Consider the following 288,358-nt stretch of genomic DNA (forward strand, 5'->3'; position numbering starts at 1 on the left):
TTTTTCATTTCTAAAAATTTTATTTATTTTTTTATACAGCAGGTTCTTATTAGTTATCTATTTTATACATGTTAGTGTATATATGTCAATCCCAATCTCCCAACAAAGGCCACCTTTCACACAGTCCTCTAAGTTGAAAAACTGAAATTTCTTTTAATGAGGATAGCTGCCTAACATGTAATTCCTTTGTTTTTCCTGTAATAACAATTTATATTTGTACAAAATTTTATAGGCTTTACTAATTACTTTCAGGATAACCTATTTATTAAATTACCTCCTACCTGTAGGCCTATAGCTGGTTCCCTACTTAATTTAAAATTTACAAGCAACTTCTTTCTAAAAAGTAACCATCTAGCTAAAGATTAAGCTAAAGATAATTTCCAAATACCACCCTATGAAATGTTGACTGGGTTCTCAATAGGAAATTTTTTTGTCTTTTTAAAAAAATGTATTGGGACATTAAGATATCAACTAAGTAAGCAACTAATTTACTGTAGAATATTCTTAAGCCAAATTATTTTAGTAAGCATGTTGAGTTTTAGAAGCACTCCTAGATTTTTAAAATTCAACTTGATTTTATGAAATAGCCATCATTTCTCATAGATGATGGAATTTTCTGATCTTTTTTTTTTTTTTGCGGTACTCGGGCCTCTCACTGTTGTGACCTCTCACTGTTGTGGCCTCTCCCGTTGCGGAGCACAAGCTCCAGACGCGCAGGCTCAGCGGCCATGGCTCACGGGCCCGCCGCTCCGCGGCATGTGGGATCTTCCCGGACCGCGGCACGAACCCGTATCCCCTGCATCGGCAGGCAGGCTCTCAACCACTGCGCCACCAGGGAAGCCCAGATATATATATATATTTAGACATTTATTTATTTATTTGGCTGCGCCCGGTCTTAGTTGCGGCATGTGGGATTTATTTCCCTGACCAGCGATCGAACCCGGACTCCCTGCATTGGGAGTGCGGAGTCTTAACCACTGGACTACCAGGGAAGTCCCAGGATATTTTCTAAATGAACAAACCGAACATGAAGTATTTCATCTAAGCTCACAAAAACATATGTGTGAGAAATGGGATTCAAATTCAATCTGTCCTTCTCCAAATTTCTTTCCACTATTCCAGGGTACCTTTTCCTCCCAAACCTAAGGTCACAAACAAGCTGGTGAGGAGCCAGGGCAGGACTAGAAATTGACTTCTTAATCTCTTAACACATACTCTTACCAATACCACACTGTCTCTCAGTGTGTTTAAAAATGCAACTGACAGGGGCTTCCCTGGTGGCGCAGTGGTTGAGAGTCCGCCTGCCGATGCAGGGGATCACGGGTTCGTTCCCGGGTCCGGGAGGATCCCACATGCAGCGGAGCGGCTGGGCCCGTGAGCCATGGCCGCTGAGCCTGCGCATCCGGAGCCTGTGCTCTGCAACGGGAGAGGCCACGACAGTGAGAGGCCCGCATAACGCAAAAAAAAAAAAAAAAAAAAATGCAATTGACATATCAATCATCTCTCACCTCTGTGCTTCATAATTCCAGTTTAGTAAGAGCTATGCTATACTTTATTAAAGTCATTCCCTAGTTAATTGTTTTCCCTAGTTAATGACATGGCTTTATAGGCTGGAAGTTTCAATAGTTTCTAAAACTTAGAAGAAAGAAATGATGGGACAACATTATCTTAACAATTTGAGGTCTTCTCAGTTTTTCTCAATTGCGAAAAATTTTTTGCAAGTTTTCTCAATTAAACATGATTTTTAGCCTAAGACTCCCTGAGTAAAATAATACTAGGTCTTAATTTGGTCCAAGTTGTGAATCTCCTTGGGAGAACAGTGAGTCCAACTTATTTTTATAAGGATATTTTTCATACATATACTGATAATTCATATACACATATATATATATAAAAATGACTGTATTCAGAGACTAGTAATTTAGTACATGCATATGTGTCAGTTATCAATGTATTGCCTCTTAGCAATGAATACACTCTTCATTACATGTTTTGTGATAAAAGAATTCCTTTAAGCATTTCTCCTTTAAAGTGAGAAAAACGTGAAGCCTTCTCAGTAGAGGGTACTGAAGGGTCACTGCCAGAGGAAGAGGCTTTGCAATTTCTGGCATAGATGGAAGTGGTGGGGTTGGCCTTGTGGGTTTGAGGCCCTCTGATACAGTCTGCCTGAGCCACAGGCCCAGAACATGATCCCTCTGCAACCTTGCAGCTTCGACCTAACCATAACCTGTGTGCTGTCCTCTCCACAGGGAAACAAAGCCTGCACACCTTCTGCCCTTATCAAGTCCACTCACTGCCCACGCTACCCACTGCTCATCACCTTTCCCCCTCCTTTACTCCAGAGAGTTGCCCTGTAACCCCAGACCAGCCTTGGTCTGGCTAAACCAAGAACTTCTCTGCTATTCAGTGGCCAAACCACACCTTCTCCAATGTAGTCCGAACTTCCAAGTTTATCTTCCTTGGGTGCTCTTCCTCAGCCCTAGGATATACCATTCCTTACATTTTATACTTGTTCTTTTAGCATAAGTAACACTTAAGCTTTCCCTGTTTAACCTACTTTACAATAACTATCTCCTGATTGGACCCAGACTGTCACAGTAGATATTTATGTAGATTATAACTCCATGAAGGCCAGAATTATGCTCAGCACTCTTTCCCCTGTATGATGCGATGGCCTTCAAGGAGCACTCCATACATATTTTTGAATGAACAAATGACAGGATTGGCTTCATGTAGGCTAGATCTATGGGAACTCGCAGCTCATGATCTGAGTTGTTTGACAGACTCACCCAGAAGGAAATCCTTGCCATTTAGGTAGATTGTCCTCTTTAATGATAATAGTACCAGGAGTTTGAACAGGCCAGGTGCTTTTAGAAGCCTTGGCAGATACTTGAATGTCTACCAAACAGTAAACCTTCCACCCAACTTCTTTGTCAGTACAGCCTGCCTCTCTCTACGGAACTCGAAAAAAATGTCAGATATTCTCTTTTCTGGCTCTAATGCAGCTAAAGGATGGCCATATTCATTCATTCATACATTAATTCATTCATCAAATATACATCAAAGGCCCTACCATGCGCCAGAGTTAGTCTAGGCACCAAGGATACTCCATTAAATTCCCTGCCCCCCTGGAACATACATACTAGCAGGGGAGAAGGAGAATAAACAAGAAACATGGAAAATTAGTACCACACTGTTGTGGCCAATGGAATCTGAAATAAAGTGTTTAGATTTTCCTCCCTGATAGAGGCTAAGTCCTTCAAAATTCCGTCTTCATGTTGACTGAATTCCATAATAGAGTGCTATTTATAACATATTACAACCTTTCTTTAAAATCTGTAACCATTTACTAGTATAAATCTCATACAAACAGTTTAGAGAGAAGGACATAAAATGTTAATGGAAATGTTTTCCCTTGTTCTGGAGAAGATAATATCCATTGAAAAATAAGGTGATATGAATATATGATATAGGAGAAAAGCAACAATGGCTGATAAATTCATTTATTCTCTTAAGTGCTAAGCATATACAATTCCTCTTTGTACTTTTTTTAAAAAAGAAATCATAATTTATAATATCGTCTTTTTGTCCCATCTTTACGTTGAGATAGACAGAAGCAAAGCATTCATGATGCGGACGAGTTGGATGGGAAGCAATTGATATCTTTACACTAGGAATCAGGAGACTCAGATTTGAGTCTCAGCTCTACAACTTTCTGCGTCCTTAGCTCTGGACAATTTATTTATAAAATTAAAAGCTAAATCCCACCTATTCCAAAGTAAATCTCAGGCAATAGCTGGTAAGGAACACCTTTCTGAGCTTTTCTTTTCACTTTTTTTTCTTTTTTCCCCTCCTCACTTTTATTAAGATTATTTTTTTAGAGCAGTTTCAGGTTCACAGAAAAATTGAGAGGAAGGTACAGAGACTTCCCATATACCTCCTGCCCCCACTCATGCATAGCCTCCTTCATTATCAACATCCCCACCAGAGAGGTACCTTTGCTACAAATGATGAAATTAAACTGACAAAATATAACCACCCGAAGTCCACAGTTTACATTACAGTTCACTCTTGGATTTTGGTTTTGTACATTCTATGGGTCAGGAAAAATGTATAATGAATGGCATGTATTCATCATTATGGTATCATACAGATTATTTTCACTGCCCTAAAAATCCTTTATGCTCAACCTATTCTTCTTCCACCCAACCCCGTACAACCTTTGACATTTTTACTGTTTATAATTTTACCTTTTCAAGAATGTCACATAGTTGGAATCATACAGTATGTAGCCTTTTCAGATCGACTTTTTTCACTTACTAATATGCAATTAAGTTTCCTCCATGTCTTTTCATGGCTTGGTAGCTCATTTCTTTTTAGCCTTGAGCAATATTCCATTATCTGATGTACTACAGATTATTTAGCCATTCACCCACTAAATGACATCTTGGTTGCTTCCAAATTTTGGCAATTATGAATAATGCTGCTATAAACATCCATGTGCGGGTTGTTCTATGGACGTAAGCTTTCAACTCCTTTGAGTAAAGACCAAGGAGCAAAACTGCTGGATCTTATGGTAAGAGTACGTTTAGTTTTGTAAGAGAGTGCCAAACTGTCTTCCGAAGTGGCTGTGCCATTTTGCATTCCCACTAGCAATGAATGAGAGACCCTGTTGCTCCACATCTTTGCCAGCAACTGGTTTTGTCAGTGTTCTAGATTTTGGCCACTTTAATAGGTGTATAGTGGTATCTCATTTTAATTTGCTTTTTTCTTTATTGTAAGTATTGAAGTGGATGTGTTGGCCTTCCAACTTTGTTCTTCTCCTTCAACACTGTGTTGGCTGTTCTAACTCTTGTACCTCTCCATCTTCGTACTTGCTTAATGATCTGTAGAGTGCTTTGCTTATTGTAGGCATGCAATTGCTTGCACCCACTACGTACCCATGATGTGGTTTATGTAATGACCCACAGATATATGCAACACCATTTAAGTCTTAAGTTTACTCAGTGAGGGATTATAAATGCATATTACATATGTATACTGCAGCTATGTACAAATTAGATACCATAAATATGTACATATATACATACAGACATACATGAATATATAACATGCTAATAATTCTTGACTTGCAAATTTTAATTTATGTCAATGGAATGTACTTAGTAAATTTGGAGTAAACTTTAATGGTCATCCTTGAAATCTCCTTTTCCTTTAGCTACCACCTTAGTCTCTCAATCTCCACATACTACAGAGCACTGACATCTAGTAAACTATATATTTCACTTTGTATTTTTGATAATCAAATTAACCTTTTTTGATAAGAGCTGTAAAATTACTTTGTCAATATATTGGAGTCGTTGTATAATGTTAGGATTGACTCAGAATGCCTTTCTTCAACTGATCTTAGGCTTTCTGAAACACTAAGGTATGTTCAGAAATCTTTGTTACTCCTTATCAGTAGGAAAGTCCAATTCCTCCACTTTGCTTTCAAACCTACCTGAAACTAGGCTTCATTTTTAATTCAACCTTATTTTACATTACTTCAGTATGTGGAACCTCTGGTCCAGACAGACTCCTCAAAGTTTCACAAATATATTTCACCCTTTGCCTTTGTTTAGTGGATTTATTTCCACTTTTTTCCTTACTTAAATCCCAAATGTCATTCTAGGTACAGATCAATTGCCCCCAAGAAGCCTTCTTCACTCCAACAACATTAGCTGTTTTACTTCTGAAAAATATTTTTTTCCATATTCAGAAAATTCAGTACCATATTAAAAGGGCTTACATTTCATGAGAGTTTAGACATGCTCAAAGAAGAAGCTGATTTGGGGCTGAGTATGCACTCTTACAGAGGTATTGTGGATTCTCAGTCCCTGGCTGACTTTGAAAGTGGAGTATGTCCTGGAAAGTGCAGAGATGATAAGAAGGCAACTGGAAACCTAAACTAGGTATACAGTGAGTAATGATCAATCAATAAATGGCTCTTGAATGAATGAATAAGAGGAACTACATTAATTATGTTCTATTCTTACTAAGCTATATATTTTGGCCCAAGGAAGAACAGAAGACAATATAGCACTGAGTTTGGAATAAGAAAAGATGGGTTCAAGTTGCTGCTTTCCCTTGCTAAGTTTTTTTTGTGCCAAAGTCAAATTAAATAAACACTCTAAGTCTCATTTATATTAGCTATCAAAGAAAAATAATCATTATAAATAAGAAAAGATAATTAAAAGAAATTGGTTAAGCTATAAATTGCTAGAGCAATAAAGTTATTATTACTGTAATGCATCCTTTATTTTAAGTATTAAATGGGAACATTAATCGAGAAAACCAAAACCAAAACCATTTAAGGAAATCAAATATTTTAATCTAAATATTGTCTAAATGAGGAAATTTCTTGGCATAGTCATTTTATAAATGGCACATTTTTTAATAAGAATGTGACCTCTTTCATCTCTTTTCAAGTCATTAGATAGATTATAAAGATAGGTAGCAGAAGATCCCCTTGGCCTTCTGTAAGACAGCAATAAGACCTAAAAGGAAAAGGACAAAAAACCAGGAAATTCTCTAAGAAAAGACAGTATTGCTTGAGATGGATAGCATGCTGAAAGTACAGTGGTTCTGGAATTATTTGACACACAGAAAAGGAAGACAACTCTACTTTGAAGTTATTTAAAGTAACGCAGCAGTAACATAAAACACAACAATAACAAACAATACAAACAACAAGGACTATACTTTAAACCCTTACTTATTACTAGGCAATATATCACATACTTTACATATATTTTTACTTATTTATTCCTCACTACAACTCTATGAGATAGACATTATACTTCCATTTTATAGATCATAAACTCATTCTCAGAGGTTAAATAATTTATCCAAGGTCACACAACTTACATGTGATGGTGGAATGGGGTTTTTAAACCTGAATGTATCTAATTGTAAAGAATACATGTTACAAATATTACAGCAACATTTAAAGAGAAATACCTAGAAAAGCTCAAAGGCTGAAAGAATTTTAGAGCTGCAGCCCATAAACTACTCTCTAGATTTGGCTTGCAAAGCTAAAAGAAATATTTTAATAAGGTGACAAGATTTTGAGAGAGAGACAGCTGTTGGAAAAAGAGCTTTGAAAATACCAAGACTGTAAGTGGTTGGCCCAGGACCATGGGGGCCTAGGACCCAAAGACTTTGAGGGTTAAAAGATTTCTATGGGTAATAAGTTATGCCAAGGTTTTCAGTCAAGTAACTATTAAGAGTACATTTCTTTTAAGCTGAACTCGTTAGCCCGTGTGACTCGACACTAGAGACTTCAATATCTTACTCTTACCTCAATTGATTTTTTTTTTTTTACAGCTATGTGTGGGTAGCAATTACAAAGAACATTTACTAAGCACTTGTTCTGAGCCAGATTCTATTTTAAATGTGCTACATTTGATCCTAAAACAACTCTACAAGGTAGGTATCATTCCCATTTTAAGGATGAGGAAATTAAGTCACGATACAGATCTAGGCAAACTGGTGTCTGAGCTCACTCACATCCTTTACCATTATATTACATGACTATTATAGTAAACTAGTAATGACAATAATTCAGCAAGTAGTATTTATTCATATTCATTCTGTTATTTAATAAAAACTCTATTTTTCTAAAGTGGCTTGTCTTAAATTGTCACTAAGTGAACAGATTTAGTGATTAGTAGTGTTTGCAATAACGTCACTTATTGACTAATTGAAATTACAATGAGGATGGACAGATTTAGTGATTAGTAGTGTTTGCAATAATGTCACTTATTGACAAACTAATTGAAATTACAGTGAGAATTGCCTTACTACAGTTTCTTAGAGAAAGTGTTAAGAAATGAACTCTCTATAATGATCTTGTATACTCTAAAACCTATGATTCAGTGTCTATGTAAGTGAAAGATGAAGCTTGTGCATTTCAGGATAGTTGCTGACATTGAGTTATTTATGTTTTAACATTCAGATGGTACATTATGAACAGAAGCTTTGTTATTCTGTACAGTGACAAGGCAATTTTTGTTAAAATTTTATTTGGTTTGTTTCTTTTTACCTACACTGCTTCGAAGTGATATGAGTTTGTAATAGGCAATGCTTAAAATGGATATGGCAATATTCATTATTATGTGTGGCACATTTCCTTCTGAAATGTATATGTATATATATATAAATAATTGATGTAATTAACACATTATGTTGCTGTAGAAAATTTATATTAAATGAAAAATTTTAGTTAGGTGAATGAACCTAAAATATTTCTTAACCATATTGACTCGAGTAACCTTTCATGACCAGATTCTATAATTAAGTAAGGAAAATTCAAGCACTCTAAGAACTTTGAAGGCTGGGAAATATTTTTAAGTTAAACATATTAAAAGAATAATTTTAAAACAAAATTAAAATTTATCAAAATGAACTTGCATGTATTAATGGATTTAAATGACTGTAATCTAATAATACCAAGCATCTGGATGAAAAGTCAAAGAATCATTTTGAAGTTTTCATTTTTCTGAAGAGCACCATCCGGACTGTTGAATTGTTCATATTCAATCAAATATTGACTTTGTGTGTATATAACCATACCATCAATGAATAATAAATCTTTTTATAGAATAACTGTTCCTTAAAATGAAGTGTAAGTTAATGTATGGACTTCTGAGGTTTAGTATACTTTGGGAAAATTAGCAAAATACGGTATTAAATGAAACATCTTTTATACTCATATACCATAACACTGTAGAAGATATTTCAAAATCTCTACAGTGTAAGTTAATTGAAGAGTTTGAAAAAATTATGCTTTATTACCCCCAAATATCCTAAGATACAGATATTTTTTAATGTTTACAATCTTTTCAGAGTTAAGAACTGCTATGCAATTCTTGTTGAAACCATGATATAGATATAGTTATATTACCAAATTAAAGGTAACAGATGTGTGTGACAAGTTTACAATTGGAAAAAGTCATCATTAAGAAATATAAACAGTCATCTTTTCAATGGAAATAGTTTTTAACAGCATGGTTTTGACAGTATAAAATTATTATCTAAAATCTGTTACTTAAAAAAAAATTTCCTTCAAAAACAAACTTTACTTACAATATATATTAAATTAATGACAAAAGACCAAAACACACCACTTTGATATATAAATCCAACTTTTTACAATTAGCATAAACAAATTCTTTTAGAACTAAATGATCAAAGAATTCAATACAATCCATGGGGGTTGTGGGGGTGGGGGAGTAGACCACTGAGTCACAGAATACAATTAAAATAAAAACTGATGCTATTAATTTTGAAATAATTTAATTCTGTTTATATCAAAAGAAGACATTTAAAGAAGGAAAAAATTCAAATGCATAGTTTTGGGCAGTTCTGGTTGCTGGCATCCTACCCCTTATCTGTTAAAGAATGCTTGCTGGCATTAGTTTCCATCAATTCATTTGTGATTTCTAAATTAATTCTGAAGGAAACCACAACTTACTTGAAGATCCTGCTGAGTGTCTGTGTGCCTGATTTTTTTTTTCTCTCTTCACAGACAAAGCACTTCCACTGGTCATGGAAAAAAGGTCTAAATCCGTGTCTTCTCTGCTTACAAGCCTTGCCTGGGAGCAGTGGGAGAGAATGTATACAATCATGAAACAAAATATGACATTTTCTGAATGCAGCTCACATTACCCCAAATAAACAAACAGGCTCTGTCAAACAACCTTCTTCAAAATGATACCACAATCCTTTATTTCTGCCCAGGCAGAACAAATGCACTATGTCAAAGCATTTTTTGCAAATAAGAGCCAATTTTAAAATTGAGGTTTGCTATTTGAGTCTGTACAACAAAAGAAAATACTTTAGTACAGTAATTTTGATGAAAATCAATCTTAAAGGCAACTGACGAAACTTTAAATAACTTAACATCATTTATTTACCAAGGATATTATTTAATTCTTAATTGAATGTTAGAAATGTCACATTGGATTATTTTCTGCAATATTTATGTTTTACTACTTATAAAATTCCCTGAAATGCCTTTCATCACATATTTGTATACTACAAAGTCACAAAAGATCTCTGCCTTCTCATTATAGTCATTATTAATATAAAAATACTATACATTAAGTCTAATTTGGGAGTAAGGATAGATAGAAATTTCAAGATATTTTATTTTAAGGACATATGTGTTAGGTAATTTATTTCATCTAAAATTACTCTCAGAACTTTTATTACTATCTTGGGCTGAACTTAAGAGTTGAAAGGGTCACTTCTTGACTATAAAATATTGTTTTTACATAATGTCTAATATCATTAAGTAAGGATTTATCAGGATTCAGCCCTGAAGTGGGAGAAAATGCCATGATGGAATGCAAAGAAGCCTCAAAGTAGCTGGGATTTCACCCAAACCACTGAATGCTTGAAGTCCTGTGAGAAAGCATTGTCCTTAATGTTTGATGTGAGAAAAATTTAAATAGAGGGAAATAAAGCCATAAAACCATCACTGTGGTTAAAAAGCTATCCCCATATGATGAGCTACAAAAACTCATGAAACCTGAATCTAAAGATCATCTTCTTTCAGATCCAGATCTTTGCTCTTCTCCTTTACATCCCCTTCCCACCTTCCCACCCATATGCATGACCTTCTCATTGTTAAGTGAGCAAGTTTGCTATTACTGAACTCAGAATAGAAACCATTCTATAGCATCAGTCACTTTTTAAAATGTATCTGGCTAAGTGATACAATTGTTTTGTCAAAAAACCTCAGTAGAAAACCGTTGAAAATGAAATAAATAACAATTGGCTTCCAATTTACACTTGTGATTTTAGTCTAAAAAATGTAACACATTCTTTCCCGATTTTATTTCAATTAGTGCACAAGAGTACGTATTTAATGTTCCCATTAGAATAGCTCCATCAATGCTAAGACATCAAAAGAACCAGTCAGGAATAAGGGGTAACTATCAAAGCAATACCACAATTTTGGTGAGACCAGTTACAAAACAAGGAAAAACATGTTAACCACATAGGGGACTCTCCTGCTGGCTAAAGAGGCTTTATCTGTAAGCCTCAGGATTTTAAAATCAGGTTTTATTTGCTTCAATTTAATGACGTAATTTCACTACACCTACTTAAAATGCAGAAATCCCACCCTCCTCCAAACAAGACAATACCTACATGTCAAGAAAATATTTGTGAACACATGCCTTCCAAAAACCTTACCATCTAAGCCATTAATATCCAAAAGATTGTTTCTTCCAAAATAGAAAACAATGTCAGTTACTAAGTAACCTTTACCTTTTTCTTTTTTTGATTATGCTTTTTTTGTTTTATCTGAGAAATCTTTGCCTACTTCAGGTTTTTGAAAATACCATACTATGTTTTCTTTGAGAATTTTTATAATGTTAGCTTCTACATTTAGACCCATGATTCATCTCAAATTTATTTTTAAGTAAGATGTGAAGTAGGAGTTGAGATTCATTTCTTTTTTCCATGTAGATGTCCAGTTGCCCGGCACTATTTGTCGAAAAAATTATTCTTTCCCTCTTTTTAATTGCTTTAGTATCTTTAAGGAAATCAATTAACTTTATAAGTATGGTATTCATCTGGACTCTCTATTCTTTTCCACTGATTATTTTTTTTTCTTTATGAACATAACATACAGTCTTGATTACTGGGGTTTTATAGCAAGTCTTGAAATCAAATAGTGTGACTCTCCTTATTATTCCTTTTCAAGAGTGCATTGACTATTCTAGATCTTATGCATTTTCATATTTAAAATTACATTTTAAAAATCTGTCCATTTCTACTAAAAAGCTTTCTAAAGTTTATTGAATATATAGATCATTTGGAAAGAACTGACATCTTACAATTTGAGTCTTCCTATTAATGCATGTGGTATATCTCTTTGATTTTTTTATAAGCAATGTTTGATAGTTATCATTGTAGGGGCCTTGCACATATTAATGTTAAGATTTATCATTTAACTCTTTTGAAAATTCACCTTCTCCTTCTGCTCAATCCTGCTTTTTTCATCCCTCAAAGGAGTTGTTCCTGAAAGCCTTCCCCAATTAACATCCTGCTTTCAAATATCAGAATCTCAGAGTATGTTTTCTGGAGAACCTGAACTATGACTGTCTTCTGCAGGAAAATGCTAGCGTTTTGGGGGGATAAATTTAATAAACAATATAATTGTCTAGCTCTATGACATGCCTTCTGAAGTATATATGTGGAAGTAAGTAAAATAATACCTTGTTTCCATTTTTCTCATTCCTTTCTGTCATACAATATGCTTTAATCCCATTTGGAAGACAGAGAGGTTATTTATTAGCTTCCTCAAAACCCAGCATTTGAACGTTTGATTATGTCTAACTGTCCTCACTTTTGAAGGTTAGTGATGAATATTCTAGATGATATTTATATTCATCCCTATTATTAAGAAATAACTCCATTGTCTTTTGGTATGCCTTGTTCTGATATGATGTTAGCTGTCAATCTATTGTTCCTTTGTAAATAAACTTTCAATTCACTACTTCTCTATTCTATGATGTCTAGTTGAGGGTTCAGCTCAATGATATTTTTTATTTCCAGAATTTATAATAGGCTTATTTGCATATCCATCTCTCCTTTAATTAAAATTTGATCATTTTTGTTCCATAATTTTCTGTCCTTTTATTATGGGTGTTATTCTTATGTCTTTGAGGATCTTATAGTAGCAGCAGTTGCAGCTTTTTAAAATTTTAAGATTTTCCTCTTAGTTGTGGCCTGGTCTCAGTTGTGCAATTATCTGTACAAGTTCCCCCTCTAGAAGGGTGTTTTTATTCTCCAACACCCTGCATGATTTCCACTCTTGGCCTTCAATTACCCCAGTATCCTTTTAGCATAAATCCTTGATCCATTCCCCTGTCTTGACTCAAAAAAAAAAAAAAAAAAAGTCTGTTCTACTACTATTAATACTTACCTTGTTTTATGTACAGCGGTACCTCTTCAACATATTAAAAAAATCATTTATCATTGCTATGCATTTGCCATACATTTGTAGTAGTATAATATAGTGGGATAGGGAAGAAGGAGATTAATGTCAGAGCATTAATCTCATAGAACCATTTTGATTAGTAATCTACCCAATCTGTTTTCATTCATTTTTAGAGGTATAATAATTAAATGTAATATCCCTTCCTTTATCCTGGCATTCCTTGGCACTTTTATACTCCCCATTCTTGCTCCAAAGTGGCCACACAAAAATCTGTGCAAAAGTGCTAGTCAATAACACGTAGGGTTATTGAAGTACCAATTTTCCTAGGGTAATCTACATGTCACTCTGCCACAGGGATCTCTATTAAAATGCAAGAAAATACTTGCTGAGTGATTATTTCAAATATGTACATAGATTCTATATATTTTCATAAACACACTAATTTTAGCTATTGTCCTAATTTTTCTCCTCTTTCAGGAAAACTCCTTGAATGAGTTATTCATGAGAATGATGAATAACTGCTCTGGATATGATAATACTAGTTCCCATTAGGGAATACATTATCTTTTTATACTAAATTCTACATGGTAATTTAAATTATAATCAGTTTTCTTGGTGAATGTAGAATTTGAGCAAGGAATATTTACTAGTTGACATAAATGGAAGGTGTCATAAAGTTAGGGTCACCTGATGCATCCATTTTCACCTGCCAAGGAGGCCACACACTTCCATCATTGGTTAGGGTAACCTCTTCTCTGGAAATTTCTGGAAACACATTTAAAATTTCTTGTTTGGGGACTCTTTCTCTAGACTCCATATTGGCCATTCTCCTTCTGCTAATATAGTCTTCCTTCTAATAGCATATATATAGTTCAAGTGACTTTTGCAATGCCCATTAGTTATACTTTCTAGAGTCTACACTCTGGTGACCAAGTTAGAACTTGGTTGTTCCTAAAGCTCCAACAATTAAAAAATAATTTTTTTTGACGTGGCCCATTTTTTAAAAGTCTTTATTGAATGTGTTACAATATCGCTTCTGTTTTATGTTTTGTTTTTTTGGCTGCAAGGCATGTGGGCTCTTAGTTCCCCCACCAGGGATCGAAACCTGCACTCCCTGGATTGGAAGATGAAGTCTTAACCACTGCACCACCAGGGAAGTCCTGAGCTCCAATAATTTACACTTTATTACTTAGAATGGTGGAGTTCACAATTACTTTCTAATTTTTATCTGGTTTGATTTCTTGAGTTGTGAGGGTAATTTGCTGTTTCCCTCAAATATCCTACTCTTAAAATATTCTAGAAAATAGTGTTATCATACAACTTCTTGTCCAGAGTATTTTAAAAAATACGGTAGCATGCTAATATTTTAAAATCTACCATATAGAATTAATATTTTAAAGTAATATCATATTTTAAAGTTATATTACAAGCCAAGAAAACATGGTACTATTTTAATACATAGCATTTTGACATTATCCCCAAAAGATACAGTTGTGGTATTTTCATAATTTACACTACTTATGGTCATATCTTAAAGTGCCATTTATTGAGTACTGGTGTGCACAACATTTTTTCTGAACTTTAAACACATTTCTTACCACAAGCTGAACTCTTCCACCATTAAGTACATCTGGATCTAACTCAGGCAAGAAGTGATTGCTGCATAGTGACAAAAACAGAAATCATATCATTATATAAATGTAGAGGAAGACTATGAAAGACATGCCCAAAGAAAATTTTGGGAGAAATAAATAATTTACAAAATGGAAATAATAGTTCTCTTAAATTAGGTGACATGCAAAAATACATACAAATTTACATCTTTTCATAGTCATTTTAAAATTCAGTTTGACATGAAATTTAAATTCCTAAACAACACTTTAATGCTACCCTTCTTTGCCGAACATAAGCACATACACAGATCAAAAATCTGAAAGTACCAATAACCATAGCTAATAAATTATAGAAAATATAAATATTTTACTACATGTACTTATATATCTTACTTATAAGAAAGGCAAAACTTCCTATTTTTAAAATAGCTCTGGTGTATTTAAGGCATTATACTAATGCTCACAATGAACTTCTGTTGATATTCGGCTTTTCAAGAACTTCTGTTTTTGAAAACAATTTTTCTTAAAATATTACTACCTATATCTTCTTTTATATATTACATTATATTTTCAAAACAGAAAATCCATCAACAATTGCCTGTTGCATTATATGTTTAAACATAACTTATTTAGGAGTAAGGGATGTTGTGAAATGTTTAAGCATATCTAAAATACATCCTGAAACATTTTGCTTGTATTTTTCACATTATCTGTACAGATGCTTTTATATTTCTAAACCAGACCTCTTATACCTGGTTAATACAGACGTTAAGCTACGGGTTATACTATATTTGTTTACAGTCCTAAGAATGTCATGTTACGAATTATGCTAAATTGATTAATACCAACATAAAATAAATTGTGCTTGCATTAATTAGAATACTTAGCAAAATAAAAAAGTCTCAAATGTTGATTGCTTTATTCCTATTTTCTTTGCTCACAATGAAATAGGATATAACAATCCAGATTTTGAAATGTTTTAATTTCACTTTCATTCTTCACTTTCTTCTCCATGTTTTAAAGAAATTATATGGATAGAATTGACTACATACAAAGGTTTCCATTTGTATATATTATAAAAAAAGGTTTCATTTTTGCACATTATAATTTTCTGCTAAATTAAGTTTCAGCCCTCATAATTGTAGATTTATTTGTTTGTTATTCATTTAAATAGTTATCACCCACAATCCCTGGAAACGTTTCCAAAGTGTCATCTACATTTAGATTCAATACTGGTTTACATATTTAATAAATGCTTATAATAGTGCTTCTTTTTTTACTGTTTTGTGGATATATGTAGCTAAAATGAAAGTCTTAAAAATTTGTCAGCTGTATAGCACAGGGAACTATACTCAATATTTTGTAATAACCTATAAGAGAAAAGAACATGAAAAAGAATATGTATGTGCTGTACACCTGAAACTAACACACTGTAAATCAACTATACTTCAATTTTAAAAAATTTATGTCAAAATATTATATCCAGACTTCTTTTTCCTTAAAACTTTGGTTTAGTGGTTATGCACATAAGTGCTTTATGTTACATTTTTTGGGCTGAATTTTGTTCCTTCAAAGTTTATATGTTCAGATCTTAATCTTCAATACCTCAGAATATGACTATGTGAAGATAGGGCCTTTAAAGAGGTACTTAAGGTAAAAAGAGGTCATGGGGTGGGCCCTAATCCAATATAACTGGTGTCCTTGTAAGAAGAGGTTAAAACACAGATAACACAGGTGGAGGGATGGTCATGTGAGGACACAGTGAGAAGGTAGCCATCTGCAAGCCAAGGAGATGGACCTCTAAAGAAACCAAATTTGCTGACTCCTTGATCTTGGACTTATAACCTCCAGATCTGTGAGAAAATATAGATACATCTCTGCTCTTAAAGCCACACAATCTGTGGTATTTTGTTATGGCAGCCCTAGAAAACTAATACATACATTAATGTAATAAAAATTTATTGATTACCTATTAAGCTCAAGGCACCTTGTTTGCTGCTAAGGGACATCAACATTTGATACCCTCAACCTTGAGAGCTCACTTCTATTGTGAAGTAGAGAGATAAGTTATTATCATCTCACTATAAAGAAGAGGAAACTAAAGCATTGAGACATCATTGAAAATCAGTTACATGACTAGTAAAGTGGCATCAGGGTTGAATTATAATTTGAACTGCCAAACATATATGATAACAAAAATAACATAAAATAAAATACTATACCTCCAATACATATGATATTTATAAACAGTTAATCAATACCATGCATTTTACTTTATAAAGTAGAATCATTTGTGTGGTTCATCATCACCATCAATCATTTGTGTTGGTTTTAAGCAATACAGAAACTAAGTTCTTGAATATTTTATGGTGAAAAATATAAACAGTGATCAAATCTATTCTACATAAGAGGCCATTTATAACCTGGCAATGTAGAGTATTGGCCTTTGGCTATATAAAGTCATGTTTGTTTTAGAACAATTAACCTAGGTTTCAGTTTTCAAGATGTATTTGCAATACAAAAATCTAATTTAAAGGAAATGACCTCACCATTTCATGTTTCTGGAACTAGTTTCATGAACCCCAACCTGTGTATGAAGCCATTGGTATGTATATTCTTTATTCCTTTCCAATTTTTCATTTGCAGTGGTATCCTTACACATAAATTCTTCTTCCTTACCTAGGGAAAAAGTATGGAAATTTTATTTGTTATTTAAAGAGATCAAATTTTGGCCAAGCAGTTCAGTCTAGGCTAACAATTTTATCACAAGAAAAAAAGAAAAACAAGACAATTTAATTCATGGGAGCTAAATCATCTGTAAGAGAAATAATGTCAGTCACTTATAGATTAAGTGCTTTTCCAGCTTGGTTTCAAACCCACCTATTTTGAAAAATAAAGGAGTTGTTTTAGTGCAACCTACATTTTATAGGGCTTGTTTTTTAGTGTTTTAGAAAATGAAAATAATTATTTTTGGTAGACGGAATTTAAAGTCTAATTGTTCTCATGCTATCTTATCCATATGTAGAATTTATAAATTATATTGAGGATTTTCAAAACAGAATTTTAATTCTATGTAAAACTAAGCTTGGTTCGTGTAAGCTAGTACAATACTTAAGTTAGGATATCATTTATATTAGGTTTAGGAAACCTGTGCTAATGCCATAGCAGTGATTTCAAAGATGGAGGGGGGAAAGCGTAACAATGAAGATGGGTATGGAGAATATGCAAGAGGAGAAATTATACAAGGTAAGAACACAAGATAACAAATATAAAGAAAAATAAAATAGTAAGAAAATAAAAGAAAAAGAAAAATCCGACCGTTAAATTCACATTTAAATTTACTATATATATATTTGTAGTTTTCAAAAAAAAACCCTGCAGACATTGCTGCTACATCAAAGTCATGCATTTGAGTTACAATGAAGACCTGTTGTTTTAGAGCACTTCTTTTGAGTTGTTAGACTGCTTCTTTTTTGGTGCCATCACCATGCTTAGGGACTTGTTAGCATCGTAGGCTTGACTGACAGTACACCAGAGAAGGTACCTCTTGAAACTAACTCATGGTAATCAAACTCACAAGAATTCTATAATTTAAAACCTGATGTTTAAAATGTCAATTTATTAATTGGAATTATTCTTTCACTATAGATCTTGGTACATAGAAAGTCATTTTATATTTGCAAGTTGTTTGGAAAACAAATGGAGCATGGTGCAAAGCCTATTTTGAATGCTTGGTGCTGTACAGAGACACATACATGTATACACATGTATACATCACACATGTATACACACATTTAGCATCTGTCTTTCTGAATATGTTGAGGATGGTACATTCATCATGTCTTTTTATTCCTTAAAAGTTACTGTGAAATGACTCTAGTTTTCAGTCCAAAGAGATACTGGAGCCAGTTCTCAGGAAAGCTACAAATCAAGATTTTTTTCTCTAAATTACGTTACTTAGTAAAGTTAACTTCCTGTTAACTTCTTGTGCCACTTTATGTTTCTAAAATGGTCATACCCCTTCTTCCTGAGTTTAAGCCAATCCCTCCGCAGTTGTTGTATTGAAGGAACAATTACTTCACTTTCAAGGGCTGACCACTGAATCCATGAGCAGACAGCATTTTGATAAATGGCCTTCCTTATAAAGAAACTATAAAAGAGACTCAAACGAAGGGAAGATTTGGGGTTGCTACACCCATACTGCATTAAGCATTAAGTCTCTTCACCAGCAGAGTCCCAGGCTTTTATCTGCCTTTCTTGGTTGACTAGACCAACTGGTGAACCCATGGGTACAATGACAGATAGTGGTGAGGAATCAGTGACCCTGATAATCAACTGAACCCACGACTGGAAACTTACCTACTCTTGATATGTAGAGAATCGTTTTGTAGCAAGTGTACTTTTAGTTGAAAATAAAAATTATCTCTACGTCTTTCTGTTTTTTAAAATAGTGACATATACTTGCAATAGTCCCTTTTTAAAGTGTTCATTCTGAAAAGTTTTCCTCAACTGTACGATAACACTCCATAAACCCTAAGTGGTTTTACATCAGAACTCAGCCAAGGTTCTAAACAACAATCCCTGGGTAAAGATTAGAGATTTCACTGTAAGGGTCCAATTCATATTAACCCTTTTAACCTGAAGGCATAGATTGGTAGATTGGTACGAGTTCAGTGTAAAAAAGAGAACTAGCATAGTGGTGATATTGGTTGGATGTATTCAAAAATACTGCCATTCAAATGCTGGAGGAAATGATTCTGGTAAATGATTTTCGCTAAATCATTTTAGGATTACCCCTGTCACTGAGGAGAGAGTAGTATTTACTCCTTGAAGCTTGCGTTTAGTATCTTGTGTGGGAAGAATGATGGTGACCCGGATTACTTAACAGATGCTTATCACCTTCTACTCAGGCTCCCCAATAAATCCTCTTGGTTTTAGAGTCATCATTTGGTCTGCAAAACTCGAACCTACTGCCTATCTACTGCTCTTCCCTGCTTCTCTGGGTCTTCATAAATTTCTCATACCATCAACCTAAGAAAAAAGGTCTCCTTTTGATTCCTGCTCTCCCCTAGTTACTACAGTCTCTATATGCTGCTTTACTTCAAAACACACATTTTAATAATTTTATCTAAACAAATTGTTAAACTTTTTATTATAAAAATAATACATTTTCATAATAGATGATTTTAAAAATACTGAAAACTAAAAAGTCAAAGAGAAGAAAATACACAGAGAGCCCCACTATTCAAAGACAACTGGATAACACTTTTAAGGCATTTTCTTTTAGTTCTTTTGTTCATAGACTTGTTTTTTGTTTACATACAATTGTATGTATCCTATACATTCTACTTTTCAGTTAGTACTACAACAAATGCATTCTGTGTAATGGAAATCTCATCCTGAAAATACTTTTAGAGGTTATACACTGTGAGGTACTAACTTGTTACATGAAGGTTTTTAAGTATCCTATTTAATTAATCCACTTTTTCAGGTAGAATTAAAGATAACATGTCTGAAGTTATAAATATTTTGAGGGACACAATATAATCTATATTGTCAAATAGTTTTTAAAACTTTCACCAATTTACCACATGCTATATGAGGTTATTCATTTCACTAAGCCCCTAGTCAACATTGGGATATTAAATATTTTAAAGCTGTTGATAGTTTGAGAAAAATATTGTCTAATATGATTTTAATTTATATGTCTCTACTGCTAGTGAGATTGAAACTGATTTCATATGATTATTTACCAATTATAGGTCATAAAGTGTAAAATATCTTTCTTGTTCTCCCCAATTATCTGCTGGATTCTAGTATTTCCATTTTTGTCTTCAACTGACATTCATAATCCTTTATCTGTTATCACTGGTGCAAATATTTTCTTCTCTAGTTATCCAAATTTATCTACTTGCTAAATATTTTCTAAACTATAAACAATTTTCCTCTCATAATTTATAGGTTTGTATCTCCCAATTTGATAAACTTATATAAAATGACACATAAGATTTCAGGGACAAATTCTATACTCTTCTAATATTTTGTCTTTCACACTAAAAGATACCAGTTGTTAACAAAACTCTTTTAAGAGGAGTCTACTCTCTCCGTCTTTCCTTTCCATTTCCGCCTTAATTTATTGCAATCCAATTTTGCCAAATTGAAAGTGTCCTTACTATGAGGGCCTTAAACCATCTTATCTACCAAACACATTTATTCCTTATCTTCATTGGCCTCTCTGCTGAATTCAACTACACAGAAAATTTTCTTTGTCTTAAAACTCTTCTCTACAGGACTTTGGAACATCAGACTTTGAGTGCTTCCTTTCAGTCTCCTTTATATTTGTGTTCCTTCAGATGTTGATGCTTGTCATTCTGCAAGTATCTAGGAGCACCCGCACCCCTGCTGTCCACCACCACACCCCATGCCTGGTATTGTGCTGGCTTTTTTTTTTTTTTTTTCTGCGGTACTCGGGCCTCTCACTGTTGTGGCCTCTCCTGTTGCGGAACACAGGCTCCGGACGCACAGGCTCAGCGGCATGGCTCACGGGCCCAGCCGCTCCGCGGCATGTGGGATCTTCCCAGACCGGGGCACGAACCCATGTCCCCTGCATCGGCAGGTGGACTCTCAACCACTGCGCCACCAGGGAAGCCCTGTGCTGGCTTTTGATGCCAGTCAATTAGATATGCATTGTTTATTGCCTCATGAGGCTGGCAGCTTAGAGAACTAGATATCACCAACCTCTATCTTATTCCTGTTCTCAGATCCAGCTGAACTTCAGAATCACAACTTGTTTTTATCATCATCATCCTACTAAGTCTGGTTTTCTTCCTGAATTCCCAAGTCATTCAGACCTGGAGTAAACCTTGGCTGCTCATTCCTTATGTAATGACATCTAATCCAGAAACTGGGTCTAGTCTCCCTGCTGGGTATCTCAGTAATACCTGGCTCCTCCTTTCATCCCCACTGCCCTCATTTTGAACAGGAGTGAGCGAGAGTCTCTGTTGACTTACTGACATTCGTGCCTCAGCTCACTGCAATATGGCTTCCTCCCCTCACCATTTCACTGGAACTGTTCACCCTAAGATCGTTAGTACTGCTAAATCTTTGGGACTTTTTGAAATTCTTACTGACTCCTCTATGATATTATACATTGTTCACGTCTTCCTTCTTAAAAGGATTATTTCCTTTGAGTCTTGTTTAATTCCACTTATCTGGTTTTTCTCTGCCCTTTTGTCTAAACCCCAGTTTCCTTCAAGGGCTCATCCTCCTTTGCTATCTCTTCCACTCTCAGGATTCTTCTCTGGGGTACTATCCTGGCCCTATCTTATTCCTTGGTTATAATCTTCCTGTAAGAGGATATTCATTCAAGTTCTTCAATCACTTTCCTTATCTCCTTCTGAAATGTATCCATCCAAAATCTCTCCACTGCGGTATCCTACAGATAATTTAAACAGAATATGTAAAAAGCTGAACTCATGTATTATCCCACCTTTTCTAAGTTCCTATAATTCTACCATCATCGTCAATGTAAAATTCAGAAACCAGAGTGTTGTACTGAACCAGCATTCTTCCTCACCCTTCAGCTGCTGATTTTACCTTCTAAATTCTTTTCATTCTGTCAAATTTCTGGTATTTGCATTGTGACTATTTAAATTCAGCCTACTATCATCTCTTCTTAGTTACTGTAACAGCCTTCTCACTGGTCCTTTTCCTTTTGGCATTGTTCCCACTTATATATCTCCATACTGCAAATAGTCTTGCTAAAGTACACGTCTAGTTTGCTCTTTCAGAGGTTGAACTCTTGGTTCTCTACTATCTTTGGATAATGTTCAAAACATTTTGCATAGCATACAGGCCTTCCTTATACCTTCAGACACATCTATTAAGTTCCTGCCTCAATCATCCAGATGTATTATAATTACTCAAAATGATCTTTTTTGCCTATAGACATTGTGTTTGGGATTATCCACTTTACCAGTGGTGTTCTTACTTCAGGTCTTCAGGTCTCAGTTTAGAAATTACATTCTTTGGGGTAAGCTCCTGATCTTTGAACACTTCCGTTCCTTATCTAAATTAGGTTAGAGATGCCCTCCAAAGGATAATATAGAGACCCCATGATAGCATTTATTACATTATACTTTACTTACCTATTCATGTGTCTGTTTTGCCTACTACAGTATACACTTTTTAAGTGATACCTAGTAGGACGGTGCTCAACAAATATTGGTAAAATTACAGAGTGATTGTCATAGTTGATTAATGTTCTCTGAGAAATATAGAGTTGGAATTTAGATTTTTAGCAGGTAGATGAACCTGTGCATTGTGGAGAATAACACATGTCTAAATGTGATTAACTTAATTATTATAATAGAAACTTCAGCTCTGAAAGTCAGAATTAGATTGGGATAAAAATTGACAATCAAAGGTAGTAAATTTAAAACAATGTGTGTGTGTGTGTGTGTGTGTGTGCGTGTGTATAGTTACTTTATAAATAAAACGCTGACAATGTACACAATCCTAGAAGAAAGCAGTTCAGCTTTAAGAAGTTCTCCAAAAGAAATGAAGTCTTGGCGGCTTCCCTGGTGGCAGAGTAGTTAAGAATCCGCCTGCCAAGGCAGGGGACACAGGTTTGAGCCCTGATCCAGGAAGATCCCACATGCCGTGGAGCAACTAAGCTCGTGTGCCACAACTACTGAGCCTGCGCTCTAGAGCCCGCGAGCCAACTACTGAATCCTGCGCTCCTGGAGCCCACGCTCCGCAACAAGAGAAGCCACCGCAATGAGAAGCCTGCGCACTGCAATGAAGAGTAGCCCCCGTGAGGGTGGGTGGGGTGGGTGGTGGTGGGATGAATTGGGAGATTGGGACAGACATATGTACCCTAATATGTATAAAATGGATAACTAATAAGAACCTGCTGTTTAAAAAGATAAATTAAATAAAATTCAAAAGAAAAAGAAAAAAAAAAGAGTAGCCTCCACTCGCCACAACTAGAGAAAGCCTGTGCGCAGCAACGAAGACCCAATGCAGCCAAAAATAAATAAATAAATTTATTTAAAAAACAAGAAATGAAGTCTTTTTTAAATTAATGGAAATATTTTTTACTTCATAAAAAGCAAAATAAGTGTTCATTAAACTCATATGCCTCAAATTAATCAGTTTTCTAAATTTACAGAGGGAGGTTAGGATTCAATTATCATTGGGGGCACACAAAAAGAAGCTAATTATTTATATTTTTAATACATATGGTGACTTCCCCATGACTATTTTCTTTTCTCTTAATGGCCTTTCTCAGTAATATAATAACAAAACACTCTTGGTTTCATGGACGGAGATGAGTTCATTTCTTTACCAAAAGCTTTTGAAGGACGTGGTTGCATGCTGAGCAAAATGCTTCATGTGATGGAAATATTTTTGGTAACTTTGATAGATGGCTGATTCTATGTATCTTATGCTGGGAATAGTAAAAATGTGATTTACATTATAAAGTGTAAGTGGTCTGCATGTGTTTATTAAAAGAAGTTATTGCATCATACCTCACAATAAAGGACAAATAAAATTGGAGTTTGGCATAAATGTTATACTAATAGAATTTTAAATTCATTAACATCTGTATAAATACTTGTTGATAGGCTGTTTATGGCTTCTTTCTTAACCAATCCAATCTGTTGTTGGAAAGTTGACAGCACTGGCATGAAACCAATAACTCTCTAAGAGCCATTTGTGTATGACAAGCAACATTTCTATTCTTTTAAAATATACTTAAATATGTATGTAATTGATCACTAAAGAAAGATTACTCTATGAATAAAGAAGAGGACTGTTGGTACAAGAGTTGAAAAACAGAAATTTGGGGAACAGAGCCAAACTATATGTAAGGGTCAAAGGCTAACTGCAGCTCTAATCACTCCTTTACATATTTCACTAAATTTTATGGCAAAGAGGGTTAAAAAAAAAAGTACTAGAATAAAAAGTACTTGCTAGTTTCTGACATTTGAATTTTCAAAATTCATCTGTTTGGGGGGTGTTGGGTAATACATAAAGTGTATGAATGACCCTTATGAAAGCAAAGAAGAATCAAAGTGAGTTACTAAATTATACATTTTAAAATACATGGATTTTGTAAGACATAACTTTCAATGCCATGGAATTGCTAGCTTTAAGCAAATCCCTCTGGAATAACAGAATCATTCTTTTACAAATTGGGTATAGTTGTGCTTATTAAACAGTTATAAGCCTTCTGTATTTATGTATAATTCTACCTGAAAGGATATGCTTTCCCAATTGTATTGTTCAGTTGAGCTGTATCTCCTCATTAATGTCTTTATAGAGGAGTACCAACTACTACATAAAGAGTGATTCTTTGGTTTCTCTTGTGACAGCCACATAACTCAAGAAAATAGCAGGCTTGTTCATGTATGGTGTGTCCGTGTTTGCTGTTAACCAGGGCTGAGACTAGGGTAAGGCAAGTGGGGCAAATGAGGTACTTGCCTTAGCACAAAATTTAAGGGAGTGCCAAAAAAATATCAGTAATCGAGATAAATAATATTTTAATGTAATATTTTAAAAGCAAAATTAATGCAAAAATCCATGATGAACAAAATATCAAAGTTTTAAATGACAGAATCTGTAACAGGGTGGTGCTAAGCACTATTGGAGCCTGAGGTAAAAGGGAAAGTTGGTAATACTGATCCTTCTCTGCCATGGTATTGGCAGAATTATCCATTTCTAAGTAATACTAATAAAAGTATCAACAGGACACTGTTTTAAGAACTACCAGATAGCCACTGTCTAAGATTGCTTTCCACTGTTTCTCATGAATCAGGCGCACCACTGAGCTTTCCAGTAGACGAGGCCCTTGATTTGTGACATATAAGAAAATAATTATAGAATAAATTAATTCAGTCTATAAAGGAAAGCTATACATTATTCATCTTTCTATCTGCCTAGCAACTAATTAGCACATAGTAAGTTGACTTTTCACTTATTATGTCATGTTGGGCAAATTACTCCTTCTCTGCCTCAGTTTTCTCCTCTTAAAATGGATATATTAACAATATAAAATAATAGAACACATATAATGCTGCACATTTAGTCTGGATTTAATAACTGTAGCCATTTTTCTTTTCTTTTCTTTTCTTTTTTTTTAAGTGAAATGAGCTCCATTATGCATAGCTTTAATGCTGTCTCAGTTATCACAGGCTAAGACTTACCTACCCTGGAGGTGGGACTATCTATAGAAGTTTCTAAATCTAGGCTAAAATCAAGGTTTCAGGGGGTCACTGTCAGGAGGGGAAGATTCCAGGATTAACCACAAAATTAGACAGAAAAATTTTCTGGGTGAGTCCAGGAAGTCCTCCTTCCCAGAATTCTAAATCTGCTTCAGGTATTTTTAAAAATGTATTTATTTCATAATATATGAGGATCTAGTGTGCCTTTAATACAGAAGAATTAATTTCCAAAAGATAAGAAGGGTACAAAGTTCTAATTGATTTGAAGTTATTTCAAATAATTTTTAGCAGTTGCTCAGTAATAACCATGAAGGAGGCTCCATTGACATGATTCTCTTCTGTTTCACTCTCTCAAATTAATTATCCTTGGAGAATATTCCTCTATCCAACCTAGACTCCCTCAGGGAGTGTTAATGTAGTAGGTCATCCAAACTAGGGCCCACCCAATAGAATAATGGAGAAACTGATGATGTAAGTAGGTTGGCTTTCAAAATAACAGGTTATAATGGCTGCATAAATATTACTGCCACCTGTGTTTGGTTTTTTTTTTTGTTCGTTTTTTTGGTATAGTTTAGACTTCAGCTCCCTGTTGTATCTAAAAGTTTCTACTCTTTGGTAAAAAGACATCTCTAATTCATGTATATTTATTAATTGAGGCCAAGTAGGTGATTAATTTTCTTTACTAGTTTTATTTCAAAAGAAGCCAATAAACAGTATTACATTGGTACATTAATGATAGAGCCTTGATGAATCCAATTAGACACTTTTATCATTGTAATCATTGTTTTTGAATAGCTATAAAACAGAAATGCTCATAATGTATATGTCTATACATTCCTATATATTTCTCATTGATTACTTATTAATTTTCTGCATCTGATGATTTCTGTATTTGCCAAACTTAAGAATACAGATACACTTCTGTTACAGGTAGAGATAACATCATATGAAACACTGAATAATTAAAGTATTGCTTGATTATAAAAAAAATAAGCAAATGTAAGTAAAAATAATTTTCTTTCACAATTTGAGTAACAACGTATCAGAGACTAATAAACCTGGCCCCAGACTTATTGTTTTTCATTGGTAATAATTTAAGCAAGTATCCCATAGCCTGCTGAAGACTTAAGAGTTTTCTAAGTGGATACCCATTAATGAAAAATTTTTATCTTTTATTATATTACTCACGATAGAACTTTGTGTAGCAGAACTGCATTTGTAAATGAATCAGGGCCTCCATTCATGAAAAGCATTACTGCTCTACTCACAGTCTAGTGGAGAAAGAAGTCAAGGTAGTAATTATACAACTTCCCTACAAAATTAACTTTTAACTGTATTTAGATAAATATTGATTTGCGGAGCTCTTTTATTTTTTGTAGAAGAGGAGTTGTGGGTGGGGTTTAAAGTGGGAAGGGCCCTCAATTGGGTAAGTCACCTCCCTTATCAGAGCCTTAGTTTTGTCATTCATGAACATTAGAAAGAAAAGCAAAATATGGAATGCTTCATGAATTTGTGTATCTTCCTTGGTGTTGTCAGTGCTCTGGACCTAGGCCATTCTAATAGGTGTGTGGTGCTATCTCAGTGTTGCTTTAATTTTTTTTATCCATTTTAAAAACCAGGTTGGTTGTTTTCTTATTGTTGAGTTTTAAGAGTTTTTGCTATATTTTGGATAACTGTCCTTTATCAGGTATCTTTTGCAGATACTTTCTCCCAGTCTATGGCTTGCCCTCTCATGCTTTTGATAGTGTCTTTCACAGAGCAGAAGGTTTTAATTATTTATTTCCTGCATCATGCTTTTGATATTATATCTAAATGTTGATCACCAAATCCAAGGTCACCTAGATTTTCTAATATGTTATCTCCTAGGAATTTTTAGTTTTGAGTGATTGCATTTAGCTCTATGATCCATTTTGAGTTAATTTTTGTGAAAGTATAAGGTCTGTGTTTAGATCCTTACTTTTTTTTTTCTTTTAGTTTTTGCATGTGGAAGTCCAGTTGTTCTAGCACCAAGAGTTGGAACGGACTTATCTTTTCTCCATTGTATTGCCTTTGTTTTTTTAATCAAAGATCAGTTCACTATATTTGTGTGGGTCTATTTCTCACCTGTCTATTCTGTTTCATTGATCTATTTGTATATTCTTTTGCCAGTACCACACTGTTTTGGTTAATGTGGTTTATAATAAGTCTTGAAGTTAGGTAACATCAATGCTCCAGAAAGTATTTTAAAATGAAAGTTCGAGCTCATAAAAAAGGTAGAGAAATCCTCAGAAGTGAGAAATGACAAGAAAACACAAATATAAGGATGAATGAGTCTAGGGAGCTATTGTACAGCATGATAACTATAGTTAAAAATATTGCATTGAATACTGAGAACTTGCTAAAAGAGGAAATTTCTCATATGCTCTCATCACACACACACACAAAATGATAACTATGTGAGGGTATGATACTTTAGTTAGCTTGGCTTTGTAATCATTTTTCTCTACATATGTATACCAAGTCATCAGGCTGTACACTTTAAATATATATATACTTTTTATTAAAAATAAAATTTAAAATATTGCTGAAAAATTACAAAAAGAAAATATATAGGTGTAGCAAGTGACTGCTTACGAGTTATCTCTCCAGGGTAAGAGGGAATGTACCCTCTAGTAACTGACTGAAGTAGTCAAAAATCTTTCAGAGTTGGTTAGGTTAAACTCACACTTCTAAAAATTCCCATTAATACAGATCTAAAGAACACAAACTAATTAAAACAATAACAAAAGTCACTAAACACCTTGGGAAATAAGCCATTAGAGTGAGAATCAACAGAAGAAACAAACCATAAAATCAGTCCACCGAATCACGAAGGTAGTGGATTTATCAGATATAGAATAAAAAATCAGCATCTTTAATTTGATAAAATACACAAAATATTATGTATCTGCATACCTAAAAATAGATCTTAAAAGGTATTAAAGCAATAAGAGACTAGTAAAATCAGGAAGTTTTGAAAAACATGGGTAGCAATTCTAGAAATGAAATATAATTGATAGGGTTTCCCTGGTGGTGCAGTGGTTAAGAATCCGCCTGCCAATTTAGGGGACACGGGTTCGAGCCCTGGTCCGGGAAGATCCCATGTGCCGCGCAACTAAGCCCGTATGCCACAACTACTGAGCCTGCACTCTAGAGCCCAAGAGCCACAACTACTGAGCCCATGTGTCACAACTACTGAAGCCCGCGTGCCTATAGCCCATGCTCCACAACAACAGTAGCCACCGCAATGAGAAGCCGCACACCGCAAAGAAGAGTAGTCCCTGCTCGCTGCAACTAGAGAAAGTCCACGCGCAGCAATGAAGACCCAAAGCAGCCAATAAATAAATACATTTATTTAAAAAAAGAAATATGATTGATAAAATCATAAAACTGAACTATAACTGATATTACTAACTCAATAGATGTAGTAAACATAAAATTTGATTGAAGAAAACAATTAGTGAACCTGGTTTGCTGTCATTATGCATTATTTATGAAATTAGCTATTAATTTCCCCAAAACAACACACACTATTTTAGATTGTTACCTGATGTTATAAACCTGAGATTTACTCAGGATTCACATGACTGAAAGTACTGGCATTTTTCTGTAGAGACTTAAGAAATTCTTTCTGTCTTCTGGCTCTATAACTCAAAAGAATATGTTAGGGGGCATTCTTAACTCCTATGAACGTGGAAAGCACTCAGCTGTGGTCTCAAACAACTCTAAACTCACTGGTTGCTTAGTATTAGCAATATAGTGAATAGGGCACAAGAATAAGACTTAGCGGAAGGTTCTTGATTTGTCGCTAACTAGCTGTTGCATCCTTGGTAAATCACTTAACTTTTCTGAATTTCAGTTTTCTCACTTAAAAAAAGATTGTGTGTTTTTATTATGAAAGAAATATATTTTCATTTGTGAGTTTATCCCTGAGTTTAGCTATAGTAAATACATAAAGATTAATAACACTATCCTTAGGCTAGTAAAAAAACACAATATGATAAAGGGTTCTAGTAAATATCTATACCTAAGAAATTGATGTCTAAGATATATTCTTAATATTTTGAGGTGGCTGTCTCAGGAGAAAAGAGGATAGAATGCGATTTGTTGAGCAACCAGAATACTCTCGAGAGACTTTATATATCTCATTGTGTCTTTACGATATCCTTGGAAGAAAACAATAATTATCCCCATTTTTCTGGAGAATGAAATGAAAGTTTTGAGCTTATGTAAGTGTAGTATGAATTTGAACCTTCGTTTGGCTGAGTCCAAAGCCCACAGTGTTTCCATTTCATCAAGAAGCCATATTTTCCCATGAAATTCCCCTTAATGTCAGATTCTGAATATGGAAATAAATGACATTTAATGTGTTCCTAATATACCAGCTGTAATAAATAACACAGAATTTCTTTTTCTCTTGTGGATAACTTTTGGAAAATAAGGAATAATTTTGAGATAAAATTTTCCATATTTGGTCTCAGAGGAATTTGTAAATTTCTACTAAACCTATTCAGATGTTAAATTATGGGAATAAAAAAGAACAACAGACCTTCTAGCCATAGGAAATTATGTATAAATTGGTCAAAAAACAGTGTTCTATAATGCTGTACTCTTCCTATAGTAAATGCTTTATGAAGAGTAGCTTTTTCACACATTTGAAGAATAAATTTATGACTATTTAAAGCATATTTTTTGTCTCTGCTCTCTGAAAAACTAATTTTTAGCTACATGTGCTTCTGTGCTACAAAAGAATTATAAAACAGCATATTTTGACCTAAAGATAGTAGAACTCTGATTTTTTTCCCCCTTTTTTGTCTTCTCCTTGTAAACTTAAATGTAAATGGTTTGGCTTAGTTTTTGAATTTACTTTTCAAATTAAGAAAACAATTTTATAAAGAGAAAATTTTTACAAGTTGAACACTCAAAATCATAGACAGTAAGTAGGACATAATAGTTAGTTAGATTAACCATTACTATATGGTTGCTTTAGTCTGAATTCTAATAGAAGGAAAGGAGAAGTAAGTCATTGGTTTCACATTCAAAACTGACCTAGTGGTAGTGTTGTGACACAGTTCTCCATTTCTGAACATCCAGCAAGTGTGGCACTAACTAGCCTTTTGTTCCAGACTACTTTTTCAAAACCATTTGTATACCAAACAGCCTTATAAGATGAGATAGTGTCTCCTTTGAAGCAAAGGGCAGATTTGTTGGCTGTCCAGTAAAAGATAATGTTTTCTCATCAGTACAAAATGCAAGTTAATTTACAACCCGTTATAAAGTATTTGAGCTTCCTAAGCTTGGGGTTTCTCAACTGAGACATAAACCTACCTTGAGCTCAGTATCCACCTGGACTCCTACATGTTAGTCCTGTGGAAATTGAGGGGCTAAGGGAACCAACACAAATATTCTAGTGCTCAGGCTGCTTGCTATGCTGTAAATAATAAAGCTCTTTGTCCCTGACCTAGGAGTCTTGTATCTTCTGCCAGCATTCATAAAATAATGTCAGGCTACCTTTCTACCTGAAAGTAGGATCAAATCTCAAACTCTCAGAGTTTTTGACATAGAAAAACTTTAATTTTGCAACTTAAAAAAATGAATTACCAATAATGGGCACATATAACTATATAATGAATCATTCTTGCTTTATGAACTGTTGTTTAAGCGTGTGTGTACTTTATCCCATCTTTTTGATTGACTCATTTTGTGGGAATGCTGTTAGTAACCACAGGTGTGTAATTATTGTTTATTAGCTATACAGTAGTTTTAAGGAATACTAACTTACAATATTCTAGGACTAAAAATGTGTCAAATTTGCCTGGTTGTGGCTACGATTTTAGGACAAGTGTTAGGTGAATAAGCACAAATAAACCTTATGCCAAGAAACATGTCATTTTCTAAAGCAGAGAGAGAAAAAAGTCTTGAAATCATGCAGACCTTGGCTCAAATATCAAAATTGCCATTTCAAAGGTTTGTGTCCACCAGAAAAAAGAAAATGGTAGTAGTCTTTTTATCTACAGTACTCAAATGATTTCATAATGTTTTTTAAAGATTTATTTTTGATGTGGACCATTTTTTTAAAAATAAATTTATTTATTTATGGCTGCGTTGGGTCTTTGTTGCTGTGCACAGGCTTTCTCTAGTTGTGGTGAATGGGGGCTACTCTTCACTGCAGTGCATGGGCTTTTCATTGCGGTGGCTTCTCTTGCTGTGGAGCACAGGCTCTAGGCACACGGGCTTCAGTAGTTGTGGCACACAGGCTCAGTAGTTGTGGCACACAAGCTTAGTTGCTCTGCAGCATGTGGGATCTTCCCGGACCTGGGCTCGAACCCGTGTCCCCTGCATTGGCAGACGGATTCTTAACCACTGTGCAACCAGGGAAGTCCTGGATGTGGACCATTTTTTAAAGTCTTTATTGAATTTGTTACAATATTGCTTCTGTTTTATGTTTTGGTTTTTGGCCACAGGCATGTGGGATCTTAGCTCCCTTACCAGGATCGACTCGTGCCCCCTGCACTGGAAGGCAAAGTCTTAACCACTGGATCACGAGGGAAGTCCCTGATTTCATAATTTTGCTTCACAGATTGGCAAGACATGTATCATTCCCATTTTACAACTGATAAAACTGAGATTTAAAGTGGTAATGACCACATTTTCTGCTTCTTAATTCAATTCTCTCTCCACCACACCAAGTTATATTAAATTTGTATCATTCAAAAATGATAGGCTATGTTTTCATAACATATATTCCAGCATAGTAAAATAAATTGAAAGACAACTCTGGTTACTATTTCTTTTCCATATATTGAAAATCTTTCAGTAGTATAGGATCCCTTGGCTTTAGGAAAGATGCTTATAGTAAGTACATAGAAGGGAAATGAAAGGTAAAATTGGTGAAACGAAGTACAGAAATACTTCTGGGCAGAAAAGGGCTATATGAGTTTTATGATATTGGAATACAGAAGTAAATCTGGACAGAAATAATGAAAGAGTTGAAGGGCTAAAAATGACACAGAACTTCCATTTGGGGAAATAAAGAGGGATAAATCAGTTCTTCTGCTAAGACAAACCATAAATTCAGAATATAATTTAAAAAGTAATCTTAAGATGTGAATTTATTGTAACATGATCCCAATCTGATAGCACCTCTATATACCTGGCAGAACTGAAAACATCATCTCTGGAAAAATGCAGGGGAGGCAGATTTGAGAAAAGCAAATATAAATTTTAGAAATGAAAAACAAAATAATCGAAATTAAAATCTATAATGCAGGTTTACTTGCAGATCAGACAAAGCTGAAGAAATAATGAACTTGGAAATATGTGAGAAGGCATTATCTAGAATCTAGTGCGGAGGAGCAAAGAGATGAAAAATTTTAAAAATAAAAATATATAGAGAAAGCTAGAGAAAATTTAAGTTATGTTTAATTGGAGTTGCAGGAGGATTGACAAGACAGCATGAGGCAATGGCAATATCCAAGATAATGACTGAAATATTTCTTGAACTGGATGAAAGACATCAACCCATCAATTCAAGAAGGTGAGTAAATCATAAACAGGATAAATTTTAAAAGAAATCCACAGCTAGACTCATAAGAATAAAATTATTTACAGCAGAAAAACAAAAATCTTAAAGTAATGAGAAAAAAAGCAGCCAGGTTATCTTCAACAAAGTTGCAGTTAAACTGACAGCTAATGTCTTAAGAGCAACATGAGAAGGCAGAATACAGTAAAATATCTTCAATGATCTGAAATTTGTATGAATGAAAGAAATTTACTGCCAAACTGTAATTCACCAGAATAAGGACAAAATACAGACATTTTCATATTAACAAAAACTGAGTTTGCTACTAGCAAACTCTTATTAAAGAAATTTATTTAAATGGACAGTCCTTTTCACAAGAAAATTCCAGATGAAAGATCCATGTTGCAAGAAGACAGAAAAAAATCATAAATATGAAATATGTTGGTAAAATCAACATAAATTGACAGTATAAGTAGCAATAATATCTTGTGAAATTAAATATGTCACAAGTAAAATACAGAGAAATATTACTATATAATTCAGAATTGAGTTAAAATGTTCTAAGATTCATATACTCCCTAGGAAGATAAAAAGATTGGTTAATTCTAGATTATGTTAACTACATATGTTATGATTTCCAGAGTAAAAACTAAAATGAATATATACAAATAATATTATTTCCACATTAGTAAAAAGAAAACAGAAAGAAAAGAAGTACTCAATCCAAAATGAAGCAAAGAAAGTAAAGAAAAAGAACAGTGTATCCAGGCTAACAGAAAGCATAAGATAAGATATTCATTCAAATATGTCAGTTCTTACATTATGCATAAATGGTTAAATAATCCAGTTAGCATATAACAATTTTTTCTAGATTAAAACAAAAAAATCCAAGAGCCAAACTTAAATTATGAAGGTACAATAAGTGTGAAAATAAAAGGATAGAAAAAATATACCACAAACACATTAACGAAAAGAAAGCTGGTGTTGTCATGTTAACATAAAACAAAATAGACTTTAGGGCAAAAACAAACAAACAAACAAAAACCCCTAAATTTACTAAATATTTACTAAACATTTCTAAACATTAGTGCTGTTTCAAAATGATAAAAAGTTCATTTAACCAGGAAGATATAATACTTTTAATTTTAAGAATATAATATAGCCTCAAAAATAATATAAGGTGTCTGTTCTCAGACCACAATGGAATTAAATTAGAAATCAATACGGGAAAGATAACTGGAAAATCGCAAAGTACAGGGAGATTAAACAACACTTCTAAATCATACATAGGTCAAAGAAGTAATCTCAAGAGAAGCTCAAAAATATTTTGAACTAAATGAAACTTTGAACTAAATGAAAATGAAATGAAAATACAACCTATTATATTTGTGAAATGCAGAAAAGGCAGTGCTTACAGGGAAATTTATAGCATTGAATGCATATATTAGAAAAGAAGAAAGATCTAAAACAATAATCTAAGTTTCTACCTTAGGAAATGAGAAAATAGAGAACAAATTAAATTCAAAGTAAACAGAAGAAAAATAATAAGAATTAGAGAAGAAATCAATGAAGTTGAAAATAGGAAAGCAATAGAGAGTATCACTGAAACCAAAAAGCTAGTCCTTTGAAAAAGTCAATGAAATCAATAAATCTCTATCCGGGAAAACTACGGAAAAAAAAGACAAAGAACACAAATTACCAATATCAGAAATGAAAGAGGGGACATCACTACAAATCCCATGGACATTAAAAGAATAATAAAAATATGCTATGAACAACTCTATTCCCACAAATTTGATAAACTGTATGAAATGGACCCATTCTTTGAAAGACACAAATTTCCAAAGCTCACATAAGCATAAATAGATGGTCTGAATAGGCCTATATCTACTTTAAAAATTGAATCAATAAAAATTGAATCAATAAAAATTGAATCATGATCATCTATATAAAAAATCTAAAATAACCAACAAAAAAACTTCTGAAATTAAAGTGATTATAGCAAAGTTGCAGGATCTAAGGTAATATACAGAAGTCAATCACTTTCCTATATACCAGCAATGAACAAATGGAATTTGAAGTTAAAAAACAATACCATTTACATTGGCATCCCCCAAATTAAAGGCTTTAGGGATAAATCTAACAAAATACGTACAAGATCTATATGAGGAAAACTGCAAAACTCTCATGAAATAAAAAAGAATTAAATAAATGGATAAATATTCCATATTCATGGATTGGAAGATTCAACATTAGCAAGAGTTCCGTTTTTCCTAACTTAACCTATAGATTCAACAAAATCCCAGCAAAACATTTTGTGGATATTGACAAACTGACTCTAAAGTTTATACAGAGAGGCAAAAGATCTAGACTAGCCAACAAAATATTGAAGAAGAACAAAGCTGAAAGAATGACACTACACTACTTCAAGACTTGCTATAAATCTATAGCAAAAAAGGCAGTGTGGTATTGGCAAAGAATAGACAAATAGATCAGTGAAACAGAGCAAACAGCCCAGAGATAGACCCACAAAAATATGGTCAACTGATCTTTGACAAAGGAGCAAATGGAACAAAGATAGTTTTTTCAACAAATGGTGATAGGACAAGTGGACATCCACATACAAAAAAATAAATCTAGACACACATCTTACACCATTCACAAACATTAACTCAAAATATATTACAAACTTAAATGTAGAATGCAAAGCTCTAAAACTCAGAAGATAACACAGAAGAAAACCTATATGACCTAGGATATGGCTAAGACTTTTTAGATAAAACACCAAAGGCATGATGTATGAAAGAAATAACTGATAAGTTGGAATTCAATAAAATTAAAAGTTTCTGTTCTGCTAAAGATAATGTCAACAGAATGAGAAGACAAGAAACAGACTGGGAGAAAATATTTGCAAAATACTTATCTGATAAAGGACTGCTATCCAAAATATACAGAGGACTCTTAAATCTCAACAGAAGGAAAACAAACAACCTGATTAAAAAATGAGCCAAAGACATTAACACATACTTCACCAAAGAAGATATACAGATGGCAAATAAGCATATCAAAAGATGCTTCACATCCTATGTCATTAAGGAAATGCAAATTATAACAACAGTGAGATACCACTACACACCTATGAGAATGGCCAAGATCCAGAACACTGACAACACCAAATGCTGATGAGGATGCAGACCAACAAAACTCTCGTTCATTGCTTACGGGAATGCAAAATGGTACAGCCACTCTGGAAGACGGTTTGGCAGTTTCTTACAAAACTAAACATACTCTTACCAAATAATCCAGCAATCATATGCTTTGGTATTTATGCAAATGAGTTGCAAATTTATGCCCATGCAAAAACCTGTACACAGAGGTTTATAGCAGCATTACTCATAAATGTCAAAATTTGGGAGCAACCAAGATATTTTTTGGTAGGTGAATGGATAAACTGTGGCACATCCAGGCAACAGAATATTATTCAGTGAAAACAAACAAATGACACACAAAAAAAGATCAGCTGTCAAGCCATGAAAAGATATGAACTTTAAATGAATATTACTAAGTGAAAACAGCCAATCTGAAAAGGCTACATACTACATGATTCCAACTATGTGACCTTCTGGAAAAGGCAAAACTATTGAGACAGTAAAAAGATCAGTGGTTGCCAGGGCTTAAGGCAGTGGGAGGGATGAAGAGGTGGAGAACAGAGGATTTTTAGAGCAGTGAAACTATTTTGTATAATACCATAATGATGCATGCAGGCCATTATACATTTTCCCAAACCTATATAATGTACAGCACCAAGAGTGAACCCTAATACCAACTATGGCCTTTGGGTGATGAAGTGTCAGTGTAGGTCACTGACTGTTACAAACGTATCACTCTGGTGAAGGATGGTTATAGTGAGGGAGGCTGCGCATGTGTGAGGTATATGAGAATTCTCTGTACTACGTTCTGCTCAATTTTGCCATGAACCTAAACTACTTAAAAAATATTTTAAAATATTTAAAGTATTTAAAATATTTTTTAAAAATTCGGTATCTTAGGTGAGCTGTATATAAAGGTTTAGTTCACCACACTGCCTGAAACAGGTATCTCTAACAATTTCTGTGGAAGCAGCTCAACAGCCCAAGGCCAATAGGTGATAAACTGTAGTTACAGAGTACATTTCTGATATGGCTGGAGGGGATATTTGGAGGTAGAGATAAGATTCTAGCAGCAGTAACAGTTACAGTTTTCTACTGAGGACTTACATGCCCAGCAGAGGTTCACACACTTCCAGTACATTATCTCACAAGGACTCTGAGAAGTCTACAGTATTACTGTCATTTTAAAGATAAGAATGCTTCAGCCCAGAGAGGTTACATATAACAACACACAGTAAGTGGTAGAGCTGGGAAATTAAAATTAGTCTGGAGTTCCTACCAGAATATTTCTTAACTAATATAATCATAATTTTTTTACATTCCCACCAGGGAAGGAAAGTTCAGGTCTCAATTTTATCTACCTTCATATGTAGGATTTGGGAGTCAGGAGTTACTTTTAAATTTCTATCAAAAAACAATTTTTGATGTAGTCACTATATTCATATCTTTTTCCTACAATTCATGGTGTCTTTCTGAGGCTGGATAGTATTGGGAGGAATACTTTTATGTTTCTTCTTAATTTGATATCATAACCCATATAATTTTGTCATTTTGTTTTTTAATATTTCTCTTAATTCTTCAATTATTTCCTACTTTGTCTTCACTCATCTTCTATTTTTCCCTACCTTTACTTCAATTACTCTTTTCCCTTCTATGCTTTTCTCAGTGTTCATATTATGGCATGAATACAGATACTTCTGACAATAGTGAAAGAAGTTGAGGAACAGTCTATAAAGGCACCTCTTGTAGGGGTTATTCCATTCATAGAGTAACATCAGGGCGTAACGTCAGGGCTGGCGGGAGAGTGCTGATATTCAGTGTGTCTCCTCACTATTGAATTTAGCCATTTGCTTTTCCTTAGCTTCATCTGTAGGCTCCAAGCTAGGCATTTTGGACGTGAGCTACTTCACTAACAGGAAGAATACCCTGGCTTTCCCTGGCTGAGGGAATGTCTTTGAATGAGTTGTCTGTTTATATTTTACTGGGATTTCGCTAATCTTTACTTGATCTTTCAAACTGACAAATTTTGTACCTGTACTTGCTTGGATTTGAAATTCTCCACCTTGTTCTGTCTCTATTACTTAAGGCATCAGTTCAGAATGGGAGGTTTGCAGAAATGGAGAGGTAATGTTGCCTTGCTGAGCATTATTTCTTCATCTATAAAATTAAGGGATCACAACAATTTCATTTGCCTTTCTCTCAGAGTTGAATCATATTTTAAAGATTGATGTGTAATAGTGGTAATAGTAAAACCTTTTTAAGCTTTATGACAGGGGCACTCATCAGTCAGAAAGGACACTGGCTCTGAACTGGAACAGAGTTCTGAAGGGCCCCTACCCTACTGTTCAGGGGCCCTTTAGTTACTGAATATCATTGACTTGGGAGGGGATTTCCAGGCGAGTAGCTAAAGCAGCCATAGTGCCTGGCATGGCAGCAGTGGGGAGGGACTCAAGGAAGTAGCTATGTAAGATAAAAACGTATTTCAGCATTTTAACAGCTAACTGTTCCAGGCATACTTGAATATGCCAGTCTTATATTAGCTCTATTTAAATGCTCTCCAAAGTTTAGAGCACTATATTAGTTCATAGTGTCTATGATGCTTTGATCTTGATCTTGCTGAAAATGACAACTGAAGGTTTTCACATAATGTGTCAACTACCACCTGGCTGACAGCAACTTCTAAGCTTCTATCTATTATGAGATGCATTCTGAGTTCAGAGAGGATAAAATGTGAAAAAAATGCATATCTTGGCATCAATGAAATATGAATAAATTATTAATATTTTTATTAGCACACTGTATTCTATAATACGAAATGTAATTATCCCTAACAGTCAATCTTGGATCATTAAATTAGCTTACCCAGAACAAGAATTATGCTACCTGATTTTTGATTGTTACTCTAATATAAATTCGATACATTTTGCATGAATTGCTTTATTTTTTTATTGAGTGCCTAATATTGCCGGGCATTATGCTAATTGGTGAGGATCTAGCAGTGAACCAACAGAGTCCTGAACTTCAGCAGCATACAGAATAAAGACATTTTAGTTATAGCTATTAAACATATATTTCTGCATGTGATAGGTACTAAGGACACAAGTAAGTCTGTTCTAGGTTCAATAGGAATATATAAGAGGGGAATTATTCTTTGGTAAAGACTAATCAGGTACACTATTTTTATATTGTGCTTTGTGAAGCCCTAGGAGGCTTTGCAAATGCGTCTTAGTGGCTGCTATGGGAAGTAGCCAAGAGATCAGACCCACTTCCTAAACCAGAGCAGATGTACTCTTAGCTATTTTACACACTATATTGAATTTGGGGTAATATTTCATTTGAAGAGAGAGGTTTTCTGCTAAAATATAAAGTTTGAAAACCACTGATATGGTGGACAAAGCACTAATCTCAGCATGAAAATGTTTAAATTAAATTTCCAACTCTACTGCCTATTTATAATTTGACTTCAAATAACCAAACCACGTCTAAACACATCACTGGCAAACAAATGATTTCAAGTGATTCTGATCCTAGCTTTCAGTTAAACTGTGAAGAAAGCTATGCAAATTATTCTATTTGGGCTGCTGTGCATGGAACAGCCTTCATTTCATGCTGTGATTACAAGAATTCTAGAACTATCCTGTATCTATTATGTGTCAGAATATTCATGGTTTTCCCTCCTTTAAAAGGCATATAAAAAAAGAATATCATCATAATAATAAAGACGACAATATGTGCTGGAAGTTGTGACATGCCCTTCCCATTACGTTAATTTTCATTTAATTCTTATAAAAACTCTGAGTGATCCTCCCTATCTTTAAAGTGAGGAGGTTCAAAGAACTAAGTCGTTTGTTCATGGTGACAATGGTGCAGCTATGATTTAAAGCCAGTAGTCTGTCTTCTCTAGACCCTATCTTTAGCCATGCTACCTCTCTACATCAATTTTCTATAACCTAGATATGGTTAGATTAGAAAGATGGGGGATGGGAAGCAGTGTGTACTTCTCTGAGGTGCACAAAGAGATGTACGTAAGAAGTTGTTACATATATAACTTTAAAAATGCACTAAAACAATAAGCCTGCTTGAAAATAAATGAACATTTGTCCGAGAAATTAATAGATTACACAAACGTCTCCTTACTTGAAAAACATTTGCATATTTCACTAGTTGTGAAATGCTATTATTAAAGAACACAGAGAGATGTATATACACAAAATAACATAGTTTTATACCATGGCAGGATAGATAGCATATGTAACTCAGACTAAGGGGGCTGACAAATGTATGTAGGCAGACTAATCTTCCTGGCTAAGAACCAGGAGTTACGCTTGTTACATAGAACTCTCAAGGGTACCATGCAATCAGAGGTCACAATCGAGGTAACAAAAGCAATGTCACCATATCAGAGAATGGGCCAATTCAGATCTGGTCCCTGACAGTCACTGAGGTCAAGGCTTGAGGCAAATAATTGTATTAAACAGGAATATTCCCTGCACACTTTTAGAACTGTCATCTGAACAAACAAGTCCAGGTCATCTGTAGGTTAAATCTCAGTTCTTTTCCCTGGTACTTAGAATTTACGTGCTAGTCTTAATCCCTTACAGTTTTTAAACTTACAACTGTAATTTTCTTTTGATCAAGGAAATGCTTAATAATTTTTTTTGTTTGTTTTCTGATCTTAACAACAGCAAAGCTTCATTTAAATGCATGCATTTGTCATTTAATTCCATTTTACTATTGGCTGCCCTACGCAATTTTAAAATTCTGACTATATGATAACAATCACAATTTAAACTTCATATTTTAGTGTATTATAAATAAAATAACAAGGAGAATAGTCATATTCAAATGACAGACTCTCAAATTTTAATATCATTTATATATCATTGCATGTATCATTTATATAAAAGCAACTAAATTCAGAATAGTCATTTTATATAAAAGAGATGCAAAATTTACAAATAGTAATTAACATGTAACAAAAGGTGTATTTATAAATAAGTATCTGAAACATGAATTTAAATCAAATAGAGAAAATAAAATATATATAAATAGAGTTTCAGTTAGGTTTATATGAGATACATGATGTACAATATTAGTTCACATTTTCCTCACAGCAATTTGGAATTTATGAATTATTACCACCCTGTTTAAAAAAAACTCAGATCACACCTGAAAATTTAATTTTAGTCCATGTTTTCAATTTAAAGATAAATGTTTAAAACATCTTTAGTTATGCTACTCTTTTAGTTATTGCTTAATTTAAATAAAAATCCTTGAGAATTTATTATTTTTACTATAAATTTTACTACTTTGCGTATTTTTTAACAAATCATACTTGGATAACTGTACATTCTAGGGCTCTCTTTTGTTCATATAAATTCCAAGAAGTAAGAAAATCAAGAGTTTGATTCTTGGTTTTATTTTATATTATATTTCTCTTTGAAAATTCTTATATTTAATATTTAAATTATACACACATACACACAAACACACCACACAACACCACAACATAGTTCCAAGTGAAACACTCAATAAACTAAATTATAAGACTGTAGACTAAAATTGGCAATAGGTCAACATTCAACTGAATAAGACTGAAAGTCTATTTTTTCATGGCTGCATAATTAGTATACTATCAATAGAAAACTGTGGTCCTATGAGTAATATGACACATCACACTCTAAAACAGTATCTAAGATAATACTATTCTTACTGCTTAATCAACTATATAGCGTTTAGCTATTTATTTTATAATGATTCTTTAGAATGTGTAAAATCAAAACCGAGAATTTATAGTTTAAAAAATTGTATGATCCCTGTGAGAAGTGTAAATCTCAGCTTAGTTTAAACAGCTCAGACTAAGTGTCAATTTCAGAGATTTCTTTCCATATTTACTCTTTTAAAAATATATTTTTAAGTTTAGTTCTAATATATATTTAATACGTAAGTTTATTAACTGTACAAGCGGAAAAAGTATCAAACGTATGTTAAACGTTAAAACTGTTATTTTAAGGAAACACTTCTTGACCTCATTAATATAATTAACATTTCACATTATATTTCACATCCAAGTTATGAAAAAGCAAAAAAATTATCAAAACAAACTACAGTCAATTACATTTTCAGATCAGTAAAATGCACTTGTAAGAGTCTTCCTTCCCTTAATCCAATTGCCAAAGGCATTTTAGCAGCTCAAATAGGTGGTTAGAAACATTCCTGCCATACTTTCTGAAATATACAGGGTTTTTTTTGTTGTTGTTATCCTTTTATGATTTCCTCTTTCTATAGCTATAAATACTAATAAAGACGGAAGATTACACTCACACATACACACACACATATTCACACATACAGGTACATATGTAATTGGAGTTAATTTTAACATCACTATTCTCAAACTATTGAAACATTATTAGTTGTGATTTCTTTACTTATTTATTTTAAAATCTGAATTCCTTAAAAGACTAGAAATGAGGAATTGTACTACAAGTTAAATCTTTTAGAGACACCTGGGGAATTTCCATCCTAATGGGCAATAAAATCAGTAATTTTGATCATTTTAAACACAATGAACAAACAAGTTAATACATTTCATTTTGATTCTTTCGTATTTAAGATACACAATTCCACTTTAAAAGGAAAAACTTTGGTTAAACTGTCTTCTACTTTTTTAATTCTATGGCATTTGACGTGTTTCTAAAATTATCTGAGTTTCGCACTCTAAGACCTGGGTCACAACCTTATTTAGGGACAGGAAATAGTTATCAGGTCACTGAGTGGTCAAATGAAAAAGGATTTGAAATGCTTCAGCACTTAGGACTCCGCTCATTGAAATGATTGACTTCTATGTTGTTTAAAAGGTTGAAGTTTCTTTAGTGGAACTAGTCAGATTATGCCTATACGATTAGAGCAATTTTAAGAAAAATCTACAGGGTATAAAAAGACATATTATAAGAGTACAAGTGAACAGCCTTATACATTTACAAAAAGGAACGGTCTTTAGAATATGCACAGATATTTTACTTAACAACCTTCTGAGTCCAAGGCTAATATAAGTTCCTTGGCATTTGAGTGCAATAAAGCTAGGGGTAAAAGCAAAGGGAACTCAAAAGTTATTTCTCTACACTGTTTTTCTTCCAGAGTAGACTAAAAACTTGTTGTACTATTTAACAGCACACTTTACCATCATATAGGATATTCTTGTATGATAATGATTAATCCAAGCCTGTTTTTATATTCACCTGATGCTACTTCAAGCGAGTACAATCTACCTCTGATGATGGAAATAGGCAAAATAGGGGGAAGTTGGGGCAAAATGAGTATATATTTGATTTGTCATTTAGCACTGGATCAGTTTCCCTAGAATTCAAGTTCATTATTAGAAATCAAAATTATCATTTTGCACAGTTTCCAAGGCATGCAGTGTCAGGGATTTTATGCAAAGAGAAGCTTGTGTCTGGAAAAAAATTTTTTTAAATGTATGAAAAGTGATAGAAGAGAATTAAGCCAAAGTATTGCCTGAATAACTCAGTTTCTAATGTTTGAAAGCCTAAGGATAGGGCATTATGAAAACTGCATCAAATAAAGGTATTCCATATTTACGTAACTTTTCTATATGGTCAGTAAAACTTTAAGAAATAGGTGTTTTATTCCACAAATGTTAAAGGAAGCAATCCTATCATTGATGGACAGAAAGTTGGAAAACTGGGCACAGATTTTATTTTTAAGTTTTATTTTATAATAAGAAACTGGGCCATTAAAACTATGTAACCAAAGCTGGAGTGCGTGCATGGGAAGGCCCCTGCAGTCTTTTACAACTTTTCAGCGGCCTCGGTTGTGAACTGGGTTTGCACTCTGCCAGCAGAGCAGCTCTGACCCATGGAGAGCACTCCTTCAGATCAACACTGCCTCGGGCCTTTCTGCTTTCTCCAAGAAGTCTTACATTTCAGGCATCAAGTTGAATTTCTTCTGGAGATGATTAACCCAAACCCATGACAGATTTTTTCCAAGATATCCAACCCCTTATGTTTATTTTATCCTGGCTCTTTTTTGGATGTACTGGACACAAGTAACTTACTCATTTTACATGTTAAAGGGCTGGTGGAGAGCCATTAATTCCCTTAAAAAATGAGAAAATATTTCAATGCGCCGGGCTCTATTGTGTGAGCTCAAATTAACTACATGATTCAAAATTTTAAGAAAGATGTCTGTCTTCTAATATAGAATTTTTTAAAGCATTTCATCACATCTCAAGATAGGGATCTTCTACTTTTTGGGAAATGCATTCTTGTGGTGTATTAAAAAACACAATGTTAGAAGGATCAGTTACTGTTTCCATAAGCCCAGTTTGTAGGGGGTTTCAACTAACCTAAGTCTTGGCACACACAATTTTAGTTAATAGTCAAATAAAAATATATGGAAGGTCTATTCTCTTTCTTATATGCCAACCCCTGTCATTGCTTCTATTTCTGCAACATTTTCTTCTTATCATGGGTGAGATGAGTTGTAGGAAAATAATTCAGGTGTTTTTACATACTTCTCAAAGTAAAATATTTTAAACTTAGAGGTGATTGGATGACTTCTTTGGAGATGACTATTAATACATTTTTTAAAAAGGACGATTTTTTCTTCTTTGAAGAAACCATGGAAAAGGGTAAAATTTTCATAGATTTTAAATAGATGGATGTTTTTTCTCTTAGGATAACGTAAGGTTCCAAACGAAATAGCATTTTTATTATAAACATTCAAGTTAGTTTAAAAATATTTTAAATATTAAAACACTCAAATATATAAATTATGCATAGAAATAGAAAAGCTTACTAAAGAATGTATTTGAACATTTTACTCTTCTAAAATTAATAGAAATATATCAAAGGAAAAAGACATAAAATTAAACTTAAGGGCCATTTAAAATGTAAAGTCTTGGTTTAAATATAGATACTGATAAGACAAGCAGTTTAAGAAAAAAATGTATAAATTCCAATTTAACATTGCATGCCAAGAATACGAACTCATTTCATGAGACAGAAATTTGTATATATGTACACGTGCAAATACGTGAGAATGGAAACAAGCACAGCATGAAACTGGAAAGCAGCTTCAAGGTATTACACCACCACAAACACAAGTAATTCCATTTGAACATAAGCGTGTCATTCCTAAGTGGCAATTCTGAGAGCTAACAGCTTTGAGCTTTATATAAACTTTGAGTTTAGCATTTCGGTGATGACAAAATGTTGACTCTATGGTAAATAAGTTTTAATTTCTTAAGATTAAGTCTAAATATTACTTCTGATAGTAATACAGTAAATTAATTTATAAATAGTACTTGATATAATCTTTTCCCTTTAAATAGGAAAATCTCTTATACAATTTATGGTCACTGGTGCAAAATATCATAGGACATATTTTAGAAAACTTCAAGGGATAATTTTACTTCCATCTAATATTGATAAACATTGAAAAATTGTTAAAAATTATAAATCTTAGATTCACAAGAATTATAGAAAATCAATTCACTGCTCCATATTAGTTTTTTTATTCTTCTTGAATAAAATTGCAAAATAAATTTTATCTTTACAAAACATATATCAATATCTGAATCAAAATATTTTATCTCTAAGTGGAGGATAAAAGCTAAGTTAATTTTTATAATTAGATTTATTACTGGAATGTTTAAAGATATCAGTTTCTTCTTTAATTCATGCTTCAATGGGCTACCTAAGTTCAAGACCTTCCACAGAGTGAAGAAAGAAAATGACAAGAGATAGCATATACATTGGGGGTGGTAGGTTAATGCCAGAAGTGTGACTGATTGACTGACATCACTTTAAAAAGTCTGGAATAAAGCTGCCTATCAAATTTGTCCAGCTAAAATTTAGAGTTGAATGGATACTTGATCAGAATCTGTATCTTGTCTATTCAGGTACATGCATTTACTGTCACCTAGAAAATCCCTTTCTATGGAAAAATGATCAGCTAAGCAAGAATAATAAATTTCCCCACACATAAACACACATACACCATACTTTAAAATATAACGTTTCAAAGTGTATGGAGTTACTATAATCAAATTCTAATTTGTATAGATTTCATTGTAAATGGCTACTGTTCCTGAAAATAGCAATAGCTAAAGTGTATGGAGCTTACTATGCATTAGGTACTATTCCCAGCATTTTACATGTACTGATTTATTTACTCAACTCTGTAAACTCTGCATTATTGTACCTCATTATACTAATTTTATAAATGAGGAAACAGACACAGAAAGATTAAGTGTATGATAGAGTCATACCTGTAGCAAGGGGCACAGCTGGAATTTAAACCTAGATAGTCTGGCTCCATAGCTAACTCTCTTAACTGTTAGGTTGAGTATTGTTTTTTAATTAAAATAATGATTAAAAAATCTTACAGAAGTTAATGAAGCTGTGGGGAAAATATATGGGATGCCACAGTTCTATTAAACTACTATAAAATATAAACAGAAACTAGAAATCATTTAGTTTTCTGGAAACACGAAAACATATAGTGACTTTAATATATTATCCATCTCTACCCTTCTAGAAAATGTTTCAAAAACTATGAAACCTTAAAATGAAAGGATACTGTTTATAATGATGAGGTTTTCCAAGATCCAAAACCCCACAGCTGGTGGAGCTTAAGTAGGAAATGATTAAATGAATTCCAAAGTGTGCTTAGTAGATCTAAGGGGTGGCTGAGGCAGTGGGACCTAAAGCTCGGATGTGAACACTAAATGAGTTGTAAGTTTAAGTTGGGCATAGGCCAATAATCTGACTTTGAGTAATAGCAATTGGCAGGAAGAGTGTTTCTGAGACTCCAAAGATATTTTTTTTTTAGAGTCAGAACTGTTTATTAATTCAACAAATACTTATTGAATGCCTAGTATAGATGAATCTAATACTGTTGCTAGGTCCAGAAGATGGGAGGAAACAGAAATATGACTAAAACTTGATCCCTGACTTTAAAAAGGTTTACAGTCAGGGGAGGAAATAGATAGGACAGTATTAAGGAGATATGACAAAGGCCTATGGGAAGCTTGGTGTTATTAGGAATGACTTACAAATGAAATGACATTTATTTGAGTCATGAAGGATAAGTAAAAGTCTGAAACTAGAAAGGTGAGGAAAAGCAATAAAGATAAAGAAAATGGCGTGAAAATATGAAGAGCAGGACAATTTTTGGAAAGAACAAGCACTCCATTATAGGTGGGGATATAATGAAGTAGTTCAATATGGTTAGAGAATATTTGGGGGTTAGTGGGGAGAAATAATATAAGGTGGTACTGGAAAGGTAAGCTGGAGACAGTATGTAAAGGGCATTGTATGCTTAAGACTTTGGAATTTATACTAGACGAAACAGAAGGACATTACAAGATTTTAAACAGGGGTGTGTTGTATGCAGAATTACAGTTTAGAAAGTCATTGCTATACAGGTATAGAAGATAGCATTTATAGGATTAAGAGATGTGTGACTATTAGAAAGGAGACCATGACAACAGTTCAGGGCAAGAGACATTGCAGGCAATAGCTGATGTGGGGGTAGTGCTTACATTCAGCAAGTGAAAAAGAGAACAGAATTAAGAATGATTCTGATTTTTCTCGGTTAAGCGAGTGAATGGCTACCGATGCTATTAACAGAGACAGTGAAAAGAATCAAACAGGTAGGTGGAGTGGAATGTATATAATACACCTCATATTAAACATACTGGGTTAAATTTAAGTGTCTAGAAAAAATCAAAGGGGGAAAGATGGAGATGGATATTTGGTTGTCACTTCCTATAAACATAAGTTATATGAGAGAATTAGGTGTTATATCTTGATCTTTTCATCACGCCCCAGGAATAGGTCTGATCTGTACTTCCATGATGTTTTCTTTTGCTTATTTATGTGTCTCCTCAACTGGACTCAAGGGTAGTTTTTTAAAGACAGAGACTATGTCTTACTCATCTTTGTATCCCTTGACCTAGTATAATGTTTGGCAAAGTGAGCACCTGCTGTATTAGTAAATAAATACGTGGATTGAATATAGAATAAGGTCAGAGACAAAATTCTAAAGGATATTGCTCTTTTAGGAACAGGAATAGGCAGAGAAGACAACTAAAAAGGAGTGGTCAGATAACTAGGAGAACTAGGACAGAGTGGGAATGAGGATGTAAAGGGCGAAAAATTCTAGGGAGAGAAATTCCTGAAGAAATGGCAAGTAGAATGAGGGCAGAAAAGAGGTTCTGGAGTTTAGCACTTAAGAGGTTAACATGGATTACTGTAATGAATGTAGTTTCAGTAGAATGATGAGAATGTGACTAGAATGTACACTCTGCATAACTTTATGAAAGGACTGTACGTGAGATTGTAAATTTCAGTTTATTAGTTTGTCTCCCACTAGGCTGAGCTTCTAAAGCAGGAACTGATTTTTACTTGTGCTTCCAGTCTGAAGTACAATAAAAGAAAGCAGGAGCTTAAAAATGTTTTTTTGAAAGAATAAAAAATGTGGAATGGGGGCTTCCCTGGTGGCGCAGTGGTTGAGAGTCCGCCTGCCGATGCAGGGGACACGGGTTCGTGCCTCGGTCCGGGAAGATCCCACATGCCGCGGAGCGGCTGGGCCGGTGAGCCATGGCCACTGAGCCTGCGCGTCCGGAGCCTGTGCTCCGCAACGGGAGAGGCCACAACACTGAGAGGCCTGCGTACCGCAAAAAAAATAAAAAAATAAAAATAAAAATGTGGAATGAACAGAAGATGAGAAATAAAGATACTGATTAGACTGCCTAAGAAGGCTGATAAGGAAGAAAGAGAGATGGATGGGGTAGTCGAAAAGGAGGTAGCAACACATTTTCAATGGTAAAGATGCAGCTTATTCATATGTTGATTTTAAGAAGTAAGTGGATATAATAGAGACAGAAATTTAAGAAACAAGACAGGAGCTAACTAAACATGAGAACATCACGGGATCAGGCAGAATAACATCCATAGCAAGGATGAAAAGTTTAGCCTTCGATTTAAAGAGAGAAAGTAAAATTTGGAATATTAATGGGAATAAAAATAATGATTGCTGCTACATGCTGAACATTGGGCTAAGCAATGGTTTGGCTACTCACAACTACTCTATGGGATAGTATTATTCTTCTTATTCAATAGGTGAGAAGCAACTTAAATACATTCATACCTTGTGATAGCTATTTCTCTGCTTTTCCCCTTACATCTCCATGTCTACTGTGTTCACCCAGGTCCAAGCTACCATCTCTACGCTGGCCTACTGCAATGACCTTCTAACTGGTCTTATCATGTTCACTCTTGTTTCTTTTCTATCTTCTCTCCACACCACATGTTCCGTAATCATTACACAAAGAACACATCTGACCATTTCATCTTTTGCTTACAATGACTATTGTTCTTGGAATACAGAAAGCCAAATCCTCAATATGGACTAACATGGACAAACTAAAATTTCTCTGTCCCCTGCCAACTTCTCCAGCTTCATCTCACTCCTTGACCTCTGGCCAAACCAGCCTTCTTTCAGTTCCTTTAATGGCCCAGTCTACCACTGTCTTCAAAGTCTTTCATTAGGCCCACACTTTGGCCTGGAACACTCTTTATCCACAACTTCTCCCTTTGTCTAGTTACTCCTACCCAATCTTCAAATTCATCCCAAGTGTCACTTCTTCCCTCATCCCTCTGGCTTAAATTCATAATAATTCCCCTTATGTTTCCTCAGTAGAACTTTACTCAGTTGTATCATTATGCATTTATATGAGTATTAATAAATGTCAGTCACCCTCTTCCCTGCCCCTGTCAGATAGTGAACCCCATTACTCATGGTCTGTGTTTATTTCATTCACCACTGAATCCTCATCTTCTTGTATAATGCCAGTCTCATGGTAGATATTCAATAAAGATGTGTCAATAGATTAAACAGGAAAGACAAGGAATTAAGTCTGACTTTCCATGTTCTAAAGGCTAGCCCATTCTAGTATCTTCCAAACCTTTTTATTTAATTTATCCAGTGATTTTATGTGGTATGTATTATTTGCTCCAATTAATTAATGAGAAATATAGAAAGGTTAAATACCTTCACCAAAATTACATAGGTTTGGGCTGGGATCCAAACTCAGTCCTAATTCCAAGCTAGTTTTGTCTTTCTGCTGGGGTGGAGATAGCAAAAATAGAAGGAACAGGGGAATGGTAAGACTCAACAAAATTAAAAAAAAATAAATTCCTAGGTAAGTGATTTGATGCACAGCTTAAAAAAGAAAAAAAAATGTATAAATATTATTGTTACCATGTCTATAAACATAATAAACTCACCAGAATTTAAAATCATTGTTAGACCTCCTGGACTAAGTCAATGTTTATTTAGATTTACCCACATATTCGTCCTTCTTTGCTCTTCATTACTTTTTTTAAGATTTGTGAATTTATTATTAAATGCTTTTAGAAACATCCCTGATATCCCAATTTCCAAGATTTCTTTCCCTATTATAGGTGGGACATTTTCAATTAAAAAAAATTTTTATTGGAATATAGTTGATTTACAATGTTGTGTTAGTTTCAGGTGTACAGCAAAGTGAATCCATTATACATATACATACATCCACTCTTTTTTAGATTCTTTTCCCTTATAGGCCATTACAGAGTATTGAATAGAGTTCCCTGTGTTATACAGCAGGTTCTTATTAGTTATCTATTTTATATATAGTAGTGTGTATATGTCAATCCCAAACTCCCAACATATCCTTCCCCCACCTTATTGCCTGGTAACCATAGCCGTTACTCTGTTTTGTAAATTAAACAGAGTTTAATTTACAAACTACCGCTGTTTTGTAAATTTAAAAAAAGGGTAAAAATGACCTGCATTACTTTCTATGTCTCTAAGAGTTCATCTGAAATCCTTTTCCTTTTACATGAGGAATAACACCCTTTAGTATTTATTTTAGACTTGGTCTATTGGTGAAAAATTCTGCTTTGCTTGTTTAAAAATGTCACTGTTTTACCTTAATATGTTTTCATTTATTAACTTTTATTAAAAAACAGGACCTTCAATGGGTGATTTCAAAAACAATTTAGTCATTTAAAAAAATTAAATTTCATCAATGTTATATATGTACATGGCTTTAAGAACGGAAAATAATAATCCCCAGATCCACCCCTTTCCATTCTCAATTTATACTCTAAAGGCAACTACATTCAGCCATATTAGTCTTTTCTTCCACTGCTAGCCTGTGTATATCTTGATGTTTTCATTTTTGAAAATTTTTTATATTACTTATTGACCTCACAAAATAAAAGATAAAGATTTAGCCCTTTTACAACACCTCTACCATAAACACATATACCTCATCTTCCCATTTCTTAGACAAATCATAATATCTGGTTATATCACCACTTAGTGTTTACCTATTTATGACAATGTAAATATCATTTATAGCTGAGCCACATAGGGTACTATAAATACCCTATATGAGCCATAAGGGAAGGGTTATTAGCTTGTTCTATGGTTTTCCTCTAGTTGCAGGGAGGTGTGAGGATTTAATCCTCAGGTCAAGAAATTGTTAGAATTTAATCTCTACTGAATTCAAGATCAGTGAGAATTCAGCTGTACCAGATCAAGCCCTTTTACATCATTGTTGAGATTGTTTATTGAGCTATAAGTAACCAATATAGATAAAATGCAACTGAACCAGAGAATGGAAGCTAGTTATATATCCCCAATTGGACTCGGTTACTAGCTGGTCATATACCGGAGACGACTACATGACTAATTAATTATAAAAGCTGCTGGGATCACCAGAGCTGATGGCTTCCTTTAACTGAGATTATCTACACACTCATAGCCTCGACTTGACTCTGATGCCCACACATTTCCTAAGTGCAGAATGACTAGGACACCAGGTCCTATGCCTAGGTGTCACAATGTCCTCACTATACTAAGCATGCTTTGTAGTCTCCTCTCCTTTGTCCTTCCTTAAAGCTAAGTAAATTTAGTGTTGTGTGAAGCCTACCATGTTTCATGAATTTAAGTGTTGATTTGAATTCAAAACACACAGCCTCTAACAGAAAAAAAAAAGCAAAGCAGTTACAGATTACATTTCCTTTCTTGTATAACTTTTGTTCCTAACATTTAGTTATTTAATTTTTTACATTTAGTTTTCTATGTACTATCATTAGTGTCCAAATTCTTTGTTAGATGGGTATATCTACTATATATTCATGAATTAGCCTTGTACACACATATCAATAGGTCACCCCAACACTCTCTTCCTGAGGAGTATATCTCCTATCAAATATGTTTGAGCACATCAGACAATAAAAACAATTTTTCTTTTCCTCAGAGAGATTGCTCATGATGTTTTCAGTCACCATAGAGTATTTATTCTCAAAACCTGTGTGAGCTGTCATCCTGGGATCTCTCTTCACCATCATTGTAAAGATTCCTTTGTCTGTTTCTTTTGCTAGACCTCATATATTGTTTTTCATGATTTAACTCTTCATTTTTGTGGAGTGGTTCCTCCAGTAGCTTCCTGAGCAAGGTTGCAACGGAGATAAATTAAGATGATATGTTTTTATATTTTTAAATTTTATTAGTAGTTTGCCTGTTTATAGAAGGCTAGGTTGAAAATAACTTTTCCTAAGAATGTTGAATATACTGTTCCATCATCTTCTAGGTTCTAAGATTAATGTTAGGAAGTCCAGTGCCTTTTAGATAACTGATCCATTACATGTGATCTGTTTGTCTTTCTGGAGGACTTCTAACCTCTTTCCTTTGTCCCTGGTTTTATGACATTTTCTAAGATGTGCTACAAAGGCTTTATATTCATTCATTTTCCTAACATGGGCCCCTTTGATCTGGAAACTGGAAATTCCCTTAGTTTCGGGAATTTTTAAGAATGATTTCTCTGACAATTTCCTTCAATATATTTGTTGTTGTGTTCTCTCTTTCTGGAACTTCTATTAGTTATCAAGGTTGGACCTCCTGGACTGAGCCTCTTTTCTTTATGTTCTCTCTCATGTTTCTTATCACTTTGTATTTTGCTCCAGTTTCTGGGAAATTTCTTTAACACTATCTTCTAACTTTATCTTCTGCCAATTTTTCATTTCTGATATCATTTTTTATTTACAATGAGATAGTTTTAGTTCTCTGAGCTCTCTCTTTCTTATTATAGCATCTTATTCTTGTTTCATGGTTGCAATTTTTTCTTATGTCTATGAAAATATTCATGGTATTTTTGAAGATTTTTTTCACCTGAAGTTGCCTATCTATGTTTGTTACTTTTTCTCTATGTTTCTTAAAAGTTTCTTTCAGATGTTTAAGAATCGTCATTTGTGTGCTTATATTTAGAGAGGGAATCTGTAAAATTGATAAGAAACTGTACAAGTGAGTGACGCCTATCATCTTAGGGTGACCTACCTGAGTCCTATATTGGAAACACTTGATGTCAATATTTAGATGTTTCCTCTTGGACTGTTAAGAATCTCCAGAAAGACTCCTATAATCTCTTTCCTTAAAGTCAAAGGCATGGTGCTATGTAGTAAATGTCTGTGTTTCCCTAAAATTCCCATACTGAAATCTTAACTCCCAATGTGATGGTGTTTGAAGAGGGGGTCTTTGGGAGGTAATTAGGGTTAATTAGGTCATGAGAGTGGAGACCTAATGATGGAATTAGTGGCTCTATAAGATGAAGAAGAGAGATATCTCTCTCTCTCTCCACATGTGCTAAGGTAAGGTCACATGTGTACATAACAAGAAATAAGCCAGAAAGAAAGCTCACCCCAGGAACTGAATCAGTTGAGGTCTTGATCTTAAACTTCCCAGACTCCAGAGCTGTGAGATGTAAACTTCTGTTTTTTAAGCCACCCAGTCTATGGTATTTTGTTATGGCCACTTGAGCAGGCTAAAAAACATGATTATCAGCCTTCTGGTAGCTAAGCAGGGGAAGGGCTTGTGGCCTTGGCATTTAACATGAATACCTACACTTACTCTTCTTTGTTTTAGCAAGGTACCAAGGTTTTTCCTGAATCCAGAGACTCTGTTTTATCCTATATAAAGAATTAAGTTCAAGAATTTTTCAAGAGTATCCTGGACCTATTTATTTTATTACCCTTTTCACCCCACTTCCCGAAGGCCTAATACCATCAATTCCTGAAACTTTTGGTTTGAGATAGTTCTCATATTTCATTGTTCGTTTAAGCTTTTGTTTTCTATTTACTCATATATTTATTTTCTAGTCTAAAAAAACTATAATGCCGTTGCCCCTTCCTTATATTCTCATGTTTGTTAGTATGTGTCTTTAAAATATCTCCCCTGAAGTTTTAGTGAGGGTTTTCAGATCCATCATCTTTACCTGGAAGACCTTAGATTATCACTTAATTTTCAAAACATCACGAGAAGTAAAGATTAGTGTTCGCAATTACAGGTGAGAAAAAACAAACACAAGGAGCATACTGCTAATGAGTATTTATGCAAGATTCAAACTGAAGTCTTCTCAGTCCAAATCCATTGTTACTTCATTACCTCACGTAGCCTTCTTTAGATAGAAAACTAATGTCCTTGATGATGAACTTTCTAAGATATTGTAATAATTCTCCAACACCCTGATAGGATTATCAGCCATCCCAGAAATATAGGAGATGTCCTGGGTAGCAAGTGAATAGGCAGCTGAAAGGTGGACAGAAAGGTTACTTTCAGGGAGCAAGGGACAACACAGATAAATAAAGGGTGCTATAGGCTTCTCCCAGAGCCAATCTCTTTCCCCATTTTCTCTGTGAAGCTTTGGCTCGGGAATCCAGATGTCATCCTCCTTCCTCCTTGTGGCTGTAACAGAGAAGCAGCAGGTAGACAGCTGGGTGTCATGAGTGTCTTGCTTTCATTTCTGAAGAGAAAGTTTTGTTGGATATAGACTTTCATGGTGGAACTTATTTTCTTTTAGCACTTTGAAGATATCTTTACATTGTGTAATGGTCAGCTTGAGCTGCCATAACAAGATACCAAGGACTGAGTGCTTAAACAACAGAAATATATTTTCTCACAGTTCTGGAGTTTGGAAGCCCGAGATGAAGGTGCTGGCAAGTTTAGTTTTTCAGAGGCCTCTCACCTTGGCTTGCAGATGGCCACCTTCTTACTGTGTCCATACATGACCTTTCCTCTGTGAATATGTATGTGTCTTTTCCTCTTCTAATAAAAATATCAGTTCTACTGGATTAGGGCCCCACTAATCTGACCTCATTTAAACTTAATTAACTCCTTAAAAGTCCTAGCTCCAAAAATAGTCAGATTGAGGTTTAAGGCTTCAACCTATGACTTTGGGGAGCAGCATGATATATAACAATTGTCTTCTGACTTTCATAATTTCTATTATAACTTCTATTAAGAAGCCAGCTTCATTATTATTGCTCCTTTGAAGATAATAAACTTTTTTCTCTGGCTCTTTAAAGAATTTTTCTCTTTGTCTTTGGTTTTTTAGTGCTTTTACTATGATGTGCTACAGTGTGGTTTTCCTTGTATATATTTCCTTTGTAGTTCATGGAATTTCTTGAATCCATAATTTGAGGTTTTACCTCACCTTAGTAAATTCTCAACTATTAACTCTTCAGACATTATTTCTGCACCATTCCCTCTTACCTTTCCTTCTTGAACTGTAATTACACGTGTGTTAGACATTTCTTCTGTATCTCACATCTTCTGTTTTTTGTATTTTTCATTCTCTTTCATTTCATGCTTCAGTTTGAATATTTCTTTCATAGCTATTGTCCTGTCTAGTAATTCTCTCTTCAGTTTTGATTAATCTGTGGTTACACCCATACACTGAGCTCTTTATTTCAGTTTTTGTGCTTTTAAGTTATAGACTTTCCATTCAGATATTTTTATAGGTTTAATATGTATACTGAAATTCTCAATCTCTTCTTCTATATCCCTAAAGTTATTATGTATGTTTATTTTAAAGTCTTTATTATCTGAAATCTTGGCTCAATTTCTGTTGTCTATTGTTTCTCATGGTGTTCAGTGATGTCTCATCTCCTTCTATGCCTTTTTTTCTATTGTGTGCCAAAAATTATATAGGAAAAAATGTAGAGATAATTTGAAGCTTGAGATGATGTTATCTATTTTGGGACATAGTTTATGTTTGTTTCTGGCAAGAGGTTAGTAGAAAGTCTATTTCCAGTTCATGTAGACTGGTGACATTATCAAAAGCTTTGCTCAGCTTCTCAGCTCTTGGGATGTCCTTCTTGGCTTATAATTCTTTACTTACTTGTTAGTTCTCCAATGACGTCAATTAGCTTTTTTAAAACTACATTTTCCAGCTTTTAAAGTTGTTCTCGGAAAGAAAGTTGGTTTTAATTAAACAGTCCTCTATTTCCAGAAGTGGAAACCCTCTTTTATTTTTAATAAAAAATAAACTAATAATATCTCACAGCCTACATATCATGGTTATTTCAAAGAATTCTAAAAGTTCTGAAATCCCTTTTCATTTTTATCCATATACCCATCATATATATATGAAACATATACAGTCTATATGTCAATTATATATATTATATATTTGTATATGATGTATGTAAATAATATATACACAAGACATATATGTAAATACAAATATATACTTTGGAATAGAATATATACATATTATTATGACTGAATTTGGGTGGAAATTAGAAAATACAAACTATTTACTACTGATGTGGATAAGGAAGAGTTTAATCAGCTTCTCTCTGGCCCTGGATTGCCATTCCCCAAATCTCACTTATCCATAGACAAATACTTTTTTAAAAACTGCAGTTTGTTTTATGCTTCACTAGACTGAATTCCCTAATCAGAATTTTTTTTTTCTGTATAAAGTTGAAATGATTCCAAACTTTTATACTACTAAATGGTATGATAGTGCCTAAAATGTATTTAGGGAGTTTTGATTATAAGCATGTCTCTTCTTAAAAGAATACCTTCAGGTAGTCTTTGGTTACCTGCATTAACCTTATGGCATTTATTTTACCAGCTCTTAATAGCTAATTGTGTTGGCACTATTAGCAAATACTGTATATAGCTATGGAAATATAAGACCTACTATAAAACCATACACAGAATGTGACTCTGTGCTCTAAGCTGGCATTAAAAGAAAGAAAGTGTGAGAAGTACATGCTTGTAATCATACAGTAAAAAATACCACAAAAGAATATGGTTTGATTAGAAATGTTCTGAAGTAAAAATTATAGAAATTGAAGTCTTTTTTTTTTTTTTTTTTGTGGTACGCGGGCCTCTCACTGTTGTGACCTCTGCCGTTGCGGAGCACAGGCTCTGGACGCACAGGCTCAGCAGCCATGGCTCACGGGCCCAGCCGCTCCGCGGCATGTGGGATCTTCCCGGACCGGAGCACGAACCCGTGTCCCCTACATTGGCAGGCGGACTCTCAGCCACTGCGCCACCAGGGAAGCCCAGAAATTGAAGTCTTTTAATGACTTCAATACTCAAAAATTTAATACAAAAATATTTGAACATCTATGATATATGGTATGTGTGAATCTTCAGTTTTATAAGAAGAGAAATAGAAGCATGTTAGTGATGACAGCACCAAACTGGGAATTATGAAAATCTGACTTTAAAGTGAAGTAAAATTGTCCCAGGGATTAGAGGAGCTAAGACTGAACCTACCTCTCTGTGAAGGTTGATGGGCCAGATCCAATTTTTTTCTTGGCTTGTCTAGCTTCCTTCCTTGGCCAAAACCAGAAGTCCAAATTTGGCATTGGGCTTTAGGAGTAGGAAATTTAAGTTTCAGCAGAATAGGGCAGGGAAGTCATTTAATTTATGTATAAATAAAAAGAGGAATAAATAAAACAAAAATATAGTGTTTACTTTTGGGCTGGGTGGAGAGGTTCTCATCTATCTGAAAATTAAAATAGTTGATTGAAAATATGGTAACTCCTAGAGTTTAAAAGATTTGGTACTTAATAATGTTAGGTAATCATAAGAAAATTAGAATAGATAGCATCTAAATACAGGTCACAAAACAGATATTTATCACCATGTTGGCACTAAACTGTTTCTTAATTTATATTAATGCAAGTATAAGAAAGAAATAAAAAAACAAAAATATTAGTTTCCCAGAGTTTTGCCTAATATAATAGTCTTTTTATTTTTTCTTAAATATTTTGATTATAAGTTTGTATATATTTCAGGGTTACCCAAGAACCTTTGCTCTTCAATGTCTATATTTTGTTTTATTTTTGTTAGCTTTGTTTTGATAAAGAAATTATCCCCATTTCCCTTCAGCCACTTACTCTCTGTATGACCTTGGGCAAGTCACTTATCAAACTCCCAAAACCAGTTTTCGCTGTAAAATATTGACAGTTATAATACATTCTTAAGAGTTTCTGAGAAGACTGAACCAGAAAATTTAAATAAAACTCTTAGCACAGTACCTAGCAAGAAATACAATAAATACTACTAATTGCAAACAAGACAAACAACAACAACAAAAACCCACCACCTATACTGTAAAAATGACTGTTGCCAAAGATTACTAGTTTTGAGCACTTACTATGTATTTATACTGTGTGCTTCAAGCATTTCACAAGTAGGATCTCATGTAATCCCCAACAAGTAGGTCCTATTAATATCCAATTGTACAGGTGAAAAAATGCTAAACACGGAAGTTAAATAATGTCCCTAAGGTCACACAGCCAATAAAAGGTGGAATCAAGATTCAAACTGTGTTTGACTAACTCTAGAATCTACACTTAACATCCATTAAGCTATGCTTCTTCTTATATCAGTGATAGCCATAGAAGAGTGACGTAAGGGCTCCAAATTGAACATTTGAAACAAAAAAAGGAAACTTGGTGGAAAATATTTAAGGTAATAATTTAAAAATGTTTTACATTCTAAGGCGAGATCAGATATTGAAACTTAAGTGGAAATCATTGCTGATACAGAATAAACCAAGACAAGTACTGGACATTAAATAAATATAAATAAATAAGCAAATAAATCAAGTAAACCAGTGTTGAATCTGTAAAGTGCTCAGACTCTTAAATTGCATATCATAGGAAAAACAAACTGATATCTGACACATGGCACATGTATGAGGTTACCCTGAGAACAGGTGTGGTCAAAGATTCTTCAGCCTTAGGTCTGAGTTAAGGGTCTAAAGGGTCTTAAGGGTTAAGGGCAGCTAGATAAAAATTGCCAGCAAGTCATGAATATAGCAAAATATAAAGATATTTTGTAAAACATGGTCTGTTAAAAGGGTATAATTTACCTATGTCATTTAATATAATTTGACATTTCATATTAAATATTCCCCATATTTAAGCATATTTTGAAATTTCATATTAAATATTCCCCATATTTAAGCATATTTTAAATCCCAGACCAATAGAGTATATCTACCATCCTCTCTGTCCTGCTAGTGACATCCAGATAAAGATAAAAAAAAAAAAACACATAGCATTTTAGCACAATTTATAAGAGGAATCATGAAAATCCCACATAGGCAACATTGCAATGTGAAGTATTTTTAAATTTAGTTTTTTTTAAATCAAAGTTATTATAAAATATATGTGCAGTATAGAAAAAATATTCAAATAATACTATCATCTAATTCCAACAAAACCACAAAAATTATCACAGTGCCGGCATACAAATATGTTGAGATACTGTTCCACATAGAGTCATTCAATCTAAACCTACAGTAAAATTTAATTCTGATCTCCCTCACTTTTGGGGGTAAGATACCCAATTATTAATTTTATTTGAATTTTTTAAGGGAAAGCAAAGTTTTTCCAATGTTTTAAAATTAGACTGTGGTGATTTTAATTAGATTAAAATTATATTAGATTTAGGTTGTATAACTGTAAATATACTGAAATTTATCAAATCATACTCAGAACAGGTGCATTTTATACTATATAAATTGTATCTCAAAACACCTGGTTTAACAATGCGCCCTCCACTGGGAAGCTGTGGTTAGTCAGGTTGCTAACTTGGAAGCTGACTGTCCTCTGTGGCCAGTCAGAAAATAAAGAGTATGAGTCTAGGAGGTGGATGAGGCCAGAGCAGCAGTTAAAGATAACATGAGGTTCAACGTGGCCAACAATAATCAAATAATCTTTGATTTACTCTTTTCCCCTTAAAAAAGGGGGCAGAAATAAACATATTAATTAGGGAAAATAATGTTCTTCTACAAACAATCATTTTTGTCAAGCCCATTCCTTCAAAAAAAAAAACCAAAAAAGCCTTAAAATAACTATTAGTCACTAGAATATACGGTACATACATAAAGACCATTCAGTGAAATTAATGACATGCCAAATGTACTTGAGGTTTAAAAATAAAAAACTAAACACATTTCATATGGAGGAAAGAAAACAAAAATGCACATTGTATCATAAAGCATATACAGAAATGTTCCACTTTATTTCTATCACTATTTGAACTTATCCTGGCATATTTTACTTTAGTTACAAATCAATAGATATACTGTATACATATATACTATTCTTGATGGTAACATATCTTCATCTTTCATAGGATAAGAGAAAATGTAACAAACAGGTTGGGATAGATTTCTTCTTCCTGATTCTAAAGTACATGCTAATTTAAAGGGCAAAAATGCCCCAATTATCTTTCTTCCTAGGCATATCCTTTCTAAAGTAACAGTACTATACTACTTAAGAGGTAATATCTGTGGAGTTGTTATTGATTTTAGCAGAATTTCTACTCTTCCTTGCAAAAACAGTGAAATGGTGAAGTTAAGACTGTTACAAAGAAATGAGCCCTGATTAAAACTGAAGCCTTATTTTACACTGAAAGTATTTTTTAATTCTATTAAAATACTATCCATAAACATTTTTTGCAATAATTTTGATTTTTTACACCTTCATTGGTCATCACATTTTTAATGTTTTACTACGGAGAATTTTAAATATTAAAAAAAATTGGATGGTAAAACAAACCTCCTTATACCATCATCTATTGATCTAACAATCTCAATAATTTGCCAGACTTGCTTTTCCTATCTTTCTATGCATATTTTTATTACTATATACTTAAAGAAAATTCTAGACCCAATGTCTTCCACCCCTACATACTTAGTAGGTATCTCTAAATAAATATAAAATTGGTAGCTATCAAATTTTTCTTTAATTGAAACCTTACTGAATAGAAATTTAAATTAAAATGTATCTATTTCAGTCATGCTATAATGATGCATAACTTTTAAGATTTATTTAAAATGTACAGAAGACAAAGTATTAAACTTTCTGGGGCTTCCCTGGTGGCGCGGTGGTTGAGAGTCCGCCTGCCGATGCAGGGGACACAGGTTCATACCCCGGTCCGGGAAGATCCCACATGCCGCGGAGCCGCTGGGCCCGTGAGCCATGGCCGCTGAGCCTGCGCGTCCGGAGCCTGTGCCCCGCAACGGGAGAGGCCACAACAGTGAGAGGCCCGCGTACCGCAAAAAAAAAAAAGAAAAAAAACTTCTGAATAGTTCACTTCCATTCAGAATATTTGACTCCATTTTTCCTATTAGAAATTACAATCCAAAACTATAGGCATAATTATGACCATTTTAATATTAAAGATAAAGCAATAGCAAACTTGTTTTATTTACTTGTCATATTTGCTGCTCTATTACATTTAAATATTCCTGATTAATAATGAGTCCATAATTGTTCTGAATGCTGAAATAAGGAATACAATCTGCCACTTAGATATGCAGATCCTTTACCCAAGAAGTGAGTTGGACAAGCTTCAAATATAGTAAAATATTTAAAATTCCAGAGTTAAATTCATAATGTTTAATGCAATTTGTATATATTGGCAGTAAATATATTAGAATGTCATTTCAACATGTACTCACTTCCATTGATATAGGGTGACATTATTTGTCAGTGTAAAATTTACATATAATTAGCAATACTGGTGATACAGCATTATAAGACTTTCACATAAAAATACAAAGAATTTAAATTTATATAAGCATTTATACAAATACTAAACTACTATGCTAATGAATCAAGACACCAAATTAGTATTTTAGCTCCAAGAGCCATATTTTGACTTTTACTTAATTATATTTTATACATAATTTTTATATATGTATTTTAGGGCTAATGAGGACTTTTAAAATTTGCTTTAAATACAATTTTCCATCTTTTTTACTTTTCTATATATCTGTGATTAAATCATACCTTCAAAGTAGCCATCTCTTTGTGGCTGTGCTTTCTTTGGTGATTTTGTATCAGATACTTTATTTTCATTGTTTTTGAATAATGCTAGGCGCACAGTGGGATCTAGACAAAATGAGAAAAATAAGACAAAAGCTCAGCTCTGGTTTTTTCCTTCTCTGAAATCGCTATACATTTTTTTATAATAATATTAAAAATAATAGCCATTCTATAAAATTCTGTGAAATTGATTATGATGTTATTTTAAAAAGCTTTATAATATGAAAAAGTAACCAACATTTATATATTCTTGGTTATCTGATTAGGCATAGCCAATACTTTATACACAGGGCAGAAATACTAATAATTAGAAAAAATTTACATTTAAATTTTCCAGTTATGGCATCATCTTTTTACTTACAGAGTTGTTTTACTGTTTATTATTTTAGCTCCTTTGTTAAATTCCTGATATTTCTGCTGGAATAAGGTAAATCTTTCATAAATACATGTAGATAAAGTCTATTGTTACAGGAAAAACCATATACCCTACTTTTTTAATTTTCTAAACTCTAAGGAGCTAAGATATAGGAGATGGAAGCAAGACAAGTAATGAGATAAGAAACAGATAAAATATAATTCTCAACAGTTTTAAAGATAAATGAATGATTTTTTGTTTGCCTTGCTGTATGATATTTTACATAATGAAGATGTATAAATTCTAATTATTTTTTATAGCCAAGAGAATTCTGAATTTATTAATTTTACAAAATAAATAGAATAATTGTAAATGTAGGGCCCTATTATTTTTTATTGATAATAAATGGTTCTATGGAATATGAAATTAGGGAGTTAGTGTAGTTGAATTAAGACAAAAGGTTTTTGCTTGTTGAAGAACTGTAAGAAAAGAAAATAGTGAAATAAGTAACAGGGAGTAGAATAAGGAGTGGAAAGTTCTGCATTTAAAGTAGGTTAATATATCTACTGACATTGTATGACATTGTATGTCAATGATACCTCAATAAAAAAATTAATGAAGTAGGTTAACATAAAACCACAATTCAGGGCAGCATACATTTTATTAATATCTTACATCATTTTGCAAAAAGAGACTTTAAGAATCTTCGATTACTATCTAGTGCAATAGAAGTGAATACGCTAAATGAAAAAATAAGATTTAAAATAAACCCAAGTTACATATTTTAATTAAATGCTGAAGTAGCACGTTTTTTAGAACGTGAATTGCAGAAGAGTATCTGCAGAGTTATTTCTCAAGCATGAGCATACAGAAGATTTCCATTAGTCTTCCAGTAATAATTTACCCTTGCTAAGCATGATTTATTTACATGTTTCAGAGAGATTATATATTTCAGATTAGGAAAGATATTGGTCAATATTTGGATACATCTCATAATTATAAGTGACCTAAGGTATTATAAGAGTTGGGTGCTTCTATATGAATTCAATATGAATTATCAATAAGAATAATTAAAAAAAATCTCTGTCTATATATTTAATTGAATAAGTATTATATATCACTTAAGTCATTTACAAAAAAAAAAACAAAAAACGACATGTGAACAAGAGCATTAGTCAGTCAGGGAAAGCAGATTATCATGGGTTTACATACTCTATGATACCTTATTATATATAACCTGCTGATCTTTCTACACATTTTCCTGACCTTCTTGCCTTTTTATTTGAGCTATGTATTTCCTGAGCAAAAATATTACAATTCGACAGACCTGGGTTAGGTCCAAACTCCAACTTTTACTAGTTGTATGATTCTGGACAAATTGGTCTCACCCTCTGCCTCCGTTTTTGTCCAATAATGCTGACTTTGAAATATTACTGTGAGAATTAATGAGATAATGTGTGTAAAGCAGCAAGACATAAGTGTAGGTGCTCAATAAAGGGCAGCTAGTAAGCATATAATTAAAACATAAACAACAATAATATTTCCAACTTATTATATTCTTGGAAAAGATCTTAAATCATTGCTATTTGAATAAGGTGGGACATATAGGAAATAGATGGATCCATAACTGACTTCATTTTATTCAGTATAGCACATGAAATAAAAGCAATGGATCTTTTATAAGTTCTTTGGCACTCCTTTGGGCAAATAACAATCTCTCTATGACTTGATTTCTTAATATGTAAAACATGGATAATGACAGCACTTTCCTCACACTATTATCATGATTAAATAATTTAACATGTATAAAATATTTAGAAGAGTTGTCTAGCTCAATTTACTCAATAAAATCATTTTATTCATCAAGAGCACATAAAGTGTGCTACATTTTCAATCTTTGTATTTCAAAACATTCTGATTGCATCACCTTAAACTGATTAAAAACAAATTAATTCAAACTGCTAAGGAATAATAATAAGGAATAATGATAAGAAGCAAAAAATATAGTAATTCTAGATGGGAAAAAAATCACTTGATTCTGATAGTACCCAAAAAGACCACCATGAATGATACTACTGTAACACTCAAAAAATACACAATCAAGTAAGAAAGCCAGGATATAAGGCTATTGTAAAGAGCATTACAAAGTCATTTAAATCTACTCCTCAGCAATCATCAATGGCAGGTCAATGTTGTTGTTTTTTAAATTTTTTATCTCCCAGTATGACTTGCTCAGTATCTGGAAAATAGGTTTTAAATACACCTTCATCGTATAGTTAAAGAAACCCATAAGTAAGCTGACTTTCCATTATGTATGTGGCTCTGTACTCAACACTTTCTATCCATTACCTCATTTAAGTAACAATTTTATTTAGGCATTATAATATCCTTAAAATTATTCCATCCCCTGTGCAATCTGTTTACAGTTTCTATAAACCTAATCTTAGTTCACTGGTTTATCTTATTCTCATTAACGACATACGTGAAAATCTGGTTCTTATCCATTTTCTGTATGTGCCATGTAGAGCAGTGCTGTAAAATAAGTTTTATGCTAAGATTGAATGACTTCATTTTTATAAGGAGTATTATTTACTAATTTAAATTTGCCTTCTCAAATATAAACATATATTTAAATGACTATAAAATACACACAGTCATACACAGGGTCAAATGTCTTTAGTGACTTTTAGCTAACCTACTGTTGATTTGGTTAACAGTTATTTACTGAACATCTACCATGGTATTAGGTTCAGGGAATTTGGTGGGGAACAAGTGGAGACTGGGTCCTCCAGGATCTTAGTATTCAAATAAGTTTTATTATTGTTTTGTTCAGAGCACAACAAAGTAACATTTGATCAAAATTCTTTTAAGTTCCTTTTGGGAATCACTAAGGTAAACAAAATAAACCAGCAATAAACTTCATTTTGTCACAGTTTTGTCTAAGCTGTTCCCTTTTGATCCTTCCTTAACATTTCTTAATTACCTTATCATTTTGCAACCCGATCTCTTTGCTATAGCCCATGAACTGTTTAATTCACATTAAGGAGTTAGCTTTAATTATTTTCTACCTGGCTTAATTCTTGGCTATAACTAAATGTTGCTAACACAGTCTCAAGTTTTTTTCTTCAGTGAAATAAAATCAGCAAATATTTATTGAATGCTTAACATGTACTTGAAACTGTGCTAGGTGTTACTAACAGCTGCAAGATGATTCTAATCCCTAGTGGTGGCTCTACATTTATAACAAAATTAACCTTGTCTGCCTCATCCTGATCTTTCTTTCTTCTAACTATGAAATTTGAAATTTGGCATGCATAAATATTATAAATGTTGGAAAGCCACGTTATGTCTTCATCCTTATATTCTTAGCCCTTAAACATCTTACCATCTGCTCTCCACCAAAATCCCTGTACTCAAAACCTGTCCCCTCTCAGGAGTGCTCCACATCAAAACCACTCACTCACTCTCTTTCTCCATCTGGCTCATCTCAGTCTTGCTACCAATTATGCTCGCTATCTTTAGGATATTGACCCTCGGGTTTTCAACAACCCAGCAACTCTCACCTTACACATGATGTTCTTCACTGCAGTACTAAACTCTGAACTTCCCTGCTAAATTCCAACCCAGATCACCAGATTCTGAAATTACTTCTGTGCATGATGCAACAGTAAAAACAAAAAGACAAACAAAAACCCACAAACACAAGACCAGTCATTACTTGCTCACACTTATGTCCATCATGAGGGAAGTAGCAATGACTTACTAGGAATAACAACAATTAGAAGCCAAAACCAAACTAAGTAAATCATGGTAACTCCTCACAATTTTAGATTCCATCCTGTGGCTTCTAATTAATTCCTCCTCCCCCTCCCTCTCCCCCTCCTCTCTCTTCTGTTTAAAGCAGATGACCTCATTTATCCTAATGGAAGTCATCAATACTGAGTGTCCTCTGATGGCTGCCCACACTGTTGCTTTCTCAGCCCCTTGCTTCTTCATTAATCAGCAACCTCAGTGGTATTCTTCCTCTATCTGCAACTTTCTTCAAATAACTAACCCCCTACCTTCTGCCCTATTTTCACTCTCATCTTAAATCAAATGTTGTTGACTTATATCCCTTGGCTAAATAACTATATGTACAAGACAGAAACAGGAAATATTATTAAGAGCTCGCTACTGAGCAAGTTGCTCTAAGGTTTTTCATGGCATGAAATTTTAATTAAAGCTTCCACACTTCGTGCATTTATGCCCCACCTCCACGAGGATTAGTGCTTTGTTAGGTTTTAGGGATTCCATTTAATTTTCTATTCTCTGACTGCCCCACTTGACATCCTCCCTACCCACGCAGAGCTGGTTAGTCTCCAACAGTTTTACGAAAAATGTTGCCCTCTGGTGGCTTGAAATTTTCAACTTGGCAAGTTGTGCATGTAAGATATATACACATATATGTATATTTGAAAATTACTTGTAAATTTTTAAAGTATTTAACAGAATTTAAGTACCTAAAAATCATTTAAATTTATTAGTGAGTAATAAAAGTTTAAAATTATGGCCATTATTTTAGGCAGATTCAAATAAGTTAACAGCATAACACAAATTGATTGCATTAATACTAGAAAATTCTTTATTCTGTAAGAAGAAAGACGGAGTTACCGAGTCTTAAATGATTTGCTCACATATACGAACTGACATAAATTCTACATCATCAACCTACTAAAGATTAAAGTATCATAATTGTAGAGGATCCCACTGATTTTCTTTTTCATCTTTAATCTTACCTTGACTATTTCTATTCTGTGTATATGTTGTGAAGGGGGAGCAGAGAAAACGAGTGAGGAGGATTTAAAGGTCATCATTAAATTTTACACTTCAGAATTCAAATTTTAAAAAAATTGCTTTTATTTCATCAATCTAATACTATTTTGATAAAACAGAAGCAAAACAAAAGCTTAATGTAAAGACACAAAACCTCACACAGTAATAAGAATGCAATTTGGTTTACAATCATGTAATTAAAGTAAATAACCCCATAAAAATTATAGAGTTGCCATTTTGGATTTTTACCTAACAGGTCATGCTTTTTTTTTTTAATTTTTTTAACATCTTTATTGGAGTATAATTGCTTTACAATGGTGTGTTAGTTTCTGCTTTATAACAAAGTGAATCAGTTATACATATACATATGTTCCCATATTTCTTCCCTCTTGGGAGGGAGGGAGATGCAAGAGGGAAGAGATAACAGGTCATGCTTAATGACCACTGTCAAAATGTTAAATTTAAGATGTGGTTGTTAACTTGGATGTCCTTTTTCATTTGTTACCCTACCATGCCCCCTTGTGACAGATAAAAAGAGGTTTAATTTTTGCTTCATAATAATTATGTCTAATTTTTGGCCATTAAAGCAATGACTTTTATGTATGAGCATATATTCCTTATTAAACTTTTTCTAAAAAATATTATTTACTATGCTGATCAATTAAAAATGTACTCAACCTAAAAAAAACCCTTCAGTTACATGAATTAGCAAGAAACACCTATATATTTCCAGAGACAGATTCCAACAAGATAAAAGTTTCCTTACTTTCACTATCACAGACATTGCAAACGCTGTAAATATCTAAGAAATTAGATCTTGAACATAAATAAATAATAATTATTTGTTGAACGTTGGCTGAATCAGTTCTTAAGCCACTTCTGGTATTTGAACTTGCCCCAGGAGTTTCAGTAACTTTTATTTTTCTCAAAACATTGATTTAAACATTGTTTTTGATACTGTTGAAAATAAGTAGAAATATATATCAAAGCAATATAACATTATCAAACTACCCCGATTTACTGAATTCCACTTCCCTGGAACTGAGAGTCTCATCTTCATTAAGGGTTTGGGGTTGTATTTCCCTGGGAAACCACCACAGAGCCCTGATGAATTTAGTAGGAGTTTACAAGAGTACAGGAGGCATAAAGCAAGTTGACAAACAGAGCACATATTTACATTTTCTCTAAAAATGCTTAAAATTTCAATATTTTAAAGTTGACAAACGTTTAGTACACAACAAAAAACATTATAGTTATCTCAAAAAGATAAAAGGGAAAATTAAGATATCACTAATATAATGCCAAAAAAGGAAAGTTGAACATTTAGGAATATAAAACTGAGTCATCAGTAATTTATCAATGGCTATAGTAAGTGCTGTGCCAACAAATAGCAGTTATTACTTAGAAACCAACAGTATCTTGGTTATTTTTATTTCTGTTTTTAAAAATTAAATATACATATTTCTTACAATTCTATGATTGAACTGATTAAAATAATAGAAAAATTAATAAAGATAAAAATTAATCTGAGTGCTTCTTTGTATGCTGATATAAGCTAGAACTATAGGATAAATATAGATTCCTTGCTCTTCTCAGGAGTAATGTTACTTTTATGGAAACATTTCACTGACATTAAGATCTTTATAAAAGAAACTGATGAGTGAGAGAAACTCAAAACAGATTTTAAAAAAAAAGTCATGTTAATTATATTGAACCTATGAGTCCATGAGTAAATATAAAGTTTTAAGTAAATGTAAAGTTATATGAAATATACAAATAATTTTAAATTGTTTTAATTATGGTTATAAATTCATAGCAACCAATTTCATGCTCTGACATCTATAAATTACTCCACATATTAAGTAATTTTAATAAAATGATTAGAGGTGTCCAAAGAAAGACAAATGATTTGAATAGCCTGGCAAATGGAATAGAAGAAAAGATGCCTTTGAACATTTCACAAGATCAGCATAATCACAAAAGATATACACTGTGCTCCTTTTCCAAAGTGTCAAGTTGTGAAGTCTTCATAGCTGATATTCATGGAACTGATGAATTTATAGAAATAATTTACTGAATAATCAAGCAATTTAAAAACACACAAAGGAATAATCACACGAAGCAGACGCTCTTTAGAATCAACATTTGCTGAGATTAACCAGCTTCGAAACCAATTACAGCATAATTCTCAGTGCACAATAGATAGAATAATCAATAGCCAAGTAGCTAAGGAACAGGGCAAAAGTGAAAATAGCATTTAAGAGTATAATAAATCATTAAATGTAATATCATAATTTTCTCTAAGTTTTCTTGTTCTTTTTTTATGGAATTATTACCTTGGACATTCTTATATCTGTGCATTTCATTTCTATTCTCATTAAATACAATTTGCTAAAAAATAGTTTAAAAGATTTTATCTTTAATGTCAGATACATAGTTTTGCAAAGATCATTGATTACCCACCTAATTTTTTCCTTAATTTCTTTGATTTCATTTTCTGTGCTCTCTTCAGCATTTGCTGAGCAGTAGAAATATCCTTAAAGCCCCTATTAAAAGATTACATTTAATAAAGCCAAAAAATCCCCAGACTATATTTATATATGCACATACATATAAACACACATATCTGAATTATATCATACAGAAACAAATTTGAATTCCCATTTAAGAATCTGTAATTTAACAGAGGTATGGTTTCTTAAAAACTAATAAAGGTATTCTTGAAATCTTGAAAAATATCTGCTTTGGATATTTAAAAATTTCTCAATTTCTTAATAGTTTAGTGTAAAACAGACCGACCACATACCATTCTTCTGAAATTTTTTCTTCTTTTTCAGATTTTAGCAAACTCTTTCTGCTGGTCTTTGATTCAGGTGTCCTGGATAAGGTTCTATTTTCTGAACTAGCAATAAGAAAAAACCACACTTAACTGAATCAACACAAGTATATCAGCACTTTTTAAAACTACAAGCTGTTTATGTTGTCTCAAACTCGGAAATAAAATACATTTAAGTTACAGAAAAACTTTATCTTGAAAAGTAATAAAAGTCTGCCATTAATTTAAAATGTTTACATTTCAATTACTTGAAGCATATTTCAATCCTTTCGTTGAAAGAAACACAGCATTGGAATTTTTATTCTAACCCTTATCTCTACCTATATAGCAATGTTTAAAAGTTCACTTGTTTACAACAGTTAACATTATTTCACTGACACTTAAGTTTTGTGTTTGCTTTAATAAACTTACATCACACATATTACTTACACTGAAAACTCCATAAAATCATTACATTTTTAACAAATTCATACCTCTTTTCATCATCTTACTACTTTTGTAAAGAGTATAATATTCTTGTCATTCATTAGAGGTTGATCCTCTAAAACAGCAATTTAGCTTACCTGCTATTAAACTGTGTGTGTTCCGATGAAAACAAATTTTCTTTCTCATTACACAGCCATGCTTGAGCTGGATGACTTGGTAAATTAAGTGAAGTATCATCAGATTTTAAGGTTCCAGAGAACTTATCAGAAAAAAATGTACATAAGTATAAAATAAATTGAAAAACATCTAGCATGTGTATTGTATTACTTTACATGCATATTACTGAGTAGCCTAAGAAAAACTCACATAAAAATTAAAAATTATAATCAAATGAAATTTATGGAATATACATACAAATGTCCTTTGTTGTAGTCATGAGAGATATGCTTTTGGTATAGTTTGCATATACAGAATGATTAATTGCAAAGATCATGAAAAAAATTCAGAAAACAAAAACTTCAAAGATTATCAAATAAATAACAGATATTGCAGTCCATTGACCTCTGACTGAGAATCTTCAGCTGTTGCCCTTTTAATGCATATTTTTGTATTTTTAAAGTGCTGTCAACTAGTGATTTTATGCAGCTGAAGCATATCTTTTTTTTTTTTTTTTTTTGCTACTGTGAAATAAAGTGTTGAAAGAAATCCAAAATAAAGAAAAAAATCAGGAGCAAATGAAAGAAAAGCTACATGAAAAATTACATCTGGGGATGAGGAGGAAGTCAGAGGCTTCTAAAAGTAATTGTGTTTTTCAAGTCAATAAATTGTATTATTAATCACTGCAGCAGAGCATAACCTTAAGAAATGAGCAAAGATCGAGCACTAAGAGGTTTCCATGACATGTTACCTTTGGCCAGTGCAGCTGGTTTGGAAGAAGCAGTGTTTGTGAAGGGAAGCGGGTGGAATCTAAAGCAAGCCATTCCTTCTCTAAGGCAGCCTGCACAAATAATAACATTAATGTACATAATTTAGTTTGCATAACTTTTACAAAGATTCTTTTAAATTGTCTTATATACTACACATGTTAAGAAAGTATTTCAGCATTTTTATTTAGAGGAAAATCTGCTACTTGCTCACTCTGTGAGATGTTATGTATCTGTTTAATGCAAACATTCTAAAAAATGGGATAAGATTTTTCATCCCCAAGTGGAATAAAGTAAAGCCTTGAGTACTCACATGCTCTAAAAAATGAGACGTGCAGATTGTTCAGTGTATTTAACTGTTTGAGAACTATGACTCTGAGCCAACTCTAGATGTAACTGAGGGAAGTAATCCTTTAGCTCTTTATTATGCAAAATATAATATTTTCCATCAAACCTCACCATCAAAAATTTATAGTATTTTAACATATTAGTATCAATTTTCTGTAAATACTATCTGTAAGATAGCTTTTACTTAACTTTAGTTCAACATTTCACGAATTTTCTGAATAGATGGAAAAAAGAATTTTGTGGCAATATACAGAACATGGTTCCTGATATTATATTCTCTAGTTCAAGAGTTTGAATGATAAAAATATAAATTTAAATTTTGAAATGATCTTAAGTCACTTCACTCTTCATCTTACAACATCTTTATTCCATTTATGTAATTTCCAAATTTATCGTTCTACAATGGAAATATATTAGCTATGCTCGTGTTGTATAATTTAGGGTATAATTATCTAAATTTTATTCACTTGGATTATTTAATATGGTTTAAATAATATTCTGTGGTTCTATAATTGTTTTTGAATCTTTAAGAAAAAAGGATGATCATAATACCAATGAACTTGTTTTTTAAAAGTTTCTAAAATGATCAAACATATTTGTTTTAAAAACTGGAATGACTATAAACTGAGAAGACCTAAATGCAACTTTCCACTTTTACAGCTTCAGTGCTTCTTGACTATCTCTTGAAAAACCATTGGAAAGGCAAGCCTAAGACATCTTGACTACAGGCCAACAGCGCAATGACAGACCATTACTTACAGCATTTAGTCTTAGGAAACCTAATCAGATTCACGTTATTTGAATATCTATGTAAAAAGGATACAGTTGTGCACCAGTACATTGTCCAGTTCCTTCTAGACAGAGATCATTAACATATATATCACAGTTATATACCAGTTATATCTGGTTTAAGAATATATAACTGGTTTAAGAAGAGCTATTTAATGCAAAATTGCAAACAGTATGGAGGGCTCAGATTTCTAAATTCTTTCTTTTGTATGACAAATAAAGGAAAATTCATATTTATGCCAGGAAAGATCAAGGCCCAAGGCATATCAGCTATCACTAAATTAGTATTCTTACACTGTAAAATTGCTAAAATGAAGAGAAGATGTGGAGACAATATTATGAAAGGCAATGTGCCAGAGGATTCTGGGAAGATGGTGGGGTAGGGAGCACCAGGAACCTGTCTCCCAACCTAGACAACAACTAAACTGGCAGAATCTGTCTAGTGTAACCATTTTGGAACTCTAGAGTCTATTGAAGGCTTGTGATGTCCTGGGGAAGACTTGGATGGTAAACTGTGGTTAATTTTGGTAAATGTCAGCCCTTAGCACAGTTGCAGCTATCTATCCTCCATTCCCCAGCCCCAAGGCAGGCAGCTATTCATGCGTTTTAGAAGTACCTTGCACACAGTTTGCAGGAGCCAGGGTGGACAATGAGGACACTGTCTTCCAAAGATTGGAGATCTGTACTCTGACCGTTGAGTGTTGCTTCTGATCTCAGAGGTACAAAGAAGTGAGTGGCACCTCCCCTATTGTTGTAAGGCTATTTACCCCACCTACTAAGTGATTTCCAGAGGATTTAAAGGGCAGGTGTTCTTCCCCCAACTCCTCCCCTCTTCATTTTCCTCTTTTTCCTTTTTTGGGAAACAAACACTAAGGACTAGAATATTCATTTTAAAAAAGACTAGGATATGGGGCTTCCCTGGTGGCGCAGTGGTTGAGAGTCCGCCTGCCAATGCAGGGGACACGGGTTCGTGCCCTGGTCCGGGAGGATCCCACATGCCGCAGAGTGGCTGGGCCTGTGAGCCTAGCCACTGAACCTGCGTGTCCAGAGTCTGTGCTCCGCAACAGGAGAAGCCACAACAGTGAGAGGCCCGCGTACCACAAAAAAAAAAAAAAAAGACTAGGATATTCAAAAGCATCTGCACATATGGGGGAAAGTCAGTACACATGCCCAGGGGAAGGCACAGGCTTAGAAAAGAAATAAGAAGACCTTGAGTTTACAACTCAGGCTGATCCTTGGTGCAGACGCAGCCTAAAATAATAAAAACAAAAACAATAAAAACAAAAGCAAAAAACCTGGCAAACACTGGGGAAGAGAGAGAATCTTATTTCCACAGTTACCACATTATTAGATTCAATGTCTAACTTTAAATAAAAATCACAAGGCATACAAAGAAGCAGGAAAATTTACAGCCCATTCAAAGGAAAGAAATCAACCAAAACTATGCCTAAAAAAGACCTCATGGCAGATTTACTAGACAAAGACTTTAAAGTAACTGTCTTAAGTATGTTCAAAGAACTAAAAGAAGGGAGAAAATGATCTATGAACAAAGTGGAAATATCAATAAAGAGATAGAAAACCTGAAAAGAAACCAAGAAGAAATTTTGAAGCTGAAAAGTATAATAACTGAAAAGAAAAATTCACTGGTAGGATTCACTAGAGGGATCTGCCTCTGAGTAGGCAGATAAAGGAATGAGTGAACTTGAAGATATAGCAATGGAATTATCAAATCTAAAGAACAGAAAGAAAAAAGATTGAATAAAAATGAACAGAACCTAAAGGTCCTGTGAGACACCATCAAATGTACCAATATATTCATCATGGGAGTCAGAGGAGAAGAAAGAAAAAAACGGGCAGAGAGAATATTTGAAGAAATAATGACTAAAAGTTTCCCCAATTCAATAATAGACCTGAATATAAACAACCAAGGAGCTCGATGATCTCGAAGTAAGATGAACTCAGAGAGCCCCACACCAAGACACATTATAATCAAACTTTCAAAAGACAAAGACAAAGAGAGAATCTTGAAAGGAGCAAGTAAGAAGCAACTTGTCATGTACAAGGAATCCTCAAGATTATCAGCAATTTCTCATCAGCATCCTTGACATCCAGAAGGCAGTGGGCTAATATATTCGAAGTGCTGAAAGAAAAAAAAACAAACTGCCAATCAAGAATCCTATATCTGGCAAAACTGTCCTTAGATTTGAGGAAGAACTGAAGACACTCCCAGATAAACAAAAGCTGAGAGAATTCATTACCATTAGATCTGGCCTGAAAATAACGCTAAAGAGAGTTCTGCAGGTTGAAGTGGCAGGATACTAGGCAGCAATTAAAAGGCATATGAAGAAATAAAGATCTCAGTAACTACATGGGAAATTATAAAAGCTAATATTATTGTAACAACAGTTTGTTCACTCCACTTTTTAAGATACTAATACATTTAAAAACAAACAATTCTCAGTTTAAAAGCTAGTATTATTGAAAGTTTGGTTTGTAACTCCACATGATTTAAAATACTAGTCTATTTAGAGAAATTATTAGTCTATGTTTGGAGCACACAATGTATAAAGATGCAATTTTGTGACATCAACAACTGAAAGGGGTGGAGATGTAGCTATAAAGGAGAATAATTCATGGATGCTACTGAAGTTAAGCTGGTGTAAATGCAAATTAAGGTGTTTATAACATTAGGATATTAAGGGAGAATGAAGAGTTATTGTTTAACAGGTATATAGTTTCAGTTTTGTAAGATAAGAGTTCTGGATATGCATGGTGGTGACGGTAGCACAACTTTATGAATATACTTAATACCAGTGAATGCACACTTAGAAATGGTTAAGATGGTAAATTTTATGTTATGTGTACTTTCCCACAATGAAAAAATTGGAAGAGAATTTTTTTTTTTTTTTTTTGCGGTACGCGGTCCTCTCACTGCCGTGGCCCCTCCCTTTGCGGAGCACAGGCCCCGGACACGCAGGCTCAGCGGCCACGACTCACGGGCCCAGCCGCTCCACGGCATGTGGGATCCTCCTGGGCCGGGGCACGAACCCGCGCCCCCCGCACCGGCAGGCAGACTCCCAACCACTGCGCCACCAGGGAAGCCCCGAAGAGAAATTTTAAAAGTAATATGCTATCTGAGGAGTGACTGTGGAAAAGGACTAGTAATGCCAGGCAAGGAGTCTGACTTATGCACTAGTTTTTATATAAACAAACAACTTTTTTTTTCTTAAACACCTGCCAAACCACCTCTTTTTATACTCTCTGGGACTCCAGCTGTTTTCTTTCTGCAGCAGGACAAGGTCCCACAAAGCACAGTGATTTCTTTGCTGTATCATATAGATGATGATGGAGGTTTCTTCCTTGGAAAAGCTACATGAAGTTTGAGGAAAAATATTAGTTCTTTAAATTGATATCTAAAAGTGCAGAAAACTTTGAAAATACTTTTTCTTGGTTTTCAATATAAGGTCACAAACTTTTGTTAGATTCCAGAACAATTCTTTTTTTTTAATTAATATTTTTTGGGGTATAGTTGCTTTACAATGTTGTGTTAGCTGATTCCGGAACCACTGTCTCTTGGAAATTTCTAGAGACATAAATAGAAGGTTTAATATAAAATGCTAAAGATACTTTCAGTAATTACATAATCTGAACCAAAAATGTTACCAAGACTACTGATTTATATGAGTTCCAGCTTATTAATATCAACTATATTTGGCAGTACCTAGTATGTTGAGGAAAAAAAATCTCAAAATGTCAGGAGGAATTGGCCAAGATTATAAATATACTACTGTTTAAAAAAATGTATATTAATATATCATGCTTACTACTGGACATTTATACAAATTTCAATTATTGCTTAAGAAAACCTTCTGTTAACTTACAACTGAGAATTTGGAAAGCTTTCTGTTTATTAGAAGACTATTATCAAATTTACTTACACATTAAAAATAAACTTGAACTTAGATAAATTTGTAACTGTGTACTCATAATTGAACATTTGAACGGATAAACATATATTTGACTTTTTATCAGAGAAGAAATTATCATCCTATAATCCAACTTTGAGAGACTAGGAAATAAGGCTATCAGAAGAGCCGGGAATAACATTCATGTTTATTTGCATAGGTATGTACAAAATTTTTCATACCACCTAATATAATCCTTTCATTTGACATATGAAACTAGAATCAGATTTGCTGTAAGCCACAAGTTAGTTAGAGTTGAACAGGTCTTAGAAATTCTAAAAGCCATGTCTTGGTCTCATTTTTATTCTTCACCATCCCCAACTCTGAGCCCTAGTACTTTTCTCCTCTTCTACCCAAGCTGCCTCATGCCATTTTCAAAAGAATTCTTTCTAACACTTCTTGATAACTTTTGTAGCACCTCAGAATCCTTACGGTTTGGAAATTTGGCCCATTATGAATCTCAAATCTCACCTTCTAAACCCTCTCCTCCATTCTCAACTTTTGATACATCTTCAGGTTATCTATCAGCTAAGTTTGGCCATATAACTGTGGCCGTTGAAATTTGTCTGTATAAGTTTTCAGTTTTCTGAACCATTGGAGCCTGACAGTTATGTGCCTTTTATCACAAAAGGTACTCAACAATAGTCTGACTTCACCACTCTCACTTCCTTCTGTCCACATACCTAAATAAGGCAATTTGATCAGTTAATGTGGCTGCCCCCAGAAAGGGATCATACTCTTGCAGCTACTTCCTAGGTAATGATTATGAAAAAATACATGGAGGATAATACAGTCCTATTTTGACAACTCTGGATTCTCTCCTGATCATTCCTGGGCATGAAACATATTTCCTTTCCCTAATAGGATGTCTCAGGCCAGCGTGATTGACACATCCTCAGGGTGCAGCCTGGATGTTTTCCCCACTCCCATTCTCAGTCATCCTATGGGGCAGACAGATGCCACCTGGAAGGTGTCCTGGTCATAGATCACCTTCAAACATTTAAGGAAACACCATTATAGTCCTGGAAAGCATTCAAGTCAGCTTCAATTCACTGGCCAGGGTTGTTTCAGATGGCAGAACTGCCTTTGACTTCCTCCTTGCGGGCCCCAAAAGAGTCTGTAATAGCTAATACTTCCAGCTGTACCTGGATTAAAGCCTCCAGTCTAGTGGGAAGGTCAATACAGAAACTTAAAGAGGAAACGCCTGGGGTATTGATAGTATCCTTCATTAAATGCATCATGAGGATAACCTAATGGATTTTGTCCTAGCCCCTGTCAGATTATTCAGAGTAGCCACTGGAGTGGGTACTTGTGGGAAAATTTGCCATGTACACATGAAGGGTACATATTGTTGGGAGATAATTTTCCATAGGTCTCTAACATTTCTTCATGACTTATGACATCTTTTGTTCTGGACTATCTTTCCAAGGATGTTAATATAGCTAACAGACTTGGAAGATATAGTCTTTGAGTGATTCCTTCTGGAGCAGAAGGCAAAATTTGTTTGCTGTCTGGTATAAGAAAATAACTACTTCCCCTGGAGCATAGGATGAACAGGTTTGCTAGCAGCCTTTTATAAAATATAGGGTTTCCTAAGCTTCCAGATTCCTAAGGGGGAATTCCTGCCTATGGAACCTGGGGGCAAAGGGAATACATAAAAACATGAGGCTTCTGCTGCCTGATGTGACAAGTAATAAATGTCTCATTTCTTCTGCCAGCATCCATGAAAGTGTGGCAGCCTAACTTGTTAGACTGCATGCAGGATACAATCTCAGGTCCCTCACATTTCTTGGCACTTAAAAAATTAAGGTAAACTATGCTTAATAAAAACTAAAACAAATTGACCTTCGTTATCAGTGTCCCCTTGGTTAACCATCTGTAAAATGAAAACACATTTCAGAGAGGCAACAAACCAATATAAAGACTTCATGGCAGATTGATCCGGGCTTTTTGTTTGAGGCTAATTTATTAAGACAATTTTATATTTACTTCTTTTATAGCTGAAAATATTCAAATATATTTCTGACATCTCCTAAACTTGGGGCCATGTTATATCTGTCAATGTACCTACCCTAGCACCAAGTAGAGTACCTACCATACTGTAAACATTCAGTATTTGTTGGCTGGGAAGGAAAATATAAGTTTGAATACATGTATATCACTACAACTCTCTTGTGATAAATCTTAAAGAAAAGTATAGACTATACCAAAGGCAACTATTGTTATGACCTAAATAAGTGATAAAGGGGAAGTCCTGGTTAGATATGTCTTACAGTTGTAAAGATGAAAGTAAGAGAAAGAAAGAACAAAAAATATAGGGACACTTTTGTAATTTGATTATGTCATCTGAAGTTGTAAGATGATTTGAAAATGAAGTGATGGCCATAAAAAAGGGAGTAAAAAATATGTCAAAGGAAGGCAAAGTAATAATACCTTCTTAATTGGTATTTAGTTTTAATTCTTAGCTCCCCTAAACTATAATCTCTGTATTACAAGCAAATTCATCCATTTAAAACAAATAATACATTTAACTCCCTTGCTCAAAACCCAATAATAATGTTCTATCACATTTGAAATAAAATTCAAAGTTCTTGACTTCATATCACAGGCTTTATGTGAACTGTTCCCTGACCATTTCTCTGTTTCTTCCCTATCTCTGGCTATTCTCCACAACTAATCAGTTCTACTTACTGTAAATATTCTGTTTCTTTAGTATACTAAAAAAGTTCCTGTTTCAAGGCTTCCATACTTGCCCTCCACTTAGCCCAGCACCACATTACCCAATGGCTATCCCTTCACTTTATTTTCACATCTCTATAAAAATATTTCACCTCATGTAGGCCTCCCATGATAGTCCAATCAGATTCTATGCTCTATCTCTTAACCTTCCTTATAAAAATTTTTATAGCAATTTTCAGTATCTTCTAGTATTCTGTATATTTATATAATTATTCACTGTCTGTCACCTTAAGTGAATGTAAGGTCACTGAGGTCAGAGATTTTATCTCTTTTGTTCACTGTGGTGAGAACAATGTCTGAAACACTTAAAATAATCACTGACTTGAAATATTTATAAACATTTCATTTTGGACATTTTATTCTGGTATAGCTTTAATTAGAATTAAGATTCGCCTGAGAACAACTATAAATATCGGATTAAAAAAGGAGCTGAGGGCTTCCCTGGTGGCGCAGTGGTTGAGAGTCCGCCTGCCGATGCAGGGGACAAGGGTTCGTGCCCCAGTCCGGGAATATCCCACATGCCGCAGAGCGGCTGGGCCCGTGAGCCATGGCCGCTGAGCCTGCGCGTCTGGAACCTGTGCTCTGCAACGGGAGAGGCCACAACAGTGAGAGGCCCACATATCCCAAAAAAAAAAAAAAAAAAAAAGGAGCTGAAGGTACTCAAGAACAATTGAAGCAGTAAGACTTAAAAAGCTAAGATCCCAGAGAGTAGAGTCTCATGCGGATGTGAACCCTGTATTTCCTGCCGCATTTTCCCTCAGGGAAATTCCCAATTTTATTAACAGGAAAGAGAAGCCAAGCAGAAATCTAAGGCCTACTTGTAGCAGTTTCACGGGAATGAAGAGACAGAGGTTAAAGTGTAGGGACGCCAAGGCAGTTAGGATTGAAGGACCAAGATCCCTGAGAGGAGAGAACCACTGAAATGTGAGCTCAAAGTCATGTATAAAATAAACCCTTCATATGTTTGCAAATTCCAAGTAGCACGTGTGTTGGAGAGATACCTAGACTCAAAGTGAAATAGCAATAGCTGGTGTGCTAAAAAGCTAAAAAGAAATTTCTTTAGTCATTTGATGCTATGGAGAAAGGGACTAGAATTCAGGAAAAAACAAGGTGAAGGTAACCTGGTAAATATCCCATTCTCAGTTTAAACATTATATTGGCTCAACCCTAAGAGAAACCAGAAACAGACCAGCCCTAACAAAGCTTAAAAATAAGCCTCAAAAGGATCTCTGTCTATACAATATCTGCCTGTCAGAACAAAATTAAATCCTCTTTAGAGAAATAAAACATCTTCCAGTGCCTTTATACTTTTTACATATATGTCTGATACTTAATCAATGACTAAATGCTAATAAAGAGAATTGGCTGACTCAAAATATTGGGTTGGCCAAAAGGTTTGTTCGTTTTATTCCATAAGATGGCTCTAGTAGTGCTTAGTTGTCTTAACTTCATTCAAAACAATTTTGTTAGATTGTATTGTGACAGCTGTCATTTCAGCGTGTATTAAAGAAAAAAAAATCAAAATTGGTGAATTTTTGTGTAACCACTTAATATTGAAGATGGAAAAAAAAGCAACATTTTTGGCATATTATGCTTTATTTAAAGAAAGGTAAAAACACAACTGAAATGCAAAAAAAGATTTGTGTAGTGTATGGAGAAGGTTTTGTGACTGATCAAATGTGTCAAAAGTGGTTTGTGAAGTTTCGTGCTGGAGATTTCTCCCTGGGTGATGCTCCATGGTTGGATAGACCAGTTAAGTTGATAGCAATCAAATCGAGACATTAATTGAGGACAATCAATGTTATACCACGTGAGAGATGGCCAACAAACTCAAAATATCCAAATCAAGCGTTTAAAATCATGTGCACCAGCTTGGTTATGTTAATAGCATTGATGTTTGGGTTCCACGTAAGTTAAATGAAAAAAAACCTTCTTGACCATTTTCCTGCATGCGACTCTCTACTTAAACTGGTCCATTTTTAAAACAAATTGTGTCAGGTGATGAAAAGTGGATACTGTATAATAATGTGGAAGGGAAGAGATCGTGGGGCATGCAAAATGAACTACCACCAACCACACCAAAGGCCGGTCTTCATCCAAAGAAGGTGATGTTACGTATATGATGGGATTGGAAGGGAGTCTTCTATTATGAGCTCGTTTCAAAAAAAACCAGATGATTAATTAGACCAAATGCATAATCTTCCATCAGAATGATGTGAGACCACATATTTCTTTGAAGACCAGGCAAAAACTGTTACAGCTTGGCTGGGAAGTTCTGATTCATCTGCCGTATTCACCAGACATTGCACCTTTGCATTTCCATTTATTTCAGTCTTTACAAAATTCTCTTAATGGAAAAAATTTTAATTCCCTGGAAGACTGTAAAAGGCACCTGGAACAGTTCTTTGCTCAAAAAGATAAATAGTTTTGGGTAGATGGAATTATAAAGTTGCCTGAAAAATGGTAGAAGGTAGTGGAACAAAAGGGTGAATACGTTGTTCAATAAAGTTCTCGGTGAAAATGAAAAATGTGTCCTTTATTTTTACTTAAAAACCGAAGGCACTTTTTGGTCAACCCAATACAAGAGATAAATTGTCAATAGAAATAAACCTACAAGTGATCCAGATGTTGCAATCAACCGAGAAAACTTTGAATATACCATACTCAGTATGTTCAAGAAAATACAGGAAATGATAGAAAACTTCAATACATAACTAGAAATTACAACAAATAATCAAGTAGAAATTCCAGAACTAAAAAACAGAATAACTGAAATTAGGAATTTAATAGATAGGCTAAAAATGATTAGATAAAAGAGATGATTAGTGAACTACAAGATGGGTCAGTAGGAAACATGCAAATTAAAACAGAAGTAAAAAAAGAAAACAATTCAGAAAAGAGTCTAAGAGACACATGAGAAATGGTAAGAGATTCTAACATACGTGTTTTTGGACCTACTTTACCTCAGAGAAGAGAGATAATGAAAAAGATTAAATATTTGAAATACCTCTGGCCAAGCAATTTCCAAAACTGATGAAAGACATAAACCACAGATTCAAGAAGCCACATAACCTCCCCCACTCCAAGCAGAGTACATACAAAGAAAACCACACCCATGCTGAAAAACAAATACAGGAAATAAACCTTAAAAGTAGTCTGGGGAGTAAGAGTTGGAAAGAAGTATCTTCAAAGAAGAAAAAATAAGACTTATTACTGACTTTTCAATAGAATCTATGAAAGCCAGAAGATAATAAATATGGCATCTTCAAACACCAAAAGCCTACCTGGAATTCTATAACTAAAGAAGATATCCTTCAAAGTTTTAAGTGAAAGAAATTTTCAAGCAATCAAAAACTGACCTGAACTAAAATATATATTAAAGAAAGTCCTTAAGGTAAAATAAAATGATGGAAGCATAATAATGCAGGAAGGAATGAAGTGCATAGAAAGAGGTAACCATAAATTAACAAGCTAATGTGAGAAAAAAAGGAAAAACAAAAATACCTGATTAAAGGGAAAAAAAAGTAAAAAGCAGAAAAGGAACACAGAACTAACAGGACAAATGGAACACAAACAGAAAGATGAAATATATAAACCTAATTATACTCTCAATTGAAATAAATTTAAAGTCTGAATATATTAATAAAAAATCAAAATGGAATATAAAAGTAAGCAAAATCCAACTGTATACTTGTATAAGAGTCACAGTTTCAATATAAAAGCAACAGAGATGTTTAATGGGAATGGTTAGGAAAATATATATTATAAAATTACCAGTCAAAAGAAAGTTGCTGTAAGTATGAAAATATCGGAGGGAATGGCCAATAAGGCAATTAGTTAAAGAGGGAAATTAGAGTTAAAGAGTGAAATTTTATCATTATAAAAGTGTCAGTAATACAATGACTTAACTATTCTAAACATGTATACCCTAATAACATATCCTCAAAGTATGAGGCCAAATTTGACAGAACTAAAAACTGATTTAGAGAAACCCACAATCTTAAGAAGAGATTTTAGCATTCTTCTGTCAATAACTGATAGAAACCTCCCCAAATCACTAAAAATAAGGATTCTTTAAAACACAATTAACAAGCTTTAAGTAACTGAGATTTTAGTAACCATAACACCTGCAAAATGCACATTCCTTTCAAGTGCACATGTAATATTATCCCAAATAGATTATGTGCTAAGACAAATTGTTAAGAAACAAATAACATCAATCTTACATCAAACTCTTCCAATCTTACATCAAACATAGGAAACACTTCCTAATCAAATATAAGGTCAACACAACCTTGATAACAAAATCTGAAGAGTTTTACAAGAAAGAAAATATATGGGCACAGCTTCTTCTAGAATATAAATGCAAAAATCCTAACCAAAATATTAGCAGATCAAATTCAGAGATATATAAAAAGATAATGTATTATAGTTAAGTTGGTTTATTCTAGGAATACAAGGTTTAATTTTTAAAAATCAATGTTATAGGTATAAAAAGTATCTGACAAAATCCAAATCATATATAGAATCATCAACATCATCATCATATTAAACTTTTAGAAAGGTAAGAAGATACTAAGGAGGGTAACTCAATCAAATATAGAGTTTCTACAAGAAACATGTATTAAACATCTGACTTCATCATGGAAAGCTTTCAGCCTGAGACCAGGAGCTAGCAAAAGATGCCTGCTAAAATCACCATTATTTAACATTTTACTGAAGGTAGTAGTCAGGACAATAAAGCAAGAAAAATAAATAAGAGGAACAAGAAAAAAAAAATCTCTGCTCTTATGGGCAGAGATTTTAAGTGGCTTAAATAAATGAGATATTCTATGTTCATGAATTTAAAAATGTAATATTCTAAAAATATCAGTTCTCCCAAATTGATTTACAGATTTCTTGCAATCTTAGAGAAAATACTAACATTCATTGTGCAAATTGACAGGATGGTTCTAAAATTCGTACATTAATGAAATGGATCAACGGTAGCAATAGCAGTTCTTTCTTGAAGAAGAACAAAGTTGGAGCTCTTATTAGACTAGATAACAAAATTTATTATAAATTATACAGAAATTGAAATAGTGATATAAGAATAAACAACAGAATGATGAGAAAAATTAAGAGAACCCATGCACAGAGTTTCCTGAATTTAAATAAAGGCCTCCACTGTAATCCATTGTGAAAAGTATGGTCTAAACAACAAATGGTTGTGGGTCAACAAAATAACCAAATGTGTATGTTTGGAGGGAAATTGACCTCTTATTCACACTGCAGGCAAAATTTAATTCCAGATGCACCATAGACTTAAATGCTGAAAGTTAAGATAATAAAGTTTCTAGAATATGTTAATGACCTGAGTAAGCAAAGATATCTTATATGTCACAAATAAAAACTTTTGTTTTTAATTTAAAACAGAAACATTCTGTTCATCAAACTAAACCATAAAGAAAGAAAAAAAAGGGAAACCCCAGAATTTAGGGAATATATTTGCACGGGAAAACAGAGAGGTATTTAGATTATATAGAGCACTCCTACAAGACAATAAGAAAAGAGATGTACAACCCTACATAAAAATGCACAAACGACCAGTCCCTCTCATCAGGAAACTTACACAAGCCTCTTAGATGGCCTCATCCACCAGAGGGCAGACAGCATAAGCAAGAAGAACTACAATCCTGAAACCTGTGGAACAAAGACCACATTCACAGAAAGATAGACAAGATGAAAAGGCAGAGGGCTATGTACCAGATTAAGGTACAAGATAAAACCCCAGATAAACAACATAATGAAGTGGAGATAGGCAACCTTCCAGAAAAAGAATTCAGAATAATGATAGTGAAGATGATCCAGAACCTCGGAAAAAGAATGGAGGCAAGGATCAAGAAAATGTAAGAAATGTTTAACAAAGATCTAGAAGAATTAAAGAACAAACAAACAGAGATGAACAATACAATAAATGAAATGAAAACTACACTGGAAGGAATCAACAGCAGAATAACTGAGGCAGAAGAACGGAAAAGTGACCTGGAAGACAGAATGGTGAAATTCACTGCTGCGGAACAGAATAAAGAAAAAAGAATGAAAAGAAATGAAGACAGCCTAAGAGACCTCTGGGACAACATTAAACACAACTACATTCACATTATAGGGGTCCCAGAAGGAGAAGAGAGAGAGAAAGGACCAGAGAAAATATTTGAAGAGATTACAGTCGAAAACTCCCTGTAAAAGGAAAGAGCCACCCAAGTCCAGGAAGCGCAGCAAGTCCCATACAGAATAAAACCAAGGAGAAACACACCGAGACACACAGTAATCAAATTGGCAAAAATTAAAGCCAAAGAAAAATTATTGAAAGCAGCAAAGGAAAAATGAAAAATAACATACAAGGCAACTCCCATAAGGTTAACAGCTGATTTCTCAGCAGAAACTCTACAAGCCATAAGGGAGTGGCATGATATACTTAAAGTGATGAAAGGGAGGAACCAACAACCAAGATTACTCTACCCAGCAAGGATCTCATTCAGATTCAATGGAGAAATTAAAAGCTTTACAGACAAGCAAAAGCTAAGAGAATTCAGCACCACCAAACCAGCTCTACAACAAATGCTAAAGGAATTTATCTAAGTGGGAAAAACAGAAGAAGAAAAGGACCTACAATAAAACCCCATAACAATTAAGAAAATGGTCATAGGAACATACATATCGATAATTACCTTAACATAAATGGATTAAATGCTCCAACCAAAAGACACACACTTGCTGAATGGATACAAAAACAAGACCCATATATATGCTGTCTACAAGAGACCCACTTCAGACCTAGGGACACATATGACTGAAAGTGAGGGGATGGAAAAAAATATTCCATGCAAATGGAAATCAAAAGAAAGCTGGAGTAGCAATACTCATATCAGAGAAAATAGACTTTAAGATAAAGAATGTTACAAGAGACAAGGAAGGATACTACATAATGATCAAGGGACCAATCCAAGATGAAGATATAACAATTATAAGAATATATGCACCCAACAAAGGAGCACCTCAATACAAAGGCAACTGCTAACAGCTATAAAAGAGGAAATCGACAGTAACACAATAATAGTGGGGGACTTTAACACCTCACTTACACCAATGGACAGATCATCCAAAATGAAAATAAATAAGGAAACAGAAGCTTTAAATGAAACAATAGACCAGATAGATTTAATTGATATTTATAGAACATTCCATCCAAAAACAGCAGATTACACTATCTTCTCAAGTGTGCACGGAACATTCGCCAGGATAGATCATATCTTGGGTCACATATCAAGCCTCAGTAAATTTAAGAAAATCGAAACCATATCAAGCATCTTTTCCAACCACAACGCTATGAGATTAGAACTCAATTACAGGGAAAAAAACGTAAAAAACAGAAACACAAGGAGGCTAAACAATACATTACTAAATAATCAAGAGATCACTGAAGAAATCAAAGAGGAAATCAAAACATTCGTAGAGACAAGTGAAAATGAAAACACGATGATCCAAAACCTATGGGATGCAGCAAAAGCAGTCCTAAGAGGGAAGTTTAGAGCTATACAAGCCTACCTCAATAAACAAGAAAAACTTCAAATAAACAATCTAACCTTACACCTAATGGAATTAGTGAAAGAAGAAAAAAACAAAACCCAAAGTTAGTAGAAGGAAAGAAATCATAAAGACCAGAGCAGAAATAAATGAAATAGAAACAAAGAAAACAATAGCAAATATCAATAAAACTAAAAGCTGGTTCTTTGAGAAGATAAACAATAATTGATAAACCATTAGCCAGACTCATGAAGAAAAAGAGTGAGAGGACCCAAATCAAAACTAGAAATGAAAAAGGAGAAGTTACAACAGACACCACAGAAATACAAATCATCCTATGAGACTACTACAAGCAACTCTAAGCCAATAAAATGGACAACCTGGAAGAAATGGACAAATGCTTAGAAAGGTATAACCTTCCAAGACTGAACCAGGAAGAAATAGAAAATATGAACAGACCAATCACAAGTAATGAAATTGAAACTGTTATGAAAAATCTTCCAACAAACAAAAGTCCAGGACCAGATGGCTTCACAGGTACATTCTATCAAACATTTAGAGAAGAGCTAACACCCATCCTTCTCAAACTCTTCCAAAAAACTGCAGAGGAAGGAACACTCCCAAACTCATTCTATGAGGCCACCATCACCCTGATACCAAAACCAGACAAAGAAACTACAAAAAAAGAAAATTACATACCAATATCACTGATGAATATAGATGCAAAAATCCTCAACAAAATACTAGCAAACAGAATTCAACAACACATTAAAAGGATCATACACCATGTTCATGTGGGATTTATCCCAGGGATGCAAGGATTCTTCAATACATACCAATCAATCAACGTGATACACCATATTAACAAATTGAAGAATAAAAACCATATGATCATCTCAATAGATGCAGAAAAACCTTTTGACAAAATTCAACACCAATTTATGATAAAAACTCTCCAGAAAGTGGGCATAGAGGGAACCTACCTCAACATAATAAAGGCCATACATGACAAACCAACAGCAAACATCATTCTCAATGGTGAAAAACTGAAAGCATTTCCTCTAAGATCAGGAAAAAGACAAGGATGTCCACTCTCACCACTATTATTCAACATAGTTTTGGAAGTCCTAGCCATGGCAATCAGAGAAGATAAAGAAATAAAAGGAATAAAAACTGGAAAAGAAGAAGTAAAACTGTCACTCTTTGCAGACGACATGATACTATACATAGAGAATCCTAAAGATGCCACCAGAAAACTACTAGAGCTAAACAATGAATTTGGTTGCAGGATACAAAATTAATGCAAAGAAATCTCTTGCATTCCTATATAGTAACGATGAAAAATCTGAAGGAGAAATTAAGGAAACACTCCCATTTACCACTGCAACAAAAAGAATGAAATATCTAGGAATAAACCTACTTAGGGAGACAAAAGACCTGTATGCAGAAAACTATAAAACACTGATGAAAGAAATTAAAGATGATACCAACAGATGGAGAGATATACCACGTTCTTGGATTGGAAGAATCAATATTGTGAAATTAACTATACTACCCAAAGCAATCTACAGATTCAATGCAATGCCTATCAAATTACCAATGGCATTTTTTTACAGAAGTAGAACAAAAAAATCTTAAAATTTGTTTGGAGACACAAAAGACCCCGAATAGCCAAAGCAGTCTTCAGGGAAAAAAAATGGAGCAGGAGGAATCAGACTCCCTGACTTCAGACTATACTACAAAGCTACAGTAATCAAGACAATATGGTACTGGCACAAAAACAGAAACATAGATCATTGGAACAAGATAGAAAGCACAGAGATAAACCCATGCACCTATGGTCAACTAATCTATGAAAAAGGAGGCAAGGATATACAATGGAGAGAAGACAGTCTCTTCAATAAGTGGTGCTGGGAGAACTGGACAGCTACATGTGAAAGAATGGAATTAGAACACTCCCTAACACCATACACAAAAATAAACTCAAAATGGATTAGAGACCTAAATGTAAGTCCGGACACTATAAAATTCTTAGAGGAAAACTTAGGAAGAACACTCTTTGACATAAATCACAGCAAGATCTTTTTTGATCCACCTCCTAGATTAATGGAAATAAAAACAAAAATAAACAAATGGGACCTAATGAAACTTAAAAGCTTTTGCACAGCAAAGGAAACCATAAACAAGATGAAAAGACAGCCCTCAGGATGGGAGAAAATATTTTCAAATGAATCAACGGACAAAGGATTAATCTCCAAAATATATAAACAGCTCATGCCGAGGAATATTAAAGAAACAAACAACCCAATCCAAAAATGGGCAGAAGACCTAAGTAGACATTTCTCCAAAGAAGACATACAGATGGTCAAGAAGCACATGAAAAGATGCTCAACATCACTAATTATTAGAGAAATGCAAATCAAAACTACAATGAGGAATCACCTCACACCAGTTCGAATGGGGATCATCAAAAAATCTACAAAGAAGAAATGCTGGAGAGGGTATGAAGAAAAGGGAACCCTCTTGCACTGTTGGTGGGAATGTAAACTGATACTGCCGCTACGGAGAACAGTATGGAGGTTCCCTAAAAAACCAAAAATAGAATTACCATATGACCCAACAATCCCACTACTGGGCATATACCCAGAGAAAACCGTAATTCAAAAAGACACATGCGGTCCTATGTTCATTGCAGCACTATTTACAATAGCCAGGACATGGAAACAACCTACATGCCCATCGACAGATGAATGGATAAAGAAGACGTGGTACATATATATGATGGAGTGTTACTCAGCCATTAAAAGGAATGAAATTGAGTCATTTGTAGAGATGTGGATGAATCTAGAGATTGTCATACAGAATGAAGTATGTCAGAAAGAGAAAAACAAGTATCGTATATTAATGCATATATGTGGAACGTAGAAAAATGGTACAGATGAACCAGTTTGCAGGGCAGAATTTGAGACAGAGATGCAGAGAACAAACGTATGGACACCAAGGGGGGAAAGTGGTGGGAGAGGGGGGCGGAGTGGTGGTGTGATGAATTGGGCGGTTGGGATTGACATGTATACACTGATGTGTATAAAATTGATGACTAATAAGAACCTGCTGTATAAAAAAAAATAAAATTAAAGTTTAAAAGAAAGCACAAACACTTGATCATGTCATAAAAGTAGATATCCAAATGGCCATAAGCATACGAAAACGTATTCAACATTATTAGTTATGAGAGAAATGGAAATTAAAACAACTAGATACCACTACAAACCTACTGGATTGGGGGGAAAAAAAGACATGAAAATACAAAGTGTTGGTGAGGATAAATCTCCTCTGAAACTCTCATATCCTGCTGATAGGACTGTAAATTGATACAATCACTTTGGAATACCGTTAGGCGCTAGCTACTAAATATAGGTTAATGTTATGGCTGAGAAATTCAGTTCCCAAAAGAAATGTGAACATGCACATCAAAAAGCATGTACAAGAATGTTCATAGCTGGCCTTCCCTGGTGGCGCAGTGGTTAAGAATCCGCCTGCCAATGCAGGGGACACGGGTTCGATCCCTGGTCTGGGAAAATCCGACATGCCTCAGAGCAACTATGCCCTTGCACCACAATGACTGAGCCTGCACTCTAGAGCCTGTGAGCCACAACTACCTGAGCCCACGTGCTGCAACTACTGAAGCCCGCACACCTAGAGCCTGTGCTCTGCGACGAGAAGCCACCGCAGTGAGAAGCCCGCGCACCACAGCAAAGAGTAGCCCCCACTTGACGCAAGTAGAGAAAACCCGCGCACAGCAACGAAGACCCAATGCAGCCAAAAATAAATAAATAAATAAATTTATTTAAAAAAAAATGTTCATAGCGTCTTTAGTCATAATAGGCAACACTAGAAATAACTCAGTGACAAATAATCCACCAAAAGTAGAACAGACTTTTAAAAATTGGTATATTCAAATCATAGATTAAAAGTAGTATATTGAAAAGAACGGTATATATACAGCTACACTCAACCACATAGGTATATCTCACAGACATAATATTATATGAAAAACGAGTACATACTGGATGATTCCACTTATTTGGAAGTTCAGAAATAGGCAAAACTAATCTATGATGATGGAGGTATGAATACTATGAAGGCACAAGAAGTCTTCTGGGGATAGTCATATGTCCTCTACCTTAATCTTAGTGGTAGTTATGTGGGTTTAACTGTCTAGAGAAGAGGAAACAGAATAAGCAAGACTAAGGACGTAAAAGGTACAGTAAGAAGGTGCTCAATGTGGTTAGAGCATGTGGACGCCACAGGTGGGAAGTGGTAAATATGTCTGTAGAGTTTGCTGTCTTATTGTTGAATACTTGAATAACAATTTAAGGAGGCTGTCCTCATTTTGCTAGGCCACAAAGAACTACTAAAATTTGTTGAACAGGGCATAAATAAGCTCAGAGTTATATTTAATGAAGAATAATTGATAAAACATTGTGTAAATCTGGTTGAAGAATACACACAAATTCTTGTAAATATTCCATGACCACATTTACACACTGTACAAGCTTGTATCATAAATGAAGATGTTAAAAAATTAGAAGCATACTTTTTCAAGTGCAACTTGAAAAAAAATCTGTAACACAGTGTTAAAAGGATGAAAACCTTAGAAAAAGGTTTAGCTCCAAAATAGTATACTAAAATATTTTAAGACCAATATCTATATGTTGTAGTTGGCACTTACTTCATCAAATGTAAAATCTTCTAAATCTATTTCTTCGTATTCTTCTTCAGATTCTTCATTCTTAATAGCCTCTAGAGCTGTTGTCAGTTTCTTTCGCAAAAGAAAGCCCTTCCAAACTGCCTAAACAAAAATTTAAAGCATGTTATACAAGGTTATAGATCAAACTCCAAACCAGATTCTCTGTGTTATCCCATTAGGAAGATAAAACATCTTAGACCTTAGTTTAATGGCTCAATAATCTGTTTTTTGAACTTTATGTGACATTTAAAACTGGAAGATAAATTAAATGACTGCTTGTGTCTAAAGCTCTGAATCTCAGGAGATTTTCCTTGTGGTAAGCAGAAAAGAATCTTTAAAACTCCCTCAACTGCACATGTAGGTCAACCAATCAATTATCTGACAATTCCTCTGGGACCCATTCTAAATTAAGTAGAAAGAGATACAGAGGAAAACCAATTTTACTAATTTTCAAATGATTATGTATAAAATAAACTAACACTCATTTAGGAAAACTTCAACATATATAAATGGCCATATTAGAGACTTAGTATCCTGGTCCATAACAATTAACTAATTTCATCTTTAAATAAACAAAGCACATAATAATAGAATTAAAAACATTCAGATTCCTCAATAATCTTGGAGGAATCTTGGAGCTTTCCTAACTATAATTCCAAGAACACTGGAGTTTTTAAAAAATTAGTATCTGTATACACTGCTAGGGAGTAAGCTCCAGGATATATAGTAAGTGTAAAACACAGGTAGAAATGTGTATTGCATGCCTCCATTTATCTATGAAAATCCATATAAAATATATAATAAACAATATACATTATATAAACTTATATATTTAAATATATGTGGTTGCTAATATTTACAAAGTGAAAGCATAAAGCATAAAATTATTACCTATAGAGATAGAAAACAGTAGAAGCCAGATGTCTCTGAATATACACCTTGCTTAGATTTGATTTTGGAACTGTGCACATGCTTAATAAAATTGTAAAACAAATAAATATGAAGTAAAAGAAACTCCCCCCAAAAATGTAAAAATATATTTTGTGCTACGGGCATAACCACACAGAAGGTATTTAAAGTGACTTTAAAATAGATTTATTTGACTACATTCCTAGTGAAATACAATCAAAAGATAAATTTAACTACAAAAGTTACCTTAAATATGTTTTAGTAACCATACTGCAAGCAATAATACTGGTATTGTTATTCTGAAAAATATATATATATAAAATATATATATTGAGAAGAGAAATATACAAACATATAATGGTCAGAACATATATGACAATAGAAGTCACACACAATCTGTCAATCAGCCTAGGAAGCCAAACCACAACCTCTGCAACAATTAGCCAAGAATGGTTAAGACTTGGTCAATGACTGCTAGCTTCTCTATTATTTGTCCCTACTTCTAACTCAGGACCAATTGGACCAACCAGAGATAGGCAAATATGCTTCCCAAACCAATCACATAAGATGCCCCACTTCTAATTGGGCATGTGTGTGTGTGTGTGTGTGTGTGTGTACGTGTGTGTGTGCACACATGCACATACATAGTGGAAACAATCAAGGGCTGCACAAATGAGAAAAAACAGACTATAGCAAGGGAGTCAGCCACCATCACTTGCCTTTGGCATAGACTCAAAGGCAGGGAAGGGAGTAGAATAAATGTATATACATTTATATACAGTGATGAACACATGATTGTCACATACTAGACACACATTAAATATTATTTTCCCAATTTCCTTGTCCCTTTGTTTTTAACAATTCTATTTACTTCTTAGTTTATCAAATAAGAAAATAGTGTGATATTAAACATCACATAAAGTTCAAAAACTATAACTAAATTTTAACCAGTTTTGTCTCTAAAAATGATTTTCAGTATAGAAATGGTATTCCATTATTTTGTAACTTGCTATGAATAAATAACTTCCCAAGAGAGTTCAAAACTCTTTCTGAGGAGGAAGGATGTCAATATGAATCAAGAACTTGAACAGTATTAAATGGTAGAAACAGAAGAGAGGACATCTTTGTGTGATGAGGAACATAAAAGTATTGCCTGAGAAAGTGGCCTTCCTCTTTTTAACTTACCCATTATGGAGAGTACCATCAAAGAGCACCATAATAAAGCTCTTTGCCTGCTTTATTAGTCTCATGTAGCTGGGTTGTTATTATAGACCTGGGTATGTCATGTACTGTGGGTGAGTGGCATATGCAAGCTAGCTACCTTAGAGGAAAACAAACTATTTTTCTTTTCCCCCTTTTGTCTTGGTTTGTTTGGGCTGCAATAACAAAAATACCATAGACTTGGTGGCTTAAACAACAAACGTTTATTTCTCCCAGTTCTGGAGGAGGCTAAGGAGTCTAAGACCAAGTCATTGACAGATTTATTGTCTGGTGAGAGCAAGGTTCCTGGTTCATAGATGGCTGTCTTCTCACTGTGTACTCACATGGTAGAAGGAACTAGAGAGCTCTCAGGGGTCTCTTCTATAAGGGCACTAATCACATTCATGGGGGCTCCACCATCATGACATATTCACCTCCAAAAGGCCCCACCTCCAAATATTATCACATTGGGGATTAAGTTTCAACTTATGAATGTTGTGGAGAACATAAACATTCAGTCAATAGCACCCTTCATTTTGGAATTTTTTTTTAAACTCCTCTCTTTTTTGATTCCTTTATCCAGTATTTATGCTCCCTTGGTTCCTTGCTACCTTTCAAAATACTTTCTCTCTACATGGCAAATGGGCCTGTGACTTATTCCTGCTAGGGAGGTACCCTTCATAGCCTTTCTTCCCCAACCCTGTCCTAACAAGGTTCTAAACGTTAGGGAAACATGCTTTCCTTCCCTTGATTCTTTTTTGCTAGGTCATCTTCTCTACCTCAGTTATCCCTCCTCCACCCCACCCCCCTTTTTCTTACACCAGTGTAATTATAAGATATCAAGATTAGGTGCAGACCTAGGGGAAAGAGAGTATAAAGGGAATTCTTTAATACAGACCTTCAACGACAAGAGCAAAAGGACTGACTCATCATGGCTCACAATGGATCCAGCCTAACTTATCAGGGATACGACTTCTGCAAAGCTCTAAACTGTAATACACAGTATATATTTTTCTGGTGTGACATGTATAGATACCTCCCTCATGAATCTGTGTAGGATCAGGAATTAAAGTCCCAGCCACCTCTGTTCAGTTTATGGGAAATAAAGGTAATATAAATGTGTAATAAGTAATGTTCAGATTCTTCTTCTAAGTTATTTATTCATGTCAAGGTTTCAATTTTTCTCCCAGCCATCCATCTATGATTAATTCCTCTTTCTCATACATTCAAATCAATTCCCTGGTCAGAGTCCTATCTATATTAGACATATCCAACATCTTTTTCTTCTCTAACTACCACCAACTCCCAATCCCAGAACATACTCATACCATACACTTGTTTCTTGCTAAAATTGTTCACACATCTCTGCCCATGTTTCTCCTATATTCTCTTAATATTCTAGTCCTTACGGTAGTCTAGCTGTACTATAACTTGTTATTCCAATAATGTGAAATCCTATGTTCTTTTATTCCTACCATCTTTTGTACCTGGAATTCCATTCTCTTACATATTTACATTGAGCCCTATTTCTCAAGCTGTATCTTATATCCTTAATATTAGTTAGGGTAAGCTAAGCGCTATAAAAATATATCCAGAAATGTACAATAATTCAAAACTAATTAATTTCACGATCACATAACAAGCATTGAGAGTGAAAACAAGACAACTGGCGTCAGTTTAACATAAAGTGATTCAGATATCCAGGCTTTGCAACTCTGCAATCCCAAGAGACAGCATCCAAGGATGCCCTAAAGGCTGTCTTCACTTCAGCCAACCAGAAAGGGAAAAGAATATGAAAGAATGTTTGTGGGAGGTTTTATGGGCCAGACATGAAGTGGTGCACATATTTTTCATTTACTCAGAAAAAAAGGGCCATACTAAAAAGTGCAAGGAAAGCTGGACTATCTAGGCTGGCAGTATGCTAGGAAGAGGAGAATGTGGGTTTTGCTGAGCACAGAGCAGTCTCCACCACATCCTTCATGAAATCTTCATTTTGCTCCTTCTAAAGCCTGGGCTCTTTCTACCATATCATGCTCTGCTCTCCCAGATGGTTAGACAGTCTAGAAGTCATATTTTTAAGATGAATAGTTTAAGAAACTAGATTGTACTCAGGAGAAGAGAAAATGAAGTTGAGTTGACTTCAATGATTTTAAGTATAATACCATGATGTACCTCAGAAGAGACTTGTTCTAAGTTGCAAAGAAAGGCTGAATTATGCTTACATTTGTTACAGAGACAAACTTAACAAAAGGACATTCAACAGATATATGTCACTGAGCTAGACTATTTCATAAAGTAATGAACTTGTCTTTATTGAATAGAATGAAGCAAAAGTTTAATATCTATTTACCATCAATGCTGAAAAATATATTGCTCATCCACTCATGACAGGAGGAAGTTTGGACTGCATGACATTTTCATTCCTCATGCAGCAGAATAGTATTTTGAGACAGTAACTGAGGTTCCTTTCTTTTCCTCAGAGTTTCCTTGAATCCATTGACCTCCCTCCACTCCCAACCCATTCAGGCATCAGTAACAGCTTTGTCTATGCATTGCCCTTAGGAATACAGTCCAGACAAATTAAGTCAACTGAAATACTAAATATATTCATTAGAACCATAGCAAAGATAATTCTCTTAAAAAACTATGGCTTTAATAACAAAACCCAGAAACTTAATTTTAAGGCTATTTTTCCAGTTGCTTATGCCAATACCTTATAGGCATCCCTGACTCCTCTCTGTCTTTCAAAGACCACATCCCCATGTACTAATATCATCAGGTCTACCTTCAAAGTATATACGTATACCCTCAAGATAAATCAACATATATTTGGGAATGTGATTTTCTTACCACTTCTTCTGCAATACTCTGGTCCATGCTACCAAAATCTACACTTTGGATTACTGCAATAGCCTCCCAATTTTGCTGCTCCTACTATTGCCTTCCTATATTATAATCACAACATAAAGGAAACTTGGTCATGTGAGTCCTTTGCTCAGATTCCTGTAATATCTTCCCATGTCATTCAGAGTAAAAGCCGAAGTCTTTACAATGATTTAGGATTTATAAGTCCTACTCTTCTCCCCTTCACCCCTCTTCAGTCACACTGTTTCTTACTGCTCTATAAACACTGTGGGTATGCTCCTAAATCAGTGCCTTTGAATCTGATATTCCTCTGCCTGGAATATTCTTCCCCGAGATACCCAATGGCTTATCTCCTGCTGCAATGTCACCTTTCCTGGTCTTCCACATCCATCCTGTCTAAAACGATTCATTTTCCTTAGATACTCCTATCCCGCTTTTCCTGATTTATTTTTCCCCTTAGTACTTATCACAATCTAACATACTTACCTTATTTATCTGCACATCCCAACATGTAAGCTAGTAAAATTTTTGTGCCAAGTAATAGTTACTAAATGAATGAATAAAGGGAAACACTATATTTTTTTTTAGTTACTATCATTCAATTCAGGTGTAGTACCATGAATTTCCAGACTTTATTTTATGTATTTATTTAACCCACCAGGACATAAACTCCATGAGGGAAGAGATCTTGCATGCTTTGTTCCTAGTTAAATTTCTTGAACCTAAAATAGTGCTTGACAAACAGTACGTTCTAAAAATTATTTGATCAGTGAATAAATAAAAGGATAAATGTGATCAGATTGAACTTCATTTTGAAATCTGATCTTGGTGAGGTTCTGAATTTTCAAGTTAAATGGATATTTGAAGGACTTTAACAATTATTTTAGTAGATTTTTAAACATGCTTCTAGAAATAGCTATAGATTAGGACAAGACAGACCTGCTTTGACTAATCAAATGTTAGCATATGTGGCAAATGCCACATCTGAGCAGAAGTTTTGATATGATTGTGTGGTTCAGCTTGACCCTCAGTCATAAGAACAGTATTTACAAATTATAGACTACTCCTTAAGCCTAGATACTCAGCAGAAGCAAAGCCAACCTGCGGCTAACCAGCAGCCTACATGTCACATGAATAAGAAATAAATCCATGTATTTGTAAATGGCTAAGATTCAGGGATTGCCTGTTATACAGAATAACCCAGTGAAAGATAACTAATACATCTCTCATAATTAATTATTTCACCCAAAGATTAAAAGTAACCTGAATAAGAATAGCAGCCTTCTCCCTCTGTTCTTGGATGTTCACAATATTTTTTATTTCTTCTTTCTTTAAAATAATTTGGTTTTCAATGCAGGAATTTGACTGGGATGTCAGGGGTCCTATTGCAGCAGGATGTAGCTTTATAGAGAAATGAATCTGTCTGCGCACAGTGTAACCACGCCAGCATGCCTGAATTACCATAGCTGCCATACTATTAAGAGGAGAAAAAAAAATATTTTTAGTACCCATAAATATACAGTTGTAGTTAAGAGGTCCTCATAAGATATATTTATTTGTAAACATAGACTATATAAAATATTATTTAAAAATAAGACCCGTTCTTTTATTTAACTATAGTCATAGAAGTAAAAATAATACAGAAACCTTAAAATCTGAAGGAGAGAAATGGGCCAGTAACTTAGAGAGGGGATATGAGTACTTGGGATTTTTGTTTCTTTCAAGGAGGAAGATATTATCGAGATTTTGTATGATAGCAAGGATCCTGAACCAGTAGAAAGGGGGGAAAATGATGATGCAAAAGGGGGAAAAATATAGGAGTCAGTTGGCAAGAGAGGATGGGATCCTGTTCACAGCAGAGAGACTAAGTTTTGAGAGGAAGAAGAGCCCCCGTTCTCTCTAAGAGAAAGGACCCATCAGGTCTGCTAGCTTCACTTTCCTATCTGCCCATGGACAAATACTTAAGTCATTCTCTTATAAGCCCAGTAGTAAATGCTAACATTTTTTCCAGCCTACATCTATTTACCAATTTCTGGCACTGAATCAATCAACACTGTGTTTTTCCCACATCCCCATAAGCTGCCCAGCAACATTACCAAAATTTGAATAATAATGTACATTGATTGTAAGTGGGTTCTCAGCCTGCTTAATCATTTAATTCTTCATCATTGGATGGAAAGGAAAAGAATTTTCCTTTCCCACATAGATTATTGCAGAAATATTATCAAGGTACAAGGTATACTCAAAGTGCCAACTACTGGCTTAATTGTTCTTCAAATCTTTGGGTTTAGTTTTAAAAGGCATATCAAGGAGAAGTGATTCATGTATATTCACCTTTTCCAGGCTCCCTTGAAAAAGTTTTCAATAATTTTATAATTGCCAAGCCCAAAGAAATTTTTTCATTCCTCATACTAGTGAGTTTAAGGCAAAATGGAATTAAGTGATAAACTGCCAGACATCACCTTATATATATTTTTTCTCATAGAAATATATTTGTGGGAAATTAGAAAGGAATGATGTAACCATTTTCTATTGTTATTAATACTGTCATCATCATCATCACCATTTTACCTAAAGCTTGTGGAAGCCTTCAATCTATTTTGCTATGAATTGAAGTTAGTGGATAAATTTTTTTTCTGGCTTAAGATAATCTACTCGTACTCCTTATAGGAAAAAAAATCATACTTCAACAAATCATTTCCTCCTCCTAGGGTAAATAGAACTTAATAAACTTTGCTATGGAATTAACTCACATTTGGTCATTCAACCATTAATTCATTCCTTCATCTTTTGAACAAACTGAGTTAAAGAATTTGAAAAAGAATAGATATATGTATAACTGAATCACTTTGCTGTACACCTGAAACTAACACAACATTTTAAATCAACTATGCTCCAATATAAAATAAATTTTTTTTTAAAAATAAAAAAAGAGTTAAGGAATTTAAGACACTATAATATGTATTTGGGTGATAAAGAAAAAGATCTGAAAACATATTTGCAATGCATAGCTGGTAAAGAATGAAAGGTCTGTAAGAAAACACATTTAACCTGGGACAGCATCTTATATTTCTCTACAGATACATACAAGTTTCACTGACTGTAACTGTGAATTTCTTGTAAAGCTGACCAGTCATTTAGTGCTTGAATTCCTCAGCTCACTAACAGCAAAATTTCCCGTGGAAGAAAATAAAAAGGTAGATGAGGGATATTTTCCTCAGTGACACTAACAACAGGATGCTTTCCACCACACAGAAAGCCAGGAGAGCAGGTAAAGAAGCTGACTTTAGGACTTCCTAAATATAAGGTGCTCTCCATATTGGGAACAACAGCTTGTATTACTACTATCATCATCATCATCTTTTATCTAGTAAAAATAATGATGATAAAAATACCCTTAGCATAGGAACACATGTAAATTATGCTTAGGAAACGCCTAGACAACTGACAGTGAATCTTCCTGAAACACTGAATGGCAAGGTTCAGCAAGTGGGTATACATTTTCTTTTCCTTTTATTCTTTAGGTCTTTGGTTTGTCTATATTTTCAGTTCCTCATCCTTCCTTATTATTATCATTTGGCTATTTTATTTATCATGAATTAAAAATTTCTAAATGTTGTTTATCTGAAATTTCAGTAGGAAATGTCTGGAGTATTTAGAGCTAACGAGATTCAAATAGGCAATGTCTAGGGTACCCTGGCTAATACTATCCCAAAATATACCAATGTACCCTGGCATGCTGAATATTTTAAGCTCAAGGAATTTGAGAAAAGGCATGTGCAGGAAGGATTTTCTGACTTTCCCTGGAAGCATGTCATAAGACCCTCATGTGAGAGGTCTTTATAGTATTTTAAGAATAATGGGATTATTTTATTTCTTCTTAAAAATTCATTTTAATTATTTAGAGATTAGAAGGCAGAAAAAATAATTTCACAGTTACTCATTTTAAATTAAATAATACTAGTTAATTAAATCAGAACCTGCCAAATTTCAACCAAATTGATCTGCACTGTAATTAATAATTTGTGCATATCATAAAAACATAAGGGAATTAACATGAAATATAATAGTGATTGAAATTCTTTACCAAATTATTATTTGGTAACAATGACTAAGATTATCCATAAAAGTAATAAAATACAACTGTAAAAGAAAAATGATCTATAAATCTTACATTTTTTCATGATGTTCAGTATTCTGGCAGTTCTTCAATAGAGACCTTGTCATTACTGTTTCCATGAATGGTATTCTTTTGGTGAGGAAACTGCTTGCCTTGCTGTCTTCTCTTTTCTGGCCTACTATTTTTTCCTGATTTCTTCCTTTAGTATCTTCACATAAGGAGGGGTTGGTTAGTGAGGAATGACTAGAGCCAGAGTCCATCCATTTCTCAGAAATACCTGGTGAGTCCAGTTTATGTTCATTTGCATAAGAGTAAAGGACTCTATTTTGCAGTATGCTGTCACTGTTTGTAGGAGGCAAATGATTTTTCTGGGCTTCTGATTCCTCTCTCTTGGTGATACTTACATCCCCATGTTCATGTGCATATCGACAATCATTACTAAGTGTCATCAATTTCTTGAAATAATGGCAGAGATTTTCTGCAGCATCCAATGTGAATATATTTCTGAGCAAATAAATAATGAGGATGTTTAATAAGAAGAATTATATCAGCAAATATTAACACTTATACAGGTTTTGAAAATATCCCTGTGTGGCCTGACATATTAAATTTTACTACAAAATTCATTAAAAACTTATTTCTGATTGTTTATATAAAAATTTATCTTATTTCTCACAAAATGTGAAAATATTTGTTTACTTAATTTCAATCCATTAATCCAGACAAAACGTCTGGAAGTTTTAGAATCATTTTTATCCTAGGTACCTTTGGTACAAATGAATGAGAAAAATCCATGCTTTTACTGCCATAAGCGTGAGAAATGATGGCTGACTAAATTTGGAGAAGTTACTTATGAAATAAGTTAAAAGTACTTTGTACATTGACTTTTGCCATGCAAAATATCTGTATTGGACTTTTAAACAAATAAGTTATATCATGGGAAAGTTTTTATTCCCATTTTTCTCTGGAAAAAAAATCCATTGCAAAGAGAATTCAAATACTTTAAGACGTAAATGCTTGTGATCCTCTTGAACAGTTGTTGGATTTAGCTATACCAAACAAAATGAAAGTTATAATTATTTCCTAAAATACAGAGAAAGACACCTCGTATGTTTACAAATGTAGACATTAGCCTAGGTTCTTCCAATATATTTTGATATTTTGTATTTCATTCATTTTGTTGGTGAATAATGCAGAAAAGGTTCAGTTCAACATTGGATGTCAACTGTTTATGGTTAAGTGTTGAATTCACCACCATTTATGATCAAACATAAAAAATACAGTCTATTTCCAATTCTCAAGTAAAACTTTCATTGTAATAACAATAAATTCTCCCAAAGAATTGTAAATCTAAATTTCAACATAAGGGGTGTCAAGAGTGACCTTTACATAAAAATTGTAGATTACTATACATACACAAGTAGATATCAGTTTAGATTTACAAAAAGATAAATGTAAATAACCTTAGTTTTTGCTAAAAGTAAACATTATCTATAAGAATAGGAATTATTTTTAAAGCTGTGAGATTTACTTATAATATGAATAGGCTATATTTAAAAGAAAATAGGCTATATTTAAATAGAAAGAAATAGGCTACATTTAAATAGAAAAACCAACTCTTACATAGTATGAGCATGTACGAAAGTACAAATAACAAAAATTTAATATGTAATTTAGTAATTAAATTTAGACATTTGGAAGCACATAACTGTTCCACTTATAATGCAGAATTATCATAAGTAAAATAATTTTCCTTTTTCATTTGTGTCTTTTTGGAGCAGTATAAATTAGGAAATACAGTTTTAAAAAGATCAACTGTAATTAATTCATAGTAATGCATTCAGAATTCAGGGTGGGGAATGGGAAGTTCTCTTTCTTTGATATATTTTTAGGACTTTGCTCTCAGCCTCTGTCCTCTGAATGTGTGCACATGTTGACTGCTTTTCTCCACTGTGCTCCCATAATACCTTAATACACAAATATATGTGAAATATGATTCCTTATATAATAAATATACATAATAAATATCATATGTTTTATAAAACTTGCCTTGCTCCATTGTAACTATTTATTTAGATAATTTTCTCTTAATGTAATCGTGAATTCTTTGAGGGTAAAGTGTAATATTTAGCTTATTATATGTCTTGCCCATCAATAATTGTTGAAAAATGTATGACTGATTAATTGAATGAACAGCTGAATGAATGTTTGCATCTTTTCTTGAAGCTATCCTCATGCTTTCATTTATTTTCATCTAATTTTAGCTTTTAAATTATATTCTAAATTACATTCAAAATACATATTAATACATTTCAAATAATAAAAAGTGATGCCCAGAAGTTCTTTTCTAAAGAGACAATATCATTAAAACACGCTGTACTAGTACAAAAGAGTAGCATTGTATTGATCAAAATAATTTTTAATCACATGTATAAATTGCATTATATCTTTTAATTATGACCAGGGGGAAATAACACTCTTACCTTTCTCCAGTATATTTTTTGGCTAGTAAGTTAAATTCTCTAATCTGGGACTGACAAAGTACCAGGAAACGCTCTAATTCTAGTTCATAGTGCTCTTCAGTGTGACTTTCTGAATAAGAGGTTAGCATTTCACCATTGAGGATTTTTACAGCAGGTAATATTTTAAGTAGAGAATCCCTATTGAAAACAGGAAAAAAATTAATAATTTTGAAAAGGAGAGTTTATATCTAAAATAACCATATGTCTATTACTTAAATAATATAAATACAGAGTATATCTCTGAAACTTATTGATTTTGTAGAGAAAATTATACTGTTAAATTTTTTAGAAAAAATTATTGTATCATGTCATGTAAAAAGTTTTAGAGCTCTTGACACACATTTAACCATTTTCTTCTTTTTTTTTTCTTTAGAATTTTATTTATTTTTTTATACAGCAGGTTATTAGTTACCCATTTTATACATATGAGTGTATATATGTCAATCCCAGTCTCCCAATTCATCACACCACCACCACCACCCTCACCACTTTCCCCCCTTGGTGTCCACACGTTTGATCTCTGCATCTGTGTCTCAATTTCTGCCCTGCAAACTGGTTCATCTCTACCATTTTTCTAGGTTCCACATAAATGCGTTAATATACGATATTTGTTTTCCTCTTCCTGACTTACTTCATGCTATATGACAGTCTTTAGATCCATCCCGTCTCTACAAATGACCCAATTTCATTCCTTTATATGGCTGAGTAATATTCCATTGTACATATGTACCACATCTTCTTTATCCATCCATTTGTCGATGGGCATTTGGGTTGCTTCCATGTCCTGGCTATTGTAAATAGTGCTGCAATGAACATAGGACTGCATGTGTCTTTTTGAATTACGGTTTTCTCTGGGTATATGCCCAGTAGTGGGATTGCTGGGTCATATGGTAATTCTATTTTCAGTTTTTTAAGGAACCTCCATACTATTCTCCATAGTGGCTGTATCAATTTACATTCCCACCAACAGTGCAAGAGGGTTCCCTTTTCTCTACATCCTCTCCAGCATTTGTTGTTTGTAGATTTTCTGATGATCCCCATTCAAACTGGTGTGAGGTGATTCCTCATTGTAGTTTTGATTTGCGTTTCTCTAATAGTTAGTGATGTTGAGCAGCTTTTCATGTGCTTCTTGACCATCTGTATGTCTTCCTTGGAGAAATGTCTATTTAGGTCTTCAGCCCATTTTTGGATTGGGTTGTTTGCTTTTTCAACATTGAGCTGCATGACCTGTTTATATATTTTGGAGATTCATCCTTTGTCCATTGGTTCATTTGCAAATATTTTCTCCCATTCTGAGGGCTGTCTTTTTGTCTTGTTTAGAGTTTCCTTTGCTGTGCAGAAACTTAAGTTTCATTAGGTCCCATTTGTTTATTTTTGTTTTTATTTCCATTAATCTAGGAGGTGGATCAAAAAAGATCTTGCTGTGATTTATGTCAAAGAGTGTTCTTCCTAAGTTTTCCTCTAAGAATTTTATAGTGTCCGGACTTACATTTAGGTCTCTAATCCATTTTGAGTTTATTTTTGTGTATGGTGTTAGGGAGTGTTCTAATTCCATTCTTTCACATGTAGCTGTCCAGTTCTCCCAGCACCACTTATTGAAGAGACTGTCTTTTCTCCATTGTATATCCTTGCCTCCTTTTTCATAGATTAGTTGACCATAGGTGCATGGGTTTATCTCTGGGCTTTCTATCTTGTTCCATTGATCGATATTTCTGTTTTTGTGTCAGTACCATATTGTCTTGATTACCGTAGCTTTGTAGTATAGCCTAAAGTCTGGAAGCCTGATTCCTCCAGTTCCGTTTTTTCCCTCAAGACCGCTTTGGCTATTCGGTGTCTTTTGTGTCCCTATACAAATTTTAAGATTTTTTGTTCTAGTTCTGTAAAAAATGCCATTGGTAATTTGATAGGGATTGCATTGAATCTGTAGATTGCTTGGGTAGTATAGTTATTTTCACAATATTGATTCTTCCAATACAAGAACATGGTATATCTCTCCATCAGTTTGTATCATCTTTAATTTCATTCATCAGTGTCATATAGTTTTCTGCATACAGGTCTTTTGTCTCCCTAGGTAGCTTTATTCCTAGGTATTTTATTCTTTTTGTTGCAATGGTAAATGGGAGTGTTTCCTTAATTTCTCTTTCAAATTTTTCATCATTAGTGCATAGGAATGCAAGAGATTTCTGTGCATTAATTTTGTATCCTGCTACTTTACCAAATTCATTGATTAGCTCTAGTAGTTTTCTGGTGGCATTGTTAGGATTCTCTATATATAGTATCATGTCATCTGCAAACAGTGACAGTTTTACTTCTTCTTTTCCAATTTGTATTCCTTTTATTTTTTTCTCTTCTTTGATTGCCGTGGCTAGGACTTCCAAAACTATGTTGAATAATGGTGGTGAGAGTGGACATCCTTGTCTTATTCCCAATCTTAGAGGAAATGCTTTCAGTTTTTTACCATTGAGAATGATGTTTGCTGTGGGTGTGTCATATATGGCCTTTATTATGTTGAGGTAGGTTCCCTCTATGCCCACTTTCTGGAGAGTTTTTATCATAAATGGGTGTTGAATTTTGTCAAGCTTTTTTTTCAGCTATTGAGATGATCATATGGTTTCTTCTTCAATTTGTTAATATGTTGTATCCCTTTGATTGGTTTTAGTATACTGAAGAATCCTTGCATCCCTGGGATAAATCTCACTTGATCATGGTGTATGATCCTTTTTTTTTTTAACATCTTTATTGGAGTATAATTGCTTTACAATGGCGTGTTAGTTTCTGCTTAATAACAAAGTGAATCAGTTATACATATACATATGTTCCCATATCTCTTCCTTCTTGCATCTCCCTCCCTCCCACCCTCCCTATCCCATCCCTAGGTGGTCACAAAGCACCGAGCTGATCTCCCTGTGCTATGCAGCTGCTTCCCACTAGCTATCTATTTTACATTTGGTAGTGTATATATGTCCATGCCACTCTCTCGCTTTGTCACAGCTTACCTTTCCCCCTCCCCATATCCTCAAGTCCATTCTCTAGGAGGTCTGTGTCTTTATTCCTGTCTTACCCCTAGGTTCTTCATAACATTTTTTTTCTTAAATTCCCTATATATGTGTTAGCAGATGGTATTCGTCTTTCTCTTTCTGACTTACTTCACTCTGTATGACAGACTCTAGGTCCATCCACCTCATTACAAATAGCTCAATTTCATTTCTTTTTAATGGCTGAGTAATATTCCATTGTATATATGTGCCACATCTTCTTTATCCATTCATCCGATGATGGACACTTAGGTTGTTTCCATCTCTGGGCAACTGTAAATAGAGCTGCAGTGAACATTTTGGTACATGACTCTTTTTGAATTATGGTTTTCTCAGGGTATATGCCCAGTAGTGGGATTTCTGGGTATTATGGTAGTTCTATTTGTAGTTTTTTAAGGAACCTCCATAATGTGTTGTTGGATTCTCTGCTAATAATCTGTTGAGGATTTTTGAGTGTATATTCATCAGTGATACTGGTCTGTAATTTTCTTTTTTTGTAATATCTTTTTCTGGTTTTGATATCAGGGTGATGATGGCCTCATAGAATGAGTTTGTTGGTGTTTTTCCTCTGCAATTTTTTGGAAGAGTTTGAGAAGAATGGGTGTTAGCTCCTCTCTAAATGTTTGGTAGAAATCACCTGTGAAGCCATCTGGTCCTGGACTTTTGTGGGAAGATTTTTCATCACAGTTTCAATTTCATTACTTGTGATTGGTCTGTTCATATTTTCTGTTTCTTCTGCTGCAGTCTTGGAAGGTTACACCTTTCTAAGAATTTGTCCATTTCTTCCAGGTTGTCCATTTTATTGGCATAGAGTTACTTGTAGTAGTCTCTCAGGATGCTGTATTTCTGCGGTGTCTGTTGTAACTTCTGTTTCATTTCTAATTCTAATGATTTGAGTCCTCTCCTGCTTTTTCTTGATGAGTCTGGCTAATGGTTTATCAATTTCGTTTATCTTCTCAAAGAACCAGCTTTTAGTTTCATTGATCTTTGCTATTATTTTCTTTGTTTCTATTTCATTTATTTCTGCTCTGATCTTTATGATTTCTTTCCTTCTACTAACTTTGGGTTTTGTTTGTTCTTTTAGCTGTAAGGTTAGATTGTTTATTTGAGATGTTTGCTGTTTCCTGAGGTAGGATTTTATTGCTATAAACTTCCCTCTTAGGACTGCTTATGCTGCATCCCATAGGTTTTGGATCATCGTGTTTTCATTGTCATTTTTTCTAGGTATTTTTTGATTTCTGCTTTGATTTCTTCAGTGATCTCTTGGTTATTTAGTAACGTATTGTTTAGCCTCCATGTGTTTGTGTTTTTTACGTTTTTTTTCCCTGTAATTGATTTCTAATCTCATAGTGTTGTGGTCAGAAAAGATGCTTGATATGATTTCGATTTTCTTAAATTTACTGAGGCTTGATTTGTGACCCAAGATGTGATCAATCCTGGAGAATGTTCCATGCGCACTGGAGTAGAAAGTGTAATCTGCTGATTTTGGATGGAATGTCCTATAAATATCAATTAAATCTATCTGGTCTATTGTACCATTTAAAGCTTGTGTTTCCTTATTAATTTTCTGTTTGGATGATCTGCCCATTGGTGTGAGGTGTTAAAGTCCCCCACTATTATTGTGTTACTGTTGATTTCCTCTTTTATAGCTGTTAGCAGTTGTCTTATGTATTGAGGTGCTCCTATGTTGGGTGCATATATATTTATAATTGTCATAGCTTCTTCTTGGATTGATCCTTTGATCATTATGTAGTGTCCTTCCTTGTCTCTTTTAACATTCTTTATTTTAACATCTATTTTATCTGATATGAGTATTGTTACTCCAGCTTTCTTTTGATTTCCATTTGCATGGAATATCTTTTTCCATCCCCTCACTTTCAGTTTGTATGTGTCCCTAGGTCTGAATTGGGTCTCTTGTAGACAGCATATATATGGGTCTTGGTTTTGTATTCATTCAGCGAGCCTGTGTCTTTTGGTTGGAGCATTTAATCCATTCACATTTAAGGTAATTATCAATATGTATGTTCCTATGACCATTTTCTTAATTGTTATGGGGTTATTTTTTTGTGGGTCCTTTTCTTCCCTTGTGTTTCCCACTTAGAGGAGTTCCTTTAGCATTTGTTGTAGAACAAGTTTGGTGGCGCTGAATTCTCTTAGCTTTTGCTTGTCTGTAAAGCTTTTGATTTCTCCATTGAATCTGAATGAGATCATTGCCAGGTAGAGTTATCTTGGTTGTAGTTTCTTCTCTTTCACCACTTTAAATATGTCATGCCACTCCCTTCTGGCTTGTAGAGTTTCTGCTGAGAAATCAGCTGTTAACCTTATGGGAGTTCCCTTGTATGTTATTTTTCATTTTTCCTTTGCTGCTTTCAATAATTTTTCTTTGTCTTTAATTTTTCTCAGTTTGATTACTATGTGTATCAGCATGTTTCTCCTTGGGTTTATCCTGCCCGGGACTCGCTGTGATTCCTGGACTTGGGTGGCTCTTTCCTTTCCCATGTTAGGGAAGTTTTCGACTATAATCTCTTCTAATATTTTCTCAGGTCCTTTCTCTCTCTCCTCCTTCTGGGACCTGTATAATGCGAATGTTGTTGCGTTTAATGTTGTCCCAGAGGTCTCTTAGGCTGTCTTCATTTCTTTTCATTCTTTTCTCTGTATTCTGTTCCGCAGAAGTGAATTCCACCATTTTGTTTTCCAGGTCACTTATCCGTTCTTCTTCCTCAGTTATTCTGCTATTGATTCCTTGTAGTGTAGTTTTCATTTCAGTTATTGTATTGTTCATCTCTGTTTGTTTGTTCTTTAATTCTTCTAGGTCTTTGTTAAACATTTCTTGCATCTTCTCGATCTTTGCCTCCATTCTTTTTCCGAGGTCCTGGATCATCTTCACTCTCATTATTCTGAATTCTTTTTCTGGAAGGTTGCCTATCTCCACTTCATTAAGTTGTTTTTCTGGGGTTTTATCTTGTACCTTAATCTGGTACATAGACCTCTGCCTTTTCATCTTGTCTATCTTTCTGTGAATGTGGTTTTTCCTAACCATTTTCTTGTAAAACACAAATGGTAAGCAGTTGGAAACTTGGGCTGGGAATAAATAGAAGACTGCATTATGAGAAGAATATTATCAGACACACTCTTTTATTTTACTTTTTTTAAGTTTTTGACTGAGTTGGGTGTTTTTTACTGCACGCGGGCTTTCTCTAGTTGTGGCGAGCAGTGGCTACTCTTTATTGTGGTGTGTGGGCTTCTCAGTGCGGTGGCTTCTCTTGTTGTGAAGCACAGGGTCTAGATGTGTGGGCTTCAGTAGTTGTGGCACACGAGATCAGCAGTTGTGGCTCATGGGCTCTAGAGCACAGACTCAATAGTTGTGGCTCACGGGCTTAGTTGCTCCACAGCATGCGGGATCTTCCCAGACCAGGGCTCGAAGCTGTGTCCCCTGCATTGGCAGGCAGATTTTTAACCACTGCGCCACCAGGGAAGCCCAGACACACTCTTTTAAAAATAAGATAATTAAAATAATTTTACCAAAAGTTGCTGTTTATTTCAGAAATAGGTGTGAATTCTGATTGTTTCTCAGTGAAATACAGTGAGTCGAGGGTTAAACCAAAACAAAAGGGGTGGTGATTACCCCATATTACATGATCTGGAAAATCTAAATTTATGATATTTCTCCTTGAATCTTAATAAGGATTATACTAAGAATCTCCCAGATATGAGCAAAAGTCTTTATCAATTTAAAAGGCCAACGCTATGAAAAACCAGATCAGAAAGCAAGAGTGGTCCACCAAGCCCAGCCACCTCGAAGTACTTCCCAAGCCTTTCACAAGAAGAGTGTGTGGGCTTCTTTTTACAAGGCTATTGATGATCACAGGGGCAAAATAAACTTCTTGAATGAGTAAAACTTCTTACTAAAAAACTAACAATTCCCATGAGGAAAACTACAAATCAGTGACAGAAGATACCAAAGACTAAATAAATGGAAAGATGTCACATGAAAAAAATCTTTGTGGATAAGAAGATTCAATACTGTCAAGAAGTCAGTTTTTCCCTACTTGATCTATAGATAGAACACAATTCCAACTAAAATACCAGCAAGATATTTTGTGGATATCAAGAAATTGATTCTAAAGCTTATACGAAGAGGCAAAACAAGCATATAGCCAACCTAATTTTGAAAGAGAAGAAAAAAGTTGGAAGAATGACACTAGTTGACTTCAAGATTATCTATGAGGCTACAGTAATCAGGATAATGTGGTAATGGCAAAAGAATAGTCAAGTAGATCAATGGAACATAAGAGAGAACCCAGAAATAGACCCACATAATACAGTAAACTGATCTTTGACAAATGAGCAAAAGTAATACAATGGAGAAAAGATAAGTCTTTTCAACTACTGGTGCTAGAACAACTGAACATCGCCATGTACAAAAAAAAAAGGAATCTAGACATACAGACACAGACCTCTCATCTTTCACAAAAATTAACTCAAAAAGGATCACAGACCTAAAAGCAAAATGTGAAACCCTAAAACTCCTAGAAAAAAAAATAGAAGAAAATCTAGATGACCTTGGGTATGGTGATGACTTTTTATATACAATACAAAATACACATCTAAATTATTAATGAGTTGAATTTCATTAAAATTAAAAATTCCTGCTCCTAGGGACATTGTCAAGTAAATGAGATGATAAGTCATACACTGGGAGAAAGTGTTTGCAAAAGACATATCTGATAATTGACTGTTATCCAAAATATGCAAAGAACACTTAAAACTCAATGATAAGAAAATGAATGTCTTGGTTAAAAAATAAGCCAAACTCCTTAAAAGACATCTCACCAAAAGAGATATAAATATGACAAATAAGCATTAATTAATGAATTGCAAATTATAACAACAATGAGATACTACTACCTACCTATTAAAATGTCCACAATCCAAAACACTGATAACGATGTGGGGAAATAGGAATACTCATTAAATGTTGGTGGTAATGAAAAATGGTAGAGACACTGTGGAAGATAGTTTGGTGGTTTCTTACAAAACTAAACATATTTTTATCATTTGATCTAGCAATCAGGTTCCTTGGTATTTACCCAAATGAACTGAAAATGTATGTCCACACAAAAACCTACCCACACATGTTTATAGCCGTTTTACTGGTATCAGCCAGAACTTGAAAGCAACCAAGATGTCCTTCAGTAGGTAACTGATAAACTGTGATACATCCATACAATGCAATGTTATTTAGCATTAAAAAGAAATGAGCTATCCAGCCATGAACAAACATAGAGGAAACTTAAATGCATATTACTAATTGGAAAAAGCCAATCTGAAAAGGCTGTATGTTGTATGATTCCAACTGTGTTACATTCTGGAAAAAAAGCAAAACTATGGAGACAAAAAGATTAATGGTTGCTAGGGGTTAAAGTAGAGAGAGGGATAAAAAGGCAAAGCACAGAGGATTTTTAGGGCAGTAAAACGATTCCATATAATACCATACGGTGGATGCATGTCATTGCACATTTTTCAAAACCCACAGAATGTAGAACACCAAGAGTGAACTCCTATATAAAACTATGGAATTTGGGTGATAATGATGTGTCAATGTAGGTTCACTGATTGTTAAAAGTGTACTTCTTTGGGGCTTCGCTGGTGGCGCAGTGGTTGAGAGTCCACCTGCCGATGCAGGGGACACGGGTTCGTGCCCCGGTTCGGGAGGATCCCACCTGCCGCAGAGCGGCTGGGCCCGTGAGCCATGGCCACTGAGCCTGTGCGTCTGGAGCCTGTGCTCCGCAGCGGGAGAGGCCACAACAGTGAGAGGCCCGCGTACCGCAAAAAAAAAGTGTACTGCTTTGTTGTGGGTATTTACAGTGAGGGGGGCTGTACATGTGTGGGGACCGGGGGTATGTGGGAATTCTCTGCACTTTCTGCTCAATTTTGCTGTTAACCTAAAATTTCTCTGAAAAATAAAATTTATTCATTAAAAAACAAGCAGTTCCTAAACACTAAATGAAGGATGGGAGGGTAAGATTACTAAAATACTAAGAGTTAAGAAGGCAAAGCCCTAACAAGAGTTATTCCTTTTACCTAGACTGTATAGTCAGGACTGGTATATCTATTTATGCAAACACAGTTGTAAAATATAATTTTAATTATTTCTTAATGGAGGAAGTGGTCTATTAAGGCAAAAATGCATAAGGCCAACCAAGATCATAATGCATCCCTGTGTAGAGTTATGATCTTGGTAGCCTTGGTATTAAATAAAATAATCATCAGAGAGGTACAAATACAAATACATTTTGATGAAACAAAATAGAGGAATACCACAGTTTTTCATTTACTGAGGACACAGTTGACTAGCTCTCTACACCCTTCCACCACTCCAGAAATGATGCTTTTTTTTTTCTTACAGATATTTAATAAGGAAAGAGAGAAAGGATTAGATTTGGTTCTTCAGGGTAATTATCAGATGTTTTACAATGTTAAGAAGCAGACAAAAGCTTAATGGTTTGCTAATAAAGAGTTAAAGCTATTAAGAAAATTTGAGCCCATATATTTTGAACTTTTTAGGAGGCTTGAAGCTAGAAATGCTTGCCAAATCAAAAACTACCTACCATGTTTACCACAAAGGGTTAAATAAATGGCATATATTGTGTTTCTGCTTAGATTCATTTTAAGATATGGTTTGAAAGCAGGATGTTACATTAAGATAATATCTATTCACCACAGGTGATGAGGTAATCAGAGGTTTTCACCTCAGAGGTAGAATATTAAATATAACATGAAATCTTTAACTGAGGCTCTCATCAAAGCAAGGAAACATTCCACCCTACCAAATAATTTATTACAGTACTAAGGAAGCTACACTGCATTCTAAATCTTTACCAAAATACCCAGTGTCAAGGTTTCTTCAAGACCTGGCTGTAATGTCAAAATAACTTATTTATTTATAACTATAAAATGCCAGGTATGAAATAATGATTTTTAAGATGCGATAATAAAGGGTATTGAAAGTTAAGACTGCATTGGTGTTCATCCAGCTTAAAAAAGATTCTCTAATTCTATTACTGGTCCTGTTTCTTCAAAGTAAATTTCCTACATTATAGAAAATCAAATAAAATACTTTAATAACTTGATGGAAATGGTTCTTGAGAATAGCCAACAGTTCTAATTCTTTGGGTACCAAGCGAATTTCTACCTGGTACCTTGGTCTCCAGAGTGGACCTGACTGGCAGAAGGAATGAAGTGTGCCAGTGACAGGCTCTAATGTTTGAAAAAGGTATGTCTTATAAGGAAAATTAATACAGCATATTACCTTATTATAAGTTGGATTTCTTAGCAGTTAGGTAAAGCTGATTTTCTTTTCTTCTAGTGTATAACCATTTCAGTAAGCTTTTGTGTGTACAAAACTTTTTACCAGGATGGTGGACCCACAGTTGTAGTGCAGATGCAGTAACACCTATGAGACACTCTTGAGTGGTCATCTTTCAGGTCTCAGTTTGGCTAAATGAGGAGGTGTCAGCAAAAGGAAGGCAATACTCATGTTGCTAACATGAGAACCTCAGGGTCCAACACATCTACCCCTTGTGTTAGTCACTCTCAAAATTCATTGAGATGAGAATTCAAGCTAGATCCCTATGTGTGCCTCCAGCCCTGAAAGGTAGTGTTTCTGAAAGGACTGTCCTTGAACTACTGTATCAGTGGTACTTGGGGTGCTTTTTAAAATGCAGAGTCTTCAGCTACACATAGACCTCTACTGGCAGGTTCAGGGGAATCTGTATTTTTAAAACATCGTCTTTCTTGTGCACCTTAAAGAGTAAAACCACTACATTGGGAAGAAAATAGACTTCAGCACATTATGCTAAAATCAGAGATGATCGGGTTTAAAGTAAAAAAAAAAAAGAAACAAAAATAATTCTTAAAGAAACTCTGAAATTCAAATCATTTGCAAATTGTCCTAAATTTAAAAAAAGGCTTGCATGGAAACTTATACCATAGTCTATATATCAATGATATCAGAAGAATTTGCTAAAATAAGGGATACTGTAGTCCTGGGCAGTTACATTCCAATGATATGTCACTGATTAACATTGCCATTGGTTTTATATAAATGCTGTGAACTTTTTAAAGAAAACTATTCCTGTAACTCTAAAATTAGAGAGTACATACCAAATAAATAAAGAAATAGCTTTCTGCTCAGAAATAATTGATGGTTGGATAAAGAGCCATTTTAACCAAATAATCTAATATAATCCAAGAGGCAAAAATATAAGAATTTGCTTTATCAGATTAAGGAACAGATCAATATTTTACTACAAACATTTTACCTAGTAAAAAAGGGCTTATGCTCCAGACAACCAAGTAATGAAAAATAATTTCAAAGGTAATACAGGACATTAGAGTTCTTTCTAGGTGTTGCAACTGGCATCATGTGGAAGCTGTTGAGATGTTAATTGACATGGATCAGCAAAATGATAGTTTTATCATCAAATGCTATATTTTTGACATGGTTATTGATACAGATATCATCAAGTATAATATTTTAGCTACACACAATAATTCTAGAGAATGTGGGTCAACAGTGCTTGAATTTTTACATTTGGAATATTTTGATATTACACTCATCACCTTTACGTTAAAAGTTCCCAGTTTATTTTAGTCACAATATTTTGAACTTCTTTGGATGTAAAAATTTAGTTTGCTTGGATCTTCAAGAATACGACAGTGTCTTCAAATTTGTGAATCACATAATAAATATCCAGGTTGGAGTTGGTGTTTTATTTAAACATTTTTTTCTTAAGTCTTTTTTTTAAGGAACAATAGTCAAATTTGTATAAGTTAGTAGTGCATGAATTGGCCTTAAATTCAAATCCAGCCTTATAAAAAGCCTATGATAAATATATTAGAAAGCACTGTAACAAGTTGATTCATGTTCAGAATGAAGTATAAGGACACTGTGAGATCTCAGCCTTAGTTTTTCCAGCTGGGCTCCTCCTAGTCAAGGGCTGAATCAATATTTCATTTAGTGAAAACTTCCTGGTGAATATTCTGTCACTTAAGAAGCTCTATTAATCATTAATGAATGAAACACATTCCCAAAGGAAATTCCAAACTGAGTCTGTGGATTAAGTTTTAAAAAGAGATTTCTTTTAGTACATCAGTTTTGTTCGTGTTATCACTGGCTAGACATGAAAGTAAGAAGCCAATTGGGAAAATCTATAACTAATCCCTTCGTTGGTATCAAGGGGTTATGTAAAGTTCATTGGAACATACTGGTTAAAGTCTGAGTTGATCCTTTCATTAACAAATCCATATTTTATAGATTACTAGATTTTAACCTCTTTAGATAAATGAATTTCTTCTTAAAATTATGAAAGCTGCATTAGAGCAACTGATCTAAGTGAAATTTGATAGGTAAAATTTTCAAGTTGCTATTAGTCTAGTCCATAAAAGTTAACTTAAACATAGAAATTGTAATAGCTAAATAATTGTATATATAAATACTACCTATTCTCTTTCAGTATTGATTATTTCCAATTAAATATTTTCTTTAAAACTATAAAGTATATATACTTAGTAAGTGTAATAAAATGTGAATGTTTATCTTTATATATGTATTACAGTGTTATATCAATAGATTTTACAAGAAGCACATTTTATTCAATAAAATAGTGCTTATGCTTTCTACAAACAAAATAAAGAAAAATAAATAAATTGAAAAGTTACTCAGGACATAGGTTTGTTTCTAGTTGTTGCAACTTGCAACATGGCAGCTGTTCCCATGGTAACTGATACCAGATCAGCAAAAGAATTCATGTCCTATTTGCCCAACACCTAATAGAAAAACCATTGCCCCCCAAAGAACTTGCTCTGAATAATGGGCACAGCTGCTATTTTTATGTCACTGTATGCCAACTATATAACTTGTTCTATAGAATTACTTGGGAAACTCTCTAGAAACAACCCATCAGACATTTTCATTATAAATAATATCACCTGCTAAGCAGTCTTTCAGACATGATTACACTCTTCTTTTTGTATGGGAAATTTCACTCTAAGATCAGGTTCCTAGAAATGAGGACCCAAAACTTGGGGGATTAGTGCTTTAAATCTCAATGTAAGAGAAGCACAGCCCTAGAATGTGAGCTAGTGCATCTGGATGGGGACCTTGACTGCTTCTATTCCAGAAAAGGGAATCCTTCACCAAGCTGGTAAGAGGTCTAGAAACATATCTAGGTGGCCTTTTCACATATGCACACAAAATCCTTAAATAGTTTTAATTTCTGATCACCTTATGATTTGACATTAACTAATAGTTGACATTTCCTGTAATAACTTGTCCTAAGATCAGCTTCTCAGGAAACTTGGAGAATGTGATAAATACTATGGTTCCCTAGGAGTCTGAGGACTCCAATTTTAGAACTGCAGATACTGATAATTACTGCAAATCAACAATAATATAAATTTTCAATTTATAGAAAATAACATTTTCAATCACTAAATTAAAATTGAATAAATTCAATAGAAAAATTAGAGGGGCTGAAACATGTATTTTTTCAAGCTTTTACACATTATAATGTAATTAAATTCAGTAATGTATTCCTCCAACAAATAATTTTGGGTGTCTACAAGGCATACAAGGACTCTAAACTATAAGGATCTGTACAATAATCTGGGGTCACTTCTACTACTTAATTTTAGCCATTTTTTAATGCTTGGATTTTCATTTAATTTGGCTACTTTCCCCTAACCTCTTGTCATTTTTCTACTAAAAACAAGCTTCCCCAAATACTATTTTCATTTTCATACAACTATTCAAAATTTCTCTATATCTCCTTAAAAATAATGGCTAGCATTATCAAGTATGCTTTCTGACAGGCACTACTGTAAAGTGCTGTCATGTGGTAACATATTTATTCCTCATAGAGACTCTTGGTATGTTCAGTAAATACTCTGTAAAATGAGAATGATAATTACAGAACCTAACTCAGCTGCTGTGAAATGAAGGAATATATATAGGTACTTAGCCCACTCTCTGACACACTGTAAGCATAAGTACTTGATTTCTTACTTCTTTCCAATGGTATTCCCACTATACCCACTTTACTGGAATAGACTGGCCTTCTAACAGAGCCTAACTTCACCTTTCACATTCCCTCCTTTTTTGGATATTCCCTCCATCAGAAGGGCTTTCTTTTCTTTTAATTTGGTTTTCCTTTTTTTTTTAAATTTAATTTTATTTATTTAGTTTTTGGCTATATCGTGCAGCATGTGGGATTTGGTTTCCCAACAAGGGATTGAACCCGTGCCCCCTGCATTGAGAGAGCAGAGTCTTAACCACTGGACCACCAGGGAAGCCCCTGATTTTCAGTCTTACCAAACTTTTGAGGTTTAACTCAAAGTTTGCCTCTTCAGCGCAGGCAGTTTTCCCTGGTCACATTAAATTAAGATAATATTTCCAAATTTCTAAAGCACATCTCTTGCCTACAATAATCATCTGACACTTATATTTTATTAGGTACTAAAATCTAATAGTTAAGAGCACAGATTCTGGAGCTAGACTGCATGGATTTGAATCCTGGGTCTTTGACTTGCTAGCTGTGTGAAACTGGGTAGGCTACTTAGCCTTTTGGGAACTCAGTTTTCTTAAGTATAAAATGGGGACACTAGGTTGCTATTTCATCAGGCATATTGTGAGGATTAAATGAGAATGATGAGAATGATGTTGGGCACAAAGTCAATGCTGTTTCAGTGTTTGTTACCATTAGTTTTTATGGTTATCATTTTTGCATACATTTTCTATCCCTAACAAGATTATAAAAATGACTTGAAATCATGGGTTACATTGAATTTCCCTTATAATGTCTAACATGTTAGGACACTGTTTGCATATAGCAGGCATACACTAAATACTTGGTGATTGAATAAGAACCCATATATAGTCTGGTAGGCCTAGTAATAGAAAATAATAGATTTTTGTGTGCTTACCGTGTTCTAGGAATTGTTATCAACAAGTTATGTGCATTATCCCATTCAAATCTAATGGCTATACCATAAGATAGGTACCATTTTTATCCTCATTTTACTAATGAAGATTCAGAGACACAGAAAAGTTAAGTTACTTTCCCAGGATCACAAAACACGGGGCAGGAGGAAGATGTCCTTGTTTAAAAACACAATGATTTCCAAACTTTAGTGCGCACTGAATCACACAAAGGGCTTGATAAAACACAGATTATTGGGAATCATCTGCTAGCTTCTGATTCAGTGGATCTGGACAGTGTTCAAGATTTTGCATTTCTAACAGGTTTCCAAGTGATGACGAAGCTGCTGGTCTGGGGGATACACCTTTAAGAACCACTGCACTGGGTTATACTCTTTCCTCCATGCTATACAGCTTAAATTGCACTTAGAAACAGATGTTTCTAAATTAGAAGTTGACAGGTTCTGTTCTAAAGCATGTGGAAACATACCAGGTTTCCCTAAAAAACACTGTAACATTAGAAATTTATGTGGAAACTGAGCTTTAAAGAAAAAAGAAAGAAAAATAGATTTTCTGGCAAAAAGATAATAACTCCTCTGTGATACTCATCAATGAGTAGCAAATCACACAGGTGTTTGACTTGGTGTAAAAATGCTACTGTTTTCTTAACTAAACGTCAATTAACAAATTCAAGAAACCAATACATCTAGAAAGAGAATGTCACAAGTTTGCAGTGACCTTAGACAAGGGAGGGAACAGCGACTACTCCCTAGACTCTCTTATCTTTTTCTACAGGTAGATTAAGTCAGGTAAAGGAATTTTAAACATAATCAGATCATTGGTTCTTCTGTAAGATATCTTATATTCCTCTGAAGTACTCAGAAAAACAAGGATCTTCCTGGCTATGGCCACACATCACAGGGACACAAAATCAGGGGAAAGAGTCAACTGCTTCTGCCCTAGGACTGGATGTCACAACAACCTTTTATTCAGTTATTCATTTCTCCCTATCTATATTGTATTCATAAATTATTTTTACTACCTGGTCAAATTGATAAGACTTGCTGACTTGATCCAAACTTAAGATCCTGAAATAGATTTTCCTATCTGAATTTTAGTAAATGGTTGCCTTTCCCTACACTTAGCATGTTGCCAAACACACCTTGCGAAATTAGGCTACAAGCCCTGTCCATTTTGGCTTGTTCTGCCTTGATGTATCTATGACCTGATATGATACAAATGTCAAATGTACAATAAATCATATTAAACCATCTAACAAATGCATGCTGCTGGACATAAAAAGAGATAAGAGTTCAGGCCATAAACATCACCAGTACTAGAAAATTCCAAAGTGGATATATGCAAAGTTTTTCAGTATACTGGGATTTAATTCACCTAGATCTGGTAAATGAGTCTGAGGATGTGTGAGAGAAAAACGACTTAAAGCCAAGGGAAAGAACAAGTGGGAAGCAAAAGGCAGAAAAATTACAGGAACTCACATGAGGATGGGAATAATTCTCATCAGCCAAAGTTGAAAGGATACATATAAGAGACATTGGGCAGAATGCTCAGAAAGTTGGTACCATAGTAGTGGGGCTAAATTAGCACTAGTCTGAAGATTTCTTTGAGACTTCCCTAACAGAACTTAAAAGGAAGTTTTGAAAGTATCTCACTAATTCCAAGTAATGTAGCTGCTGCACGTGAGAAGCAAAATATATGTTATTTAAAGAAAAAAAAAATTAAGAAATCAACAAGTATAAAATTTTAAATGTCCAGACTACAACCAAGATTGACTGGGCATGCAAAAAGTAGGAAAATATGACCCAGAATCATAAAAAAAAAATCAATAAAAATAGACCTCAAAATGATAGAGATGATGAAATTAACAGACAAGGGTGTTAAAACAGCTATTATAAATATTATCCATATGTTCAAGGTGATTCAGGAAAATATGACCATGACTGGGAGAGAAATTGTAAATGTTAAAAAATAAAGGAAACGTCTCGAAATGAAAATCATAATATCTGATCTGAACTGAAAAACAGTCTAGATGGGATTAAACAGCACAGGAGCTATACAGGAAGAAAATATCAGAGAATTTGAAGACATAGCAATAACCAGTAAGACTGAAATACAGGCAGAAAAAAAGTATAATAAATATAAGAACAGAGCAATAGAGACTTCTGGGATATATCAAGTGGTCTAATACTGATGAAGTTAGAGTCCTAGTAGGATAAGATACAACAAAATATTTGAAAATTACTAGCCAACAATTTTCAAAATTTTATGGAAACTATAAATTCACTGTATCTGAGAGGTTCAGTAAATCCTAAACCTGGATGGACCTAGAGATTATCATATTAAGTGAAGTAAGTCAGACAGAGAAAGACAAATATCACATGATATCACTTATATGTGGAATAAAAAAATGATACAAATGAACTTATTTACAACACAGAAATAGACTCACAGACATAGAAGACAAGCTTATGGTTCCCAAAGAAGAAAGACAAGGGGGAGGTATAAATGAGGAGTTTGGGATAAATAGGTACACACTATTATGTATAAAGTAGATAAACATTAAGGACTTACTGTATAAGAAACGGAACTATATTCAATAACTTGTAATAACCCATAATAGAAAAACATCTGAAAAGAATACTCACACTCACACATAACTGAATCATTCTGCTGTACACCTGCAACTAACACAACATGGTAAATCAACTATACATTAAATTAAAAAAACTTAAGCCAATAAAAAACAAAAAATCCTAAGCAGAGTAAATTTATATAAAAGCAACCAAATCACATTATAATCAAATTGCTGAAGACCACTGATGAAGAGAAAATCTTAAAAGTACTCAGAGACAGAGGAATGAAGACATGAATGTTCATAGACTTCTCATCAGAAACAGTGAGAGTAATAAGACAGTGGAGAGACATTTTTAACAATTGGAAGAGGGGACTGACCACCCAGGGGCATAAGGTAATTTTTCAAGGTGATAAAAATATTCAATAACTTGATTGTGGTGGTTTTTACACAATATTCATACTCATAAACTGATACTCAAAATTGATAAATTTTATTATATGTAAATTACTTCAAAAAATGTGATTATACAAAAGATGAAGCTTAACCTGGGGAAAATGGTGTTAGCATAATTTCAGAGTTTCAGATTAGAGAATTTTTTTAAAAAGAAAATTCATTAAAAAAAAAATCACAGAGCAGAAGCAAGAAGAATTACAATCCTGCAGCCTGTGGAACAAAAACCAGATTCACAGAAAGACAGACAAGATGAAAAGGCAGAGGGCTATATACCAGATGAAGGAACAAGATAAAACCCCAGAAAAACAACTAAATGAAGTGAAGATAGGCAACCTTCCAGAAAAAGAATTCAGAATAATGAGAGTGAAGATGATCCAGGAACTCAGAAAAAGAATGGAGGCAAAAATCGAGAAGACGCAAGAATGTTTAACAAAGACCTAGAAGATTTAAAGAACAAACAAACAGAGATGAACAATAAAATAACTGAAATAAAAACTACACTAGAAGGAATCAACAGCAGAATAACTGAGGCAGAAGAACGGATAAGTGACCTGCAAGACAAAATGGTGGAATTCACTGCTGTGGAAGAAAATAAAGAAAAAAGAATGAAAAGAAATGAAGACAGACTAAGAGACCTCTGGGACAACATTAAACGCAACAACATTCGCATTATAGGGGTCCCAGAAGGAGAAGAGGGAGAGAAAGGACCTGAGAAAATATTAGAAGAGATTATAGTCGAAAACTTCCCTAACATGGGAAAGGAAAGAGCTACCCAGTCAAGGAAGTGCAGAGAGTCCCATACAGGATAAACCCATGGAGAAACACTCCAAGACACATAGTAATCAAATTGGCAAAAATTAAAGAAAAAGAAAAATTATTGAAAGCAGCAAGGGAAAAACGACAAATAACATACAAGGGAACTCCCATAAGGTTAACAGCTGATTTCTCAGCAGAAACTCTACAAGCCAGAAGGGAGTGGCATGATATATCTAAAGTGATGAAAGGGAAGAAACTACCACCAAGATTACTCTACCCAGCAAGGATCTCATTCAGATACGATAGAGAAATCAAAAGTTTTACAGACAAGCAAAAGCTAAAAGAATTCAGCACCACCAAACCAGCTCTACAGCAAATGCTAAAGGAACTCCTCTAAGTGGGAAACACAAGAGAAGAAAAGGACCTACAGAAACAAACTCAAAACAATAAAGAAAATGGTCATAGGAACATACATATTGATAATTACCTTAAACGGGAATGGATTAAATGCTCCAACCAAAAGACACAGGCTCGCTGAATGGATACAAAAACAAGACCCATATATATGCTGTCTACAAGAGACCCACTTCAGACCTAAGGACACATACAGACTGACAGTGAGGGGATGGAAAAAGATATTCCATGCAAATGGAAATCAAAAGAAAGCTGGAGTAGCAATACTCATGTCAGGTAAAATGGACTTTAAAATAAAGAATGTTAAAAGAGACAAGGAAGGACACAACATAATGATCAAAGAGTCAATCCAAGAAGAAGCTATAACAATTACAAATATATATGCACCCAACATAGGAGCACCTCAATACATAAGGCAACTGCTAACAGCTATAAAAGAGGAAATCAACAGTAACACAATAATAATGGGGGACTTTAACACCTCAATTACACCAATGGGGAGATCATCCAAACAGAAAATTAATAAGGAAACAAAAGCTTTAAATGATACAATAGATAAGACAGATTTAATTGATATTTAGAGGACATTTCATCCAAAAACAGCAGATTACACTTTCTTCTCAAGTGTGCACGGAACATTCTCCAGGATTGATCACATCTTGGGTCACAAATCAAGCCTCAGAAAGCCTCAGTTTAAGAAAACTGAAATCATATCAAGTATCTTTTCTGATCACAACACTATGAGAATAGAAATCAACTGCAGGGAAAAAAAAGTAAAAAACACATGGAGGCTAAACAATACATTACTAAATAACCAAGAGATCACTGAAGAAATCAAAGCGGAAATTTAAAAATACCTAGAGACAAATTACAAGGAAAACACGATGATCCAAAACACATGGGATGAGGCAAAAGCAGTTCTAAGAGGGAAGTTTATGGCAATACAATCCTACCTCAAGAAACAACAAATATCTCAAATAAACAACCTAACCTTACACCTAAAGGAAATAGAGAAAGAAGAACAAACAAAACGCAAAGTTAGTAGAAGGAAAGAAATCATAAAGATCAGAGCAGAAATAAATGAAATAGAAACAAAGAAGACAATAGCAAAAATCAATAAAACTAAATGCTGGTTCTTTGAGAAGATAAACAAAATTGATAAACCATTAGCCAGATTCATCAAGAAAAAGAGGGAGAGGACTCAAATCAATAAAATTAGAAATGAAAAAGGAGAAGTTACAACAGATACCACAGAAATACAAAGCATCCTAAGAGACTACTACAAGTTACTCTATGCCAATAAAATGGACAACCTGGAAGAAATGGACAAATTCTTAGAAAGGTATAACCTTCCAAGACTGAACCAGGAAGAAATAGAAAATATGAACAGACCAATCACAAGTAATGAAATTGAAACTGTGATTAAAAATCTTCCAAGAAACAAAACTCCAGGACCAGATGGCTTCACAGGTGAATTCTATCAAACATTTAGAGAAGAGCTAACACCCATCCTTCTCAAACTCTTCCAAAAAACTGCAGAGGAAGGAACACTCCCAAACTCATTCTATGAGGCCACCATCACCCTGATACCAAAACCAGACAAAGATACTACATAAAAGAAAATTACAGACCAATATCACTGATGAATATACATGTAAAAATGTAAAAAAAAAAAATCCAACGACACATTAGAAGGACCATACCACATGATCAAGTGGGATTTATCTCAGGGATGCAAGGATTCTTCAGTATACACAAATCAATCAATGTGAAACACCATATTAACAAATTGAAGAAGAAAAACCATATGATCATCTCAATAGATGCAGAAAAAGCTTTTGACAAAATTCAACACCCATTTATGATAAAAACTCTCCAGAAAGTGGGCATAGAGGGAACCTACCTCAACATAATAAAGGCCATATACAACAAACCCACAGCAAACATCATTCTCAATGGTGAAAAACTGAAGGCATTTCCTCTAAGATCAGGAACAAAACAAGGATTTTCACTCTCACCACTATAATTCAACATAGTTTTGGAAGTCCTAGCCATGGCAATCAAAGAAGAGAAAGAAATAAAAGGAATACAAACTGGAAAAGAAGTAAAATTATCAGTCTTTGCAGACGACATGATACTATATATAGAGAATCCTAACGATGCCACCAGAAAACCACTAGAGCTAATCAATGAATTTGGTAAAGTAGCAGGATACAAAATTAATGCACAGAAATCTCTTGCATTCCTATACACTAATGACGAAAAATCTGAAAGAGAAATTAAGGAAACACTCCCATTTGCTGTTGCAACAAAAAGAAATAAAATACTTAGGAATAAACCTACTTAGGGAGACAAAAGACCTGTATGCAGAAAAATATAAGACACTGATGAAATAAATTATAGATGATACAAACAGATGGAGACATATACCATGTTCTTGGATTGGAAGATTCAACATTGTGAAAATGACTGACTCCACTACCCTAAGCAATCTACAGATTCAATGCAATCCCTACCAAATTACCAATGGCATTTTTTACAGATCTAGAACAAAAAATCTTAAAATTTGTATGGAGACACAAAAGACCTCGAATAGCCAAAGCGGTCTTGAGGGGAAAAAAACGGAGCTGGAGTAATCAGACTCCCTGACTTCAGACTATACTACAAAGCTACAGTAATCGAGACAATATGGTACTGACACAAAAACAGAAATATAGATCAATGGAATAGCATAGAAAGCCCAGAGATAAACCCACGTACCTATGATCAACTAATCTATGACAAAGAAGGCAAGGATATACAATGGAGAAAAGACAGTCTCTTCAATAAGTGATGCTGGGAAAAATGGACAGCTACATGGAAAAGAATAGAATTAGAACACTCTCTAACACCATATGCAAAAATAAACTCAAAATGGATTAGAGACCTAAATGTAAGACTGGACACTATTAAACTCTTACAGGAAAACACAGGAAGAACACTCTTTGACATAAATCACAGCAAGATCTTTTCTGATCCACCTCCTAGATTAATGGAAATAAAAACAAAAATAAACAAATGGGACCTAATGAAAATTAAAAGCTTTTGCACAGCAAAGGAAACCATAAACAAGACAAAAAGACAGCCCTCAGAATGGGAGAAAATATTCGCAAATGAATCAATGGAAAAAGGATTAATCTCCAAAATATATAAACAGGTCAAGCAGGTTGATATTAAAAAAGCAAACAACCCAATCCAAAAATGGGCAGAAGACCTAAATAGACATTTTTCCAAAGAAGACATACAGATGGCCAAGAAGCACATGAAAAGCTGCTCAACATCACTAACTATTAGAGAAATGCAAACCAAAACTGCAATGAGCAATCACCTCACACCAGTTTGAATGGGGATCATCAGAAAATCTACAAACAACAAATGCTGGAGAGGGTGTGGAGAAAAGGGAACCCTCTTGCACTGGTGTGGGAATGGAAATTGATACAGCCACTATGGAGAACAGTATGGAGGTTCCTTAAAAAACTAAAAATAGAATTACCATATGATCCAGCAATCCCACTACTGGGCATATACCCAGAGAAAACCGTAATTCAAAAAGACACATGCAGTCCTATGTTCATTGCAGCACTATTTACAATAGCCAGGACATGGAAACAACATAAATGCCCATCAAAACATGAATGGATAAAGAAGATGTGGTACATATATACGATGGAGTATTACTCAGCCATAAAAAGGAATGAAATTGAGTCCTTTGTAGAGACATGGATGGATCTAGAGACTGTCATACAGAGTGAAGTAAGTCAAAAGAGAAAAACAAGTATCGTATATCAACGCATGTATGTGGAACCTAGAAAAATGGTACAGATGAACTGGTTTGCAGGGCAGAAATGGAGACACAGATGCAGAGAACAAACGTATGGACACCAAGCGGGGGAAGTGGCGGGGGGCAGGGGTGGTGGTGGGATGAATTGGGAGATTGGGATTGACATGTATACACTGATGTGTATAAAATTGATGACTAATAAGAACCTGCTGCAGAAAAAAAAAATTAAATTAAAAAAAAAAAATCAAGGGCTCAGTGGGTAAGAATCCACCTGCTAATGCAAGGGACACGGGTTCGATCCTTGGTCCGGGAAGATCCCACATGCCATGGAGCAACTAAGCCCATGCGCCACAACTACTGAGCCCATGCACCACAACTACTGAATCCCACGCACCTAGAGCCCATGCTCCGCAACAAGAGAAACCACTGCAAGGAGAAGTCCGCGCACTGCAACAAAGAGTAGTTCCCGCTTGCCTCAACTAAAGAAAGCCCACATGCAGCAATGAAGACCCAATGCAGCCAAAAATAAATGAAATTAAAATTTTTTAAAAAAAGTTTAAAAAAAATCACAAAATTTTTTTTCTTTTACATCTAGGTACTGCAATATTCAAAATAGAGGCATGAATTCATATATACTTATAACACATACTTTAACAGACACCAACTTTCTCTGTTAAGAAAATAAAACAAAATCAAATGGCTGCTGAGCCTGCACGTCCGGAGCCTGTGCTCCACAACGGGAGAGGTCACAACAGTGAGAGGCCCGCGTACCGCAAAAAAAAAAAAAAAAAAAAAAAAAAGTAATTCCCAGCAAATGTCTTTTCTATAAACACAAAACCTAAGTTGACATCATACTAAAAGTGTCACATAATCCATGGTATGGATCAAAATTATCATTTCAAATTTGCATTAGTTCGTACATGTACAAAAATTATTTTAGGTAGAAGCTATTTTTTAAAGTATTTTTACAAAACTGTTTTGTTTTGAATACCTTTTAAATTATTTTTTATTAACTTTTCCCAAGTAATTAGTATACACAGAACAATTTTCATGGAACTGTGTTCTCTGCAACTATAATAAAGTATGTACATAGGGTGCAACATTGTTTCTTTACCTCCAGTTTATTTCTTGAAGAAGTGGGTTTCCAGTGAGAGACAATTCATGGAGAGAAAAGCATGCATCAAACCACCTTAGGGCACTTGTAAGATCTATAGAAAATAAACAATAAAAATTATTATGAAAGTTATCACAGATAAAGAAAAATAATCATAAATCAATGACCATTTTATTTATGGGTTAGCTATTAAAGAAAGGCAACAAAAAATATTTATTTTGCAGAATATGATATGCTTTTAAAAGGAGACCATATTAAGAACATAGACTCTGCTATCAAAATACATATTTCTACCATTTAGCCACTGTGTGAATTTATGCAAATCATACAACTGCTTGATGATTCAGGTTCATCTCTATCTCATAGGGTGAGGATTAAATGAGATAATGTATGTAAAGGGCTTAGAGCAGTTTGCCCCAGATTGCAAACACAAAATCTAAAAAAGTAAAATCAAAAGTAATAGGATAGTGGTAAAATTGAACGTATGCCTAAACAGAATTATATTTATACTTTCAAAAGTAAAAATAGTAGGTCAGTCTAGGATACATTAAGAGTAATTTATACCAGAATTACTCTCCCACAGAAAACAATCATAAAACTGAGCAATAAACATGAAGCACCTGTTTTTAAGCCTCACTCAGAGAAAAGAGAAACACACATGGTGAGCTGACAATCACAATGGTTTTCTGCCTAAATGCATTTTACCTTAGAGCAAGAAAGTGGAAACCAAGCAAAGAGGCTGTTTTGCTGAGTGAGGAGGCAAAGTTTAGATGTGAAGCCGGAATTTATGGTGAAAAGTTCTGAGAAGAAGCTGTGTGTGCATATGATCGGGGGAGGAAATTGGGGGAAGAAGTCTATGTGAGGATTTGCCGCAGGTCCTTGGAGTGCTAGGAGTTACAGGCAGGGCAACACTCTGAAAAACCTAGCAGAGATAACCTGCTATCAGGCTAACAGCCAAATGATGACATTATAGTTCATGCAGCAGTGAAAGACACTGGAATTTCAGACCCATCAGATGAGACTCAACTGAATAGCTCAGAGATTCAGCTAAAATCCAGAAAGAACATGCATTAGGAGTGAAGACAATGTCCTGGGGTAGGGGCATGCACTGAGAGGTGAAAACTAAAATGACTTGTCCTAGGAGGGAATGAAATTAAGGCTGACATCAACAAAATTATCCACCAATACTTTAACTGCCTGCCAGAATTACACTTAATACCCTTTAAAAGGAAGACAACAACAGCCAGACTCAGCAAACTGTACTATGAACAATGTTCAACATACAGTTAAAAATTATTGGACATAAAAAGAAATAGGAAAATATGACATCATTAAGAGAAAATCAGTTAATAGGGACACATCCCAACATAAACAAAATGTAAATCAATTTTTTGACAAAGACATCAAAGTCATTCAATGATGAAAATAGTTCATTCAACAAATGTTGCTGGAACAGTTAACTAAATATCCATATTAAAAATTGAACTCATCCTCTACTTCAAACCTTTCATAAAAAATAATTTGAGGTGGATCACAGACCTAAAAGTAAAAACTTAAAGTATAAGACTTCTTACTTTCTTACAAGAAAGTAAGAAAGCACAGAAAATCATCTCAATCTGGAGGTAGAAAAATATTACAAAGGACACAGAGAGCAAAAACTATTAAAAATAATAAAGTTTCATCAAAATTGAAAACTTCGCTCATCTAAAGATATCATTAACAAAATTAATAGGTGAAAGAGGGACTGGGAGAAACATCCACAAAACATGTCTGACAAAGAATTTCATCCAGAATATATAAAGAATTTATTGAAATCAATAAAAGGCAAATAACCAATTTTTTTAAATGGTAAGACACATGAATAGACACAAAAGAATATACAGAAATCATCAATAAATACATGCAAAGAGGTTCAATATCATTATCCATCAGGGAAATGCAAACTAAAACCATAATGAGATAACACAATGAAATACTAAAAACACTGTAAGAATGGAGCGATTGGAACTCTTACACATCACTAGCGGGGAAATAAAATGTTACAACTATTTGGAAAACAGTTTTAACAGTTTCTTATAAAGTTAAACATGCACCTACTCTATTATCCAGTAATTACACTCTAAACATTTACCCAAAGGAACTGAAAACATGTGTTTACAAAAATATTTGTACAAGAATTTCCATAGGAACTTTGTAATCACAGTAGCCTCAAACAGGAAAAAATTAAAATATCAATAAACAGGATAATGGACAAAGTGTAATATATTTATACAAAGGACTACACTTCAGAAAAAAAAGACTACCTTTACAAACAACTGAACAACTGATGTGGTGGAATGTCACATGAATGCCAAGCAAATACTATTTGATCTCATTAATACAAAGTTGTACAACAGTCAAATTTAACCTATGGTGACAAATTTAGAACTGTGATTGTCTCTATGAGGGGACTGGCTGAAAATGGAGATGGGGAAATTTGGGGGGAGGGACTGTTTAACCAAATCAATTCATCATTCTTTAATTTAATAAACTTTTAATGGATGTCTGGTTAGGAGTCAACAACTTACACAAGTTTGTTTACTTATCTTCATTAGGCTATTCATTTCATAGGTAAAAGATAAATGAATTTTAAATAAAAATATAATTCTGACATTTTCCCAGGTTTATCAGAAAGATATGGAAGTAATATGATTTTAAAAGTGGAGAGAAATTTTTAATTAAATTATTTCACCACACATTTGAAGGAGTTTAGAATACACGGCACCTCAGTACGCCTTTCTGGCATTTTGACTATTTTGAGTTAAAGGCACTTAAAAAAGAGCAGATGCAAGGGCCCTCTGACCTTCCTTCTTTTTCTTCAAAGCAGGAGATTAAATTCCTATGTGAAAGATATTCGACCTATACCAGAAGCAAAGGGACATTCTTATCACAAGGACAGGAAGTCCAGGCCAAGAGATATGTATACAAACAAACCTGTTAAACTAGCCTTTGTTTCCTAGTCACTTTTCCATCCAATTAACTACCTTAGCCCAAGCCCCTCTGCCTCATCACATTTTCACAATTTACTACTCTTTGTCTGGCTCACTATGTAAGTTCAACTCTGATTGCTTCTTGGGGTCTTTATTTTCTTGTGAGAACTCCCATGTACATGTTAAAAAAAAAAAACAATTATAACTTGTATTCTCTTTTTCTGTTTATCTGACTTACATCAGTTTAATTCTCAGGCTTAGCCTGAGAAGGTAGAGGAAATTTTTCCTCCTCTACACCATTTTGTATAGATATGTTATTTGTAAATGCCATTAACTCATCTACCCAAAACAACGCCTTACCATACTTGGAACAGAAACTCAAAAGCCTATTATTTAAAAAACAATTATATATTACTATAAACTTACCAGAAAGACAATTGTTGCTGACATCTAGTTTTTCCAAAGAAACAAAATGAAAAAGTGGTATGATTTTTGTCAAGCTGAAAACCAAAATGGAATTTATAAAAATTTTAAATTGGAATGTTCTTAATATTATTGATGTAAATATATATTTATATAACACAATTATATAATGTTATAAATTATAAATTTGGAAGAAATGTATAACTATATACAATTGCATTTTCACAATAGAATACAATAATATAATCTTTACTAACAATACTTATTAAAAATGCAGTAATTATAAGATTTTAAGTATTTATTCTATAACGAAAGATTTATTTCTAAAGAGAAGTTATCATGGAATTGCTAGTATCAATCATAATTATCATGAAGCTTAATGTGTACTTGGTACTTAAATAAAAATAAATGGGTTTTTTGTTGTTATTGTTTTATCTTTGCATATGGCCAAATTTACACAGAATTCATATTTTCTATGTATTTTTTTTCTGGCTCAAACATTTAACAAACCATTAAGAGGTAAAAACATAAAAAATATGTAATTTTACTTTTTAACAATATAACTTTAATTAGAGTCACTAGTTTTGTTTCTAATTTAAAGAAGGTTTCGTTTACTAGATTAAAAGTATTATAAGTCCTGTAAGTGCACAAGGTTACACTGGGGTTATTTTTAAATTGGAAATATGCATTTAAGGAACACATAATAGAAATTGTTTTCTATTGATAGAATAACTTAAATTTGGCAGAAATATACTAATTTTTAAAATTAATACTCATTATTAAAACAAGCATGTTCAAATTCTAATAATAATAAACTTTTCTACTACTTTTAAAAGTTTCTATCATTTTCGAAGATACAATTGTCATTAAGACCCCATATTCAAACAAGGACCATAAGTGATACGGAAAATACTCACTTTATTGGTAACAAAAGCTATGAAGGGAAAATTAATTTTAGTTTGATTTACATTTCCAACCAAGACAAGTTTACACTTACTTTATTACATAATATCACATTACCCTAGCTATTTGGCAATATAAATTAAGCTAGTTCATCTAAATCTTTAAACAAGATAAAAATTACTTTGTATAAAATATATTCTCATCACAAATACAAAACTAATCTGAACTAATCCCCTCTATAAATGTTGAAGATCCATATATGTTCAAAATATACCTCCACTAAATGAGTATTTCTGGTACAAAAAAGAAAAAAAAAGTATGCATTAGTTTCCACTTCTACTTTCTTGGTTTTTTTATATTGTCCCCCCAGTTTACCTGGCAGAGATTTTTACATCTTTATTTCTACCAACACCCTGCCATGGTAGGAAAAAAAAAAGTACTATTATTCTAAGATGAGAAGCTTACAGGATAATACTGTGACTAGAAGCCTCATGGCACAAAGCCAACCCTTGTACTGACATTAACTCCTCTCCTGTATTATCCTGTTCTGCATTAGAAGAGAGACAGAAGATGCTACTGATGATAAAACAGACTAAATAAGGAGTATGGAAGACCTCTCTGATTGTAGCCAATCCTAAGTACAATATTACTATTTACACTACCTATATAACACTGCTTCTTAAAAACAATTTCCAGGGGAAAAATCCAAGGTAATAAAAGAAAAAGTGATCAAATATTGGCCATTACATTTGCATATACAGTTCATTATTTGTACACACACTCTTTAATAAAAAATTTACTGAAATGTCACATGTACACTGAAAAAGAAACTTAAAACTTTGTCAATACGTAATTAGTGCATTCAAGTCCTAATTTTGTGACATTTCCTATTCAGGCATTCTAGATCATTACTACAAGTAAGAAATTTAAGTTATTTAAGTGAAAATACAATTATAATAAATGTATTTATTAAAAGAAAATTCTTATTTCTTTTTTACCGTTAGTATATTTCTAATGCTAAATCTTTACCCTCCTACTAAATGGATTTTGAAAGATTAATAGATAATGAGTTTTTCTTTTTTCAGAATATCTCATGTTTTTAACCAATAAGTTATATGGTAATATTTGGTAACATATAGGTTATATGAAGACATTAACTAAAAATAACCAATAAAGTTTTAGAATTAAAAATAAAAATTCCCTTTGCAAAAATAAAGTATTTCTTCAGGTGAAGAAATATTTGGTTTGACCACATATTTTTCATAATATCGAAATTTTGCCTTTTCAGATAACCATGCTTTTAGAATCATGCTCCTTTTTGGAAATTTTAATCAAGAAAACTAGCTATTTATTCACCACTAGGATGGTAGAAACCTAATAGTAGAATCGTTTTTATTTTAACCTCTAGAACTTTTCCTTTTACTGACATTCTGTGTATATTTTTTCTAAGAAAATTCAAACCAGAAAGACAAAGGACATTAGTGAAAACCTAATACCATTTGACCTTGTCACATTAGCCCTGGGCATAAAAAAGATATAAATTTCAAAGACGACAAAAAGCAAAAGATTTGTACAATGAGCAGCCAATGGGTAATAGTTTCCACTTTCTGCTCCTACTTAGAGTCTCACTGGAAGTAGAAAGGCTTATGAAGCTGGAAAGTCTTCCAGTTAGAACTCCGCTGAGAAAAACTTAAAACAGTCACATGTCCTAATGAAAATTTAAAACAGAAGTCAGGATGAAACATGTATTTCAAACAATATGTACTAAGTATCATTCTTTATATGTATTTCATTTGTTGGAAAAAAGCATATGGGCACATAATTTCTTCCTTGTGATGAAAATATTTATTAAAAACTAAAAGAAAAACACATACAATTTAAAAGACATACCACACACAAATCCAAATATCACATTTATAAAATTCTCTCAGGTTTTCAAAATGTATTGACATACATTTTCCTTTTGGGTAATCATTAAAATCCCATAAAATAGGTAAGGTAGGTGTTACCACCCCTTTTACAAGTGAAAAAACTGAGGATCAGATAGTGAGAAAAGAGTTAATCAGTGTCAACTGACAGATAAGTTGTAGATTCAGAATTCAAACCCAGATCTGTTGACCCTGAGTTTTATCAAACCTAAAATAGTTCTTAAAAAGTCAATGCACATGTAAAAGCTTAACATAAAATGGGTAATTTCTACAGTTAATGATATTAACTTATGGTGAAAAATCCTAAGTTTGAAGATAATTTTTCACTACGATTTTAGGAAATAATTTCACTACTCTATGTGTTCATTTCTACCAATCACATTTCCCTGGTGTCCTCAGGACTTATTCTTTCATCCTCCTGAAAATGGTAGGAGGTTACTTGTGCAAAGAGCTTTGAGAGACCCATTAAAAATATCTTCAAATATAAGTGATAATATTATTAAAAATTCAAAATAGCATATATTATATAATAATTTCACCACTTTTTTATATAGCTAAGTTCAACAAATTGTTATTTTACATCTAAGAGTTTTTTTGAGGGTCAGGACATATGGTACTCAGTTTTGTATCCCCTAAAATGGCAAACACCACCTCAATATCCAAATGTTATAAAGCTAAATAAACAAAATTATAAATATGGATTATTTGGTTTAAGTATCCCAGTTATTGTTATCAACTCTAAAATTTTTTTAGTAGTCCAGTTTATTATAAAATTCCTGGTCATATCAGATTGATATGAGAAACAAGGCACATCATATTGATAGGGTAAAAGTCTATCAGCTAGTGTTAATTTTAATTTTTAAAAGCAGAATATTTCTTTGATGACATAAATTGTCCAAAGAAATAAAGGCATTATTTCTCAAAAGATGTTCTTGATTTAAATATTTTCTAAATTCTTTAAAAATTATTATGCTTATCAATGTGGCTTGAGATCTAGTTCTATAAAATATACTAGATATGTCAATTACTGAGTGATTTACCTCATATGTCCAAAGCATAGCTGAGTATTTCTATTGAAATTGTATTTCTTACCTAAAAAATACTGTGAAAAGATCCAGTAAGTTTGTGATGGCCCAAATTACTTAAATAGTATTATCTGACAGTGCTGTTCGGCGTAAATATCCTTTTAAAGACAAATCAACTTTCATATTTTAGATGTGATTAAAATAATTTGAGGGAATTTTAAAATACAGATTCAGTTTTTGATCTGTCAAATGGTAGAATAGTTTAATAGGTGGAAGTTAAATCACTTAGGACATATATGCTCAAAGAGTGAGCACTATTGTCACAGAGATTGAGAGAAAACTATGTTTGGGAGGGGACAGGTACATATATGTTAACATTGAGCTGTCTTGTTCACTTGTTTTGCAAGAATTGTACAACTCACAGAAGCAACTTCTTGTTAAAGATAGTTCCTTTCCCCTACTCCTTGTGCCTTTGATGAAGAAATTAATCATATTAGGGTGAATAGGTCTCAATGAAATATTAAGCAGAGGGAGACATACACATATTGTGCTCCTGTTTTGGTTTTAGACAGTTATTCTCTGCAAAGATCCAGATGTTTGGTGGTTTTAAATGGATCTTCTGTGGCAGGTACCCATCTCAACTTAATGTTAAGGTATTTTTTTTTAAGTGTTACTTTATATCCTTAGGGAAATCAAATTTAAATCAATCTTAACAGTTACAAAAAGACATGCAAGTTGAGAGCAGATTAAAAATCTTTCTTCCAGGACTTAATAAGTACCATTTGAGAGAATGAGACATCCTTCTGAATTAAATTAACTACCTCCTGTATTTTCCAAGAACTATATCTTTACAAATATAAACAAACCTGCCCTGAGAGATTTCCATAGTACATTTTTGAGAAGAAACAAAATGAGTAAGATAAGTGACAATTAAAATTCTACTAAAATTTGAGGATATGTCAATACACTTTAATTTTTTTAATTCTATGAAGTTATATTTATAATTTATGTCCAATTTATTGTAATGTACATTCCTTGAATTACTGGAAAAACCTAACAGCTTTTCTACTTATTATGAAGATCACACATTTATGTTAATCATTCACTGCATTTAAGCTTAATTAAGCAAATTATATTTTTACCTGTTTTGAGAGATACTCAGGATTTGTAGTAAAGGCAGCCAATATGAAGAAAATGTTTCCACACTTGAAATGCTGTTATCATCCAAGTGCAATTCTCTTAGAAGAACATGATTCTCTAAGGATGGAAGCTATATTTAAATTTGGGTTATTAGCTTATATTAAGCAAAATATTTTTGTCATTTAGCCAAATTTAAAACAATAAAACCTACCAAAACTAACAGCAGACATATTCTGGTAAACAGCATATCATAAATCAAAGTATAATATTATGAGAATTTTAGTATGAATAAAATTTCCAATAATGATTTTCATAGCTAGCATTTTTTTAATACTTTGTGACAAATTTTAATTAGAATTTCAGATAAACTTGGTCCCACTTACACACTGAATCATAACTGAAAAGTTATGATTTATTATTTTAGTATTATAAAAAACTAATGTTAACTTAGATTTCTTATAAGATATTGTAATTATGTTGAACATTTTTTAAATAGTGAAAAGTATATAATAGTTTAAACTGGAAATCAAATAGAGCTGATAAGTAAAAAGGATAAAAAACTGCTTTTAAAATGTATGAGTGATATTTCTAGCAAAAGAAAAATGCTGTGTTAATCACAGAAATCAATTAATTCAAAGCAATTACCTCACTTAGATAATTTCCCTGTAACTTCAGTATTTGGAGCAATCCACAGTTTTCAATGCCCTCAACTTCAGTAAGATGATTATGTGAGCAATCCAGGTATATAATGGTAGGCGTATCACAAAGACCTTTTGTACTAATTAACTGATTATGGTCCACAATTAGTTGCTGAAGATTTTTCAACGATTCTAAGCCACCTGGAAGAAAAAAATTTCCATGATCACTTTATCATACATTCTTCCAGACTCTAGAGTTTCAATTTTTTTCTAAATAACTGCATCTTTTCATTTCCAATATTCCTAAGTACAAGACTTAGCCCAATTTCCTGGTGAAAAATGTGTAAGTGTAAAATGTATTATTATTTAAACTTGTGCCTAAGAGATGTATTTTTGAATGACTTAATTATATATCACTTCAAAATTGAACAAAATACTAGAAGTCATACATTGGGCATTGAATGTTTTATTTTCAATTGACAATGGAACAAGGGAGAGGGAGGAATCATTGAAAAAATAACAGTTTTCAATTCAATTCCAGGGTCTTTGAATTTTCAATGCTTGGTTAAGATTGTTGCAGAATGTAATTACAGAATGTAATTGCAGAATGCTATTTTTCTACCATTGAAATATCTACCTTAGGTTCACAAATGAAGTAGGTACAACTGTATTAAAACCAATAAAATATTAGTATATTCTTCTGGTATTATAAGATTTTCACAAGTGGCCTCCTTTTTACCCAGATAAACTTAAAATCAATGTGATTCCAATCTAAAAACAATCAGAGGAGCCTTAGACTATAGCTCAGTGGCCATAAAAAAAAAAAACTGAGAAGGTTGTTTAAATAAGTCATCGTAGTTAGCACTGGAAAGAGATGCTGAGGAAGTCTGTAAAAATTTCATGGAAGATATTAAAAATCTAGAAAATTTTATTAGATTGAATATTGGACTACATATGTTCTCTGTAGTTACTACCCTGTGTAATATTAGGTTACATGCTGAAGAAAGGTAAAGGATTTGGCACAAAAGCTAAAAATAAAAGGAAATAGCACATAAAGCAGAACAATTGGGAGAGGAAAAGGCAGATGAGATTCTGTGATGATGGGAGTGATTAGTAAAGGTACACTTTACAATTATCAAAGGCATTTTTATTTACACTAAATTATATATGGTCAACTGTGTGAGCCAGAGTGGGCAAAGGAGTATGAAGAGGCCACTGCCTGACAAGTAGTGAAGCAGCCGAAGACTTTTGCTAGAGGCATCCACGGAGTAAACAGGATGAAAGCCACAGCGCAGTGGAAGTGAAGACAGTGAGTGTAGACTAATTTTTAGATATTTGACAATGGAGAGAAGATCCTCCAAAGTCCTTAAAATGGAAACCCTATCCCTGAACTCATCCTCTGCTACTGTCCCCTTCTCTTGGTTCATTCTAACATGCTGACCTCCTGGCTGTTCCCTTGAACATGCCACACGTGTTTCCACCTTAGGGCTGCCTACATATGTAAGAAACAACTATCAGTGTGTGACATGTTAGGCTAGGAGGAATTAAATAAAGCTTATCAGCTAACTTCAGATATTAAGACACCATGAATCCCAATCAATATACAGAGAAGTTACACTTACCTATTCAACAACCCATCAGAGATTCCAATCTAGTGAAATTATCATGATTTCAAGCCTCAGATACTAAGGAATCTTTGACTGAGCATTTCTACTTCTAGGAATCCATTATATACTAACACACACACATACACACAACTATGAAGTAATATATAGAGCAATTCCTTGCCATACTATTTAAACAAAGAAATGGAGAAAAGCTAAATGTCTATCAGTAGTGAATAGTTATATAAATTATGGAGTATCTATCAAATGAATATGTATGTATAATCTTCAATATGAAGTAGTCTGACATAGAAGTATGCCCATGATGTACTACTGTATGTAAAACCTAAGTTGCATACATAGGCTTTTAGCTATTGAATATACCTGACTTTCAATCTACACATCTATTAATTGTATTGCGTAGTACAAGGTCTGGATTGATTTGTAAGCAACTGTGAACAGTGGTTACTACTGCAAAATAAGAAAGAGAACAGGGTAAGCAGAGAGAGAAAATTTCACTGCTTACATTGTATACTTCTCTATTTTTAAAATTTTTAAATGAGAATGCACTTCTTGTATAATATTTTTTAAAACAATATATTTGAAAAAAATCAGAGCAAGTACTGAATAGAACTGTTATTCTGTATTTATTCCTGACCACCACCATCACCAAATGGTTATTGAACTGAAGAAAAATGAGAAAACCTGATGCTGTCATCCATCAGAAGGGTTTGTTAGATAGCCAAAGTGTGGGAACACTGTACATAGACAGGGGGGCATACCTCTTAGATTTTAAGATCAAAGGTTTAAAGGGAAAAGTGAGATGGAAAGTAGATCTTTCAGCCTCACTGAGCCTTGATATTGATGGCAGTCCTGTTTGATAGCTTCATTGCAACCTCAAGAGAGACCCTGAGCCAGAACCACCAACTAAGGCAATTCCAGATACCTGATCCACAGAAAATAGGAGGTAATAAATGTCTGTGGTTTTAAATTGCTAAATTTGGGGGTACTCTGCTTCACCAAAGTATATAACTAATATAGTAATGATCCTATTCTGAAGAAAACATGAGAAAGAAGAAAATATGTTTGAAAATGTTTTGGGCTAGGGAAGAACATTTACAGAAATTTAATGTAACAAGAATTCAAAGATACTAAAATAACAGATGTAGGTAAACAAATGGACCAAAATAACACCATGACAGAACTAATAAATAATTTAGAAAAAATGTTGTACAGGACAGAGAGCTAAAGATTGAGTTGCTCACAAGAAGAGATAATCACACTGAGAACAAAATGCGAAGAAGCAGAAGATAAAGCAGCAAGATTACATTAATTAAATAAAAACAGACATAACAGATAAAGTCAATCAAAATATGGATCATCGGGGACTTCCGGGAAGATGGCGGAAGAGTAAGACGCGGAGATCACCTTCCTCTCCACAGATACACCAGAAGTACATCTACGCGTGGAACAACTCCTACGGAGCACCTACTGAACGCTGGCAGAAGACCTCAGACCTCCCAAAAGGCAAGGAACCCCCCACGTACCTGGTTAGGGCAAAAGAAAAAACTAAACAGAGACAAAAGGATAGGGACGGGTCCTGCACCAGCGGGAGAGAGCTGTGAAGGAGGAAAAGTGTCCACACACTAGGAAGCCCCTTCGCGGGTGGAGACTTCGGGAGGCGGAGTGGGGGAGCTTGGGAGCCGCGGAGGAGAACACAGCAACAGGGGTGCGGAGGGCAAAGCGGACAGATTCCAGCGCAGAGGATCGGGCCGACCGGCACTCACCAGCCGAGAGGCTTGTCTGCTCGCCCGCCGGGGCGGGCGGGACTGGGAGCTGAGGCTCCGGCTTTTGTCGGAGCACCGGGAGAGGACTGAGGTTGGCGGCGTGAACACAGCCTGCAGGGCGTTGGTGCGCCGCGGCTGGCCGGGAGAGAGTCCGGGGAGGGGTCTGGACCTGCCGAAGAGGCAAGAGACTTTTACGTCCCTCTTTGTTTCCTGGTGCACGAGGAGAGGGGATTAAGAGCGCTGCTTGAGAGGGCTCCAGGGACGGGCGCGAGCCGCGGCTAAGATTGCAGAGCCCAGAGACGGACATGGGACGCTGAGGCCGCTGCTCCTGCCGCCAGGAGGCCTGTGTGCGAGCACAGGTCACTAGCCACACGCCCTTCCGGGGAGCCTGTGCAGCCCGCCACTGCCAGGGTCCCGGGATCCAGGGACGGCTCCCCCGGGAGAGCGCACGGCGCGCCTCAGGCTGCAGCGTCACGCCGGCCTCTGCCGCTGCAGGCCCGCCCCGCACTCCGTGACCCTCCCTACCCACCCCCCGCCGGCCTGGGTGAGCCAGAGCCTCCGAATCAGCGGCTCCTTTAACCCCGTCCTGTCTGAGCAAAGAACAGACGCCCTCCGGCGACCTACACGCACAGGCGGGGCCAAATCCAAAGCTGAGCCCCTGGGAACTGTCAGAACAAAGAAGAGAAAGGGAAATCTCTCCCAGCAGCCTCAGAAGCAGCGGATTAAAGCTCCACAATCAACTTGATATACCCTGCATCTGTGGAATACCTGAATAGACAAGAATCATCCCAAATTAAGGAGCCCTGTGGATGAAAGGCTCTTGGTACTGCAGCCAGGAGTCAGTGCTGTGCCTCTGAGGTGGGAGAGCCAACTTCAGGACACTGGTCCACAAGAGGCCTCCCAGCTGCACATAATATCAAACAGCAAAAATGTCCGAGAGATCTCCATCTCAACGCCAGCACCCAGCTTCACTCAACGACCAGCAAGCTACAGGGCTGGACATCCTATGCCAAACAACTAGCAAGACAGGAACACAACCCCACCCATTAGCAGAGAGGCTGCCCAAAATCATAGTAAGTCTACAGACACCCCAAAACACACCACCAGACGTGGACCTGCCCACCAGAAAGACAAGATCCAGCCTCATACACCAGAACACAGGCACTAGTACCCTCCACCAGGAAGCCTACACAACCCACTGAACCAACCTTAGCCACTGGGGACAGACACAAAAAACAACAGGAACTATGAACCTTCAGCCTGCAAAAAAGGAGACCCCAAACACAGTAAGATAAGCAAAATGAAAAGACAGAAAAACACACAGCAGATGAAGGAGCAAGATAAAAACCCACCAGACCTAACAAATGAAGAGGAAATAGGCAGTCTACCGGAAAAAGAATTCAGAATAATGATAGTAAGGTTGATCCGAAATCTTGGAGATAGAATGGACAATAGAATGGACAAATTGCAAGAATCAGTTAACAAGGACCTAGAAGAACTAAAGATGAAACAAGCAACGATGAACAACACAATAAATGAAATTAAAAGTACTCTAGATGGGATCAATAGCAGAATAACTGAGGCAGAAGAACAGATAAGTGACCTGGAAGATAAAATAGTGGAAATAACTACTGCAGAGCAGAAAAAAGAAAAAAGAATGAAAAGAACTGAGGACAGTCTCAGAGACCTCTGGGACAACATTAAACGCACCAACATTCGAATTATAGGGGTTCCAGAAGAAGAAGAGAAAAAGAAAGGGACTGAGAAAATATTTGAAGAGATTATAGTTGAAAACTTCCCTAATATGGGAAAAGAAATAGTTAATCAAGTCCAGGAAGCACAGAGAGTCCCATACAGGATAAATCCAAGGAGAAATACGCCAAGACACATATTAATCAAACTGTCAAAAATTAAATACAAAGAAAACATATTAAAAGCAGCAAGGGAAAAACAACAAATAACACACAAGGGAATCCCCATAAGGTTAACAGCTGATCTTTCAGCAGAAACTCTGCAAGCCAGAAGGGAGTGGCAGGACATATTGAAAGTGTTGAAGGAGAAAAACCTGCAACCAAGATTACCCAGCAAGGATCTCATTCAGATTTGATGGAGAAATTAAAACCTTTACAGACAAGCAAAAGCTGAGAGAGTTCAGCACCACCAAACCAGCTCTACAACAACTGCTAAAGGAACTTCTCTAGGCAAGAAACACAAAAGAAGGAAAGGACCTACAATAATGAACCCAAAACAATTAAGAAAATGGGAATAGGAACACACATATCGATAATTACCTTAAATGTAAATGGACTAAATGCTCCCACCAAAAGACACAGATTGGCTGAATGGATACAAAAACAAGACCCATATATTTGCTGTCTACAAGAGACCCACTTCAGACCTAGAGACACATACAGACTGAAAGTAAGGGGATGGAAAAAGGTATTTCATGCAAATGGAAACCAAAAGAAAGCTGGAGTAGCAATTCTCATATCAGACAAAATAGACTTTAAAACAAAGACTATTAGAAGAGACAAAGAAGGACACTACATAATGATCAAGGGATCGATCCAAGAGGAAGATATAACAATTGTAAATATTTATGCACCCAACTTAGGTGCACCTCAATACATAAGGCAAATACTGACAACCATAAAAGGGGAAATCGACAGTAACACATTCATAGTAGGGGACTTTAACACCCCACTTTCACCAATGGACAGATCATCCAAAATGAAAATAAATAAGGAAACACAAGCTTTAAATGATACATTAAACGAGATGGAGTTAATTGATATTTATAGGACATTCCATCCAAAAACAACAGAATACACATTTTTCTCAAGTGCTCATGGAACATTCTCCAGGATAGATCATATCTTGGGTCACAAATCAAGCCTTGGTAAATTTAAGAAAATTGAAATTGTATCAAGTATCTTTTCTGACCACAACGCCATGAGACTAGATATCAATTACAGGAAAAGATCTGTAAAAAATACAAACACATGGAGGCTAAACAATACACTACTTAATAATGAAGTGACCACTGAAGAAATCAAAGAGGAAATCAAAAAATACCTAGAAACAAATGACAATGGAGACACAACAACCCAAAACCTGTGGGATGCAGCAAAAGCAGTTCTAAGGGGGAAGTTTATAGCAATACAAGCCCACCTTAAGAAGCAGGAAACATCTCGAATAAACAACCTAACCTTGCACCTCAAGCAATTAGAGAAAGAAGAACAAAAAAACCCCAAAGCTAGCAGAAGGAAAGAAATCATAAAAATCAGATCAGAAATAAATGAAAAAGAAATGAAGGAAACAATAGCAAAGATCAATAAAACTAAAAGCTGGTTCTTTGAGAAGATAAACAAAATAGATAAACCACTAGCCAGACTCATCAAGAAAAAAAGGGAGAAGACTCAAATCAATAGAATTAGAAATGAAAAAGGAGAGGTAACAACTGACACTGCAGAAATAAAAGAGATCATGAGAGATTACTACAAGCAACTCTATGCCAATAAAATGGACAATCTGGAAGAAATGGACAAATTCTTGGAAATGCACAACCTGCCAAGACTGAATCAGGAAGAAATAGAAAATATGAACAGACCAATCACAAGCACTGAAATTGAAACTGTGATTAAAAATCTTCCAACAAAGAAAAGCCCAGGACCAGATGGCTTCACAGGCGAATTCTTTCAAACATTTAGAGAAGAGCTAACACCTATCCTTCTCAAACTCTTCCAAAATATAGCAGAGGGAGGAACACTCCCAAACTCCTTCTACGAGGCCACCATCACCTTGATACCAAAACCAGACAAGGATGTCACAAAGAAAGAAAACTACAGGCCAATATCACTGATGAACATAGATGCAAAAATCCTCAACAAAATACTAGCAAACAGAATCCAACAGCACATTAAAAGGATCATACACCATGATCAAGTGGGGTTTATTCCAGGAATGCAAGGATTCTTCAATATACGCAAATCTATCAATGTGATAAACCATATTAACAAACTGAAGGAGAAAAACCATATGATCATCTCAATAGATGCAGAGAAAGCTTTTGACAAAATTCAACACCCATTTATGATAAAAACCCTCCAGAAAGTAGGCATAGAGGGAACTTTCCTCAACATAATAAAGGCCATATATGACAAGCCCACAGCAAACATCATCCTCAATGGTGAAAAACTGAAAGCATTTCCACTAAGATCAGGAACAAGACAAGGTTGCCCACTCTCACCACTCTTATTCAACATAGTTTTGGAAGTTTTAGCCACAGCAATCAGAGAAGAAAAGGAAATAAAAGGAATCCAAATCGGAAAAGAAGAAGTAAAGCTGTCACTGTTTGCAGATGACATGATCCTATACATAGAGAACCCTAAAGATGCTACCAGAAAACTACTAGAGCTAATCAATGAATTTGGTAAAGTGGCAGGATACAAAATTAATGCACAGAAATCTCTGGCATTCCTATATACTAATGATGAAAAATCTGAAAGTGAAATCAAGAAAACACTCCCATTTACCATTGCAACAAAAAGAATAAAATATCTAGGAATAAACCTACCTAAGGAGACAAAAGATCTGTATGCAGAAAATTATAAGACACTGATGAAAGAAATTAAAGACGATACAAATAGATGGAGAGATATACCATGTTCTTGGATTGGAAGAATCAACATTGTGAAAATGACTCTACTACCGAAAGCAATCTATAGATTCAATGCAATCCCTATCAAACTACCACTGGCATTTTTCACAGAACTAGAACAAAAAATTTTGCAATTTGTATGGAAACACAAAAGACCCCGAATAGCCAAAGCAATTTTGAGAACGAAAGAAGGAACTGGAGGAATCAGGCTCCCAGACTTCAGACTATACTACAAAGCTACAGTTATCAAGACGGTATGGTACTGGCACAAAAACAGAAAGATAGATCAATGGAACAGGATAGAAAGCCCAGAGATAAACCCACGCACATATGGTCACCTTATCTTTGACAAAGGAGGCAGAAATGTACAGTGGAGAAAGGACAGCCTATTCAATAAGTGGTGCTGGGAAAACTGGACAGCTACATGTAAAGGTATGAAATTAGATCACTCCCTAACACCATACACAAAAATAAGCTCAAAATGGATTAAAGACCTAAATGTAAGGCCAGAAACTATCAAACTCTTAGAGGAAAACATAGGCAGAACACTCTATGACATAAATCACAGCAAGGTCCTTTTTGACCCACCTCCTAGAGAAATGGAAATAAAAACAAGAGTAAACAAATGGGACCTAATGAAACTTAAAAGCTTTTGCGCAGCAAAGGAAACCATAAAGAAGACCAAAAGACAACCCTCAGAATGGGAGAAAATATTTGCAAATGAAGCAACTGACAAAGGATTGATCTCCAAAATTTATAAGCAGCTCATGCAGCTTAATAACAAAAAAACAAACAACCCAATCCAAAAATGCGCAGAAGACCTAAATAGACATTTCTCCAAAGAAGATATACAGAGTGCCAACAAACACATGAAAGAATGCTCAACATCACTAATCATGAGAGAAATGCAAATCAAAACTACAATGAGATATCATCTCACACCAGTCAGAATGGCCATCATCAAAAAATCTAGAAACAATAAATGCTGGAGAGGGTGTGGAGAAAAGGGAACCCTCTTGCACTGTTGGTGGGAATGTAAATTGATACAGCCACTGTGGAGAACAGTATGGAGGTTCCTTAAAAAGCTACAAATAGAACTACCATATGACCCAGCAATCCCACTACTGGGCATATACCCTGAGAAAACCATAATTCAAAAAGAGTCATGTACCAAAATGTTCATTGCAGCTCTATTTACAATAGCCCGGAGATGGAAACAACCTAAGTGTCCATCATCGGATGAATGGATAAAGAAGATGTGGCACATATATACAATGGAATATTACTCAGCCATAAAAAGAGACGAAATTGAGCTATTTGTAATGAGGTGGATAGACCTAGAGTCTGTCATACAGAGTGAAGTAAGTCAGAAAGAGAGAGACAAATACCGTATGCTAACACATATATATGGAATTTAAAAAAAAAAATGTCATGAAAAACCTAGGGGTGAAACAGGAATAAAGACACAGACTTACTAGAGAATGGACTTGAGGTTATGGGGAGGGGGAAGGGTAAACGGTGACAAAGCGATAAAGAGGCATGGACATATATACACTACCAAACGTAAGGTAAATAGCTAGTGGGAAGCAGCCGCATAGCACAGGGAGATCAGCTCGGTGCTTTGTGACCGCCTGGAGGGGTGGGATAGGGAGGGTGGGAGGGAGGGAGACGCAAGCGGGAAGAGATATGGGAATATATGTATGTATATAACTGATTCATTTTGTTGTGAAGCTGAAGCTAACATACCATTGTAAAGCAATTATACTCCAATAAAGATGTTAAAAAAAATATATGGATCATCCATGATTGAAAAATAGAACCAAGCCAAAAAAGTTTGCGAATATATAAAAAACAAAAATTTTCATAAATGAAGAAATAACAATCTATAGTTTGAAAAGGATATTATATTCCACGAAAAAAACTTATGTGGGTTTATTGACAATAAGACGTCTTGCTAAATTTATTAATCAAGGACAAAGAAAATGTTATTCAGGTATCTGGGCAGAAACCAGTTTTGGGGGAGTAAAATCAAGTTAGCCTCTAGTTTAACCACAGCAACACACAATATCAAAATGCAACAAAGCAATGTCCATGAAATACCAAGTGAAAATGTGACCTAAAAATAGAATGCACAGCTATATTTTCATTCAAGTATGAAGGCAACTGACAGATACTCTTGAATGTGAAAGAATTCAGGGAATATAGCATCCACTAGTCCTTCTTTGAAAAATAAGATGTAAAAAGAGTTAATGAACTATGTAATCCAGACAAGCAGAAGATGAAAGAAGCAGTTTGTCATAAAAAAGACTGGTATTGACCCATTTTCATACAGATCTAATGCTGCTAGAGGAGATAAGATAGAGTCATAAATCCTGATTTGATGTCATAAATCCTGATGTGAAAAACAAAAATTGTGAAGGGAAAAGAAGATTGGAAAGAGTGTAAATATCCTAATTTATTCTATTTTCTTATAGAGGAGTTAGTATTGCCTAAAATAGATTAATCAAAGCACATCTTTTTATAAATCACTGAACAAAAATATTATAACTGACAAAATTATTAGGGGGAGATGGAATTGTAAATGAGATAATCTTATCATTTGCAGCATGAGGAAGTCTAAAACTTTGAAATCAAAACATTTTCATATAATTTCCTGCTCTATTGCTTAGCAATGTTTTCATGAGCTTTTAAATATGTCCCATCTTAGTAAACTGTAGGAAAATTTGCTGAAAATGAATGTTACCAATGAGTAATTCACGTGTGTATGATTTTTGATCACCGTAAGATTATTCTATAATACCTTAATATATTTCAACAATTGATTACTTTATAAATCACTGTACTTTTAAAAAATTCAAGTTGATATTCTATTTCAGTAGTGATAAAGTTTTGACTGCATCATCTCAAAAGAAGTACTAAAAAGTTAACTGTTACTTTACTATTAGAATATAAAATATATGCCTAGAGCACATCTCTTTATATATACTCTAATAATCACAGGTATTATTAAGCTTTGTCTTACGTTTAATTAAACTTTACTTAACTAATTATCTAAACCTTCTTTAACTAAACTGTACCCTAAGTACATTTATTTACATAGAAAAAGTAGGCATCATTGTCTAAATTGTTACAGATCATGTTCATTCAAGTGATTTCTTATTTTGATCACATTTTTTCATAAATATGCCTCCTTCATAAAGGAGGACATTTTGTTTACCATTTTATATTTGTTATTTCTCAAAGAGTTTTGAATTTCTATTCAGGTGTTAGCTATGCTTATTAGAGTTTTATTTTCTTAATAGTTATATGTGACAATTTTTTCTAATTTCCTGAAATAATAGGCATGAAGTACCTTCTCTGTTAACACATGTAAAGCATTTATAGTTTCCACATTTCTACAAGAAATATGAAAATCTGTTTTTTGCAAAAATAGCTTTACTTGTAATATAAAACTCATAATTTGTTCTACAAGTCCTAAGACTGTGTTGTGTCCTCATAGAAATAGAAAAAGGATATAGACAGAATCTCTGCTCAAGTATCATTTACTTGAAAAATTCACCTAGAATATTTTTTTAAATTATGACATGTATAATTATTCACAATTTATTAAGTGAATACAGTTAATTACAAAACAATATTACAGTAGTGATTTTTAAAATGGATGGTAAACAATCTGGAAAACTCACCAATACTGGCTATATCTGGATGGTGGAAATATGGCTTATTATTTTATCATTTCACATCATAATTTATAGACAATAAGCATATATTAATTGTGTAGATTAGATTAAAAGTTACTTAGAAAAAAATACAAAATTCCATTTCCAGAAATTTCTGCTCAGATACTGTGATCTTTACCCCTGAAAATAACTAAAAACAGTAATTACATTTTTTAAATGTTTCCAAATGAGCTGTTAAGAAAGCAAAGAATTCTCAGTCCAAAATCGAAATAGATATGGTAGGCAAAGAGAAGCAAGCAGAACAGTAAAGCCAGTTTTCAGTGCGAGAAAACTTGTTAAATCTGGTGAATATGATGATCAATTTCTATAGCCTCACAGTTTGAGGAAACAAAACTTAAAATTCACCAATAGGAGGCAAGTATGACAGGCAATTCCGAGTAAACCTGGACCCCAATCAGCTATACCCAACTGAAGACAGGAAATTAAACTACCTATCTCAAATCTCAGTAAGAGGGGAAAAAAATCCTCCTTTAAAATAATAAATACAAGCTGACTCTCCCATAGGTTTACGACTCAAATTCATTCTCATGGTGATCAGAAAACCGCCACCAAAAATGTAGCACAAATGATTCTAGATTGTTTGTGTCCTTCAGCATCTGAAAAATCTCTAAAGAACAAACTTTAATGTCATAACTAGGAATAATCACAAAGCTTAAATTCCAAGGGAAATAAACAGGTGACAAAAAAAATCACATGAAAAACACAAAGAAATAAGATGCCATAAGTAAGAGTTAGCAGAAATAACAAATCCCAGCAAAACCAGACCCACGTGAAAATCAGAATTAATTCAAATTAAAAAACTCAATGACTAGGATTAACAGCAAGTCAGAATTTGTCACTGGAATATAGGTATATAGAAAGTAACTACAGGCAGCAAAAAAAAGACAGAAAGATAGAATATAGGAAATATGGAGGCAAGAGTCAGAAAATCTAACATATATGTAGCGTTTCAACAAACTGAGGAAGAAAAAAACTTTTTGAAGAGATAATGGCTAACAGATAAAATTTAAAAGTGAAAATCACATATTCAATAATTGCATCAGACCCTAAGAGGATGAATTAAAAAGAAATCCATGCCTAGACACATCAGAATAAAAATTCATAACAGGAATAACAAGAAAAAAAATACTTGAAAAGACATAGAAAATACCCTCAAAGTTTCCGAAATTTAACACAGCTGACTTCTTAAAGCAACAGTGAAAGTAAAAAAGTAACGGAATGATATTTATGAATTACTGAAAGAAAATAAACTTCAATTTAGAAAAATACACCCAGTTAAATTATGATTTAACAATGAATGCTAAGTAAGCACATTTACAGAAAAATTATCTTCCACAAACTAGTTATTTTACTAGAGGAAATTTTAAAGGATCTATATCAGGAAGAAGGAAAGAGATCCAATATCTTAAATGAAAAAAAGAGCAACAGGCATAAAAGCAATAAATATGGGCAAATATGATCAAACTTTGACCGTATAAAATAACCATAATGTATAGCTTGAAGAGTTAAATAGAAATACATTTAAGGGCTTCCCTGGTGGCGCAGTGGTTGAGAGTCCGCCTGCCGATGCAGGAGACGTGGGTTCGTGCCCCGGTCCGGGAAGATCCCGTATGCCACGGAGTGGCTAGGCCCGTGAGCCATGGCTGCTGAGCCTGCGCGTCCGGAGCCTGTGCTCCGCAACGGGAGAGGCCACAACAGTGAGAGGGCCGTGTACCGCAAAAACAAAAACAAAAACAAAAAACATTTAAAATCCTGAAAAACAAACACATAGAAGTCAGGAAATTTCAGGTAAAGATATCAATTAACTTGAGATAAATTGAGTATATTTTATAATTTCTATGGTGACCACTAAATAAAGTATATAACTATTAAAAGATTGAGACAAAAGAGGAAATGAGGGGAAAAATACCAAATAAGTCAAAAGAAGACAAGAGAAGGGGAAAATATAAAATGTAGCAAAGGCTTTCTGTTTACAGTAACAATGGACTAGGTAATGAGAAAACAAATATAAACATAGCGGCTAAAGGCATTTAAGAACTAAAATGGTATTATAGAATAAGAGGATTAAGTTCCAGAAGAAATGAGGTGAACACATTATGCAGGATATCTATTAATTCTGAGAAAGGAAAGCTTGCAACATCAGGGGGTCAAAACTTGGGCTCCAGAGCTCTCCTCAGCAAAAGAGGCCTAACAAATCTCTACTTACTTTTGGTTGGACCTCCATGTACTACACATTAATCCAAATATGGAATAGCTCCCAAGGTACTGAAGCCAAGCTTTAAATAATATCAATAACAAAACATGGATTTAGCTGCACAGAGATCACTAATGCTTGTAGTTTTAAACAATAAAGACCTCTGAAGGAAAATAATAACATCATAGCCTCAAACTGATTCTATAGTTTTGTTTTCCTTAGTATTTTCTGACTGTAAAATGACAAAAAACTAAGCAAGGAAATAACATCATGTGAACAAAAATCAAGAGAACAGATAATAGAAACTATCCACAGGGTATCTAGATAATGAAGTTACCAGACACAGAAATTAACAAAACTTTGTTGAACATATTAAAAAATTAAAACTGGAAACTTACATATTAGATACTATAAAAATGTGAATTGAATGCTAAATAAAAGAAGCAAATAAAAGTTCTAAACTTGAAAATCTACAACTACAAACAAGACTTTCATGAATGGATTGGACATTATATTAGACACAGCTGAAGGGAGAATTAGTGAACCATAATTTGAGTCACAAGAAAACATCCAAAATGACACATAGAGATGCAAAAGAAATGTAAGAGAATTATAAAAGCATAAGGGGATTATAGAATATAGTGGGAATATATATCTGGATCTAGATCTATAAGTAAGTAGGTAGCTCAGAATTTTTCAACACTGAATAAAGATGCCAAGCCACTGATTTAAGAGGCACAATGAATTCAAGCAGGGTGAATATTAAGGTAACCACAGTAGAAACATCAGAGTAAACTAATGAAAACAATGGCAAAAGAAAAAAAAAATCTTAAAAGGGGAAAAAGAAATTTTCTTCCAAGGATCAACCATTAGGTTGTTGCACATCACCCTAGGCAAGGAAAGCTATAATAAAATAAAATCCATTCACAATGCAGAAAATGCATGCCAAATGGTAAGTATATATATCAAAATACATAAACAGAGATATGTGTGTGTATATGCATATTCTTCAGGTGAAAGGAATATCACAGATGAAAGGTAGAATAAAGTTCAATGGAAAGGTTTAAAAAATGGATCAATCCAAATGATATTGACTTCATAAAATAATAATGTCTTAAGGCATTTGAAACACACATATAGATACATATATACACATGCAGAGTTAAAATACTCAACAAAAAGAGCACATTAAGTTGGGAGGGAGTAAATAAAGTTTAGGTTTTCTAAGACCCTAGAATTGCCTTGGAAAAGAGAGGAAAGTGCTACTGTTGGTGGGAATGTAAACTGATACAGCCACTATGGAGAACAGTATGGAGGTTCCTTAAAAAACTAAAAATAGAACTACCATATGACCCAGCAATCCCACTACTGGGCATATACCCTGAGAAAACCATAATTCAAAAAGAGTCATGTACCACCATGTTCATTGCAGCTCTATTTACAATAGCCAGGACATGGAGGGAACCTAAGTGTCCATCGACAGATGAATGGATAAAGAAGATGTGGCACACATATACAATGAAATATTACTCAGCCATAAAAAGAAACAAAATTGAGTTGTTTGTAGTGAGGTGGATGGACCTAGAGTCTGTCATACAGGGTGAAGTCAGTCAGAAATAGAAAAACAAATACCATATGCTAACACATATGCATGGAATCTAAAAAAAAAAATGGTTCTGATGAACCTAGGGGCAGGACGGGAATAAAGACGCAGGAGTAGAGAATGGACTTGAGGACACGGGGAGGGGGAAGGGTAAGCTGGGATGAAGTGAGAGAGTAGCACTGATATATATACACTACCAAATGTAAAATAGCTAGCTAGTGGGAAGCAGCTGCATAGCACAGGGAGATCAGCTCAGTGCTTTGTGACCACCTAGAGGGGTGGGATAGGGAGCGTAGGAGGGAGACACAAGTGGGAGGGGATATAGGGATATATATATATATATACATATAGCTGATTCACTTTGTTGTGCAGCAGAAACACAACATTGTAAAGCAATTATACTCCAATAAAGATGTTAAAAAAGAAAAAGAAAAAAGAGAGGAAAGTGCTAAATAAACTTAGATTTGGTAAATAAAAAAGGCATGATGTAATATCTATAGTAAACCAAAAGGATAGTAAAATAATATAAAAATGGTAATATGATAGAAAAGAAAAATGGAATAATTTAAAATCTCAACCAAAGCAAAAGAAGGCAAGAAAAGAGAGAGAAAAAAAAAAAAAAGAACAAGAACAAATAGAATCAAATAGTAAGAGAGTAATTTTAAACTCAAATATATCAATAATTGAATGTTATTGATTACACTTAATTACTAGGGACTAAAGGTTACAAATCAAAGCTTGAATTTGTCAGGCAGCCTCGATAAAAGAAGAACATAAACAACAATTTTTTATGTTACATTACAAAAATTCCAAAAATAGAACTTGTAGAAATATTGTAAGTAAAAGGACAGAAAAAGATGTATTATGTAAACATTAAAACAGTAATTCTCAAAGTGTGGGCCAGTGTCCCCATCCTGAGATACCTTTAAAGGTTCCATGGAGTCAAAACTACTTTCATAATAATTCTAAGAGGTTATTTGCCTTTTCCACTCCCATTTGTTCAAGAGTGTAGGGTGGAGTTATCCAGAGAACTACATGAGGTGTGATATCGTAGTAAATTTAACGCAGAAGGAAATACGGAAATCTAGCTGTCTTGTGTTAAGCTTGACATTAAAGAGATTTGCAAATATGTGTAACAATGACCCTTTTCTCACTGTATCTTTTTGTTTAAAAAATACAGTTATTGGGCTTCCCTGGTGGCGCAGTGGTTGAGAGTCTGCCTGCCGATGCAGGGGACACGGGTTCGTGCCCCGGTCCGGGAAGATCCCACATGCCGCGGAGCCGCTGGGCCCGTGAGCCATGGCCGCTGAGCCTGCGCGTCCAGAGCCTGTGCTCCGCAACCAGAGAGACCACAACAGTGAGAGGCCAGCGTACCGCAAAAAAAAAAAAAAAAAAAAAAATACAGTTACTATTCTAAAACTGTTATGAATGCAAAGGCTTTATTGTCTTAAACTTTGAATGAATACAAAAATTTTGTTTTTTCCTAATGCAGTAAATATTGATAGATATAACCCACATAAATGAAAACTGTCTGAAGGAGGTCCGCAATAATTTTTAAGAGTGTTAGAAAGGTCCTGAGTCCAAAAAAAGCTGGTTTGATTATGTCAGACACAGAAGCCTAAGGCAGAAAACTTTTAATACAGTTTAAAAGGGACATTTAAAAATGATAAAATTGGTCAATTTAACAGAAACATATAACAGTTATAAATTTGTGTGCACCAAATATCATGGCCTCAAAAATATTTAAATCAAAAAAATAAATTAAAAAAAGCTATGAGAATGAAGATCTACAATCTACAAACACCATGAGAGTCATGTATATAAGTCTTTCTCCAGGACTCTGCTAACATGACAAGTGTTCCACTTAATCAACAGGCAGTATTGCATAATCAATAATGAATAGGCTCTGAGGCAGGCAGTCCTGAATTTCAGTAACACATGCCTATTCGAAAACTAGCTATATGACTATAAGCAAGTTACTTAACTACTCTGATCCTTCGTTCCTTTTTTGTGGAGTGGGGGTGATTTCACATTATTGGGAGGATTAAAAATAATATTTTAAAGTAGCATTTACAACACTTTCACATGTTGGGTACTAAAAATGATAGTTATTGTTTCCTAACAATTATCCTCAATAAAAACAAGGAGTTAAAAAACTGTAACTGAAAAGAAAAAACAAACAAACAAAAAACTGTAACTGTGGTGACCAAATAAGGCTTCAAAGAGATATGTTTGAGCTAAACCTTGAAGAAGGAATAGGATATTAATACATACTCAGAAAAGTCTATACAAAACTGATTAAACAGTAATTTGATCCAGTAAGTGCACTGGATCAAAAGGAGGAATCTAGGTGGGAAGGAAGTTAGAATAAATTGCCCCCCTTCTTCTTTTAATCTTAGAAATTCTTCGCTGTCAAATAAAGGATGAGAACTGAGCAAAACAGACTTACAGCAAGACTTAACTTAGAACATCATTACTTCCTCAACATCTCTAAGAACATAATTCTCTCCCTGTAAAAATTTGTTATTTCTTCTACTACCCATCTAAAACAAAACAAATAATAACCACAAAAATATTCAAGAGTCTCTTTCAAAGGGCTTAAATATAATAAATATAAAGGATTGCTTAAATATTCTTGAGTTTACTGCTTCAATATATTCTTTATTAGCCCTTTAAAAGTTTCCTAGGTCCCACAAAATAAAATTGAAGTCAACTATGTTTATCCCTCCTCATTGCCCATGGCAAAATTAGCATTTGGCTATACTTGCTACAAATATCTATTTCAAAGAATTCTTCCCACAGAAATGAGCCAATGGTCTAATAAAACATTCTTGCCACAGGGGAAAAAAACTCTTCTGTAAGGAACAGCAATACTAAAGATGTTGAATTAGGCTGGAGGTTTTCACTAAAAAAGTGTTTGGTAAAGGTCTACCTCCTTTAGCTGCTCAATGATTGCTATGTTTGACAGTTACATACAAATATGCTGAGTTACACTTGAGATTTTCAATTTCAATGCAAAAGTCCTTCAGGATCATACAGGTTGTATGAAAAAAGAATACTGAAACAGGAATCAGGAAATGTGGATTCTAGCCCCACCTCTGCCAGGAGTTAGACGAAAACTATGTGGGTCTGTTTTTCCATCTGTAAACTAAGAAGCCTAGACTGGCAGATCTGCAAAATCCCTTTCAGCTTTGTTCTAAGCATTGTGTTACATTTCAAAACTAAAGAGTAAGCTAGCACCATCTAGTGGAATCCAAAGAATTTCCTAAGTATATAATGAAAAACATTTCTACAAGCAAAATATCTACAGCTTTATCTTATTTTACTTCATTATTTTTTCTAATGTTCCAATGACAACATTTGGCAGCAAGAATTAATCCAGGCACATTTCCCCTATGAGCCACGACATAGTAATCAAGCCTATGTGAAAATGTTGAATTATTCAGTATCTTTCATACTTAGAATACTAGTTTCACTTTTCCAGAAAACAGTATTATCTGAAAATAAAGCAGCAGAAAAAAAAATCTCCCAGTATCTCTATTTACAATAATATTTTCTAGGGCTGTATTACCTGAAATTTATAAATTAATGATTTATAAATTGCTGGCATTAAAGACATTAACATCATACTTATTTTCATTTTTACCCAACAGTCAATAAAGGAAACATGGCAATTTACTCTTTTCCTCTTTCTCTCTATATCAATAACTAGCAGTAGGATAATCTCAGTGCAAGTCAGGATAGTCATTTATTTTGTTTATTGCTGCATCCTCAGCAATATTCCAGCGCTGTGTTCTAGTGCCTGGAAAAGTGCTTCCACATAGTAGATGCTCAATGGCTCATTAATAAATTTATTAATGAATAAACCTTAAAATCATTATATATTTTTCAGCATAAAGACTTTGTAACATAGTATAACAAAACAGTAATAATCTTAAATATTAAATGCGTATTTAGAGAGAGGCAATAGAATGAATCGATTAAAAAATTTGGTACCAGGATAGACTGCTGAGTTTCAAATCCTGGCTCTATCATTAACTAACGGTGTGATTTTAGACAACTTACTTGAACTTTCTATGTTTCAGCTTTCTTATCTGGAAAAAACAAAGATTAAATAGTACCTAACTAATAACACTTATGTGAAAATCAAATGAGTTAGTATGTATAAAGCACATGAAATGGCTGGTGGTAAAAAAAAGTTATCTATTACTATATTGATTATACTTAAGTTGTATTTTTTCTATAAACACTTTGGTCATGCAGCATGAATTTTAAAAATTAGTTTAGTTTTAAAATGTTTCTGCTAAAAAGTCAATAAAATTCAATATATTTGGGGAGGAAAAAAAAACTAGATTATAACTTATGAATCACCTATTTTTCATTTGCTTTGGCTATTCATTAAAAAACTAAATCAAAAATACTAACTCAAAATATGAAAGATTCCTCATAGGTGAAGTTTATAAATTTTAATGAACACTGTGGCAACATTCATTTAAGAAAAGTTTTCTCCACATTACTTATAAAAAAAAAATGTCTTACCAATTTTGCCTGAAATTTACTCATGGGAAATTTCAGGCAAAGGAAAGCAAGAAATATAACGAAGATAACAAACCTTAAAATTTAAACTGAAATCCACCCAAATTAAAGTGAGTTATAAAAGATAAAGATTCGTGTAACTTCAGGGAAAAAAACATTAAAAATTATAATAAAATCTCTTTTCCAATTAAAATAAATCCATCTTTAAAATCATCAACGTGAAGTGAATTTAAAGAGCTTAAAGCAATTATCTTGTGCATTTAAAACATGCAAGAATAATGCCAGGTTAAGTAAAAATACTCAATAGTCAAAAACTTGCTGCCAAAATAGAACCAATTATAGCAAATAATATAAAAACGTACAAAGTATTCTTTAAATGACTATAAAATTTATATGACCATATATGCCCAATATAATAGTTTATTTTTTGCTACATTTGACCAGAAAATAATCTGTACCTCAATATGTAATATATCTTAAGGATATCATTTTGAATTATATCTTAAATTAATATTTCAGTTATGATTAATAATAATAATTAAGACCATTTCTTTCTATAGTCACAGCACACAATATGTTTAAACATTAAAGAACTAACTTTGTAACTTTCAATTTATAGAATTAAATTTTAAACTATTACTTTAAAAGAGTATATTTCACACTGTTTCTGTTTCTACAATTAACCAGTTTAAGTAGAATGGAAAACATTCAGCATAAATTATTTCAAATAAAGTGCCTTAAAGAGAGTGATAGAGTTGCTATTTTCAGTCACTAAATGCAAAGAAAGTAAAAAATGTACACTAATGTTTTCTAATAAAAAGAGTAATTAGAGTTAACATTGCTAATTAACTGCTGCAATAATATAGCTTAGTTAGAATTAGGAACAAATTAAACTCGAAACTACAAATGTAGAATATTTGGTATTCCTTCCAATTTTATTTCACCTCCTTAAGAAATATTATAGCATGGAATAGTGACTTATTAACTTATAAACACAAATCTATCTTTGTGCCCCTTCATAAGAGTTCTTAGCATCAATATATCATTGAAAGACAAAATCTGTGCTTTTCCCTTAACTCAACCAGAATCTCTGTAAGCAGTTCTTGAAGATGAAAAACAGACTCCAACTGGTCTTCAGAAAATCTACTTTCCCATGCATACTCTTCTCACACTCAATAAATACAGTGTTTTCATTGTACCCAACAGACAGCAAAGATGTCTTTTACTTTGTTTGCTGAGAGTGTACTACATAGAGATACCTCAGGTACATCAATTAATAACATGGCAGTTTTCACATAAGTCTTGCAGATATCCTATCCCAGGAAATCCACTGACTACAAAAAATCCCATACAGCACTGTTGGCAATGAAAATGAAGTGAATGGGAGTTCAAGCATTTCTTCTTACAAACAGCCTTTTTCTTTTTTTTCAAGCTTGCTTCAGTGAGTACCAATAAAGTAACATACATTATCAGTGCACTTGCCTTCATTCCAACAACAAAAAAATTATTTCTGTATGTATTTTAAATTAAAATTTTACAATAAAAAATTTGTTTCAAAAGTATCAGTATTTCCATATGGGAGAAGTCATGAGTGGTCCCAAAGCAGGCAGCACAGACACATAGACAAATAAACATATTAAAGAACATTATACATTACATTTTAGAAATTATGCCTTGAAATGTTTGCAAAACAAAAGCTTGCTTTGTGAAAACCACTATATTTTTCCCAAATTAAAAAAAAAAAAATGGGGACTTCCCTGGTGGTGCAGTGGTTAAGAATCCACCTGCCAGTGCAGGGGACACGGGTTCGAGTCCTGGTCCGGGAAGATCCCACATGCCGCGGGATCCCACTGTGCACCACAACTACTGAGCCTGTGCTCTAGAACCTGCAAGACACAACTACTGAGCCCACGTGCCAGTTACTGAAGCCCGCGTGTCTAGAGCCCATGCTCCACAACAAGAGAAGCCACTGCAATGAGAAACCCGCACACCTGCAACAAAGAGTAGCCCCCGCTCACCGCAACTAGAGAAAGCCCGCACACAGCAATGAAGACCCAACACAGCCATAAATAAATAAATAAATAAATAAATTTATATTTTAAAAAAAGGGAGTTGATGGTGACTGATTAGATCCAATTCTCCCCAAACCTCCTCCAGAAATTCATAAAGTGCAACAAAGAAATCAAAATACCCACAACCTATCTTTCCATTGCAAATGGGAGATAAAGAAATCACAAGTTAAATTTCTTTCTAAGTGGGGTAATAAGTATCCAGGATCAACACAATCCAGGCTGAATCGACACTTGTACAGAGGAAATCCTATGGAAACTGAATGGATAAGTAAACTCTGGAGGTGCCCCAGGGGTGGAAGAACCCATTTATTACCAACAAGGCCTCCCTCCAGAAAGAGAGAGCATCATCCTGAGTGGGATGACAGTACTGAGACCAAGTATATGAATTAAATTAATAAATGCAAATGGCCATGGTCTATACGAGAGAAAAACATTTAAGCTTGGATCAAAAAATAAAACCCAAATCCATTCTGTATATAAGTACGTACATAAAACAAAGTGATTCAGAAATGTTAAAAAGTTTTTTTAGATTAGGCAAATACAAACAAAATGAAACCATGTAAGACAAGGTAGAATTCAGTCACAAAAGCATTAAAGAGACAAAGAATGGAACTTAAAATTTTCAAGGCTAAAATTCACAATAAAGATAACACAGTTAAGAATATCTGTATAACAGCATGGAGCAACATTCATGACGCAGAAACAAAAGGATGTACACAAAGAAATAGGCTGATTAAGAACAGATACACAGCTCGGTGTTTTGTGACCACCTAGAGGGGTGGGATAGGGAGGGTGTGAGGGAGGGAGACACAAGAGGGAGGAGATATGGGAACATATGTATATGTATAACTGATTCACTTTGTTGTAAAGCAGAAACTAACACACCATTGTAAAGCAATTATACTCCAATAAAGATGTTTAAAAAAAAGAACAGATACATTCAATCTAGCTCAACTCCTTCAGTCCAAGGGAAATCAAGTACACATTTAAGACCTAAAATAAAAGATCACTAATGTAGATCTTAAAGATGAAAATATATACTTTATATTCCAACAAAAAACAACAACCTTCTCTTCAAGTGCACACGAAACATTCCTGAAAATTAACCACATGTTAGAAAACCACAAGTTTCAAAAAGCAGATATGGCACAAAAATAATTCTCTGACTATAATTAAATAAAACTAGAAAAAATAACAACAAAAATGGTCTTTCCATGTGGAAATTTAAAATTTTAGGTAAAAGATAAAATACATCATATAATTGTAGAACAGACAAAAATACCTATACCTTATTCAGAAGTTACAGAATAAGCAGTGCTCGGAGTAAAATTTATAGACTTAAGTACTTATGTCAACAAGAGTGAAAAATGATAAATAATTAAATTACAAATTTAACTTAAAAATAGAAAAGAACAACATAATAAACAGAAGAAAAGCAAAAAAAGCAAAAAACAAAAAACTGCCATTAACATGTATTAATGGTAGGAGTGCAAAGTGGTACAACCCATATAGTGTGTCTGGCACTATCTTCCTAGATTAAAGATGTCCTTTGCCCCCCCCCAAAAATATATATCAGGAAACTAACCTAAAGATATATCTGATGAAGTATGAAATGACATAGGTATCGGGTTAGTCATGATGGCAGTGTGGAAGATTGTAAACCATCCATTGTCCATCAACCAGAGACCAGTGGAATAAACTCTAGTGCATACACACAACTGAATACTATCAAGCCATAGAAAAACAATGCTATGAACTCCATATATGTTGTAAAATGAAAAAGAGCAAGATAAAGAACAGTACTTTAAATATTCTATATTTTGTGAAAGAATTAGCATATATATATATATTTCTTAGATATATGTATATGTATGTATATTTACAAACACACACATATATCACATATGTGATATACATGTATTATTATACACATATATACATAAATATCTGTATATAAAAGTAGATGGGATAACAGTGAAATGAAAAAGGATGAAAGCACAACCACTTTGAGTCTTCTTAAATGTAGTCTGTAGAAACATATATCTGTCTTAAATCTCAAAAATAAAATGAATCAAAGGGAAAAGTGAACTAATTATATTTCAAATTCATAACATAATCACAAATATAAAATACTTCAAGTGAACACATCACTTTGGGGGACAAAGTGTAAGGGCCAAAAGAAATGCAAAAAAATCTCAAAATTAATTTAGAAGATTTCTTCTAAATACTTCTAAAATGCTTCTAATACTGGCATTGTTGTTTTGAAACTATTTTATGGCTATTATAATCCATAGCAAATAGTTATGTTAGTGTTGGTATCAACCAAGGACTACAGTGGAAGAGAAAATAACACAACTATAAAGTTCAAAAAGTAAATTTGGAGATATCAATATTTGATATCTTCAATCAAATTCACAGGACTGGACAATTTGAGTATCAAGCAGTATAATAAGAAAAGAGACTGAAATATTCTATATTATAAAATTCTATGAGTTCATTAGACCACTAAGAAAGAGAGAAGAGCAGGGAGAGAGAGAAAAGTGCAAAAGCAAAACAAAATAAATGAAACAAAGAAAATTCATTTGACACCACTGAAAGTAATGACCTTACTGTAAAAGTCTACCAATATAAAGGTAGGCATTTATTCCTGTCTTTCCTCTACGAATGATTCCAAGGTAACCAAATAGTTATTAAATAAATGATTCCAGTTTTTAAAATGTGGAAGGAATGTTCAAATTAGAAAACTCATTTTTTGTATCCCCCACTGCATTAATTGATTCAGGCCACATTAATCAATGGATGAAAGTTAGATAAAAGGTTTGTGGGAAACTTTATAATGGAACATTTAGGCTATCACTCACATACCTAACATGCAACTGTATCATCATTAAAAGCAAATAATCACTGTATGACTCCTGACGTAGGCAATACGAAGCACAGAGCAACCCCTATGAAAAATTCCTGCCAAAAAAGACTAAATTTTAATTAACTCAAGCCTGTTGCACTAGCTTTCATTTACAGGACATGAAATATTTATAGGCATAGTGAAACAATTTTAATACATTAAAAGGAAGTAAATGGACAAACCCAAAATGTGGGACACTGTATAGGACAATTAACATAGGTTTTGCAACAGATCAATGGCATGGAGGAAAAAAAGTGGAAGGACTACTACAGATTAGATAGGACTTCAGACACCTATGTAAATGTAATATGTGGTCATTGTTTGTGTTATGATTCAAACAAACCCTGATAATTTTAAGAAAATAAGGAAATCTGGATTATGGATTATCAGTTGATAGAAGGAATCACTATTAATTTTATTAGGCAACACAATGCATTGTAGTTAAGTAAGAAAGGACCATATTATTAAAAACCATCTCCTGAGGTATGAAAGGATGAAACTTTATGATTTGGGGATTTGTTTTAAAAAAGAAAAAATACAATAAAAAACAAAACAGTAATGATGGACCAAATGTTGACTATAGTATATGGAATCTCCATGTATTCATTTTGTAAATGTTTGAAATGTTCAACAATAAAAAAATGAAAGAAAAAACAAAATATTACATAGGCAAACAAATTAATATCAAGAAGGCCTAGGTAGAACCAGGCCTAAACACAGAAAGCAGGCTTACTTCTACTCCTCCACCTGCTCCCATCTCATTTCGTGATATTTCAGTACAGATCACATTTCCTAACCACCACAGGATGGAGAAGGTGGAAAGAATGTACCTTCTGGGGGTCCAATAATTTAAGCCATTAGTAGTATACCAGAGTAATGTTTTTATCTAGTTCATTATTTTCTGCCAGTCCTTGATTATTGATTAACCATCATTTAAGCCCTTATCAAGTCCCTTGAGAATCTCACACTTAAATTTAAAAAAACCAAACAAACAGAATTTTAAGCCAGGTATTAAAAAACATGAGATTTTTATTTTAGACTTACCACACTGGAAATGTATAGAAGTGAGTTGAAGCTTTATTTCAGTGGGCAGAAGAGGGAAGTTGGGTAGTAAGAAGTGAGAGCAAGAACAGAACACTCTTTCACAAGACTTGACAGCAAGAGGAAGAGAGATGAGGCAATGGACGGCAATAGGAAGAATCTGACATGAGAAAGGTGATAAATGATGGAGGAAGGTACCAGAGGAGAATGACAGATACATTTATGTAAAATAGAAGGGCTGGTCTTAAATAAGAAAAGACATTTTCATCACTGAATTTTATGGATTACAAAGAATAAGGATGGAAATGCTATTGATATATAAGTATACAGACAGACAGATGGAGGGACAAAGATGATTAGGGAGATCCAAACTGATAAACTCTTTCTTTTATGTGGTATTAGTAGCCTTACCTAAAGAAGGAGAGGTTAGTCCAAGTGATGTATGTAGGTAAGGAGAGTAGTGTCATACCAGGAAACAGTTATGACAGTTGCTGAGAAGTACAGAAAGCATAGGGTCCATAAAAATATGATGGCAACAAACTAGGGTATTGTATTCTTCAGTAGAGTTCAGATCACTGTTGGTTATAAGAAAAGGAACAGGAGGTGAATATACTAAATTTAAGGAGCTACTAACAACCACCCATTTGCCAGTGGTGGGAGCATATTCCTTTTATATATATTAAAACTAATTTTGTTTCCTTCATAAATCTGGATAAAAGATTAAATAAGTATGGCTTGGATAAAATAAGCAAATTACTGATGGTGGCCTATTCTCAGAAAAGAATAAATGAAACAAAATATAATAATGAGAAATAAATGTCAATATATTTAAATTCCACTGTTCTCACCAATTCGAGTGATTTTATTATGTGAAAGTTCAAGATTTTGGATATTAGTGCAGCCATCCAAACCATGAAAAGAAGTCAGTTGATTTTTATTAAGAAGAACAACACAGAGATTTTCTAAATTTTCACAGTTGATAGTCTCAATATTGTTTTCCTAAAACAAAGAACAAATGTAATTAGTTTTATTTCAATGGCTTATTAATGAAACATTTAAAGCTTGCAAAAAGAGGGAAGATGAGATATATGATCTTTAAATGAATATCTGAATCCCTAATTTTAAGATAACTATGTAGAGTGTTATACTATCTAGATGAAAATACTAAGTAACCAAATAAATGATTTTGTATTTATTAATAATCTTTTAAAATATAGAAAGCACAGAGGATCATATAACAAAATATTTCAAACTATCTAAATGAACAAGAGTGAACATTTGGTCATAGTTGCTAAAAAGCTTATTTTAAAGAAACCAAACATGGAAAAATTTGAAATCTCCCCATTTCCCTTCCTCAGTCCCTTTTGCTATCTTTCCCTCCGAAGAATACCAATACCATGAATTAGGTATATATCTCATGTATAGATTTATACTTTTACTAAACATGCACATCTCTGCAATACATAATACTGGTCTCAATGTCAAGATCATATGTCACGGATGCAACATCAATTCTCTTCTTTTAAGATTTCAGAAAGATAAATGGGCTTCTAAGAATCTTAATGGTATAGTCCTACAACATCCTTCTCAAAAATATGAACATAGCCTTTGTCTAATGGAGTAAACTTAATAAGAAGCATAGGAAACAAAGTTTGAAAAGAAAATCATATTGGTGGAAGCACAGTCAGTTTGAATTGAAAATAATATAATCTAAAATAAAAATAAAACTCTAGCACCCCCCCCCCCAATCTTCTAAGAGAAAGAAACATTGAGAAAAATTCTCAGCTGCAAAACAGGACACTTCTTATGGAAAAGAAAGTATGCCTTTGGGGATTCCCTGGTGGTGCAGTGGTTAAGAATCCACCTGCCAATGCAGGGGACATGGGTTCGAGCCCTGGTCCGGGAAGATCCCACATGCCAAAGAGCAACTAAGCCCGTGCACCACAAGTACTGAGCCTGTGCTCTAGAGCCCGCGAGCCACAACTACTGAGCCTGTATGTTGCAACTACTGAAGCCCACGCACCTAGAGCCCGTGCTCCACAACGAGAAGCCACTGCAGTGAGAAGCCCGCGCACCACAATGAAGAGTAGCCCCTGCTTGCCACAACTAGAGAAAGCCCATGCACAACAATGAAGAACCAACGCAGCAAAAAATAAATAAATAAATGGGGGAAAAAAAAAAAGAAAGTATGTCTTGAGAATGGAGTTAAAAGCCTAGTGGGCAGAACCAAGAGTCACAGAGACCCATTCCCATGGAGCAGAACCAAGTCCTTATTAATAACTGATGGTAGTTTCTTAGCTATGGACCAGGGACTGCCATGAGCTTCTTGTTTTCTCCCATATTGAATGGTAACAACTCTTGTAATTAATCAAGTCCTCTCTCACCACTGTATGTGGGTGTGGGGGAGGGGAGACAACTTTTCCTTTAACTTCATAGATCTCTGAGTTGAAAGAACTTTCTCTGAGCAGATCATCTCCACTTGGATCTGATTTAGATGAGAAGATTCTGTGCTCAAGTCTGAGTCTGATGCCATGAGTTAATGAGACTTTGGGGTCTTTGGGACATGAGTCCTTTTGCATGCGGGAAGGATGTGACTCATTAGGAGCCAGGGGCCAGACTGCAGGAGGTTGTTACTTTGTAAGCAGTTCCAATAAACCTCACAACCCAATATTCACACATCCACATAGTCCCCTCCCACATGAACTGAAAGCTCAACCAATAGAACACAAGCTAGCATGATGCCAGCAGATGCTTGACAAGCACTTCATATTGAAGCTTGTCTTTTTGGAAAGCTCACCCTTTTAAGATTCCCAAGAAAGCACAGAGAGAGAGAGAGAGAGAGAGAGAGAGAGAGAGAGAGAGAGAATTCCAAACTCCCAAGGCACCAGACATGTAGAAGAAGGCATTTTGGACATTCCAGCCCCAGCTGCAAATTACATAAGAGACCCAAGCAACATGGTATGAAGCAGATGAAATGCCCAGATAAGTCTGGCCTCAATTCACGGCCCACAGAACTGTGAGCAAAAAAAGTGGTTGCTGTTTTCAATTAACTAAATAATGTGGTCATTTGTTATGCAGCAAAAAGTAACAAAACAATAACTGTATCATCTGCAAATAGAGACAGTTTCCAGGTCATACCATCTAATTACCTTCCCTGTATGGTTCTCACAAATTTTGGCCCTTGATCTCTTTTAGACCCTGAGTTATAGGTTACTTTAGTAAATGTTTCTTCAAAATTGTCATTTCTTAAAATGTACACCTGAATTACACCTTACTCCACTTTATATTTTATTATAAAATAAATATTGAGAACATAGGACATACCTGTGCATCAATGTACTTTAATTTTTTGCAGTTACTCAGGCTGTGCAAAGAGGTTAATCCACAGCGCTGAAGAGACAGAAACTGAAGATTTGTACACTCTGCCAGTGTGGAGAGACTACAACCTGGCAAATCTTGAAGTGTTACTGTTGTAACCTAGGGAATTCAAGAAAATTGGAACACATAACATTATCTAACTATAATGAATATAAACTATACTAGCCTTGCAAAATTGTTTTAAAAACTTCATCTAAAAAAAGTAATGCTATATATTGAAACCTACACTTATTAACAACTCAATTTCATTTAAGCTATCTGGCCATTTTGCCAATTTTGTTCCCCTCATAGAAAGACAAAATAATGCAGTCATTCATGACCAATTCAAGTTCAAAACTAATATGCATAGAAGCAATAATAATATTGTAATCATTTATTAGTTCACTCCCTGATTTTTCACCAAATTCGTTTTTCATGTCCCTTGGCATTATTTTCAGGATTGCACTATATAAATGTTTAAGATCTGTGTTTGACAGTATCTTAGGGATACCTGGATAGTACCAGAAGCCACAACGGGTCAGGGGATAGATTTTATATCCAACCTGCCATGCTTCAACTAGAATACCTTAGCTATCTTCCAAAAAAGAAGCAAGTTTAACTGAGAAGAGATATTATAGAACCTGTAATAAGTAGAAGCATGCAATAATAATTGAACCATGCAATAAAAACTACATTCTATTATGTCTTCTGTATTATAAAGGTATGAATCATTCCGTACTACTGAATAATGTAATATACCCAGCGCATATAGAATCTGCGGTATAAAAAATCATGAATAGCTCTTAACATACATTTACAACATTTCTTATTATTGAGATATTACTGTAGACTCAATGCTTCCTTTTTTCCTAAGGCACTTTTCTCTTTTTAAGTCTTTTCAACTAAAGAAAATTCAATATCAAATAATGTATTCAACTTTATGGTATGCATATTAAGGACTACACTTAGAGTTCTACAAGAATATGTCAGATAGAAATATTTTGAGATTACTGAAAAGCACTCCACTTATTAAACTCAAGAGCTCTCACCTAAGTAAAACTGGCACAGTAATAATGTAATAATATGTTGGTTCTTCACCACAATTGAGTCCGTGCACTAAAATAACTATATAAGCTAAATTGCTTTATAGTAAAAATACTTTCATACTGCCACATCACAAGTCCTAAGGCCAGGTTTCCCATGTACTGAATAACAATTCTAAAATGATTAGCTTTATAGTATATATCATACTAGTGTATATCTTATTTGAAAGAAATTTTTTTAATGTTTTATTGAAATTGAAAGCATTATTACTTCAAAAAATCTGGAAAAAGTATAAAATTCTTAAGTGCAGTAACTCCTCTTCATGGGAAATATTTCCTGTGCATTAAAGTTTTACATTTACATATTTATGTAAGTAAATGGGCAGACCATATGTTCATGGAGATAGAAGGGATTAGACTACTCCTTGCTTTAAGTAGCAAAAGCAATAACTGATTATTTTTAAAACTTTGGGTGAATAAAAGTTTCTAGTTTCATAATGATTTTAGGCATTTCTCAATTACTCATAATGTAAAACAACTTTTGAAACAAATTTCTTTTTTATAATTTTTCAGAAAGAAAAATATTAATCTACTTGTGTCAGGATAACTGCTGTGTAATGCCCACTTAATCTGTCCACAAAGAGATACTATAAATTCTGTAACTGGAAAACTGGCTCTATACTGAAAAACTGAACACACTATTTAGAACTGAGCACTTAAAAACTGAAAACCCTACAGCTGCAGCTTTATAGTAACAAATGCTGCTCTACCTTATAATTTATATTATCCTGCCTGATTTAATAATATGCTGCTTAAGTTCTAGTTATGATGTGGCAACCTCTCTAATTTAATTACAGTACAGGAGTGACAGCTGTTGCAGTATCCTTGTTGATGGTGTCTACTTGTGAATATGAGGTATTCCATGGTACTTCCTCCTCTCTTTTATTAAAGATTTAAAATTTTTCCTTATGATATAGCAAGTTATTCTCTACCGCACTTGTTTTTTCCAAACTTATGAGATCAAATAAACTTTTACATTCATCATTTTGATACATGCATGACAATAATTACATAAATAGAACTGCCTTATGCTCTAAAAACTAAGGTCAAAGAGAATTAGTACTCACAGGTGTTCATTACTGCATGGTCAGCCTGATAAAAGAGCAACTGGGGCATACTGGATGGTCGCTAAATTCTTCTTAAATAACTAAACGAATAAACTGTCCTAGCCCTATGGCAAAACTAAAATATTTATAGCATTCATAGTTTCGTTCCCTTACAAAGGATAATATAAAAATATTTGGAAGATTAATATTTTTGGTCTCTCATGACTTGAAAATGAACTACTCCATCTATAGAAAACCTATGACTCATTCATTATATTTTGATAAAAGATCACAAATCAGTTTTCCACTTAATCGTCTATATTTCCCCAAATCCTTGACAGTTTTGGTAAATAAAATGACCTAAAATAGCTACAGATTTTTTATAGAGTTCACTCTCAGTTACTCTTGAGTTCAACCGAAGCAGTGTCAGTCATCTATCTATGGTAGACTGTAATTACAAAAGTAATGAAAGCAATGACTGTTTTGCTTTATGTTCAGTGCCACAATCTCAAATCTATTCAACCTGGAGAAATAATATTGTTCAAAAACTCAGCGGCAAAGAGACTGAATCTGAAGTATGATTAGTGGCTTAAATGAATGAGAATATAACTTCAAGTAAATCATGTGCCATCACAACACCAGTTAATTACAATTTGCCTTGAATGAAGTGAGACATTCAGCCCCTAAAATGTTATCATCCATGCCATGTTATAAAGCCATAGCAAAAAATCCTTAAGCTAGTACCCTTTTTTTGTGGTTGCTATTTAAGGCAAGTTACCATTAGTAGCAAAATGCCCAAAATAAAAGAAAGATGAATTAGTTAAAGCATTCAACTAGCAAAAAGAAAACTATGTTAGTTGTCAATAATCACTTCTCTTCAGTCATATCCTTTTGGGATATTATTCCATATAGTAGATGATCCAGCATATTCAATGTTATAACGTATTTGATGAAAGAGGCTATTAAGCAGCCCTCAAAAATCCATTTGGCTTTCTCTTCAGATGTTTGAGATCCACATTTGACAATGACTATCATATATGTTAGGAGCATAAGACCAGATTCTTCACATACGGTATTTAAAAAGTCAACAATCCTATAAAGTAGGTATTGCTCTTCCCAGTTTATAGAAGACAAAACTGAGGCTCAGAAAGGGAAAGATCAAGCACCTTGCACAAGGTGACACAGCCAGCAAATGGCAGAAATAAAATTAGAATCCTGATCTTATTTGATACAGGGATTCTTAGTACTTTATTAAATTACATTCAAGTAATTTTTATATTAATTTCATTTTTAATCAATACAACCTAGCTAAATTGTGACGCTGATAATAATATGGAGATAAGATTGACATTCAGTTGGACTTCTTTTTCCATCCCTTTATCCATCCTCCCACTCATCCATCTCACAGTCAAGTAATGAAAACCACTATTTGTCTGGCAATAAATAAAGAAGTATGGACAAGAGGCAGACCTGAATCATGTCCTGAAGGCTCAAAGTGAGAGAGTAACATAAGCAAAATGAATTGACTACTGGGTGAAATTCCAGAAGAATAAATTTTTCTCTTCTAGAGGTTTACTCCAGAAGGACTTTACAAAGGTGGCAGATAATGACAAAGACGTGAAGCTAAGAGATTAGAAAATCAAAGTAAGGAAGTTACAAGATGGTTTTTATAACACTTCAGCACTTACATGGCACATGCACTTATATTTTCATGTTTATACTGTATATTTGATGCTTCAAAGAAAAATTAAATGTTTGAAATAGTTGTTTGAGTAGTAGTCAAAGGATTACAGGGTCCTTTTGCTTCTCAAATTAGTCCATGAGCCAGCACCAAGAGCATCACCAGGGGCACTGTAAAAATGCAGTACACTGCAGTTGATCACCAGACCTAAAGAATCAGAATCAATGTTTTAACAAATCCCCAGGTGATCTGTATACACATTACAGTTTACAAGGTCTTGCTCTAACAAGTATAAGAAAACGTTAATCCTCACTTTATGTAAACTGACAAGAGTTCCATAGAAGGAACAGGGTGGGCAGAAGAAGAAACACCAAGGAGAAAGAGGTTCATACGTCTTAACTTTCTCAGTGCTCCTCTCACTGGACAAAACAGAGAACCACAACGAAAGAGAAGAGCACTACTGGTTTCTTGAACTATTGAAACAAACACTGTAGGCAAGAAGCTGTCACTCATGCCTAGCCCAAATAGATATTCATGAAAAAAATTATTTTAAATAAAATAAAGTGTTAGTATCTAATGTAATCCATTCAGAAAGCCTGCAGCAACATCTTAGGTAAAGTAGGAAAAGAATGATTCCAGAGACAACATGGCTAAAGAAAAAAAATGTAGTAGAAGAGCTATTGAGAGATTTTATATGTAACTCTATAGGTCTGATAGATATGAAAAATACATTGCCTAGGAAAAAAAAATACACTTCAAAGTCGTTCTTGTTCTTTATACTGCTCTTTCACATCCCAGAGATCTCTTTAAATCCTACTATCTTGTTATTCTCTCACAGAATACCCTGAAATCTTATATAGCAAATATCAAAATCTGCAGTAATGTATTTATGTGTATTTATTTGTTTAATGCCTTTTTGTCTACCATAGTCAGATCCATAAGGGCAAAGACTGGGGTTTGTTTCTGTCCCTTTAATCTAACAATAAATATGGGTTGATCATATTAGACAGATGAATATTTGCTGAGTGAATGAATCAAATAATGCATATGTATTAATAAGAATGTTTCCTTTTCTAGGCATCTACCTATACCAAGAAACTAAATAAATTTTATAAATACATTTGAGTTTCAGGCCCCAGATAAACATATGTATTTTAATCTTAAATCCTTTCTAGAACTTCACTATTTGAAATATTCTTTCCTGTTTTTCTACACATTTTTTAGTTTGTCTTATTTTTGATTGAAACTCTGTTTCCATAAACATAGAAAATTAGTAGCATTTGGTGACAACGACTTTAAATTTCAGGCATAGATGTACCATGTTTAAATTTCAGGCATAGATGTACCATGTTTATATAGCAAGTGACTAAATAACTCTGTTTCTATATAGAAATTCTAGGGTCTTCCATTTTTGTAAGCCCTTCTTTCACAGCACTTGTGAAATCCACTTCAAGGAAATCCACTTCCTCCCAAAAGGAGCCACTAGGTGGTGTTGTGGCCCAGGACTAAAGCAGACTAACTCCTGAGTATCAAGCTAGGAGTTTCCTATTCTAATTCAGCTCTACATTCCCAGATACCTCCATTCTTGGAAGCCTAGTAATGGCTATAGGGACCTTGAACACAGGTTTCAAGACAAATCAAAGCTCTTCATAGTGCTTCACTGAAGGAGAAGATGACCTGAATACTTTTAATTGAGGAGATCTTTTAAGTGCAACCTCTCTCAAATAGGAGAAATATTTCATTAGCAACTTCACTGATTGAGAGACAAAAAAAAGCAGACTCCAAGAAACAGAGAACAAACTAGTGGTAACCAGTGGGGAGAGGGAAGGGGGGAGAAGCAATATAGGGGTAGGGGATTAAGAGGTACAAACTATTATGTATAAAGTAAGCTACAAGGATATGCTGTACAACACAGGGAATATAACCAATATTTTATAATAACTATAAATGGGGTATAACCTTTAAAAATTATGAATCACTATATTGTACACCTGTAAGCTATATATTGTACATCAACTATGCTTCAATTAAATAAATAAATAAAATACGCCTTCTATTAAGATTTTTAAAGTTACATTTTAGTGAACCAATCACAATTCAGTATGAAAAAAGTATTATAAAATACCTGCTGTAAAGTATTCCAAGGGCCACACTGAAGAATTTCTAGTGTACTCAAAGGGGGCATCACGTTGACTGGGCATTTTACAAGTCTCTTTCTCCTAACAATTTTCTTCTGTTGATTTTGCTTGAAAATTTCAAACCAGGGTTTAAATGATTTTATCCAAGCAAGCCTCTTTTCCTCAATAGAAAATGTAAGTGTTGGCTCTGGTACAGAGCAGGTCACTATATTTTCACATTCAGTTCTATTTTCATGACATTCTTCTGGAATTTCTTTAATCTGAGACTTCAGAGAGTTTACTTCTTTAAAAATCAAAGAGTTTTTTGCAGTATTGCCACCCAAGTCTTCACAAGGAGCATCTCTACCTAAAATATAATTTTGCTTGTTTATTTTGCCTTCTACATTTATCATAGCATCATTGGTGTTAAAAACCAAGTCACTATTCAGAGCACTGCCTTTTGGGTTCTCCTCAGTTTCTTTAGATTTTAAATCAATTTCTTTTTCTTGTAGTGTTATATTTTCCCCTATATCTGCAGGATTTTCTAATTTTAGTGGTAGTGGTTTTTGTTTTATTGAAATCACTGAAATTTTCTTCATATTATTGTCTTCATGTAATGTTCCATTTTGTTCTGATATCTCTTCTTTTTCTACTTGTTGTATCTTATTCTGTTGATTATCATCGATTATTTTCTGTGCTTCATTGTTTACCTCATTAATTTCTTGATTATGTCCTAATATTATTATTTGGGTTTCTTGTCTCATAATCTCATTTATGGAAGGTTTCATGACTTCTTTTTGTATTTGAGAGTTTAATTCTTGCAGCTGAAACTGTTCTTTCACATTTTCTTTTAGATCTAGGTTTTCCAATTGAGTTTTTTGGTCTATGTTTTCATAATTCCTTGCTTTTTTGACCGATTCTTCTGAACATTGTTTTGCTAGGTTTTCATTTTTTTCTTCCATTTTAAATACTGGCAAAATTGCTTGGCTTGATATAGATTCTTTTAATTGCACTTGTATTGATTCTTTCAATACAAGGTGTCTATCTACATTTTCTCTCTTATTCAATTCTTCAACTGGCAAAGGGGGAGCACCTTTCCACTTCTTTGACTTTTCATCCCCCAGTCTTCGGGCTACATCATCCTTATTCTTTGATCTATCTTCCACAGTTAAATATTTGGCATTATAATCTCCGTTTTTTAATGCTCTACTTATTATTAGCTGTTTTCTTGCAGCTTCTCTTAATCTCAATTTTTCCTTCTTTAGTTGTTGCTCTCTTTCTTGTCTCAGGATGTTCTTTTTTTCTTCATATTCTTTTTCTCTCCTTTTCCTTCCCTCTTGCTTCTGCTTTTTTATCTCTTCTTCTATTCTTTGTTCCTCCTCTAATCTTTTTCGTTTTTCTTCTTCCATTTGTCGTATTTTTGCTTCCTTTTCCTTCCACTCTTGAGCTTTCCTTTTCTTACTTTCTATTTGTTCCTTTATGATTGGGCCATATTTTTGGTAGGCCACAAATGCTTTATATTTAGCTTGAATTTTTACAGCTGCATTATGCTGCAGTTTTAACAAACGCATTTTTTCTTTTTCCTGTAGGTCTTTAAATTTTTTTCTTTCTTCTTCCATTTGTAAATGCAAGTTTCTAATAAACTCCTAAAATAAAGTAAGATAAATAGTAGTCAGCATAAATTAAATGTGAGATGTTACTAAAGTATCCAAAATATAGATTGAGAACAAATACTAAAACTGAAATCATAGTAAAGTCAATACAAAATTTACTTAGAGGAACTAATTTATTTTAAAGGGTATATTAATTTTTTAAATATTTAGGAGCTTCTATCAAGTTAGTAAGTTGATACTGTAATGTTATGGCTATACTAAGCCACCCAGACACAGATTGAGGAATTCCTTGAAGATAGAAAGCTTATGAAATTTGAATGATACAGAGAAAAAGAAAGAAAAGCCTCAAGCTAAAATCTGTGTAGGAGAAAAGGACTTCAGACTTTCCGAGATGGGAGTTCTGATAAAGGAACTAGCACAGGGACTGCAGAAGTGGGGAATTATTTTGTGACTTATAATACCAGGAAGGTGAGGTAGTACATACAAATAAGCCTAGTTACACGTCATAACCTTTCTCAACTATTAAGAAAGTTGATAAACACATTTTGCATTAAGTGAGATAATCTGGAGGTAGGTGAGAAAATATCATTGTCACTAATGTTCTAAAACAAAAGTAAACAGATCAACAAAATTTGGCAAATATTTCAGAAAAACTAACACAAAAGATGTGAGGCAATAAAAATGCTTCAATAAGAAGATGGAAGAACCAATTTCTAAGAAAAGAGCTATTTAAGTAAAAATTAAAATAAAGATATTTTTAAGAAAAAAATGTGTAAACAAGAATAACCTCATACAAAAATGAAATGCAAGTCCTCAAATAAAAATATATGACTCACTCAAATAAAAAAATCAATATAAAATTGCTGAACAGCTGATTGCCTAAACAAAAACTTCAAAATTAGGTGTCTCCCAAAACAACATATAAAACACAAAGCTATGAAATATATGTCAGAGATGTTCAGGTGTAAAGAGGATCAACACAGAGACCTCAACATATGACTAATAGGAGTTCCAAAATGAAGAACTGAGGAAAACCAAAGGAAAGAGAATCATAGAAAAATATGTTTTCTAAACCAAAAAAAACAAAAGGCTGTTAAGATACAGAGTTAACTTCACACACACACACACACACACACACACACACTGATACACTCATATACCAGATACTAGAAATATTTCAGAACACTCCATGAAGGCAAGGATTATTTTCTGTTTTATTCACCGCTGTATCTTTTTTTTTTTTTTTCACCGCTGTATCTTGAGTACTTACGGAAGTGCCTGGACACAGTAGAAAACCAGCAAATATGTGTGGATGAATGTAAAAAGTGAAAAATCCCAAAGCTTCAAAAGAATGTAATGAATGAGTATCAAATTTGCAATCATAGATGGCATGTGAAAAAATAAATAAATATGCAATGGAGTTATATCTTTAAATTGTTAAAACTAAATGGTAATAAACCTGCATTCTGTGTCCAAGAAAACTAATCATTCAGTTTTAAAAGCAAAATAAAAGCATTTTCAATTGTGCAAAGATTGAGAAAATTTGCTGTCCAAAAGTACATTTTTGACAAGTATTTAGCTATATACTGCAGGAAGGGAAAACTGAGTCCAGAAAGCAGAGGAAGACTGGATTCAAAGAACACTAATGATCAAAGAAACCCTTAACACTTAGCACTTAAATTTTTTATTCTGTCTTCTTCTTTCCATCATTTCACTTAAGGACTCAGCTGCCAGCTTACTGCTGCTCCTTTTTAGGTAATGTCTTTTTTTCTGGTTGCTTTTAAGATTTTTCCCTCTTGTCTTGAATTTCAATACTATTAAATCCTCAGGTGTGATTTTCTTTGTATTGATTCTACTTGGAGATCTTTAACCATCTTCAAATGTTCAGACTGATTTTTCTAAAACAATTTGAAACCATTTCAACTATTATCTCTTTACACATAGGTTCTGCCCCATTCTCTACACTCCTTCCAAGATTACTATTATACACATTTTTTATATTTTCATTATGTATCACATAGTTCTTGTATACTTTTCTGCTTTTCCCATTATTTTTTGCCCTCTCTGTGCTTAAATTTGGGTATTTTCTATTGACTTCCCTTCAGCTTCATTAATGTTCTCACCTGCTGTGTCAAACCTACTGTCAAACTTATCCACTGAAATTTTATTTTTATACACTGAACTATTCAACTCTAGAATATATACTTGGTATTTCATTAAAGATTCTAATTTTCTTTTCATATCACCTGTTTAATTATTTTGCTACTGCATGATAGTTATAGGGTTTTTTTTTAACATCTTTATTGGAGTATAATTGCTTAACAATGGTGTGTTAGTTCCTACTTTATAACAAAGTGAATCAATTATACATATATCCCCATATCTCTTCTCTCTTGCATCTCCCTCTCTCCCACCCTCCCTATCCCACCCCCTAGGTGGTCACAAAGCACCAAGCTGATCTCCCTGTGCTATGTGGCTGCTTCCCACTAGCTATCAGTTTTACATTTGGTAGTGTATACATATATATATGTCCATGTCACTCTCTCGCTTACCCTTCCCCCTCCCCATGTCCTCAAGCCCATTCTCTAGTAGGTCTGCATCTTTATTCCCATCTTGCCCCTAGGTTCTTCATGACCATTTTTTTTTTTTTTTAGATTCCATATATACGTGTTAGCATACGGTATTTGTTTTTCTCTTTCTGATTTACTTCACTCTGTGACAGACTCTAGGTCCATCCGCCTCACTACAAATAACTCAATTTTGTTTCTTTTTATGGCTGAGTAATATTCCATTGTATATATGTGCCACATCTTCTCTATCCATTCATCTGTTGATGGACATTTAGGTTGCTTCCATGTCCTGGCTATTGTAAATAGAGCTGCAGTGAACATTGTGGTACATGACTATTTTTGAATTATGGTTTTCTCAGAGTATATGCTCAGTAGTGGGATTGCTGGGTCATATGGTAGTTCCATTTTCAGTTTTTTAAGGAACCTCCATACTGTTCTCCATAGTGGCTGTATCAATTTACATGCCCACCAACAGGGCAAGAGGTATTTTAATGGCTCTCCTAACTCCAACATTTGTATTACCTGAAAGTGAGCCACTACTGTCTTTTTTTTTCTTATCATTCATAATGAACCATGTGTCTTCACATGTCTAACCAACTTTTTTTTTTTTTTTTTTTTTGCGGTACGCAGGCCTCTCACTGTTGTGGCCTCTCCTGTTGCGGAGCACAGGCTCTGGATGCGCAGGCTCAGTGGCCACGGCTCACGGGCCCAGCCGCTCCGTGGCATGTGGGATCTTCCTGGACTGTGGCACGAACCTGGGTCCCCTGCATCGGCAGGCAGACTCTCAACCATTGCGCCACCAGGGAAGCCCTAACCAACTTTTTTTAATTTAGAGATGGCCAGTATAAACATACTTTTTCAGGAATGTGTTTGTATAAATTTTAAAAAGACTTGGAAAAAATACAATGATAGTTAATATTTTTAGCTACATTACAGGATTATGGGAAATTTTATCTACTTTTTACTTGTAATTATTTAAAATAATTTTATATAAAAACTGTGGAGTAAATTAAAGTTAAAACAATAAACATGTCATCAGGATCATCTTAAATTTAAAGGGGTTATTTAACACATTCAATTAGTTGTGTTAAAGAAATGCAGTAACCTTTTATAACAATCCTCAATCATAATGAAGTATTCGTAATAGTATGTTTTCTCAAAACTTAAAAGAAATTTTACAATTACAAGAGTATATAGACATGTTCACTCATTGAACCAGTTTATTTTCCTTTTCAAGACATTCTATTTCAAGGAGAGCTTCTATAACTAAGGTATTTTTAAAACTTTAGTAAATTAAATCCTATACCAACTAGGCAATATTATTTTAAAATTACTATCATAAATAACTAGGCAATATTATTTTAAAATACTATCCAAGCATAGTAATTTACTTCAAATGGAGAATGATTACTGTGCTGCTTAAAAACAACAAACACATACCTCATGCTGTTTAAATTTCTCCTTCCATATTTTCTCCTCTTTATGAAGTTCATCATTCATCTTGTCCTGTTCTTGCTGAGCATATGATAATATTGAAATATTATATTCAACTATCAAACAATATTATGTTTATTATGTATGATTCTTACGACATATATTTGTAAACAATGGTTAAAGATAACAACTCACCCAATGGTCCTCAGTTATTAGTACTGGGATAACAACTTTAATCCCAACCTGAAATATAATAAAATGATACCTAGGGTTCCCATTAGCATATAAAGATATTTACAATCTGGGTAAGTCATTTTATTTATTTGAGTTTATTTATATGTTTATTCATATAATAAAATGCATTGGCTAGAAATACTCCTGGACAATGCAAAAATTACAGATAATAATGTGTGTTAAGATGGGTTTTGCATTACAATTTTTTTCTCTCCACACCATTTCATTTAATTCACAAAATAAATCAGTTCAGAGGGTAATTGTTTTCTTTCATTAACTCTTTATTAGCATCTATTTTGTAAAGGCTCTGCAGAATAAAAAAAAAAATCAGTAAAATATAATCCCCTCCCTCAAAAACTTTACCTTTAATAATATGGGAATGCAATCATACATTCACACGTTGCCCCAAATTTAGCAAAATAAGTTTATCACAAAATAAGAACTATAAGGATTATGGTAGGAATAGGTGCTATAATTAGAAGATCATGAAAGGTTTCATACAGAAGATTGTTTTTGAAATTATTAGGCTTTTAAGAGATTAAATAAACATTTTAGGCATTTATTAAATGTTTTTGAGCTAGGAAAATGATTACAGCTCTGTTTTAGAAAAATTATAAGGTTACATTTGACAGAATTAGAGAAAGTAAGTCAAGGAGAGACACTAGGAGATCAGTGAGGTAGGTATTAGAGAAGTCCATGTGAGAACCAATGAGGGCCTTCTGCAGATAGGGTGGGAGGAGTCAGAAGAGACACAAACACGATATAAATATGAAATGGTCATAAACTGCCAACTGACTGGATAAAAGGAAGTGAGAAAAGTTCTTTGGACATTATCTTATAGGAATTGTGGGAACTTTTGATGGCATTTAAGCAGGGAAATAACTTTTTTTAGAAAATAATTATCCTACCAACTGCACTATGGTGCATGAGTTTACAGAATACAAGACCAAAAGTAGGAAGATCAATTAGAGAGTATAGTAAATATTCCAAGCTAGACATTAGGACATCCTGAACTATGGGGTAGCAGTAGACATATGGATGAGACAGTGAATAATATAACTATTAGAAGGAAGAGGATAGTAAAAAGAGAGAGAAGAGTTAAAAATGGTCCATATCTTTCTAGCTTCGACTATGATGATAGTGTAACTCATCAAAATAATGAACACCAGAGGAGGAGCACAATTCAGAAAGAAAGACAGTGCATTCAACTTTAGATACATTAAGTTCTGAGTGTAGGAGAGTTATGTAGTTCGACTTTTTTTGTTATAACTATAGATTTGGTTCTGAACAGCCATAACTGTGTTTGAGATTATCAAGAGAGAAAACACATGGAGTAAGAAAAGAAAGAACAAAGGATGGAATCCTTGGTAGGACCACATTCAAGGAGAAAGAGAAAAAGAAGCCTAAAATAGATATCAAGGAAGAACGGCCAAACATGTAAGAAGACAGTCAAGGCAGTATGGTCCCACAGAAGTCAAGAGAAAAAGAAATGGTCAGCAATCAAATTTTTATTGGCATGAAATGCTAAAGAGGCAAAAATAAATACTGAAATAGAACCTGTGAGTATGGTTCTAGAAGCCATTGGTTATTTTTGTCCAAGCCAATTTAGAAAACATCGATTATTTTTGTCAAAAGCAGTTTCATTCACTGGGGCGGTGGTGGAAGATCCCTAGCAGATTTAGGATTGAATGAGAGATGAGGAAATGGATTGAGCACAAATAACTACTCCTTAAGAAGCCTGCCTATGATAAGTAGACCTAAGGAGCAGCTGACATGAGACATATAAAGGAAAATGATCTCATGATTTTTCTTTTGTTTTGTTTCTAGGACAGGAGAAAATTGAACATGCCTATAAGCAATAAGAAAGGAGGAAGCTGTAGGGGTGTTTCAACATAAAGGAAAACTGGGGTAAACTGGAAAATGATAGAATATAGAGCAAAGGAGGAAAAGCTAGCCTTTGGTAGAAGAAACCTCTCTTACTGAGATAAGAGCAAAGGCAAAAAGGCGACCACAGAGATTGATGCTAACTAGATGCAGGATGAGAAAGACAAAGAAGTTTGTAATCGATGCAAAAATGTTATGTGATAATTTGTTAATAACGAGGAGGGAGGAGTTGGGTAGAACTCTTAAGGAAAGAGATTTACGATAGCTGTTTTGGAAAATGGAAGAGGAAGCTAACAAAGGACACAGAATAGAATTACTAAATAAGTAAATTATTTAGGATCCATCATTATAAAATTACGGAATGGTCTCACTGGAAAACTTTTAAGCCCCAAGGTAAAACAAAGCACACATTTAGAAACCCATTAAACCTACTAATGTCATATATATTTTTTAAATCATAATTTTATGATAAAGCACAAATTACTTTCAAAAAACAAGTTACAATTCTTCAAGGGTAGGGCCCTGGTGTTAAATCTCTTTTGTATCATGTAAGCACATAGCTGAAAGCTTTGCCCTTAAAGTAGTCAGTAAATTTTTGTTACAAAACAAATAAAAATGGCAACTTATCTGAACAGAATTTTAAAATCAGATGTTTTTTAGAAAATATTTGAAAATATCACTAACAACCAATAGCAATAATACGTTTTACCACAAGCCAGCAAACACTTCTCTAAGAATCTACATTATATTCACTCCTACTCTGGAACGAAAAAAAAAAAAAAAGCTTCTGACTTTTGGAAATGACTAATCTGGTCTGTGGAAAGGAAAATATAACTAAAAGAAAGCTAAACATTCATCGCTTACTATTAGAAAAAGCCATGGCCAAGCTGGTTTGACAATATTATCACTTTTTAATTTATTTATTTTCTATATAATCAGGAAATGCAGTGTACTCAACATTGGAGGCTTGAATACCCTGAAATGTCTATGTGACTACATGCTAAGGTTCTCTATATGGAACACTCAAACTAGTAAGTCGTGAGTAATACATAAGGCAACTTTAGTAATGTAAAACAAGAGATGTAAGTCCTGTCTGTTATCCATACATTCTAAACGGGCTAATGGCCCACAAGTAGGTCCTAGAAATCCACCAGTTTCTCAATATGCCACTACCATGACCTGAGGATAAGGACCACCTGAGGTGCAGCTGGGAGGAAACAGAAATGAAAAAAACACAAAATTCCTTCACACCAAAAAATTTCTATTCCCAGGAATTAGCTCATTTATGGGAATGCGGCACATACCATCACCTACATGGCTAAACCACTTCAACCAAATATGTTTTACAAAATTGCTAGATAGCAGACCACATAGCAAGGACATTACATGATTGAGAAAATTCTATTGCCTTTTTCTGATTAGAAGGGTGTAAAAAAGTAACAACTTATGTAGTAAATGTCAGCTTTTTTAGGACAATCTTTGAAACTATGAAGTTTCAAAGCAGTACCTGAAATTCTAATGAATTTCATGAAAACTAGGCAAGGAGTCCATATTAATACTGTTAATCCACAGTCAACTGCTTTGATTACTAGCACTAATTAAAACCCATAGAATGGAGCTCAATTCGCACCATAAACCAAAACATCAATACTGTTCAGAAGTAGATACTGATTTTTTAAAATATATGAAAGACAAAAATTAAAATTAAAAAACCTTACCTTCTGAATATTCTCCAATTTCTTCTTTTCAACTTCAAACTGTTTCATCCAGTAAAGTCTTTTTTCTTCTTCTTCTTGAAACTGCTTTTCTTCTCTATCCCTCTGAGCTTTGAGAGTTTGCTTCTGTTGGTCTTCTAGTTCCTTCTGTTTGTCTTGCCAAGCCTCAAAGGACTGCCTACATCTTTCTTCCACTTCACAGTATCCGAAATTTATATCAGCATCATCTGTATTCATGAGGAGAAAAAATTTTAAATCAAAACAGTCAAATCTGATCCAGTGCAAAGTTTAAAAGTAATTTCAAAATAAAGAAATAATGTCAGTATATTACCAAAGTAAAAGTATGCAAAATACATGTAAATTCCATTGCATCAATAAAGAAGTCACATAACTTGCCTTAAAGTATTCCATAAGACTTCTATAAAAACATAATGTGTGTGTGTGTGTGTGTGTGTGTGTGTGTGCATGTGTGTAGTTAAGGGATACATAAGGAACACAGTTAAGAGACACTTAAAAAATTCAGGTCTGTGTATATCTATTGCAGTCAGCTATATATGTGGAAAATTTTTAACTCTACTTACATGAAGTTAAATTAGGAGTCATAAAAAAAACTATGAGAACATGTAATTAAATAAGCATAGCAAGTACACAATATTTTTCAAATATTGTGACTATATTCTTCTAAATGTCAAAAGAAAACTGTCTACTTTTTTTCAGATAATTAAGGTCAATCACATACAAATTATCATAAATATCACCAAGCAATTTAGTCCACCTGGCAAAACATGTTCATCCACAGGCAAATCACAAGGATCAGGCTCTGGAACAGAATCAGGACTGCCACAATGAGTTTTACTTCTCAGAAATTCTTCTTTTTCTATTTCAGATAACATCTAAGAGGTTAAAAAAGTACCAGTGATTAAAGAAAAACAAAATAGAGAGTAAAGCTATTATTTTAATAATGCATTAAGTATTTACATACACATATATAGAACTTTATTTACTTCAAATTACTCTCAAATACAATTCTATATAGCATATTGATAATTATTCTCTTTATGGTGAAGAAAAATGTTTTTTCCATGCAAGCGTACTCTGTTTTACCCTCCTAATGTTTTTCAGAATTCTAATTACTTTCTAATATTTACTCACAATATTCAATTAAACTGCTTAATAATCATGTCAAAGTGTTTCTACTAATGTGTTTTCCTCCTAATACCTTTCTATATTTCTTATCTGCAGCAATAGCTCACATATACAAATTGCTAATATATTCAGTATGTTTTAAAAACAGAACTATTCTCTAATTTGCCCTGACTTACACACAAGTTATAATTTTGATTAATACTTTTCCATAATTATACTTCTATGTATTCTAGCTTGAAAGGTACAGGATATCTATTCCACTGAAGTAGCAATATGATAATTCAAAATTAATATATTTCAGGTTTGAGGGTTACCAAAAAAGAGAGTAAGAAACATACATACGAGTAATTTTCACATTATGCTAAATACACAGAGAGCAAGAATAGAGTAAGGTAAAATTACAGTTGGGTAAAATGAGAAGTAAAAATGATTTCAAGATGCTGAACCTGTGGAAGAGGTTTTCTCTTAAATACATTTCCGGGAGTTTCACCCAAAAATGCTAGGCTCTCCTTTACTCTTACTTTTTTACGGATGTTTCTGTTTTACCATTTTTTTAAAAAAAAAAACTAACATAAGATATTCTACGTTTAAAGTTTCCACAGGGTACTTAAAGTCTCCACTGGATCATAGTACATTCCTAAGCAAAGTAATAATATTAGAGTATATTTCATTGTTTTCCTTGGAGTTTTTAGGGAAAAAATACTATTCAATATAGTTCTGCTCTCCTATCTACATTAAATTCCCAAGTATTGATGGTTCAAATCACTATTTCTAATATTTTTAAAGATTGAAATTTGTATTGTTTTATATTATATGCCAGAGGAGGAAACAAATCCAAAAATTATTAGCTTAAAATAATTAAATTTTTAAGCCAGTGAACTTTAAATGCTACGTGAGAGGTAAAGGTAAATTTCTAACTGTAATATTGAGTACTTTCAGTCAAACAACATATACCTTCATTAATTGTTCTGGATTTTCTTTACATTCAGTTCGTAATTCTATCCTTAAATGCATATGATTATTAGAAACTGCTCCATAATCATAGCCTATAAAGAGAAAGAAATATTATAACTTTAAATATTAGAGCAGGACACAACATGTTAAAATCCCAAACTATTTCATCATCCTTTAATCTCAAATTCTACCACAGCATATTCTTGATCAGTAACTCAAAACAATAGGAAATACTGAAGAACAAAGAAATAGGAAATCTGTAATCTTTATTCAAAAATAAAAATAACAGATTTTTAGATCTCTTTATCACCTTTCATATTCTAGACTGAAGTTCATTTTCCATGTACACAGAATAATGCTGTGTTTAATATCACAATGACACCTTGATTAGAAACCAACAAAAGTTCAATTCTACCTGCCACAAACTAGCAGTATAATCTTTTAGCACAAGATACTGAAAATGCTTTAATAAAAGTCTTAATTTAAAAGATTACAATTATTAACGTGTGAATGAAGTAAACTTTCATTACCAATTTTTTGAGTTTTTGTTGAATTTTATTGTGTTTTTATCATCTGTGCAGATGTAGTTATGTTTCTTTTCCTTATTCAATTAACATGTTTTATCATGGTAATGTTCCCTAGTAGTAAACTATTTTTTACAGATGACCATTCTGCTAATTGACTATTCACACCTATTTTGTCTATTATTATAGATTTTCTTTTTCAACACCAATTCACAACCTCTCTGGCATGTTTTCTTATGTGAGAGCTGAAAAGTAAAAATAACATTCTCCAGATGCCTTTGAAGCTAGGTTTCTGAGGGTGATTTAGGTTCTGCCAATTGATACATTTGTGTAAGTCTTTCTTTTCTTTTTTTAAAATTTATTTATTTATTTATTTTTGGCTGCATTGGGTCTTCGTTGCTGCGCACAGGCTTTCTCTAGTTGCGGCGAGCGGGGGCTACTCTTCATTGCGGTGCACAGGCTTCTCACTGCAGTGGCTTCTCTTGCTGCGGAGCACGGGCTCTAGGCACGCAGGCTTCGGTAGTTGTGGCTCGCAGGCTCAGTAGTTGTGGCTCACGGGCTCAGTAGTTGTGGCACATGAGCTCAGTAGTTGTGGCTTGTGGGCTCTAGAGTGCAGGCTCAGTAGTTGTGGCACACAGGCTTAGTTGCTCCATGGCATGTGGGATCTTCCCGGACCAGGGCTCGAACCCATGTCCCCTGCATTGGCAGGCAGATTCTTAACCACTGCGCCACCAGGGAAGCCCAGTCTTTATTTTCATAAAAATATTATGTGTGAAGAAAGGCAGAGAGAGAGATTTTCATTTTTCTGGCTCAGACTATGACAGGGGGTGCTTTGGGTTGGAGATAGCAGGGTATAGTAGAGGATTAATGTCTCTGAATTTCTTTATTATATCAGCAGCTCCTGCTGCAGCCCAGTTCTACAATGTACTTGCATGTATATTTTCAACACTTTGGATGTTCAGCTTAGAATCTGTTTCTTCAGTTCTATTAACAATTCTGTTACTTATTGTAATAGCTAGTCTCCAAAGATGTCACTCCCACACTTCCTGGTATGATACCCTGTGTAGCCCCCTCCCGCACAGAATCTGTGCTGACCCTATGTAACCACCAGGATGTAGTAGAAGTGATGTTGCCTGACTTCTGAGAATAAGTCATATGAATCTTTACAGGGTTCCATCTTAGTCTCTTGATATTTTGTTCACAGGATGCTGTTTCTCAGAATCCAGGTGCCATGCAAGCCATAGGGAGAGACCACATAGGTGCCTCCAGCTGACAGCTCCAACTGAACTCCCAGCCAACAATTAACATCACTGCCAGTCATTTCAGTGAGCCATCTTAGAATTCCAATCCAGTAAAGACTTCAGATGACTGTGGCCCTAATCAACATCTGACCGTAAATGCATAAGAAATGCAAGCAAGAACTGATTAGCTAAAGCCCAGTCAACCCACAGAACTATATAAAAGATAACAGCATACTGTTATTTTAAGCCACTAAGTTTGTTTTACACAAATACTCCCCAAAACCTTACTGCTTAAAGTAGCTAAAACAGCTTTTGTCTACAAATGAGAGCCCTAATCAGTACATCCATATTCATAAATAAAATTAGCCTCAGTTTCTCTTATGTATGTGTATGTGAAGCTTGCACAGTTTTGTATTTAACATGTGCAGTTTGGGGCTTCCCTGATGGTGCAGTGGTTGAGAGTCTGCCTGCTGATTCAGGGGAAACGGGTTCGTGCCCCGGACCGGGAAGATCCCACATGCCACGGAGTGGCTAGGCCCTTGAGCCATCGCCGCTAAGCCTGCGCGTCCGGAGCCTGTGCTCCACAACGGGAGAGGCCACAACAGTGAGGGGCCCGCGTACCGCAAAAAAAAAAATAAAAATAAAATGTGCAGTTTTTTTACAAATGAAATATTATATAATATGCAGATTTTTTTGCTCCTTGATGGACTGGAATAATTCAATTGCAAAATTATCCCTAGTTCCTAACGACACTTGAGAAGAAATCTCTTTCCACCTTCAGCCAAACTATTGATTTAATCATGTCTTCTCCTTTATCAAGCAATTTTGATAATTTGAATTTTCTTAGAAAATTATTCTATTCATTGAGACTATCAAACTTATTTGATTACAGCTATATACATGGGATCTTATAATTTTCTAAACCACTGTTATAACTGTAGTTATATAATCTTTCATGTAACTAATTTTTTATAATTATATTTCCCTTGCTTTTTTTCATAATTAGGCTCTATACTTGCCAATATATTTAAAATACATTTTCATTGTATAAACCTTAGTAAATATAAATAGGAAAACCATTAAAATCCCCCATAACTCGACTGTAGATAAGCACTGCTAAAACCTGAAGGGTCTACATAAGTCTTTATATATCCTTTCACACAGGTACTCAGAACAAAAACCTTGGAGCCAAATTTCCTCTCTTCCTTTCATACAAATCAATCAATAAATACTTCTGTTTCTTTCTACCTTAAGAATACTTTCTAGAATGTGACTGTTTTTCATCATTTCTACTCAAATCACTCTCATCTCTAACCACACTACTGTGACAGTCTTGTAGTGGACACTTGCTACCTCAAGCCATCTTCTCTGCAGAGTCTCCAGAATGATTGTCTCAAAATATGTCAGATTCTGTCACTCCTTACTCAAAAACCTTCATATACTCAGAACAGAATCCAAAGTCCACATCTTGGATTGATAAGAGCCCTGTATGATCTGACCCCTTATTTTCTTGGATATAACCACAAAGGCTTACTATTCTTTGAACATATTACGCCCACTCAGTGTGCCTTGGCCTTTACGATTCCCTCTTTCTGGAACACCAGCCCTCTAGACATCCACGTGACTCACTTCTCCTTCATTGAGATATCCCATGTGGCTTACTGTCTCATTTCAGTCACTACTTAAATATCACCTCCTCAGAGAGGCCTTCCTTGACCTACCCTATCTAAAATAGCAATCTTCAATCTCTATCCCCTTCTCTTTTTCTTTCTTTTTTTTTTTGGTTGCACTGGGTCTTAGTTGCGGCAGGCGGGCTCCTTAGTTGTGGCATGTGAACTCTTAGTTATGGCATGCATGTGGGATCTAGTTCCCTGACAAGTGATCAAACCCAGGCCCCCTGCATTGGGAGCGCAGAGTCTTAACCACTGTGCCAGCAGTGAAGTCCCTCTCCCCTTATCTTAAAATCCTTCCTTCATGGAAGTTACCATTATTGAAATATTACATATGTATTTATTTGTTTATTGTCTGTCTCCCCACACCAGAACATTAGAATAAGAGAGGACCTCTGCCTATTTTGTTCCCTGCTGCATTCTCAGTGGCTAGAACATATCCTTTCACAAAGTAATATTTTTCGTACAAATATCTATGAATATCCACATTATAGTTTATACTAATATTTTTATAAATGACATCAAATTTCATAATAATTTTAATAGTATATCATGAAACTCTTTATGTTATTAAATATTGTCTAAGCCGTATTTTTTTAATGAGTGTATTGTTAGACACACCAATGTCCTGTTGAACATTTAGGTTGTTACCATTTTTCATTATAAACTAAGCCAGGATTAATTCTAGTTAAATCTTTGTTCATTCTATTATTCTTAGAATAAATTTGCAAGAAGTAAATTTGCTCAGTTGAAGCAAATAAAGATTGTGAGGCTTTGATATAAATTATATTTTTCTCCAAAAATATGTATGAACTGATACTTCTAAAATAGTCCCACAATTAGTTTTCTTTTCTTTAACATAAAGTAATAGAATGCCTGGTTTTAATTAGAACTGGTAAAACAAATTGTTAGTGGCTAGTACTTACTGGAGACGTAAGGAAGGTAGTAAGTAAAACAAATGAATGAACTAAATTGAACAGACCAATATACTACGGATATTTTATTAGAGATAAATGCACATACCTGTATATGACAAGAGACAAGAACTTCAAGCAGTTTAATTTTCTAAATTATAAATTATTCATTATTCATACTTACAGAAAACTTATCTGCCAAGCAGATGAAAACCGTACTTACTTAAAACATCAGTATCTTCCACGTCCTGAAGAATGAGCTCTTCAACGGTTTTACTTTTATTCTTTATGACGTTAATACAGTGAAGAACTGAGTCAGGTAATTCATCTAAATCCTAAAAATGTAAATAATAAGAGAAACTGTAAAATTCTTTACTAAAACTATGTATCAAAATCTGTTTTGATATGCCAAAAATTTGAGTAAAATGTGTAAATGAGGTAAAAGGGCTCCGTATAAAGAGCATAATCCAAACAAATATATTTGGTTAAAATTTGCTTTTAATTTTCAGGTGGTTATAAATTGCATCCATGATTCTGTTGGATCTCATATTCAAATGAATAATTTCAGAACTTTTGTCACAGTTAAATTAGCTGTGAATAAAAAGATACAATAATATAAAAATATTATTTTCTCCAAAAGTATTATGTAGGTTATTGCAATCCTAATTAAAAATCAAATTGTAATTATTTTTTGAAACTTGACAAATGAGTTTTTTGAAAAAAGCTTAGTTGAAAAGATTTTGAAATAGCAGAACTACTAAAGGAATTTGACCCATTTTATATTTAAAAATATAAAACCACTATAGGGTAAAAATTAACGCAATAATGGAAAAGAATAAATAGCCTTGGACAGATCATATGTATAACAACTAAATATATACAACAGATATGACAAATCAATTGAGAAGAGGTGGATTATTCCATAAGTGACCCTGGGAATATCTGTTAAATATATGCAGGAAAATTTTAACTAGATCTACTTTTTATAACATAGCTGAAAATAAGTTTCCACTGGATTAAGGATTTTTATATAAAAGAATGAATCCATGAATAACTTTTCTAGGCATATAAACATTGGAGAAAATACACAAATGAAAAGAAAATAAACGTTTGGTTTCCAAAAAAGTAACTATTCTTTGGTCTAAAGATTTCACATACATTTTGCTTATTATGCATATCTAATCACATTAGAATGCTCATGATTAAGTAAAAAAAGCAGGATACAAACATACACATGTGTGCAGATACATGTATATATACATACACATAATTATACATATAGTACAATCCCAATTTTGTGAAAAATGCACACATATGAAATTATAGGTAATTTCTACCTTCAATATACCATTTATATCTAAATATCTACTAATATATATTGCTTAAAGGTGACCCTAAGGAAAAAATGAGATAAATATACAAAACACACGGAGAAAAGTAATATTTCTCCTAAAAGGCTTATCCAGTTAAAAGGCTCAAAAATACAACACAACACTTACTATATCACTACTATCACTCTGGGTTTCTGATTTTGAATCACTATCAAAATCATCTTTTTCCAAGGAAGAAATGCTGATTTTATCCAATTCAGCTTCTATTTCTTCTTTGAGCTTTATATCATCATCATCGTTGTCTTCCATCATCCTTCATAATAAAACACAAAACCATTTAAAGAAAATTGAAGAGGCTAAATGCTGGTAAAAACTATAGGTTCTTTAATGTGCCCTACCAATCCAACATGCTCTAGGTAAAAATTTAGTTTAACATAGCTTTAGTTTAACAAACTTTTCTCACAACTTATCATGGCTGTACTATATATTGAAGAAAATGTTTTCTCCCTATATTCATTCATTATTTCTTTAATGTTTTGACTACAAAATGATCAACTCTAATAGTACTATTAAATTCTCTAAAGGAAAAGTTACATGGAATGAACTGGCTTACCTTTCTGAACCAAGAAACTTCACACTAAAATTCATTTTCATGGTAATAATTAATGGCAAAATACCTCTGAACAGCTTGAGTATTCAGAGATTAAAATACTTATAAGAGAACAACCTATGTCTATATATGGGGAAACATGTGGTTAGTTTCTACTCATTAAATCAGAGTTGTTAATTCCACCAGATAGCCACATGTTTTAACCAACAATAACATGTTGCAATAATGGCTAATACATGGCTTATAAGTTCAATATTTATTTCATTTAAATCTCTAATGCTTGTATATGGATATGGGTCAAGCAGTACATTGTAGTAGGTCTTCACATCATCATCGTTAACTACCATCATTAGCTTCCATGTATTAAGTACCTGTGACAAACCAGGCACTAGAAGACACTTGAGTGATTGATAACTTAATGGGTTAAAGGTCATTATAGTCATTGTATAGGTGAGAAAATCAAGGTTGGAAGAGGTTACTTAACTGCCATAGTATGATGCTAGTAAGTAATGGAAGCAGGATCCTAATTCAGAGATCCTGAATCCAAAGCCAGTGCTTTTCCCACTGTCAAATGGTATCCAAACTCAGTCAAGCTCATTATCTGTCCAGCAATCCCTTGAACAACTTCTAGTCCAATAGTCTTCAAACTGCAGATGGTGACCCATTGGTGGATCAATAAATTAATTTAGTAGCTCTTGATCATCTAGTTTAAATGATAGGATAGAATAGGAAAAGTTAGGATAGGTCAAAAAAGAAACTGTAAGTGCACTACATATACTACAGGTAAAAGTTGTTTAAAAAAACTTGTTTCAATTATAAGTACATGTATATGTATGCATGTGTCCATGATCTGCAATGAAAATTTTTGTTTGTTTATTTTACTGTGGGTCTTGGTATAAAAAAAAAGGTTGAAAAATATTGTACTAGTCAGCTTTTATTTTATTTTCCAGACTATTCCAAACTTTCATTCTTTCCTCCAGTCCCTGGCCTTTCCACTGCTGTCTTCTTCCCGGCCCTTCCTTCCTTTTTTTCTTTCCTTCCTTCCTCCTTCCTTCCCTCCTCCATGCTCTCTGTTCTTCCATCCCTCCTTCCACTCCCTTCCTCTTTATTTTCCATCTTTTACTCATTCATCTCAAAATCAACTTTTTGGGAGGCTACAAGATGCATCCACAACAGTGCTAGGTGCTACAGATACACTGATTAAATAAGTAACCTGTTCTCATAGAGTTTATAGTTTAGTTAGCAGAGAAAATGAAACATCCTCATTTTCCTATTTCTTTTCCTGAAGTCTCTTCTTACTCTAATCTTATTAGGAGAGGAGACCCTCTTCCTAATAAAGTGTAATCCTGTACTTATGCTCTGAATCTGACAACTTCTTACCTACTGAACTGTCTGCTCCATCCACTATTCCTTCTGTTTACTACTTTGCCATACATTTGTATTCCACTGCCACTACCTCCATAAACAAAATCAGTTCATTCCTATCAAAAAAAAAAAAAAACCCACACAATACCTGTGCCTGTCCTTCCTCTAGCTATAGATATCACGTATCTTTCTTTCACACGTAAATGATTTAACTCGACTGATCTCCATGTATTGCATACACTCTTAGGCATTTATCCCAGAGAAATGAAAATTTATGAAAATTTCATTAATAAATGAAAATTTATGCTCACACCAAAACAAATGTTCACAACGGTTTTATTCATAATAGTCCCAAACTGGAAACAACCAAAATGTCCCTCAATAGGTGGATAGTTAAACGGACTCTAGTACCTCCATACCATCAGCAATAAGAGGCATGAACCATTGGTATATGCCACGATACCAATGAATCTCCAGGGAACTACGCTTAGTAAAAAGCCCACAGCAAAAGGTAATAGACTATATGATTCCATTTACATAACACTTCTGAAACTAAAATTTTATAAAAATGAGGACATATTAGTGATTGCCACTAATGGAGTGGATGGGATTGGAGGAAGGTGGTTATGGTGATAAAGGGGCAACATGAGAGATCCTTGTAGTGTTGGAACTGTTCAGTATCTTGACTGTGGTTAATTAGTGAACATATTCAGATGATAAATAGTGTATTACATAATACACACACAAATGAATACAAATAAAATTGAGGCAATCCGAATAAGATTAGCAGATTATACCAATATCAATATCCTGGTTGTGATATTATACTAGAGTTAACAAAGCATTACCATAGGGAGACACTGGACAGAGTGTATAAGAGGTATTTCTGCATTATTTCTTTAAGCTGGATGTGAATCTATAATTACCTCAATAAAAATTTATTTTAAAATATCCTAAGTACTAAGAAGACAGTTAAATAAATTATGATAAATCCATAGAATGGAATACTACACAAGTCCTTTAAAAAATGGGTACATTTACTGTACTCCTGTGGAAAGGTAGCCAAGAAGAAATAATTGAACAAAGGCAAGTGGCTGAAAACTACAGAGAATAACATCTCTTTTGCATAACTATATGCACGTACACATACTTTTTTTAGACAGAAACTTTCTGGAAGAAATTGAGGAACTTTTAATTTTCATTTCATACCTTTATGTTGAGTGATTTTTTATCATGAATATGTATTACTTTTATAACTTTAAAAGCTAATTTTAAGATATTCAATTTTACTCATAACCTCCCTCTTCCAAAAGAAAACAAAATAAAACCAGAACCAGTGCAAAATGCTACCTGTAATCAAACAATTAAAATGCGATTCAAAAGCTTTGCTAGGTGGAAAATTAGATTTTTTTAAAACATGGCTATAAAGCAGAATGTACAGATTCACAAAACTTTCTATAGAAGGAAAGGCAGGAGAATAGGGTAAAGGAGACATTTTCATTATATGTCCCTCTCTGCTCATCTACTGGCTCTTTAGATCAGCCCTGCCCAATTACATATTTAAGCAACATATTTGATTTTAAATTTTGTAGTAGCAAATTTTTAAAATGTAAAGAGAAACAGGTGAAATTTTAATAATATATTTAATTCAATCCAATATATCCAAAATATTTCAACATATAATCAATAGAAAATTATTAATTATAAGGCCAATATAATTACAAAGTTTACATTTTTGTTTTGTAAAATAATTCTTCAATATCCGATGTGTATTTTACACCTACAGCACATTTCAATTCGCACTCGCTGCATTTAAGCCCTCGATAGCCACCTGTAGCCGGTGGTTACAGGATAGGACAGGGCAGCCCGAGATGGATCCCATTGCAAACAGGCTACAGTAAACTACTTCAAGTTGACAATACACCACTTGGAGTTGGCTAAAGCTGCCGAAAATGGGAAATTTTAAGGAACTCCACCTTTCAACTGTAGTTCTTCAAGTTCCGAATGAACTACCACAAATCTTCAAAACTGAAAGGAGCCTCTCGCTCCACAGACTCGCTCAGCCACCCCCTGGGCGCGCGGTCCCGGCTTCGCCCTAAAGCCTGGCCGCCGCGGAGAGGGGCCCGGCTCCGCCTGCGCTCCCGCAACTCTGCCTCGCTTCCCCCTACACCAACCACGGCCTTGAGGGGTCTCGGCTCACCCAGCCGCAGCTAAAGCTTCGGCTTTGTTGGAAAACAGCGCCCGGAGCCTCCAAACAAAGAGTAACCACGGCAACTGCCAATCCCAAGGAAGATGGACCTTACCGGTGCCCCAGTAGGACAAACTATCTCTACTCGAAACCAGAACGAACGCTTCATCTCAGGAGCGGGATAAGGAATTTAAAATTCCTTTCAGGTACGTTTTAATATTTAAATAATTTTGGAAAGTATTTAATAAAAAAGGACACTTTGTTACAATTACCCAAGCAGAGGTAGCCTGACCTTTAAATTGTTTCTGTCCTATCTACATTTATTATGTGCATCTAGTACATGTTGGGTTGCCCATGTGTAAATTGTACATTCCACAAAACCTTAACCCTGAATAGTGATTTGTGGGGACTGGAAGTATGGAAAAAATGCCAATAAATTGTTTGCCTTCCGTGACAGCAGTTTCTTTTAAAAAAGAAAAAAAATCAATTATCACGCAATTATCAAAATCAGTTATGAAAAACTTCTAAGTGAATGGATGTGTGGGGTGAGAAATTTGAAAAATTATTTTCTGTAATATGTTTTACTGTAAAATATTGACGGTGACACACACTTTTAATATAAAACTTGAAGTTTAAGTATATATCATAATATTTAATGTTAACTTAAAAATTCATCAAAGTTTCTTTTTTGGGTGCACAGTGTACAAAATGTAAAATTTCATTTTAATTAATAACGGATATCCCTGATTTTAATTTTTTTGAAGTTTCCAAATGAAGCATTAAATTCCAAGGGGAAGTAGTTAAGCATAATTGTAGAAGATATCTGATATACAATAAGCTAAAAGCAAACAATTTCATTGAACCTTTGAAAGAAAATAGACTATATTTCCTGGTAACAACTGAATAATAAAATGTATTGTGTCAACTTAAGAATTAATAACATAGAGTGAGAAACCAGTAGACTTTTGATATTAAAAAAACACATTAGTTCTTCGTTTAAGAAAGATAATGATTTTCAAAAATAAACTACTTCTGGTTTCAGAATTAAATTTTGGGTATTTTCATTATTAAAGTCCATGCTCAAGTAACATTTTTTCTTTTTCTAGTTTAGTTTTGTTGCTGATTTATAAACTATCAAACTCTTCATTTAAAATGCTCAGACTAACATTATGTTGAAATTCACATTAAAAACTCTTAAAATTTTGTTTGTAATTATGAAATTATTCATACTTTTCCCAAAGAATATCAAATCCATTAGTAATAAATTAATTTCTAAAACTAATTTTAAACAACTAATTTGAAGATATTGTCTGAATTGCTTTCCTTCTTAATGCTTACCTTGTCAAACAAATTGATAGCAAAAAAGAAAAACATTGGAAGTTCTTCTGAAGATAAATTAATCCGTGGTGCATGTCTCTACAACTCATACTTTCAAGTTACTTATTAAAAAGAAAAAAAACCTACTCAGGTTAAAGGATTATGGACAAAGTAACATAATCCACTTTCGGCTATAATTTCTAGGAGGAGTGCAATTAAAGAGATTTTTGCTAAACGCTGCCTAGCTAAACAATAGTTTCAAGTTGAACTGATTTACAATCTATGACTATTTGCAAATTCTTAGCAAAGCACACATGATCCCTCACAATCTTTACTGAGTCTACTTCTCCAGCCTTATCTTTCATCTCCTGCCACTCTACCCACGCCCTTGTGCACTTCACTCTAAAGCCTGTGAACGCAGTGTTCCATCTGTCTTGAAAATTGCTGCCTCTACCCTGTGTTTGCCTGACTGGGACCCTCTTAGTCATCCTTCAAGGATTATCTCAAATTCATTGCCTTTCTGAAACTTCCCAGCTCCATTATTCTCAGTCCCCACACCCCCGACACAGTTCAGAGTTGGCCACAGGCTTTAATACTTGATTCCCTAACAGTTTGTCTTATTTATTCATTTTTTGTGTTCCCATCTCCTGGCACTGAGAAGGAACTTAAGAACAGTAATTTAGAGTATTATTTAACTAGTGAAAATGACACCTATGAATAGGTGAATTACTGTAAATTGTCCTTCCCTATAGCATTTATACTATTAAAAAATATCTCTGCTGTTGGACCATTTATTAACTAATCAGGAAATGAACCAAAGAAATACCATACCAGGACCTTATTTGAGTTAGGTAAAAACATTCTTTGTCTATAGCAAAATAAAATACAAGTCTACCACACTACAAATATTTACTTAGGAACTGCACGAACTTGCATATCTTTGTGTAAGCAAATCTTCATTTTCATTGATGTTGTTTTTAGTATGTGGGGCTTGTGGCTGAAAAGATCACACGTGACCATCTCTTACCATTCTATGCAAACGTTGCTATAGGCTTCCTTGGCTCGTTGCTAAGACACCTTGTTTGTTGTGTTCTAACTCTTTAACTTGAACTGCTTGCTGTGATCTGAACGATTGTATCCCTTCAAAATTCACATGCTGAAGTCCTTACACCCAATATGATGGTGTTAGAATATGGTACCTTTAAAAGGAGGTGATTAGTTTATGAGGGTGTATCCCTCATGAATGGAATTAGTGCTCTTAGGAAGAGATCCCACAGAGCTCCCTTTTGTCATGTGAGGATAAAAGAAGTCTGAAACTTTGCATCTTTATCTCAGACTTCCAGCTTCCAGAACCGTGAGAAATAAATGTATGTTGTTTATAGACTACCTAATCTGTGGTATTTTGTTATAGCAGCCCAAATGGACTAAAACCCTACTGTTTGAAGTTACCATGAACATCCTCCTGAACCAAGTCAGCTGACTTTGAGAGTACAGAATTCTCTTCCTTTTGACATCTGTTTCATGTAACATTATTTTAGAAATTTCTTCCTCAATTGGTTTCCATGAAATCATACTTTGCTTATTTTCTCGTTTCTTAAAGTCTGCTTTAACAAAAATCCAAATTCCTAATTATATCATTCTCTACAATCAAACCTCTGCTCATTTTTTGTTGTTGTTGTTGTTTTGCAGTACGCGGGCCTCTCACTGTTGTGGCCTCTCCCATTGTGGAGCACAGGCCCCGGGCGCGCAGGCTCAGCGGCCATGGCTCACGGGCCCAGCCACTCTGCGGCATGTGGGATCTTCCCGGACCGGGGCACGAACCCGTGTCCCCTGCATGAGCAGGCGGACTCTCAACCACTGCGCCACCAGGGAAGCCCCTCTGCTCATTTTTATCTATAGTTAATCGCTCATCTCTTTCATTTATTCCCAAGATATCAGCTCTCTATGGATGACTCCCAGTTCTGCATAGCTTATGCTCTCCACTTACCTGCACTCCATTTCCATTGCTTAACCACAAGGGTATCTTTTACCAATTCAAACCCAATTATTAAATATTAAATTTATGGAATTTATGAAATTTTTTCAAACAATTCCAGTGATTCTCACTATTCTTTTATTTTCCCATCGTAAAAAATCTTTCTGATCATCTTTGATTCTTTCTTGCTTGTAGTAAAGCATATTGAAATGTATCAAAACCCTCTTTTTCTCCCTCTAATTATCTTTTTACTGCCCTTTCCTATCTATCGGTCATTTTATTTGGCTTTTCCCACCCTAAATCACTTCTTTCCTTCGTCTTGGGCACATAGTTACCTCTGCCTCCAACTGAGAATTGCCATGTGATTAATCGCTATGCGCCAATGGAATATGAGCAGAAGAGAAGTATGCAACTTCCACCTCACTTGCTTAAAAGATGCTCGCCTAAGTTTACTCATCCTCTTTCTTTCTGCTGACTGTAAAGGATTACACCTTGAGCAAATTTGGGAGCCATATATTGAACAGGCTGGAGAAAGTGCCATGTTCCTAAGATGATTTCCCAGTAGAGAACCCATTACCCATCTTGGACTGAGAGAGAATAAACTTCAGTTTAGTTTCGTATCTGGGTCCTTTGACAAAACATTTTAGCCTTGACTCAACCGTGCTAATTATTGTCAAATCAACAGTCAATCCTCTGCCTTCAACATTTCACACCAGAATCACTGCAGAAATCTCATTCATTAGTCTTCTTTCTCTTTCTCATTCATAGAGAAACAGAGGCTAGGTCTTTGGGCTTAACTTCTCATTCAGACTGTAGAACGAGGATCACAGCTTTCTCATATGCTGCAGTAAATAGAACTGAAGCCAAAATGTAGATCTACAACATCTTGGAAAGAAACTGAAATAAGAATCAAGCAGTCTTTCCAACTGAGTGTCCCATCCAAATAATACAGGAACTGGAGGAATCCAGGAATAAGACTAGAGGACAGAAACTGAAGAAACCAAATGATAGCGGGAGAGTTTGAAGCAGAGGGTGGAAGATAAAGCCTGGAGAGACTCCTGAAGCTGGGAAGAAGTACCTTGGAAATTTTTAGGAGGAATATGGCCTTGGATTGAAGTAGGGAGGGAAGTGCATGGATGCTAACCTAGACATCTCTTACTTATCCACTTTCTAAGGCATCTTTCAGTTCAACAGATGGATTGGGTTTCTTCCTAACTAGGGGCAAACAGCTTCAAGTTAGTCCTACTAACTCTGCTTTTGTTACCAAACCAAACTTGGGTCTGCTCACCCACACGCAGTAAAGCCAATCTACTGACACCAGGTTGTGCTGAAGCAAAGTACGGCATTTATTGCAAGGTGCCAAGCAAGGAGAACAGGCAGCTCCTGCTCAAAAGACCCAAAGTCCCCCATGGCTTTCAGGGAAGGGGTTTTAAAGGCAGTATGAGGGAGACGGTTGCAGGGTGCGTGATCAGCTCGTGCACAGTTCTCTGCTCGGTTGGCATCAAGGTGAAGTTTCAAGCATCATCAACCTTCTGGTTTCAACCAGTCTAGGGTCTATGTTCATATATCAGCAGTTTTCATCTGGTGGGGGTCTGCTTCCTATAAAAACAACTTATGAATGTGTGTCAGGCCTTTATCAATGTCTTTCAGGGAACTGGGGGTTGGATGATTCTGCTATGTAGCAGATTTACAGTCTAAATTGTTACCAGTTCCCCAGCCCAACAGCTCTTCTTTGTTTCTACATCTTCACATTTCCCAATCACGAACTCTTGAGTCAGCCTTTTGAGACTCAAGGGAGGCCTGGGACGCTAAAACAAAAGCCTTTTACTTCAAAGGACAGGGACACAAGGGCTTGTATACTGTTTCACTTTCACCAGGTCAATTATGTACTGCATGTATTGAAACATTGTAAACTACAATATTTTTTAAAATACTGAGCCAGCTAGAATTGAAACAACCAAGGAAAAAAGAAAACCCAGAAACATACCCAAGAAAATGTAAAACCTCCACATCTAATAGACCAAGCACCAAACCGATAAGTATTGATTTTTACATAAATGTTTTAGGAAAATTGGCTATCTGGAAAATAATTTTTATTTAAAACCACCTTAAATTAGTTCCCTTCCTTACACTGTATACCAAAGTAAATTGTAAGCTCATTAAATCATTTAATTCACCTATTCATTGATTCATTCATTCAATAAATATCTATTGCTATTGTACCCACCATGTGTTAGACTCGGGGTTGTAATGGTATACAAGATCTACTCTCTCCGCTTAAAGACCTCAGAGTCTACATGGGAAGGAAGACAAGTAAAGATGAAAATAGGCAACAAATAGAGATTAGGGAAAGGCTTCCAAGGCTAGACCTCAGTGAGGAGTTAACTTTATTCTGGGAAGAGTTAACATTATTCTGGGAAAGAGGAGGACAGTCAGATGTAAAGGAAAGGTTTCTAGCAAGGAGAACAAGGTGTGTTATGACTGTGAACAAAATAAAATATTTCATTTTCTGAAAACTGCAAGGAGTTCAGTAAGGCAGCTATTGACATGTTCTAAAAATGCCCTCTTGGTCTCGACTGCCTGGCCAAAAAATGCAGATAAAGAAAGAAAGGTACAGTTTCAAGACATCTTCAGTATTTCCTTATATTCAGGAGAGCAAAGGGGAATGTTTTACTGACCGCTGGTATGAGAAGAAAAATATGCAAATAAAGGATGTGAGTAGGCAGAATTATTTAAAGTTATTACTGTGGTGAGTGTTTATTGTAAAAGTTGTGTTTATCTTTTCAGAATCATCAGTATATGGGGAGAAAAAGAATGTTAAGGAAAAACAAAACATTAATTTTTAAATACTTTCTTAATCTCATTAATGGAGCTCTTTTGGTAAGTATCTTCATAATTATTTAGTAAAGAAAATGTGCATTTATATTGGCAATTAGTTCAAAAATAAGTATTGGCTATCTTTTTTTTGTAGGTTCTTGGACTTTTACTCATGGGATTTGGTGCATGGCTTTTATTAGATAGAAATAATTTTTTCACAGCTTTGGGTATGTATCTATTTTCCTTTCTCTAAATCAAACAAGGAATTCAGTGTTAAACAATTGCATACATGATTTATTCAGCAGGTGGCAGTATTTCTCTAAAATTCATTAAGTACTGTCCAATTTTTCCTCAGAAAGTCTTTGCCAATTGTTCTAAAAGCACCTTATTAAATAATAAGACTTAAATCCAAGACCATAAAGGAGAGGGAATTTTGAGAGAGAGATCTAGGAACTTTGGGCAGGAGAGGTGAGAGAAATGGAAGATTGCGGTTGTTCTGCTGACTCTGGGCTTTTACAGATCTATAGACTTGAAAGGATAATGGAGATCAAAATAGCTTCACTGCCCAAGTTAAATAATCTCTTTTAAAACTCAGTTACCATATCCTGTCACCATCACATGATTAGAAATAAAATATTCCCTATGGAAACAACTTAAATGTACATCAGTGGATGAATGGATAAAGAGATTTTATATAGATAGATAGATAGATAGATAGATAGATATAGACATATAAATCTATCTATCTATCTATCTATATATATAGATATCATATCGTTAGGCACTATCCCATGAGCTGAGGATACAGAAATGTACAAGAAAGATAAAGGGCCTGTGCTCATGGAGCGTAATTCCAGTGAGGAAGACTAGAAAACAGCACATAGAATGTTCATAATTCGACCCCTGCAAACCTTCCCAGTCTCACCTGCCTGAAACTGTAAATGCCAGCAAGGCTGAGTTTCCTACACACACTGCACCATTCTGTGTCTTAGAATGCTTCCACCATTCCAACCTAGAGACTTCCAATTATAATTTAAAGCCTAAGCCCAGGTGTTACCTTCTCCAGTAATCTTGCATATCTTCACCTTCTCCCCCTACTAGATTAGGTGCTCTTATACCCAGTGGTGTGCGGATAAATGTCCTGGGATGGAGTCTCAGTTTATGGTATTTGCTGATTTCTGTGGTTTAAATAATCCCATGATGGCCAATTTCAAGGTGCCAGTGTGGACTGAGTTGGTTTACAGATTTTGCCTCTACTCTTCTCCCATAAAATCTAGGGCATATTTAATTTATTTATCTCCCTTTAAAAACAAATTGTTAAGCACTACATCTGTGCCATAGCACTAAGCATTCAACAGTTAGCCTGTTGACTATATAAATATATATAGTCTCTAGCACAGACAGTTCAGTCTAGATGGGGAGAGAATAAAATACAGTTTTAACGGGACCATATTAGCAATAAACTCAGGGTTTCAGACATGGGGAACTTAACCCACATGTGTTAAGTACTCAGAATATTTTTGATGAATGAATGAATGAATATAAAAATGTTTGGAGGTACATTAGCCATAGAAGAATTCACCCTAGAAAAAGTCATCTTCTTTCATAGAAGACAATAAAGATAAGGTAAAGTTAAAGGGACCTTCTGAGATTGAAGAAATTCTCTATCATGTCATTAAAGGAAGAAAAGTTGTTAAGAGCAAGTAAGAGGTGCCAGAATGAGGTTAAAAAAGAGAGAGAGAGAATCCTAGTGGTTTGTTGACAGCTGCCTAGGAAACCTTGGGTTGCTGCATTTATTATTAAATAGAAAACAAATGTCACTTAATAATAGCTGTTTTGTGGATTCCACAGATGAAAATAATCACTTGATAGTATATATTTTTCGAATTTTGATTGGAACTGGTTCTGCTACTGTTCTTCTTTGTCTCTTCGGTTATTTGGGAATTCACGGTGAAATCAGATGGCTTCTAATTCTGGTACGTATTTCATTTCAGTAGCCTGAATCTGTATCTTTGATTTTCAGTGTTTGAGTCACACACGTGAGCAAGAATGATTTAGGTCACTGTAACACTGCAGTACAATGTGCTCTTGGGAACAAGGCCATGAAGTGCCCCCGCCCAAGAATCTTTTCTAGGTAGAATTTTCTTGGTGAGTTTCCCACGGACTAAATCTGGACCTCAACACTTACACACTTAGATATTAATTTTGAACACAGAGTCAATAAGAATCCATCTCCTAGGGTGAACTACAATTAACCAAACTTAAATCTGAATACTAAAATCAGAATACAGTATGTTAAAGGCAACGAACAATGAAGTTTAGCAGAGAAAAGGAAACATGGCCTGTAGTCGGCACATTTTCTCCCTGTGGGTGTGCCGTGTGGGAAGCTAACTTGTAACTGAGATCACAATTTATAATTTAACAAAAAGAAATACAACTGCTGAGAGGGCCAGACTCTGGCATCTGGCTCGCACACTATCTCTCCGCAGGCATATAACATGAAAAGGTAAATTATAATGAACGTGAGCCATTTATCATACGTGGAATAGGTATGGATCACAATCAGTGGATTCAGGTAAAATATAGCTTTTAACATTTTCTTTAAATCAAATTAGTTTTAATTCACAGGCACTTTCCTGTGAAGCAGATAGGAAATTCAAATGTATCCAACTGTGCCCCTCTTGCCAGGAAGAATGCAGAGATACTTAGCTCTTATGTAGTGCTGAAAGTCTGGGTGGTCACTTTGGATTCTGTTTATCAGTCTACACCAGTTACCATGAAAGCACTCACTTTCCCAGCTGATGTGGTCCCTTCAGGACTACATATTCTGCTGGTTGAATGGCCTAGGACAGCAAAGGCAGCGCTGTTCTTCATCCAGTATATACCAGTACAGGCATATCGGTGAAATTCTTTTGTGAAGGATTGGTAATTAACCATTACCTCAGTTCCTTTCCTGCAGTTCCCCTTCCCTGAGACCTGAGACATTCAGCCCTGCCAAGGACACAGCAATTAAAGGAGTCATGCCTGACAGAGGAATTCGTTACTGCCTATTTTTAATAATTGCTGCCTATTATTATTTGAATATTACCCATGGCAGAGACATTTTAGGCAACACTGGAAACCACACCTTCATTTCCCTCTGGGTCTTGCCTCCTTACCATGGCAATGCCAGGAAGCCAAGTGCTAGCCCCCATTGCTTTGAGAATCTGCAGACTCTAGGATCAGTCTCACAATCTTTTTAGTCTAAAAAAGACTTCACTCTCTCTTCTTACTCTCCTCAAAGGCACAACCTCTATTCTCAAATTTTATCTTTCTCTTCTCCCAGGGCCTATAACATAATTTTCTCATGGGGCTTCTGATTTTGGATATGGAAACCAGGACAGAAATGATTTGCAGGAAAATTTTAATTTTCTCCTTGCCACAAATTCCCATTTAGGTAAAGGAGACAGAGAGCCTGCTATTAATATAATGTTGTGGTTTGAGGATGGGAAAGGAAGGAGGCAACTTGAGGGAGAAAAACATAAACATCTTATAAGTTTCTGCCTCATGTAATTCAAGTATTAATGGACTGTGACTAAGAAAGCCTGACAGACCCCATCATAAGGAATATACATGCTACTAGGACGTGATAGCTTAGATCCTGAAGCCAAGATACCATTCTCCCTTCCGGACGGTCCATGGAAGAGTATTGCAACATTCTGTAATCACGACACTTTTGCTATTCTCCTCTGAATTTACCAATACTTTTTTGATGGACACACTTTTTCTTTAACCATGTTAATTCACATAGTCAAGCTATGGGCAAATCTTATATAGGCCTAAACACTATTCTCTGGCTTAAAGGTGATTTTGCATCCTCCTACTCTAGTCAAATAGATATTACTTTTGCATTTTAACTCCTTGGGACAATTTCACTTTCCTGTTAAAAGTTCTCCAGCAGTCTCTCACTGTGCTAAGTGCTAATAACATATAAATACACTGAATATTTCTTCTGTAAATATCTAACTGCTGTTAAAAAATAATTTTCAAAGGTAAAATCATGAATCACCTATATGAAACTGAGCATGTATCAGAGACTTTATTTATATAATTAATTAATAGAGGAACCAGTAAGAAGTAACAACCAGTTTAAATAAGAATTAAGCTTGTGGAGATTTATATTCTCTATAGACTATTCATTAGCATTTTCATGAATAGTAATCATTTGCATTGCTATGGAAACTTTTGTATTACTATCAGAGTTGTATAAGTTAACTCTTTGCAGAGTTGAATAATAGTTTAGTCAAAGGTAATATTTCATACTCCCATTGAATCAGAAACCTGGGAGGGTCCACAGACAATAAGCAGCTTGCCATTGAAAAGAAACCCAGTGACTTTTTTAAAACAATTGTTTTGTGCAGTTTTCCCTTTCTCTACCTGTCTTCACTACTATCCCTTGGCAGTGAAGATTAAGTAAGGTGTTGTGTGTAGAAGTATTAAAAATCTAAACTTCTAAATGGATCTAAAGACCATATTTTTGTCTCTGAAAATAGGAAATATATTTGTCAAGTAAGCAATTTTAATGGACTATTTTAAAGTACTAAATGTTTAAAATAGGTGAAACTAAGAATACTAACAGTAAATCATCCTTGCTTATATTGATATTTTAGATAGTAAAATATTCAGACTGCTAACTTTTAAAATTATTTTGAATTCTAGATAATATGTATCACTATTCACTGCTATGATGAAGAAGATTGCAGTGGCCATATGTTTAAAAAAAAAGAAAATAGTCAAATAATGTGAAAATCATTTTGTTTGGCTTTGGATAGAAGTATTTTCAGTTTTCAAAGAAATAGTCCAAATGTGCATACAGATTAACTTTACTATTGCCGTTGCCTTTGTTACTTTCTCACTATTTTTATTGTTGTTGCTGTTGTTACTTTGTGCATGATGGAATAGTTTACATGGTAGGTCACAATTTAGTGAGTTCTCCACTGGTAGCAGAATGGTGTAAGTGGAGGTCTAGATATTTAAGTTCCCCTCTATGACAGTTTTAGATCTGAATGAAGAAGGTATCATCATCAACTCCATTAGACCAAGTAGTCTGTTAGGGTTCTCATGAAGCACTATCACTTCTTTCTATCTTACTCTCATCCAAATGTTCACTGATTTTTTTTCTTTGCCTTTTGTTTCAATAATTTCACTCATGTATGAGAACAGGAAACTTCAGCAATACCTATGTATTTTAAGACTGTACATTTCATGTGATGTGCATTTTCCCATCATTGTAGCATCTAAAAATATATTAGGAGCATAGTTCTCATTTCTGTGTTTCTTTTGTTTTAGTATGCAGTACTGTTAATGTGGGCCTTCGGTGTTCAAGTTGTACTTTCAGCACTCATCTTCACAAAGAAAGAGGAGGTATGGAAACATCATCCTTTCATTTGAAAAATAAAGAAAAGCAGATACTTTAGATTATTGAGACCTAAACCTATATTAAAAGCTAAAGGTAAATGTCTTTGGGGGAAAAAAAGGATTCAATGGAAGTACTAGAATTCCATATAGGAAGGGGACAGGGGTCAGATTGGAATGGTGGGCTAGGAGAACTTGTCTTTAACTCTGTCTGCAGAAGATTGAGAATGTTGTAAATAACAAAGAATGTAGGGGAAGAGGAGATGATGCTTATTGTGGGATATCCAAAATTGGCCCCCCAGCCAACCCTGGCTGCCACTACTGACTCCATCACTGTACTATATTCTATTTTTGTAAAGAAATACCTTTAGATTTGTACAAATTTTAAATTTAGCAATTTCATTTAAATAAGATTATTGAATAATTCATATATTTTGTACAGGTATGGTCATGAGTGATACAGTTAACTAGAACAAGATTTATATTTTTCAAGTCAAGTTCAAAAAAGCACATAATAAATTACCTGAAAAACCTTTTTGGTAGCAAAACTTACCTATTACAGCCTACAGACTTTTAATTCTTTAAGAAATGTCAGTGTTTCACTACAGTCAAGGTCTGACTTTGTCTCATGGGAGACTCTCCTGTAGCAATAAGAGCATGGACTTGAAGTCATACAGATCGGCATGTGACTAGATAACAACAAGCTATTTAACATCCCTGAACCTATGTCTTCATCTACCTACCTTATAGAGTTATCATTAACTGACGATTATAAAGTTCCTGTTATAGAGTAGCTATTTGGGAGCTCTCTACTTTCCCTCAATTGATTTTGAAGGAGAACCTGATTAATTTCTAGGCTTCCTAGCCTTCAGATTCTTTCTATATATCAACTGCTAATTAATGGCCAAACCTCGACAAAATCTTTCCTATACAACACCATTGCCCTCCAATTTCATGTGCTCTCTTGTGCTTGGCATCTATCCTGGATATCTAATTATCTAGGGCCTGTTGTTAATGGTTTGGCATTTGGAGCTAAAATTTCTTCTTTCCATATCCAAAATGTGTGTGTGTGTGTGTGTGTGTGTGTGTGTGTGTGTGTGTATGCACACACTCAAGTAAGTCCTATAAAGCTGTTTTGGTGGCAAAGCACCAGATCCCAACCCATCAGCCTCTAACTTTTGGACCTGGTGATGGAACCTGAATATCACACTTAAGGACCCTTAACACATGAATATAGTTAATCAGTGGCACCCATATTTATTTAAGTATTATTCACATACTCCTCTCTACCTATGTTAAGAATAAGAACTATCATTTAATAATAACTACCATGTGCCAGAGACTGTGATAAGCACTTTACTGCCACTATATTATTGATCCTCACAACAACTCCTAGAGATGCATTGTAAATCCTTCTTTCTAGGACAGGAAACTGAGGCTTTGAAAGGAGAACATACATGCTAAAATATATCATAGCCAAACGAAGGAGTCTGCACTCTAACACCTATTAACTGATCCCAGAAATGGCAGCTTTGTTTACATCACTTGCTTTCTACATTCAGACTGGACTGAGTTCTCATGAGCCTCTAAATAGTTTATGTCATTTACAGTGCCTAGCTCAGTGTTGGAGATGCACTAGGTCTTCATGGGTTGTTTGTCATATTGAATATGTGTGAGGGAATTTTACTTATATAGTAGTCACCTAGATTACATATGAAAATCATTTTTACTCTTATGTACTAAGGTGTGATTCATATGCACTCTGAATCTCCCAGTAATGCTTTAGAAGATAAGTAAGAACATAAGTCTGCCCCCTCTCCACAAAAATATAAAATGGAAAAATATCATTTTCTATTCTAAATAAAAATTAACTTAGGGAATATGTTAAATTGATCACTTATAGATCTAAATAACCTGTTATTTTATTCCAATCTTCTTAAATGTATTAAAGCATAGATATGTAAGTGGGTAAAAGTTTAACTTGTACAGATGTCTTAATTATTGTAGTATTCCCACCAGTTATTTAGTTTTCATTATTAAAGAACAGCATATTACAATGAGAAATTATTAGACTAGAATCCAAATGAATTATATTTAGAAGTCTCAGCTCCTCTTCTTTATTCATGTAAACAAAGCAAATAATCATACTAGTTCCCTGACCACGGATCAAACCCTTGCCCCTGCAGTGGAAGTGCAGAGTCCTAACCACTAGACCTCCAGGGAAGTCCCTGGCCTTTCTACCTTTTGCTATTTTACAGGACCAAGTTAGGAATTAGTTATGAAAGTCATATAAACTTCTAAATGCTTAAGAAAGTTCCTACTAAAAACTACATTTGCAAAATCTAGATTTCAAAATAGCAGTTTTCCTCCAAACTTTCACATGATTGTTTTTGTTTTAGCATTGTGAGAAGACTTTTTTTAATTAAAAATCATAATTCTTGTAAAAATATACAATAGACACAGGTCAATAATTTTATTTAACATCTTGTTTAATGCAGGAACCAGTTAAGATATAAAAACCAATTCAAAGGAGAGTCCAAAGAGAAGACACTACAAAACCGAAACAAAACAGACTTGGAAAGGGGACAGATCGATTCCATCCCCACCAGGAAAAATTCATCTGCATTTCTCTGACAAAGAATAATTTGCCTAACTACAGTTTTCTACAACTTACAAAGTTGTAAGATAAATTGAAAACTAGGAAACGTACAGACTCGTAGAAACAGAGGACCCTGAAGGTGTACTAGAGAAAGCCTAGTTTTCATTGAAAAGATCCTCAGTCATTTTTTTTGGTCCATTTAAAAGCCTTTCACAATTTTTCCTGAGGATGTAAAAAGAAATGTAGAACCCTTCGACATTCAGGAGAACAGCACATAACTTTCTCCCTAATCAGAAACCAAGTCTAATGTAGTCTTCCTATAGATCACAGTGTGAAAGACCAAAGGCCTCCACACTCACTGATGGCTAAAAATAGTTATAAGGAAGAAAAAAACACCTAGAAATAATTAGAAAACAAAAAACTGACTTTGAATACTTTTTATGAGGAACCATAAGGAAAGTTTCTATCAAATTTTCACTTTTAATAAAATTTTCAACAGGTTCACCAAATATGGCATGATAAAATTGATTCAGTCATTTCTGAGTATGGATCTAAGGACTTGCCTGAAGACATACCCAAGTGGACTATTCTAAATGCCTTGCAGAAAACAGTAAGATGAAATTAGCGTAAAACTAAAAATTAGACGCCAAAGGTGACCGCTGCTGAGAAATGGGGAGAGAAGGAAGGACAGGGAATGGGGCACAGGAATTAGAGGCTCTTGTATTTCATCTAAACCAACAGGGTGGGATAGGATTGTCTCAACTTACAGATCTTGAGTTTTATCTTTCTTTTGTAATGTGTATCTCCTTTTCTGGGTTAATTGATGTGCATTTTAACCTGAATTCATGTGTAAAAGTGTTGGGCGTCTACTGCCAAGTGGAATAATCTACCCTGTCGCCCCCATGGGGAGATAGGGTCTAAGCACAGCCCCTGCTGGCAGCATAGTATCCTGGTGGTTACCATTTGAGCCTGAGCATCAGGTTTGCCACGCAGTAACTTTGTGATACTGGATAAGAAACCTTTTTTTTTTTTTCTGCGGTACGCGGGCCTCTCACTGCCACGGCCCCTCCCGCCACGGAGCACAGGCTCCAGACGCGCAGGCCCAGCGGCCATGGCTCACGGGCCCAGCCGCTCCGCGGCATGTGGGATCTTCCCGTACCGGGTCACGAACCCGCGTCCACCGCATCGGCAGGCGGACTCCCAACCACTGGGCCACCAGGGAAGCCCAAGAAACCTTCTTAACTTCACGTACCATATTAACAAAATAGATAGGCAGAATGACCCCTACCTCTGGTTGTTAAGAATAAAGGAAGTAATGTAGGGAATATAGAGAAAGGCTTGGATCTGGGACATAGTAAGCAACTAATACTTGTTAGCTAATGTTGTTAGCATTATTATTTTCACAGTTCAGATTTTTCTCGGCAAGGTAAGGGAGTGTGTGTAGTCAGCCAAATTGTTTACAAGAGTAAGAGTAGATCAGCATGGGAACATAGTAAGTGCTTTATACCAAAAAAAAAAAAAAAAGAGCAAATATTTAATAGCACCAGGCCCTTTTACAGGTGCTTTTCATATATTAACTCATTTAGCCCTCCCAACCCAATGAGTTAAGAACCGTTATCTTCGTTTTATAGATGAAGGTCAGAGAAATTCAGTAACTTAGCCAGTATCACTTGGCTAATAAGTGGTAGAGCCAAGATTCAACCCCAGACAATCTAGCAATAGATTTTGTACTCAGCTACTACACCAGAGCCTCACATAAGCATAGTTATTATTTTTAGTATATTTAATAACAGAAATGCTTTTTAGGAGAATTTAAATGTATTATAAATGATTTTCTTCATCTTATGTTTTTCACTGATGTATGTGATCTGAACATGTATTGCATTTTCAGATTGCATTATGACTGATAGCAGGGTATCAAACCTTAGGAAGGTTTGATACCCTAAGAAAGTAGTAATAACCTTGAGTCTTTATGTATATTTAACACATATGGCAGCACATGTTGGATAAATTATAAAGAAAACTGTTATAGTTAAGAGAAGGTGTGGCTAAGGTGATTCTCTCTTCTGTTCTGGATCTAAACATGGTTTAGTAAATCAAGTATATCTTTCATCCTGAGCTTCTATAAGGTAAATTAAGATATAACAATTTCATTCATACATAGCCCACTTATATGAGTAGAGATCTTTAGCTCTGGTTAACATCAACCATAGCAGCAACAAGGTAATGGATTAAACAAACAAAAATATACTTATTGTTTTAATTCACTACATTTGAATGGAGAATAAATTAATAAATTTATCACAAAACCACTTTAATATGCATAGGAGTCATATAATTAACTGCATTTTCAATATTTTATAGTAAAATTTATAGAATCTTTTTTCTAGTTACAGTGTTGTGGCCAAAAAAATTACACAGATTGGTTGAAGAATAAGAATAAAGAAAATTCAGAACAGGTGCCATGTTCTTGCACAAATTCTACATTAAGAAAGTGGTTTTGTGATGAGCCACTGAATGCAACTTACCTAGAGGTAAATGTAAGTTAAGGCTTCTCCAAGTGTTTATGGTACCTTTTTTTTTTGCAAGTCATTTTAGAATTCTGAGCAATTTTTTATATTAAAAATAATGTCATTCATGGTTATTAGGTTCTTAAGCAACTTAACTAAAATGAAACCACAGCAAGGTGAATTGTATTATTTGTTATATAACAAATTAATTAAACTTGCTGGAGTATGTGATATAAGTTCTCCTAGAACTTGGGATACCATCAACTTTCTCCTCAACCATCCTTTGATGAAAGAGGCACTTTTGACAAATCTCTGTTGTGTAGGATTGGTAAAAGAGCTGCAATAGCAGAAGTAAAGAGGCATGAGGTTTGACAAAAACTGAGGGAGGAAACCCCAGCAGTGACAAAAATGGTGTTTAGGTAAAGGCGGCAGAAGCAAGAGTAGAAGTTCATCTGTAGCAACTGCTATTTACAGATACAGAATATTGATAAACTAGGGATTTCCATCCCAAGAACTTCTTATTCTTTTGTAGTTTATATACTGATGTTATTCTATTTTTAAGATGTATCTTTCAATAACATAATTCATTCATAGATAAATGGAGTATTATGTTTCTTAAAAGATTCTCCTACTTGGGAAGTATCACTTTAGGCAGTAGTATGCTGAATTACAGTAGCGTGTAGAAAATCAAATCCCTCTCAAAACTAAATTTCTGATTTCAACTACATGACAACATCTTAGCAACTTTAAAAGTAGCAACCGAGGTGTCCTGCAATTATATGAAGCTTTCTGGGCTAGTAAGTCCAGTCTCCAGTTAGACATTGACTTGCTTTTTAGACTTTGGTAAATTACTAATCTCTGTGTCTCTTCTTCTTTGTAATAGAATTATGTATAAAAACACTTCCAAAAAAAAAAATTTCCATCTCCAAGTCAGCCTAAGTAAGTTCTTTTCCTTAGGGTTGTGAAAATAAAATCAACACATGGTATCATACTAATGCTTTAACATTAATTGGAATTAACTTTGGACTTTTGGCTTCAGAGGTAAGCTTTTGTTTATATGTTTAAAGATAAAAAATTTAAGTATAAACTATATAGGATAAACTGTAGAACAACCCGGTGGAGACCTAATCAGACAAATTAAGCCAATAGGAGCCAGGACACTGAGACTGTTCACACCCAGGAGAGGAATAGGTCCCAACTGGAGGTGATATCCCTAAGTCAGCCTGGGTGGAGTCTGTTAATAAGTTATCATCCTGGGAGGTGGTGATTTCATTGCTTTGTGATTTTTTTAGAAATATCAATACTTCATATCTCGGCAGTGAGAGGACCATGTTTGGCAGTCTGCAAGCTGGCAAATTTCTTAAATCTAGGCTGATGTTTGACATTAGTAAATCTATTCACTCAAATACTCATTTGTTCATTGCCTCAATCATTCATTCAATAAATTTGGAGGGGGGGGAGAACATCTACTGTGTGTCAGGTACTGTACTAGATGTTAGAGATACAATGGGAAGCAAAATCTACATATTCCTTGACCTCCAGGGTGCCAACTGCAGAATCAAGGTTCAGAAGTAGTATTTCATTCTCCAGTTTCAGTGAAGACTGATGAAAGCTAGGGAAGGCTATGGATTCAAAGAAACTGTGAGAGTGGATAGATTATTACTGTGTAGACTAAAAGGCTGGAATAAATATGGAATGCGTGGTTTGGCCAAAATAGGATACCAAATTTAATTTTATGTTGATCCACAAAGGCACTGACCTAAAGTTCCATAAATTCTCTTCAGCTGGTAACAGTGTTAGTCTCAGGATAGTGGTAAACAAGACATTTTTATAAGCACCGATATCATTCTTTTTAAATGTTTATTCTCTATTCATGCTGAGGTATTTAAGGCAAGACTGAATGGGGGATATTATCTGTGCTCCATTTTATCATCTACCCTTTGCAGACCACCTTTCATGATCGTGTAACAAAAGGAGGGAGTTTTGTAGGAGTGATGACAAAGTTAGAAAGATGATGAACACAAAACATTAGCAGTTCATCAAGGCATCTAGCCCAATGATAGCCCATGTAATTAAAACTGAGCAGTCTATTCCTTAGCCCCCTCTATAAATGAACTTGGTGACAGCTGGGTTACCCTACAAGACTCATTCTGCAGACTTCTTATCCACAACCATATGTACCTTACTCTGAAATTTTCTTATTCTCCTTGATCCCTTTTCCATTTACAGAATACATTTTGGTGATCATATAGTATTAGCTTTACAAATTATTCTTATTGATTACATTTTGATCTCTTATTGTCTCCTTTTTTTTCCAGGTTTTGCAATTCTCATTAACCGTTTCCTTCTTTAGACACATCAAGAATAGAATATATGCAGAAAAGTGATCTTTAGATTTTAATTTGTCCAGAAGAAACCAGTTAATTCTCAAAATAATCACGTTGTATTCTTCTAGTCCAAAAAATAAAAAAGTTTTGAATTATATTCATTAAGTTTAAGATTTATTCAAGTCATTGATTATATGTAACACAGAATTATTGGATATTTTAATGAATCAGCCCATGAAATTTTTATTAATTTGGTTTTTCAAAATATCAAATTCTGGAGAGATTGGAATTGACATATATACAATATTGATACTATGTGTAAAATACATAACTAATGAGAACCTACTGTATAGCACAAGGAACTCTACTCAATGCTCTGTGGTGACCTAAATGGGAAGGAAATCCAAAAAAGAGGGGATATATGTATACATATAGCTGATTCACTTTGCTGTACAGTAGAAACTAACACAACATTGTAAAGCAACTATACTCCAATAAAAATTAATGTAAAAAAATACCAAATTCCGTAGCTTATGACTTTACCTTGACTTATTTTATGAATTTAGAGAATATCATCATATATGCTAATTTCAAAATATGGTAAATTATCACATATATTTTGAGTTTCTTATGTAGAAAAAATACCTATATGATGTTCAGAAAACACTAAGTAAGCAATTATAACATATACTTTCGCAAATTTAAGGAAACAATACTGATTTATAGGAGATTTAAAAGAAAGATTGAAAAATCTTCATGACACTACATCCACATTGAATTAATAATTTATTTCTCTCTTCTTATAGTGCTTGCAAGTGAATAATAAATTTAAAATTTGACAGATTTGGATATACTTTAGTGGCAATAATAAAATATTAAAATAACAATGAATTTTTAACTATAGCAAAAATAATCTATTCTAAATACTCGTTGAATTCTCATACTCATTACTTTCTCCTCATTTTTTCCCTTTTTTTATAAGTTTTGTTCTGTGCATGTATGCACAATTCTCTGAAGGATGTAAAAATAACCTACCTCTTCTATTTTCCTAACAATGATACTGTGAGAACAGAAAAAAAGTCCTTTGAAAAAATAAAAGCTGCTATACAGATATGAGGTATTATCATATCATTGCTGTCCTTTATAGGAAAAGGCTGCCTTGACCTTGAGGAAATGAAGAAAGAATAGATTAACTGAAGATCCTGCATAGAAGGATCTGCTCCTATAGAAGGCTCACTCTTATTTACTAATTCAGTCATAGCTCTTTTCATCTGTCTATTCAGTACACTGCAGATTACAGAGACCTATGGACTTTTTTTTTTTTTTAGTCAGCACAAAAGAAAATAGAATAACCATTTTTTCTGAAGTGACCTGTAAATAGACATGCCTTCTAAATTTAACGGAAATTCTCTTGGGATTTAAAGCTCATTTTCAAATTCCTGTTTTCTCTAAAATATGCCACAGGAACACACTGATAGCAAAAATCTCTCTCCTACTTGGGAGTTGAGAACCAACTTATTTGTAATCAAATAAATATTATAGAAATATATTCTGATATATTTGTTTTTTGTATCAAGGAAACAAAAAAGGTCTCTAGATACTAGATTGCCTATTTTTAGCTACTACAGTTAAATCACAAAATATATGCACTACTGATCAAATCTATCACCTTTATGATTTTAGGAAACATTGTCTTAAAAGATGTTGCTTTACATCTTGAATAAAATAAAGACTTACTTGGTAAGATAGAGTAGATCAGGATCATATCTCTCTCAATATTTGTTTTTCGTTTCTGAAATAGAAAACGTAGAAAGTTCTGAAAATCAGTCTGGATCACAGTGAATTAAAATTAAGGGCAACACATAATCCTGACTTCCCCTGCAAGTTGTTATATCACTTGCAAAATACATTTAGCTTACTTCAGGCTCCCCATTTTAATTATGTTTCCAAAAATCAGGACTGTTTTGTGATGGTACTATATAAGTGACCTACTTAAAAATTCCTTTTATCTTCTTTTCTTCTTCCAGATAAATATGCATGCATTCAGTCAACAAGCATTTATGAAGAACCTACTATGTACCAGAGACATTACTCACTTATGAGATATGAAGATGAATAGATAACATGTATAGTTCCTCTTCAGGGCTAGCTTCAGGAGCATACAACCTGTCTTTAGAAGAGCTCCACACTTGGCTTAATACTTGGCAGTTGCCATCTTGAAATTCTTAACTTTTGAACAAGGGACCTCACATTCACATTTTGCGCTGGGCTCTCTAAACTAGGTAACGAGCCCTGTCCCCGTAGTTAAACTCAGAGTCAGTCACACATCCTGACATGTGAACAAATAAATTGTGTGCATGTTATAATTTTTATGGACACCCAGAAGGAAAATGCCTAAGTTTGCTTTAGGAAATCAGAGAGCACTTCAAAAAGGAGAGTCACTCATTCAACAGTTACTTATTGAGCAACTGCTACTTCTTGGGCACTGTTCGAAGTGCTAGAGAAAGAGTAGTGGATAAAAGAAAGCAAACAAAATATCATGAAGGTTACATTCAAGTCAGCAGAGCCAAACAACAACATATAAACAAAATTATTATGTCAGATGGTGGGAAGTGCTATAGAGAAAAAATAAGTCAGGAAGTAGAATAAGGAGTGTTGGGGAATTATGAAGATTGCAGTTTGAAATAGGCTGTACAAAGATGGCCTCATGGAGAAAATGACTTTTGAAAGAAGAACCAAAGGAAATGAGAGGATAAGGGGAAAGAGCACTTCAAGCAAGAGGAAACAGCAAGTAGGAAGGAAGAAAGGGTCTGAGACAAAAGTGACCTGTAAAGCCTTGCTCAGTACTTCACAGTGTAGGTGGCCAATAAATGTTAATGATCTTTAATGGGTCAGATTACTCAGGATGCCATCAGTTATAAAACCCTATCGCCAGGAATTCCTTGGCAGTCCAGTGGTTAGGACTCCACGCTTCCACTGCAGGGGGCACGGGTTTGATCCCTGGTCAGGGAACTAAGATCCCGCAAGCTGCAAGGTGTGGCAAAAAAAAAAAAGACACACAAAAAAACTGAACAAACAAAAACCCCAATTGCCCTCTGAGGTTGTCTGACTCTGTACTCTACGGTTTTGATTCCATTAGGCAATCACAAATAAAATCTGTCCAAATTTGTTTGGTAAACAATAGCTGCTAGTTTGGTTAGTCACTGCCACCCACATTTCCTTTCTCCAGGCACCTGAATAAGAGATGTTGGCAGAACAAAAACTTCTTTAAAAGGATTTCAATGAAACAAAATGTTAAGAGAATACAGTGGAAATACTGTTAGTCCTATTTATTTAATGTTTGCAACATTTTTTGTTTGTTTGTTTTTGCGCTACGCGGGCCTCTCACTGCTGTGGCCTCTCCCGTTGCGGAGCACAGGCACCGGACGCGCAGGCTCAGCAGCCATGGCTCACGGGCCCAGCTGCTCCGCGGCATGTGGGATCCTCCCGGACCGGGGCACGAACCTGTGTCCCCTGTATCGGCAGGCAGAATCTCAACCACTGCGCCACCAGGGAAGCCCTAATGTTTGCAAAATTTTAAAAATATGTGTATGCCTTTATTTTCTCTTTCTGATCTTAGGGGAATAATTCTTCAGGGACATAAGAGCCCCTGGCAAACAGAAAATACAAAAATCTAATGCTTTTACTGCCATGATATAAGGCTACAAAAGAAAAAACTTTTTATTTTTTACACAACCTGTTATGTTTCATTATTTAACCTCTTTATTTTTCTTCTCTATTCCTTTTTCTTTTTAAGTCACCCATTAAATGAAAGTGGATAATGGCATATTTCCAGTAAATCTATAAATATTTGTTGAATGATAATGGGTTTTAACACTATATAAATGATAAACCAGGGAAAGCAGAAGCTATTTCTTGACAAATCAAATTATTTTAAGATTAGCCTTTGCTAATATTCTGAATATTTGAAACAAAGTAAAAGGAAACTTTTTTATTACAAGAGCATTTGTAATGTGAAAACAAAGTGTGTAATCATTGTTGAAAATTATTAAAGCTTATTATTAATTGTATTCAAGTATAGCAGACATTCTCCTGAATGTCTGAAAAGATTTATGGAATGAAAAACATGCAGAACTGCTCACTTCTTTAATTAATAGTTCATCCCAATTGCACATTTTATTTCAGGGAAAAAGTATAAAAGATACTGGACCACAGAATATGTTTGTAAGAATCTCTACAGTTTTTTTAATCAGAAAATTGGTTTAATATTTGTGTAAATGTATGTGTATAAATAGTATTTAAATTATTATATGTAGTGGAATTAGAAAGAAGATATATGAAAAAATTCAGTCATTTCATTATAATTTTCTAGGGTATAAACACATTATGAGTAAATCAGATTTTATAACTGATTTTCAGTGTAAGTTGTTTACTATTTATTCATTTATTTGATTTTATTTCACTTGGGAGGAAATGCTAATTTTTTTCTTTTTGAAATGTATTTTATTACTATTGAAACTCCAGAAAACAAAGTATTGGGAAAGAGTTAAGCAACAGATTAGATTTAAGAACAAAATCAGCAATTTTCCTGTTGTATTAAGTATATCACTATCTAGTGTGTCTAAATACCACTGAATAAAAATGGCCAGCATGTCACGGGGCAACAAATTTAAATCAATTGAGATTATTGATGTTTGACTTTCGGGTATAGACGTTTTCTTTCAACTCAAACATGCCTGCACTATGATTGGATATATGAAACTGTGCTTTTAATTAGTAATTCTTACTAAACACAAGAAACAGGTAACCTTGCATCCCATCATACCAATTTATTACACATATTATTATATGATGTTTATCATGTCATATATTCATCCATATTATTAAAAATATTGCCAAAACCATTTTCCCATCTTTCACTTTTGGTCTATTTCAAAGCCAACCAGTCTTTTTTCTATAATATTTCTGATGTCTCTGATCAACCTATAGACACTGTACCAGAAGTAGATTTTTCATCAGAAAATTCAGCTTTTTCAGAAACATTACCTATCTTTATTTTCTCTAAATTAAAATCTATAAGCCCCAATATTATAACCATAGCTGGGTGGACCTTCTCGTTCCCTAGGCTTCTACAGGGAGATTCATGTGTTACCAAGAGGATGAAAACAATAGTCCTCTCATTTTCTGAGCATATGGGTTTCCTTAAGCCCTCTACCACCACCACTCCATAAACTCTTACTGTAGGGTATAGGCTAAGTTTTGCCCAATTCAGTTGGTCCACCCTCTTTGCAAGACGTGCAAGAATGTCTTGCATTATACTTTTGAACATGAGGGTGTTTTCAAGCTATTTGTTCTCAGCCTGAGGTCTCAACCACAGTCCACATATAGGTCAGCTTTGAGTACTGTGATTTAGTGTCCCCATCGTATCACAAGTATACATCAAATAAATTAATTTATTAACAAAAACATGGATGCATCTTTCACTTGTGATCTCATACTCGGAATAAAAGGCAGTATCCTTTACCTCATAGTTTCTGAAGACCTTCTGTGCAGGAAAGAGTTAGTGTAGTAGGCCTGAGACTGTCTAGTCTTAGAAAATCCTGCATGTAAGGTGGCCTCTTAGCTTACACCTGGGAACTTGGCTGATAAACAGTTCCCCACACTGATGGGAAACTTCCTTAAATGACAAGAGTGACTCATTGTACTTGTACATGTCAATCCCAATCTCCCAATTCATCACACCACCACCACCACCACCTGCCGCTTTCCCCCCTTGGTGTCCATAAGTTTGTTCTCTACGTCTATGTCTCAATTTCTGCCCTGCAAACTAGTTCATCTGTACCATTTTTCTAGGTTCCACATATATGCGATAATATACAATATTTGTTTCTCTCTTTCTGACTTCACTCTGTATGACAGTCTCTAGGTCCATCCACGTCTCTACAAATGACCCAATTTCATTCCATTTTATGGCTGAGTACTATTCCATTGTATATATGTACCACATCTTCTTTACTCATTCATCTGTTGATGGGCATTTAGGTTGCTTCCATGACCTGGGTATTGTAAATAGTGCTGCAGTGAACAAAAGGGTGCATGTTTCTCTTTGAATTACGGTTTTCTCTGGGTATATACCCAGTAGTGGGATTGCTGGGTCATATGGTAATTCTATTTAAGTTTTTTAAGGAACCTCCCTACTGTTATCCATAGTGGCTGTATCAATTTACATTCCCACCAACAGTGGAAGAGGGTTCTCTTTTCTCCACACCCTCTACAGCATTTGTTGTTTGTAGATTTTCTAAGGATGCCCATTCTAACTGGTGTGAGGTGATACCTCATTGTAGTTTTGATTTGCATTTCTCTAATAATTAGTGATGTTGAGCAGCTTTTCATGTACTTCTTGGCCATCTGTATGTCTTCTTTGGAGAAGTGTCTATTTAGGTCTCTGTACATTTTTGGATTGGGTTGTTTGTTTTTTTAATATTGAGCTGCATGAGCTGTTTATATATTTTGGAGATTAATCCTTTGTCCGTCGATTCGTTTGAAAATATTTTCTCCCATTCTGAGGGTTGTCTTTTTGTCTTGTTTATAGTTTCCTTTGCTGTGCAAAAGCTTTCAAGTTTCATTAGGTCCCAATTGTTTATTTTTGTTTTTATTTCCATTACTCTACGAGGTGGATCAAAAAAGATCTTGCAGTGATTTATGTCAAAGAGTATTCTTCCTATATTTTCCTCTAAGAATTTTATAGTGTCCGGTCTTACATTTAGGTCTCTAATCCATTTTGAGTTTATTCTTGTCTATGGTGTTAGGGAGTGTTCTAATTTCATTCTTTTCCATGCAGCTGTCCAGTTTTCCCAGCAACACTTATTGAAGAGACTGTCTTTTCTCCACTGTATATCCTTGACTCCTTTGTCATAGATTAGTTGACCATATGTGCGTGGGTCTATCTCTGGGATTTCTATCTTGTTCCATTTATCTATATTTCTGGTTTTGTGCCAGTACCATATTGTCTCGATTACTGTAGCTTTGTAGTATAGTCTGAAGTCAGGGAGTCTGATTCCTCCAGCTCTGCTTTTTTCCCTCAAGACTGCTTTGGCTATTCGGGGTCTTTTGTGTCTCCATACAAATTTTAAGATTTTTTGTTCTAGTTCTGTGAAAAATTCCATTGGTAGTTTGATAGGGATTGCATTGAATCTGTAGATTGCTTTGGGTAGTATAGTTATTTTCACAATATTGCTTCTTCCAATCCAAGAAGATGGTATATCTCTCCATCTGCTTGTATCATCTTTAATTTCTTTCATCAGTGTCTTATAGTTTTCTGCATACAGGTCTTTTGTCTCCCTAAGTAGGTTTATTCCTAGGTATTTAATTCTTTTTGTTGCAATGGTAAATGGGAGTATTTCCTTAATTTCTCTTTCAGATTTTTCATCATTAGTGTATAGGAATGCAAGAGATTTCTGTGCACTAATTTTGTATCCTGCAACTTTACCAAATTCATTGATTAGCTCTCTAATTAGTTTTCTAGTGGGATCTTTAAGATTCTCTATGTATAGTATCATGTCATCTGCAAACAGTGACAGTTTTACTTCTTCTTTTCCAGTTTGTATTCCTTTTATTTCTTTTTCTTCTCTGACTGCCGTGGCTAGGACTTCCAAAACTATTTTGAATAATAGTGGTGAGAGTGGACATCCTTGTCTTGTTCCTGATCTTAAAGGAAATGCTTTCAGGTTTTCACTGTTGAGAATGATGTTTGCTGTGGGTTTGTTATATATGGCCTTTATTATGTTGAGGTAGGTTCCCTCTATGCCCACTTTCTGGAGAGTTTTTATCATAAATGGGTGTTGAATTTTGTCAAAAGGTTTCTCTGCATCTATTGAGATGATCATATGGTTTTTATTCTTCAATTTGTTAATATGGTGTATCACATTGATTGATCTGCATATATTGAAGAATCCTTGCATCCCTGGGATAAATCCCACTTGATCATGGTGTATGATCCTTTTAATGTGTTGCTGGATTCTGTTTGCTAGTATTTTGTTGAGGATTTCTGCATCTATATTCATCAGTGATATTGGGCTGTAATTTTCTATTTTTATAGTATCTTTGTCTGGTTTTGGTACCAGGGTGATGGTGGCCTCATTGAATGAGTTTGGGAGTGTTCCCTCCTCTGCAGTTTTGTTTGTTTGTTTGTTTTGTTTTCTTTTTTTTTTTTTTGTGGTACGCAGGCCTCTCACTGTTGTGGCCTTCCCATTGCAGAGCACAGGCTCCGGACACACAGGCTCAGCAGCCATGGCTCATGGGCCCAGCTGCTCCGCGGCATGTGGGATCTTCCCAGACCGGGGCACGAACCCGTGTCCCCTGCATCGGCAGGCAGACTCTCAACCACTGCACCACCAGGGAAGCCCTCTTCTGCACTTTTTTGGAAGAGTTTGAGAAGGATGGGTGTTAGCTCTTCTCTGAATGTTCAATAGAATTCACGTGTGAAGCCATCTTGTCCTGGACTTTTGTTTGTTGGAAGATTTTTAATCACAGTTCAATTTCATTACTTTCGATTGGTCTGTTCAGATTTTCTATTTCTTCCTGGTTCAGTTTTGGTAGGTTATACCTTTCTAAGAATTGTCCATTTCTTCCAGGTTGTCCATTTTAATGGCATAGAATTGCTTATAGTAGTCTCTTAGGATGCTTTGTATTTCTGCGGTGTCTGTTGTAACTTCTCCTTTTTCATTTCTAATTTTATTGATTTGAGTCCTCTCCCTCTTTTTCTTGATGAGTCTCGCTAATGTTTTACCAATTTTGTTTATCTTCTCAAAGAGCCAGCTTTCAGGTTTATTGAGATTTGCTATTGTTTTCTTTGTTTCTATTTCATTTATTTCTGCTCTGATCTTTATGATTTATTTCCTTCTGCTAACTTTGGGTTTTGTTCTCTTTTCTCTAGTTCCTTTAGGTGTAAGGTTAGATTGTTTATTTGAGATTTTTCTTGTTTCTTGAGGTAGGCTTGTATAGTTATAAACTTCCCTCTTAGAACTGCTTTTGCTGCATCCCATAGCTTTTGGATCATCGTGTGTTCATTGTCATTTGTCTCTAGGTATTATTTGATTTCCTCAGTGATCTCTTGGTTATTTAGTAACGTATTGTTTGTCCTCCATGTGTTTGTGTTTTTTACGTTTTTTCCCTTAATTCATTTCTAATCTCATAGCTTTGTGGTCAGAAAAGATGCTTGATATGATTTCAATTTTCTTAAATTTACTGAGGCTTGATTTGTGACCCAAGATGTGGTCTATCCTGGAGAATGTTCTGTGGGCACTTGACAAGAAAGTGTATTCTGCTGTTTTTGGATGGAATGTCCTATAAACATCTATTAAATCTATCTGGTCTATTGTGTCATTTAAAGGTTTTGTTTCCTTATTAATTTTCTGTTTGGATGATCTGCCCATTGATGTAAGTGAGGTGTTAAAGTCCCCCACTATCATTGTGCTACTGTTGATTTCCTCTTTTATAGCTGTTAGCAGTTGCCTTACGTATTGAGGTGCTCCTATGTTGGGTGCATATATAACTGTTCTATCTTCTTCTTGGATTGATCCCTTGATCATTATGTAGTGTCCTTCCTTGTCTCTTGTAACATTTTTTATTTTAAAGTCTATTTTATCTGATATGAGTATTGCTACTCCAGCTTTCTTTTGATTTCCATTTGCATAGAATATCTTTTTCCATCCCCTCACTTTCATTCTGTATGTGTCCTTAAGTCTGAAGTGGGTCTCTTGTAGACAGCATATATATGTGTCTTGTTTTTGTATCCATTCAGCGAGCCTGTGTCTTTTGGTTGGAGCATTTAATCCATTCACGTTTAAGGTAATTATCAATATGTATGTTCCTATGACCATTTTCTTAATTGTTTTGGGTTGATTTTTGTAGGTCCTTTTCTTTTCTGTGTTTCCCACTTAGAGAAGTTCCTTTAGCATTTGTTGTAGAGCTGGTTAGGTGGTGCTGAATTCTCTTAGCTTTTGCTTGTCTGTAAAGCTTTTGATTTCTCCATTGAATCTGAATGAGATCCTTCTGGGTAGAGTAATCTTGGTTGTATGTTCTTCCTTTTCATCAGTTTAAGTACATCATGCCACTCCCTTCTGGCTTGTAGAGTTTCTGCTGAGAAATCAGCTGTTAACCTTATGGGAGTTCCCTTGTATGTTATTTGTCATTTTTCCCTTGCTGCTTTCAATAATTTTTCTTTGTCTTTAATTTTTGCCAATTTGATTACTATGTGTCTCGGCATGTTTCTCCTTGGGTTTATCCTATATGGGACTCGCTGCGGTTCCTGGGCTTGGGTGGCTATTTCCTTTCCCATGTTAGGGAAGTTTTTGACTGTAATCACTTCAAGTATTTTTTCGGGTCCTTTATCTCTCTCTTCTCCTTCTGGGACCCCTGTAATGCGAATGTTTTTGTGTTTAATGTTGTCCCAGAGGTCCCTTAGGCTGTCTTCATTTCTTTTTATTCTTTTTTCTTTATTCTGTTCTGCTTCCTTGAATTCCAACATTCTGTCTTCCAGGTCACTTTTCCGTTCTTCTGCTTCAGTTATTCTCCTATTGATTCCTTCTAGTGTAATTTTCATTTCAGTTATTGTATCGTTCATCTCTGTTTGTTTGTTCTTTAATTCTTCTAGGTCTTTCTTAAACACTTCTTGCATCTTCTCAATCTTTGCCTCCATTCTTTTTTCCAAGGTCCTGGATCATCTTCACTATCATTATTCTGAATTCTTTTTCTGGAGGGTTGCCTATCTCCCCTTCATTTAGTTGTTTTTTCTTGGGTTTTATCTTGTTCCTTCATCTGGTACATAGCCCTCTGCTTTTTCATCTGTCTATCTTTCTGTGAATGTGTTTTTTGTTCCACAGGCTGCAGGATTGTAGTTCTTGCTTCTGCTGTCTGCCTCTGGTGGATGAGGCTATCTAAGAGGCTTGTGGAAGTTTCCTGATGGGAGGGACTGGTGGTGGTTAGAGCTGGCAGTTGCTCTGGTGGGCAGAGCTCAGTAAAACTTTAATCTGCTTGACTGCTGATGGTTGGGGCTGGGTTCCCTCCCTGTTGGTTGTTTGGCCTGAGGCGACCCAACACTGGAGTCTAGCTGGGCTCTTTGTTTGGGCTAATGGTGGACTCTGGGTGGGCTCACGCCAAGGAGTACTTCCCAGAACTTCTGTTGCCAGTGTCCTTGTCCTCACAGTGAGCACATCCAACCCCTGCCTCTGCAGGAGACCCTCCAACACTAGCAGGTAGGTCTGGTTCATTCTCCTATGGGGTTACTGCTCCTTCCCCTGGGTCCCGATGCACACACTATGTTGTGTGTGCCCTCCAAGAGTGGAGTCTCTGTTTCCCCCAGTCCTGTCGAAGTCCTGCAATCAAATCCTGCTAGCCTTCAAAGTCTGATTCTCTAGGAATTCCTCCTCCCGTTGCCAGTCCCCCACGTTAGGAAGCCTGACGTGAGGCTTAGAACCTTCACTCCATTGGGTGGACTTCTGTGGTATGTGTTCTCCAGTTTGTGAGTCACTCAACCAGCAGTTATGGGATTTGATTTTATTATGATTGCGCCCCTCTACCGTCTCACTGTGGCTTCTCCTTTGTCTTTGGATGTGGGATATCTTTTTTGGTGAGTTCCATTGTCTTCCTATCGATGATTGTTCAGCAGTTAGTTGTGATTCCGGTGTTCTTGCAAGAGGGAGAGCACATCCTTCTATTCTGCCATCTTGAACCAATCTCACGGACACTGAACTTCTGATGGATCAGGTGTGTGCCATGTGAGTCCACTGGCCTTTCACATGAAAATTTTCTAACACTACCAATAACTTCAAAATAAATTGTGAACAGAACAGTCACAGAATTAAAAAGTTTGTGTTTCAATCTGTAGGATTTGAAAAAATACTGAGTTTTAGTGTTTACCTCTGAGTCTACCCTTGTTTGAGCTATAAATCTTGTCTTCTAAGTCCAACCAACTACGGTGGTTGAGCTTCTTTGCCTTCTGGACTCTGAAGACTTAAAATGAAACCAGAAAAATATCTTGGCCTCTGCCTTCAGTTCCTGCCACTCTGCCCTCATAAGTGCCCCTGAAAACAGTTCTTTTACCTTTGTAGTACTTTTGTCTATTGACCCCCTCCACAGCCTCATTTTTCACACCTTCCACCTGTCTTCCCCTCTTTTTTTACTTAATTAGATTCATGATTCATAAGTAACTTCTTTACAACCACCCTTATCTCTCCCTTAATCTTAGCAGCCAACTCTATGTTGGCTCTGGTGTAGCTGAAGTTTGCTGGAGAAAATACTGAATATTACTCCTGCGCAGAACACTATAAAATCATGATCAGTGACATTAAATCAGCACTCTGTACTAGCTGGCAATGCTAGTGGTTTTCTTCTAAGTTCCCTTTCTCATGGGAAATAAGATTGTTTGTAGAGTATTATGGAGAAGTGAGGAAGTACTCTTTCAGGAACCATAAAAATGATCATAAATAATGAATATGCAAATACGTGTTCCCTGTTTATGGATTTAGGAAAAGCTCACATTAATCCTTAGACCAGTATGTTATGACAGAAAAAACAGAGTTAAGAATTAAATAACCTGAAGTTGAACTCTGGATCCACTTCGTATAGACTCTGGAATCACATAATCACTTGAGCCTCAGCAGCTCCTTCCCATCAACTTACCTCAGCTGATTTTGACAGCAAGAAAAATATCTTGAAAGCACTCTGTCCCTATTACAAAATGAGGTGCAGAAGGGAATTCATGTTCTGGGATGGAACAGCGAGCTTCTACGTCCTTTCCCTGCTGAATGGGGGCCACCTCACCCTCCCATCACATCAGTGTATTCACCAACTAAGAAGCTTCACTGATTTTCCATGCCCAGAATTTTCACTGCAATTTCATTACATAGGCAAAACTGATTAAATCATTGACCATATGATTGAACTCAATCTCTAACCTCCCTCCCCTCCCTGAAGGTCAGAACTTTGGCTGATATCTTGTGGCTCAAAGCTCCAACCCTTTAATCACACAGTTTATCTTTCTGCAGTGGCCTACATCATCCTAAATTATCTTTTAGTGTAAGATCACTAGGGGTCCACCATGAGTCATCTTAGTAGTATAAACTATGGCCCACTATAAGTAACAAAAAGCTCCTATCACTAAGGAAACCCAAGGGCTTTAGTTTCCCTCTTAGGAAACAGAGAGAAAAGCTAATCAAATTCTTAACGGTAACAACAGTTACACGGTTTTTATTACTAATAGATATAACAATAAACAGATGGTATATATTGTATATGAACTTAATACAGACAACATATAATATTTGCTACTATTTTTTTGGCCCATAGTTCGTGTAAATCAAAGTGCCTTATTTCACAGCTCCATCCTACATCACTTCTATCACCTCTTGAGGCAGTTTCTTAGATTCAGTACCTCAATTTTCTCATTTGTAAATGGTGAAAATGAAATATCTACCTCATTGCTAAGTATTTGTTACCTATTCTAGTCTCCTGCTCATTTCTGTGCATTTAATGTCACAGACTTTGTCTTGTTATATTCATATCCTTTCTAGTGCCTTACACATAGGGAGTCACAAATGGATGTTCCAGGGATTTTCATGGATTCTGAACCCAAGGATACAACTATTATTTTGTGCTCAGTTACTTCAGTTATCTTCCTTTGGCTCAAAAGAGGGGGAGGATTTGGGAAGTAAGGGGAATTTTATCAGAATTCTTTCTCATATCAAGAAATGGAAAACCCAACTCAAACTGGTTTAGGCAAAATCAAGAATGTAATTGTCCCTGCAACTAAACAACAGTCCATACCTAAACAAGCAGCTCTGCCTTCCAGTATAATTTGCTTCAAGGCTGAAATGTCACTCAATCCATGCCTTGGTTCACCTTTCCCTGTGGTCTCTCTATCCCCAGCTTCAACTGATGGCTTCTACTAGCTTCAAACTTTTTCCTAGTGGTCCCAAGATGGCTGCAGAGAGACCTCAAATCTTCATACTGCCACTACAGCAGAAGATTGAAGAGTTTTTCTTTTTTAGAAACTCCAGAAAACATGTAAGTACTGACTCAAACTGGATCATCTGCCTATCTGAATTAATCACTTTGTTCAGTGAATAATGAGATATACTATTAGCTTAAGCCTATCATATACTATCTTAGAACTGTGCATCCAGTTAACCCCATCCAAACCAAAGTTAATAAAAATGCAAAGTGTGAATTCCCCAGATGAGAAAAGTTAGGGTTGTCTGATGGCTTGGGGACTGATGGATGCAGTGAAGGCAAACTACAAATTTTCATTTCAGCCACTGCCTTGCAAATGCCACCTTCATCATTCTTCAGGGAGACTATGAGACTCCCTGAGGTCTTTCCTCTCTTCCCTCCTTCCTTCCCTTTTCTTTTTTTCTTCCATCTTTTCTTCTTTTCTACTTTTGTTATTTCTTTCTTTCACTCTTTCTACTTCCGGGATATTGACTAATTTTACTCAATCTCTTCATTTCTCACCCTTATTTTCTCCTCTTTAATTATATCTGACTTCAATTACATTTCAGAAATTTTGGCCATTAATAAGGGTACAGAATTAATAACCCACAGATATTTATTGAGTATAGAGTTTATCCTTCTTACCCTGGGGTAATTCATTGTGAGATGAATTGCCTTCTGGAAGAATTCTTCAGTTGACTATATCTCTATTTCAAGGAACTCAGAAGAAACCCATAGGAAAAAGTTTTATCATGACCCCATTTTTTAAAATTCAACTGCCAATATGCAGGGAAGAGAGTATTCTTGACCTTGAATGTCCCTTGCCTCACTGTGCTCGCAGCTTACTACATCATCCCAAAGATGAATCAGTCTGTTTTTAATAGCCTGAAACTAGGATCCACAATTCTCTTTTGGCATATGATGTTTACAAAAGCATTTGATTTTAATATGCAGTTGTTTTGTTAGTGTAAACACTTTCTGACCTATATCCTTTCTTCTGTATAGCTTCCTCAGCTGGGGAGGAAATGCTACCATGGCAACACGTCAGCTGTGGCCACCTCTTCATGGCTTCAATTGTCTATTCAGAAGTAAATATAATTTCCAAACCAACTTACAGTGAATTTCAGTGGCAGTACAAGTGACTTCAGCATCCTATTGCCTCATGCAATTATTTGTAGAAACTCTTGAATTTCTTTTAAATTTAATCATAGCCTCACGTGGAAAGTTAAACACATTTTAAATGTCACTAAAGTTCTATCTCTTGTGTGATGACTACCTTTTGCCAGAAAAGAAACCTTCTCTGAAACAGTGTCATGAATCTTGTCCAAATGAAGTGACATTTGATATGCCATTCTTTAAACATATTTTCTGGCTAAAAAAGCACCAGTTTCTTTGATCTCTTGATTTTTACTTTATGCTTATCACTAACCTTAGAAATTGTCTTCTTTTCCTGTCCTTTTTTTTTCCATAAGGAAATACAGCTTTATAATTTCACATGAGTTAAAGTGTACTCTGAGATACGTTTAGATGTGGTTGGTTTACCTGCTTATGAGTTAAATAATTTATCCATACTAAACCCCAAGCACTTCTATTTCTATCCTATATGTCTTTTAGTTTTTTAAAATTATTTTTCAAACTATTAGATTGTTGTTTCTTGATGCCTTCTGAAATAATTCTTCAATCTGACATTCCAACTCACTAGTCCTTCTTGAGCTGTATCTAATCTCTTATTTTTCTCACTGATTGTGTTTTTTATTTTGATTACTAGTTCTGCTCTTCCCTGTGCCCACATGTTTTACGTGGAGGAGGAAGCCCATTGCCTCCACAGCGTGCGCTGTTACTTCTTCACAACCCAGGAGAAAGGTGCATTTTGGAGCAGCCACACAGGTGCTTATTCTTTAGATAGTGCAGCCAGAGCTTAGACTGACTGCAGAGGCTGTCAGGCACTAAATGTTTTTTTAATCAAAGTTTTATTAAGAAACTAAAATTTAAAAAAAGAAATTAAAATTAAAATCCACTATACAATTATTTGTAACATCTAAGTCCTAGACCAACATGACACCTTTTTCAAAAAAAGGTACAAAACTTTAAAAAATTAACCTTATTTTGTTTTATTCTATCAAATATTAGACCTTCAGGGTCTGGATTGATTATAAATTCTATTAATCAAAAGTCACATGCTTTTCATTTTTTTACATTTATTTAATTTATTTTTATATAGCAGGTTATTACTTATCTATTTTATACATATTAGTATATATATGTCAATCCCAGTCTCCCAGTTCATCCAACCACACCCCCACCACTTTCCCCCCTTGGTGTCCATGCATTTTTTCTCTACATCTGTGTCTCTATTTCTGCCTTGCAAACTGGTTCATCTGTACCATTTTTCTAGATTCCACATATATGCGTTAATATACAATATTTGTTTTTCTCTTTCTGACTTACTTCACTCTGTATGACAGTCTCTAGGTCCATTCACATCTCTATAAATGACCCAATTTCATCCCTTTTTATGGCTGAGTAATATTCCATTGTATATATGTACCACATCTTCTTTATCCATTCATCTGTCAATGGCATTTAGGTTGCTTCCATGACCTGGGTATTGTAAATAGTGCTGCAATGAACATTGGGGTGCATGTGTCTTTTTGAATTATGGTTTTCTCTGGGTATATGCCCAGTAGTGAGACTGCTGGGTCATATGGTAATTCTATTTTTAGTTTTTTAAGGAACCTCCATACTGTTATCCATAGTGGCTGTATCATTTACATTCCCACCAACAGTGCAAGAGGGTTCCCTTTTCTCCACACCCTCTCCAGCATTTGTTGTTTGTAGATTTTCTGATGAAGCCCATTCTTACTGGTGTGAGGTGATACCTCATTGTAGTTTTGATTTACATTTCTCTAATAATTAGTGATGTTGAGCAGCTTTTCATGTACTTCTTGGCCATCTGTATGTCTTCTTTGGAGAGGTGTCTATTTAGGTCTTCTGCCCATTTTTTCATTGTTTTTTTTTTTTAATATTGAGCTGCATGAGCTGCTTGTATATTTTGGAGATTAATCCTTTGTCTGTTGATTCTTTTGCAAATATTTTCCCCCATTCTGAGGGTTGTCTTTTTGTTTTGTTTATAGTTTCCTTTGCTGTGCAAAAGCTCAAAAGTCACATGCTTTTCAAAAGCACCACTGTCTTTTTTTTTTTAAACAGAAAGAAAACATGGCTTGCATTCTCCTCAACAGAAAAAAAAAACATCACAAGTTATCTACTATACTTTTATCTGTCCATATTTTTTGCATCTTATTATCTATTTTATTTTTTTCTATGTTTCACTTGATGTTGCTCTCAGTAGAGGAAAGAGAGCAAGATGTCATACACAACACATCTTTTGTGGATTGTTATCAATACTGAAAAGATATTGAGAATTATTTCTTACTTCCTCTTCCTTAAGCCCACGGTAACATCTTGCTGTCCCTACCCAGGGAACTTCCCACACTGAACCCACAAACTGATCTTTATTTATGCTTTATTTTCCCTTTACAATGAAAATGCAGTATATGGCATTAAAAGCTGTGTGAAAGAATAAACTCTAAATATTTTTTTCCTCAGAGTCATAATTCATCATTCTGTGTGTGAACCCACAGTTTTCAGAAGAAGTAAAGAAGCTGGCAAACAGATGGTCAGTGAATTTAGAACCTTTGGATTCACATGGATTGGGCTTTGGCAAACTGTTGTAGAGACCAACGTTGGTTCCTCCAATTCCTTTCTCCACTTCTAATATATAAGGCTTAGCTGGACTCATGTCCACCTAGCTAAGATTAAATTTCCTCACATCTCTTGCTGCTAAGGTGGTGATGTAACTAGTTTCTGGTCTATGAAGATGAATGGAAGTGATGTTTCCAACAACCACACAATGCCCATAAAACTGAAAAGTTCACGCCCTCCCTCTCTCTCATTTCCCCTTTCCAGGAATGAAATGTGGATGAAAGGGTGAACTACCTTTTGCTCTGTGGATAAGGGCAATCTTTTTGGAGTGGAAGAGCAACAGACAGAAAGTACTTTCATCTCTAACACAGTAGAGATGGCATACCAGCCCTAGAACAGAGACACAGACTACCAATTAAAATAGAAATAAAGAACTTTTTAAAGATACTCTGGTTCCTAGTCTCTTATTACAGAGTTCGGTCTTTATTCTAACCATCAGCCACAACTAACCCCCGAATTTGGTGTGTTAAGGTTTGTTGGGAGGCAGTGAAATGATGAAGTTGCACGTGTAAGCACTGTCCGTTTCAACCTACAACAGCAATGGGTAATATCAATGGACATAAATGAGAAAAGAACTAAAATTCCAGTTTCACATACACTCTGTGTGTATGTGTTTATGAGCATATGTATATTTACAGTTTTTAGAATTATTATTTTAAAAGTTTAAGCTATGACAAAGATAACTATAGTGCTAAAGTTTAGTATAGAAATATCATTTTATATGTGAGCTTTCAACTTCCTGCAAATTTTAAAATCTGTTCCTAGGATTTTAGGAGTGTATTTCATATTTACAAAGGTGTTTTTAACAGTGCTTACTAATTTGAAAATTTTGTTAATAACTGTGTAACGTGAGTTAATACTTGTTCTTTAGGAAAAAACAAACGTCTAGATTGAATAATGACTTTGTGTGAAAGAGGTTCAAAAAGTTTAGGATATTTTTACCAATCTATATCTTGAATATTCTTCAACTATAATTACATAAATTATCTCCTTTAACCTTCACAACAAACTTTTCTGGTGGGTACCCTAACCACAGATGAGAAAACTGACGCAGAGAGCCACGAAGTAACTTGCAAAATGACCTGAATTTAGGAAATAAAAAGATCTGGGATTTAAACAAGCAATCTGGTTACAGAGTAAGCTCTGCTTCTTCTACACTCTGAGGATTGCATCCAACCAGCCATGGGTCATGGGACTTTTTGTCGAGTAAGATTTGAGAAACACCGGAACAAACTGTAAAGTGTACAAAAGCTCTTCTTCTTATGAACAAGGTAAATTATGAAAGGCTACATCTAAATTTTATATGCTTATATGTAAATATATATCTAAGTTTTATATGCTTATAATGCCATAGCAATACTGTGCTAGTAAATGTTAGTGCTATTTACTGGGGACAGGCAGAGGTGAAAATACTTTTGTTCTGAAAAGTATGTTCAAATCTATGAAAGTTTGCAAGTTGGAGAAATTTGTAAAAGGAGGAGCCTCTGATTGTGACTTTTTTAAAAAAGCAAAGTAGAGGCTGATTGGCTAGAACAACCTGTCAAGCAAACAAAGGCAATTAGATTTAGGACTTGGACTTAAGGCAGAGTCATATTTAATTAGAATTCCCCTTAATCACAAGCATGAAATAGCACAAGTAATCCTTTATATGCTAGTATTCCATTAATATATTCCTTTAAACTACTTCTTGGTAGTATATTAGACATTTGAGTTAGATAGGTATTTAAGTAGATAGATATTTGAATTAGTATTCAAATAAGAATTCAATTATAATAAAATGTGCAAGGAATTAGGAATTAGACACTTTATCTTTGGACCCCAAAAAAGCCACTTAATAGTTGTGAGACATGGACAAAAAAAAGGCCTTTTTGTCTCTCTGCTTCTAAAAACCTAATTTAGTAATACCTACTCTTAGGGTCGTTATCAATATTAAATGAGATAACATTATGTAAAAATGATAAGGATAGAGTGGGATAGTTACACAGGTAGTTTTAGAAATCCCACTAGGGGATTAAAGATAGAGAGGGAACACTAGGGAACTTTGGGAGACCACAGAAGTTAATGATCACTCAGGAAAGCTATCAGAAAGTTAGGAAATGCAGCAGGCTTGCCTAATAATAAAGCCATAAATAAAAAACGAGATGTGCCCCAGGCCATTAAGTGAAAAAATGAGGCTTGCCTCCTGCTGGCAGAGGTCAGCAAGATAATGATCCTTAGGACATGCACCTCTACACATACCAAGGACAGGAATATAAGGGAAAGGTGACATTCCAAAGTAGAAGACACTCATTATACTGAAACCTGAGATGATTTAACATATTTTAGTAAATGTTACCACCCTTCTGCTGATTTGAATAACAGTCCTGGTTTGATCTTGTAGGGTCAAAAACTTTCCCATCCAACGTGAAGGAGGAGCTAATGATGTAAGCCTGACATCTACTCGAAGATGAGGAAGAAGGTGGTCTTCTCTCCCTCCCCACTTTTCCTTTGATTATTAAAAATGTAGCCCACTTAGTTCTCAGGGCAGAGCCCTCTTGCCTGCCAGCCTGTATCCTTCACAAATGTCCTATGCTAATAAATCTACTTCTTACTTATCATTTTGCCTCTTGCTGAATTCCTTCTGCGAGGAGACATAAAAAACCTGAGCTTCATTAAATTCTGAGACAAGTTGTGCAGTTCCAGTTGGAAGATTGTGGGCTCAAGTCCCATCAGAGGTGCAGATTCAAAAGCACCTCATACTGTGCCAGATATTTACTCTTAAAGATCTTTACGCTCGCAGCCTCCTGCATTACTTTTTTTTGGTTGATTTTATATATTATTATATACTCACGTGTGTACTCATACTCATATGTAATATACAGTGTCATTCTTAATTCTAAATTCTTAATTCTTACAGCTTCTAATGAATCTTACCTATTTCATTTTACTATGGTACTTCTAACTTCTCCCTCTCACTGGATACTCCCTATATTAGTTAAGTATAGGGTAAGCCATTAGGAAAAAGAGACTTCAAAATAAAAAGGCATAATGAGGTAAATGCTATTTCTCTCTTACCTATTTTGTCTGGAGACGAGCTGCAGATGTTTCTAATTCCTTCACAGAACCAATTTCCCTTCATCTTGTTGCTCTTCCATGAGGTTGAATTAAGTCACCAAAACTTCCATATTCCAGCCTTTTGGAAGAAGAGGAGGGCACAGAATTCCACTTTGAGGCTTACAGAAGTTGCAAAGATCACTTCCATTCACATACCACTGGTTACAGCTTAGTCAGTCATAGTCAGTCTAACTTCCCTTAGCTACAAGGGAAGTTGAGAAGTGTAGTCTCCAACTGAGTGGCTATGTGCTCAGCTAAAACTCTATTTCTGTGGGAAAAGAGAAGAAACTTTAGGGGCCAATTAGCAGTCTGCCACACTTCTCACCAACACCTAGGTCTATTCAAGTTTCTTCTATCTCAAAAAAAAAACAAAACAAAGTGTAAGGGAACAAAATTTGCCACTCCAAAATGTATCCGGCATGCAGATTATTGCAAGCTAAAAGCAATCAAGGTCCAAAAGAGTCAGGAAGAGACTTTAATCTTCCTCCTAACTGCCTAGAAGATTGTAAATAGAGGACCTATTCCAGAAAGTTGTAAATAGAGGACCTATTCCAGAAAGTAAACTATCACCAAAGATAACTATAGTATGAACTAAATGGACAGAGAGGAACCTACCAATATCTGCTTGTTAAAATTTCTTTCTATGTCCCATTGTTTCTGTGTGGTCCAGCAAACACTTGTTTATCATACAAGTGTTTTTCCATTTTCATGTGAATTGCTTTCCTCCCCTTTGAAGTCCCTAACCACTACCCTCCAAATCCCCTTTTTTCTTTAGCTGAAGATGGTATTTAAAGTGAGGATTTCTGCTACTTTGGTGAGCTGCTCAGTTGTCCTGGGTCTCTCCCATGTATATCCATGTAATTAAATTTTTGTTACCAAAGGGAACTTGAGTCCATTCACTCACTGCGCAGCAAGGCCAATTTACTGACACTGGGTTTTTGTAAAGGAAAGTACAGTATTTATTGCAGGCACCAAGAAAGGAGAACAGATAGCTCATGCTCAAAAGACCTGAACTTTCTGATGGCTTTCAGGGTTTTTAAAGGCAACATTTGGAGTGAGGGCTGCAGGGTGCATGACTTTCTTCTGATTGGTTGGTGGTGAGGTAACAGGGTGATGTTTTGGGAATCTTAATCATCAGCCTTCTGGTTCCAACCATCCTCCACCTGGGTGAGGGGGTCTTAGTTCCTGCAGAACCACTCAAAGCTACGTGTCAGATTGTTATGTATATCCTTTGAGGAGGAACTAGGACTCTGTTTTATGCAGAACTATTGCCATTGCTTTTCTTGCTTAACTGCTTTTCCTTTGTTTCTGCATTCCCTCACTTCCCAAATTAGTAATTGCTTGTGCTGCTCTTTGGAACTTGGGGAAGGTCTAGGAAACTAAAGTCTTTTTCCTACAAACAAGAAACAGGGAACAAGAAGGGTCTTTGGTACCCGGGAAGGTTCCCAGGGTCATGCTTAGGAACTCCGTTTCACTTTTGTGTGATTTTTTTTTCCTGTCAATCTGTCTCATGTCAATCTAATTCTTAGACCAGCCAGAGAACTTAGAAGGGTAGAGGAAAATTTCTTCCTCCTCGACAAAAGTTAAAAATATTAAAACTCTTGCCTTTTTTCTACTTTATCTTCTAGCTACTGTCTTACCTCATCGTTCTTCCCATTTGTAGCCAAACTTTCTCAAGTGCTATTTCCAGTCTCTCTCATTCCTAAGGCTATCTGATGATCCACCTTTCCCTCCTACTTTATAAAACCAAATACCTCCTTCCATAATTTATATAGATTATAAACTAAATTTATAAATTATAGGGACTTTCCTGGTGGTCCGGTGGTTAAGAATCCACCTCCCAATGCAGGAGATGCGGGTTCAATCCCTAGTTGAGGAACTAAGATCCCACATGCCATGGGGCAACTAAGCCGTGTGCCACAACTACTGAGCCTGGTCTCTAGAGGCCACGTGCCACAACAAGAGAGCACATACACAGCAACTAGAGTAAATAAATAAATAATATATTTAGGTGTGGTGACTTTACTCATTCATTGAAACATAATTGTGAAGTAGGTCACTGTTCTAGGGGATAAATTATAGCCATGATACTCTTATTGGGGATGCAGAAAATAAACGTAACACTTGATTAATGTTTTATTTTGCCATTTCAATGAGGACTAAGAAAGCAGGGCACTGTAATTCTATGAAGTCATGATTACAGAGGCAAGGCAAGAACACATAAGGTGTGACGGTTAATTTAATTCGTCAGCTTTATTGGGCCACTGGTTACAGATATCTGGTTAAACATTATTTCTGGGTGTGTCTGTGAGAGTGTTTCTGGAAGAGATTAGCATTTGAACTGGTGAACTGAACAAAGTAAATTCCCACCCTTCACCCCCAGTGTAGGGGAGTATCCTCCAGTAGAACAAAAAGGCAGAGGAAGGGTGTATGTGCTCTGTCTGAGACCTAAGTCTTCTGCCCTCAATGCTCCTGGTCCTCAGGTTTTCAGATTAGAACTGGCATCCATACTACTGGCCTTTCTGGGTCTCCTGCTTGCAGATGGCAGATCACGGAACATTTTAGCTTCCATAATTACATGAGCCAATTCCTTATGTCAGGAACAAGAAAATTTTCCTTTACCCTTCTAGGTTCTTCTGGCTGGTCTAAGAATTAAATTGACATGAGACAGAATAATAGTAGAAAAAATCAAATTTTACTTCATATGTGCAAGAACTCCACATACATGAGAGAATCAGAGACACCACAAACATGAGGAGATTCAAAGGTAGACGGTAAAATGAACTGTATATGTCACCCTGAGCTAAGGAATGGGATAGGAGCCTGGGGGTTCCAAAGACAGGAGGGTCATTCACAGGACAAGAAGAAGAAGAGCAGATATTTGGTAACTAGATGTTTGCCCTGCCATATAGATGGGGCCACTTAGATAAAATTTATCTCTGGTAAAACTCTTTTCCTGGGAAAATGCCCCAGTTTAAATTCTTCTAGTAGTTAGGGAAGGACTGTAATTTCTCTTGAGCCTATAGGGTCTCCATTTCCTTTAGCTCAAAATAATCCAAGTGCCAAAGTAGCGTATTTTATGGAGGTCTGTTCTGAACCCCTACAGTTTTAATAAAGCTCATTTATTCATATGTGTATACAGAGAGATTAGCGTTTGAATATATATATATATTATTGGTTCTGTTACTCTGGAGAACCCCAACTAATATATAAGGCAAAAACTATGTCTGTTTTCCCTCCATTGTATTTCTACTGCCTAGTACAGTGTCTGACACAGAGGAGGTACAGAAAAATTATCTATTAAAAAAAAATACAGAATTGTAACTGATCATGTATTTATTTTATTGGTTTGACTTTTCAGAAGTTCAGAATTAAAAGGTATTGCTCACTTTTTGCAATTGTACAGGACTTATGATATGCGTTGTACATGCACACAGACTTTCTTCTAAGTGGCTTAGTGGCAAGCAAGGGTGTGGTATAAGTCTTGGGTGCAAAAATACACTTAATTCCTAAGTAATAGCCTTGGTAGATTCCCTTAGGCTATTAAAGCTTCAAGCTTCTCATCTGTAAAATGAGTATAACACCATGTACTTTATACTGCTTTTGCAATTAAATCATATAAAGGAACTTATATATCACAAGTACTCAGTATTCATTGGTTCTCTAATCAATTGAACTATTTGGTAGTGTAAAATTCATGTATTTCTTCTCTTCTTCACTATAGTAAACATAAAATGGTAAAAGTGAAGATGTTTTGCCTTTCGAGATTTGTTCTCTTCGCCATAGTTCTCTTCACAATATCATACTTTTCACTATAGACTATTAAATTCATTGCAATTTACATGGAAGGATTACATGACCCAGAAGAATATTTGTCTACATGATACACTTCTAACACTGGTCCTTATGCTGTCACATCTGCATTTTTTTTTTCTGATTGAAGATATATGTATAGCCAGAGTTCTTAATAGAGTGAGTAAATTGGGTTACTTTATAATGGGTACTACAGGATCTTCACTCTCCTAGTTTTATTAAGTTTCCTAAATTCAAATAAAAAGATTGTGTGTAAAAAAATCTTATGGATTATAGTAGACATGATTATATCATGTTATTCCATATATGTGATCTTATAATTCTATTCAATTTAAACTGTCTTGTAGACTCCAGAAAAAGAATCTCCTCTGAAAATGTATTTCACAAGCTATCTTTAAATGAGCATAGTGATATTAAAAAAATTCTCATTCTTATTCATAATTGTGATGGTAATAGAGGAAGGTGTTTGTGATTATAGAATCACCCTTTTTCATATTATACAGCAGATGTTTTTGATTATAGAATTACCCTTTTTCATATCACACAGCAGAAAAGGGTTTACCTTATTTACTAAATATAAAAAAAAGGACAGAGACAAAGGAATAGAATGATCACATATGTATATTTTAAAATTCAACTTCATAACAACCTCTGGAAAACATACCCCTTTGTGTTACCATAACCTCTCACTCCAGTTTTCTCTGCTTTTCTTTGCTTCTTTCTTTTCTTCCCTTAACAATGTGCATAATCATTGCAAAACACTTGAAAACCCCAGTTGCCTGGATCAATATTTCTGTCTGTTTCATTTTGCTTAAATCCTTCTACACACTCTTGCAGGCCAGCAGAGTCACATAAGCACTGTCACATGTCTTCTGTTGCTAAGGGTAACACTACAGATGGAAAAAACTGGCTATTGTACGTCACATGTTACACACACACAAACACATGATGGTTTGAAACAGCTTAAACCATTCAAGGGCAGTTGCCTCTAAGTGTTAAGATTTTAAATGCCATGTGATCACACGACCTTTGAAATACTAGGCTGAATCCAGTTAAATAAAATGATTTCCACTTTATGTTATTATGAAAGCAATTAATTACCTTTGTGACTAGGCTAAACCTCATTTCAAAGACAATGAGAAACATATAAAATATGCAATATACAAGATCATGTGTAAAAAAGGATATGGTCAAGTTTATACTACATTTGAATGTCTAGTTTCTATATCTCTGGATAGACCATTGTATTGTGCATGCTGTCTTTCTCCTGATTTTACTTTGAATAAAATGTTTCAGACTTAGGGATCCCACATTCTTTTAAAAATACTTACTACTGGAGAGCCAGAAATATATATGCAAAAATATAAATATACATAAGTAGATGACATTTATTATATAAATACATACATATATAAAATGATATAAATATTATTAAATTATAAATCTGTGGGGTTTTTTTGACAGTGAAAAACTGTTCTTTCAAGGAGCAGAGTTTTTGCTTGACTTTGTCTGGATTTTGTTCTTTCTGAACAGCTGTCAATCATTTAGGTGAACAAAATTGAACAGATTATCTTGGAAAAATTTGAATGTAATTTTCATGCAAAGTTGAGTCTCAAGTTAAGCCTCTATGGACAAAGAGAATTGAAAAGCTGAAGCAATTATTCAGCTAATTAAAGAGAGAGAATGAAGCACACTGCCTAATCTAACTCACTGAGATATTACCCAATTTTTACATCACTATTGCAGATATGAATTAATAATATTACTAAAAAACAGAATCATCTGAAACCTCTAAATATTTGGGGACACAAAAAATGATTTTGGCTTTAGGGTACGATTTATCTCTTTCTGTATTATGTCTGTGTTCTCCATTTTTTTTGTGAAGTCAAAAAAAAATGGATTTAAATCAGAAATCCATATTTGAATTTCTCCTTTCCCACTGACTGCAAATCTAATATGATATTGGAGTTTATTTAACCTCTCTGAGTCTCAGTTTCCTCATATGTAAAACAACAAAAAACAATAACACAGGGGTTTGGAACATTCACTTGTAAATATATTTTTAAATGATACATTTTCACATACATGTATGTTGTTGTTAGGTGCTGGTTTATTGTTTTAGGACTTTAACAGAGGTACTATCCATTTGGAAAAAAATGGAATCAGATCAAAATGAAAAAACAAACAAAAGCCACAAATTAACACATCACTTAAGTTTTGAAATTAAAGTATAGCCTAATAGCATAATTTGAAATATTATCTAACAGATAAATGTTCACATATATTTGTTTTTATATATAGTTGAAGGATATATCTCAAAATGTAACAAATAAAGGCATGTAAAATAAAGATAGAATAATTTTCTCAATTATCGATTAATGGGGAATAATAATATTGTTTAGAACTCTCTTAGAGTCCATGTTTTTATTTTACCTTGCCTACCCATGTATCATTTTCCATGAGTCCTTAACTAAAACTAGGAAAATTGAACTATTTAGTGACATTCATTTTACTAATCTGTATGTGCTTGTTTTAGCTAACTGAATTGCAAATAATGGGAACAAATTATATATTTCCAACATTTTTTTTTTTTTTTTTGCGGTACGCGGGCCTCTCACTGTTGTGGCCTCTCCCGTTGCGGAGCACAGGCTCCAGACGCGCAGGCTCAGCGGCCATGGCTCACGGGCCCAGCCGCTCCGCGGCATGTGGGATCTTCCCGGACCGGGGCACGAACCCGCGTCCCCTGCATCGGCAGGTGGACTCTCAACCACTGCGCCACCAGGGAAGCCCCAAATTATATATTTAAATATTCAATTCAGTTATTCAGAGAATCATATTTCTGAGAGATATAATGGTCTTAGGAGATCATCCAGCCCTGTCACATGCTGCAAATATTAGCAGTCACATTTATAAATAAGATAGATTGAACAAGATTGTGAAACAACTTTGAAGAAATAGGATTATAGTTCATATTTCTGTAATTTGCATAATTTTTCAATGAAGCACTGACTTACTTTATAGAAAATTTTCCCTTAAAAATAATTTAGATGATTCTATTTTGCTCCTCTTACATAGCCCCTTTGTTATTTTAACTAATTCACCTACAATTTCACTATTTTCCTTAAGAAATGCTCTTGCTTTCTCTCAGAGGAGATGAAACATAGATTTTAGTTGGGGATGTTAGCTTTAGATACATGGTCCCTGTGCAGCCACCTAAGCTTAGTGTAAACTGTGGAAGTTCAAAGATCTTACAGCACTCTATTCTTCTGGAATCACTCTTTAGACAGTATTGCTTCTACCAGGGACCCTGTCTCTTTTGCCTTCCCTTCTCAGGTTAACTTAGACATGAGTCTTAGCCCCTTCAATAGTTTGCACAAACAGTCCACTTGGACTACATATTTTATGGGCTTCAGTGCACTCAACTGGAGATTTGGGAGAAGGAGTCATTGTTGGAACAGGGGGCAATTTTCCATGCCGCTCCCTGTAGCTGCACTCTCTTCCCTCCAGAGTCCTAGCTTGGCCTTTATCTCTTATCCCTAAAGTTCCCTCCTAGAATGTGTGATTCTTTTTCAATCCTGAAGAGCAAATTGGTTCCCTTGGCCCTGAACTCAAATTTGCATTTTGAAACCCACCAAGGAACTCAGCACCTAGGACCAGGGGTACATATGACTACACTGTTTCAAAAGAAGAATTTGCACTGTATCTATATATTAAAAAAAAGACAACTTTTGCTCATGCATAGATGTGGAGGGAAAGAAGAAAGGATGAATTCCGATCTGAGACACAACAGACCCTGGGAAAAGCACACCCTCAGAGACACTGAATAATTTGGCTGTGGTTAACTGATGCTGAAGTAGGCCCCAGTCAGGATCTGAGGAGAGGAGGCTAGCCCCTGGCATTTCTGCTCTAGATGAAGCTTATGCTCTGGGCTCCACATCTTGGGATGTCTCTCATTAGTCACATCTCCACTTGAATCTCAAAGCTAGATTTTACTCTCCAGTCTGGGTTGTGGAGTGTTGTCCATCAACATTCACTGGCTGCTGCCTGTGCTTAATCATGGCAATAAGAAGGTACTGGATCTGCCCTGTGTCCTAACTGGGTTAAGTTGCCACTAAATAATTCAGACTTAGCTATATTTATGTTTTTAAATTTCATTTTTTAATTGAGGTATAATTGACATATAGCATTATATTTGTTTAGTTATACAACATAATGATTCAATATTCATATACACTGTGAAATGATCACCACAATAAGTCTAGTTACCATCCATCACCACACAGAGTTACCAATTTCTTTTTCTCAAGAGAACTTTCAAGATTTACTCTCTTAGCAACTTTCAAACATGCAATACCATGTTATTATTTCTTTGACCTTATCATTCTCTCCTTAATGCCTCTTTACTTGATTGAATTGATCCTTAAAAGGATCAGTTGATGGGATAATAAAAAAAACAGCTTCTAATACTTATTATTATGTATAAGAAAAAGGCAATTTTTCAAATGAATTCAACCTTTTGTTTGAATTGCATTCAAGAAAATTTAATTTTTCTGTATTAACAGATTTCCTCGTTGTCAGTGAAGAGCAAAATAAGCATAGAACAACTGGAGAACTAAAAACATCCTCAATTTAATAATTTGATTATTAATCAACCCTCAGTAGTGATGTTTTATCCCCCTCTTCTGTTTTCTCTCAATACCAAATTTTGTTTTGACCATCTGTTCCTCAATTTCTTTTCAAAAGGTCAGTGTTGTAACTATTCAGCTGCACATTTATCTCAACTGGTGTATATTTAATGTTTGCTGTTTTGCAGAACTGTTCTTTGCTATATGAATATCATAGAGAAGCACAGAGCATGACTTGACTTGAAAAAGGATAAAATATGCTTAGGGGAAAAAATTAACCACGAGAACAATTTGGAGAACAACAAGTAAATACTCTATGCATAGGATAAAGCAGGCTTTCATGTTTTTTCTAGGCCACAAAACAGTACTGAGTCTCTTGTTTTTGCAAGGCATTCTGCTTGACGCTTGGGATACAATGCTGGAACATATAGACATGGTCCTTATCCTTGCGAAAGGGAACAAATATTTAATAAATAAGTGCAAGAATTAGGCTATGATAAGTGCCATATGTTGTGAGCCTCAGCAATAAAGAAGCCTAGTCTAGAGAGTTGAGAAGTGTACCATGAGAAAGTTACATGTAAGTTGGTAACTGCAGGAGGAGTAAGTTGTGGGTGCAGAGAAGAGAGTAAATCAGAGGAAGAAGGATAGGGGAAAGCACTGACTAAGAAGTTTAGGGCATTTGAGGAGAATAAGGATGGGGGCGAGGGTGAGGGGAGGAGTGAAAGATGATGATGAAGAGTAGCCAGATTTCGCAGGATGTTGTCGGCCACATAAAAGATTTTGGATTCTAGCCTAAGTGCAGTAAAAGTCTATTGACAGAGCTTTAAGCAGGGGAGTAAGTACTGTGATCAAATTTGCCTTTTAAAATGTCATTATGACTACTAAGAGAGAATGAATTTTAGGCAGCAGAGGGGGCTATCCATAGTCTATGTAGTACAGAATGAAGACGTGGTTGGAATAGTGACAGTGTTAGTAGAGATAAATAAGGGAATTTAAATTGCATTTACGAAGTAGAATTAAGAGTCCCTATGGGTTGAATATGTGAGATGAAGGAGAGGAAAGTATGAGCTAAGGGCCCCAGATTTCTGGCAGGAGCACATAAGTAGAATAATGGAAGAGTAAACTAGAAAAGGAAAGATTCATGTGAGCTGGAGTAACTGATTAAGGTTTACGCAGGATATGATTCAGAAGGATACTTGGGGTTTAGGTGGAGAAGAGAGGGCCGGGCCATTAGGCAAGGGTATCTGTACACGCCTGGTAACAGTGAACGTTGGAGTTGGACACATCATTGGCGATACTTATTGATAGGCTTAGGTAGACAAAGAAATTAGAATTCTTGAACATTAAAGTCTTGATTCTGTAGGGAATGGAGAGCCATTCAACATTTGGATAAGCAAATGGTATACTAGCTATATTTCTTTTGAATTAAAGCACAAGATATTTATAATTTTGAGATGCTGAAGACAAATGTACTGATTGTAAAACTATTGTGAAATAAGTAGGCAAAAGACAAAGCCTCTAAAAAGAAAATGGACTAAATATTATTGTAAATTAACTATACTTCAACTAAAAAAAAAAGAAAAAAAGAAAATGGAGTAAAGGCATGAATTAGTAATTCACAAGGAGAATTATAAACAGCCAGTAAACATAAAAAAATGATTATCAGTATTCAAATGGCTGAGAATTAAAACAAGATACTATTTCAAGCTATAAAATTGATAATTTTTTTAATGATAATGCTAAGTTTTTTGAAGGGTGACAAAACAGATATTCATACATTGCTGAAAGTAGGTTTGGAAGGATATTTGGCAAGGTTATTTTTAAAGTTTTGGTAATTCATGCTATTTAACTCACTATTTCCACCTCTTGGCATTTATCTTTAGGAAATAGTCAGAGATTCATATAAACATGTATATATGCAGATGTCCATATCAGTGTTATCTGTAATAAGGAGAAATTAATAATGAAACAAATATTCAAATGTGGGAATTAAATGCATAAATTTTGGTGTATTTGTGAGAAAGTAATACAATGCAATTATGAATCATGTTCAAAGAAAAGTGAGAAGCAATTAGAAGAATTTACAATAAGATGTGAACAGCTGCTTTTACTAGCTCACAGCAGCACCAAAATTACATGCATTACGTTCTCAATGTTTAAAAATTTTCTATTTTCTGATTTCTTAACAATTGGAAAAGGAGCAACAATAAATTCTACTTTTAAAAGTTATTGCAGTAGTTCAGTATGAGATCAATGAACTAGGCCGGTGGCAATGAGAATAAAGAGAAAAAAAGAAGGATGAGAACATTTTTGAGGAAAAAACTAACAAAATTCAGCAATTTATTACACTAGATTAAGAGCAGAATGGAGTAGATTTAGCATCTGGATGATGAGAAAATAGTACAGCTATGATTAAAGCAGGAAGTTGCATGACTTTGGGGAGGAAGATGAAAAGTTCAGTTTTAGAAATGCTTAAAGAAAAAATATTCAGTATTGTATAGGAGAAATAAGACTGGAGCTTAGGGAAAATGTCACATGGGTAAATTCACAGAAGAAAAGAATAGAGAGAAAGACTAGAAGACTGAGGACTGAACTTAAGTTCCTACTGGTCCAAAACTGGCTTTTAGCATTTTCATTAACAGAGATAATAGGATTTGTATTTAAAGTCAGTAACTAGAAAGCTAATGTTTTTTGACAGCTGCATATACACTTACTAGATGAGATTATAAATTAAATTGCTTAAAGCTATTTACTTTAGTTATTTCTGGGCATTGTGGCTTTAGTGAGGAGACATGCCAGATATAATTTACATTATGTAGGTATTAAGGACAAATCTCGTGATGCTGTTGGCTCATGTTTCCAAAAAAAATTTTTTTTTGATTTTTAAAAAATTTCCTAAATTATGCTTCTTAATGATTACTTGTTCAACTGGGTTTTATTTTGGATTAATTAATTTCAGAACCTAATATCTTATAACTATACTTTACATGAAAGATGTGAAGACTATTAATTGGAGATGATTTACTAACTATTGGTTCAATATGGGAAGCACCATAAAACCTATTTCTAGAACTTGTCTTCATAGGAATTCATTATTCTTTAATGAAAATATTTCAAATAGAGTAGAGTAAAATATCCAAGCAGTGTTTGGAATTTTAAAGGAGAATTATTTTGTTTAAAATTATTGTTACCAATGTGATATATTATTTGTTAGCAGAAAACTTATAAAATAAATATCTTTTCTTCCTCCATTACAATATAAAAGCAGGAACAGACTATTGTGCCTGTTTTTATTAGAGGCTAACAATGAGTTGCTCATTAAATAATAATTGAGTAAATGAATGCATCTTTTATCATCTCTATTATCTCAATAAAAGTACATAATAAAGCTATGTGATACTCATAGTTCTTTTGAATTTTTACAATATGTGAGCCATGATAATAAAATATCATATTTCTACCTCAAACTAGACTTTTTTCCTGAAACTTTATTTTGAAAATTACCAAGCTTACAGAAAAGTAAAGAATTTTATAGTAAATAAACATGTACCCACCACCTAGATTCTATGATTAACTTTTACTATACTTGCTTGATCACATAATTATCTAACCATCCCACTATCCATCTATTCACTTATCTTATTTTTTTATGCTTTTCCAAATAAGTTCAGACCTCAGTATGTTCCCCAAACATTTAAGCGGGCATAGCATTTACTAAAATTTTACAGAATTATTTTTTTCTTTTGAGGTAAAATTTACATACAATGAGATGCAAAAACCTTCAATGTACCATTCAGTAAGCTTGGGTACCATTCACAGTACATACTCTTGCGCAATCCCAAATTCCTATCAAGATACAGAAGATGACCATAACCCCAGAAAGGTCCTTCATTCTCCTCATCAATCCTTGCTCCTACCACCTCAGAAACAGTCATTATTCTTTTTTCCCCCATAGATTAGTTTTTCCTGTTCTAGAACTTCATATAGATCACACACTATGGACTCTTTTGTGTACGATTTCTTTCACTCAGCAGTATGTGTTTGAGATTCCTTCATATTGCTCATTTATTTTTATTGCTGAGCAGTATTCCACTGTATGAATAAGCCACAGTTTATTTATTTATCTTCCTATTGGTGAGCATTTGGGCTGTTTCTAGTTTTGAGCTATTATGAAAAAGTTGCTGTAAACGTTCTTGTATATTTTTGTGTGTGTGCGAGCATATGTTTTCATTTCTCTTGAGTAAATTCTGGACCACAGGGTAGGTATATGCTTAATTTTATACTTACTGCCAGACATCTTTGCAACGTGATTGTACCATTTTCTATTCTCACCAATAATGTATGAGGGCTGAGTTTGGTCTACATTCTCACCCGCAGTTGATGTTGTCAGTCTTTTTTTTTTTTTTTTTACGTTTAGACATTCTGATAGATATAAGATTTTAAAAGTGACTCCTGTGTTCCTAGGTTCTTCTTTTATAGGTCACAGAAACAGTGTTTCATTCTGGTTAGAATGAATTCCAAGACACATATAATCCTGTGAAACCAATGATTCTTTTTCCTCTTCCTTTATGCCCCCATCTGCAGGATACAACAGACAATCTTAGAGGTTTTTTGCACTAAGAATCATAAAGGAACACGGGGATGAGGAACTATAGGTGAGGCTGTCCCTCCTCAACCTCTAGACTCTATCAGGATTCAAGAGGGAGACCAGAGATCTGTGTGCTCTAAGTAAGACCACCCCTTGCTGGCCTCAACATCACCACTGTCCAGCAAAGACGGGGAGCCCAGTCTCTGCATGCTCCTGGCAGAAGTCTCCTTCCCTTTTCCAAACGCTACTCACAGCCTCAGAATCACCATCTACCTAGAGATGATCAGAACTTTTATTCTCCCTTAAACATGATATTACTTCGGTCACAACAAGGAGGTGAGGACATACAGTCTATTCCCCCTCCTCTCATCTCAAGTCCTCATGTGGTTCTAAGGTCAGTGGGACAACTATAAGATATAATACGTATTTTGTTAGTTGTTCGGATCTTGCCACTAGTATATAACCTCCACGATAGCAGAGATTTTTTTTTTTCAGTTTTTGTTTACTGCTGTATCCTCAGTGCCTAGAGTACCTGGCGCATAGTATATGTTTAATAAGTATTAGTTGAATGAATAAATTGCCCTTGACAAAGAAGGCTCATGTCCTGGAATGAGAAAAACTTTGGTTCTTACGTATAAACGAGAAAACCAAACATACACGTTACTAAAGGATTTACTGTGGATTATACTAGTTACTCAGTGGCAGTATTAGACCTTGGACCAGGTTTCCTGACTAATTGGATCTTAGGTCAAAGTTGGAGTATCCTTGTATTCACCCTCCTACCTTCTGTAGAGCTAACTTCTGTTATGTGTTTGATATTCTAGTTTTTGATTGAAATTTCCAGGGATAATGAGAATGTTAACAGGATGTAAAAATAAGATTCTTCTTGTCTTGACTTCTGGGCCACTTTTTTCAGTGTCCTATATTATTAAATTATTTAATCATCACAATGAACCTAATAAGTAGGCAGTATTAATACCAGTCAGGTAAGAACATTTTATGGAAGAAGAAACCAAGCTAGCAAGGTTAAGTAAGTTAGAATTTAAAGCTGGAGAATCTAACTCCAGATTCTGTGCTTTTAACTATTCCACTATCCTGTTCTTCAGATACCAAAGTAAGTCAGATCGTGCTGAAGAATTTCAAAGGTAATATAAACAAAAACCAGTTCTATGAATCTTGAACCACCCCGCCTCACTCAACTTGGGCACAAAAGCATGAGAGGACTGAGGGACTACATGCTGACTAGAACCTTCCTCAGAGGAGCTGGGTGGGGTGCTCCCTCTCCCTTTCAAATCAAGACAGGGAGAAGCTTTGATGAGTCTCTCAGAAAATATATCTGTCTCCTAAGATTAAGAAAGTATATTAGATTTGTTCCAGGCTCTCAGCTGTGAATCTAAATGGCAGAGATGGGCCGGGCAGCTGCTCCAAAGGCAAGGGTAAACAGATTTTGCCACTTACTTAGGATCAACTTTCCTCCTCATTACTTACAGGAGCAAAGGATGTCTAAGTGTTTCTTGAGGGCCACATATGGACCGCATGTAAAAGAGAGCTAGCATGCAGATAATATTAGGCCTTGGCCAGCAGCATAGTTTTAGAGGAGCAAAAGAACCTCAGTATTCAGTGGTAGATATCACCATATCCCAGGGCTTGCAGGATTAAATAAGAAGCTACAAAAGAGAAGAGAGAAGCAATTGCTCAGATTGAGGGAACTACATATGAACAAGGGAGCCTCTGAAGAATGCACAACCACAGTTAAATGGGACATTGTCCGTTTTAAATATTTGGTACGTGCATAAAGAATGAATCTGGGAAACAAGAATACCAGCCAAGGAAGACCTGGCTTTCTCCCCTCACTCTCTATTTCAACCCTGAGGAATCAGAGCTGTAATTAAAAGGAGAGCTAGCACCTAAGGCAAAATGAGATTGGCTGCAACCTTGAATGAAATTAACAGCTTTGGCTAGGACGTAGAACCAGATGTTCTAAAAGTTGAGTTGTTTTAAATATTGAGTTGTCCATGACACTCACTTGTTCGATGTACTGGTTATAGGAAGGACCTCTAAAATCCAGGGATTACCGAGGTCATGATCCAGTTCTTTACCCTCTCTATGTGGTGGAGCTCTATCATGGCACCAAGGCTTCAGAGCAGATTGGGAGTTTTGTTTGTTTGTTTTTTTTTTTTTTACCTTTCTACTATAGAAATAAAAGCTTGCTGTTCTCCTCTATGATACAAAGAAACGATTATGCCCAGGTATATGTGGACTGACACTATATTTCTTAAGTAATTTTTGGATTATGTATTCTTGGTGGCTAGGATTTTTTTAAAAAGTAAGGCAGCTGTCAGCCTGTGCTTTGAAGACTTTTTTTCCTCTACAAAAATCTGCATTATTTGGAAAAATATAGGTAAAATTTAATACTAGTGATTAGATGTTAGATAACAAACGTAATTTGCTTCAAAATGTGTTTTAAATAAAACAGACAATTCTATCAACTAAACCACACCAGATGGTTGTTCTGATTTATTAAAATTATCTCCCTACATATGATATAAGAGTTGAGAAAATACAGAATACTTTCAATATCTCCAAATTGGTCTCAGGAAGAAGTAAATCTATGAAAGGTAGGTAGTAGGTAGGTAGGTAGATAGATAGATAGATAGATGGATAGCTAGATTCAGCTTCTGTTAGCATAGCCTTTTTAAAGGAAGACCATTTAGAATGGGTTTCATCTGATTAATAAGAACTGCTGGAAGATGGGGAGAAATCTTAAAATTTATAATGTCCCATCACAAATTAGGTCTGCTCTAATTGGTCTTCCACCCATCTATGATGGATCGTGTCTTAATCTCTACCCTATTCTTCAAACTCTCCCTAGGATGGAAAAGATATGACCTGGGTAAACATGCCTTGTGTAAAAATTCCTTACATTTCTGTCAGTCATGTCAATTCAGAGAGGAAGAATGCCTGCACCCAGGAGAATCTTCCATTGTGAGATCAACAAGGGTTGGGGTTTGTTGTGTGGGTTCCTAGCTTTTTTCCTTTATCTTCTCCACACATCAATGAATGCTAGTCTCCACTTATTGTAAAAGTACATAGATAATATGATATAGCATAGTTTCACCATAGAAGTGGTCCAGGGAAAGATAAAAATCACAGAAATACTTTCATAAAGCATTCGATTATCTCCAGAAATCAAAATCATCAATAATCTGGGTGCACTAAATTTTGGCTAGAATAACAACGGATATTGAAGCTGGTTTCCAAAGGTAGCACAAAGCAATTCCACTCATCTCTCCCACCTGCTGCTCTTCCCATGAGGAGGTGGAGGTTGTGTCCCCTCCCATTGAATGTTGGCTGGGCTTATCGCCGCTTTAACCAACAGTGTGTGAAGGAAAGGATGCTCTAGGACTGGTGACCCCCCAAATTAAAAAAATCTTGTCTTGCAAATCCACCTTCCGTTTTTTAGAGCATGGATCCCAACATGGAAAAGGTTCAGGCAGATCTACTTGAGGAAGAGAAACAACGTAAAGGGGCATCGAGGAGCCGGCCAACCAGTCACAGCGGCCGTTTGACGGTACCTGTGTGAAGATTCCAAGTAAGACCAGTTGGGAAAGTGCACATCTGGGCCCCACCAACCCACAGAGCCTGAGATACAACTAAATGGTTGCTGTTTTAAGCCACCAGATTTTGGGTGGTTTGCTACAGAGCGATAGATAACTGAAACAATAAGGACCCCCTAAATCTTGCCTTCTCTTGAATGTACTGAATTTGTTTCTTTTTTCAATCAAACAAATAAGCAAATCTACCTCTCCTGAGGCCTTAGGTATCAATTACGTTTTTAATTGCCTCCTGAGTTTTTACCTCATGTATAATATCTCATTTACCTAAAGCACATCCACATGAAAAATCTCATCTCGTATACACTATGACAAAATAGACTACAATATCCCCTTTTCCTTAGGGGTCAATGACTAAGTTAATTAACGATCAATAACTATCCACTCTGATTACTCACGTTGCTTTCAAAGCCAGTGGCCTGACGAGAGAGCCAAGAAAGCCTTAGCCCACTGGTTTTGAGACTGTGCCAGAATTAAAGTGATGATGCTGTATGGTTGCATTTTGTGCAGATTTGAATCATACGAATTTGAGGTCATGTGATATAAAATACCAAGTCTCACTTTGTGATACAAATCCCACAGATAAAAATAACTCTTAAGAATCACATAATTTCAGACTATTATTTATAAACTGAGTTTACAGCATTGACACATGATGGGGCTACAAAGACCTACTATCATCAGAAAAAATCATCTGGAATTATCTGGGTTTTCAATTAGGTAGGCTGTGAGGAGCAAGATTTCTTATGTAAAATTCACTACCCTGAGTATTTCAAGCTTATGTTGCCTAAGGTGGGAATGGAGATGAGTGAAGAGAAGCAAGAGGCAGCTTTCAACCCATTTTTTTGAAAACTTAAGAGCTCTTTGTCTACAGAACCACAGTACAAATGTTTAAAGGCCTCTCTCCTGGGATTCAGGAGATCTCAATAAACTCTAAACCTAGTTCTGCCACTTACCAAGTAAGTGATGTTAGGTATCTTACTTAGCCTTCCTGTAAGTACTTCAATAAATGGGATTCATTCATTCTATTCCATTCATTCACTAGTGAACATTTTTGAGTGTCTACTATGAGCTAGGCACTGTGCAATAAGAATGCAAACATGAATACATCCTGATTATTGGTATAATAGGACTTATAACACCATATAGGGAACAGACATGTGAGCAATAATCTCTGGGATCTACTCTAAAACTTTGTAATTTTGATTCCTCTTGATGTTCCAACACAAACTGAAATACAAAATAAAAAAGGCAAGCTGCATATTGATTTTATTTCTGTCATAACCTTGAAGCTATTAAGAGATCAGCACACTTTCAAAAATGACTGCTTGCTTTGATAGTGTAATAGCATCCCTGTATAGTTTTGTAATGTTCAATGAAATACTCCATAAGCTACAATATAATCACTGTGCAGAGGTTTCTTTTGCTTGCAATACTCTGTTGAGTTGTAGAACGGCCTCTCCATAGGTTTAACACCTCCACATGGGTGTTAAAAAATTGAACAATGAATTGTAATACTTAAATAATGTCAAAATTCTGCTACTTCACTTTTGTAAGCCAGAAAATCAGTTTTCATTCTTTTTATGGAATCTACATCTTGGGGATTTATGAGAGGTGGGAGGAGGTTTGGAGAGAATTTGTCATATGTTCAGGGTTTCACAGTGGGGTCTGCAGACTACCTGCTTCAAAAATCTCCAAGGGCTTGTTTTAAAAAGGCAAAGTCAAAGGTTTACCCAGTCCTAGTGAATGAGAATTTTTGAGACAGGTCTTGAGACTCTTTTCAGATGCTCCCGTATTGGTTCTTACTTACTCTGAACTTTGTGAATCACACGTTCTAATCCTGTCCCTTTATTTTGCAGATGAAAAACCTGAGGCATGGAGAGGTTAAGTGACTTGTTCCTTCTAAAAACCAAAGGAGCAAAGCAAGAGTGGTATTTTTGAATAGGTTCTAAAATGGAAAAATAAAGAAAAAGGTATGAGGAAGATTGGGACTTTTTCACAGTCTGGTTTTTCCATGCTTGGATTTATGATGAGTATATTCATTTCTTTCCATCCTCCTTGGAAAATTCCTTCTGCTATTCACAATTCAATTGGAATTTTAAATGCTGTTGACCTAAAGTGAGCTTCAAATCATTTGACAAGTAAGACAAGTAAAGTCACAATAACTCTATTCTCTCAGCATGTATAATCTTAAGCTGAATACACAATCAAAACAGAATAGAAACAGAAGGGGGAAAAACACTTTGGTACAAACAACTGAATATATTTAAAATCACCTGTCTCATGGATAAGCTGGGTGACACAGTATGCACTTACTAAAACCATACTGACATCATTAGTTTTAGTTCATAAATATCCATCTTAAAATAGTTATTATACTTTTTAAAAACTAATCATATAATTGAGTAAAATACCTTAGTTTTTAAAACCTTAACCTACAAAATCACCAACTATAACAAATAAACTCACTAGGTTCTGCTTTAATCCATCCTTTCCTTATTTTTGATGAATAAGAAAGTAATATGCACTTCACATACTAGGTACACAACTGATGTTTAATGACTGTCTAAGCCATGAGCCATGCTTTGTTCAAGAAGATTTTGTATAGGCACTAAATTTACATAAATAAAAATATTTTTAATATTGCTAGTATATTAATTCTTACATTCCTACTGTTAATTTATGAAAAGCTAAGAATATTTTGTAGTTATATATGTATGTGTTTTACACTCTTGGATGATTAAGTTCCCTTCCAGGAAAATAGAATTTTAAAAGTTTTATTCTTTGGAAAACAATCTCTTGAGAATGTCATGCCAGTTATTTATGATACTTTCTTCAGGGAGAATGAAGAAAACAGATACACATTTTTAAATTAGCTTAGGGGCAACTGTGACTTGGACAAATAATGTAGGTGTTAGTAATATCATCCTATCTGGATTAGGGTTTCACGCAACATTGCTGGTAGAAATTAATTTTTATTTGATGTTGAATTCTTGATGAAGTTTTAACTTGTTAAGAGTTGTAAGCTTATAAATGTGTGTATATGGTAATATTTTAGTCAATTAAGCCTCATAATGCTCTAGGTATTTTATTGTTCTGAAAAGGAGATCTCTTGAACATGTTGTTTCCTGTACCCACAGGCTAATCCTCAAAGTGTACATTCATAACTGAACATTAGTCTACAATTTTGAAATAAATCCTGTGGCATTCATTATTTAAATATGTATTATTTTCTGTACAACAAAGCTTTTTTGTTGACAGTTTTTGGAGTATAAAATGGAATGAAGGCCTTTTCTATGCCCTTTTTCTTAATTTAAAAATATGAAGAAATCTGACATTACATAAGATTATCAATGGAAATAAAACCAGAAGTGCACTGTTGATGCATACGTACTTTTAAGGAGCCAATGCAATGATATAGTATACTCAATATTAGGCATTCATGTAAATGTTTCATATCTAAAGACAAACTTACTTGGAGGTCTTTTATTCATCTTCCTTGAAATAAAAGTGTATCACTGCAATTAACTAATAAAGTAATAGGTAACCTTTTTATGCTACCATTTATTTAACCACGAGATTTAACAATAGGCTACTTAGGATATTGAACCGCAAAACTTAGCTAAATATGGGAAGATAACTACAGAAAGAATTATTATGTTACAAACCTTATGGGAATGGACATTATGTCATTCTGAGGAACACTTCCCCTACCTAATATTGTAAAACCAAAACCTGTCGATGAAGTCTTGAAGAACTATTATTAATACTTACCTTTATTGAAAGGCTGCTATATTTTGTGCACTGTGATAATACTTTGAAACATTTTTGTTTGTTTTATTTAACATCATGGCAGCCCTACACACTAGCTATGTCACAGATTTAAAAATTGTGCTATAAGAGGTAAAAATAAGTAACTTACTGAAAAGGGCATATTTGATATGAGGTGAATCTAAAATTTGCCTGATTTCAAATTTCATAAAAGGAAAATATAACTTTAATATATAGGCATTAACTTCTAAGGCAATTAATTGGAACTATGAATATCAAAGGTATTTCTTTAAGGAAAGGCCCTTATCACACCAATGGGAGTTACATTGACTGTGAAAGTAAATAAATCATTTTTAGTCACTGCACAGGAGCGAGACAGCATAACATAACACTGGCTAGATGCTGTGTTAGCATATACATTTTGGAGTCTGACAGGCTACATTAAAATCCCAGCCTTACTGATAACTAACTGTGTGACGTTGGGCACATTACCAGTGTCTAGGTGCCTCAGTTTCAATATCTGTGAAATGGACATATTAATAATACCAATCTCACAGAGATAGGGAGGATTAAATGAGTTCATGCCTGTCAAGTTCAGTGCCTCCAGATAGTAAGTGGGGGTGTGCACATGAGCTACTGTTCTATCACACAGGACATTCGTGGTTCATGATATGACATTGTAGAGAGGGACAGTAAGCATCAGTCAGATTAGGAAAAATGCTGAAGGAAATTTGGAGTTGGAAAAAGAAAATATGTACATTCAGCTAATTAACAGGATAAAGAGTGAACAATGACTCATAAAAATAATAGAGAGAGCTGATTGTGGTATTCATATTTAATCTAGCAAAAGTTAATTTACTCGATAAGCATTTACAGAATGAGTTTTGTATGCCAGGCACTATGTTAGATGTAAGAAACTTTAGGGTGAGGGAAAGAGGAATGACCCCTAAAAAACAAGAAAATCCTGCCATATGCAACAATATGAGTGAACCTGGAGGACATTATGCTGAGTGAAATAAGCCAGACACAGAAGGATAAATCCTGCATGATTCCACTTATGGAAGGTATCTAGAATAGTCAAACTCATAGAAGCAAAAGGTAGAATGGTGGTTGCCAGGGGTTGGGGGAGGGGAGAAGCAGAGAGTTATTCAAATTTTCATTTATACAAGATGAATAACATTGTTGTACATGGCTAACAATACCGTATTGCGTACTCATATTTGTTAAGAGCATAGGCCTCATGTTAAGTGTTCTTACCACAGTTAAAAAAAAAAACTTAAAAAGAGATACTATCCCTGCCCTTTTAAGGCTGACAATCCAGTTTTGTATTAATAAGAAAATTAAGCTCAATGAAAAAAACTTTTCTTAGTGCAGCTATCAAGTCGAGATTCATTGGAGTCTCTAACATCTGTTCAGCATAAAGAGTTAAATGTCTGTTGAAACTATTTATTACTGCAGTATTATCTAAAGAGAAACTATCTGCTGAATAAGCCTTAATTTCAGTGAATGTGGCATGAATTTACCTGAATATAAATCACCCAACAGATTCAAGTGAGTAAGGAAGAGTGAAATGCATGTGCAAAGTGTTGAGTTAGTCCAATAGCAATTGATAATAAGATAAACATTAAATATAGTAAGATAAAAAATTACCAAATGCCTAGAGTGTTATTTTACTTTCATCCTTTAAAATGATATCTAATTTCCTATAACTTTTCTACTAGAGTAAAATTAGACATATATTTATGATCATTTCCATCATTTATATAGAAAAAAATCAAGCTATATTAAGTGGATATTTTAAAAGTTTTAGCAGTTCCAAACTGAGAAGAGAAAGCTGCCAGAAACTGACCCTAACTCCTAGAAATGACAAGGTGGAAGTCGGAGCTATCAAATTAGATCAGGAACACAATAGAAGAATTCCTTTCATTGTTGGTTGTTCTTTGGTTTTTAGGTTGTGAGAGTCTGGCAGAGATTACCAGCGTTCATCAAATATCCAGGTGTTCCCTTATACATCAGAGACCTCACATGTCTAACTGGGTAAAGGTGGTGATTTATCACCCGTTTATTGGAAGGGGAAGTGAAGTGATGAGTCACTCTGGTTTAAGGTAGCCAAGGGTGTGTGGGTCTCTCCACTTCATTTTCTTTTCTCCTCTTTGAGCTGGAAAGCAAGATGGAAACAACCTGGGCTCTTCAGTCATCAAGAACCTACAGAGTTCTTGTAGATGAGCCACCTGAGTCACACTGGATGTGATGTGAAGGAGAAATACACCTTTTGTAGTAAGCCTCTAAAATTGGGGGGTTTTCTGTTGCAGAAGCTGGCATTAATTACCTTGGTTAATATATAGGGCTACTATCATTTATTTTAATCTGAATCTCAGGATTTCCCTGGGGAAAGCTTTTATTCCTTTCTGATTATAACTGCCTTCCTAGCTTGTATGTTACTATAGCTGTATGATTTCTTTATATGGTTTGTGTTAATCAGTAGGTAGACTCTATCTATTCTAGATGATGGATACAGAGTGGCTCTCTCCACCACAAATTTTTTCTGCTCATCCTCATAAGATTGGAAGAAATGGAGCTCTGATGACATCGTATGGGGTTTTATTTTACTTTTTAGCTTTCGAGTTCAGCATCTCCTGTCATTCAGAATTCTTGATTTATGTATGTGCTCTGACAAATAGCACTCCCCATTTATCTCAGTTCCTTCTTTCCCCAAAATATCGAGACAAGAAATGAATTCTTCTTTGCCAATGCAATCTTAAATAATATATAGTCTAGCACATTTAATGCCATAATCTTAAAAATATTCTTTGTAATTGATCCCAGCAGCTACACAAAGATCTTCCATCTTGACCTAGTTATGACCACAGGAAAGGCTCTAACCATCTAGAATAAGGGGATAGCATCTGTGTTAACATCAAATTTCCACTGGAGGTAAAGTTGATAAAAAGAATAGAAACCAGCCCTTCAAAGTGAGTGGAACATAGTATTTCTGGAATGATGCAGTAAGGATAATAAAAATCCATTTCTCCATAAGAGCTGTGAGAAAAATATCAGTAATTGTTAAAAATCACCTCTTTAGAAATGTGGAAATTAACCAAAGAATTTCAAGACTTCAAGAAAAATGGCAGAATCTTGATTAAGGATGGTAAGTTTTGATACAACACCACATTAACAAACTGATGAGTAAAAACAATATGATCATGTCAATAGATGCAGAAAAAGCATTGGCAAAATTCAGCATCCATTTACGATAAAAATTCTCCAGAAAGTGGGCATAGCAGGAACCTACCTCAACATAATAAAGGTCATATATGATAACCACAGCTAACATCATACTCAACTTCAAAAAAAAGACGGTAAGTTTTATAACTTGCCCTCTCCCACTTCATTAAATAATAGAATAATTCTATTTCCACTGTAATAAATAATCCTATTTCTACTGTAATCAATACCATTTTTATCTTAAGTCTTTAGAAAAAATACTCCAGTTCAAACCTGAAAAATCTGCTTTACTGTTATGTCTAAACAGACAATGTAAAGTGGAATAAAACATCCATTACAATATTGTAAAAATTCTATGCTAAATAAAATGGATAATTGCAATGTTTTCACTTTATTATCCTAATTTAATTAAGGTAATTTAAGTAATTAGAGTAATACATGTAGAAACTTTTTTTCCAATTTTAATAGAGGCAAAAATTATAAAAAGCTTATTTTAAGAGTGCAGTTTATAATAGAAAAAAAATACTTTTGGCCATAGCCCAACATCAAATTGGGAAAACAACAAAGTAAAGTGTATTGAACAGAAATAACTTTGAATATCTCAAATCTTAATGCCAGTCTCCATTTCGTCTTAAAGAGTTATAAAATTAACATTTAAATTATCTGTCAGCAGTATTTTCTGGCTATAAAATGTAAACAGTTTCATAGTTGGCAATATAAAAAGAAATGATTCCACTGTTTTGAAGAAGTCTTGTTTCAAAAAATAAATTTAATTTCTCAGAATCATTAAGTTAATTGAAATTTAAATTTTATCACATTAAGGTGAGATTGTCCTCTTAACAATGTAAGAACACTTTCCCTGTGTGTTTTTGTATGTGTGTGTAATTTTAAAATTTATTTATACATTACCTTTCTGTCCTTTATTCATCATATTATTTATTTTTTGGAAACAAAAATGTCTTTTTTTGTCTTTCTATTTGATTCACAAGTTTCATTTGATAATTATTAAGCCATATGAAAAATAATCAGCAACATAGTTTTTTAATAAAGTTCTAAAACCATTATTTTCAAGATGCATATGATGTAGCATAGCAGTAGAGTCAGAAAGACTTAGTATTTATTAATTGTATCATATAGTTAAAAACAAATTTACAGATTTCCTGTAAAAAGCAACTTATTTATCTTCTACTTCTTATCTAAGGTGTCATGTTCTAAATAGATTTAGGGCAATTTATAATTTATGCTGTTGACATATCTCAAGGATTTAAAACCACCTTCCATAAAATGTATTCTTTTAAAAACATATATTTCTAGAATTGCTCTATCATCTGAATTCTCAGAGGGACACAAAAAATTTTTCTTGTATAGATCATTTTCACTTCCATCAAACAAATGTAAAGGTATTACATTTTGACTCTATGGTCCTAGATAGGACAGGGACTCTTTATTTCTATTCTCAGTATCCATAATGGTTTATAGTTGTTGTTCCCAAAATGCTTAAGGTAGGAAGAAAAGGAGAGAGAGAGGGAGGGAATGGAGAAAGGAAAGGAGAAAAAGAGAGAGAGGGAAGGAAAGAAGGAAGGAAGGAGGTCGGTCACTTAATTATCTCTCCACATGTATTTATGTTTCCCCAGGCATGAAATATCATTCCCATCCATCTACAACTATTGGTATCCCATTGATTGCTCAAGATCGGGTTCAAATTTGACTAAATTCTATGTCGTCTGATTACAAGTGGATGTAATTGCTTTTTGCACAGCTTGTTTAAGCTTACCCCTGTGTAGGTAGACTTCATTCCAAAGTAGTGAGCGTCTCTCAGATAACAGCAACTTCAAGTTTACACCTATGAAGCTTTTATTCCTAGGTGTGTGTGTGTGTGTGAGAGAGAAACAGAGAGAGAGAGAAAGAGATGCACTCTGTCTCGGCATCTATCAAACCCTAAAAAAAATGAAATCAGCTAGCTAGAGGAATGAAGTCTTTTTGTTGTTGTTGACCCGGATTCTGCACTCAAACTCTGTGATACCAGAATCACATGGTATAAGAAATGCTCATTTCTCTCAAAGAAATTTATACTGTCTAGAGAAAAAAAGTCAGATACCCAATGTATATTGCATTCCTAAAAACAATTCAATATAGGGTATAATAAGGCAATGAATAAATATGATCTTAAAAATGAATAAATAAAGGAATGCATTTCTATTACTATAAATAAATTTCATAATATCGAGCATACATTAAGCTGAAAAGGATGCATATCTTAGAAGAAAGTAAACCATATCGTAAGAATGTTTGAACATTTCAACCCATTTAGAAATCTTAGTTTTGTTTCCCATAAATGCCTTATAATAGGATATGGATATTAAACTAATTTTGCTCAACTATGGCTTTCTTAATCCTTTCTAATATTTGGTTGAACTTTTTGAACTTGTACAAATTTGCCTGGAAGCATGATTTGCATTTTAAAATAAATGGGTGCCAGATTTGTTGGGTTGGGTTTATGCCTTAATTTAAAAAAATGTTTTAACATATTTATAAAATAAAAAAAAGTATCAGCACAATCTGACAAACACAATATCGCTCCATTTTAAGTTTACATTAAGTCTACTGCAGTGATATTCTCTACTTCCTCGTGTGGTAAATCATTTCAAATGCAACGTTTAATATATATGGTATAACTGATGAACATGGATGCAAAAGTCCTGAACAAAATACTAGCAAACAGAATCCAACAGCACATTAAAAGGGTCATACACCATGATCAAGTGGGGTTTATCCCAGGGATGCAAGGATTCTTCAATATATGCAAATCAATCAATGTGATATACCACATTAACAAATTAAGGAATAAAAACCATATAATCATCTCAATAGATGCAGAAAAAGCTTTTGTCAAAATTCAATAGCCATTTATAATAAAAACTCTCCAGAAAGTGGGCATAGAGAGAACCTACCTCAACATAATAAAGGCCATGTATGACAGACCCACAGCAAGCATGATACTCAATGGTGAAAAACTGAAAGCATTTCCTCTAAGATCAGGAACAGGACAAGGATGTCTACTCTTGCCACTATTATTCAACATAGTTTTGGAAGTCCTAGCCACAGCAATCAGAGAAGAAAAGGGAACAAAAGGAATACAAATTGGAAAAGAGGATGTAAAACTGTCACTGTTTGCAGATGACATGATACTATACATAGAGAATCCTAAAGATGCCACCAGAAAACTACTAGAACTAATCAATGAATTGCATAAGGCTGCAGGATACAAAATTAATTCACAGAAATCTCTGGCATTCCTATACACCAACTACGAAAAATTAGAAAGAGAAATTAAGGAAACACTCCCATTTACCATTGCAACAAAAAGAATAAAATACCTAGGAATCAACCTGCCTAAGGAGGCGAAAGACTTGTACTCAGAAAACTATAAAACACTGATGAAAGAAATCAAAGATGACATAAACAGATGGAGAAATATACCATGTTCTTGGATTGGAAGAGTCAATATCGTGAAAATGACTATACTACTCAAAGCAATCTACAGATTCAGTGCAAGTCCTATCAAACTACAAATGGCATTCTTCACAGAATTAGAATAAAAAATTTTACAATTCGTATGGAAACACAAAAGACCCCGAATAGCCAAAGCAATCCTGAGAAAGAAAAATGAAGTTGGAGGAATCAGGCTACCCAACTTCAAACTATACCACAAAGCTACAGTAATCAAGACAGGATTGTACTGGCACAAAAGCAGAAATATAGATCAGTTTTACAAGATAGAAAGCCCAGAGATAAACCCACGCACATATCGTCACCTAATTTACGACAAAGGAGGCAAGAACATACAATGGAGATAAGACAGCCTCTTCAATAAGTGGTGCTGGGAAACCATAAACCAGACAAAAAGACAACCCTCAGAATGGGAGAAAATATTTGCAAATGAAACAACAGACAAAGGATTAATCTCCAAAATATACAAGCAGCTCATGCAGCTCAATATTAAAAAAACAAATAATCCAGTTAAAAAGTGGGTGGAAGACCTAAATAGACATTTCACCAAGGAAGACATACTGATGGCCAAGAGGCACATAAAAAGATGCTCAACATCACTAATTATTAGAGAAATGCAAATCAAAACTACAATGAGGTATCACCTCACGCAGGTCAGAATGGCCATTATCAAAAAACCTAGGGCTTCCCTGGTGGCGCAGTGGTTGAGAGTCCACCTGCTGATGCAGGGGACACGGGTTCGTGCCCCGGTCCGGGAAGATCCCACATGCCGCGGAGTGGCTAGGCCCGTGAGCCATGGCTGCTGAGCCTGTGCGTCCGGAGCCTGTGCTCCGCAACGGGAGAGTCCACATCAGTGAGAGGCCTGCGTACCGCAAAAAAAAAAAAAAAAAAAAAAACTAGAAACAATAAATCCTGGAAAGGGTGTGGTGAAAAGGGAACCCTCCTGCACTGTTGGTGGGAATATAAATTGATACAACCACTATGGAACACAGTACGGAGATTCCTTAAAAAACTAAAAATGGAACTACCATATGACCCAGTCATCCCACTACTGGGCATATACCCTGAGAAAACCGTAATTCAAAAAGAGTCATGTACCAAAATGTTCATTGCAGCTCTATTTACAATAGCCAGGACATGGAAGCAACCTAAGTGTCCATCAACAGATGAATGGATAAAGAAGAAGTGGCACATATATACAATGGAATATTACTCAGCCATAAAAAGAAACGAAATTGAGTTATTTGTAGTGAGGTGGATGGACCTAGAGTCTGTCATACAGAGTGAAGTAAGTCAGAAAGAAGAAAACATATACTGTATGCTAACACATATATATGGAATCTAAAAGAAAATAAAAATGGTACTGATGAACCTAGTTGCAGGGCAGTAATAAAGAGATAAGACATAGAAAATGGACTTGAGGACATGGGGTGGGATGGCGAAGCTGGGGTGAAGTAAGAGTAGCGTAGACATACATACACTACCGAATGTAATATAGTTGGCTGGTGGGAAGCAGCAGCATAGCACAGGGAGATCGGCTCGGTGCTTTGCAATGACCTAGAGGGGTGGGATAGGGAGGATGGGAGGGAGGCTCAAGAGGGAGGGGATATGGGGACATGTGTGTGCATATGGTTGATTTGCTTTGTTCTGCAACAGAAACTAACACAGTATTGTGAAGTAATTATACTCCAATAAAGAACTATTAAAATATATATATATATAAAAATGGTATAAATATGGAAAGTTACTGTAGGGATAGATTGCTTTATTTGGTTTTATGTGTGCTCATTTGATCAATTTGCATTTTTTGATTATACAAAGTATTCTATAAACCCTAACATTCTTAGCAATGGATTTTAACTAACATTAATTATTAAAGAGTGGCCTGATTTTCAAAATGAAAATTACAACTGTACTTGTCAATTTTTTGATGTTGTATCAGGAAGGGTATTATACTTTCACCATGTTTCCATGCCTTCTGTACTTCCAGCATCTGTGTGTAGACAGAACACGTTTGGCTGCTTTAGTACAACACTGGGTTAAGATGCCTACAGTAGGTCATTTAAATATGTATGGAGATCTTGGCTACAAATAACCATGGCAAAAGCACTAGGTGGTATTGTTAATAAATCTATCCTCCAAAGGGATACAGGACTTGGCAACAAATTTATAACAATATCCCCCCCCCACTCCTATCCCTGGGTGATTATTAATCACCTAATTTGTGTTCATAAAATATCATTTACAAGGTTTTATTTCTAACGGACAATATGTATTCCTACCAGAGAGACTTCTATGTATTTCCAGCAATGCATATGGAGACTTGTGTTGGGTATATGAGAAGACATGTTTATTTTCTAACTCTGACTTAAAAGCTGGTAACAAAGCTGGATTTTATAATATCAATCTTTTACTACTGTATTGTCCAGATAAATAATATCTCCATGTTGTACTATCCACAAACATCTGTGTATAAAATTCGTCCAGTGTCCAGTTTTAGGCAGTAACAGTGTTGGGAATGAGATCATTCCCAAGGTATGGGAGGTAAAGAGACTTGAGAATGCCAGGGCTGAGGAGTAGGGTGAAATTTAAGATAGGATGGTCAAGAATACTTGAGCAGAGTTGGAGATGAGAACATTTGACTTGCAGATATTTGGAGAAACAGTGTTCTAGGCAGAGGGAACAGCCACTGCAAAGTCACTACTGAGGGTAAAGCATGTCGAGGGTATTTGAGGCAAGAAGGAAGCCAGCATGGCAGGATCTGAATGAGCAAAGGGGATAGACAAGGGAGAATTGTACATAAGCTTGTGCAGTGTGTTAAGGGGTGGAGAGCAGAGCATGGAAGACTTTGTAGGCTATTTTATGGAATCTGACTCTACTGTGAATGAAATGGGGAGCCATCTCAGTTTTTTAAGCATGGGAGTGACAGGATCTGACTTCCATTCTCAAAGTATTATTTTGGCCACTATTAGAAATGAAGTGAAGAGTGACAAGGCCAGAATTAGGTCAACCAGCTAAGAGGCAATGGGAATAATATAGGCAAGGGATAGATGGTGGTTTACATAAGGGAGGTGGAAGGAGAGAAGATAGAAGTAGTCAGTTTCTGGACGTATTTTGAAGGTTTAATGTTTTAATTTGGTTTAATTCATTTAATTTGTTCTTATAAGAACTCAACTAGAGGTGACAGTTAAAATAGTCATGTAATGCTAAAGCACTTACTCAAAACATTGCATTTACTGTTCCTTTCAGGTATATTTGTATTATCTCGCACACGGATGGTGAATTGCTTGAGTATAGGGTGCAAATTTCATGTATCACATGTATCACTCTGCCTTAACTGTACAGAGTACTTAGTAAATGTTCTTGGGTTAGTTTTCTTAAATGAAGATTTGAGAATGTTTTCTGAAAATTTCCAGTTTTGTTTAGTTATCTTGTCTATTAAGTATTCTGTGATTAAAAACTTATGAGATCTAACATGTTTTATGAAAATAAATGCTGATTATTATTTTAATAAAATAGCATGATGACAAATGTTAATTCACTTAATGTTTTCATCAATTATGATGTTATTGTGGCAAGAGAATTTAATATTCTTTACATTCTTGATGCAAATATTCAATCAAAAAAAAAAAAAAGAGACTACCAGTGAAAAAAAGAAGGAAAGAGTGAAATTTAGTTTAAGCCTAAATCTGCCCCATGAAAGAGATGAGAATTTAAGTTAATGGGATATTCCTGGGAACAGTGAACACAGTGTGCTTTGATACAGTTTTTTTCATAAAGACATGAAAATTAGTACAATAAATATAATTACCTTTGTTCTCTTAAAGTTTATGTCAATCTTTAGTATAAAATAGAAATATCCAATAACCTCTATAATTTAAGCTATAGTGAAACAAACCAGGTAATATAGCTTCCAAATCTGAAAACAAATTGAAAATATGTACCCTGTTTTTATTTTCTATAGAGGGCAATATGTATTTCAACTGGGGGAATACACATTATCCTAAAGTAAAAAAAAAAAAAAAAATTAACACGGCTTCCCTGGTGGTGCAGTGGTTGAGAGTCCGCCTGCCAATGCAGGGGACACAGGTTCGTGCCCCGGTCCGGGAAGATCCAACATGCCGCGGAGCGGCTAGGTCCGTGAGCCATGGCTGCTGAGCCTGCACGTCCCGAGCCTGTGCTCCGCAATGGGAGGGAAGAGGCCGCAACAGTGAGAGGCCCGCGTACCGCAAAAAAAAAAAAAAAAAAAAAAAAAATTCAACACAAATTATGACTTAAGTTTATAAAGTGAAAATTCATTTAATTATGTTAAGCTTAATTTTTCTCTTTTGTTAATGTTAAGCTTAATTTTTCTCTTTTGTTATTTTGATCTAAAGTCCATAATACTAGTGAAGATACATAATCCAAGAAATTGAAATGGGTAAGAAATTATGCAGAAAGTACTTTGACATAACATGTCTAATTGATAGAGAAGCAAAGAATCTTGCTTGCATTATTGAGATAACCACACTTTCCCTATATAAAGCTCAGACTACAGACAACTTTACATTAATATTTAAATTTCAATGTAATGGAAACCAGAGTTTTTCTAGCTAAAAAAATAAGCACGTTAGCAACTATACATGATAGATTGAAGATATTTAGGGAATAGGGCAAAATGATTAGTGATAAATTTTTGTAGAACTTCATGCAACATTAGTCCAGTTTAAATATACTTTTGAAGCATTTGCTTTTCCAAAATCTGAGTTTGTTGGATAATTTTATAATATTTTTCTTCTAAAAAGATCACCTTTAGTAGCCTCTATAAAACTGACAATAAGGTGAATCTACAAAACTATTTCCTTGTGGCTTTTCTTATTTGTTTGTTTTTGGCCTGCCAAAATTTGAAAGCAAAAAATTAAAAAATTAAAAATATTAAAAATAAAAATTAAAAAACAGAAGTTTTGTAGATAAAGATATTTTAATCTTTGACTATTTCACTGTCTTGTGGAAAATAATTCGAGTGGAACTATGTGGAGATTTTTCAAAATTCTTGACTCTCTCAGAAATAAATAATATAAAGATTTAGAAATAAATTCTGAAACACCCATTGATTCCAGTTTATTATGAAAAGTGTTTAATGCAAATCTACATCTGGGAGCAAGCCAATTCATTACGCTTATATGATCCTTTAACTATAATAATATCTTTATTATATAACTATAATAATACCTTTAATAATAACTATATAATACCTTTAACTATAATAATACTTTTATTTGAGAATAGGTCAGTTTAGTTGCAGGATGACCACTTTTGCCAGGCAACCTTTCCTTGTAACTTCCCATCTTCACTGAGAATGAAAATCATCCACAAGAGAAATCCTCCGAAATCTGGGTCTGTACTTCTTCTCTAATTGCATAGAACATCTTTCATGCCTGCAGATATTTTTACATCTAAGACAGCCTGTAGTTCTGCTTGCCAACATGAAACTTGTTTCACAAATTTTTCAGCAGCTGGTATGATAATGAGCCAGTTTTAATGCAAATTAGTGATCGTCCTAATCAATTTTTAACTACAAAATTAAAATTTAAAATTTTTTGAGTAAATTATTTTTAAATGGTGAAATGCCTTATCAAATTTATTTATTTAGCTCACTTCCCATTATATTAAAGAACTATATTTAAGAACTATTTTTATGAAGCAGAAAAAGCTTTCTGCTAGAATGATAGTTTTTAAATTATGTGCTATATTGAAAGGTATATTTTACTTTTTAAACTAATATTATTATAAAATAATACATTTTTACTAATTAAATATAGTGAGGTTGGCATATTTTTGCACTACCACTTTAAATGCAATATATTTAATCATTTCTTTAGAAAGACAAAGTACCACAAAATAAAAATGCCATTTTTGATGCTGCAGCTAATTATTCCTTCTAATTGCCTAAGCCAAGCTTTTGCAAACCACAAATTAAGCAACTATTAAATGTATCCAGTTATTTACAGAGTGCAAGTTACTTTATTTTTATTCCATAAACGACTGTTCTTTTGAAAGCAAAGGGTAATTCTTATTACTGATGGGTTTATTGGTCTATATATTTATGTGTATATGTACCTACTTTCCCAATTTTATACCCTGGAGTATAGTAATCATCCTTAAGAATGAAGAGAAAAATGTACTCAACCTTTAGCATAAGGTTTAAAACAGGGAATAAAGTATATTATATTTACTTTTTATCTGAACAGTATACATTTTCCTGTAAAACACAGTTGGTTGTACCTTTCAATTCGTTATTTCTAAAGCAATCAGAGATAACTTTTGACTTTAAAAATGGAAAGATAAAGCAAGATTTACTTATGATTTAATACATAGACATTTCAAATATGCATTGAGCATATTATAAAACACCAATATTCTAAGTTAAAGTATATAGGAACATTTTATTACCATCAATTAAAATAATTAAATAAATCCTTAATATGCAAAGATGAGCATGAATTTGATATTTTAGATAGATATTACTTTTTTCTAATCTGCACTTAGATGTTGTGGACTTGGATATGGAGTAATATATAGCTTGCTGCAGAGCAGATGTGTTACAGTTGAAAAATCAAAACAAATAATTATTTTACTAATGACACTGTCATTTTTTTTTCCTTTTATTCCCAGATTCAAGGTCCACTTCTTGTCTAAATGCTTCTTTCTCAGCTCTCTGAAGTCTAGAATTTAGAAAAGTGCCTAGCACAAGCTAGATTCTCAATATATATTTACTGCTTAAATGAATGAGAATGAGAATGGTTTCTTTCCTTGTCATTGTACTAACAATGTATTCTTTATTTTTCATTGACTTTTAATTTCATTTATGTTTTTGGTTGTATAGAAATGTATATATATGTATATATATATATACATTTACACATATGTATATATGTATTTTTATATATTTCCAGCTTTCTTGAGACCCTGATGAACATAGATGCAAAAATTCTCAACAAAATACTAGCAAACTGAATCCAATGGTACCTTTAAAAAATCATACATAATTAAGACTGATTTATCCCTGAGATGCAAGGATGTTTCAAAATACCAAATCAATAAATGTGACACACTACATTAACAGAATTAAGAATAAAAATCATACAATTATCTCAATAGATGCAGAAAAAGCATTTGACAAAATTTGACATCATTCATAATAAAAACTCTCAATAAATTAGGTACAGAAGAAATATACCTCAACATAATAAAGACCATATATGACAAACCAACAGTTCACATCATATTGAATGGTAAAAAGAGGAATCTCTTTATCTAAGGTAAGAAACAAGGTAAAGATGCCTTCTTTTACCACTCCTATTCAATATGGTACTGGAAGTTCAGGTCAAAGCAATCAGGCAAGAAAAATAAATATAAAGCATCCAAATGAGAAAGGAAGAAGTTCAACTGTCTCTGTTTTCAGATGAAATAATCTTATGTAGAAAACCCTAAAGATTCCACCAAAAATATATTAGAACTAATAAATGAATTTAGTAACATTGCAGGATACAAAATTAATATACAAAAATCAGCTGCATTCATACATACTATCAACAAACTATCCAAAAAAGAAATTTAAAACAATCCCATTTACAACAGCATCAAAAATAATAAAATACTTAAGAATAAACGTAATCAAAGAAGTGAAAGGTCTGTACACTGAAAACTATGAGACATTGATGAAAGAAATTGAAGAAGGCATAAATAAATGAAAAGGTATTCTGTGTTCATGGATTGAAATTAATCTTGTTAAAATGTCCATTCTACACAATGCATCCTTTATAACTTATTGCTACCTCTTTTCTGGAACTTAGGAAAATTGATACAGAATCCTAGTTTACAAGCTACTCACCTCCATGCAAACATTTTTTGGAGAAAAAAAGGTCAATGCTCAGCAAGCCTATAGTCCCAGCCCAGGCACAATGATATTCACTTTCTACAGCAAGACTTAATATAAATGGAATGACTAATAAATTGCCTTCTTCATTATTGATGACTCAGGGACTGGGTGAGGCTGTGCCTGCACAAAAAAGGTACTTAAAACATGCCATTGGGCAAAACAGGAATTGTCAAAGACTGAGAAGATGAGGTACCTGGGGGACAGCTAGGTATGGAAATGTATAGGTGTGAAACTCAAAAAAGAGAAGTCTAGTTACAGAAAATATTTTAGATTGCTTAAGTGCTTGGGTTTTATAGATTATTGTTCATGATATTTAGTCCTTTCCCCAACATTATGGGAGAAATAAACATCGCTGCCTCATTATATGGGGCTTGGCCAAGTGACTTGCTTTGACTGATAGAATGTGGGCAGTTGTGATAATGTGCCAGTTCTAATTCTGTCCTTAAGAGGCATCAGGTTTCTGTTGGCCCTTTTGCCATGAAAAGAACATGCCTTGGATGTTAATGGTCCAAGGCAGGTGAGAGACATGTGGAGCAGCCCTGAATGAGGCTTAGAACCAGTAGAGCCAGGCCAGTTTAGATAAGGTAATTCCTGACCACTCTATAGATATGTGATGAGGATAGTAATCATAGTTCTAAGCCATTGAGCTTGGGAATGATTTGGTTTTACCTCATTTTTGTGACAGTAACTTACTTATTCAGCGCCCCTCACTTTATTCTTGAATTAGTACTATCTTCCAATTGAATCTCCCTAGGACCTTCAATTTATTCCTGTCATGCTATTATTTCACATTGTGACTTTTATCATACCTTTCATAATCAGAGATTGACAGAGGTGTGCAGGGAGGTGGAGAGGGACCATTAAATGGTGGTCCCCAGTGTTATCAAATATAAAGAGAATCTAAATGATGAAAAAAAAAGCAGAACTTAATTTAATATAAAAATCTACTTAGCTGGGCTGGAAATATAATGCTCAAATATTACTCACAAGAGAAGCATGTGCAAATAACTAACAGATTACAATGTGACAATTAGACTCAGGGTAAGGTTGTATGAAAGTAATGGAAGAGAAAGATTGCTGGTAGGGCTTTTCTAAGACTGTAGATTCTCTTCTGATTCACTCTGAATTCTCGTGTTTTACACGCATCTCTAAATGCTTTATTGGCATAACATTATAATAACATATTATTAAATATGATTGTACACTGCTTTCCCTTGAAAGATACGCTATTATATCTCCCTCCAACTTTAAGTTCTGCAAATTAGTTTGGCTTAAATACAAAAAAGCACCAATATGTATGCATTATTAAATTTCAAAAGCCCTGAAATCAATGTTTAAATCCCTAAATATTGTTACTTTCAAAGGAAATCTGAACTTCTTGGCTATATTTCCTACAACAAACAAAACTATTCTAAGAAATTATTTGACAGAACTTATAAATATAATTAAGACGTGGCATACCAACTTAGAACTAAAATAGCCCTATGTTCGTTTAAGTAGTCTAAGGTCTTTTCTATGTAAAAGCCAAGAACACAAATTCTGTTACATTTAGAACTTTGCACTTGATATTATAACAGAAGTACTGGGTTCCCTAGAAAGTGTGCCTTCAAAAACGTTCTGCTTCCAGCTTCGTAACCCTAACTTGATTGTCTTTTAACTTCCCTATTGTGGTTAAAAGCAATAGAAATTTCCCAATTATTCAGGCTTTGACTACTGTTAAGTTCTGACTCTCTTTCAGAAAGATAAATTCTATTAACTAAAAAATCCTTTGGAATTGTCTTTTCAGTGTTTCTCGAAGATGTCCTTTCCTTTCCTGACATCGTGCTGTCTCAAAACTTTAGCACATCTTAAAACACCACAAAGATCACTGAGGTGTTTGAACATGCTTAGTATTCAGCAAATGTTTACTGTAGAGAATGAATCAATGAATGAATGAATGATTTCTTCCTCCCTCCCCAAACTCCTATGAGTTACCATCTTTTATGGCATTAAGCCATAAATCTTTATCATTGTGATCAAGCAGATCTCCAGGACATAACTTAATTACCTTCGAAATCTCATCAAACACATGCCTCAATTCCCTCTCATGAATAAACTTCACGAGTGTATGCTTTGCTTTCTTTATCGGAAATATCTTTCCCTCGATTTTCTATGTGGAAAATCCTATTTTTCCTGCAAGTCCCATTTCAACTGTACAGCACAGTAGTTAAGAGCACAGACTTTGACACCAGATCCCTTTGAAAAATGTTATTCAGTTTCCTATAAAACTAAGTATATGCCTACTATGTGGTGCAGAAATACTATTCCTAAAAATTTACCCAAGAGAAATGAAAAGATAGTGTCAATAAAAATAAATGTGAAAGAATGTTTATAGCAAATGTATTCATAATAGTCAAAACTAGAAATAGCCTAAGTATCTATCAGTAGGAGTATGGATAATGATTGTATACTTATATTCATACAAAAGAATACTCTTCAGTAATAAAAAGAAATGAACTACTCCTCTAACATGGATGAATTTTAAAAGTATTATTCTGAGTGAAAGAAGTCTTAATAAAAGAGTACTATTGTATGATTTAATTCGTATAAAGTTTTAGAGAAGTAAAATTTTATGTATGCTGGAGAAAATAAGAACAATGGTTGCCTTGGAGGGGTGATATAGGTATTACCTGGGAAGAGGCAATTTTCTGGAGTGATGTTTTCTGGTAACGTTTTTTTTTTTGCGGTACACGGGCCTCTCACTGTTGTGGCCTCTCCCGTTGCGGAGCACAGGCTCCAGACGCGCAGGCTCAGCGGCCATGGCTCACGGGTCCAGCCGCTCCGCGGCATGTGGGATCTTCCCGGACCGGGGCACGAACCCGTGTCCCCTGCATCGGCAGGCAGACTCTCAACCACTACGCCACCAGGGAAGCCCTCTGGTAACGTTTTGTATCTTGGCAGGTGGTTGGGTTACACAATTGTTTCAAAACTCATCAAATGATATATCTAAGACTTGTTAATTTTATTTTATGTAAATTTTACCTCAAAAGAAAAAAAAAGAACTATAAATATATATTGAATTCCAATGAATTATATGTATGCTGAAGTGTTTAGGGGGAAAATGCACGGATGTATAAAATTTGTTTTGAAATGCTTCAATAAAATAAGATGGATTTATGACAAGTAGAATGGTGGAAAGGTGTTGATCTGTGATAAAACAAGGGTAGTAAAATGTTAATGGTTGAATCTAAATGGTGAGTATATAAGCATTCACTAGAAAATTCCTGAAACTTTTCTGTAGTTTGAAATTTTTCATAACAAGTACTGGAAAAAATTTTAACTACTAGTTTTAGAAACCATAGATTATCTTACTCAAATTAATTACTACTCTGCTATTTGCAAGCTGGTAATTTTATAAATCCCCATTCCATATACATTCAGTATTTGGCCTTTTACTATAAGAAAGATCTTTTTCTTCTTTCATATTTATTGCTTTATTTATTATGAGTATGGACATATATATTCTTATTCTATTTACTGTTACGCTATATTACTACATTACTGTCTTTCTTAATTTTCAAGTTTGAAATTCCCCATATTTAGCAAGTTGGAAACCTTTCAAGCTAGCTATTTCCTTTTGCTATGTCCCTATCTCTTTTTGATCACTTCTGGCACAAGATATTTCCAAGCTCATCTTGTATTTTCTTTGTCTCAGACCTAGGTTTAGCCATTTCAGAAACACTGATTCTTTTCAGTGCAGAATGATATTTAGAAACTGAGACCTTACTTCTAGATGTGCTCATTGCTATGTGTGTCTTTGCTTCTAGGCCCTTTCAGTGGAATTTCATGAATTTAATATGTACATATATTTAAATTATACATGTTTAAAATGAGCTAATTCTGATACTTCCAATTTCACTGCAACATTAGGGTGTTCTCTTTACATTTTTTAACTTCTTTCACTTCCAAGACTGCATATTTGTATCACCCAACCCAACCAGTGAAGACTCTGCCTCCCAAAAACATCAATATATTACACATAGCTCAAATCCTGCCATATACTATCCATGTATAGAGTATCCTCAGGGGAAGATTCCTGGGTAGATAATGATGTGAACACAGGCAATTAACTCCTCCTTTTTGAATCCCACTGCAATTATCAAAGGGAATCTCAAAGAGGGAGTTTCTGGATATGAATTGAAACTAAAGAAAGATGCTTTTTAAAAAAACTCAAGAATTTCAACTAGATATAATGAAGGGAGACACAAAGAATATTCTCTCTTTGAAAATGTTGTATCACTTCAAAATAATAAAGGTATACCTTTTTAGAACATCTTAAATACTCTCTAATTTGTAGAGCAAGGAGTAAAGTCCTCAATGGACAGGGATAGAGCTTATCACTCTCTTTTTTTTTTTTAACACTATGAAACAGTATAAATTTGAAAGCAGCTGGACTGGAAGTCATACAGAAAACAGCAACTTTCAGAAAGCTGAGGAGCAACTGGGGAAAATCTCTAACACTGAGGAGCAACAATAGGACAGAGGCTGAATACAGCATCACTTTGTAATTAGTGAGGTCCTTTTCTTATTCAAAACAGGGGGAAATATTAATTGAGCATTAATCTAAAAAGCTAGAAATAGAAAAACAAAGCAAATTGATACATGCAGAAGACTATAACAGAGTTGAAACCAAATTTAGCAAATTAAGAAATAGAAAAAAATCAGTAGAATATATAAATAAGTTTAAGAGCTGGGTCTTTCACAAAGTAAACCATTCTCCATGTCTGAAAAACAGTTTTAAATATGATTGTCTGGTTTGATTCATATTCTTGCCCTTTCCCTTTGCTTTGAAAATGTTCTGCATAGGATCTACTCCTTCAGTCTGGCTTCCGGAATGAGAAGCTACATGAAACATGCTTGTTATGACACAAGTCTAACTAATAGGGAAATTGACACAAGTGGGTTCTGTCATTTAAAAAAAACCACCATCAACAACAGCAACAAAAAACTAACACATATGGCATTAGCTTGGGATCAGATAGTGGATGAACAGTAAAATGTTAGTAGAGACTGGAAAATGGCAACCGACATTATACAGTGGTGAAATATTTGATAAAACTCACCTGAAATCATTTAAAAAACAGATACTGGGGCTTCCCTGGTGGCGCAGTGGTTGAGAGTCCGCCTGCCAATGCAGGGGATACGAGTTCGTGCCCCAGTCCGGGAAGATCCCACATGCCGTGGAGCGGCTGGGCCCGTGAGCCATGGCCGCTGAGCTTGCGCGTCCGGAGCCTCTGCTCCGCAACGGGAGAGGCCACAAGTGAGAGTGAGAGGCCCGTGTACCACAAAAAAACAACAACAAACAAACAAACAAAAAAAACAGATACTGAATCTAATGAACCTATGGTTCTGGGAGAGAGTTTTTTTAAATAGAATGTTATTAGTATGCGTTTGTTGGTATTAGCTGCATTTTATAAGGGGTGTGCCAAGGAGGAGATGAGTTAGGAGAAAGCTGGCTCATTTTCAAGAAGAGACCAAAAAAAAAAAAAAAAGAAAAGAAAAGAAAAGAAAAAAAGCTCAGAAATTCATTCCAGAACTTGCAGGATTCAGAGATATATTGTTTTCCCTTCTCTAATTGGTAAATGGGAGCAACAAAACGAAAAAATGTTTTGAGCAACTTCAGTGAACAAAGTAAGGGCATGGCCACCACATCTTTTGTTTTAAACTCAGATTTAATTAATTTGCCAGTCCCCCATCAGATCCTTTAAGTTGGACAACATATCTCTGGGGAAAGAGACCAAAAGCATAATCTCACAGGTATCTGATAAGCTCAAAGTACCTATGCTTAAATCTAAAGAGAAAGGCATGTCTTGAAAAGAATTGTGCATGTGCCTATTAATACACAGAATGGATTGGAAGCAAATAATTTTTTAAGTACCACCAGTCTGATTAAACTGACAAACTATTTTAGGCACCAAAATTTCCATTTCATATGTGGCCAAGGGTGATACTGAAAAAGGAAACATTAATTAAAGAGTGGGGGGACTCAGAAGCCATGGAGAACAAATGACAAGGGCATTACTTTTAAGGAGAACTATGGCCTCTAACTAACATTTCCTCACTGAGCACAGGAACACATTATAAGTTAGCTCAGTGAGATTTCAGAAGTGCTTTGGACGACTGACTGCTCCGAATGGCATTGTTTATTATAGTTGTCTTGTTCCTATTCCACCATTATACATTGGATTTGTGTTGTGGGCATGTGTGGAAGGTTGGGTTCCCACCTCTCCTCCTCCGGGTCTTCAGATCAAGAAGAACCACACCTGGGTCTGATTTGTTTTGGACAATGAAAAGTAAATGATGTGACACACACCACATCTAAACAGAAGTTTTATTTTCAATTGCGTTGGCCTCCTGTCTTCCCTTTTTCTAACAGAATAGGTGTGTTCCATATAAGGTTTGCTCCTTCAGGCAAGGTCCCAGGATGAGAAGACACATGGAACAAAGTCAAACAGAGTCAAGTAGACTGGAGCAAACTGCAATTGCTGAAGTGTATTATGAGTGAGAAATAAAGGCTGTTGTGAGCAACTGAGATTATTGGATGGTTAGTTGTGCAGCAAGGCTGTTTATTGCAAGCATAGCTAGAAAACAGATTTTTAAAGTATTCTATAAATACAGCTTTAGTATGCACAACCCTGGTTTAAAATTTTGTTAAAATGAAAAATAGTCTCTGAAAAAAATTTTTTTCCAAAGCAAATAAAGATGAAGAAGAAAACCTAGATAGGAAGAATTTTTAAAAGCTCTTGGAAATAAAGTGAAAGAACTACCTCTGAAAGATTATTAGGCCCGGATGGCTTTACAAGCTAATTCATTTCAATCTTTCAAAGAAGAGATATGTCCAAGGAGATATATTCATACTAGCCAAAAATTTAGTAAAATATAAAATCTTGGGGCTTCCCTGGTGGCGCAGTGGTTGAGAGTCCGCCTGCCGATGCAGGGGACGTGGGTTCGTGCCCTGGTATGGGAGGATCCCACGTGCCGCGGAGCGGCTGGGCCCGTGAGCCATGGCCGCTGAGCCTGCGCGTCCGGAGCCTGTGCTCCGCAGCGGGAAAGGCCACAGCAGTGAGAGACCTGCATACCGCAAAAAAAAAAAAAAAAAAAAATTAAAATATAAAATCTTCCCAATTCATTTTGTAAAATCAGTGTAACCATAATAATAAATCTAACGAAAATATCACACATACACAAAGGAACTCATAAAAAATTCAATTATGGATAGGAATGCTATGTGCTGGATTGGCTGTTTTCAATATGCTATCATGACTGCTTCCTTGTAAGGGTGAGCACTGCATTTCCAAGAATCTCTTTCCTTGTAGATTCTTAGAGTTTGCCAATAAGAGGGACATGTATGTAATTTGGAGGACAGAGTAAAATGGAAGCCACAACTCTCAGAAGGTCACACAGCTAATGCAGTGGTTTCTTGGAATTCCCTGTGAGCTTGGGACTCTCTACCTGTTATATTGCTTGAGACTGAGGTTGTTAGTAGTTTGCTACTACAGCTGTACTTATAGAGTAAATTATAATCTTGAAGCAATTTACAAACTAAAATATAATCGTAGTTGTTCAAACCCAAAAGCTAGGAAAAAAAACAAGTAGAAGAAATATATACATAATGTGGGAAAAGAAAATACACAAAAAAGCAAAAAGTACATCGCCAACAATATCAAAAGTTGATTCTTTGAAAGGACTAGTAGACAAATGTTTAGCAAAACTGATTAGAAAAGAGAGAGAAAAGGTTGAAACACACAATATTATGGAGAAGTACTTATATCTACAAGTATAATCTAAAATTTTAAATTAAAAATAATACTAACAAACTTATTGCAACACACTAAAAAATTAGAAAAATTTAAAAGAAATGAATTACCAAAATTTACTCAATAAGAAACAGTTAACTTAGGAGAATGATGACACTGAGATGGCAACGTAAGTCATTCCTGACTTCACTTACCCTTACAAGAAGAACAACTAACATCTATTCAAGAACAAGACACCACTGAAAGAATCCTGGGGTAAGAGAGTGAGGCTGAAGTAACCCCCCACCCCCAGAGACCAAGACAGACTGCATTACAAGGTAACAGAAGCAGTTACATGTTGACTGCACTTCCCCTCCCCCAGGACAGCACAGCATCACATAGAGAGGTCTCCCCTGAGCCACTGGTTCATCCAGTGGAAGAAGAGAATCCAGGAGGTACAAGCAGCTCCCCCCCTCCCCATTGTGGGTCACTTTGCAGAAGCCCCTACTCTGACCTCACACTAAGAATTTGCAGGGCTCAGTCGCTGGGAATCTGACAGTGACAAAGAAGGCTTGCAAAAACCATCACGGGGATCTTGGCAGACTGAGTTCATACCTGCAGTGCCCAAGTAGTAATTCCAACCAGTGGCTTTGCTCATCTGCAGAACTAATCAGGGGTATGCTCTGGAGGAACTCAGGGGGGTGCAGATCTACCTGATTTGGATCCTCAAACAAAGAGTTTTGTCAGACCCAGAACCTGGTTTGCTCACCCCCAGGCAAGGTGCTGAGTCACAATCCCATCCCCTCTGGAGAGCGCTTCCCAGTCCCATCTGACCAGAAGGACTGGTGACAACTCCTGGAAGCTGTGTGGCCCAGCGGCACTCAAGCCAAGAGGTGGGTGGACAAAGCTAATCACCCGAAAAGGAAAGGCAGTGCTAGACGTGGAGGCTTTCAGTGTACGCATAGGCGGGGGATTCATTTGTAGCCAAAGCTGAGGGTAGCTTCTGGTCCCTCTAAACTGGAGAAACTGTTTAGGGAATTGTGTAGCCTGCAGTGGCCCTCCCACTCCTACCCAGGCAAGGGGGCCAAAAACAGCCTCAGCCACTGTGGAGAGTATCTTCTGGCCCCATCTGAGAGAAAGGCTGGTGAAAACACCTGAAAGCTGTGCAGCCCAGCAGTGCTCAAGACAAGAGAAGAGCAGACAGAGCTGACAGTTTGCGGAACAACGCTAGTGGCCCTGTTTGGCCAGAGAACTTGGGGGGTGGGTTGGCTTGACTAAAGACAACAAAGAGCATTACCAGTTTTAGAGACGCTTCTCCAACTGTGCCTCAGCAGGGCACCTAATTCATAGCCCCACTCATCTCTGAATGTAGCCTTCAGCCTGTCCAACCAGGGAAGCCATATAGTCCATTCGATAGCCCTACATACAGTGGCGCTTGAAAGAGAACACAGCCAGTGGCTTCCCCCATCTGCAGAGCAAAACCGGTGGCCTCACTGGACCAGGGAATTCAATGCAACCTCAGGCCTGATTCAGGTCCTGAAACAGTAAGCTGTACAGACCCTGTGATGCATAACTCACAACACTCATTTAAAAAAAAAATGAGTGTGGCTAAAATAACTATAAATACAATAACCTGTTATTAGTTGCACAATTAAAAAACAATAAAAAATGTAAATTGTAACAGCAATAACCTAAAATGTGAAGAGGAAACCAACTAAAAGTGTAAAGTGTAAAAATTCTATTGAAGTTAAGTTGTTATCATTTTAAAACAGGGCATTAAAAGTTTAAGATATTTTATGTAAACCTCACGGTAACCCCATGGGAAAATCCTGTAGTAAGCACATAAAAGAAGTCAAAGCATATTAATTATGGTTGAGTAATATATTACTCAACCATAAAAAACTGAAATTTTGCCATTTGCAACAACATGGATAGACCTTGAAGGCATTATGCTAAGTGCAATAAATCAGACAGAGAAAGACTGTATGACCTCACTTGTCTGTGGGATCTAAAAACAAAAACCAAAACCCAACACATGGAAAAAGAGATCAGACTTGTGCTTATCAGAGGCAAGTGTGCTGCAAGGAGTTGGAGGAAGGTGGTCACACGGTACAAACTTGGAGTTAGAAGACAAATAAGCACTAGGGAATGTAAGGTACAACATGATGACTACACCTAACACTGCTGTATGAGATATAGAAAAGTTGTTAGGAGAGTAAATCCTAAGAGTGCTCATCACAAGGAGAATTCTTTTCTTTTACTCTTTTCTTTTTATTTTTATCTATATGAGAAGATGGATGTTAGCTGAACCTATTGTGGTAATCATTTCACAATATATGTAAATGAAACCATCATGCTGTATGCCTTAAACTTATACAGAGATATATGCCAATAATTTCTCAATACAATTGGAAAAACTTTAAAAATGCATATAGTGCCAACAAAAGAGTTAACTTAAATAGACAAACAGAAAAATTGAATTAATAATAAAGTATCTCTATCTACCATCCCCTTCCTAATTTTCTCAATGTCCCAGGTAAGTAGTAAACTGTTTTTATCTTATAAAAGAGTATTTGAGAGACTAGAATAGGAGTGTAAACTATGGATCATTTTATGATGCTAGAATAACCTTGAGAAACAATTTTGTGAGGGGAATATAAACAAATCACAGATAAATTATTTTATGTATTTAGATTAAAAAAACTCTAAATAAAATATGAAAAAATTGGATCCATCAATTTATACAGAGAATAATATTATATCATAGTCAAGAAAAAATTTATACCAGGAATGCAAGCATGGATAAACAACAGAAAATCTATGAGTATAAATTTTATATAACAATTTAAAGTTTAAAAAGCATAAGCTTGACTTTATAAAGTAATACGGGCATTTGATATATCTGGGTCTCCTCTCTTTTCCTCCAACATGCCAGGTGAACTTCTCTTAGTGTCTTTTCACTGACTGACTCCTCTGCCTGGAACACACCCACCTCCCAACATTCATAACGCGAACACCTGCAAGTCCTTCAAGTGCTTGCTCCAGAAAACTCCAGTGAGGCCTATCCTGACCACTCTACTTAAAACTGAAATCCACTCTCCTTCCCCTGACCCTCCGAACTCCCTTAGCCTGGTTTAGGTTCTCTTTTTTATTATATAGCACTTACTTTCTAACATACCATATGATTTAATTATTTATTATGTTTATTGTGAATTGTTTGCCTTCCTTCTTCCCATCCCACTAAAGTTTAAATTCTATGACAGCAGAGATCTTTGTCTGTTTTGGTTACTGATGTATTTCAAGCACCTAGAACTGTGCCTGCTATTTAGTATGTGCTCAATAAATATTTGTTGAATGAAATAATTCATGATTCAAAAACTTAGTAATGAAAAGGAATTGCTTTAACATAACAAATAGTATATGTCCAAAAAACCACTTCAATGTACAGAATAATTTTAACTTATCCCACATTATTCAGCTGTATCAGTTGAAGGAAAATTGAAATATTTTTTACTTCTGGAGAAATACTTGTGCCCTGAGTCCCCCAAGTGCCTCCTTTCTGCTACTTCAGTCACCCTTGCTCCCTTCATGGAACCCTGGCTTTCTCTATGATCAATTTCCTTTGGTCAGTGCCAATTATAGATTATTATTTACATAAAATTAAATATTTTAATATCACCATTATTTGAATCAAACATGAAAGAAAATGTAGGTGAATGAAATCACCCAGGGAGAGTATGGAAAGAAAAAAGATATAAGGACCAAGGACAGAACCCTAAAGCCATCAACATTTATAAAGAAGATGGATAAGGGGTTGCTAAGACTTCAGAAGAAAACTGTAGGCATTTACTTTTATAAAAGACAACCACTGATTGCATCCTAGAAGGCCTATAGGTGCCCTAAGTACTTAACTATCATCTTAATTTAATAGAATCCCAGTATCAACCTAATTTTCTTGAGTCATTCTGGTTATGCTTCAATGAGAAAAGCAGTCATTTGTAACATTTTATAAAACAACAACACTAATAAAAACAAACGAAACTATATATTTATATATTGTATGTATATATAGACATATATATAGAGAGAGGAAGAGAAAGCGAGACAAGGAAAGGAAACTTTCTAAGAATACATATAAAATAGTTAACAATATTTAACTATTAAATATTAGCTTGTAGAATTGACAGAAAGGCAAAGAAACTTAAACACAGGGACTTTAACTTTTTAACTTCTTACCATGTACAAGTTCATACTTTGACATTTATTCAATGAGTAGGTATCACTGTTGTATTAAAATAATAATTTAGAATTTAGATTAGATTATGGAGTCTATGGAACTTGAATAAATCGGTAATGAGATTTTGAAATGAATCAAAGAAAAAGCAGAAAAGGCATGACATGCAAAACAAATACTATAAAACGTTTTGTCTTTACGTCTCTACATAGCTGTAGACCCAGATTAATGCTTGGGCACAGTACCTGACATATATGTCAACTGAAGAAAAATGCACAACCTAAAAATTGTGAGTTATGTTTTATTCAGGGACCATACAGAGCACTATAGCCTGAGAGACACCTCTCAGATAGCACTGAAGAACTGTTTCAAAGGGGTAAGGGAGGAGCTATAATATAGAGGAGTTTTTGCTGAAAAAAAAACATGTAGTCAAACATCAAAAGATTACTGCTAATCACAAAATACAGACATCTCAAGTGAATGATTTTAGTGCTTTTCTAAGTATGGGAGGATGCAGGAGTCTGGGATCATTGAAATTATTCCTCAGATATGCATCTTAACTACTAGAGCCAGTATCTAGCACAGAATGTTTCCAGTTTTTCTCCATCCTGAATTCCCCTCAGGGTGCGCCACTTGGGGAGCTGCTGCAGTGGCTGATGGCTTGATGGTGGGTAACATGTTGTTTATTGTATTAGCAGGCAATAGTCTTTGTTTACTAAAATGGTAGGTGATGTTCTTTATCCACATATATAAAGTATTTTAGAAGCATAATCTATTATTATATAAAAGAAATTTATAATTAAAAAGTAACTTAAGGGACTTCCCTGGCGGTCCAGTGGTTAAGACTGGGCACTTCCACTGCAGGGGACGTGGGAACTAAGATACCACATGCTGCGTGGCTCAGCCAAAAAATTTTAAAAAGTTATCACTTTTGTTCGTATTTTCACGTATCAGAGCCATTATGGCTTTATCTACAAAATGCAGAAACACTAGCAGATTTGATCCTTGTCTACTGTTTTGAATGCTTCGCTATCTTAGTCAATTGTTTAAAAATTTGATTTGATTGCTTTGACATCCATCTATTCAGTTAACCCATTGTCTGCTTATACAGAGATCAGACAACATGGTTAATTGCCTTGCTTTTACCTCTCAGTCTTTCATCAGTCATGAATATACAGGATCAACAGAATATTCACTAGGTATTTTGGGATTGCGCAGACTTTATTTTAGAAACATTTTGAGACTATGTATCAAATAACATTTGTTTATATAACATAACATTTGGTATGGAGGGTGATATAATAAAAATTTTTACTGGAATGAAAAATAGAATCTCCACAATATGCTGAATATTATGGTGTCGGGAAGCAGAATTTGCCACCCTAAAACAGGTCTCTTTGTCATATTAGTGAATTTAAGCTGTTTAAAAATAATTCCCCCCCCCCCCCCCCCAGAAACAGCAGACATGGAAAGGGCTCTAAAAACCACTAGGAGTTGCCCTTTTGTAGGAAACATTTACATTTATGAGGGACATCTCCATTTGTATGTGTGTCTCCGGCTCTGTCTATGGAAGAGGAAGATGACCAAATCTCTAGAAACTCTTATCAGTGGAGAAGGCAAAGCCTTAAATATGCATCACAATCACCCTTGTTTACTGTGCTTTTCCTGGTCACCTCCCATAATGACTCTCAGCATCCTCAACATCCTCTTTTGCCTTTAACTGAGGATGGTACTTAAGGTGAGGGCTTGGGCCATTTTGGTAAGTTACTCAGTTTTCCTGGGTCTCGCTCATGTATACATGTTATTAAAATTTGTTCGATTTTCTCTTGTTAATCGATCTCATGTCAATTTAATTATTAGACCAGCCAGAAGAACCTAGAAGGGTAGAGAAAAATTTCTTCCTCCCCAACAATAGGAAAATGAATTAATATAATCTCATGATGTGAATTGATTTCAATATTTTCCTTTGAATTGTTGTTTCCACTTGTATAATGAAGACCTTTACTTTCTCAGACTATCCTTGGGAGTGAAATTTCTGGATCTTATGAGAGCTGTATCCTTTGCACTGTCTTGTGGGACACCTCTTACATCCTTAGTTAAGCCATAAAAAGGTTTATTGGTTTGAGTTGCTATTAAGATCCTACTCATCAATGGCCGGACAATGCATGGGATCCTTTGAACTGGAAAGACTTCTAAATTATTAAAATTTTAATTAAATGATTAATTAAACAACTGTTCCTATGTTAATTGGCATGCAGAAGTGCCAAAAGGCAGAATTTTGAACATGAATTAATATTATCTCATGATGTGAAATGATTTCAATATTTTCCTTTAGCATCACGCATTTAAACCTTTTTAAAAGAATCTTTGAATTGTTTTTCTGAACTCTGGGCGTTTTTGCATAATACTGTCATTTTGAGGGATTTGGTTTTAAAAAATACTATGGTAGAAAGTCTTGGCAAGTCAAGATTCCTCCCACCACACACACGCCACACACACTTAAGGGAATACTCACTTACTTTCTCTTTCAGCCCTTCTATTACTTTTTTTTTTAAATGAGAAGTATAATGTTGATTGCTTAAAAGTAGGTGTCAAATTCAGAAGGTGATTTAGATACAGGCAGGTATTTATTTACTGTATCTAACAGATGCCTCCTGACTGTGTGAATTTAGACAACCAAAGCCTCAGGTTTTTCTTCTGCAGTGTACCTACCTCATAGGGTTGGTGTAAGCATTAAGAAAAATCAAGCATATGGATTATTTCACACATTGCAAAGGCACATACTCAGCATCACATCAATACTTGTTGATATGTAAGTACACATCAGTACAGCGTGGGCATAAGGATGGGTCTACCTTTACCTGTAGGGAGAAATCTTCTTCCAAGTTCTGCTCTTCCCTTCTGTGTGCTGCCTCCTGCCGCTGCACCAACACCACCACATGGTGGCCATTTTCCTACCTTGTGACAGAGAAAGCACTCAGTAATTGCTAGCTAAAAGATGTTAGCAGTTGAACAGTCAATCTTTGAAAGATTTGGTTGTTAAAAATTTTAAACGGTACTGTTCACCTCCATGACTGGAATTACCCAGGATCTCCTTTTAGGACCTTTGCAACCCTCCTCCACTTCTTATCTTCTAAGGTGCCTAGTCCTGGTGGTAATTCTACACTTTCCATCTGTTAAAATCTATACATCCATTAAAGGCTTACAAAAATGCATAGAGGGAAAAAAAAAAAGCCAGCCAGATCTGGGTTTAAATCTCCATTCTGCCATTGAACGTCACCGTGTGACTGTTTGCAATTTTTTTTTTCCTTTTCTCTTCTCTTTTTAAAAATTTTTAACTTAATTTAATTTTTACTTATTTATTTATTTTTGGTTGCACTGCATCTTTGTTGCTGCGCATGGACTTTCTCTAGTTGCATGGAGTGGAGGCTACTCTTCGTTGCAGTGCCATGGATTGCAGTGGCTTCTCTTGTTGCGGAGCACCAGTACTAGGCGTGCGGGCTTCAGTAGTTGTGGTAGGCGGGCTCGGTAGTTGTGGCGTATGGACTTAGTTGCTCTGCGTCATATGGGATCTTCCCGGACCAGGGCTTGAACCCATGTCCCCTGCATCAGCAGGCGGATTCTTAACCACTGCACCACCAGGGAAGTCCTGCATTTTTTTTTTCTGGGTATCACCTCTATCTAATCTCTAACTTAGGAAAATCGCATCATTAATTAGTTGAGAAGATTAAATAAACGATTTTAAAGCCCCAGGTGCTTAGGGGGCAACTCAGTAGCTACTTTATCTTATTTTTCCTCATTGGCATCAAGACATAAATTGTATCGATCATTTTTGAGGGCATTACTCCACAAATATTTGTCACTTGTACCTTTGTACATGCATTTGAGACAGGTGTCACACATCAGTGAAAAAGTGTGAGGGGGGAATACTGGTAGGCCAGAAGGCCTTCCTGGTACTACTATAAACAATTCCTGCAAGCATACAGAAAACTTGGTTTCCCACAGATAAGCCTAATCCTGATTATGGAGGACAGAGCTCTACTTATTTTCTTAAATTCTCCTCAGTTGTTATTGGTATTATTTGTACTATGTTTCAATTTCAATATATATAAAATGATATATATTAACATAAATATTTGCCTGTCACAAATACGTGAAGTAAAAGTAAATTAGACAAGATGTTCTGTAAGACTTTTATTGTAACTGTTTTTAGCTTTTCCTGTGGGGCATCTATCAGAGTATTTATTTACCCATGCCAGGAGAAGGGCATCCAGAGGATCAAATCTAATTTAATTTTTTCTTAAAAAAATTTTTTTTAAAGGTGGGTTTGGAAGAGACTGAGAAAAAGCTCTCTTGGCTGCATTAAAAGCTGGGGATTAGTAGCAATGTTCTGACCTGAAATTTAGGTCTTGTGATTTCTTTCCAGGAGATTTTTCACTGCATGAAAAACCTGTCTGCAATGGCCTTATTATTTAATTCAGTCTTAATTGGATACAAACCGTCAAAATCTGAGGGATTGTTGGAAGGCCTAAAAGTGCACAAAGGTATTTTTTTAATGGTAATATCAATCATCTAGAAGTGAAAACGTCCTTCACCAAGTCACTAAGCCTTTCTGCTATAACATATTTTACGTTCATTTTGCATTTCTTTTAAAGTTTCAAGGACATAAAATTTAATCTCTAGAGCATATGCCCTGTTTGGGGGAAGATTCAGCCATTTTCAAAAGTAGGCTAAGCTTTTGTGCTCCGTGATGTATATTTTAAGGAATTCTCCACGTGGCTTAATGAGTATGTCTTCATTGCTACAAGAGGTGAGTCAGGCTTCATTTTGTAATAAGACCCCTTGGAGACGAGTGGGATGCTAAGGGACCAACATAGGGTGAGGACTGGCTCCTTAAAAGAGCCTTTCATCATTTGGCCAGAATCACTGAGCGCTATCAGGCCACCGTTTGATGGAGAAGCAAATGCCCAGAGTGCTTTCCTTTTGCGAGAGATGTAAATGGCAGGCTGGGAAAGAAAGCTAGGGAAGAGTGTTCTCTGGGTCATTCACTGCTTCTAGTTCGGTCCCCGACGTTCGGAAAACATTCAAACGGTGTAAGGTAGGACCATTTCTATTGTTATCCCGGCTGGGACAAAGGCGGGGTGGCAGTGGTGGGGGCGGGCAAGTGATGCCCATCCTTTCGGTTGCGTAGGTTGGGGGAGTACGGGATGGCGCGGGGGGATTTGTTTTGTTTTGCTCTGAAGCCGGCTTCCCGGAGTCCCTCCCGTCCCCCGCCGGGAGCGCAGGGAGGACGCAGCGAGGCAGTCGCAGCGGCCTCTGCGTCAAGGGGCGGCGGGGAGGTGCGGCGCCGGGCCTGGAGACCTGGCTCGCGTCCCCCAGGCGCCCGCAGCCTCCCCCTCCCCCGCAGCCTGTTGGCGGCCGCAGCTCCGGCGGGCCGGGCACGTGGGCGCCTCCGTCACACCCTCACTCACACACTGACACACACCCGCGCGCGCACGCACCCGCGCGCCTGCATCTCGTGCTCTTCGCCTGGCGGACACACAGGCGCTCAGGAGTAGTCCCCTGCCAGCCCGCAGGGCAGAGACCCCCTGCACCCTGCCCCAGGGCCCGCCCGCCCTCAGCAGCTGCTTCTCTGCAGACAGCTCCCCGCGGCCTCGGTCAGTCACCTGGACCCGACCCCTTGGCCACTGCTGCTACTGTCGGGACGTGGACACAGCAAGAGGCGCCGGCCAAGACACCCTGACGGTGAGGACACGCTTCTACCGCTAAGGACACGGTGTAGGTAGGGTGGGGCTCACCGTGAGGCACCCTGGAGCTCGGGGCCGGGGAAGGGAGCGGAATTGATGGATGGATCCCGGGAAGGGCTCAGGCTGTGTCCGGGGGTGAGGGGAGGTAGGGCGGCTCCAGAAACCCAGGAGGGCGAAGCTGGGCTCAGCGGGCGACCCTTCGGGCTCTGCGTCCTGCACCTGTGCACAATCGGGGGGCCTAGAATTGGTGTGTAACGGGAAGCACATGGGTCGAAACGTGCCGCCATCCTTCTTCCTTCCTGCCGTGACCACAGCATCCCCGAAAGACTAGTCGTTTCCAAGTCCAGTCAGGGTTGGCCGAAGGGCGGGGTCCGCCTGAGGCAAGTCGGAAAGTTGCCAGGGTCGGGACGGAGCGAGATGCTTCCAGGGCTCTCGGTGAGTTGGAAGCTGATCCTCGTACAGGTTAGGGTGGGGCGGGGAGAGGAGCCAACCTCATTCCTCGTTCTCTTCTGGTTGCTTTTGCAACTGCCGAAGGCGACTGCCCAAGGCGGTGTGTTTTCACGTGACCCCAGTTCCCTTTTGCCTGAGGTATCCTGCGTTAAATGGTCCTGAAGTGGGCCTTTCTCCCGCACAAGGCACGCGGCTCTCGGAGAAAGCACAGCCTGTGTGTTTCTGCGCATCCAGGGATTTGAGGATGTGGTGGTGAGGATGTTGGCGCCGGGATTTTAAGGAGAGGATGGGAGACCGTTTCTACGTTTCATGAACTCGGCTCGTTTGTGCGTGGCCTGGGTAGAGGACCGTTTTGAGTATAGAGGTAGACTTTCAGTCAGTAACGCGCCTTATAAATACGAATGGATTAAAAACGCTCGAGCTGTCCTGGGGACAGTTATGACCTACCCGGTCTCAGAGGCCGCAGTGGCTGGAATGCTTTTCCGTTAAGCGGAAAAGCGGCGTTTGCTGCTCGTTCGCGGAGAGGGAAGCCCACAGGTTCGCGCTCTCCGGTGCTGAGCTCTTCTTTCCGCTTTCCGTTCTCTTCCCTAGCGGGGAAACAGTGGAGTAAGAAGGGGCGGGGTCCGCACTGGGCGCCGTGACGTCAGCAGTGTTTGGGTGCTTATGCAAATGAGACTGCGACCGTTTCCCCTAGGCCGGCCGTTTCCCCTCCAGGTCTTAAAGGTAGACCCAGTCTCAGTCTGCACCGTTTGTTTGGTCCACTGCCCAGAAACACAAGAGGACCGAAGCGTTTGCGTTCTGTGCTACATTTGGGCTTCTCGTCTCCCCGTTTTTAAAGCTGTTTTATACCTGTCATTGCCTGGTTGCTTTCCCGAAACACAGGGAACAATGTGTTTGCTTTAAGAAATATCATTCTCTGACGAACAACCCCGTGAAGAGCTCCTTACCCCACCCAGCCTCAGTTCCGCAAGAATGCTGCTGAGATACACTCCTGCTTCTGTCTTCAACGCATAGTATTGGATTTGACTTGTAGTAGGTATTTAATAAATACTTGATGATGGACCGAAGAGTGTGTGTATTTCTCTCACTAAATTCGGAGTATTCAACCATCAAAATTGTCTATTTTATTTTTGCGAAAATGAGTGGGCTTTGTGTCTTACATGACCAGCGATCCATGTATATTTGTTAGCTTAAAATATATTATCAGTATATTACTGAATTCGTTGACCATTTTCCTCCAAATGAAAATAAAATTCAGTGTATTCTTTTTTTGCAGAAAGATAGGAATTAATGTTGTTGTGAAAGGAAGAGAATGTCATCATTTGTTGACAAGTTTTCTTTTTCTGATTGCACGTTATATATTTGATTCAAGAATTACTTTATATTCCAATATAT

At 34.8% G+C, this 288,358-nt stretch overlaps 2 protein-coding genes across 2 annotated transcripts; one reads left to right on the forward strand and one right to left on the reverse strand.

Annotated features, from left to right (window-relative positions):
- Positions 1-9,482: 9,482 nt before the first annotated feature.
- Positions 9,483-190,056, reverse strand: LRRIQ1 (leucine rich repeats and IQ motif containing 1). Its single transcript, XM_060165462.1, has 25 exons — positions 189,913-190,056; positions 188,637-188,748; positions 184,065-184,156; positions 182,740-182,857; positions 181,968-182,191; positions 178,138-178,212; positions 172,523-174,160; positions 166,535-166,687; positions 164,059-164,209; positions 137,076-137,269; positions 136,433-136,560; positions 131,438-131,511; positions 128,043-128,136; positions 103,836-104,012; positions 101,407-101,856; positions 98,496-98,706; positions 92,241-92,360; positions 72,086-72,175; positions 71,316-71,437; positions 70,723-70,818; positions 70,380-70,462; positions 62,714-62,815; positions 17,157-17,286; positions 14,593-14,653; positions 9,483-9,635 (listed from the first exon to the last, which is right to left on the reverse strand). Exons 1-25 carry the CDS (start codon positions 190,054-190,056, stop codon positions 9,483-9,485), a joined length of 4,992 nt encoding a protein of 1,663 aa, XP_060021445.1.
- Positions 190,057-200,013: 9,957 nt separating this feature from the next.
- TSPAN19 (tetraspanin 19) lies at positions 200,014-212,906 on the forward strand. The gene is made up of 8 exons (XM_060166599.1): positions 200,014-200,079; positions 200,171-200,243; positions 201,868-201,992; positions 205,345-205,419; positions 208,509-208,619; positions 210,400-210,543; positions 211,477-211,560; positions 212,838-212,906. Exons 1-8 carry the CDS (start codon positions 200,014-200,016, stop codon positions 212,904-212,906), a joined length of 747 nt encoding a protein of 248 aa, XP_060022582.1.
- The last annotated feature ends 75,452 nt before the right edge of the window (positions 212,907-288,358 follow it).

The sequence above is a fragment of the Lagenorhynchus albirostris genome, chromosome 11, assembly GCF_949774975.1.
Source record: "Lagenorhynchus albirostris chromosome 11, mLagAlb1.1, whole genome shotgun sequence".
NCBI classification, from domain to species: domain Eukaryota; kingdom Metazoa; phylum Chordata; class Mammalia; order Artiodactyla; family Delphinidae; genus Lagenorhynchus; species Lagenorhynchus albirostris.

What these genes read in the sequence shown, in the direction of transcription:
- LRRIQ1 (XM_060165462.1), bottom strand. Translation starts at nt 190,056, where the DNA reads ATGATGGAAGACAACGATGATGATGATATAAAGCTCAAAGAAGAAATA. An exon ending in AGGGAAATTATCTAAGTGAG is followed by an intron (nt 136,561 to 137,075) that starts GTAATTGCTTTG and finishes ATTTAAATATAG; the next exon opens with CTTCCATCCTTAGAGAATCA. An exon ending in CACACACAGTTTAATAGCAG is followed by an intron (nt 70,819 to 71,315) that starts GTAAGCTAAATT and finishes TCTTATTGCTAG; the next exon opens with TTCAGAAAATAGAACCTTAT.
- TSPAN19 (XM_060166599.1), top strand. Translation starts at nt 200,014, where the DNA reads ATGTTAAGGAAAAACAAAACATTAATTTTTAAATACTTTCTTAATCTC. An exon ending in TCATTAATGGAGCTCTTTTG is followed by an intron (nt 200,080 to 200,170) that starts GTAAGTATCTTC and finishes TTTTTTTTGTAG; the next exon opens with GTTCTTGGACTTTTACTCAT. An exon ending in TGAATGCAACTTACCTAGAG is followed by an intron (nt 210,544 to 211,476) that starts GTAAATGTAAGT and finishes TCTTTTCCTTAG; the next exon opens with GGTTGTGAAAATAAAATCAA.